This window comes from Molossus molossus, unplaced genomic scaffold, assembly GCF_014108415.1.
Source record: "Molossus molossus isolate mMolMol1 unplaced genomic scaffold, mMolMol1.p scaffold_m16_p_13, whole genome shotgun sequence".
Lineage (NCBI taxonomy): Eukaryota > Metazoa > Chordata > Mammalia > Chiroptera > Molossidae > Molossus > Molossus molossus.
Genome location: NW_023425348.1, coordinates 50,969,144 through 51,172,991, shown reverse-complemented (window position 1 = coordinate 51,172,991; position 203,848 = coordinate 50,969,144). Strand labels below are relative to the sequence as shown.

The 203,848-nt window shown below is 44.0% G+C and overlaps 1 protein-coding gene and 1 non-coding gene across 3 annotated transcripts; both read right to left on the bottom strand.

Annotated features, from left to right (window-relative positions):
• Positions 1-10,335: 10,335 nt before the first annotated feature.
• SYT9 (synaptotagmin 9) lies at positions 10,336-200,119 on the bottom strand. 2 transcript variants are annotated; one of them, XM_036259287.1, is made up of 7 exons: positions 199,807-200,119; positions 137,655-138,003; positions 126,111-126,657; positions 58,664-58,784; positions 57,064-57,235; positions 54,883-55,012; positions 10,336-10,411 (listed from the first exon to the last, which is right to left on the bottom strand). In XM_036259287.1, exons 1-7 carry the CDS (start codon positions 199,949-199,951, stop codon positions 10,403-10,405), a joined length of 1,473 nt encoding a protein of 490 aa, XP_036115180.1. In that variant the 5' UTR covers positions 199,952-200,119; the 3' UTR covers positions 10,336-10,402. The 2 variants fall into 2 exon arrangements, with proteins under 2 accessions (XP_036115180.1, XP_036115179.1); XM_036259286.1 differs by lacking the exon at positions 10,336-10,411 and having other exon boundaries at positions 54,841-55,012.
• LOC118629132 lies at positions 156,683-156,745 on the bottom strand. The gene has a single exon (XR_004959378.1). It is a non-coding gene; the product is annotated as a U7 small nuclear RNA (small nuclear RNA).
• Positions 200,120-203,848: the final 3,729 nt, after the last annotated feature.

Genomic DNA, 203,848 nt, shown 5'->3' with positions numbered 1-203,848 from the left:
GTAACCATGTCTCTGCCCAGAGCTTCTGAGCCGGTGTGCACTCAGCTGGGGGGGGGGGTCTTTGGAATGGAGGGTGGACAGGCTGTGGTGAGGGGCCTGATGAACGAGAGGCACTGATGGGGGTGGGACGTGGCCAGTGACTTCTGGGGGTGTGAAAGGTGTGACTGCAGCTAGAGACGACCTGCTGGCCAGGAAGTGATGTCACACTGCCTGGTGGTCACCTGCGCAGGGCTCCTTCCTCAGGAGGCCCCTGGGCCAGGGCTGGCCAGTGTGAGTGGCTCCCCCCACACAGGACCACCCTCGGTCTGCTGCTCAGGTTCCCAAGTAAGTGAGGCCTCTGGGGACCTCTGACCATTCAGCTCCCTGGGAGCAGAGCTAGGACTTAAAGCTGAGGGGTCCCCTGTCCCCAGAGAATACCTGCTTAGTCAGTCTCTGTGCACGGTTCCAGTCCAAACACTCAGTTTTGTGCAAAATATTTGTTTGAGCCTTTAGCCACTAGAGGGCAGAGACTTTTCAGGTGTTACCTGACCATGGCCAAGGTCCTAGTCCTTTTCCTTATAAGATTTGAATGGGAATCTACTCCATCTACAAAAGGTGCCCACAAACCTTTCTTCTCTCTCTCCTTCCCTAATTAATCGGATTGATACTCTCAATCAGACTGACTAAGTAGAAGGGACTAAGTGCTTTTATTTCCAAACACATCCTTGCAGTCAATAGAGCGTCAGGCCCTGTAAATCCTCATTTCAAACCAGTGCACCTGGGCACGGTGTGTGGGCTGTGCTGGCCTGGTGAGCTACGCAGTTTGGAGAAGGAAAGTGTCTGCTCTTGGTACCCACGTACCTCTGTCTTGATGTTGTTAGAGCACAGGACTGAGCAGCATGAGCTGTGGACAAATCCATGGGCTTTCTGGGATAAAGTTTTCCACCTGAGCCAACCACACAGACTGTCTTTCCCTCTTGTTGTCATCTAACACTTACTTCTTCTCCAAGAAACCCTTCTTAGAGAGCCCTCTCTGTACTTCTGTGTCCCCCACCCCCACCCCCAGCCTCCCCACGGGACCACAAGGAGCTCTTGGGGGCGTATTGAGAGAACCTGGCATTTCATTCAGATGGAAATTCCTCCAGAGTGCCAGGCTGTGATGCACACTGGACATCAGATAGTTAAAGGGCTTTCAGGAAAGTCTCAAAATCAATCCCCTTTAAGATCATATATGATCATATGGAATATAAAACTGACAGCACCGCATGAACAAACAAGACAAACAAACTCCTCAACACGGACACAGCATGGTGGTTGCCAGAGGGAAGGGGGTGGGGCTCAAACATATGGTGACCGAAGATTTGACTTTGAGTAGTAAACACACACTGCAATATACAGAAGATGTGTCATAGAATTGTACATGTGAGACCTGTATAACTTTATTAACCAGTGTCACCTTAATACATTTAACTTAAAAAGATAACATATAATCAATAGTTACAAAGGAAAAGTCATTGAAATTCAAGGGGAGGGATGGGGAGAGAGCCAATGTCCTCTGGAAATCATAAAACACCTCCAGAGTTAGTCTGCACTGGGTTTCTCAGCAATGGGAGCCTAGGACCACACAGGCCCATCCCAGCGACAGGGCCTTCCCACAACAGGCAGGAGCAGACACCAAAGGTGGAAGAGCACAGAGCACACCGGGCCAGCCCTCCTCACGTGAGAAGATGCTGGGGGCCACGGCGGGGGGGGGGGGGGGCTCTCACCTGCAGAGGCCGAGCTCTGGGCCCAGCCGTCATGGCTCTCTCCATTATGTGTGCTATCTCTCCATCTCTGCTCAGTGTTTCTCAGGCTAGCAATCCAGCTGCAAACACGACACGTGCATGGCAACCTTTCATCAGAAACAGCAACCCTGACAAGCCCTGCACATGATCTGACACGATCCTTTCTTGAGCTCACATATCATGGCCTAGGGAGGTGAGGACACTCCTAGCGAGACCTTTCCTGGCTGCAGACCGGGTTATGAAGGTGAGTGTCATGTAGAATCCTGCATAAAATGAAAGGCCAGAGCTGCCATGACTGAGGTCACAGGTATCTCATGAGACAGGAAGAAGCTTCTGGGAGAAGTAGGCCCTTTATGCCAGGTGGGCAGGTGCGCTCATGAAGCCTTGCCCTGTGTCTGGCATTTCCATGTAGCAATTTCCGTAAGACCCATAGAGTTCCTCGCTGCAAAGAGAGGTCAAGTCTCCCAGCTCTGAATGAGGCCATGCTCTCCTTAATCATTTTCCTTTGCCTCAAAGGGCCATGAAGTCCTGCACCAGCCCCTTCTGAGCTGTCTCTGCACAGTGGTTGTATTTATGCCTGTGTGTGTGCATGCGTACCATGGCCCAGGGATGCCAAGAACATTAAGTGAAGATTAGTGAGAAGGTGGGGCAAGGCAGGAGGTTCCAGGCAAGAGTGTCCTGTTCCATACTTCTATAGTGTGCATGAGCCCTATGGAGATTGCCAAGGTCCTCTTCAGCCCAGAAGAGTGGGAGCCAAGTACAGGCACAGGTTCACTGCTGTTCTAAGGGATGTTTGTGATCTGGTTGCACCAGGGACTGACAAGGGCCTGGGCAGCGACCCGTAAGGGCTGGGAGAATAGTAGGAAGATGAGGCCTGAAGGTCACAGGGCTAGTGGGTGGCAGAGCAGATCCTCAGCCTGTTTCCACCAGCACTCCACTTGGAGCTAACTGGTTTGAATTCCTCCTGCATCGTCTAGGGCCAGCTGGTCTCTCCCACAGCTTCCATCTACCAGAATGAGGCACGTGTTTTATGACAAGAACCCAAAGCAGTAAAGATAATGCACTAGAATAGTTTCAAGTAGTGGGTAAAAGTTTAGTTAATCTTCCTTCCCAGTCCTTAACCTTTGGATAATTACAGCTTCAAGCCTGAAACCGGCCTTTCCCAAACTAGTGATTTTACCTTGTCCCCTGGAGTCAACGAAGGTCACGAGTTTGCCTCTCATTTAGATAAACACCTTCCTCCACTAGGACCTCCCCTCCCCAGAGAAGTATCAGAAGACCTGTAGGCTGTGCTGGGGTTTCCTGTGTCTGCTCAAGTCTCTTTCCAGCCAGAAAGGGCCCCCTGAGGGGCTGTGGGTCCCCAGAGGCTTCCTGCACAGGAACAGCCCTTTAAGGAGGCACCTGCAGTGGCTAGTGTTTATTTTTACATGAGCTGTCAAAACTGACATAACGGGCCAGCCAGTCAGATGTCAATGTTTAGTTTACCGCATATAATAAGCATTTGAATGCATTACTGAACGTTTCTGCTTTCAAACCCCTTGGGGTTTCTCTGAGTCATTGTTTACATTTTTTGAAATTCCATCTTTATATCCCCTAAAAGTTCAAGGTCAATAACCTTTCAAAGGTAGGAAACATGAAGAAGACTGCATTTGGGCTGGCCCTGGATGCGGGTCCCCTCCCTGCACGCATGCACAGAGGTTGTCCTCGCTCTTATTCCTCTTGGTGACACAGACTCATTCTCCTTTGCTTTGATTTCTTTTTTGGGGGGTGGAGGTGGGAAGGGAAAGGATCAAATGGCAGTTGCTCCCCAAATGGCACTGTCTTGACGCAGAAGCCCCAGAGGTTTGCGGAAGGGCCAGCAGTGTTAACAGCTGTGGTCAGGGCCTGAGCCATTGATCCTTCCGCAGGTCAGGCAGCTTCCTGTGGATTTCAAGTGTGGAAAACCCTGGGAGGCAAAGTTTAAATGTCCTCTTGTTAATTTTACTCAAACAAACACAATTCTTTCCAAACCTATCAGTGCTGTTCAAGATAGTGTGACACTTGACTTTGCAGAGAGAACAAAGTAAAACCAATACATATTTTAGAAAAATATTTACTCCGGTTGAAGTACTTTCAACCGCAGGTGTCCTGATTTGGAAAACGGCACACAGCTGCTCCACTTCCATTGTGTACGGTGGCTCGCACACCCGTTTCCCTCCGGGGGCTTGGCCCAGGGCTGCCTGCGTCTTTTTCTCAATAAAGCCTTCATGTAGTCACTCTTTCCATTCAGAAAACACAATTTAACAATACTGACCATAATACTGGGCCAAAGTGCAGATAGATCTGTTGCTTGTCTAAGAAAGGTCGCGAGACCTGCTGGGCCCAGAGGCCAGGAGTCCTCAGCAGAGCTCCAGTCCGAGTGCGGACACACGGGCAGTGCGGACACACGGGCAGTGCGGACACACGGGCAGTGCGGACACACGGGCAGTGCGGACACACGGGCAGTGCGGACACACGGGCAGGGAGGCCGTGATTCCTTTTCTTTAAGACCCGTCAGTTCATGGCAATGCCTTGTTATTGGGTTCTTATCTAGCTTGCGCTTTTTACGCACTTTTGAAAACCGTTTTAGACTTAAAATTTCAATTTAGTTCCAAAATTCCTTGAGGGAAAATATATATATTAAATCATTACTTTTTTGAGATGAGGGTAAAACTTGTTTCTGGAAGGTTTATTTATCAGTTTATACCACCCATAAGCTTCTTTCTGAAGCTCTGAATACAAGTATCATCAGGAATTTGAAGAAATGGTTTTATTATTATCTAAAAGCTTTGAGTTTGGTGAGTTAGAGAAACTGTCTTTCTTTGATAAATTCCAATCTGGATATTGTCACCATGCAAAAAGAATTTTATCTAAATTGTGAAAGTCATTGTCTTGGGGGCAATGTTCACTTGATAGGAAAAACCATGCATATTACTGTCAAGAGTTAGTCTGGAAATAGCTTTAATGCGAAGAATAATAACACTATAATAACTATAACAAATTTAGTATTGAGCCAAGAAGATATTAACTTTTTAAAAAACGAACTTTACTCTTTGGAATCACAAGTTGAATTTTCAAACAATAAAGAAAATAGATAAAAATGAGGCCATGCACCATAAACTATAAAAAGCGGTGCTGTTTATTACTTTTATAAACTTTTATATTGATACATGCTATACTTTTTAAACTGTCTGGCAATGTTCATCCCGCCCTCATGGAGAAATCTAACTTAGATGGAGTTTAGGAGGCCGAACGATGCTTTCAGGGAACAGACTCTGAGGCCCAGGCCCCTTTGGCCTGCTCTTCTCTTACCGACCAGGAAGAGGCACATGAGAATCAGCAGCTGGCCTGTGGATGAATCGGGGGACCCTGATGCCATTAAGGTGTAACCAAGGTGACTGGGCTTCAGGGCTAGCTCCTGATCCTCTGAGGCTGGGGGCCATCTTTCGTGTTGGTTCTTGTCCTTTCCAGGCCCAGAGCTTCTGGACACAGTGAAGAGACTCCAGGGAGGGTAAGGACAGAGGTGGTTATACTCTTGCATATAGCTCATATGCCCAGGGAGCCTCGGCAGCAAGTGACAAGTCAGCCCTTTGAGTGGAAGAAGGAAGAGGGGGTTCTGCTACAGTCCTTGGGGAGGCTGGGTCTTGTTTCTTAGGCGACTGAGCCAAGGGAGCTCTCCACGGACATCAGGGACACTAGAGGCGGGTCCACGGCACTGCTCAGGGCCGCTGTTTGCCTGATCCCCAGGCTCAGAGGTGAGGCCCAGTCCTCAACCTCTGCGCTCCTGGAACACCAGCCAAACCGCCCTTCTTGTTTTCCTTGGAGTTACCTCACGACTCTCCCCTGGCATGTTTCCCCAACGGGTGGGGCAATGTTTCCCTCCGATCTTTTCTTTTTCTTAGCTTTACTCTTTCACTTCTCCCAGGAAGGGCAGCCTGCCCCACACAAAGTTGGATTCAGGAGAACAGCACACGCCATAACAAAGGGCCCCATTCATCCGGGCCTCCTCGGAAAGGGCATCTCAGACACCACAATTCTGAGCACTGCCAGCGACTTCTCTCTGACTTCGAAGACAAAATCCCCAACAGCGCCTCTCTGGCTGGCGTCCCTGGCTCTGTGGCCAGGGAAGCAATGGCAGGCGGTTGTTGAAGGATATTGAGGGGTATCATCTCTCTTTGTCCCAGAGAGAAGCTTGGGGGGGCAAGAGTCAGAGGCCCCACCAGTGAGAAAACCTGTCTCAGAGAAGTCTCATTGGCCACTCATCGCCTCTGCTTGTGCCCATGTCAGCATCCCGCTCAGGGGTCGTGGGTGTGAGCCACTCTGGCAGGGTCTAGAATGGGACAGTAAGGCACCAGGTGAGGCCATCCTCTCCGGCTGGAGTGTGGGTGGCAATTCCAGGGCACCCCCAGCAGCCCTCAGTGAAATGGGTGGCCATGAGCAGCTACATGGCTGGAAGAATCCCCAGGACCCATTTACAGGGCGCAGACATTGTTTTTGGCCATACACACATCCATGTTTTATGTTCTTTTCTCGGTTCATTAAATCACTTTCTATAACTTTGTTTTGAAAGTCCCAGCAAGCTGGCTGAGTCAGATGGAGGCCAGGGTAGGGGAAGGTCAGTGCACCGGCCCCTGACTGTTCCATGCAGACAGGCTGCTGCAAGGGAGGGAGGGGCAACGGCCAAGGCACCACTGCGACACTGGTGACGGGGACCTCACAGAGGGGACACCTGGAAGAAGTGTTCATCCACACCTTCTCTCTGAGCTAGCTGCAATAATTCTTTCTGAAGTCCTCAGAAAAGTAACAATCTCTACTTAGTATACTTAGCATTTTCATCTTTGCGTTTCCAAGAACGGGAATGTCTTGTTTGAACCTTTGCTGCGGCTCAGAGATGAGCAGGAAAAAAGCACCCAACTCAAGCATTTGAGCAACCAGTAGAATGACAATAATCACGGTTTTCCTCCAGGGTTCCTTGTGACATCGTAAGCTCTATAACCAGTTGCCTTTCTCTAGCTTATGCTCTATTTAAGTGTCCATGGATATTATTCCTTCCCCTCCTTTGCCCCTTATTCCTACCGCCTCCTTCCACCATCATTCATGTTAGAGAGACACATCAATTGGCTGTGTGTGTGAAAGACCATGACGGGGGCCAGGGATTGAACCTGTAACCGAGACACATACCCTTGACCAGAATCAAACCCACCACTCTTTGGTGCATGGGCTGATGCTCTAACCGCTGAGCCAAACCGGCCAGGGCTGCATGTGCTTTTAAAGTGACAGCTATCCAGGAGGCCCTCTGATTCAGTGTCACCTCCCCCCTCCCCCCCAGCTTCCATCCCCACTTTCTCCAAAGTGGCTCTGATGAGCCATACCTTCCCGTATTCTGTTCTTGTATAATCCCTTCCCCTCGAATCTAGGTTGGCCCTGTGATTTGCTCTTGATCAAGATTGTGTGGTGGGAATGGCTGTGTTACTTCAGAGGTTATTAGAAGAACCTACAGCATCTACTGGGACCTCTTACAACGTCGGCGCGGGGGGGAGCCGTCGCTCTGTCAGAAGCCTGACTGCTCTGAGACCTCGTGTTGTGAGGAAGCAGATGCTCACCACGTGGAGACAGTATCGAGAAAGATGCCCAACCAGCCTCCACCTGTTCCAGTCACCCCAGAGGAGAAACCAGACCTGTAGGCAAGAAAACCATCATGGATATCCCAGTCAGGCGTCCCGAGGTACCAGCCTCGGCTGCCCTTTGAGAGCAGCCACGAGACTCAGGGGGGCAGCTTTTACCCACAAAATCATGAGAGATGATACCTTTCTACTGAAACCACCAAGATTTGCAGTGCTTTGTGATGCAGCGATAGATAGACAGAGTGGCCATGAAGACAGCAAAACATTTTCCATATCTATCTTAGGCCAGTCTTCTTGGTTTACGTATGAGTATGATTTTCTTCCCTTCGTATGAAAAATAGTTCTAATGATGACCATGAGGACTACTCCATTTCCTTTACAGCCATGGTCACTGGAACACTTCAAAAACCTCCACGTCCTAGAAACCACTGCTTTCCGCCCCCTCCCGTTCCTCCTCTGGCCGTGCACCGGTGAATTCCCTGCACACCACATCGCCTGCGGATGTGCCCCGTCGTTCATTGGCCGGGACGATGCTCTTGCGGCAACACGCATCCAGGGCAGATCTCCTGGAAGACAACGGCCGCAAGAGGAAGGGGCTGCAGGTCGGTGCCAGGTGGCTGGGGAGGACACTGGTCTCTCCCATCTCTTAGAACCAGCTTTACTCCAGGCCTCCTCCTAAGCTCTAACCAGGGTGTTGTTTCCCTTCCCACTGCCATTTTCATATTCTTCAAAATACTTTAATTTCCTTCTCTAGCCTGGAAAAGATGTTGGAGAATACCCTTCCCCCAAGTTCAATGAGACAAGGTTGGAATTTTTTAAAAGGAACATTTACTAGGAAACTAAAGGGAAACCAAACAGAATGCAAGAGAACAAAAGCAGAGTTGCAGATGGGCGAAGGGAGTTCAGATTTATAACCAGCCTCTGGCCACAGCTGGACTGGCTAGGCAAAGCTTTCCAGACAGAGCCCCTGCCTGCCATGTGGCAGGCCCCTTTGCCTGCTGGCCCCTACAACGCCACCTTCTGTTTTATACCAACAGACCAGTAGCATACTCAGTACCCCAGGGCTGCAAGCTCTCTGGGCAGGAAGATTTTGAGGGGGGGACAATAGGCACAGCTGCCCCAGGATCTCCTGCCCAGGCTCCCAGTGCCAAGGGTGTGTCAAAATGTCTTGGATGGCTGCCTGATCCTTATTCGGGCTAGTCTGGTTGATCTGGGACCATTCTTCTGGGCATATCTGCCTGGCTCTGGAGATAATATTTCTGCTGACTATTCTGCCAGTACTTGCCTTTCATGCTTTGCTCCTAAACACTGATATGGTGACGGATGTTTGAATGGGGATGAGTAGGTAGAGAGAGTTGGGCAAAGAAAGTTGTATTCTTCTCATGTCATCAGACATAGGTGGAAACTTGGGTCCCCTTTTGATCCTGGAGGTTGAAGCCAGTGGGAGATGGAGATGAACTAAGCAGGCAGGGGGGACAGTGAGAAGCTGGAGAGTAGCAACCACCAAAGGCCTCCGTCCTTTTTAGATCTGACAACAGGGTAGCTCTTACACCAGACAGTTGTGGCAACACAAACTCTCCGAAGACATACAACAGCCCCGTTTCTACCCAATTAGACCTACGCCGAAATGTTCATTCAAACAGAGATGGTGAGCTTCCTAAGAAGGTAAACTACAATCCAACTCCGATTCTGCTGCAAAGGGATTGCATGAAAAGGGAAATGTTATCTCGGAGAAGTGGTGAACGTGTGTGGATGAAGTACCTTGCAACCACTATGGGAGAGAGAGCACCTCCCCTCCCCGGTACGCTGAGGCCTTTGGTTTCACTTATATGACGGCAGAAGTGGTGAGCACGAGGAGCACAGCTGGCAGTGGGTTGGCTGATATGGTCACAAAGGAAGCTGAGTAATGAATGAGATACCCGGGGAGAGCCCTTGACCTCCACTCTTGTAGGTATTTCCATTCCCCAAGTGCCATGAAAGTGATCTGTGTGTCTGGAAGTGAACAGGAAACCTGTCTGCGGCTACCCTAGGCTGTACCTCTGGGCTGTTGCATGTGGAAATTCCCCCAAAGGCACTCAGGCCAAGAAGAACCAAAAGATGGGTCTTCACTCAGGGGACTGCGGTATTCTCTCTCCGTGACCTCAGCTCACACAGTGGCACATCTGTTTCTGAGGCTGTTGCCTCAGTGGACGAATGTGCCTGGGAAAGGGTGCTCCAGAAGCTTACGCCACTGAGATGCATGCCTCTTCAACAGAGACGATAGCTAACTTTCACCCTAATGCCAACATCAGTTGAAAGGAAGTGGCTGCTGGCTATCTAGAAGACAGTGCTGTGGATTCTGACTCCTCCGAATCTGGGTCAGCACAACAGAGGGTCACGATCAGCTGGCGCTCACTGCCCGTGTATGGGAGGGGCAGTGGATTTGCTGTGAACTAGCCTTCCTTGCACTACATTTTCTCCAGGGGAACAGCGAGCTTATCATTACACTCCTGGGGCTCTTCTTTGCCAAGCTGGAGCACTTCTTCAGTGAAATTATTTTCTGAAGACAGTTATTAGCTCAAAGGTGAATTAAATCTGCCTATTTAGCACCTGGATATATTTAAAAATATTCTGTCCTTCCAGGGCATTCAAGCAAACAACATCAAGTCGGTATGATGTTGCCAGGGCAGAGGCTGTGACCCCATCTCTCAGAGTCCTGGTACTCAAGGGACGCTCAGTCCTCTCACTGTGTCCGTTGGTTTCTTCCATTGTCCCCTCTCGGTTCTTGGCCAGGGGAGACGTGCTTCCCTGACAGCACACCTTAGGCCACCTGACGATGGCTGGACCATTCATGTTCACCAAACCCAGTCTGGAAAGAAGGCCAGTTATTGCTGTGGTTACAGCTGAGCATTTGGTCACTGGAGTCGTCCGGGTGTTGTTGGATAGGGAACGTTATGCAAAATCTTTGTAAGATGGTTGTCCTACTGTGTCCTTGGCAAAGCAGTCCTCTTACCACAGTCATCGTTTCTGTAGGAAGAAGAAACAAAAAGAACACTTTGATTTTCATCCATCTAGTTTTAATGCGTACCAAACAAGTGCCAGGCACAGACTGGATGTGGGGGATACGGTTTCACACACCACGCTCTCGAGGGGCTCACAGAGGGACACACGAACAACCAAGCAGCTGAAAAACAGACGTGTACATTACAGTACGTAAGAGCACAGAGGAGGGAGGGACGAGCTTCCAGAGGATTGAAGAGGCTGGCAGAGAAGAGGCTGAAAGATAAGTCTTTTTAAAAGTTTTTTAAATTTAAGTATAGTTGGTATACAATATTACCCTAGTTACAGGTGTACAGTATAGTGATTTAGACATGTATATACCTCACAGTGATCACCACACTAAGTCTAGTCACCATCTGTCACCATGAAAACTCATCACAATATTATCGACGATATTCCCCTTCTCCTTCTCCACCCTCCCCACCTCTCCCCTCTGGCAGCCATCGGTTTGACAATTTCTATGAGTCTGCAAAGAAAGCAAACCAAAATCACAATGAGATACCACCTCACAACAGTCAGAATAGCTATTAACAAAAAGTCAACAAACACCCAGTGCTGGCAAGGACGCGGAGGAAAGGCAGCCTGGCTGGTGGACTGCAAACTGGTGCGGCCACTGTGGAAACCAGTGTGGAGCCTCCTCGATGAGACGAAAACCGAACTACCATATGACCCAGCAATTCCACTTCCGGGTATTTATCCAAACACTCATTTAAAAAGACATATGCACCTCTATATTTATTGTGGTATTTTTTTACAAAAGCCAAACTATGGAAGCAACTTAGGTGTCCACTAATGGATGGATAAAGAAGACATGGCACATATATACAATGAAATGTTACTCAGTAATAAAAGTGAATAAACGCTTGCCATTTGCGATAACATGGATGGACCTGGAGGGTATTTTGCTACGTGAAATAAGTCAGGCAGAAAAACAAATACCATATGGTTTCATTCATATGTAGAATCTAAAGAACAGCAACAAATGGACTAACAGAAAGAAAGATGAATCTTGAGCTGCACCGTTTAGGCTGAAGGGGCGTCCGCCAGGGGAGAAAAGGGAAGACTACTTTGGTGGAGGGAAGAGCCGGTGCAAAGCCACCAAGACTGGAAAGGGCGTGTGGCGTGTTGGAAGAATTGTCGGAATTTGGCACGAGGGGTGGAGCCATGGGAAGGCAGGCGGGGGAGAGGGCGCCCCTTCCTTGTCTCCAGCCTGTGAAGCACAGGCTTTCAGTGGGGCCCAGACTTAGGGCAGCAAGACCTTTTGTTTCACCCTCAGCCTGGCATTCAGCTAAACCGATCAACTCAGGACACTCCAGTGCAGACGAAGGGCGTTATTGCTACAGTCACAGAGAGAAAGAAAACCGGAGTCACGTCCACGGATGTGACTGAAGTACTCCAAGGATGTGGAGTAAGTTTTCCGGGCCCGGACAGTGCCACCGAGGCCCCAGGATGTTTGGTCTGCCAGCCACAAGGTGATGGGATAAAGGAGTTTCAACGTGTCTGTGGAATGCATGGGTCATTTCTACCAGGGGTCTTGCAGGAGAAACTTCTTGAAAACAAAGTTCTCCTAGGAAAAATCAGGTATACAAGTCAGGTGTGAGCAAAGCCGTTTAGCTGTCCCAGGGCACTGTCGAGTACGGCATGGGTGATCTGTGCTGTGGTTCAAGCCCTGTGGTTTATTTTGTGGGAAGATGACTACAAAAACTCAACCAATCAAACAAAACCAAGTAAACGAATTACAACACCTTTCCAAACTCTTGTAACCTAATAAGCTGTTCCTCAGTCAAGACTGCTGTTAAGTGAGGTGTAAGAAAATACTTTCCTATAGTTCAGAAGAGCACTGACCCAGTAGGAACTTGGTGGGGTTGGGTGCTGGAGACAATGGCATCGGTGCTGTAGACAGCAATGGTGTTCAAGCCCTGGTGGCCACAAGGCTGGCCTCGCTGGTGCCGGGGCTGGCGCCAGGCCCATTTCAGTGGGTAGAAGCAGCAATGACCTTGGATCAGATCCACTGGCCTCCCAGGCCGCACCAGGGGTTTAGAAGGTATCAGGAAGTTCTCTGGCATCAGCAGGAATAGTGGTTATAATCGTATCTGAACAGAGGGGATTTTAAGTGAATTCAATTGTCCTGAGACATATGAATCTGGTTTGAATGAAATTGAATTGAAACCGAAGATGAGCACTGTCCCAATGAAAACTGTAATGTGAAGTGACATTTCGATCACAGAAATGACAGCTGATGTGAGGCAGGCCATTGAAACGGACCCCAAATTAAGAACATGAAAGGACTGAGTGGATCATTAGATAATATCTTCCTGTGAATTTGAAAATGGGTTTTGATTACAGGAAGTATCTAAGGACTTTGAACTAAGAAGCTTGTCAAAAACTGAAGTGACTCATTACATGATTCAATCTTATATGTACTTAATATGGTTAAACTTGAATTTAAAAATTTTATTTAAAAACACATAAAAATCTCAGGCTTTTGTTGACTATTTATTACATACCACAGCTTTGCAAGTAGATGACAAAACATCATGCCACGCTCACTTCGAATCTGCTTCTTCCCTTCGCCCTTTCTTCCAAGAAGACAGTCTTTATTCTTCACGCCCCCTCATCCCTTAAAGAATTAGTGTGTAAGAGAAATAAGTCAGGATGACTGTAACCATACTGTAACCATACCGGAGACTGGAGCAATGGCATGGAAATGAAAGAGTCCACTTGGGTGATAACTGCTATTTATTGAGCACTAAAGCACCCTGCTCTATCCCAAGAGCTTTGCACACCTTATCTCATCCAACCGTGGCCTTCTGTGATAGATATTACCATTACGTTTTTACAGAGGTCACTGAGTCTGAGAAAGACAAAGTAACAAAGGCAGTAAATGGCAGAGCCAGAATCTGCCATCGTGTGTTTATGGACCCAAATGTATGATCTTTAAGTACCATGCCCAGGATGGCAAATTACTGCATCGTGAATGTCATTGCCATGAAGATGGCTTTCCAAAAGAACAAGAAGCAAGGGCCCTAAGGGAGGCGCCACTCAAAAGGGAGCGAGAAGGGTACTGTCATCGTTTTTCAGATGAAGGGGCAAGTTAGGGGATTACTGCAAGGAAAAACGTACTCTACTCGACGCAGTTAAGCAGAGGACATTTGAAGCTTGTTATTCCAAATGCCTGGAATAATAAGCATTTACTGAGCACCAGGTAAATGTGTTGGCCACTGGAAACACAAAGGTGACCAAAGCACACCCTACTCTGGAAGAGCTCACAGTTGTCAGCGATGACGAGAAAGGATGGCGAGAAAGAAAAGAGAGTAAATAAAGTCTCATCAGGAAGCTTTATTGGAATTGTGTGTGTGTGTGTGTGTGCGCGTGTGCAAACAGAATTCAATTCACCCAAATTAGGGAAGAAAAAGAGAAAAGGTTATGATAAAGGAATTAGAAGAATTTTATTTGCTAGATTTATAAGTTTTTTTCCTTTTAATTTGAAATGTATAAGAGAATTTAAGTGTGAAATCGGTGTTTTAGAAGTTTAAGAAAATTTAATCTGTCAAATTAAGGAGCTAATTGAGAATGAAGCAAAGATCAAGAAAAAATTTGTGTTTTAATTTCAGAACAAAATTATTAGATTTAGAATCATTATCATCGTTAACATTATATAGCATTTAGTATGTACTGTTATATATTAGTTCCTTTAGGCATCACCATAATTCTCTGAGGTGTGTACTATTATTATCCACAACTTACAGATGAAAAAATTAAGGTGCAGAGATGTTAAAGGGCTGCTCTACTAAGTACTATGGACTGAATTGTTTACGCTCCCCCCCACCCCCAATTCATATGTTGAACCTTTAACCCCTAATGTGATGGCATTTGAAGATGGGCCTTTGAGGCTAATTAGGGTTAGATGAAGTCATGAAGCTGGGGCCTTTATGATGGGATTAGTGCCCTTATAAGGAGACACCAGCCCAGCTGCTGTGGCTCAGTGGTTGAGCATCGACCCATGCACCAAGAGGTTGCTAGTTCAATTTCCGGTCAGGGTACATGCCCAGGTTGTGGGCCTGACCCCCAGTGGGGGGCATGCAGGAGGTGGCCAGTCGATGTTCTCTCTCATTGATGTTTCTATTTTTCCCTCTCCCTTCCTCTCTCAAAAATCAATACAGAAAAAGACATTTTTTTTAAAAAAAGAAGAGACACCAGAGAGCTAGTGTTATCTACACCCCCCCCCACACACACACACACGCCCTGCCATGTGAGGACACACTGAAAGGAGCCACCTGCAAGTCAAGGAGTGTCCTCATCAGGACCCAACCATGTCAGCACCCTGACCTCAGACTTCCAGCTTCTGCAACTATGAAAGAATAAATTGCTGTTGTGTAAGACCTTTGGGTCGATGGTATTTATTATGGCAGCCCAAGCTGATGAAGACACTAAGTGTATTGGTTTCCTAGGGCTCTCATAAAAAATACCATAGACTTGGGTGGCTTAAAACAACAGACATTTATTTTCTCAGTTCTTGGGGCTCGAAATCTGAAATCAAGGTGTCAGTGGGGCCATGCTCCTTCTGAAGGCTCTAGGTAAGAACCCTTCCTTGCCTCTTAGCTTCTGGTGGTGGTCAACAGTTCTCAGTTGTCCTTGGATTATGGTTGCATCACTCCAGTTCCTGCCTCCATCATCACACTGCATTCTCCCTGTGTCTCTGTCTTCACGTGGTCTTTTTCTAGTCTTCACTAGTCATTGGATTTATGGCCCATCCTAATCTAGTATGACCTTATTTAAACTTAACTAAATATATCTGGAAAGACTCTATATCCAAATAATGTCACATTCTGAGGTTCTGGGTAGGTAGGAATTTAAGAGGGTCATTATTGAACCCAGTACCCCATGTCACCAACATCCAGCTCATTGATAAACTCAATGCCAGTTCTCATTCCTCACCTTATTGACCTGTTGGCAACATCTAACAGATCTGATCATTTCCTTCTCCTGGACACAATTTCTCCTTTTGGACACTTTCTTGATTCTCTTTCTACTTTGATGACTTTCTCCTCAGTCTCTGTTGATATCTCTTCTTTTCCCTACCTTTAAGTGTTGAAATTTCCCAGTTTTTAGTCCTTGGACCTCTTTTCTTCTCTGCATCTCAAACATCTTTACAACTACAACTTGACCTTTCTCTGGTACTCTACAGATTTCCACATCTAACTGCCACTTGCTGTCTCCTTATCAATACCCAATCAGTGCTTCAAACTTGGTGGGTCCCACTCCTGATTGCCCTGCATGGGTGCCCCACCTGCAGTTTTCCTCGGCTCACTTTGTGGCCACTGCATCCTTGAGGTGCTTGGCCCCAAACACTGAGCTCATCCTTCACTTCTCTCTGTCATGGCAATCCTACTAGGTCTCCTTCCAAAACATACCCGGAGTGCAACCATTTCTCACCACTGCCCCTGCGTCACTGAGACCCCTAATGGGTCTCCCCACTTTCAGCCTTGCCCCTAAGCAGTCTATTCTCAACACAGAACCAGAGGGATCAGTGACAAGCACAGATCATGTCACATCTCTCTTCAAAATTCTGCAACGACTTCCTGTTCATCTCAGAGTATGAACTTAAGTCCTTATGGAGATCTACTAGGTTCCACATAAACTGAGTCTGCCCACCTGTTAGCTGCCTGATCTAATCTCCTATTCCTCTTCCTCCCTCTGCATCTCCACACAGCTCTCCTCACTGTTCTTTGTATAAGCTCCTTAAGGCTTTTGTATGGGCCGGTCCCTCAGCCTGCATATATACATGGCCTGCTCCCTCATCTCCTTCAAGTGTTTATATAATTGTTTCAATCATCCATGAGGCCTACCTTACCTTTATTAAAATCACCGCACCCCTCCTTAAAAAACCAACCAACCAACCAACAAAAAAACTACTACCACACTTCTGACCCCTTACTTTATTGCACTTTTCATAGTGCTTATTAGTTTCAACATTACATAATATGCTCATTTATAATGTTTATTTTCTGTTTTTCCCCACTGGCAAATAAGCTCCACTAGGGTGGAACTTTTTGGCTATTTTAGGTATTCAATCAATAGTTGTTGATGAATAAATAAGTGATTGCATCCCCCATTTCCCTCTGCAAAGTGATTGTTTTAAAGGAAACTTGATTGATCATTACTTGAACAGAAGATAATAAATGATGCAGGTAATGCAAAGAGGCATCTTGAAAGGTTGCCGAGATAAGCAGCCAGGATGGTGATCCCGAGACTGATGGAGTTCTGAGCCTTCTGGAGGACATGGTCACGGGCCTCCCAACCCGGGTTTAAACTAAGATGTTTCTCTGCAGAGACCTTTTTTAAATAAAGTGTTTTTTATTCATTGATTTTAGAGAGAAAGGAAAGGAGAGAGAAAGAGAGATAGAAAAACCGATGAGAGCCCTGGCCGGTTTGGCTCAGCGGTTGGAGCGTTGGCCTGCGGTACAGAGAGACCCGGGTTCGGTTCCCGCAAAGGGCATGTACCTCGGTTGCAGTTTGTCCCCGGCCCTGGTTGGTCGTGCGGGTGGCAGCCACTCGATGTGTCCCTTCACGTCGATGTTTCTCTCTCTCTCTCTTCCTCTCTCCCTCCCGCTCTATCTGAACAAAAAATGGAAAAATGTCCTCGGGTGAGGATTAAAAAAAAAAAAAGAAAAAGAAAAACCGATGAGAGAGAACACTGACTGGCTGTCTTCTACATGCGACCCTCCCCCCCACCACTGGGGATCGGGCCCACAACCTGGGCATGTGCCCTGGCTGGGAATCCAACCTATGACCTCTTGGTGCATGGGTCAACGATCAACCAGTGAGCCACACCGGCCAGGCTCTTTGCAGAGACCTTTATGAAAACTGCCCAGGCTTTTCTGTTGCCACAAATCTCATCTGAGAAAATGACTGGGAACTTAACTGCATTGTCTCAACTCTCATGAGTGTTGCCTTGCATGTGGGGAACTGGGTGCTGGAAGGAAGGTAGGATTCATTTAATCCTCAAGAAAAATGAAGTTTCTTTGGCTCTCAGAACTAGCATTGGGTTACTTTTATACATTAATAGAAATACCATGCCTGTAGATTTGAAAATAGGACATTCAGAGTCCATCTAACAAACCCGCAAGCATTTTCCAAGTTGTAAGATAGAAGAAATTGGAAGTCTATCTGACAAGAAGGTATTCAGAGCTGACTTTGGGCCAGGCATTTTGCCAGGTGCTGGTTATACAATGATGAATAACAGCCTCACGAAGCCGCTGGCTGTGCTGTGGATGACACGCACCCAGATGATTTCAAGTGGCGCCAGACGTTATGTTCGAAGTAGGCACAGGGAACTAGAGGAAGAGAACGGACAGGAGACATTTAACTCATAGTAGGAGGGTCTTCAGAGTGCGTCCTGCAGAAAAGGACAGCCAGTCCAGATGCTTCGAAGAGGACGGGGACCTAGCCAAGCAAAGAGGGTCGCGAGGCGGCACAGGAAGTGGAAGCAGAAGCAAGGGCACGGGGGTTAGCAGGAAGCACAGTGTGGATCGCCAGCAACGGGACGTGGTCTCAACATGAAGTGCAGGGGCGGAGGTGGTGGTGGAGGTGGCAAGGGCAGTTACTGAAGGATTTTCAGTAGGGGAGGGCACTATCAGACTAGTGTTTTGGGATTGGACCCAGGAAGCAGTGTAGATTGGACTGGAGAACACACAGGTGAGCAGGAAACCAGAGCGGAGTGACCACGAGGGAGCAGCTGAAGTACCCCTCTCGCCTCCATGGGCCTCGCTACCCTGACCCTACCGAAGTGGGGTCAGTGGAGGTGGGGAGGAAGTAGTTGGCTTCGGCTTCTGAGAACTCTGGTTGTCTGGTCACCAAACAGGCCCCGAGTGTTTAAATTTAGTATTTCTGGAAAAGGGACAAATGGAGCTCTGAAAAATAACACAGTCTTATAAATACCGAAGAGATCATAAATGAAGTCATCTATCTACCTCTCCACCAGTTGGCTCTATTCATCAGTGGACAATAAAATGGATGCTGGATTTGTTCACTTGTGAACTTGACTTCAAGATCTCCCCAATACCACTTATGAGTAATTGGCATTTTCTGGATAAAAAGAGAGACCCCAGTGTCCTCTAGTTCTTGTTGGCCTGACATGAGGGAGACACTGGAGGATCGTCCACCTGGTTGGCCGCATGTGTGGGCACCTGGCAGGTCTCCTCCAGGTCCTGCCACCCACTGTGAGGAGCGGTGTGCAGACCACACCTGTCTCCGTCCTCCCTTGGCCCTCTCACACTGACCAGTCCCCTCTTCCACGGCGAACATGAATGTACCATCACATAATGGGAACTTCTCCATGGACCACAGAGGGAAGGCTCAATCACCACCCGTAGCAAAGGTCAGCAATGAGCCCAAATCAGCTGCAAACATCAATACAGTGAATGTGAAAAACCCTACGTTTTATGATGGGGAAAAAACACAATCTCGCCCTGGCCAGTTTGGCTCAGTGGTTGGAGCGTCGGCCTGCGGTTCAGAGAAACCTGAATTCGGTTCCCGCTAAGGGCACGTACCTCGGTTGCAGTTTGTCCCCGGCCCTGGTTGGGTCGTGCGGGTGGCAACCACTTGATGCGTCCCTTTCACATCGATGTTTCTCTCTCTCTCTCTCCCTCCCACTCTATCTGAACAAAAAAATGAAAAAATGTCCTCAAGTGAGGATAAAAAAACAAACAAAAAAACCCACAATCTCAGACCTGAAGGGGTTTCCCAGTCAAGAGAGAAGACGGGCGGATGACTAACCATAAAGCCATGACTACAGGCAGAACGTGGTCAACGTGCAGTACAGTCCAAGTATCAGGGGAGCACTTCGCGTTAAGGGGGTGTAGTCGCTGCAGACTTCACAGAGGAGGCGGCGCTTGCATTGAACCCCGAGGGTTGCAGGGGATTCACATGGCGAGAGTGTAGAGGAAAGGTATTCTAGGCTGAGAAGCACCAGGAGAAAAGGCACAACATAGAAAACTTTAGGGAATATGAATAGGCACGATGAGCCGGTGGAAGCTTCTGAAGGAGGGAGAACTGGCAGGATCTGGGGTCTCCTCTCTGGGGACTGGCTCGGAATGGGTCGGGAGCAGCGGAGGGGCTGCTGGAGTCACCTCTGCAGACCCCCTCAGAGGGAGAGACGCCAGGCACTGCTCTTCGGTAGAACGTGTAGCCGGTTGTGATACCACCAGGGATAAGATACGGACTGCATGGCGGCCCTAAGCAGGGGTCTTCACCCCACCTCCTGGGCCCTTCCTGCTCCCCTTCCCTTCTCCAGGTACGACTATGGATGCGCTTTTCCTTTCCTTGGGAAGAGTTCTCAGAATTAGCTTAAACACTGGGGTGTAGTTGTATGGAAGAGAGTGGAGTGAAAAAGAAAATAAATGTTGTCTGGCTTCCCCAAAGTTTCCAGCGACCAGCCTCAGTCCTTCCTGGAACCTAGATATATTTCCAGACATATATTACAAAAACCTCAAGCTAGTTCCACTTGGTATCTACTACCTATAATTACAATAAACTGCAAGAGGAGGCACTGGGCCTGGGTGCCACCCACAGCTCCCAAAGCCACCCGACAGCTCCCAAAGCCACCCCATACCTCCCAAAGCCACCCCACACCTCCCAAAGCCACCCGACACCTCCCAAAGCCACCCCACACTGCCCAATACCATTCCCAAGGCCCAAAGCTCCCCAGGCTCCCACAGCACCTCCCAGGTCAGGGCGCACATGCAGCAGAAGCCTCAGCGCTGTGCCAGGTGGGGCTGAGGGTTATTCTTGCAGCCCCTGGAGCTGGGCGTACCTTGCAGAGCCACCCTTGTCACCTGCAGGTCACAGTGTTACCTGTGTACACCAGGTTGGCTCTGTCCTAACTGGTCTCAAGTTTCTGGTCCTAGCCCCCGGCTACAGCTTCTGCACAGCCGACTTTGATGGAGGTCCTGCCACCCTGTTTGCCTCTGCCAGTCTTGAAACTTGTCCCTGGTAGAGGCCCTGTGACCTGCACCATTATCCGAGGCGTCCCAGCCCGAGCCACCCACTCTCTCTTCTCTCTGCACCGTCCTGCGTTGGTCAGGGGCCGGCAGGTGCACCCTGAGCTGTGAGTGCTGAGATGCTGAGTGAGGCCGTCAATGCTGTTTCACAGTCTCTCCGTTGCCTGCTGTCCCTCCTCCCTCCGGAGGCTCAGACAATGTCACCGGGACTCATTCTCACTTTCCCCACCTCTCAACTCTGCTTTCCTTGGGTTTGCCTCATTCTGGGGCTGGCTCTGCCACAGTGATGGGTGAGGGCAAGACAGCAGCAGGGACTCTGCACTCACATCCTCACAGACCCAAGTCCAGGGGAAGGAGCTGACTCTCGCTGACAGCTGTTCCTGGGCCGAAACTGGGTCACGGCCCCACCCCAAACCAATGCCTGAATGTGCCGGCTGGACAGAGCCCGGGGGCACCTAGAGCCACTCCTGGAGCTGAGGGTGCCATTCGGTCCACCCAAACCACATGGGCAGGGAGGGTGCAGGGGTGGGGCCTCAAGGAAAACGGGGTTCTTTAATCAGAAGACGAGGAAGAGTGCTGCACAAGTAAAACCATATGTTTTCACTTCAAAGCTTCACGTTAAGATAAGTAGGGAAAGCCCTGGCTGGGTAGCTCAGCTGGTTAGAGCATTGTCCTGACGCCAAGGTTGCAGGTTTGAGCCCCGGTCAGGGCACATACAAGGAGCAACCAGGGCGTGCGTGGATGAGTGGACCAGCAACTCCATCTCTCTCTCTCTCTCTCTCTCAAATGAATTTAAAAGATAGATAACTAGGGAAAATCATGGTCTAATTTGAAGGAATCAAATCTTTATAGTTATAAAGTATAGTCTTATCAGAATACATTTAAAAACACATTAGTGGGAAAAGCCCAAAGAACATAACATGACTACTAAAATAAAAAAAATATTCCATTAGCTTGAAGGTTTTTTTTTTTTTTTTTTTTTTTTTTAAAAGGGCTTTCAGTTCATGGATTTCACTGCACATGTCACTGATCTGGAAAACCATGGTTATATTGAGGCAGATGATTAGGTGGCGGAAGAAACAGCACAAGCCAAACAACGGAAAGTGAATTAGCCAAAAACTTACATGACAAATCATTTGGAAATGTGTGGTCTGAAGGGACAGAGAATTGATGCCAGCAGGATGAAAACAAGACAGCTTTCCAGAAAACTCTAGGCATTGTTTTATTTCACATCTGTAATGGAGCTGAATTGTAACAGCACAGAAGGGGAGCGTCAGTTAGAACCAGCGATGTGACCCGTGAGCTGGCGGCTGCCCAGCGAGGACGCGGCCGTGCGTGGCTGGGACGGCGGCGATTCCTTCCCGCCGCCTGCCTGGCAGAGAAGCAGTTTGAGTGACTGGCTGGCGGGCCCGGGTTTCCTTCCAGAAGAGGGTTGGGGAAGAAAGAGGAAGGGTTCGACCGGAGCAGGCAGAGGTCGCCCGCGTCTACCTGATGATGAGGTGACGAAGAAAGAGAGCCTTTCCTAGGGGGTGAAGAGAGGCCCACTGCGATCCAGACCAGACGGCCCTGGCATGTGCCTGAGCAGCACTGAGAGAGAGGAACAGGGCTTTGAAAAGCACAGTGTGGCCCTGGCCAGTTTGGCTCAGTGGTTAGAGCGTTGGCCTGCGGTCTGGAGAGACCCGGGTTCGGTTCCCGCTAAGGGAACATACTTCGGTTGCAGTTTGTCCCCGGCCCTGGTTGGTCGTGCGGGTGGCAGCCACTCGATGTGTCCCTTCACGTCGATGTTTCTCACTCTTTCTCCCTTCCTCTCTCTCCCTCCCATTCTATCTGTACAAAAAATAGAAAAATATCCTCGGGTGAGGATAAAAAAAAAAAAAAAGAAAAGCACAGTGTGGAACCAGAAAGATCTCAGTCTAAATCTCTATCAGTCAGCTCTTGTTACAATGGCACACATTCCCCGCCGGATCTTAGTCATTTACAACAATAAACATGTCTTCCTTGCTCATGGGTTTGTGGGTTGGCGGCAGCTCCGCTGGGTTCAGCTGGCCCTGGTTCCAGACAGGTCGAGGTGTGCTTCTACATCTTCTCGTTCTAGGACCTCGGTAATTCCCATGACAGAGGTCAAAAGCTCGAGGAGGTGAGTAGAAGTATGTGATGCTTTTGAAGCATCACTTGGAACTGTCACCTTCCCATATTCTGTTGGTCCAAGCATGTCACAGGGCAAAGTCCTAGGTCACTGGCATGTAAAATCCTTGAAGAGTGTGGAGGGGACATGGGCATGGGAAACACAACAGTCTCCATCAGTATGCTAGCTCGACCACTCACTTGCCCCCTGGTGTTAGCTAAGTTAGTTAAGTCTCAGTCTTTTTCATTTGGGGAGATACTGCTGTTTACCTCACAGGGTGAGGGTTCATTGAAGGATGCAAGCCCAGGGCTTGGCGAGCACCCGAAAGAGCAGGTGTTTGGTGCAGGAAAGCAACACGACCTTACTACTGATGTGAGGGAAGGCATGCCTGCTTGTCAGGAGGACAGTGAGCGGCACTGGGAGAAGGCCGACCCTGGGACCGACAGGTTAGATGGGCGCAGTCCAGGGCAGCAGGCGGCAAGGTGAATGCAGCAGGCAGGTAGGTAAGGGTGTCAGGTGGTGAGAAAGCCAGGGGTCACATTAGACCCGAGGCTCAGGAACCTGGGTAATGAATGAATGAATGAATGAATGAATGAATGGATGCATGGGTGAGAGACAGCTCAGCCCCCTCCCAAGTGACTCTGGGGGAGCAGTTGGTCTGGGTGGCAGAGCTTTACCTTCCCATCCCCAGGGCGACGTGGTTACCTTACTTCCTCCAGGGAAGGCAGACTTTGCCCCTTGAGGTCCAACCTGCCTTCTGCCCTGCTGTCTGGTCACCTGTCCTCTCCCTACTGCCACCCACACCCAGGCCTGCACTTGCCCTGAAAGAACCCACACTGTGAACCGCCTCCAGCCTCCGCTGGTGCCCTCCACCTGCCACCCTCTGCAGTCCTGACTGCCGAAACCTTCCTTCCCCCTCCTCGCCTCCAGTGAGGGAGATGCAGGTCTCTGCAGAAGCTGCAAAGATGGGCCTCTAACTCAGTGTGCCCACTTCCACTGCAGAATTATTGGAGGGGCCGATAAAAGGGAGTTATTTTGAGAAAATTCTTTGTGTGCACAGCAGAGGAGACATTTGCCACTTTAAAAAAAATTCTCACCCAGGATTTCTTAAAATGGCGGCAGAGTGAATGGGATCTACACAGACCATCTCCCAGGACCAAACTGGAATTACAACTAAAATAAAGACAAATCGTCGGGAAAAAGCAACAGAAAAGCAGCTTGGGAGGACCATATAACCAGGGACACTGAGTCAATCCTGGTAGGACTGTGGAGGTGCGAGAGAGGGGCTGGGAGCCCATGGACAGCAGCGGTCTGAGCTGGGAGCAGCGCCCTCGGGGTTAAACTCCAAAGAGGCTCCACAGCACAGAGCCGGGACAGAGGCTAAAATAGCCACTGACCTTGGGCTCCAGCAGAGGGAGGGCGGACTGGATTGGACCTGTGTAAGGACACTTGGTATTTGGAGGGTGCTCAGAGCTTTTGCTGAGTTGTAGCCATGCAAGACAGTGGCCATCTTGCTCCTTCCCAGGGCTCTGGGGAGAGACAGCAGCCCCTCCCTTGGGGATTCAATCCCACCAGGTGGGACATTGAAATGCAAATTGAGGCTCATTAACAACCAGCATCTGCCCCACCCTTAGAAAATCCCCTTATGCTGAATACCTGAGGGAGTTTTTCATTCAACTAAGAACCCAAGGCTCTTCAAATAACTGCCACTAATAACCTCCAGGCAAAAAGCTAGAGAATAACTGAACCATTCCTGGGCTTGCAACTCTACCCAACAAAGTAACACTTGACAGTGGTGTTTAATGTGGGTCCTCCCACACTCATCCAAACCCAGTAGAGGGAGCCACAAACAGCAGAACACCAACACCCACAGAGAAAATATGGCAGGCTCCAAAGCCCACTGAGATAGCAAAAATGATGAAACAAAGAAACAAATTCCAAATGAAAGAACAAGAGACCTCTACCAAAGATGAGATAAATGAGGTGCAGTTAAGAAGTTAACAGAACAAGAATTCAGAGCTAGAATCCATGATCTTGAGAAAGCTCAAAAACATGAGTAAAGACATCAGCACCATGAGTAAAGACATAGAAACGTTGAAAAATCAACAAATTGGAAATTAAAAGCCACCAAGAAGTAATGAAGAATGACAAAGCAGAAATTAAGAACACATTGGAAGGTCTAAACAGCAGAGTAGAGGAAGCTGAGGACAGGATCAGTGAATTAGAAGACAGGGTGAAAAACAAATCAACTAATCAGAAAACCAAAAGGAAAAAATGATTAAAAAACAGGAAGAGGGCTTAAGAAAACTGTGGGACAACTGGAAACGTAATAAAACTTGCATCATAGGAGTCCCTGAAGAAGAAGAAAATGAGCAAGGGTTAAGAACATATTTGAAGAAATAGTGACAGAAAACTTCCCTAATTTGGTGAAGGAAGAAGGCATTCAAGTTCAAGAAGCACAGAAAGCCCCAACTAAGAAGAACCCAAACAGGCCCACACCAAGACACATAGTAATTAAAATGCCAAAAATTAAAGACAAAGAGAGAATCCTAAAAGCAGCAAGAGGTAAGCAACAGATTACCTACAAAGGAAAACCGATAAGGCTCTCAGCTGACTTCTCAACAGAAACACTACAGGCCAGAAGGGAATGGCACGAAGTAATCAAGGTCATAAAAAACAAGGATCTGAATCCAAGACTACTCTACCCAGCAAGGCTATCATTCAAAATAGAAGGTCAAATAAAGAGCTTCCCAGACAAAAAAAAAAAAAAAAGGCAAAGGGAATACATTAGCACCAAATCAGCACTGCAAGAAATATTAAAAGGACTGCTGTAATTAGTAGAAGAAATAGGAAGAAAAATATAACCACACTAAACAAAAATGGCAATAAATAAGAACATATCAATAATCACCTTAAATGTAAATGGATTGAATGCTCCCATAAAAAGACACAGAGTAGCTGAGTGGATAAGAAAGCATGACTCATCTATATGTTGTTTACAAGAGACCCACCTCATAACAAAAGACTTACATAGGTTGAAAGTGAAGGGATGGAAAAAAATCTTCCAAGCAAATGGAAAGGAAAAAAAAGCTGGGGTAGCAATACTGATATCTTATGAACTAGATTTCAAAATGAAGGCCATAACTAGAGACAAAGAAGGCCACTACATAATATTGAAAGGATCTATCCAATAGGAAGATATAACCTTGATAAACATATATGCACCCAATGTAGGAACACCAAAATATATTAAAAATCTTCTGGAAGACTTCAAAGGAGAAATCAATAGCAATACAATCATAGCAGGGGAATTCACACCTTCTAACATCACTGGATAGATCCTCTAGACAAAAAATTAGCAAGGAAACGAGACTCTAAGCACTAGACCAAATGGATTTAATAGATACCTACAGAGAATTACACCCCAAAACTACAGAATTCACATTCTTCTCAAGTGCACATGGGACATTCTCAAAGATAGACCACATGTTAGGACACAAACTAAGTCTCTACAAGTTCAAGAAGATTGAAGTCATATCAAGCATCTTCTCAGATCACAATGGCATGCAACTACAAATCAATTGCAACAACAACATGCAAAGACATTTGAACACATGGAGGCTAAATAGCATGTTATTAAATAATGAACGGGTTACTGAGGAGATCAGGGAAGAAATTAAAAACTTCCTGGAAACCAATGAAAATGAAGACACAACAATACAACATCTATGGGATGCAGTGAAAGCAGTCCTGAGAGGGAAGTTCATAGCACTACAGGCCTACTTCAAGAAAGAAGAAAAATTTCTAGTAGACTATCTAACCTCACAACTTAAAGAACTAGAAAGCAAACAAAAAGAAAACCCCAAGCAAGTACAAGGAAGGAAATAGTAAAAGATCAGAGCAGAAATAAATGACATAGAGACCAAAAAAAACAATTCAAAGGATCAAGGAAACAAAGCTGGTTCTTTGAAAAGATAAACAAGATTGATGGACCCTTAGCTAGACTCACCAAAAAAACAAAGAGAGAGAGAACCCAAATACACAAAATCAGAAATGCAAGAGGAGAAGTAACAACTTACACCACAGAAATACAAACGATTGTTAACAACTACTATGAATAATTATATGGCAACAAATTCAGCAATCTAAATGAAATGGACACATTTCTAGAAACACACAGTCTCCCAAAACCAGATCGAGAAGAGATAGAAAACTTGAACAGACCAATAATAACTAAGGAAACTGAAGAGGTAATTAAGACTCTCCCAGCAAACGAAACCAGGCCCGGATGGCTTCACAGGGGAGTTTTACCAAACATTCAAAAAAGAACTAATATCCATTCTCCTCAAACTATTTCAAAAAATTCAAGAAGAAGGAAGACTTCCAAACTTGTTTTATGAGGCCAGCATAATTCTAATGCCAAAACCAGAAAAAAACACTACAAAGAATGAAAACAACAGGCCAATATCCCTGATGAACATAGATGCCAAAATCCTTAACAAAATAGTAGCAAATTGGATCCAGCAATACATCAAAAAATCATTCACCATGCCTTTGCTGGTTTGGTTCAGCAGTTAGAGCATTGGCCTGTGGTCCAGAGAGACCCGGGTTCGGTTCCCGCTAAGGTCATGTATCTCAGTTGCAGTTTGTCCCTGGCCCTCTTGGGTCATGCAGGTGGCAACCACTCGATGTGTCCCTTTCACGTCGATTTTTCTCTCTCTCTCTCTCCTCCTCTGTCTCCCTCCTGCTCTATCTGAACAACAACAACAAAAAATAAAAAAATGTGCTCGGGCAAGGATAAAAAAAAAACAACAAAAAACCATTCACCATGACCAAGTGGCATTCATCCCAGGGATGCAAGGCTGGTACAACATTCACAAATCAATAAATGTGATATGATATACCACATAAATAAAATGTATAACAATCACATGATCATATCAATAGATGCTGAAAAAGCATTCAACAAAATCCAGCATACATTTCTGATAAAAACGCTCAGCATTGTGGGAATAGAGGGATCACATCTTGACATAGTAAAGGCCATACACGAAAGACCTACAGCCAACATCATACTCAATGGGCAGAAATTAAAAGCATTTCCCTTACGAACAGGAACAAGACAGGGATGCCCATTTTGCCACTCTTATTTAACATAGTATTTGAAGTCTTAGCCACAGCAATCAGACATGAAGAAAAAATAAAAGGGATCCAAATTGGAAAGGAGGAAGTAAAACTGTCATGATTTGCAGATGACATGATATTATACATAGATAACCCTAAAGACTTCATCAAAAATCTACTAGACTTAATACATGAATTTGGCAAAGTAGCAGGATACAAAATTAACATCAAGAAATCGATGACATTCTTATACACCAACGATGAACTCACAGAAAGAGAAACTGAAAAAATAATTCCATTTACCAACGCAGCAAAAAAAATTAAGATACCTAGAAATAAACTTAACAAAAGAAGCAAAGGTCCTATTTACAGAAAACTACAGGACATTGAAAAAGAAATAGAGGAAGATATAAAAAAGTGGAAGTACATACCTTGTTCATGGATCGGAAGAATTAACATCATTAAAATGTCCATACTACCCAAAGCAATCTATAGATTCAACGCAATCTGCCTCAAAATACCAACAACATATTTCACAGAACTAGAACAAATACTTCAGAAGTTTGTATGGAAATAAAAAAGACCTCACATATCCACAGCAATCTTGAGAAAGAAGGACAAAGTGGGTAGGATCACAATACCAGATATCAGGTTATACTACAAAGCTACTGTAATTAAAACAGACTGGTACTGGCACAAGAACAGGCATATATACCAGTGGAACAGAACAGAGAATCCAGAATGGACTCAAGATATTATGCTCAATTAATATTTGACAAAAGAGGCAAGAGCATACAATGGAGTAAAGACAGCCTCTTTAATAAATGGTGTTGAGAAAATTGGACAGCTACATGCAGAAAAATGAAACTAGACCATCAAATTACACCATACACAAGAATAAATTCAAAATGGATAAAAGACTTAAATGTGACTCATGAATCCACAAAAATCCTTGAAGAAAATGTAGGCAACAAAGTTTCAGACATCATGGGCAGCAGAATTTTCACTGATACATCACCTAAGGCAACAGAAACAAAGGAGAAAATGAACACATGGGACTACATCAAACTCAAAAGCTTCTGCACAGCAACAGAAACAACCATCAAAATGGAAAGGCAACCCACTGTATGGGAGAGCATAACTGCCAATGATACATCAGATAAGGGGTTAATTTCCAAAATATATAGAGAGTACTCATACAACTCTACAAAAGGAAGACAAAGAACCCAATTAAAAAATAGTTAGAGGAGTTAAACAGACACCTCTCCAAACAGGACATACAAATGGCCAAAAGACATATGAAGAAATGCTCAACATCACTAATCATCAGAGAGATGCAAATTAAAACAACAATGAGGTATCACCTCACACCTGTCAGAATGGCCGCCATCAACAAATCATCAAACAAGTGTTGGTGAGGGTGCGGAGAAAAGGGGACTCTAGTGCACTGCTGGTGGGAATGCAGACTGGTGCAGCCACTATGGAAAACAATATGGTGTTACCTCAAAAAATTAAAAATTGAATTGTCATTTAACTCAGTGATCCCACTTCTGGGGATATACCCTAAGAAGCCTGAAACATCAATCAGAAAGAATATATGTACCCCCATGTTCATAGCAATACTATTTACAATTGCTAAAATCTGGAAACAGCCCAAGTGTCCATCAGTAGATGAATGGATAAAAAAGCAGTGGTACATATACACAATGGAGTACTATGCAGCTGTAAGAAGGAAAGATCTCTTATCCTTTGAGACGACATGGAGGGACCTGGAAAGTATTATCCTAAGTGAAATAGGCCAAACAGAGAAAGACAAATACCACATGATGTCACTAATTTGTGGAATATAATGAACATAACAGTCTGAGGAATAGGGTAGACCCAGAGACATGGAAGTAGGGTACAGACTATAACCCTCAGAAGAGGGGGTGGTGGGGGAAGGGAAGAGAGAAACCACAGAACTTATATGCATGCATGCATAACCAATGGACACAGACAACAAAGCCGGGGATGGGGTGGGGGGATGGGGAGGAGGGCGTCAATGGGGAAAAAAAGGAGAAACATATGTAACAACAACAAAAAAAAAATCACCAAGGATATGCTTAGAGGGAGGAAGGGAAGGAGGGAAGGAGGGAGGGAGGGAGGAAGGAGGGAGGGAGAAACATTGATTGATTGCCTTCCTTACAAGCCTGACTAGGATTGAACCTAGCGCCCTGACCTAGAACTGAACCAGTAACCTTTTGGTGCCTGGGACTACGCCCAACCAACTGAGCCCCATTGGCCAGGGTGAGATTTTGGCACTTTAGCAAACCATTTCAGTAGGTCTGGGAAACAACCATGCACCACACAATGGTGACACATAGTGGGGACAGTGGCCCCTTTCAGCAGCACAGATGGAAGAGGAAACACTGCAGCATGAAATTGTAGTAAGTAAAGCGCAGTCAGCTTGTCGCAGCCTCAGGGCGCACACGTGGGATGCCTTCTTCCTGGGAGCTGGAGGACGGGGTGGCAGGGACTGGAGCCCCGAGACCTGACGTGGTGCTTGTGTGCCCTCTGCTCGTTCCAAACATCAGTGGCAAGGACATCTCTCCTAGCCTCCAACCAGGTCCCCACACGTGAGTCTGCACCCTCACACTGCAGAAGGCTGTTTCCTGAATAGATTCCATGGAGGCTCTGCAGCCTCCTCTACCCTCTGTCCTCGCTCCCTGTGCCTCTCCACCTCTCAGTCTGTTTCACAAACCTCACCAAATCACCTCAGCATGCGAAATGCCCCGAAGTCCTGAAGAACAGCTGTATTTTTATTTCTGTGGACATCCAGGTTTTTCGTAAAAGGCCCCCCAAAGAGAGAGAGCCCCTGTGCTGCCAGGCAAAGCATGGGATGCTGCCAGCGAGGGCTTTCCCATTCAGCTTTTCAGTGGGCAGAAGTGTAAACATGAAAATCTGCTGAAATCATGCATTGATGGTTGGTGAGGGACCCCCATTCTGTGAGTCAGGAAAGTGGCTTATGCACCTCTCACTGAGCATGTGGGAAGCCAGACGCTCTCCCCTCTGTCTCTCTCTCATTCAGCCAATACTGAGCACCTACTCATTGCTGGGGCCCACACAGGGTCCAGGGAATCAGAGATGAATGAGATACAATCCCTGTTCTCAGGAAACTCATAGTCTATTCAAGAAAGCAAACACAAAACAACAAAACAGCATTATGGGAGCTACCCCAAAGATGTAGATACAGACAGGAGCCTATGCCTGGGTTGCATCTGAAAGAAATATAGTAGTCTCCCCTTTATCTGTGGTTTTTCTTTCTGTGGCTTCAGTTACCTGCAGTCAGTTGGAATCCGAAAATATTAAAGGGCAAATTCCAGAAACAAACGATTGCTAAGCTTTGAACTGTGCACTGTTCTGAGTGGTGTGATGGAGCCTCGCCCCACCCACTCTGTCCAGCTGGGGATGTTCAGCGTCTCCATGCTATAGGCAATCCCCTCCCTTAGTCACTTAGTAGCCAGCTTGGTTGCCAGATTGGCAGCCCTGGTATCTCAGTGCTCGTATTCAAGTGGCCACTGCCCAATTACTTACTATTGACCTCCACAAGGCAAGGACCATCCCTGGCTCTGCCTCCATGGGGTAGTACCCACATGGGCCTCAGCTCTGGAAACTGGGCAATTCGGGTACGCCAAACAGGAGCCCTAGAGTGCTTCCTGTAAGTGCAAAGGTGTGTACAGGACAGAAAGATATTTTACTAAGAGACCACATTCACACAACTTTTATTACAGCACAGTTACAGTTATTCTATTTTATTATTAGTTGTAGTTCATCTCTTACTGCGCCTCATTCATAAGTTAAACTTTGTCGTAGTTACATGTGTGTGGGAAAAACCAATGCGTACACAGGGCTTCACAGCAGCACATTTTGGACACTGGCTCTCCTTGCTGCTTCTCTCCTCCTGTACATACCTGAATGTTAAATAACATCCACTATTCCATTTGCCTGGCATCCATTCAGTGCCAGACACTGAGCTAGACACACCGCGCCCTGTTCTCACTGGGGTCTCCCCACAGCTCTGTTTGGTGGGGTCTACCCCTGTGCCATGATCAACCTGAGGCTTGGAGAGGCTCAGACACATGCTCAAGCCCAGCTCAGCAGTGGGGAAGCCACATGTGAGCCCAGCTGTCTGACTCCAGAGCCTGTGCCTTTAAATACCACGGTGAAAAGGCCACGTCTTTGGCTACGAGTTAGTGGAAGGTGGCCCAGGGCCCCCGTAAAATCTCAGCAGGGAGGACCCTCCTGGGAACCTTCTGATCCCAACCACTGACCTCTAGGTCCCAACAGTAATCCTGCTCTGGAAAACCATAAACTCCGTGGGAGATCAAAGGCAAAGCCGGCGCTACCCGCCCATCCCTCAGGCCTGGCCCATCCTGCGGCGTGGCCTCCAGGGAGGCCCCTCCACAAGGCACGACCCCCCCCCCCCCCCGGCTCTGCCTCCACAGGCAGTACACCCACAGGCCTCAGCTCTGGAGACTGGGCAATTTCTTACTCAGAACCATCTGAAAACAAACTCCAGTGCCTTCAAAATTATACATTCACAGAACATTTCTAGACTCTGGAATAGGATCAGACGGTAATGATTTAATTGATGGTTAAGTGTGCAGATAAAATGAATATGCTGAATCCTCTCCGTAATTATCTCTCCAAGGAGCCCCGGCAGCTGTAATTACTGTCTGAGGCCAACATTACAAACTGGCTATAGTTTTAAGCAACATGTGCTGCCGCCCCTGCTGGGTCTCTGAGTTAGTTGGTCTCTCCCGGCACAGGGGCCACCAAGACCCATGCAAGAGAGCACAGTTCTTGCAGAGTTTGCCTCTCAAACCTCAGGAACACGTTCTCGTGGTTGCTCTGCACCCTTGGCCTGCACCCTCACTGTGCACTCTCTCTCTCCCAGAGTCCACACCCTGTTGGTGGCCAACAGACCAAATTAAGCTATACATCCCCCTCTGGCTACAAGGGGCTGTAATGGCTATCGTCACTAATCAGATGAGTCCAATCATGACTGAATTATTCGCAGAAGCTAAGCTCCTGCCCGGCTAATTATGCAAAATTCAAGTATTCATTCGAGAACCTCCACAGAATTGTGCAATGCCCCCTACGCGCCAGGTGCGGCCCAAGGGTTAGGTACACAGGTGAACAGAGCAGAATTGGCTGCTGCAATATGGGACTGTAGCCCTCGAATTATCCCTGACTGGGACCCGCCAAAGGTCCTGGACAACACCGGCTCTCACGTCTGGATCTTGTCTGGAGGTGAGTTCGTTGGAGAGAAGAGAGTGTTAGGAGGGGTGGGCATGTGGCAGGGGAGGGGAGGGCTCACGAGCTGCTGCTGTCAGCAAAGCTTGTTGGAGTCACCGGGTAGGTCCTCAGGCCGTGTCTGCTTTGAAGCCTCTGTCACACATTCAGTACTTCCTGAGATGCCTACTGTGTGCATAGGCTGTGCTCCTCTGTGGTTCGGTCCTTCCACCTCCAACTCATGGATCCTGAGCCCTAGCCTTGCTATGCAGGGCTCTTACTAGATGTAAACAAGTCAGAACACAGCCCCAGGTAACCCTTTCTATAACTGGTATCAAGTAATCTGTCTGATTATTTACTTATGTCTATCCCCTTAGCTGGACTGTGAATTCCATGGGGGGTGCAGCTAGAATGGCCCCACTGTCTCCAGTGCCTAGTACTGCTGGGCACCAGCTCAGAAACATTTGATTTATAAATAAAAAGCCATAAATACTGGGGAGAAGGCGGAGGTCACTGGCACACTCCACCCCTAATGGGGAAAGGATGCTCAATTCCAAGGACGTTGTCAGGTGAAGGTGCTAGGAGGTAAAGTCTGTACAATGATGAGCAAATCTAGGTTTCCACAGGGATGCACTAGAATTAGTTCACTCCCATTCATTCACATTCTTTCATTCTCTTCTTTCTTTTCTTCTCCCCCACCCCTCCACATTTCCCCGCTGGACTGTGCTCCTGGAAGACAAGCACCATGTATTTTTGTCGCTGAATCCTCAGTACTGAGAGCCCCTAAATAAATGTTTATTGAAGGAACACGGCAGTGAAAGCCATCAGAGCCCTGAAAGGTTACATGCAGTGACACTGATGGCCAGCAGAGGGCAGAAAAGAGTGGCAGAGCTGATGGCAGAGGACCCAGGAAAGGGCCATTTGCTCTGTGGAGATCATTTGGCATTGAGACAAGGGTCCTATTAACCATGTGAATATTTAGGGACACTGAGAGCACTAGGACTGCAGAAAATTGCTGACAGAAGTCCAAAGAAGCCCAGCGTCATTAAGGAGGGAGATCAGTTTGAGTGGGGAGCATGAGGCTGGTGGGCAGTGCTGGGGTGGAGGTGTGTGGAGAGAGGAGCTGATGTCCAGGATCCCAAGGGAAGCAGTCTCGAGTCACAGTGCTGGCAGCACAGGTCGTGTGTTGAGCACCTCTGGGAGCTCTAAACTTACCCTTGGGGCTTTGACTGTCATTCTTAAAGGGACAAGTGTCCTGGGAGTCGGGCCTGACACCATCCTCCAAACTGATCTGGGCTCAGGAATAGTGGGAGAGAGGGCAGGGAGCCCACTAGAGCTCGGAGGGGTGCTCTCACTCTCCAGGTCCCCCAGAGGTGTGGGGACTGGCAGAGTGCTGGGTCATTAGAGGGAGAACTCCTTTTCTCAGCTGAGTTCCCCTCTGGCTCAAAGCGCTAAGGGCAGGCACAGAGGTTAGACAGGAAGACAGGCGGGGAGAGCCGACCGGCTGCCTGCCAGGATCACTTCTCACCTGGAGAGGTTCTCAGTGGTCTGGCAAACTGTGGGATCCAGACCTCATTTACTGCCCTGGGGTGCCTATGTTGGCTTAAGTCTTTTGCAATTGGCTAGAAAATGGTTTGTTTCTAGGAGGGCAGATAATGGAGCTCAGAGCTGTTGTGGGCAGACGTCAGGGGAACAGAGGGAGTCACAGCTGGAAGGTCAGACGGACATCACTAGGGAATGAGAAGATGGTATGTCTTATCTGTCTGAAGGAGGGATTCTGCCTGAGGTTGGAAACAATGTCCTCCAAATCAGGGCCTTTATGGCTGCAACGTAGCAGCTAACCCAGGAAGAGGACACATGTCCTTTGGGATGCTATGAGTGTCAGGAGCTTTGGGAGGTCCTCTGCCCAGGAGAGTATAAAGAGGCACATACCCTTAGGTTCTGTGACCAGAGCTTTGATGGAGGCACATTTGCTGTCTGATGCCTCAAAACGACTCAACTGTGAAACACCAGGGGCCCTGGGTCAAGTGCATGGTCCGCTGAAGAAGCCCAGCTTCCCAGCAGAGTCAGAGAACCAGATTTCCAGGCCCAGGTGTGCAGTAGGTCCTTCCAGGGAAGTGGAAAGACAGGCAACGCTCTATATTTCCAGAGACTGAACATGCTGCGGAGAGGCAAAGGATGAGCAAGGGCCCAGGGGGTGCTGAGACCAGGTAGTAAGACAAAGGCAGGCATGCACCCTCCTTACTGTTTGAGCGTTTGTACACATCCTTCTAAAACCTCAGTAGGCAGGTGTTTCCACGAGTGTCCCCCTTACTATCACTGCGGTTGCATTGCCTCAATAGCATTTTGAACAGCTTTTCAAATATTTTGAGTCTCTTCATCTATGCTACCATCAATTGAAAATGTCTTCCTTTTTAAAAAAAAAATAATTTTTTTGAATTGATTTTTAGAGAGAGAGGAAGGGAGAGGGAGAGAGATAGAAACATCGATGAGAGAGAACATCGATTGGCTGCTTCCTGCATGCCCCCCACTGGGGATTTGGCCCACAACCTGGGCATGTGCCTTGACTGGGAATCAAATTGGTGACCTCTTGGCGCATAGGTAGATGCTCAACCACTGAGCCACACCAGCTGGGTGTCTTCTTTCATTTTTGAAATTCCAAATTTTTGAAATTCTTTATTCTAAAGCTGATGGTGGACTCTGACCATATCCAAACATTGCCCCTTTTGCTACCATAATCTCTATGATGATTTTCCTAAGGGCTTAATGACTAATTTGCCAAAGAGTTCTTGTTTTTCTTCACGTTTTCTTTGTCCTTCTTCTTATATTAATTTATAGTTGACCTTTGAACAGTGTAGGTATTAGCAGCAATGACCCCCCCACCACATAGTTGAAAATCTATGTATAACTTTTATCTCCCCAGAAACATAATTACCAATACCTACTGTGGACCAGAAGCCTTATCGATAACAGTTGATGAACACATATTCTATATGTTGCATGTATTACATACAGTATTCTTGCAATAAAGTAGGCTAGAGGTAAGAAAATGTTATTGAAGTCATAAGGAAAATACATTGACAGTACTTATTGAAAAAAAACCCACATATAAATGGACCTGCACAGTTCAATCCCATTATTCAAGGATCAGCTGTGTATGCTTCCTTACCTGTCCTCGCTGTCTACCTCAATCAGGAGATGGCTAGCAAAGTACACTATAATTACCTGCCTGCCTCATACCCCCAAACTCCTAAGTGAACCCCAAGTTTGTCAGGTTTCCACCTCTCCCCATGTACCTAGGCATCTTAGGGGCTGGGGATCCATCTCGAGAGTTGGACCTGTTTGACCCACTTATCACGTTCTTTTTGTCAGTGATGGATTAAAAAATGGGCCTACTTCTCTTGGGGGCTTGAGGAGGTTTTTCCTTGCTTCTAATAGAGAGCTGCAAAAAGTGCACTGTGCTCTGGCTATGTGCACGTCTGGACGCAACACCTGGAACTGTGTCCACCTTGCTGCCGACCCGCAGGTGGATCTAAAGGAAGGCTGGCTCAGCAGCTGGACAGAGCCGGCGTTCTCGACCCATCATTCACCTCTGAGGCTACAACCTCGGAACCCACCCCGCCTCCAACTCCTTGGCCAGAGGCACATGTTCTCACTGTTCAATCCAGTCTGTGTCACGATTCTGTTTACATCACAAGAATTCCAACTGGAGAACTGGTTGGGTCTCTGTTTTGAAAGACGTCCAGGAAATGTGCCTAGGTGAGTGTCTTCCTACAACGAGACTTCCTCCACACTCGTGCTATGCTTTGCCCTAGGAGAGCACCGTCCCTCCACCCGTGTCCCTCCCTTAGTGGGGTCGCTCTAAGCCCACTGTGATATCAGCACACGTTCCTTGAGATCTAACATGCTCCTCTTATTTTTTTCTTATGCTATCGTATGTATATGTAAATGTTTATCTGTATCTCTCTCTTTTTTTAACTTGGAATTTATAAGGAGCAAATTTTCCATGTCATCACACATCTTTTGAAAACATTTTTTAGCCCTGGCCGGTTTGGCTCAGCGGTTAGAGCGTCGGCCTACGGTCCGGAGAGACCCGGGTTCGGTTCCCGCTAAGGGCATGTACCTCGGTTGCAGTTTGTCCCCGGCTCTGGTCAGTCGTGCGGGTGGCAGCCACTCGATGTGTCCCTTTCACATCGATGTTTCTCTCTCTCTCTGTTCCTCTCTCCCCCTCCTACTCTACCTGAACAAAAAATGGAAAAATGTCCTCGGGTGAGGATAAAAAAAAAAAAGAAAACATTTTTTAACTCGCTGTGTTACATCGTTACTAGTTAACATAACTCACTTAACCATTGGGCACACATTCTTTTCCCACATTTTTGCTCTTTATAAATAATGTAGCAATGAACATATCCATGCATATAAATGAACTTCTGAGCATATAAATACTCATATGCACTTCTGACATTTCCCCAAGAAGGAAATGACTGTGTCAAAGGGCATAAACTCTACTTAGGCTCTATATATGCTGCCAAACTGACTTCCATGTCGATTGTATAACTCCCTCCAGCACTTTTTTGTAATTTACAATAGTTTAGGTTTTCTTCTCTTTTCTTAATAATTTTTTCAATTACAGTTGACATACAACTGTGTTATATACATAGTATATATTAGTTTCAGGTGTACAATATAGCAATTGGACATTTATACACCTTATAAAGTGATCATCCGATATCACTAGTGCCCATCTGACACCAGGACAGGTTCCTCCTTTCTCTCAGCCCGCCCTCGGCTCCAACACTGACTCCCCTCAGCCCCCTTCTCCTTGTTTCCTGGGAAAAACCCTCCCCAGAAGGGTTAGACTCAGCTTCTAAGTGGAGGTCTCGCACCATCGTGAAAGCAGACCCAGCGACTTTTCCTTCTTGTCTGAATTGTGTACGTATCTCTATGCGTCTGCCGGCTTGTATACTTCCAGTTTGTATACTGTTTTCTGTTTCTCGCCTGGAATTTGGTCCTTTCCACTTAGCTGGGTTTTTCGGGGCATTGTTCAGGCTGCTTCATCCCTCTGAACGTCTGCGGTTTGTCTGATTGAGGCCCAAATGGGCACAGTGAGTGTTTGCATTCTGAATGGTGAGAGGTGGCCTCTTGCAGCCGCGCTGGGCCCTTCAGGACTTTCAGATAAACGCTCAAGAACCGTCCACAGCTGGACTTGCTGGAACTGAATGGCGGTGGGGCTGTGAATGAGAGCTGAGAGGGCAGGACATAGCAGGGAGACGCTTCTGCAGTGGGTTGATGATGAAGTCAGAGAGGAGATCTAAGCAGAGGTGTGGCATGTCGATTCAGGTGTCGGGGCTGGGAGTGGATGGTAGCGAGCCCTGTGTGGTTGGTGGGAGAGAGGCCCTGACCTGAGGGTTACAATTTCAAAGTGCAGAGCAGCGTGGTGGGAAGAGGCAGGTGGTTCCAAACAATGTGATCCAAGTTGATGGAAGAACTGGAGCAGGGTCGACTGCTGGCGCACAGCCCGCAGGATCCGGCCCGCAGGATCCGGCAAGGAAAGAGGCCCTCCAAGTCAGAGCCAGCTGCAAGAGGGCGGAGCTGCTCACAGGCCCTGGGAGCCTGCAGTGAATATGCAGACAAAACCCGGGGATCTGGAGGTGGGAAGAGAGGAGCCTACTATGAGCAGCACAAGCCGCGCCCTAACCCCTGCGGTCCTGTGGGGTAACATCCCTTCCTGGGCACAGAGGCGAGATGGAGCCATGCTGGCTGGAAACAGGAGCAGAGGAACATCGTGTGTGCTGGCTCAGAAGAGCTGGGCCTAGGCCCAGGGCCAGGCATGTGCAGGTTAAAGCCCACACGCCAGTTATCCCCTCTCTCCTGCATCCTCAACCTTTCCTTCCCTAGTAGCCTTTACCTCAGCCTATGAAAACACTCAAATTTCTTGCTTTTGAAAAAGAAAACCCCGTAGTCACAACCCTTCATCCTTTTCCAGCAACAGGCCTCTCTCGTGCCTTCCCCTTCCAGTGCAGAGACTTGAAGGAATTGTCTATAATCATTAACGCAGATGCCACCAGGTTCCGCTGCTCTTGGGAGACTGCTCTCCTGGGGGAGGGGCACACGGGCAGGAAAGCCCAGGGGAGTCGACTCAGCCAACCCAGACACAGAAACCTGGGGTGCTCTCGTCCTCAAGATACCGAGAAGTAGCAAAGGGATGGCGCGTAGTGCTGAGGAAATATTTTATTTTTATTTATTTTTTTATTGTTGAAAGTGTATAGATGCCCCCCTTTTTCCCCATTGACCCCCTCCATCCCTCTTCCACCCCCCTTCCTGCTTTCCCCAACCTAATGTCTGTGTCCATTGGTTGTGCATATAAGTTCTTTGGTTTATCTCTTCCCACCCCTCCCATACCCCAGCCCTCTGAAATTTGATAACCTGTTCCCTACTTCCATGACTCTGGATCTATTTTGGTTGACAGCTGATTTTGTTCATGATGTTCTACAAATAAGTGAGAGCATGTGGTACTTGTCTTTTTCTGACTGGCTTATTTCACTCGGAATAATACTCTCAAGGTTCCTCCATGTCGTCTCTTTCTTTCTTACAGCTGCATAGTGTTCCATGATGTACCACGACTTTTTTATCCACTCATCTACTGAAGGGCACTTGGTTTGTTTCCAGATCTTAGCTATTGTAAATAGCATTGCTATGAACATAGGGGTGCATATATTCTTTCTGATTGGTGTTTCAGGCTTCTTAGGATATACTCCTAGAAGTGGGATCACGGGGTCAAATGGCAATTCCATTTTTAATTTTTTGAGCAAGCACCAAGGATTTTAAAATGTTATTCATCATAGTATTATTTACAATAACCAAGATATGGAAGCAACCCAAGTGTCCATCAATAGACAAGTGGATAAAGAAATTATGGTACATATATACAATGGGATATTCCTTATCCATAAAAAAGAATGAAATCTTAAACCATTGTGACAGCATGAATGGACCTAGAGGGTATTATGCTCAGTGAAATCAGTCAGACAGAGAAAGACAAATACCATATGATTTCACTTACCGTGGAATCTAAAAAACAAAATAAATGACCAAACAAAACGAAAACAGACTCACAGATGCAGAGAAGAAACTGATGATTGCCAGGTGGGAGGGGGTTGGAGGGATGGGTGAAAAAAGTGAAGGGATTAAGAAGTACAAATTGGCAGTTACAAAATAGTCACGGAGATGTAAAGTACAGCAAGGGAATATAATCATTAATATTGTAATAACTATGTGTGCTGCCAGGTGGGTACTGGATTATCGGGGGGAATCACTTCGTAAGGTATGTAAGTGTCTAACCACTATGCAGTACACCTGAAAACGATACTGAGTGTCAACTGTAATTGAAAAAAAATATCAAGTTTAATGTGAAGCTGCTCTGAACAGATTTTGCTAAGCCTTCCTTTTGTCCTGCCTGCTCGGGGACCCAGCGTTGACTGTCTTAGTGTTGCTCCGTCTCTCTAGTCCCTGCCCCCTCCTCCCCACTTGTTGGGACCCCACCCATCTGCCTGAGTTCCCTTGATGACTACTGTCCCAGATTGTTTCCAGACCTCACGCTCGGCCTCAGCAGGGAGAGGGGTGCAGTGCAAAGAATCCGCCTGTCTGAGTCGAGGTCCCTTCTCTTCCCAGCAGGGTCACAGCTGAGTCTGGGCCATTTGGGGAAACCTGCAGCCTCCCCTAATTCATGGAGAGCTTTTGTCTGTATCTGACATCTCTCCCCCAAGGGATCTGGGCTTAAAATTCAGGTTAATTAGCCGTTGTCAGCAGATTTTGGGCACAGGCATTTTCATTTAAAACCGGATGAGCCGATCTGTCTTTTGCACGTGGCCTTGGGCCCAGCACAGACTCTGACCGGCTGTCAGCCAAGAGCAGGTAAGAGGTGGGAGCTCTGTGTGCGCATATGTGAGGGGTGGATGGTTAAGATCTAAGTAGGCTGTGAATGCACTCTCTCTCCCAGAAGAGTATCTTTCAGAAGGTGGAAGGTGAATGGTACACTTTGTCAAATTCTCCTGCTCTTGGCACTGACACTCCTTAATCTCTCCTCTCTCCGTGCCAGCTCACCCTTCCCTCACCCTGTCACTTCTCTACCATTCCGTAGCTCAGTGTCGGGACCTCCATCAACACAGAGGCCTGGTTCTCAGCCCGGCCTCCCTCTCCCCGGACCTCAGACACCTCTGCAAGGGCGCTCATTCCGTCTGGCCTGACCTCTGCCTCCAGCCTCGCCCCGCTCGCCCACGCTCCTCCAGATGGTCGGCGTGCTCCTCTTCAAACATGCATTCGAACCTGCGGAGGCTCTTCTTAAAGTCACCCAGAGCTCCCTTACTGCCCGGCAGGAAGCTCTAAGTCCTCGTCACGGTGGAAGGAGCCTTTCCCTCCCTTTCTGGCCTCATTTCCATCCTGCGCGTGCCCTGCTTTTCAGTCATCCTGAATTCCTAGGTGTCCCGGGACCAGCCCTCCTCTTCCCTACCTTCCTGTTTGGACGCGCTAACCTTCTCCTGGAAATGCCTTGTCCTCTTGGCACAGCGGGAGGATTCCCACTCGTTTTCAAGAGTCTGGCCAAGGGGTTCAATATGTCCTTTGGGTCATCACCCTTCCCCAGCAGGTGGCTGAGAACACTCTCATCTGTGCTCCTGAACAAATTCTGAAAACACAGATTATACAATTTACTGTCAGACTGGCCCCACCCCCCACCCCAACCCCTAGTCCTTAAAGGCAGGTCCTCAGTACTTAAGACAGTACCGGCCCCGGGCAGAAGAGGAGTCCAGTCACCTCAGGGAACTCTTATCACAGTGACACACTTGTCCAACTAGAATGCCTCTTCCTTCCTTCTGTGGCTTTACCCAACACTCTTCCTCAGTTATAAACACACAGTTGGTGTCTCTGTGCTGTTTAAGTGTTTTAAGGCTCAGCCCAGCTCCAAACCAGATGGTTAAATATTTGTGATAAAAATAATCTATTTGTGCTCATGCAAACGCAGCAACGCAAACTCAGGTGTGCAGCATCTTATGCAAAGACGCTAAAACCAAAGGGTGGTGTTGTCTCCTGGTAAACAGATGTGATGAAAAGCCGAGAATGCTGGTCTTTTGGAGAAAGAGTATTCAGATGGCCCTAAAAACGCGTGCAGTTGGCTAGGATTCCACACTTCCCTCTTCATCCTCCCACACTGCCTTGGAATTACAGCGGCCCCTCTAAACACGCACAACCTGGCTTCAGTAGTCTGGATCATGACCCACTATTGGGTTTGGAAATCAATTTAAGGTGTGACTAGTATTCTTTTTGCAATCAAATAAAAAACTTTTGCCCTGGCCGGTTTGCCTCAGCGATTAGAGCGATGGCCTGTGGTCCAGAGAGACCTGGGTTGGGTTCCCGCTAAGGGCATGTACCTCGGTTGCAGTTTGTCCCTGGCTCTGGTTGAGCTGTGCGGGTGGCAACCACTCAATGTGTCCTTTTCATGTCGATGTTTCTCTCTCTCTCCCACTATATCTGAACAAAAAATGGAAAAATGTCCTCGGGTGAGGATAAAAAAAAAATGCAAAAGATGTATCCCATGTATATTATTCCATGAAACTTTGTTTCCATTTTATATCCGTGCATATCGTGAGGTATAACGTGGTTCTTATGTAAATCATAGCCAAGAGGGTTCGAGGCACACTGTGTAACCCAGAACTTAGTAAAGTACTGTGCTACTTTGTCTTACATTCCTAAGATCTAAGTCTCTGTGAATCACTGAACATTCCAAAAGCCAGAGAAACGGCCAACTTGGAATATCCCCAGCAAAGTTGTCTTTACTTGAGCACTATAATAGCCTCATCAAGTCGGAGACGGAAGCGCTGGGTGCAGTTCTGTTCTCCCACCTGTTCCTCACTCCGTGAGCCTCTTCTATGGCCAGGTACTAGGCCAGATGCTTTCATATATGTTGGATCACTTAATCACCACAACAGGTCTTTAAAACTGGGTACGGGGAGCCCCATGTCATGGCGGAGGAAGCCGAGCCTCGGGGAGATGAGGTGATCTGCGGTAAGTGGCCGAGCGGGCTTGGGTTGCCCTCCCTACCAGACGCTAGCGCAGCGTAACAGGGCGAGTCCCGCAGGAGGCTTAGCGGGGTCATGCCTTCCCTGTGGATGAATTGCTTCAGCCTCGTCAGTGCTTGTCTGCTTTGGCTACAGCAGCTCTTGCATTTATTTGTTTTACACATTCAGTTTCCAAATTAGATGTGACTTCAGCAAAGAGCTCAGCACCGCTGTGTTAAACAATTAATGGAATCCTCTAGGTGTAGGCTTACACTGGCTAAGTACTAACTTACATTGGTACATGTCTAGATGTGTATGAAGAGCAGATTACAAACCATCTAGAATCGTGTCGGACCTCCATGGATCCTCCAGTCTGGGAGGCAGACTCAGCAAGTTCTCATAATATGATCCCTGTTCAAATCCTTGTCAATGCCACTGAAGACTTCCTGGAGCTATGAAGGTCACCTTGTCTCCTGCCCGCAAAACGGATTCCACATCTCCTTTAAATATCTTTTACCTCCCCACCCTAGTCCCTCCCTGCCCCCACTCCCCAAACCACCACGTCCCTTTCCCAGTGATGGGCTGCCCTCCATCACTTCTCTTTCTCTCAAACCTACTTTCTTTTTGCTTCTTCAACCACAACCCCTTATACAACTTCCCACCCCACCCCACTCAACAGCTACTCAGCAGGCATGTCCCATGAGAACACAGAGCACCAGACACAGAGGCCACCCAATGTCCTCTCATCCTGGGGTGGAGGTACCTGTGGAAGGGGCCTGGCCTTGAACTTCCAAGCCCTGCTCTCTGGATGGGAATGGGTGAAGCCCTGAGTCAGGTCCAGATCTGTTTTTCCTGTCACAGCCCTGGTTCCCCTTCATTCCCGGGCTCACGGAGTCCCCGTCTGGTCTTTGCGGTGGATGCACGAAGCGGAGAGTGATAGCTGTCAGTCTGCAATTGCTCCAGGACTCCTGTAAAGCTCAGAGCCCCCACCTTGTCTCTAACACCAGGCTCAGAGCTACATTTCCAGTGCCCTCACTGTTATCAAGTCTGTTCCCAGTTCCAGGACTGAGGACCCCCCTGCCCAGCAGAGCAGTCCCCTGGGCGCCCATGAGCTCTGCAAAGGCAGGGAGGGAGCTCCTGCAGTGCTGGGGGCTTCGGAGAACCATGGGCTTGGAGCAGGAAGAGAAACATCTGGGCTGAGTAGTCCTCAAAGACTCCCCTGTAATTCTCAAGTCCTTTTCTTTCCCATTATTCCCTTTTTTGCTTTCAAGCATCTCCGCTGGCAGCAGCAGCTGTAGCTAAAAGCTATTTCCCTGGAACAAAGCGCAGCTTTCTCAAGGCCTTTGCTCTTAACCCTTTCGGGCCCACAGCTGTGTGCGAGCAGGACCGGCAGAGCAGAGGGGCACCGTGTGGGATAGCTTAGATTCTGCTGGATCCTGGGAGTGCAGGGTTTCTCTGCATGGCAGAGCAAGGATCCCTAGGTCCTGGTTCCTACTATAAGGTTTAAGCTCAAATTCACATGCTACTTTGGCTCCACACTTGCAGAGCAATATAAGTGTCACACTATTTCTAAGTGGCAGGATAATGTCCACTAATCCTGGGAGTAGATATTCTGCAACTTTAAGGAACATAACATTTTAAATGTGGTTAAAGATCAGATTCTCTCAGCCCCTGCTTGGATCTGCCTCAGCCCCAGAAGCCTGCACGAAGAGCTCGGCCATCACTCAACACTGGAAGCCCGCTCTGACCCCTTGTTAGAGGCTAGATCCGGGCCACAGTCCAGCCACAGGAGGGCCCCACCCTCTATCTCTGTATGGCAGCTTCTAGAATGGAAATGGGAGCTCCAGATGCTCTACCTCCAGATGTTGGCTATGGATTCTGTGAACCCCCTTGCATCCAGTTTATCCATGCCCACGTTCCCCTGTGAGCAGGAGTGGACTGTTCTCATCCAGCTTTGACCTTGATGTGACCCTGACTCCAGCCAACAAGGAGAATACAGACAGGGCCCAGCGAAAGGCACTCTGTCTGGAAGCACATGCGCCCTGCAGAGACGGGATCAACATTAAGAGGGGAAAAGAATCCAGAATGTTGACATTGTTGACATTTAGTCCATCTCAATCCCTCCGCAGAGCATTTGCTTCTTGGATTGGTTTTACGATGTTCCTCTAGTAAAGTTTTTCAGTCTGGATACAACATATGTACAATAGTTAAGATACTCAGTATCATTGAGATCCCTCAGCTACACATAAAAAAACTGCACCTTTGTTTCCGGTTCGTAACTGCTTCTTTTCCTGACAATCTGAGCACAGTCCTGATAGTACCTCCCATATCTAGGAGCTCAGAATGCATCACGTAAGTCCTCAATGACTGTAAAGCTTCCTGGCTTTGTAGAAAACCCCTTTTCCTTATTTTTTATTGAATTTATTGGGGTGATAAAATTATACAGGTTTCAGGGGTACAACTCTGTGTGTTCACAACATCTTCTGTGTGTTCATATTGTGTGTTCACCACCCTAGTTCTTTCCTTATTTTTAAGCATTTCAATGATCAATGTTATCACAGTTCACATTCTGAACTTTATTTAAAATGGGGGAAAATATGTAACTCTGTTCTGCCACTATTAATCACAGATTTTAACATACAATAGAGCTTTAACTTATACATTAAACTAATATATATAGGATTAAAAGATAATGTTCCAGCCCAGCTAATGTGGCTCAGTGGTTGAGCATCGACCCATGCACCAAGAGGTCGACGGTTCGATTCCTGGTCAGGGCACGTGCCCAGGTTGTGGGCCCGATCCCCAGTAGGGGGCATGCAGGAGGCAGCCAATCAATGTTCTCTCTCATCAATGTTTCTATCTCTCTCTTCCTCTCCCATCCTCTCTCTCAAATCAATAAAGGAAAAAAAATTTTTTTTAAAGATAATGTTCGAGTTGCTAAAATACTGTTATTGAACAAGTATAGATTTCCCTTTTCATTCTAAACAAATGAACTGCAGTTCATAGCAGGACACAAAGACTGGAAAAGACAGGCATGTGGCCCATCGCCCCTGAGGAACTGCCCTTATCAACCCAGGGAGCCAGCATGCGATGGAGAGCTGCCCAGGGCTCCCCCAGGTCCCTGCAGGATTTGAATTTCCCTTTGGTAGATAAGATACAAAGCAAAAGGAAAGCAATTTTTCTAATTTTTTACATTACTTGTGTGTCATTGAGAGTTTTTCTTTTGGCCATAACTATTTTAACACATAAGCTAGTTAATCAAATGTCATAATGTGCTTCATTAGGAAAACTTTATACAGTGTCTATCATGTGCCACATACTCTGTTAGGTATTGGACATACCAGGGCGAGCAAGACAGGAGGGTCGATCTCACGGCAGCTTTGGGAATGGTTCTCTGTGTCCCAGAGAAGGTATTTTCTGTTTCAAGCAACAGAAATCCCACCTCATGCTGCTGACATAACAGAGATATTTGTGTGCTTACATGTCCATAAAGGCCTGCGCGAACACTACATTCATGAGAGGCTTGCTCAACCACATGCTTGAGGGCCAGGATTCTTTTCATCTCTCTGCGCTGCCGCTCGTGGGGTTGACCTCATCCTAAGCCTGGCTGCTCTAGAGGTCCAAAGGGCCATGGCTGCTCCTTGTTTACATCCAGCAGGAAAGAAAGAGCATCTCTGTCCAAGCATTCACACAAAAGTTCTATATACCAATGAAATCAGCGTACACAGTGCTAATCCCCTGGCTGGCTTGGCTGGTGGAGCCCGGGATGAGGTCATAGTTCCATTACTGGACCAAGGACGAAGCCAGGATTCCTAGAATGCCTGATCAGAAGTCAGGGCCATCAGAAAGGCGGTGTGAACACTGGGGAGGCAATGAACAAATGTCCACGCTGTCTGGGTGGGTACCTGCAAAACCAGGCAGACCCTTGTCACCTCTCCTTATGCTTTTTGTTCTCGGGGCATTCGAACTAAAGCCAGCTCCCCCAACAGCACTGTCTACAGAATACCCTCTTCATTAACCTGACTTTACTATTCTATTGTCTTCAACAGCAACTGTACTATTCCCGGAGAAGACACTTGCCAAGCTAGACACAAGTTTGCAGTAAAATTATCTCTCATTATGGGGACTTCCCAAAAGACCATCAGTTCTTCCTTAGAAAGCATCAACAGACAGTTTACACCCCAAGACTCTCTGAACCCCGGTCTCAAAATCCTCGCTTTGCTATGTCAGTCTAAGCTCCCATGTCATGATAATTACCCGATCCTAACGAAGCTCTCCAGCCCGTCTCATCCCTCTGCCTCACCAAAGACCAAGCTTACATCAAACTTCAAAATCTTCACAAGTCAGACTTTGCCCTTCCCCTCCCACTAGTGGGCAAGCAATAAGCTCAGTTTTTGTCTTACCAACAGGTTGTTCTAGTGGTGTGTGGGAGACAGCACTCAAGAGGCACATATGCTTCAAGACCATGTCTAGGCACAGTGGTCTTCTTGATGCCCTCTGCCAGGCTGCTCCACCATGGACCCCAGAAGTACTCTCCTCCCCACAGAGGCCACGAGGGGTGTGGTTCTTTCAGAGGCGGGCATAAACCAGTCCAGTTCATTTACTCTAGGGGGAAGAACTGGCCCATCGGCCCATTACACCAGCAGTCACGTCTGAATGCCTGCGCAGGAGATGGAGGATGCTGAGCACTCAAGCCCACGGCTAACCACCTGTTTCCTTCATTCCTAGTCCGGTGTGCCACAGGAACGGTCCAGGGCAGTGACCGCCAGGGCACGGCTGCTTGTGAACAGAGGAGAGCCGAGAGGCAGTCTCTCTGTTCGAGCAGCAATGTTATTTTCCAACATGTTATTATCTTTTATTCCTCCAGGGTTTTCCCTCATGTTGCATATGGTTACTATTTCCAGAGACCTTTGGAAGAGTCACTGGTTTTGTTTCCCAGCTGAAGAGGAGAAAATGCTTAACATCCTTTTTTGTATGGGTCATTCAATACATGGAAGAAGACGTGTTGGGAAATTCGAATGCTCTTGGCTTTGTTCGCTGACCATTCCCTCCACCAGCGGGAAACACAACACCCCATTAACACTAACCGGGCCGACTTGTCCAAGCTGTGTTCTGGCCACTTACATCAACTCGCACAGATTCTCATGGGGTTGTTCATGTTCTCCAGATTCCCAAACATGCAGCACATTTTTACGCTCTTTGCAATCAGTTTTGCTTCAGTGGCCCTGCAGGTATTGATGGCCACTGGCACGCTAAATCCCATCAATAAAAATAGCTTATTCGGTGGAAGGTGGGGGTGTGGGGGTGGGGATATCAATTATATGTCCTTTATTTTGGTGAAAAAATACTTTCCCCTTATTTTTCTCTTTTTTATCTTCGCGTAGGTGGAGCGAGTCATTACCGTGTGTTAAACTGCTGCTAAAATGTTCCCCTGGTGGACCCACATCCTGGTCACCTCCTGATCCGTTCTCCTTCAGGCACAAGGTCTCCACTCACCACGGGGAGGTCTCTGGTGTTTCTGTTCCTCTGTCTCTTACGAAAAAAGATACTGAAGTACTTTAGAACCTGCTCATCCACATGAGCTCAAGAGAAACCTTCATGACTTGAAAGGTGCCTCAGTTACAGTTCTGAATATCTCTCAACTGCACTCAGAGTGCAAAGCCAATATCAGACGGCAGGACATGGGAACCAAGGGAACAAATGGCTTCTTCTCACATCATCCTCCTAAATGCAGACAAGGTAACTCAAGCTTGGAGCTTGCTAATGGCCATGTCTATTTGAAGAGCTCACTGCAAATTCAGTCTCAGTGACTTTGCCTTTCCCTGAACTGACTTCCACTGTGAGCTGAATGGGGGAGTGTGGCACCTTACAACCAAAGGGACCCAACTGCTCCCACCATGTCTCTTTTATTTATTCATCAAATACGAATCCAATATCTGTGTAATAGGATAGTATTTCCATTCCCTGTTGTTCCAAGAAATCAATCAATCAAATGATTTCCATGAAATCAATCAATGCCATACATCCCAGCACATCAGAGGCAAATAGCAGAAGGTCAATGACCAGCTAGTCATGAAGCCAGGCCTCATCAGCAAAGAGACACATCTAAATTCCAAATGTTCCCTTTTAGATGTCGAGAGGAAACCTTGGATATCTGAGCATAAGGCAGAGGTAGAGAGGACTCGTGCTATGGACAGAAAGAAAGTTTCCACCAGCCAGGAGGAAGTCAAGAGTCTTTGGAGGAAGAAGTAGGGAGAGAGAAGGAAAACACACTCTGATGTGAGGTCCTAGCTTCATCCCTCAGGCTTGAGACCCCGAGTTTCAGGTGCTTTGGGAGGAAGCTGAAGGCAGAGGTGGCCCCTGGGCCAGCACATGGCTAGAGGAACAATGTAGAAATGGCCCTGCATGGGCATGACAAAGGCACCTGTGATGGCAGCAGGTCCACCACAGCTGTGATGTGTCCTTGAATGCCTGGAGGGATGGAAAGGAGGTGACAGTGTTTCAGGGGGGTTCCAGCAAATGGAGAAGTGACCCTGCACTCAGGGCTGTAAAGAAGACCTGGGCCAGACAATCAAAGGGATGGACTGTCAGACCCTAGATCTGCAGGGTCACAAACTGCTCAAGTGGGGTCTGGCCAGCCTCGAAGTGGGCCGAGCTCCCGGGAGCAGTTTTCTTGTCTGGCTGATGCTGAGGACAGGTGCATGTTACACCTGCAGAGACCCTCAGCAGCACAGGTGGTGACGGAGGCATCTGGTGGCTAGAGACAAGCAGGACAACCTGCCCAGGCCCATGACAGCACCCAGACCACTGCTTGCCACAAGTTTTGTGCTTCCCTGCACCTAGACGCCAGCTCAGGGAGGAGGGAGGGGGGAGGGCTAGGGGGGAGGGGAGGTCTCTAGGAAGAAGGGAAATAGTTCTAGTTGAGAAACCAGATGTTACGTTTGATTGAATATTTATCCCAAAGAGACTGATATAACCTAGAAATTACTGAAAAATAGTAATTAGCAAGATCAAATTGATTTTTTCCCTTCCTGTTTCTTACCAGGATGGTATCTATTTTAGATCAAGGAATTTACATTTTCTTGCCCTATTTTAATGAACTTTTAAACGTTTCTTGTTCTCTCTGTTTCCATCCAGAACAAATGTTTTGTTCTCTGAGACACTGAGACATTCTGCTGGGCTATGTGTGGGGAGCCTTTCACAGTGTGGGGGAGATGGTGTCCATGCACGTTAGGCTCATGCTCAGTTCTTGAGACACTTAGGAGGGCAAAGCATGTGACCAGCAGCCTAGGTTCACTGGCTACTCACAGGGCCTGGAGTTCATGGTGTTTCCCAAGACTTGCAAGCTGGGTGCCAAGGTCACCTCAGGGACCTCCTGCTTGCTGAGGGGCAGCACCTGCTCAGGCTCTCCCTGTCCTGTGCCTCAACTGTGCTATTTCACAATAACTTTTCTACTCAGTTTCCTTCTCTATTGGTCTACTTGACACCAGGACCCAAGCCCAGCACCACACCTGAACCCCTCTGATGGGAACCTGATCTGCTGGCCTTTCCTAGTCACACCCCTCTTTCTGGGGAATCACTGCTGTTTCCTAAACCTGTGGTGAATAAAAATTTCCCCAGAGTGCTAAAGCCTCTGGCTCCCTCACTTCAGATCTTCTGGGTCACAGTCGTGTTCACTCCTGTCAATGACTGTCTGCCAGGCCCACCTCAGGAAGTCTAGTTCCCGTATTCCCGCTGGACAGAGCATCAGCTCACATCTCCATGGCCTCCAGTGAACTGGACCGGGGTGGACACCTAACCCAACCTGGGCAATCAGATGCCTCCTCCTGGGAGTGTGGGGATCTCAGACTCCAGGTACGCTCTGCTGGGCGCCTGGTGTAAAGGGCCCAGTGTAACTCCCTGTTGAGTCTGCGTAACTGATGTTTGCTTTGCGTTCACACCCTTAACGAGGCAGAAGTAGATGAGGGCTCTGCCTTCCTGGGCTCACTGGGCCACACCTGCCCCCGAGCTATGCCGCGAATTGTAGAACCGAGTTCCAGGGGGCATCGGCTCCCTGAGGGGGTCCCCGCAGACCGCCAGGCTAGGGGGTGGATGAACTCCGTGAGCCTTCTGGACATAGTATGCGGAAAAGGCTGAGCTTGGAGGTTTAGAGTCTGTACCTCTGTCTTCTGTCCCTTTCGGAAAAGTGAAATTTGATTTACCCCAACAGTATCTTCCCATCAAACCAGGTTTATGACGTGTTAATGGGGAAGGTGTATATAGCACTACACATGGGAGCGATGAAAACCTGGAACTGTTTCTGTGATTCTCTACAGGGATCATGAGGTAGGTCAGCTACACAGCCATGTGGGCAAGGTGCTGGGATGTGGCCAGGCTGACTCCATTTTCTCTTGGATATATGGTGGAAGTGGGGAGGAGACTGTGGGGGGAGCCCCGAGAGTTCTGTCATCTGAAGCACCACAGAGGGGTTGCTCAGGCCCCAGGTCCCAGGCAGCCTGCTCTGGGGGGTCTGCACAGCTTCTCAAGCCTTTGACATCTGGGCAGTGAAGGGAGCAGCACTAGCTGACCTGTGTGTGTGGTGAAACCATCCAGAATCCCTGGGAGAGAAACAGATTTCTGAACTCATTGGCTTTGAAGACTCCATCTGGCAAGGTCAGAGCAGGCTGGATGCAGTTCCAAGTGGCTGCCAGATCTCTGCAGGTTTGGGGTTCAGTCCCAACCTGGTCCCTCAGCCCCAGCAGTGAAGAGCTTCTGCCAGAGCAGCCTCTCTCTCTTATTCAAACACACATGCTTATACAGACAGACAGACAGACAGACAGACACACACACACACACACACACACACACACACGATCTGGGACTGAATTACTGTTTTTGGTTTAAAGCAGAAATTTAAAGGAAGAGGGTATAACTGCATCTTTCAGGCAGAGGAAGGAAGGAGGAGAACATAGACATGAGCACCTAGGTCCAGCAAAGGTGCAAAGACCCCTCCCCTTAGTCTGAGGCAATGGCTCATGGGGTGCAGGGGTATGGGTTCCCAACCTTCCTGTGATCTTCTGTGACATAGACAAGATTTCTTTGTGTGATAGCCACACGAGGACACAGCAGTCACTCAGAGTGTGGGATACACATGAAATGACTGTAACTGAGGACTTCACTGTGCATTTATTATGTGCAACCACTACGCTTCACACCTGTCAGATGGTTTACTCCCCACCACCCTGTGAGACAGGTGCTGTGACGGCCACTTCGCAGACGAGGAAACTCAGACTCAGAAAGGGAAAAGCCGCTCGTGAGCGGCCACACCGGGACCTGACTGCAGGTCCCTCCAGCTGCACAGTGAGTGCCTCCCGCTGCCCTGCCCGCAGCCCCTCCATCCTCAGGGCGGTCAGCGAAGTGCAGTGGCCTCCCTGGTCCAGCTTTTCATCTCCTCTGGTATCAGTGCCCCAGTTCTGCTTGTTGCACATTTATTTTTAAAAAGAAAAGTACTGCTTCCCCTTCTGAGGATGGATCTGGAGTTCTGGGCACGTACTTCAAAGAGACAGGAAGCCGCAGGGCAAGGCCAGCCCCCCTCGGTTTGCCCTTCATGAAAGGGGCACCTCTGTTTCACTTCCTCAGTTCTGCTGTAACAGCTGAGAAGTAACCATTGTATTAGCCGAAGTTATTCTAGCTGCTGGAACAATCGACTTCCAAGACTTAGTGGTTTAACCTGAGAAACATTTATTTCTCACTTACAGAACTGTCCAACACAGATTTGCAAACAGCCAAGTGCTTAGGGTTCAGGAGTATCTCCCAGGTGACCCAAGTCATACAGCATCTTTTCCTTGGCAGAGAAGGAAGCCTCCAAGGTCTGCTGCCCACACGCCCCTGGTACACGCGCCACCCAGGGTCACTCCCTGGCAAGGTCATGAGAAAGACCTGCTTGTACACTGGACCAGCGCCCATGTCACAGCCCCACGCCACACCTCCAACCCTTATCCCTTCCCCTGGCCTGTGACTTGGGAAGTGACCCACTGACACACCAGATGACAAATAAAAATTGAAGTCAGCAATGACTTATCAGGGTGCAAAACGTCTGTCACAACTGCTGTAACCACCACCGCTAGCGACAGGCGCAGACAAGGTAATGAGCCCAGACGGGCTCCTCTGAGACCTGCCCAGGAGCGAAAGCAGTGAGGTGAAGTCTGGTGGCACAGTCCTCCAGCTACATCTCCAGCTTCACAGGGCCTGTGGGTCTCCCTTAGGGATTAATTTTGAGCCCAGGAAAGAAAGAGTCTTGGCTTCGATGGCCCAGGGGCAGAGGGGTCCTCAGCAACCTGCAAATTGGGGGCCCCAGGCTCCTCCTGAATACCCCGAAGCTTAGAATCAATCCATGAACCCTGTCCAGCTCTTCTCCCTCTGGCACCATCTCCAACAAAGGAAGCCCATCCCTTTGTCCCCAGGCCAGCTGGGGGCCTCTCTGCCGCTCTATGCTGCCTGCGTGTTGACTGCCACCAGACTAACCCGCTGTCGATGGCAGTAGAGCGCACATGGGGAGGCTCGGCGGTGGCTTCTCGGGATGGCTTTGCAGGGGACAGAGCTGTCTGCACTGAGAGAGCAAGAGGAAAGTTCCCAGGGGCTCAGTTCTCGTCACCTACCAGGAGGAGGAAGACATGCTTCACAGACAGTCGCATCTAAGCACCACACACTTTCTTGCTTCCTGCTCTGTAGTACTGGATGTGGGCGACGATGATTATGAACATGCACTTGAATGACCAGTTTACACACCAGATTCTGTCTCTCTTATGGTGTATAACCTCTTCAGGGGAAGGAATGAATGGTTTCTTATTCACATCTATTTTCTGCACCTAATATGGTATTTGACCCTCAGAAAGGTTACCTAGTGGGTACAAGTTGTTTTTGAGAGAATGAGTTAGTGAATAAGTCAGAGAGTGAGTCTATGAGCCCAGACAAATAGATGAGAAGTAAAAGATGGGGGAGCGAGAGCATGAGTGAAGGTATGAGAGGCAGAATGATGGCCCACTGCCTCGCAGTATCCTCTTCTTCCTTACAAACAAAACCCTAGTTTTTAGTTGGGCACATTTCCACCCAACAGAAAGAATACATTTCCCACATATGTCCATGTGACTAGGTTCTGTGACCAAGGAAATTGTCAGTACCAGTGTTGCATGAGACATCAAGGGAGATCCTTGGAAAAGGAATGTGTGTGCTTCTGGTCACCTTTCTATGACCTATATGTGATGGCTAGAGTTCAGCAGCTATATTGTACAATGAGGTGACCTCAAAGAAAGAAAAAAAAAGTCCTACTAGATCAGTGAAGTAGAAAGATAAAAGGAGTTTAGGTCACTATAACAATCTAGACTACCTCCCTCTGGACCTTGACTATGTCAGTCAGAAATACATTTTCATTTCTCTTGTTGTTTATTACATTTTTATCGTATGTAGTTGAATCTGATACTAATCAACTTGTGCAGAATCACAAGTTCATGCTAGAGTCAGTCCTCGTATCCTGGCCTCCTCTCTCCTAGTCTCAAGTTCTTTCTGACGCCAGGCGCAAGTCACGATATCGCAGCCTGAAAACGCCACACTCGCCCAGGTCCTGCAGATGTCCTTCTAATGTCAACCTAAAGCCATGGCGGAGAATCACAGAATCTCGACCTTTTCAAAGAACAATCAAACAAACAAAGCAAAGACCTTTGCTCAAAACCCACCAGGCGGGTGGATACCACACACTCAAGCCCAGACTGAATGCTATTCCTTCAAGCCCAGGAAATGTACACTCACAGTTTTGGTGGCTCCTCCATTTCACCAGTCAAGCATTTATTCTTCCATAAAGTGGAGCAGGTGGGGGTCGGGTCTTACCTCCACCAGGGAATGCCAGTGCGCAATGGGCTTCCGAGGGTATGACAACATCTCGCTCCAGTGGTCTCTGCCCAGCCTCTCCGCTTGGTTGCCTACTTGACACACGCCGATGACCTCATTGTGACCTATACTGTGAAAATGCCCCACAATAGTTTTTTCTTAAAATGTTAGTCTGTGAGAACAATAGCTACTAATTAAGCCAATAAAGGAATTAGGGGAGGGCTGGTTCTTTCTGTTCCCTAATTTTAAACTAGAGGCCAAGGTGAACAGAGAATAGGAGCTGGGATCCAGTGTTGTACTCCGTGGCACAGAGACCAAGAGCAGAGTCTGGCCCTCACACCTAGGCTTTGTAACACGCAACTGTTACGTGCAACGGCCTAGCTTGCTCCTAAGAACCTATGTTGGAAGAGCTCCCTGATGCATGCTAAGGATGCCACGTCTGTCTGGTTTTGGAATTAGGTGGACCTCCAGGCCTCCAAATCCATGTAATGAAAAGCGGGCCACCTGAATGGAGTTTCTTGCCATCAGAGCTGCGTGAATTTCCGCAGGAGAGAAGCAAGTACCGGTAAGGGGGCAGCTGTGTGTCTGGCAGCCACAGTCCGAGCTCACAAAGAAGGCTGAGGAGGCTCCTAGGGCTTCTGGCTGCCCCTCTCTATAGAGAACATGCTGGTCATGCTTCTTGATCCGATTTGATTTCCCTACTGTAAAAATAGTCTTAGTTCCTTTAACTTTAGGCCTAACATTTCTGAAACATTCCCTGGGCAGGTCCCTGCCTTGGCCTGTTTTTTTTTTTTTTTTTTCTTTAGCAGATGTTGGTGAGAAATCCCTGGCACAACTAGAATGACATGGCCCATCCTTTAACTCTTTGGTATCCAAACACACCAGGCTTTCTCTCCTTTTTTTCTTCCTTCAAAGATGACTGTCTTCTCTCCTATCTGTGTGGGGAGGAAGGGGGAGACCACGGGGGAAGGGGTATCCGAGTCTCTGCTCTTTAAAATCAGTTGCCTGCAGAAGCTCTGTGATTCTGCCATGGATTTTTCCAGGCCAGATTCATGAGCTTACTGAGAATTACACTGAAGCAGAGCTCACATAATCAGATTTGTTGATGCGGAGAACTTGGCAATAGCTGGAAAAATGCTGGCCTAGCTTTCCACGGTTGGTGGGCAATGTCCCCTCCTGTGGCCCGGCGCTACTGGTGTTGTGTTTCGTCCAGAGGAGACAGGAGGAAGGCCTACTGCCCAGTGGGCTCTCACACCCATGTGCCCCTGGGCTGGGAGGTGGTTATGCTTCCCCCAGGCAGCTGCTGGGCAGTGTTCAGGGCACTGGAGCTGCTTTGCTGGCATTTCAGGGGTATGTGGGAAAATTTTTAGCTACAAATAATATTTGGAAGATTATATTAGAAGTCAGAATGATTTTTTCCATAATTGTGCCCAGACCACGTGGGAGGTTTCCAATTAAAAAGAGACTTTTCATTTCAGTCTAATGACTGGTTTAACATATATAATTCCCTGTTGGTACTTTCTTTGCATATTAAAGTGACTGTTTTTCAAATCTGTCCTTTAAATACACAACTGGCTACAATGTATGCTATAAATATCTCTTCTGTGCTGTATTAATTAGAAAGTCGAGCATCTTATACATTTTAATGTACCCTGTCACCCATACTGATTCCAGCATTTTCAAGAGAAGATTTCTGTGTTTGCTTTCAGACTTAAGTGGATGGAAATGATCTTTATTAAACACACTGGAAGAAGGGAAAGAGTAACGAAGTTACGTATTTGGAAATGTAGATGGTCTGGCTAAAGTGATCACTCTGCTATTTTGAGTGGAATCTCTCCACACAGGCCAGGCAGGGCCGCCGAGAGGTTTAGACCTGTGGGGCCACAGTTCTCAGGGGTGTGTGGGGTGGGGAGGGGAAGGGGTGGAGGTAACAGAGGATGGAGAAGGAGAAAGAGCCTCAAAGGGGGGAGGAAAGGATGGGGGAGCTAAGAGGCACTTTCATAACCTGACCTGCAGCATGTTGGGGCTCCTGGTCAATCAGCTTTCCAAGCGCTGCTCATTTGAGTCATCCCCTGCTGCTGGGACACCAGCTGAGAATCTTGGCTGCACCCCACCCCACCCCCGCCCTCCTTGCCCTGGACAGAGCGGACCTGCGCTGAGAGAGAGCTCCAGGTATCTCACCGGTCGTAGTCCATGACCGCTATGGACAGGTGGATTTGGTCAATGCTCTCTGGAGGGACATCAAAGACTATGGCTTCATTGTAAACAGGATTCAGGGTGTTCCTCTTGGTGGATGTTTTCCTCTTCTTCAGCCGTCTGCCATCACACATCATGGAGACTTTGACGTAGGGATCTGCAGAGACCACGGGAAGCAGGGGCACTGTGAGGACAGACCAGACTCAGGCCCCCGTTCCACTGCGGAGTTCCACGGGCTGTGTCGGCTGGAGTTGGAGGGGTTTAATCAGTGCAACGCCTGGGCAGCGACCAGAGGTAGCATAATTAAGTCGTTCATTCACGAAAAAGCACAGGACCCTGTCTCCTCAAAAGGCGTGGAATTCAAAAACAGTGTGGAAAACACACCTGTTATTAGATTAGAAATGGTTCCAGCTAGAATCAAACTGGCCTGGCGGTGACAGGAAGAGAAACGCAAAGGTGTGGAGATGGGCCGCAGGCCCTGACTCCGGGCCACTCCGGACCACGCTGTCCTAAGTACCAGGTCTCTGGGAAAGGGGAAGCTGAATTCCTGAGGACAGGCAGAAGGTCAGGAGTTGATTTCCTAGGTGTAGGGGCCTTGAGCCCCAGAGCTGCCTGCAGTCAGTTGCCAATGGGGAAGCAGTTCCGTAGTCAGGGAGAGGAAGGACACAGGCTTGCTTGTGGTGCGAAGCTGGGATGGGGTGACAGGTGACAGGTGACAGGGCCGGTCTCTGCTTCACTTGGGACTTCCTGAGTTCCATCTCACTATCCTACTGCTCAGTGGGGAGGTCTTCTCTCTTCGCCTGCATCACAATGCATTGTCTGACTCCCTCACACTGCCCGGGGGACTTAGAGAGCCAGAAGGGGCCACGTTGTTTGTCAGCTTGGAAAAACCCTGGAGTGCAGGAAGCGGGACACATTGCATCTGAGGTCCTTTGGTTTCAGTGACCAACAGTCGGTGGACTGTGTATTTTATGACCATGTTTTGGGAGCTCCTGCAGAGGCTGCCTGTGAATTTGTATGTTAGGAACTGCATACTGGTGCTTTTTTTAGTGTTTAGAATTTAAGGTACATGTTTGATTCACTGGGAAAACCAAACTGCATAGTTCACTAATGAGCTTTTTATAAGGATATAGGATTCTTCAATCTTCACTAAGCCTGAGATGGTAATTGTTTATATCTGAGGAAAAACTCAATTGGATAAGCTATATTATCATGTGTAAATCATAGGCCCAGTTCATAATTATGGTGGAGAAGACTTCACAGAGAATAATAATGAAGATAGCTAACAACAGGTAGCATTTAGTATGCACCAGGCATATTCTTATGGCTTTATATGAATTAACTCATTTAATCTTATAATAACCCAATGAGCCAGTTACTGTTATTATCTTCCTTTTACAGATTGGGTATCTGAGGCACAGAGTGGTCAGGTGACTGCCCAAGGTCACACAACTATTAGGTCTAAGACAGGGATTAAACCTAGGTAGTTTGGCTCCAGAGTCCATGTGTTTATTACTCTACCAGAAACTTCATTGGATTCTATGATAGAATCAAATGAGAAAGTCTGAATTAAACAAAGTCCTACCTGATGCTCCTGTTATGTCCATTGCCTTTAAGTTCCTTGCTTTGATAATGGTGATGGTCAGCCTGCCAGCCGTCGGGAGATAGCAGAGGGAAAACATCAGCTCTCCCAGATCCACGTTGTCCTGTTGAGGAAGCACAAGCTGAAGTTAGGAAGCGTTTTCAGCCCGGTGCAGAAGGGTCAGCGGCGGGGCAGCACTGGAAGGGTCAGCCCTGCTCCCGCTGCCCATCTTGTGAATCCCTGGGCCTCTCACCTTTGCATCAGTCCTGTGGAGAAAAAGAAACACCTGCTCTTCGGGAGCCCCTCACCCTAAGGAAGCCCAGCCCACTATAGATCGCAAAGCTGTGGAGGCCGTCCAGGGCCTCCGCCACCCTCTAACCAGACACCTGCAGCCTCACAGCCTCACACAAGTGGCCCGGAAAGCAGCCCCCAGAGCAGAAGGCACCACAGCCTTAACTATTCTCCACGGAGTCCCCCACGTGGGTCCATTCATATCCCCATGACAATCCACACAGAGCCCCAGGACGAAGCTACACAAAGAGGTGCCCTGCGGTTCTGAGCAGCCCGACCACAGCCCTGCACACAACCCCACACAGCCGCAAGCGGGCTCTCGAACAGCTCCCCGTACAGCCCCTCAGAGGCTCCCACCCCCGTTTCCTACACGGCCTCCCCCCCAGTTCTTATCACAGGCCCCACACAGGCCCACAGAGTCCTCCGAATAGTCACTGTCCGCACGGACTCTTGTCCACACACTCCCCTACACAGCCCCCACCCCCAAAGGCCACAACACACACGTAAACTCCTGCAAACACCCCACACCCCCAAACACTCACACCCCCACTTCTCCACCCACTGAAGTACTGCACACAACCTGGTCACACCAACCTGTGCAGACCAGCCCACGGCTCCACTGGACCCTGGAAGCATCTAGCCCCACATGGCTCTGGACAAGGACCCTTCAGAAGCCTGAGAGTGGCACCCAGGAACCCCACATCACGGCCCTGGACACACCCAGCCTCAGGGCCCTGTGCAGTCTCCATGCAGGGGGGGATGGCCGGGACCCAGAACCCATGGCCCCTACCGCCACCCAGGACTCCCACCGGCCGCGGTGCTTGTCTTCTCTTCGTGTGTCTCTAAGGAGCCCCCAATCCCTTCGGTTGGGGAAGACATCTCCTTGGGCAGTACACAGCCATTCAAATAACTCAGAAGACATGCTTCTCTTTCTCCTTTTCAGCCCAGGGAGATTGTAACCAGAAAAGAAAATAATGAAGCCAGTTCATTTAGTTTCAATTTCTGTAATACCTGAGGTTATTGAGCTGGGCGTGTGTGTCTAATTAATACAGTTTCATTCCGACAATGCTCTGGGGAGCCCGGTTTTTGCCCTCAGCTTCCACAGCCTCCCTCCCCTTCTCCATTCTCCAAGGATGCTTCTATTTTTAGAAGCACAGATTCAGCTCTGGAAGGTCACCTCGCCCAGCCTCCCTGCCTTGACCGCTTCTGCTGGAGGATGAGGGGAAGGGACTCTGCTTGGTCGCCACAGCATATGGAGTGCTCTGTGTCCTCGTGCATCACTTGCCTCTTACAAACATGACCTCACCTCGCACGCCAGGCTCTCCCGGCTCCTGGAACCCTGACCTCAAGAGCCCCAGGTGGCTGGGCCTCTCCCTCTGGGGTGGAGGTGGGGGAGACGAGAATTCTGCAGGATGGGGGTGTCACACTGCTTGGTTGCACGTTGCGGGAGGAGAGTCTGTCTCACTGGAGAGGGAGGACCTGACCCCATGTCCTGCTGTGGCAGGAGAAAGAGAAGCAACGGCTGCCCCCACAAAATCCTTTTCTTCCCTACTTCCTGGCCTACTCCTTTGCCCTCTGCCTGCCCTAAGCAGGAGGGCCAGACACCTGTTCTCCCCTCAGAGGGCTCCACGGCACCCGCTCACTCTTTCTCTCCTCTCACCCTGCCCCGAAAATCTTGGTTGGACCAAGTGCAATGGGAGCGACCAACATCACGCCTATGAAGCTTCATCACCATCACACTTTTCAGCATCCAGTTCCCGAGGGCCCACGCTGCACACGCTCTGTGGGGTTCGAGATGTGACCCCGCCAGGCCAATGCACACACTGAATGTGAGGTGGCAGGTGACTTTTGTGCCAAGCACATTTTTTTCCCCAACCTAAACCCCATTCACAAATATTTATAGTCTATGACTTTCGGTTCATGAGTTGAAAGAAAAAAATCAGAGCTTCAGGCTTGGTGATATTCAGAATATGAACCAGGGCTGGTGTCCACATTTGTCCTAAAAAAAAAAAAAAAAAAAATCCCCAAACCCCAGCAAATTAAAGAAAGTTATTAAAGAGAAAATGCTTACTTTGATATCTAAGTGCTTTAAAAATAAATAAATAAATGTCTATGTTATGAGAGCAAAAACAATAAACTTCAAATACAGAAATTTTTTTTTTTTTATCCTCACCAGAGGACATTTTTTCTATTTTTTTTTATTTTTTTGTTCAGATAGAGTGTGGGAGGGAGAGAGAGAGAGAGAGAAACATCGACGTGAAAGGAACACGTCGAGTGGTTGCCACCCACACGACCCAACGAGGGCCTGGGACAAACTGCAACCGAGGTACATGCCCTTAGCGGGAACCGAACCCGGGTCTCTCAGGACCGCAGGCCGACGCTCTAACCGCTGAGCCAAACCGGCCAGGGCTCAAATACAGAAATTTTTAAACAAAATAGTCAAATATCCCCTTTCTTGTGTACACACGACCTATGTCCTTTCCCCAGAGTAACAATGGATAATCAATCATCCATATTTTTCTTCCAGCCAGCCAGCCAGCCAGCCAGCCACTCACTTATTCTTTTCACATTTGCTGTGCTTGTGGCTGTTGAGCATTGCTTTTTGCCAGGTCCTGGGAGCTGTGTTTGCAGGAGAGGAAAATAGACAAGGCCCCCTGAGGAGAGATGGGTTTGCGGGGATATGAACCAGGAGTCGATGGCACCTGATGCTAACTCTGCTTTCTCCTTATCAGCTGATGTTAATTGTCACCCTAATACATCAAAAAAAAAGGAGGGGGGACAAAAAACCAAAAAACCCTATAGATCCTGACCTTTGTAAACATTCCCTTAAACCAGTAATTCTCAACCAGGAGCAATTTTGCTTCCCCAGGGGCTACATGTTACTACCTGGAAAAATTTTTGATTGTCAAAACTGGGGAGGTGGGTGTCGTACTGACATCTAGTGGGTAGAGTCCAGGGATGCTGTTACACATACTATAATGTATAGGGCAGCCCTTCACTACAAAGAATTATCTGGTCCAAAATGTCAACAGTCCCAAGGTTGAGAAACTCGGCATTATACAGAAGTACTTATATTGTTAGTAAAGAAAAAATTCAGAATGCCAATAAAAGTCAAACATAAAAGGGTGGTGGAGTATTTGCCTTCTTTTCAGCTTGACAGGAACCAAATAGCTGAAGTGTCACTGGTGGCTGAGTGCCCTGGGGGTGGGTACAAGGGGAAGGAAAATGTCATACAGAGAAATGCTTCATTTGCTCTTGCTTTGTGTGGCCAAGTTCAGTATTGTTGGCAAGATATACTGGGAATTAATAGCAAGTGTATGAAATCTCTACCTGCCAATCTGTAAACTCTTTCTGTGTAAGCCTGCCTGTAATGGTCTATGACAGCTCTAATTGTTGTCTAACCAGCATACTTCTTTCCTCTTGCTGGATTCCTCTGGTGATCTCTTTCTCAATTCCATGAAGTTCTAGGAGGGCTGATGCAGGAATTCAGGCTTGCCAAAATATTTCTGTCACAGTCTACTGTCGTCCGTTCGGGGATGAGTTATGTAACCCAAGCAGGGCCACTCAGAGTCCTCTCTGAGATTGGAAAAATCAATATTGAGAAATTCTCATTCTATTGGGGTTATTCACTGGGGAGATAGGCAACTAGGACAGTTGTAAAGGTTTTGTACTATATATAGTACAAGTAGCTATATATAGTACAAGTAGCATAATATAACTTTAAGTTAGATTGTGCATGTTAAAGATGTACACTATAAACCCAAAAGAAAGTATTAAAATAATACAAGAATTTATAGCTATAAGCCAAAACAGGAGATAAAAGGAATGCTTTAAAATAATACAATAATCCAAAAGAGGACAAAAAAATAAGAAAAGAAGATCAGAAGAGACAATTCTGAAAGAAATAAAAAACAAATAGTAAGATGTTAAATTTTAAAATAACGATTTAAATTATATTAAACGTAAATGATGTAAGCATCCAAATAAAAGGTAAATATTGTCTGATTCAATAAAATAACAACATCCAACTTTATGCTCTCTGCCAAGAAATTTACTTTAAATATAAAAGTAAAAGAATAAAGCCCTGGTCGGTTTGGCTCAGTGGTTAGAACGTTGGCCCTGGACTAACCACCATGAGTCACGGGTTCAATTTTGATTAAGGGCACGTACCTCAGTTGCGGTTTGTTTCCCACCCTGATTGGGGTCATGCAGGAGGCAACCAGTCAATGTGTCCCTCTCACATCGATGTCTCTCTCTTTCTCTCTCTCCCTCCCTTCCACTCTACCTGAAGATAAATGCAGAAATATCCTCGGGTGAGAATTTACAAAAAAAAAAAAAAAGAGTAAAAGAATAAAATAAATGTCATACTAACATTAATAAAAAGAAATCTGAAGTGTCTAAATTAATACCAGATAAAGCATATGTTAGAGCAATGAATATTACCAGGGACAGAAAGGGTCATTTCATTATGATAAAGGGGTCAATTAATTGAAAGCACATAACAATTCTAAATATTTATGCACCTGATAGCATACCTTGAAAATACATAATGAAAAAACTGATAGAGCTTTGAGAATAAACAAGTTATAGTCATAAATTTGTATACTTGAACAATACTACCTGGGCCTAACTAGTAGCATTTTAAAAACATTCTATTGCCTGGCCGGTGTAGCTCAGGGGATTGAGCTTTGTCCCATGGACTGAGATGTCCCAGTTTGATTCCTGGTCAGAGCACATGCCCAGGTTGTGGACTTGATCCCCAATGTGGGGTGTGAAGGAGGCAACCAATCAATGCTTCTCTCTCACATTGATATTTTTATCTCTCTCTCCCTCTCTCTTTAAAAAATCAATAAAAACATATTTTAAAAAAACACATTCTACTGAGCAGTTGTAGAATACATATTCTTATCTAGTGCACCCAGAACAATGAACAAGATAGACCATATGCTGGGCCATAAAACAATTCTCAATTAAACTTGATAAGATTCAAAGTATATTTTCTGGCTGCAATGGAAATGAATTATAAATCAATAACAAAAAGTTATCTAGAAATCTCTAAATACTTGAGAACTAAATAACACATTTATTTGTTTGTTAGTTTATTTTTTTAATCCTCACCTGAGAACATTTTTCCATTTTTTGTTCAGATAGAGTGGGAGGGAGAGAGAGAGAGAGAGAAACATCAATGTGAAAGTGACACATCAAGTGGCTGCCACCCACACAACCCAACCAGGGCCGGGGACAAACTGCAACCGAGGTACATGCCCTTAGCGGGAACCAAACCCGGGTCTCTCTGGACCGCAGGTCGACACTCTAACCCCTTAGCCAAACTGGCCAGGGCTAAATAACACACTTTTAAATACCCATGGATCAAAGAAGAAATCAAAAGAGGCCTGGTTGGGTGGCTCAAATGGTTGCAGCATCATCTCATACACCCAAAGGTTGCAGGTTCTATTCCTGGTTAGCACATGTACCTAGGTTGCGGGTTTGATCCCCAGTTGGGGCATGTATGGGAGGCAACCAATTGATGTTACTCTCTCACACTGATGTTTCTCTCTCTCTCCCTTCTTCTCTCTAAAATCAATAAACATATCTTTGGGTGAGGATTAAAAATAAGAAGAAATCAAAAGAGAAATTAGAAAGTATTTTGAATGGTATTGAAATGAAAAAACAACATATCAAAATGTGTGTAATGCAGCTAAAGCAGCACTTAGAGGGAAATTTATGGCACTGATATGCTTGTATTACATACATACACACAAACTCTCAAGTCATTGATCTTAGCTTCTACTCTAAGAAACCAGAAAATAAAATAAATTAAAAGCAAAGTAATCAGAAAAATGGAAATAATAAAGATTAGATAAAATAATATAAAGATGTATATTTTAAAGGCTGGAGTAATCACTGAAAGAACTAATAGGTATGTGTTCTTCAATAAATTATTATTGAAGATAAAATGGAATCATAAAAATACTCAATACAAAAAAAGGCAAGAAAAAAAATACAGATAGAACAAATAGAAAAGGTAAGTTTACACACTACCATATTGATAATTACATTAAATGTATACCTCTAACAACTTCAATTGAAAGGTCAGAAATTGTTAGATAGAATAACAAAGCAATACTCACCTATATATTCTGTCTACAGCAATCCCACTTCAAATATCATGACAAAAATAGGTTAAATGGGATGAAAAAATTAGGCAATGTAAACAGTAACCAAAAGAAAGTTGTAGTGGCTATCTTAATATCAAAGAAGATTTTAGACCAAATAATATTATTAGGAGGAAGGGGACATTTCATCAATAAATGGTTAAATCATCAAGAGAATATAATCCTAAATGACTATGAACCTCATAACAGACCTTCAATATAAATTAAACAAATATGATAGAATTAAGAAAAGAAATAGGCAAACCACAAATAGAATTAGCGAGTCCAACATTTTATCAGTAATTGATTGAAAAAGCAAGTAGAAAACAGGTGAGGATATAAAAGACTTGAACAATACTACCAACCAGCTTGACCAAATTGATATTTACCCATTAGTACTCCATCCAACAACAGCAAAATGTACATTTTTTTCAAGTATATACAAAACATTCACCAAAATAAACCTGGGTCAATAAAAACACTCATTAAATTCAAGAAGATTGTAATCTTACGAAGTATGTTCTTTAATAAGAATAAAATTAAACTAGAATTCAATCATATATATCTGGAACATCCTCAAATATTTGGAAATTAAACAGTACTTTTGTTTATCACACACAAGTCAAAGAAAAACTCAAAAGGTATAATAAAAATTATTTTGACTGAGTGAAAATGAAGACACAGTATATCAAAATTTGTAGGATACAGCCAAAGCTAGTGCTTATAGGGAAATTCATAGCATTAAAATGCTAATATTTAAAAAGAAGAATCATCTAAAAACAATTACCTGAGCTTCAACTTAGGATCACAGAAAAACAAGAGAAAATCAAGCACGAAGTAGATAAAAAGAAGCAAATAATAAATACAGGAGTAGAAAACAATGAAATAGAAAAAAAAAAAAAGAAAACACTAGAGAAAAATCAATGAAACCAATATCCTAGCAAGACTCATCAGAAAAGAAAATGAGAAAAAAAAAGAAATAAAAGTGGGCACATCTGTAAAGATACTATAGACATTAAAATAATAATAAGGGAATATTATGAGCAATTTTATCCCAATAAATTTAACTTAGATGAAATGAACAAATAACTTGAAAGATAAAAATTACCATACTAAACTATAGAAAAAACAATTATCTGAAATAGTCTCACATCCATTAAATACACTGAAGTCCTAGTTAAACCTCACAAAGATAACTCCAGCTCACTTAAGAAAGAACCAATTCTACATAAGCTTTTCCAGAAAATAGAAAAGGTGGAAAAATTTCCCAACTTATTATATGAGGAAAGCAATAACCTGATACTAAAACTAGCCAAAGATATTAAAAGAAAACTATAGACCAGTGTCCTCATGGCTGCTACCACGATTATCCTTGATAACATTTTAGCAAATCAAACCCAGGACAGAAATGCTCAGCACACGAGGAATGGAAGGGGATTTCCTGGCCAATGATCTTTATCCCAGGCTAGACTGACAGGCAAGCACCTTCCAGGTCAGTCCGACTTCACTGAGCATGTGCCCGTCTCCCCCTTTTTTCGAGCCCTTCCCCCAGTGATCTTCAGGGAAGGGACTGGTGTTTCCCTGGGGAACAAGAACTGTAGCTTCCTGGGGAAGCTGCCCAGAGGACCATGCTTATAATGTTTGGTGTCCCCTTTGCTCTCTTTTCTTTATTAACTACCTGATTATGATGATAACAAAGGGTCAAAGCCGAAGTCTTCTACTACTTATGCTGTTTGTCATTCCTTTACTATCATTTTAAGAGAAGCCTCAGGAGGGAGTGGAGGCAGCCTCATGTATTTCATCTGATGTATTTAACTGGAAGTTGTGACGAATTATTCTCTAATACTACATGTATGATATTAATATTACCAAAATTATTGAACTTTGGTTTTATAAAAGGTCACACAAATTAGGTAAAGAGAATGATTATCAAAAAGAGTTTTGATACCCTACTCTCCTCAATATTTTTTGAGTGCCACTAAATCGGGGATCTCCAGGGCCACCCTCAGGTTTTATGGTTGATTAGAAGAACCACAAGACCTAAAAAACTGTTATACTCATAGTTACACTTGATTACAGCAAAAGATGAAAATCAGTGAAGAAAAAGTACAGAGGGCGAGGTCCAGGGGGAACTAGGCATGAGCGTCCTCACCAATGGAGTCACCCAGACAGCACTACTTCTCCCAGCAGTGGTCTGAGACAATACATATGAAGCTGCCGGCCAGGGAAGCTCAGCGGCACCTTGATGTCCAAGGTTCTTATTGCAGGTGGCAAGTAGTGCCCACATAACTGACCTACTGGTCAGTCTTCATTTTCTTCATCAGAGGTCAAACAGTGTGGCCCAGGGCCCCAGGAGAACAAAACAGGAGTTCACCATAAATCCTGTTGTTAGCAGAAAATACCTGGTGTGGCAAAGGTCTGTGACACAAAGAACTCTTATCAAGCAGGGTATGTTAGGGTTTACAGGTTATCTGTCAGGATCCAGTCAAGGGCCAGTTCTTTCTTGGGACTGTGCAGTGTTTGAGCACCCCACGCTTGCTGACTTAACCCTTTACTGCATGCATATAATGTCCTCATTTCCTCTTGCCTTTTCACAAATATTTTCCTGTACCGAAAAGGGGAGAGGCGGTTGTGGTCCATATGCATGGGTACCCAACTATCACTCATTCTCGCCCAGAGAGCAACAGTTGATGTCATGGAAGACATCCTGGAAAGAGGCCAGCTAGCAGCAGGGCCTGGCAGAGATGTTAGATAGGAGGAGGGATGAGCATCATGCAATTACGCTAGAAATCTAGAACAAAAAGATAACTAGGTTTCTATATATTTGGAAACTAAGAAATATACTTTCAAATAAACCATAAATCTAAGTAAAAATCACAATGAAAATTATGTTGGATTATAATAAAAATAATGCATTTCAAAACGTAGAACGCTGTATATTGCGATTTATAATAAGAAATGCACAGTTGATCTTTGTCCCTGTTCCTGACACAGGGTTCCTGAAACCCTTGAACATTTTTAAGTGATAAGAGTACTAGGAACATATTTTGTTCTATTGAGGTGACTCCTAGTGGGCTCTAGAGGGTTCCTGGATGGGGACGGGTCACCAGAAAGACCAAACCATGATTAGAAGCTTTTTTCAGGCCCCCTCACCCCATTCTCCAGAGAGTGGGAGGGGCTGGAAACAGAGTTCATAACAGATGAGGTCTGTATGAAGAAGCCTCCATAAAATCCTCATATATTGGGTTTGGAGAGCTTCCAGGCTGGTGAACACATCCACATTATCAGGAGGGTGATACACCCCAATTCCAGGGGACAAAAGCTCCCATGTTTGGGACCCTCTCAGACCTGCCCTATGTCTCTCTTCGTCTGGTTGTTCATATGTATCCTTTAATAAACTGGTAAACATAAGTAAGTGTTTCTCTGAGTTCTGTGAGTTGTTCTAACAAATAATCAAATCCGAGACGAGGAGCTCATGAGAACCTCCGATTTGTAGCTAAGTCGGACAGACGTTGTGGGTTTCCTGGGGACCTACAACTTGTAACTGGCATCTGAAGTGGGGACACTCTTGTAAGACTGGGCCCTTAAGCTGTGGGATCTGACACCATCTCCAGGAGAGTGTGAGGACTGACACTGTAGGGCACCTGTCTGGTGTCACAGGCCTGCCTGGCGGGGAATAACTTCCACATGTCTGGTGTCACAGTATTGTGAGCATAGCAGGAGTGTGACAGTGAAGGAGAAATACAAAGAGTAAGATGAAAAGATTAATTAAAATCTGATTAAGGGGAAATTTTTAGCTTTGAATGCATAATGTAAGAAAATAAGGCTGATTATCAGTGATCAAAGCATCTATCTCAGCAGCTTGAAAAAAGAATAACAACTTAAACCCAAAGTAGAAGGAAGGAAATAATAAATATAAGAGCAGAAATTAATGAACTAGAGAAAAAATATACTTAGAGAGAATCAACAGTCAAAAGTTAGCTTTTGAAATGCTAATAAAATTGCTAACTTTTTAAAACACAGATAAAAAAAGAAGAGGTGGGGGGAGGAGGTACAAATAACTATGTCATGGTTGAAAATGCAAAGCCACTATGGATCTTCACTATAAAAAGCATTAAAAATAATTATCAAAGGAGTTTATACACAACTTTATGCCCACGTATTTTAAAAATTAGACAAAATAAATTTTTTTTATAACACAAAACTTATAAAATTGATATAAGAAGAATTAAAGGATGAATTTCTATGGCTCATTAAAAAATTGAATCTGTAATTATACACCTCACTATAAAGAAAATTTCAGGCCCAGTGGGTTCACCGGTGAATTCTATTAAATATTTAGGGAAGAAATAAAGCCAATATTATGCAAACACTTTCAGAAAAGAAAAAAATAGAAAATATTCCTCAATTCATTTTTTTGAAGCCATCCCATGATATTTTGGTACTAAAATCTGAGATGGACATTACAAGAAAGGCAAAATTACAGGCCAATTATATTTGAATGGAGATTTAAAAATTAAATAAAATGTTAGAAAACTGAATACAGAAAAACATGAAAATGATAATATATTACTAACAGATGTGTTTTCTCTCAAGTTTACAAGGTTGACTTAACATATGAAAATTTAAAAACATAATTGTTTATAACAAAATAAAGACAAAAATCATATAATTAAATGAATGTAGAAAAATATGATAAAATCAAGCACTTACTTATGTTTCAAAAAATCAGATATGGTAAATATGTTCCCCAAACATTGGGTTCCCTCTTCATTTTGATGTTGCACAGAAACTTTTTAATTTGATGTATCTCCATTTGTTTATTTTTTCCATTGTTTCTCCTGCCTTAAGGGATGTATCAGTAAAAATCTGCTACATGTGATGTCTGAGATTTTACTGCATACATTTTCTTCTAGGATTTTTATGGTTTCATGACTCACGTTTATGTCTTTTATTCATTTTGAATTTATTCTTATGTAAGGTGTAAGTTGGTAGTCTAGTTTCTTTCTTTCTTTTTTGCATGTCTCTGCCCAACACCATTTATTAAAGAGGCTGTCTGTACTTAATTGTATGCTCTTGCCTCCTTTGTCAAATTTGAGCATACTGGCTTGGGCGGATTTCTGAGTTCTCTGTTCTGTTCCACTGATCTATATGCCTGTTCTTGTGCCAGTACCAGGCTGTTTTGATTACAGTGGCTTTGTGTATAATTTGATATCTGGTATTGTGATCCCTCCTATTTTGTTCTTCTTTCTTAAGATTGCTGCAGCTATTTGGGGTCTTTTTGGTTTCATATAGATTTTTGGAGTCTTTGTTCTAGTTCTGTAAAACATGCCATTGGTATTTTAAGGGGTTAATCTCCAAAATATATAAAGTACTCATACAACTCAACAAAAGGAAGACAAAAAATCCACTAAAAGATGGGCTGTATATTTTAAGGGGTTAATCTCCAAAATATGTTAAGTACTCATACAACTCAACAAAAGGAAGACAAAAAATCCAATAAAAGATGAGCTGTATAGACACTTCTCCAAACAAGACATATGTCTTTTTTTTTTCCTCACCCAAGGACATTTTTCCATTTTTTGTTCAGATGGAGCGGGAGGGAGAGAGAGGAACAGAGAGAGAGAGAAACATCGATGTGAAGGGACACATCGAGTGGCTGCCACCCACACGACCAACCAGGGCCAGGGACAAACTGCAACCGAGGTACGTGCCCTTAGCGGGAACCGAAATGGGGTCTCTCGGGACCGCAGGCCGACGCTCTAAAAGCTGAGCCAAACCGGCCAGGGCAAGACATATGTCTTTTTATATGTCTCTAAGAGACATATGAAAAAATGCTCTAAGTCAATAATCATCAGAGATGCAAAGAAAAACAACAATGAGTTACCACCTTATACCTGCCATAATGGCAACCATCAGTAAAACAATAAACAAGTGCTGTTGAAGGTGTGATGAAAAGGGAACCCTAGCACACTGCTGGTGGGAATGCAGACTGGTGTAGCCACTATGGAAAATGGTATAGAGTTTCCTCAAAAAATTAAAAATTGAACTGTCATTTGACCCAGTGATCCCCCTCCTATGAACATATCCTAAGAATCCTGAAACACCAATCAGAAAGAGTACATGCACTCCTGTGGTCATAGCAGCGCCATTCACAATAGTTAAGATAGGGAAACAACCCAAATGTTCATCAGTAGACGAGTGGATAAAAAAGCTATGGTAAATATACACAATGGAATACTATGCAGCTATAAAAATGAAGCATCTATTACCCTTTGAGATTACATGGAGGGACCCGGAGAGTATTATGCTAAGTGAAATAAGCCAGTCAAAAAGAGACAAGTATCACATGACCTCACTTATATGTAGAATCTAATAAACAAAATAAACTGGGAAGAGATTGACCAAAAAACTTATATGCATATATGCATAGCCCATGGACTCAGACAATAGGGTGGTAAAGGCCTGGGGTCAGGAGGGATCTGGGAGCGGGGGGCAATGGAAGAAAATGGGGCATCTGTAATATTCACAACAATAAAGATATAAAAAAATATGGAAGGGGTATTTGCTTATCTGAAGGAGGGCACCTAAAAGAAGGTATACTAAAGCGATGGTATACTTAATGGTGAAAGGTGGAAAGCTTCTCAATTAATGTTAGAAATAAGATACATTACTACTTCTATCCTATATTGTACATGAGGTCCTACCTAGTGAAATAAGGCATAAAAAGAAATAAAAAGTGTAGATCGACGGGGAAAAGCAACAGAAAAGCAGATTGCGAGGACCATATAACCAGGGAGACTGACTTGATCCTGGTAGGATTGCGAAGGCGCGAGACGGGCTGGGAGCCCACGATCCACAGCTCTGCAGCGGCCTTAGCTGGGAGCAGTGCCCTCGGGATACACTCCCAAGGGGCTCCACAGCACAGAGCTGGGACAGAGGCTAAAAGAGCCAGAGCCACTCACCTTGGGCTCAGGCAGAGGGAGAGCAGACTGGACTGAACCTGCGTGGAGACACTGGGGTTTGGAGGGAGCAGAGAGCTTTTGCTGAGTTGTTGCCACGCAGAAGGGTGGCCATATTGCTCCTTCCCAGGGTCCTGGGGAGAGGCAGCAACCCTAACCTTGAAAATCCAACCCCACCCTGTGGGCCAATGAAATTCTAATTGAGGTTCATTAACAACCAGCATCTGCCCCACCCTCGGGAAATCCACTTAGGTTGAGCACCTGAGGGAGTTTTTCAATCAACTGACAACCCAAAACTCTTCAAGTAACCTCGACTGCTAGACTCCAGGCAAAAAGCTAGAGGGTAACAGTACCTTTCCTGGGCTAGCAACTTTAACCAGGAAAGTAAAACTTGTCAGTGGTGTTTAATGTGGGTCCTCCCTCGTTCATCTAAACCCAGGAGAGGGAGCCACAAACAGCAGAACAACACTCACAGGGAGAACTTGACAGGCTCCAAAACCCACTGTGATAGCCAAAATGGTGAAACACAGAAACAGAAGCCAAATGAAAGAACAAGAGACCTCCACCGAAGATGAGATCAATGTGAAGCAGTTAGGCAAGTTAACAGAGTTAGAATTCAGAGCCATGATTTTGAAGAAGCTCAACAGCATGGGTAAGGACATAGAGATGCTGAAAATAAACCAATTGGAAATTAAAAACCAACAAGAAGAGATAAAAAATGACATATCAGAAATGAAAAATACATTGGAAGGTCTAAAAAGCAGAGTAGAGGAAGCTGAGGACCAGATCAGTGAATTAAAAGACAGGATAGAAAAAATCAACCAATCAGAAAACCAAAAGGAAAAAATGATTAAAAAACAGGAAAAAAGCTTAAGAGAACTGTGGGACAACTGGAAACGTAATAATATTCGCATCATAGGAGTCCCCGAAGAAGAAGAAAATGAGCAAGGGTTAGAGAATATATTCAAAGAAATAGAGAGAGAAAACTTCCCTAATTTGGTGAAGGAAGAAGGCATTCAAGTTCAAGAAGCACAGAGAGCCCCAACTAAAAAGAACCCAAACAGGCCCACACCAAGACACATAGTAATTAAAATGCCACAAATTAAAGACAAAGAGAGAATCCTAAAAGCAGCAAGAGATAAGCAACAGGTTACCTACAAAGGAAAACCAATAAGGCTCTCAGCTGACTTCTCACAAGAAAGACTACAGGCCAAGGGAATGGCATGAAGTAGTCAAGGTCATGAAAAACAAGGATCTGAATCCAAGACTACTCTACCCAGCAAGGCTATCATTCAAAATAGAAGGTCAAATAAAGAGCTCCCCAGACAAAAAAAGGCGAAGGGAATACATTAGCACCAAACCAGCACTGCAAGAAATGTTAAAAGGACTGCTGTAATTAGTAGAAGAAATAGGAAGAAAAATATAACCACACTAAACAAAAATGGCAATAAACAAGTACATATCAATAATAACCTTAAATGTAAATGGGCTGAATGCTCCCATAAAAAGACACAGAGCAGCTGAGTGGATAAAAAACATGACTCATATATATGTTGTTTACAAGAGGCCCACCTCACAACAAAAGACTCACATAGGTGGAAAGTGAAGGGATGGAAAAAAAATTTCCAAGCAAATCGAAAGCAAAATAGAGCTGGGGTAGCAATACTCATATCTGATAAAATTGATTTCAAAATGAAGGTCATAACTAGAGACAAAGAAGGCCACTACATAATATTGAAAGGATCTATCCAATAGGAAGATATAGCCTTGATAAACATATATGCACTCAATATAGGAGCACCAAAATATATTAAAAATCTTCTGGAGGACTTCCAAGGAGAAATCAACAGCAATACAATCATAGCAGGGGATTTCAACACCCCGTTAACACCACTGGATAGATCCTCTAGACAAAAAATTAGCAAGGAAACAGAGACTCTAAACGAAGCACTAGACCAAATCGATTTAATAGATATCTACAGAGAATTACACACCAAAACTACAGAATTCACATTCTTCTCAAGTGCACATGGGACATTCTCAAAGACAGACCACATGATAGGACACAAACTAAATCTCTAAAAGTTCATGAAAATTGAAATCATATCAAGCATCTTCTCAGATCACAATGGCATACAACTACAAATCAATTGCAACAAAAACATGCAAAAACATTTGAACACATGGAGGCTAAATAGCATGTTATTCAACAATGAATGGGTCACCGAGGAAATCAAGGAAGAAATTAAAAACTTCCTGGAAACCAATGAAAATGAACACACAACAACACAAAATATATGGGTGCAGCGAAAGCAGTTCTGAGAGGGAAGTTCATAGCACTACAGGCCTACCTCAAAAAACAAGAAAAATTTCTAATTGACCCTCTAACCTCACAACTTAAAGAATTGGAAAGCAAACAAAAGGAAAACCCCACAGCAAGTAGAAGGAAGAAAATAGTAAAGATCAGAGCAGAAATTAATGACATAGAGACCAAAAAAACAATTCAAGGGATTAATGAAACAAAGACCTGGTTTTTCAAAAAGATAAACAAGATTGATGGACCCTTAGCTAGACTCACCAAGAAACAAAGAAAGAGAACCCAAATACACAAAACCAGAAATGAAAGAGCAGAAGTAACAACCGACACCACAGAAATACAAAAGATTGTTAACAGCTACTATGAACAACTATATGGGAACAAATTCGACAATCTAAGGGAAATGGACAAATTTCTAGAAACACACAGTCTCCCAAAACTGGACCGGGAAGAGATAAAAAACTTGAAGAGACCAATAACAACTAAGGAAATTGAAGAGGTAATCAAGACTCTCCCATCAAACAAAAGCCCAGGCCCAGATGGCTTCACAGGGGAGTTTTACCAAACATTCAAAAAAAGAACTAACACCCATTCTCCTCAAACTATTTCAAAAAATTCAAGAAGGAAGACTTCCAAACTCGTTCTATGAGGCCAGCATAATTCTAATTCTAAAACCAGAAAAAGACACTACAAAAAAAAAAGAAAACTACAGGCCAATGTCCCTGATGAATATTAGATGCCAAAATCCTGAACAAAATACTAGCAAATCGGATCCAGCAATACATCAAAAAAATTATTCATCATGACTAAGTGGGATTCATTCCAGGGATGCAAGGCTGGTACAATATTCACAAATCAATAAATGTGATACACCACATAAACAAAATGAGGAATAAACACCATATGATCATATCGATAGTCGTTGAAAAAGCATTTGACAAAATCCAGCATCCATTTCTGATAAAAACACTCAGCAATGTGGGAATGGAGGGATCATATATCAACATAATAAAGGCCATATATGAAAGACCTACAGCCAACATCATACTCAATGGGCAAAAACTAAAAACATTTCCATTAAGAACAGGAACAAGACAGGGATGTCCACTTTCGCCACTCTTATTTAACATAGTACTGGAAGTCTTAGCCACGGCAATCAGACATAAGGAAAAAATAAAAGGGATCCAAATTGGAAAGGAGGAAGTGAAACTGTCATTATTTGCAGATGACATGATATTATACATAGATAACCCCCAAGACTCCATCAAAAATCTACTATACTTAATAAATGCATTTGGCAAAGTAGCAGGATACAAAATTAACATCAAGAAATCAATGGCATTTGTATACACCAATGATGAACTCACAGAAAGAGAAACTGAAAAAACAATCCCATTTACCATCGCGGCAAAAAAATTAAGATACCTAAGAATAAACTTAACCAAAGAAGTAAAGGACCTATTTGCAGAAAACTACAGGACATTGAAAGAAGAAATAGAGGAATATATAAAAAAGTGGAAGCACATACCTTGCTCATGGATTGGAAGAATTAACATCATTAAAATGTCCATACTACCCAAAGCAATCTATAGATTCAATGCAATCCCTATCAAAATACCAACGACATATTTCACAGAACTAGAACAAATACTTCAAAAGTTCATATGGAACCAAAAAAGACCTCGAATAGCCACAGCAATTTTGAAAAAGAAGGACAAAGTAGGTGGGATCACAATACCAGATATCAGGTTATACTATAAAGCAATCGTAATCAAAACAGCTGGTACTGGCACAAGAACAGGCATATAGACCAGTGGAACAGAACTGAGAACCCAGAAATGGACCCAAGGCAATATGCTCAATTAATATTTGACAAAGGTGGCAAGAGCATACAGTGGAGTAAAGACAGCCTCTTTAATAAATGGTGTTGGGAAAATTGGACAGCTACATGCAAAAAAATGAAACTAGACCATCAAATTACACCATACACAAAAATAAACTCAAAATAGATAAAAGACTTAAATGTGACCTGTGAATCCATAAAAATTCTAGAAGAAAATGTAGGTATTAAAATTTCAGACATCATACGCAGCAGAATTTTCACTGATACGTCACCTAAGGCAACAGAAACAAAGGAAAAAATGAACACATGGGACTACATCAAACTAAAAAGCTTCTGCACAGCAAAAGAAACTAAAAGACAATCATCAAAATGGAAAGGTAACCCACTGTATGGGAGAACATCATTGCCAATGATATATCAGATAAGGGGTTAATTTCCAGTATATATAGAATGCTCATACAACTCAACAAAAGGAAGGCAAAGAACCCAATTAAAAAATGGGCAGAGCAGCTGAATAGACACCTCTCCAAACAGGACATACAAATGGCCAAGAGACATATGAAGAAATGCTCAATATCACTAATCATCAGAGATGCAAATTAAAACAACATTGAGGTATCACCTCACCCCTGTCAGAATGGCCGCCATCAACAAATCATCAAACAACAAGTGTTGGCGAGGGTGTGGAGAAAAGGGGACTCTAGTGCACTGCTGGTGGGAATGCAGGCTGGTGCAGCCACTATGAAAAACAATATGGTGTTACCTCAAAAAATTAAAACTTGAACTTCCATTTGACCCAGCGATCCCGCTTCTAGGAATATACCCTAAGAAGCGTGAAACACCAATCAGGAAGAATATATATACACCCCCATGTTCATAGCAGCACTATTTACAATGGCTAAGATCTGGAAACAGTCCAAGTGTCCATCATTAGAAGAATGGATAAAAAAGCAGTGGTACATATACACAATGGAGTACTACGCAGGTGTAAGAAAGAAAGATCTGTTATTCTTTGAGACAACATGGAGGGACCTGGAAAGTATTATCCTAAGTGACATAAGGCAAGAAGAAAAAGACAAATACCACATGATCTCACTTATATACAGAATATAATACGATAGATCCAGAAACATGGAAGTAGGGCACAGACTGACATCCCTCAGAAGAGGGGTTGGGGGGGTGGGAAGAGATAAACCACAGAACTTATATGCATATATGCATAACCAATGGACAGGACAACTAAGCCGGGGATGGAGCGGGGTGGAGGGAGTGGGGAGGAGGGTGTCAATGGGGTAAAAAAGGAGAAACATCTGTAATAAAAAATTAATAAAAAAAAAAAAAGAAAGAACAAGTGTAAAGTGTTGAATAAAAAATTCATTCTGTCATTGTTAGATTGTAGGATGTGTAAAGAAATCTAAGAAACTCACCCACCCAGTGTGGCTCAGTGGTTGAGTGTCAACCCATGCACCAAGAGGTTGTCAGTTTGATTCCTGGGCAGGGCACACGCCCAGGTTGTGGGCCAAATTCCCAGTGGGTCAACACTCAACCACTGAGCCACACGGGGCAGGCCATACTGGTTCTCTTCATTTGCCTCTTGACCCCACTCCCTGCTCTATGCTCTAAACCTGTCCTCTAGAGAAAGAATGAAACCTGATGTGTTTGTTAAGAGGCTTACCCACTTGACAGTATGGGATGAATCAGTGATAGCTGCATGGACACACACACCCACACATGGCAAATAAAACAAAGATAATTCATAAAATTATGTACATATAAATACACATATAACACACATATATAATGAAATGAAGAGGGGAAGTAAAAAGTAGAGAAGGGAGCTTAGTCGTGTTGAGGGGTTAAATGAAGAGTTAAAGGGAGGGCTTCATCCGAGAGTGCCTTTTGTGGAAGGGCTGGAGAAGCTAGCAAAGCGGAGCACTGGGCGAGTCCACAGACCCAGGAGCAAGAGCAGCTGCCTGAGGCGGGAGTGAGCTGCTAAGTCTGAGGAAGGGAAGGGAGAGAGTGAAAAAGGAAGAGGATAAAAATCATGAGGTGAGAGACTGGATTATGTAGGTTATTGAAAGGATTTCGGCTTATGCTCTGAGCAGGAATGGAAGTCATTGAAAAGATGGAAGAAAGTAGCACGATGTGATTTTATTTTTATTTTTCCATTTATTTTCAGACAGAGTGGGAGGGGGAGAGAGAGAGAAAGGGAAACATCGATGTGAAAGAGACACATCGACTGGTTGCCTCCCACAGGACCCCAACCAGAGCTGGGGAACAAACCACAGCCAAGGTACGAACCCACGACTCTGGTCCATCAGCCGATGCTCCAACCGCTGAGCCAAACCAGCCAGGGCCAATGTGACTTTATTGCAATAGGTTCACTCAGGCTGCTCTGTTGAGAATAGTCGGAGGAGACAGGGCAGAAGCAGAGCTGTCAGTTAGGAGATTGTTGCAATGAACCCAGTGAGAGGCAGTGCGACTTGGTCCAGAGAAAGCAGGAGAGAGAGTGAGGTCATCAAATTTTGAAGACAGAACAGGATTTTCTACTAGATTCAATGATAGAAGGAGAGGCGTCAAGGAAGAATTCAGTATTTTGGGCCTGAGTTCATGGAAAGGGAGAATTGCCATTACCCTCGTTCCTAAATGGAAAGGGAGAGGGCACAGGCTCTGGGGGAGATCGGGAACTCGTTTGGTTTTGTGTGTGTTAAATGGGAGAACCAAGCGGGGAAGTCAGGTTAGATCTCAGAAAGGAGCCAGACTAGAGATACCAACTCCTGGGAGGAAAGAGGTAAGGTAATCAGAGCATACTACATGGTTCCGCTAAAAACTAAGTTCACACAATAATGATGTCGATATGAATCACTATCTCCACAAATTTATGATACAATTCTTTTGAGAAGACGGGAGAGGGAAGTATAGTAAATTTATAAGCCAAATCCTTATCTTCCATAATAACATCCAATAGAAATCTAAAACCAAAAATAAATTAAATAAAGTATTTTTAAAAATATGGAGGTTTACTTGGATATATTCCCAGAAGTGGAATCACTGGGTCATAAAGCAATTTCTTTTTTTAGTTTCTGAGGCACCTCCATACTGTTTCCCACAGTTGCGGCATGCCCCGTCTGCATTCTCACCGGTACTGCAAGAGTTTAAAAGAAACAGTGAACGTAGTTGAAAGTATTTGCTTCTGATGGGTGGGAACTGAGGTTGGGGGTATAAAGGAAGATGATTTAATTGGTATTTTAAGGCTCTGAAGCCTAGACATGCAATGCAACTGATCGAAGCTGAGTTAAAGTTTTAGTTCCTCACTGACTATTATGCAACCTTAGATAAGCTATGTAATTTCTCAGTTTCTCTGTTCTGTTTCCTCATTTGGAAACTGGAAATAATATCTAAGGCATAGGGTTATTGAAAAGATTAAATGAAAAAACATATGTATGCGGTAACTACCCAATATGTGGTATCTGTTATCACTAATGCATCTGATCACATGTTTCTCAGTCTCAAGGGTCTGTGTGCTCTTCAAGGCCATACCCACTTACCCACCTCTCCCAGTGGCTGACACTCAGGAATAGCTCAGATTATATATATACATATATATATGGAGAGAGAGAGAGAGAGAGCGCCTCACCTGAGAATAGTTAGGATATTTTTTCCATTGATTTTTAGAGAGAGTGGAAGAGATGGAGGGAAGGGGAGAGAGAGAGGTAAAGAGGGAGAGAGGAACAGAGGGAGAGAGAGACATCCATTGGTTGCCTCCTGCACACGCCCCAACTGGGGCGGGGATTGAACCTGTAACCCAGGTATGTGCCCTTGACTGGGAATCAAACCCATGACCCTTCTGTGAGCAGACCAATGCTCTAACCACTGAGAACCCCAGCCAGGGTGATATTTTTTGAATCCACAAATTGATGCAAACATGAAAAAGGGTGCAAAGATCCTTGGATATTTGCTGTAATCTCAGTAGCCCAGCTTCCTGGGGCCTTTGGTCAAATTTCCAGTGAGCTACCACACAATGGGACATCTGGTCACTACCACCCCCGATCTTCCCCAGCACTGCTGACTCACTGAGAAATCCTGTTATTACAAAGGCTCTTTCAAAAATAATGCCCTGTGAGATAGAGCAGCAAGAAATACTAGTTGCAACCTTTCTCTCAAGTGTCATTGATCCTCACCTATAATAATCACAGTGACGGTCCAAACTTGGCCTGTTTGTAACACGGAAGCTGGTGATAATCTGATCATTCTATTTTCTCTGTAATTCCAACTGCATTCTTGATATTTGCCCCAGACATGACAAAATTGGCAAAAACACCCCTGTTTCAGCGACAGAGCCTACCAGTAATTAGCATGCACTGTTAAAGTAACTGTTGATTGCACTTCATTTATAGATATTAACATGATTAACTGCACTGGAAGTGTGCCTGGAGGATGACGCTCTTGGAGCTGGTGCTGGGGCACGAGTTAACCCAGCAACCCTCACACGTGCTGGGAGAGGGCTGCGATCAACCCACTCCTCTTCCTTTTCTGAGCTGCTCCCTCAAATGAGCCTAGATCTAATTCCATAGCACTGGCGGTACACTGGAAAGTATTTACTTTGACTAATGCTATGTTCAGCTGGGAATGGGCAGGGGAATAACATCACATATGTGTAAAGCACTTTATGGTTGACCAAAAACATTCACATCATCGCCATTTTATCTGACCTTATCCAGTTCCCTGGCTTAAAATGACACATAGGTATGGATGACTCCAACATTTGTATCTCCAACCCTGTCTCTTCCGTGCATTATAGACTCATATATCCAAACTGTCTAACAGGCATCTGAATCTTAGTATTTCTACCCAAGTCTTATTCATCTTAGATTGATAAAAACATCCTACCAAAGGCTGAAGCTCAAATGCTGGTAGTCACTGTATCTCTATTCTCCTTGTCTCTCAGCCTCTCACATCTGTATGTCATGTTATTTCTCTCTCCAGAAATATTTAAAGTCTGTCCAAATTTCTTCTTCTCTATAATGCTACCCTACCACCACCACCTCACGCACATGAACTACTGCAAACCAGTTACAGCAAAAGGAGAAATGAGTCCGTGAGGCAGATGGCTGCTATGATATGCTCATTACACATGGTTCTATGTGGCTCATAGTTGCTCCAGAGAGAAGAAGCCTCTGCTGGTTGCTTGCAGCTCCTTGTGCCTACACCGCCACGTGATTCTGAGTGTGAGGTTCCAGTCTGGTCTGGTGCACTGTAAGAACTCAGAGAGAGCTTCAGAAAAGGACTGCTTCCACCCGGGGACAGACCGGGCAGGCCCCTAACGCCCCCCGTGATTGGGACTTTCCCTCAGACTTCCAGAGCATGACCCAGTGCTGAGAGCTCCTATCACGTCTCCACCACAGGAAGCCAGCTGTGTCCCACAGCTGCGGTGGCAGACAGGACAGACAATAATGACAACACAAAGAAGAATTTAATGATAGGAAGAAGGATAAATCTCACTGAGGGCTTGCTGGGTGCTCAGCTATCCTCAGCTGGGGGTAAAGAGAAGGCTTGGAGACGGGCTTGTGCCCCACAGGAACTGAGCATGCGGGACGACAGGCAGAGCGTCACCACAGGTCGTGGTTGGGGCCCCACCTGGCAGCAAGGGAAACCATGGACCCAGAGTGAGAGATGAGCCCTCTTCCTGAGAAATGAGGCTTAGTGCTCAGCTCAGACATGGTATCAGGATGATTATTTTAAAGTATGGTTTTGGAGGCCCTAAAAAAAAAAAATCATTGACTCTTCATGGCTTCATTAAAAACAGATGATACTAGACTAACAGAACTTCCTTTTTTGATTTGGGTTCTTTGACTCACACATCATGGCACTTTCGTAGGCACAATAAATGTGGACCTTGGCATAGCATCTGACCCCCTTGTAGAGGATCTGGGTACACCGAGGCTGAATGACAATAAAATAAGGTGAATTCATATCCAGTTGGACAACCATCACTAAAGGGTGGCTGGGTATTATCCAGTTCTGTAACTTTATCAATAATTTAGAAGAAGACATAGAATGTGGGCATGGCACAATAGGTATAATAAGTACAATGGAGACCAGAATCAAGATCCATGAAAATCTTGACAGGAAGGTGAACAGGACAGAAAAATCTTGACAGGGAGGGTAAAGTTTAACAATATAAATTTACAAGATAAATTATTTGAGGGCCTAAAAAGCCAATGATGCAACCTCTTAAGTAGATGCAACCTAATGCATGTGAAAATAAAAGCTTTATGGCTCAATCTTATTTGGAATCAAAATGTGATAGAGCTACCAGAAACTACTTTTATTTTAAGCTGCATCAGTAGAGGTATAGTCTGGAGAGGGAGGGTGAACAGCAGCCACCACACACCCAGTGGAGGAATCCTGCCCTGGGCATCCTCATTTTAAGAGACGAGATGTTGAGACGAACCACCACCATGGGAGAGGGGCGGGATGAACAAGGAGCAGTGAAAAGCGATAAATCTTTACGGAAAAGATTCAAGGAAGCTGAGATTCTTGCCAGCACCTGTGAGAAGTGGTGTCACACGGAGGAGGGACTCAACTTGTTCTTAATGGTGCCAAGGTTTAGAACTAGAACCAACAGGCGGAAGCCACGGGAAGATTTAGAATACTCTTCTCTATCACAATCCCAAACCACAGTCCGTTTGTCTCCAAAGGTGTAAGTTCCCCATCTGTTTGGCAGGTTTCTCTGCTTTAGAGAAGAATCAAGTATCAAGAAAGTGGCTGAACAAATGCAAAGCCTGCCCCAGCCCCGATATCCTGCCATTTCCTGCCCTCAGACATTAACTTGTGGGCCGGAGAGGACACAGTTTGGGGGCAAGGCAGTTGTGTCATCAGAAGTGTGACTAAGGAAATGTGATTTCATAGGCTGTGTGATTGTATTTCAGGGGAGAATCTGGAGACTGGGAGGTCAGAAATGACAAGGGCTACTGACATAATGCTTCACTCAGCATCCTTGGACTGTGTATACTTTAAAAGGGGGCACGGGAAAAAGGAGGTGAATTCCCAGTCCTGGTGTGTTTCACATAGAAATTCTGACTATTGAAGTCTTCCTGAACCTTCTCATTCTGTTTTAACATGCTTCCCTAACATAGAAGTCGAGATTCACACAGGACTTTCTAATGCTATTTTCCCTATGTCTAGAGAAAGAGAGTCCTTGGTGAAGACAAAGACAGCAGACTTCCTAAGTTAAAGGGCTACAGAACAGGCTTTAATATTTAATTTGAATGCAAATAATCTATTCTGAAAAGACTTTTTATAGATCCATCAATTCTCAATAGAAAAAAACAACAGAAGTAATTGGAAATGAAAATGTGTTCTTATATAAAGGACAAATACTGTTTGGGAATATCAGAGCACCCTGAGAACCCTGGGCATTGTCTGCTGCCTGTGTCACGTGTTTCGCTGACTCCAAGAAAAGAAAACATTAAGCCGAGTTGGAAACAGTTATGAATGCACCCTGTATCCTAAGCATCACTGTCATCCTGAAAATTTCCATCAAAACCAAGAATTCACATAGTTTATGGGAGATGGGAGGAGAAATTCTCTAGCAAAGATGTCTTCTAAAGAGAAGCATGGCAGTAAGTGAACGAAACCAACATGCTTTGTGGTATGAACACAGAGGGAGACACATCACTGTTACTGGACCACGGACGGAGATCTGCTCCAAAGATAAACCACAGCACACAGTGTGTTTTTAACCTTTTACTGGGGACAAGCACTAGGCACCCCACCTCTCTTCTGTCCCCATCAACTGTTCCTCCATCCCTATTACTACTCAACTCTTAGAGCTTAGTAGTATTTGAGTCACCACGTTGTTTCATTTGACCTCCAAAATGCATCTCGATTACACTCTTCCTCTCCGTGTCCTTCCCGTCAGTCTCTGAAAGACTACTTGGGGGCAATTCCACCTCTTCCAATCCATCCTCCATATAAACACAGATCTGATCATCTCACTCCTTGCTTAAATCCTTCAACAGATCCTGGACGTTCTCAGGTTAAAATGTGAACCTCTTAGCATATCCTATAAGATGACTTCTCCAAATGTTATTCTCCTACTCTGTGTCCTTCTAAAAAAAATTTTTTTTCTTTATTGATTTTAGAGACAGAGGAAGGGAGAGGGAGAGAGAGATAGAAATATCGATGAGAGAGAACATCATTTGGCTGCCTCCTGCATGCCCCCCACTGGGGATTTGGCCAACAACCTGGGCATGTGCCTTGACCAGGAATCAAACCAGTGATGTCTTGGTGCATGGGTCGATGCTCAACCACCAAGCCACACCGGCCGGGCCCTAATGTGTCCTTTTATTTCTCTAATGCATCAAATTCCCCAGTTGGAACTACTTTTAACTCCCTACGCATGCCTTACCTTTCTATTCCTTTATGTGATGTTTCTTCTTGAAAGACTCTGCTCACATCTTAGCTGGAAAAAATGTTCTTTTCTGTCTTTGAAGACCCAGCTTTCACGTTACTGTCTCTGTGCAAACTTCAGGTCTCCCCAAGCTTGTGCTGTCTGCACTGGCAACCCTGTGTCCATATTTCTATTACCACATGAAATTAGAGATGTTTGTGTTGGATTGTGAGATGCTGAAGGCAGGAGCTGTATCTTCTTCCTTTTGAAACTTTGATACGGGGTCCCGGCCATTTTACAGAGGAGAATGCTGGGTCAGAGAGGTTGAACAATCAGCCCAAGGTCACACAGCTGGTTGGTGCTGGAGTCACGCCCCAACCAGGCAGCCTGACTGCAAGCCTGCAGCACTCTGGAGTGGGAAGCGCAAGCACAGCCCGAGAAGATCTAGGGGATGGTTGAGGAGAAGGTGGTTCAGTTTCCCCTTTTTGTACGTGGTGGGCACTGGAGGAAGCTTGGAGGAGCTGAACTGGGAACTACGCTCCAGATCCTTCCCTTTACCACACAATGTTCCCACCACCAGGGCCGACCTCCTCATACCTCCTCTCCGCTTCAGCGGTTGTTGCCTTTGCAGCTAGTGGGGAAACGAGAAAAAGAGATAAAAGCTGACTTGAGCGCATCCTGTGTAAGAACTAGGGCAAATGGAGCTTTAGAAGAAGCAGCTCTGCCTTTCTTTCCTTCACAGCAAACGTTTCCTTCTGTGTCCAGGGAAATCTCCTAATGCTCCTTAGGGAAATAAGAGATTATGTTACAATAAAGGGTAGTGTAGGTGCAACCAGGGGCACCTCAGATGCATGTCCAGTTAAGACAACAATAAGAGTCTACCTCTACCTTTTCCTTTCTCTCTCTCTCTCTCTCTCTCTCTCAGAAATTAAAGGAGCATTGAGCCCCGTATCTGAAGCATGTGTGTTAACTCATTAGCACTCTCACACCCCTTAGAGCAGCACCTGGGACAGAATAGGTCCACAATCATTAAGTCAATGTATCTGTGAATGAACAGCAGCAGACTCTGCAGAAAGGGAAAGACCCATATGTCAGGCATTTCTAGGAAGAGTAAATCAACTGCTACAGAGTCTCCTTGTTGGTAATGCCTGAGGCCATTCTGTGTGTTGGGATGATTTGGGTGACAGTCCTGGGCACTGAGGTTGCCCTGACCATCTGAGGAATTCTGTGACTCCCTAGAGTCACAACTCAGTCTTTGTGGTGCTGGGATTCTCTCTCCTCTCTACAAAGTCATAGCTCTCATTTACCAAGGACAACAGCAAAGGCAGCTATGTAGGGGCCAGGGGAGAACCTGGGCATGTCTCAGAAAAAAGTCTTTCACTTTATTTATTTTTTATTAATTTTTTATCCTCACCCGAGGACATTTTTTTTTGTTTTTTGTTCAGATAGAGTGGGAGGGAGAGAGAGGAAGAGAGAGAGAGAGAAACATCGACATGAAGGGGACACATCGAGTGGCTGCCACCCACACGACCCAACCAGGGCCGGGGACAAACTGCAACCAAGGTACATGCCCTTGGCGGGAACGGAACCCGCGTCTCTCTGGACTGCAGGCTGACGCTCTAACCACTGAGCAAAACCGGCCAGGGCAAAAAGTCTTCACTTTAAATGTCTTCATTCACGTATTCAACAAGTATTTGCTGAATACCTACCATGTACCAGGCACTATACCAAGTGGTGACAATGCAAAGGGGGAAATGGAGTAGTCATTGTAGTTGATATTCTAGAACTCAGACAACAAACAATCAACTACATGTATGTTAAATGGTGAAAAGTGTTACCAAAAGTTTACAGGGAGAGAGGAGGTGGTGGAGGAAATGCCATTTTAAATAGGATGGTCAGGGAAGACCTCAAAGATGATGACATTTGAAAGAAGACTAACGGGAGTGAGGAAGTAAGGCACAGGGATATTTCGGAGGAGAGGGTCAGGCAGGGAACACCGCGCTGAGGCAGGAACGTGCCTGAACTTCAAAAGAGAGACCCCAGTGTAGTGAAGGGGAGAAATGCTCTGCAGAGTAGTGGAGGACGATATCATAAAAATGGGGGAAGTGTCCAAATCCTGGAGGACTCTGGCTCTTACTCTGATAAAATAGGAACCATCAGAGGATTTGGGGCAAAGAAGTGACAAGAACCAACCAAAAAGATAAAGGGATCCCTCTAGGTTCAGACTGAAGGGTGGGGTGGGGTAGGGGGCAGCAGAACAGCATCAGGATAACCAATCAGGGGCCTCTGCAATAAACCTGCAACCTATGTTATTCAAGCTTTGGCTACTTCTAGCTAATTTCTGAAGATTGTCTTGGCTTTTACAAGGTCTCCTTAATCATTGAAAAGTATTTTAATCAGTCAGTGAATTAGCCATAGCTCCCACTGTAGACATGTTTCTGCTACTCCTCTAGTCAGATCCTGTGGTGGATGGCAGGGTGCCCTTTGTGTTTAGGAAGATTTACAACAGTGACCTAACTGAAGATTCTCCCCCAGAAACTCTAGACAATCAGAGCAAAACCTTCCAGGGCAATCCAGAAAACTAAAAAGAATGTTGAGAATGGTCATCAGGAAGCCCCCCCGCCCCCCACGCCAAGGGCCCCGATCGCACCCACTGCAATTTCCCTCTCCAGGGTCTGTAAGAGAGAAGTACATACCCCCAGCCTCCAGGTGCTTCCAGGCATCTGGGAGGACACAGCCCAAGTATGAGGTTGAAATCAGTGAAACTGCCACTTTTGTGGGTCAAAATGGGGGACTATCAGCAATTTCATAGAGTTTAACCTACTTCGTGGCTCAGGGTCAGTGTGAGCTGATCTTGCTGCTGCCCTAGATATCCCCATTAAATGCCTTCTGGCTTAGTACATGAGAACTCATTCCAAAATAAACTGCAAACCTCAACAACTCAGGGCAGCCAAGGATGCTGACAGCACCTATACCTGTAGCAGTGGGACCCAGAGGAGGGGAGCGGGGGGCTGGGGAACCTCTGGAGATCAGCACTGGAGAGTACCATCCTAGGAAGAGGAGGTATGAGATGAAGAAAATCACTCACAGGTAAAACCAGTAGGGAAATGGGAATGAAAAGGTGACACAGGCAACTAATTTAGTTAAAAATATATTCCAAAGGGAAAAATAATAACAGCTCTCATATTGAGGTTAGTGCAACCCTGAAACCAATCCAGGTAAAGATACACAAGGAAGCAAGAACCTCCACAAAAACAGTAACAAGCAAGCAAACAAAACTATAGGCCAATTCTTTAGATTATAGTTGAAAAAGCCTATTATAATATATTAACAAATAAAATCTATCAGTATTAGTAATATATCTTGACTAAGTAAGATTTACTCCAAGAGACACGGAGTGTCTTGTGATTTGATTAGCAAATCACAATAGTGGATTAAAGAAGAAAAGCCAGGCAAACATCTCAGTGGAAAATATATTAGATAAAATTCTACATCCAACCCTGGCAGGTTTGGTTCAGTGGTTGGTTAGAGCGTCGGACCATGGACTGAAGGGTGGGATGGCTCTATTCCCAATCAAGGGCACATACCTGGGTTGCAGATTCAACTCCCTAGCTCCAGTCCGGGTCTTGTGGGAGGCAACCAATCAATGTGTCTCTCTTACATTGATGTTTCTTTCTCTTTCTCTCCCTCCGTTCCTCCCTCCCTCCCTCCACCCCTCCCTCCCTCTCTCCCTCCCTTCCACTCTATCTAAGAATCAATGGAAAGATATCCCCATACATGCATTCCCAATATCCTTCAGTAAGGATTAACAAAAAAAATTTTACATCCATTTCTAATAAAACAATAAGGTAACACTAAGATCATTATTAAGTTCAAGATCAGGACAAGAATCCCTGCTATTACTCCTGTTATTCAATAGTTTGTGAAGTTCTAGCCAATGCTATAGAATAAGAAAAATGTATAACAGGTAAAATTATTACCAAAAGGAGCAAAAATATGATTCTGCACAGATATGATTGTTTATAACCATGTGAATAACTACTGGAACTAATGAAACAAGTAGCGAATTATAAGTATGTGAAAATAAAGAACTCCTACAAATCAAAAGATAACCACCCCCAAAATAGGAAAAAGCTGAAACATAAATTTCATAAAAGAAGGTTTATGACATGCAAAAAAAAGTGCTTGCCATCAGTAGTCATAAAGGGAAACCTTGGTAGACCGCCATCACTGGAATGGCTGAAGTAAGAAGATGGCAACACCTAACCTTGACAGGGATACGGAGAGAATGTGACATAGTACAAGCACTTTGAAAGCTATTTGTGCCCAGCCAGTGTGTCTCAGTGGATTGAGCGTTGTCCCATGGACTGAGAGGTCCCAGTTCAATTCCCGGTCAGGGCACATGCCAGGGTTGCAGGTTGTGGCATGATCCCCAGTAGCAGTCGGTCAATGTTTTGTTCTCACATTGATGTTTCTCTCTCTCTCTCCCTTCCTCTCTCTAGAAAATAAATAAAAAACGTACTTTTTTTTTTTTAAAGAAAAGCTACTTGTATTTCATAGGGTCATCTGTCTACCCTATGACCAAGAGATTTTACTCCTAGGTATCTAGGCAAGAGAAATTAAAAAAAAAAAAAAAAACATGTCCACTCAGAGACTTATATGAGAATGTTCATAACAGCTGTATTTATATCAGCCAAAAACAAAAACAAACAAAGAAAAAAGAAACCAACACCAGAGACAACCCATATGTCCAAAAGCAGGGAGAATGGATAAACAAATTCTGGTGTACTCATACAGTGTAATATTACTCAGCAAAAAGGGAACAAACTACTATTATACTCTACATCATTGGTGAATATCAAAAAATTATGTTGAGCAAAAGTCTCCCTGCCACCCCCCAAAAGCAGGAAGTATAAGATCAGGAAGTCACGGTAGGAGGTCAGAATTGGCTGCCTTTGGGGTCAAAGTGGAGGGATTGGCTGGGACAGGGTGTGACGGAACTCGCTGGGATGACGGGAATGATCTGGACCTTGCTTTAGATGATGGTGATGTGGGTGAACCCAAATGTCACAACTCATCATGTTGGGCACGTAAGATCTATGCATTTCATCAACTGTAAATTACTTCAATTTAAACACAGTCTTTTTTATATATACAACACTGAATAAAAAAGATTTTAAAAATGAAAAATAGCCATTTTAAATGGCAGCCAAAATATAAAGTATACAAGAATAATCTTTTTCTTTTTTTTTTAAATCCTCACCCAAGGATACTCTTCCATTTATCTTCAGATAAAATGGGAGGGAGGAGGAAGAGAAGAAGAGAGAGAGAAAGAGAAATATTGATGTGAGAGAGACACATTGACTGGTTGCCTCCTGCATGACCCCTACCAGGGCCAGGGATTGAACCACAACTGAAGTACACGCCCTTGACCAGAATCGAACCTGCGACTCTTTGGCCTGCAGGCCAATGCTCTAACTGCTGAGCCAAACCTGGCAGGGCCACAAAAAAATTCTTAAAAGGAAATCTCATAAATCCATGTAAAGAAATTATACAAAATTTCAAATGTTATAAATGACTTTTTAAAGTCATTGTTATAAATGACTTTATAAAAAAGTCAAATGCTATAAATGACTTTTTAAAAAGACTTGGGTAAATGGAGATATTTTATGTTCCTAGGTGGGAATATTTAATATTGTAAAGAGATTCATTCACACCAAAGTTGTATTAAATATAAGTAAATCCCAGAGTAATGTCAAAATTTATTTTTTATTTAGTATTTTTTAAAAATATGTTTTTATCGATTTTAGAAAGAGAGGAAAAGATAGGGAGAGAGAGATAGAAACATCAATGTGAGAGAGAAACATTGATCAGTTGCCTCTAGCACGTACTCGGACCAGGGATCCAACCTGCAACCTGGGTATGTGCCCTGACCGGGAATCTACCAGCGATTTTTCAGTGCAAGAGATGATGCTCAACCAACTGAGCCACACCAGTCAGGGCTCACAATTCATTTTTAAACATCTTTCCTAAATGATTTAAAGGTTTTACTTGTAAGATTAAATGGATGAAACAACCAATCTTTTTATCATTTATAGAAATAAGATGGGTAATTTGTCTCACTAGGTAGTAAAATGTATTATTAAAAGGCTGTAATTATAATATTAGCATATTGTTACCAGAAAAGTGAAAAAAAAAAATAGAAGAAAAAAACATTAAGTACAAAAATATACCAAAGCATACAGACAGTCCCCTACTTCGGTACATAATTATCTCATAAAAATATATGGAATACAAATGTATAAAACTGAAAAACACACTTAGATATTATAAAGGAGTTTCTATTCTCTAAAAACTAAAAATTCTATTAGAATCCTAATTACTCAAGTTTTAACAGTACGTTCCCAACATTTTCTTTCATTCACAATAGATCCTAGAATGAACAGGCTAAGTGTAAGAGCACATCTGTTGGAGGAAAACAGAGAATTGCCTTCGAATTCTAATTATTTCCATACTTATCCCAATTTTAGACTTTTTGATGCTTATGCTTTATGTTTTATATCAGTACTTCTCAAGTTCCCTTCTTCGGTGTGTGTGTGTCTGAGTGGGGTGTAGGTTGGTTTTTTAATTGTCTTGCTGAGACATAACTTGCATCCCATAATGTTCACCTGTTTTAAGTGTAAAATTCAATGAATTTTAGTACATTTACAGAATTTTACAACCATTATCACAATCTAATTTCAGAACATTCCCATCACCCTAAAAAGAACCCCCCTGTCCACTTAGTCACTCCCCATTCCCACCCAGTCCAAGACAACCACTCATCTGCTTTGAATCGCTATAGATTTGCCTTTTCTGGATTCTACCTTAGTGGACTCATACAACGTGTGTTCTGTTGTGTCCAGCTTCAAAATAAAGGCAACATGATATATAATTTTTAATCAATTATATAAACACTGCTAATCAAATGAAGATGAATATTCTTCTGAAACTGATCCATTTTAGCAATGCCACCTGAAACAGGTTTCACAATCTTTATCAGCTGATGCATCAAATGTCAAAATTGGGTTATAAAAGGTGGTTTAGTGATGATGGATGAGGCCCAAATGTGCAAACTGCACAAAAGTTAAAAATGAGTATTTATTCTATGAAAATATTGGTAATGTAGAAATGCTGGTCTATTCAGATGGGGTTGGTGTAACTGATTAGTTGGAGAAATTAGTTAAGGTCACTAGCATATATGTATACCAAATTCATTCCATTATGTTCAGACTCTGAAATCGGACTATCTGGACTTGATTTCAGGCTCTGCAACTCTCTATGTGACCTTGAGCAAGTCACTTCACCTTTTTGTGTCTTCGTTTCTTCATTTGTAAAATGAGTTATAATAGTATCATATGCCCTGTAGGGTTTTTGTGATGAATAAAGGAGACAACATATACAAAAACTTGTTAGAACAGGACCTGACAAATGGTTAAGTACTCAGTAAATGTTAGTTCTTGATGTTGGTTTTATGTTGATACAGGTGATTTTTGTAAGCTCAGGAGTGAGGGTGGAGGGGGAGCGACTTTCTAAGCACAACTCCAAAGGCAGAATCTCCAATGGTAGAACATTATGTCTGGGAATACATACACTTTTGCCAATGTCAAAAAGCAGACAAAGGCTGACACTTTTAACTTCAAAAAGTTCTTAAAATTTCTAAGAAAAAAACGTAAACCCCAATAGCAAAAACAAACTAAAGGAAGAAACAAACAAGTCTCCAAAGAAAAACAAATGGTCAATAAGCACCCAAAGAGATGTTTATCTTCATTAATATTATAAAAAACACGAATGACATCAAAATCACCATGCCAAATCTTGTTTGCCTATTAGATTAGAAAACAATAAAATTGTGATAACAGGAAAAACCTGGGAGATCCACCCCAACTAAAACAACAACTACAACAATTAGAAAAATAAAAAATTAGAACAGACGAGAAGTTGCCTGAAAATGGCAGAAAAGAGAAAGCAATGAGAACCAGAAGCTAATAAAAACTGTTGGTGAGAACACTCTGTGAAAAAAGTTTAATTAGCCATTTATTCATTTGTTTAAAAAAACACAAACCCTGTCACCCATGAGATGTCAGGGATGGCACGAGGTGCTCGAGTTGGGGTGAACACAGGTGAATGAAAAGAGTCCCCTGACCTTGTGGAGTTTCAATAGTTTGCTCAGAAGTGCAAACGAAATACAACCTACAGTTAGACAATGCAAACATTACAGAACATGATAGACTATACATTCCTAAAAATATATTTAGCCTTGCATAACCAGAAAATGTGAAAATGTGATTTTTTTTATTTTCAGCTGGGAAAAAATATGAAACATGCTTTCCTCCAGAAATTGGGAAGAGACTAAAAGATGTACTTTTTAGACTGGGGTGTCTGTTTTCCTGACAAGTCCTGTTCCCGTTCCCACTTCTATCTCATGGGTTTCTAAGTTATTTCTTCAGTGCTTTTTGTCTTCCCAGTCATGAAGAAAAAAAGGCTTTACTCATAGCTGTCCACTTCATCAGCCTTCCTGTTACTGGAGGGTTTCACTGACCAAGGGAGTAAGGGTAGGATGAGGGTAGAGAGAGTCTGGGAAGAGGGAGCCCGAATGCCTGAGGAACATGCTCATTATCTAAGACCCCAAGACACAAAACAAGAGACCCTCAGCAAAACTGAAAACCTGTTCTGGGAGGCAAGTCATCACTGTCTGGATAGGAGGTTCAGTTTAGGACAGATTCTTTTTCTTCCCTTTCTCCCTCCAGCATCTGCACTCTTATCCATCTGTTACAGCTGCAGAGTTTCCCAGCCATGAAGGAATCTGACCCCGTATTCTATTTTAGACCTAGTGATGCCTTACATTTAACAGAAATAAATGTCACCGCTGGAGAAGACTAACTCTGCTCACACAAGTTAGAGTTTCCAACTGGGTCACCAAGGATCTTACATACGCATATGAACTGTAGAAAGTCCAGTGAAGGGATGGCAGAGAAGTTCCAACAAGTCAGGAAAAATCTGGAGATCATTTTTGCCTTTTTCAAATTGAAGTGTCAAACTAATCAGGGGTTCGATCCCAGCTTAGCTGTATGAGTTGGGTAATAATTTAACATTTGTTTACATATCTGTAGAATGAGGGTAATAGCATTTACTGGGTTTTTGAGATTACTAAGAATAATAGTAATAATACATTGTTGCTATTATTTTGAACAAACAGTTATTTGTTGGGTCAATTAAGAATAAGAAAAATAAAAATTTTTATTTTACATTCACTTAATTCTTTTTTGATGCTCTCTTTTATGTAGATCCAAGTTTCTGACATATTATTTTCATTTTCTCGAAAGAATTTATTTCAATATTTTTTGCAAGGCAGGTCTTCTGGCAAAAAAAAAAAATCATTTATTTTTGTGGGAAGAAGTCTATTTCTCCTTCACTTTTTAATTTTTTATTTCATTTTTATTGATTTGAGTGAGAAAAGAGAAGGAAGGAGGGAGAGGGGGAGGGGGAGAGAGAGCCAGAGCGAGCCAGAGCGCTTCTTTATGACAAGCTCAGAGAAGTTGGTGTATAATTACAACTGGTTCATTTGTATTACCTTACTTGGGGAAACAAGGTTTATCAAAATCAATAATTTAAAACATTGATTTGTTGTTCCACTTATTTATGTATTCATTAGTTGACTCTTGTACGTGTCCTGACCGACCAGAGACCAAACCCATAACCTTGATGTATTGGTGCGATGCTCTTTCCAACTGAGCTCCCCACCAGGGCTCTTTTTCACTTTTGTAGGATAATTTCACAGGGTATGAAATTCTAGGTTGGTGGTTTTTTTTCTCTCAACCTCTTTAAATACTCTACTTCACTCTCTTCTTATTTGCATGGTTTCTGAAAAGAAGTCAGGTGTAATTCTTATGTTTAGGTTAGGTATTTTTATCCTCTGGCTTCTTTCAGGATTTTTTCTTTGTCTTTGATTTTCTGTAATTTGAAAATTATATGCCCAAGTGTAGTTGTTTTGGCATTTATCCTGATTGGTGTTCTCTAAACTTGCTGGATCTGTGGTTTGGTATATGAAACTAATTCTGGGGAAATTCTCAGTTATTATTTTTTCAAATATTTCTTCTGTTCTTTTCTTCTCCTTCTGGTATTCCTAATTATACACGTTATATCTTTTGTAGTTGTCCCACAGTCGTTAGAAATTGTCCCCCCCCCAGTCTTTGTTTTCTTTGCTTTTCATTTCTAGAGTTTTCTATTGAGATCAAACTCAGAGATTTTGTTTCCTCAGCTGTGTCCAGTCTATTAATAAGCTGCAAAAAGGTATTTTTTATTTCTGCTAGTGTTTATCTTTGGCATTTCTCTTTGGTTCTTCCTTAGGATTTCTATATTGTGTTATGTCTTGGTTCCTGCCAAGGTGCCTATTAGGAAAAGTAGTAGGAGGAGGTTTGGAGTCTCTCTAGTTATCCATTTATCCAAAAATCATTCTATCAGTGTTTACGTCTCATTGTCTCACTATCTTTATGACAAGCTCAGAGAAGTTGGTATCTAATTACAACTGGTTCATTTTTATTATTTTGCCTGGGGAAACAAGGTTTAGCAACACCGAAAATTTAAAACATTTTTATTATGGTCCTGAAGACCAGTGTACACTTAATTTTATTTTTGTCTCATACTGTTATCTGTATCTTGTATTTCCAAACAATCAGGCATTGGCTCCTTCTTCTTAATCTCACAACGTAAGACAATACCAACATAGCCTTTGAGAATTTACCCGGACACCTTACTATCTCTTTTCCACATAACCATCTGAGGGTTATTTTAAAAATGCAAATAATTTCACATCACTCTCCTCCTACAACTCCTTCAGTAGGTTTCCACTGTTGTTTAGAGAGAAAACAATCCCAAATCGTTAATCTGGCTTGTTTTTCATGATGAACTGCTCTTTCCACAACTTCTCTTCAGTGTTCTTCTTCAGGTTACCTTCTATTAACACTTCAGCCTCAGCAGAGACGCGGCTCTGGGGAACCATTCCCTGACTGCGCAGGCCAAGTTTGGCCCATTTGTCACAGGTTCTTGAAGTACCTGGTATTTTTTCTTGTACAGTTTCTCACAGTTTTAATTAAATAAAAATCCGTGTAATTATTTATTGAATATCTGCCACCCCTCCCAGTTGAAACACCATAAAGGCAGAAACTCCAGGACACAGCAGCAGACTGCCTGGCACACAGCAACCAACCAACATGGAGTTGTGAAATGAATAAATTAACATGTTTTAATATCACAACTAGAAATCCCCAGATAATAGAACCTACATGTGGACCTTCAATGATTGGTGATCACAGTCATTTTTCATTGCATCTGCTAGAAAATGCAACAGTTGTTTGTAAAGAACTCATTTCATAAGGTTCAGAAAGTAGTTTTTCTTACTATCTCAAATGCTTTCAAGTCAGAGGTTAAGTGAGTAAATGACAAAGGGAAAGGGGCATTAGTGTAGGACAGACGGGTGATGTCCAGCGGGACAGTCTCTACCTCTGCTTCCCTCCCTGGGGGCTTGCATTACACAGAGTCGAGGTCCTGTTAGGAGGGAGAGGACAGAAAGCAGAAGAGACAAAGCCCCCAAACTAAGCCAGAGTTGCTTAGGCGACGGCCTTGATGCTGACTGTTTGCAGAAACAACACTACAATGTAGTGGTCATTTCTGCCACGGGAGGATCTAGATGCTGAATGTTCGCACTAGAAAAAAGGTTGTTAACATTATCAGTTTCACAAACGAGGAAGACTCAAGTTTGAAGATGCTAACATTAGACTCACCAAACATTTCAGGCTTTCTTTCTGTGCTACAACTACAATTGGGATCCAGACAATCATCCTCTTGGAACTGCTGCTCCTTCCATCCTCTAACAAACTCATCATCATTTGTTGACTAACCACAGTAACCAATCTCAGCTCCTGGACAGGCTGGAATACATCGTCAATGATCTCAGCCTTGACCCGGGACAATTACTGAGCATACCAGAAACTATCATCACACTAAAATGATTTAGTTTCTTAAATAAAATCCAAGGAAAAGGCAATCAGATTCAAATACGGAACATTTTATGAGCTCCTATTTGTACAGCGCCCTGGGCCAGGCTCACTGTGGCGGACACAAGTCAGTAAGTAAAAGAACAAGCCCCCAGGGAGCCCTGGGGAGAGGAGACACAGCATGACAAACACAACCAGGGCCATTGTAAACCAGTTATGAGAATCCTGGCATTCCAATTCCAGCTCTAGGTGACACTGGACAAGTTCCAGCAAACCCTGATAAGGGTCCTTTCCTCTGTGTATCATTTGACCGGATGATCTCTAAGGTCAATCCCATCAGTTTCACTGCCCTCTCCCTATTCTTTAAGTCAGTAATAGTATCGAAGAAACATCCCAAGGCAGAGGCTGAGTATCTGTCCAATTGTCTCATCAAGGGATCAGACGATAACTGCAGTAGATGTACAAAGAAGAAGGTGGGGTGAACTGCATCAGTTAGATGCTTCTATTCCCTCTGGGTAAGGAGGGTAGGGAAGAATTTAAGGGAAAGGTAAGGTAGGAGTCGAGGTCAGAAAGATCAACAGAAGAAAGAGGAGAGGACAAGTAAAAGGTAACACTTTCCTAGTATTTTCTGTTGTGGCAAACACAGAAGTTACATCTGTAGTGTACACCAGGGTAAACCAGCTAGGCTGGAGGGGAGGGAATCCCACCTGGTGTCCCAGAAAGCTGAGGGGAAGGCGTATCTCAGCACACCTGTAAATCATCTGTGGCACGCCTGTGTCCTGTAGCGTGCCAGCCGGGAAGCTCAGATTCAGGAGTCTGATGGCAGGAAGGAGGAACGTGCCTTTTCCAGGTTTCAAGTAGGGTCAGGTATGGAAGGAAGCATGTGAGAGGAATAGCAGGCAGAAAACCTATGGAAATGTATTTTTTATCTTGGTAGGGACCTTGAAAAAAATTAGTGTTTATTGAACTGCCTACTCTATTATAGGTACTAGTCCAAACACTAACTCATTTGTCTTCACAGCAACTGCATAGGTAGATACAGGTATCAGTCTCTTTTCCACGTGAGAAAACTGAAGCCCAGAGAGCAATGGAGGAGCGGGCTGGGAGAGTTCCCAAACACCAGTACTGTCCCTGTGGGGCGCGAGGTGACAGTGACAAGTGAGATGATGGCTATACTTCCACTGCCCCTGCACACCAAAGGGGGTCCACCCCCTCTGAGAACAGGGTGCTGGGAAAAAGGAGAACAGGTGAAAACACCCATCGGCTGAGAGCACGGCACGGGGAAGCAGGGCCTCGAATTACTCAGCTTATTCAAAAGCTTTGCAGAACTGAGGAAGGGGTCCTGTGTCTGCTTAGAGGAAGTCCAAGCCTCAGGACATGGAATCCAATAGGAAAGCCCTGGTGTAGGATCCTTCAGCATGTGTTCCCCAACTCAGGTTTGTGGGGTGAGTGGGAGTAGGTGACCAGGCCGGGGAAGAAGACACATTTGGTTCTGCCCAAGTCTGGACTATCAGATTCACCAAGGCCTGGGGACATGCATGTTTGCAGACTGGTGGCCTGCTCAAATATGGTCTCCAGGTATGTTTTGTGTTTATCGTAAGAGCAATAGGATGGGGGGAGGGGTCAAAGGAGTACTTTAAGCAAGAGAGTGACATGCTTTTTATGTGGACACTGTGACTACGGTGAGTGGCCTGCCACTGAGTGCTGCTGGGTGCTGCAGCCAAGTGCTGGGGGTGCAGCCTGGCACCAAAGCAGTTGCCCGTGGGAGCAGGGCTCGGGGAAGCTGCAGGAACTGGGTGCTGAAGAAGCCTGGTCTACCCTGCAGGAACTGGGTGCTCAAGAAGCCTGGTCTACCCTGCAGGAACTGGGTGCTCAAGAAGCCTGGACTACCCTGCAGGAACTGGGTGCTCAAGAAGCCTGGTCTACCCTGCAGGAACTGGGTGCTCAAGAAGCCTGGTCTACCCTGCAGGAACTGGGTGCTCAAGAAGCCTGGTCTACCCTGCAGGAACTGGGTGCTCAAGAAGCCTGGTCCACCCTGCAGGAACTGGGTGCTCAAGAAGCCTGGTCCACCCTGCAGGAACTGGGTGCCCAAGAAGCCTGGTCTACCCTGCAGGAACTGGGTGCCCAAGAAGCCTGGTCCACCCTGCAGGAACTGGGTGCTCAAGAAGCCTGGTCTACCCTGCAGGAACTGGGTGCTCAAGAAGCCTGGTCTACCCTGCAGGAACTGGGTGCTCAAGAAGCCTGGTCTACCCTGCAGGAACTGGGTACTGAGGAAGCCTGGTCTACCCTGCAGGAACTGGGTGCTCAAGAAGCTGTGCTCACTGCAGAAGCTTGAGGACAGGACACCAGAACTAGGAAGAAAAACCTCTTCCTCTTTCATTGCCTCTCCAGTGCCCTCTACTGACAGAGTTTAGCATTGTGCCAGGTGGAAAGTAAAAATATTTTAAGGTCCCAACTCCAGTTTTCCAGAGTGGGCAACAGAGTACAAATTTGCAGTTGAGAGGAAATATCTATATTTATAATTGGAACATATAGTACAAAAACGTTTTGGGCATGTACCCCCAACATATATATATTTATTTACTTATAACTTGTATTCATGTAGAAAATTCTAACAAATGGTATATAATAAACATATACAAAAAAGAAATAAAAATGACATAATATAAACAGAACTTCTAATATTTTATTCTTATACCTCAATGTATACTCCCCAGCCCTGCTTTGGAGATCACTCCACCCAGTCAGGACCCACAACCAAACTACTGACTCGCTAGGCCTCTCTCTCTCTCTTTTAAAACTTATCTTTATTGTTGAATGTATTACAGATGTTCCTCCTTTTCCCCCTATTGACCCCCTCCTCTCTGCTCCCGCCTCTCTCCTGCCTTTCCCCACACTGTTGTCTGTGTCCATTGGTTAAGCATATATGCATATAAGTTCTTTGGTTCATTTCTTCCTACCCCCCAACCTCCTTCCCTTTGAGGTCTGTCAGTCTAACAACCAATTTGTACTTCTTAATCTCTTCACCTTTTTCACCTGTTCCCCCTACCCTCCTCCCATCTGGCAACCAACAAAATGTTCTCTATATCTATGAGAATGTTTCTGTTCTGCTTGTTCATTTTGTTTGCAGATTCAATTGTCAATAGATATGTATTTATTGCCATTTTGATTGTTCATATTTTTTATCTTTTTCTTCAAGAACACCCTTCAACATTTCATATAATACTGGTTTGGTGGTGATGAACTCTTTTAGCCTTTTCCTGTCTGGGAAACTCTTTATATGGCCATCGATTCTAAATGACAGCTTTGCAGGATAGAGTAATCTTGGTTGTAGGTTCTTGCTTTTCATCACTCTGACTATTTCTTGCCACTCCCTTTTGGCCTGCAAAGTTTCTTTTGAGAAATCAGCTGACAGTCTTATGGAAACTCTCTTGTAGGTAACTAACTGCTGTTCTCTTGCTGCTTTTAAGATTCTCTGTCTTGAACCTTTTGCATTTTGATGATATGTCTTGGTGTGGGCCTCTTGGGGTTCATCTTATTTGGGACTCTCTGTGCTTCCTGGACTTGTATGTCTGTTTCCTTCACCAAGTTAGGGAAGTTTTCTGTCATTTTTGTCTCAAATAGGTTTTCAATTTCTTGTTCTCTTTCTTCTCTTTCTGGCACCCCCAATGTTGGTACGCTTGAAGTTCTCCCAGAGGCTCCTTACACTATCCTCATTTTTTTGTATTCTTTTTTTCTTTTTGCTGTTCTAATTGGGTGTTTTTTGCTTCCTGATATTCCAAATCGATGGTTTGCTTCTTGGCTTTACCTACTCTCCTATTGAATCTGTGCAAATTATTCTTTATTTCATTTAGTGCCTCCTTTATTTCTGACTGTGCATCCTTCATGTCTGACTGGTCCTTTTTTATGCTCTTGAGGCCCTCACTAAGTTCACTGAAGTTCTAAGTTCATTGAGCATCCTTATAAGCAATGTTTTAAACTCTGCATCTGTTAGGTTGCTTATCTCCATTTCGCTTAGTTCTTTTCCTGGAATTTTGTTCTGTTCTTTCATTTGGGACCTGTTTTTTTGTCTCCTTATTTTGGCTGCCTCCCTGTGTTTGTTTCTATGTATTAGGTAGAGTTGCTATGTCTCCTGCACTTCCAGAAGGTGGCCTACTGTTGTAGGTGTTCTGTAGGGTTCAGTGGCATAGCCTCCCTGATCTCCCAGCTGGGCCCTGGAGGTGCACCCCTAGTGTGGACTTTTCTCCCTTCTGTTGTAATTGAGTCTTGATTGCTGTTGGCACATCAATTGAGAGGATTTTACTCAGGCTGATCAGCTGCAAGGACTGGCTATGCCCATTATCCACCGACCTCTGACTACCTTGGAAGATCAGCTGTGCGGGGGACCACCACACAGAACAAGGCTTACTTCAGCAGGGCTCTAGTACCCACTGAGTCCACTCCTTGAGTGTGTCACTTGTGGAGGTGGTTGGGTGGTGGTGCTTCGCAGTGTACTGAAGCTGTCCACTGGGTGTGCTGGCTCTGGGTCCAGGTCAGCTACTGCTTGTGTTCTACCCGGGGCCACCAGGCATAAGCTACAAAGCAGTCTGCAGATGACTGCTTCTTGTGCTGGGCTTGAAGAAAACCAAGTTATGAACCAAGGCTAGCTACTTCTAGTGCCAGGCCTGAGGCCACTTAATGAGAGGTATGGGGCTAGCTGAGACCAGATGCTGCTTATTTGAAAGAATTTAGGAAAACCTGATGCAGGATCTAAGACAGGCCAATCCTATGGTAAAGCAACCGGCAATAGTTTGGGTGGGCCTGAAAGTTGGGTGGGGCAGAGCTTCAGGGAGTCACCAGGGTGGGGCAAACAGTGTGAGCCAAGTTGCTGGAGTCCCAGATATGGCAACTGTCTCCTGCCCAAGGGAAGGGTTCACCAAAGGCACAAAGGCCTCTGACAGCATGTCTGTCCAGGAGAAGCTGCCTTTCCAGCCCTCGCTCCAATGACAAACAACTCAGTTCTTCCCCATATGTCTCTGGTGCCTTTCAAGCTGCCTCCCAACACTGGAGCCTGGAGGCTGCGAGTCCCAGTAAGTCTGTGCGCGGGCCCTTTAAGAGGAGCTGCCTGGGCCTCCCACAGCCTCAGCCTCCTCATCCTCAGTTCCCGCTGGTTTTACAGCCAGAGTTATGGGGACTGCTCTTCCTGGCACTGGAACTCTGAGCTGGGAGCCTGGTGTGGGATGGGGACCCCTCATTCCTCAGGGAGGAGTTTCCCAGTAGAGGTGTCCCTCTTGATCTTTATCTGCCACACGTGGGTGTGGGACCAACCCGTGGTGCCTCCACCCCTCCTACCAGTCTCAGTGTGGCTTCTTTGATTTTGCAGCTGTGGACTTCCATTCAGCTTGATTTCGGGTGTTTTTGAATGATGGTTGTTCTATAGTTTAGTTGTAACACTGATGTGGTTGTGGGGGGATGTGATACCGCGTTTACCTACGCCGCCATCTTTGCTAGGCCTCTCTTATCCTCCCCGCTCAGCAATCTCTGTGCACGTCGTGTGTTTGAACCGCTCTGTACTGCTATGTAGTGTTCCATGGGTGCATTTCATCTCCCTGACAGCTGCAGGGAACTCATCCACATGACTCTGTACTATCCCCACAACACCAGACAAAAATGACAGTCATCACAGACTTGCTAATGGTTGATCCACTGACTATTCTTTTTAGAACACCACCTTAAGATATAGTTGACATACAAAAGCTGTACATATTGAAATGTATACACCTTGATAAGTCTGAAAATAAGTATACGCCTGTGAAGCCACCACCACAATCTATGCCACAAATACATCCATCACCATCGACTATTCTTAAATAGTATCAATATTTACCAGGCACTTTCTTTTTCTTTATTACCACGTTTCCATACATTAAGCTACAGATGTTGGGGTCTTCTGTTTGACTCAGCTTATCCAGGGATACCAGGCCAGTGAGCATCAAATAAAATGCATTTGTTGATGTCAGTTTGAATGGCTGTTGTACAACTTTCTGATGAGTCTGCATAAACCCACTCTCAAACGCAGCACAGATGTTCAGGTTGGCGATGCAAACCCAGCTGCCTTGCTGGAGGGACATTTATCTCTCCATCTCTGATGTGCTTGGTCAACAGTTGTATAGGAACTCCTGAGATTCTAAGATTATTTGTGCCTATGCTTCTTTAGGAAGAAAACGCCCACTTCCTTTAAAATTTATGTCAGACATCTAGAGACGGCGCTACTCTATAAAATTTCACAGCACTTCACAAACACACACATTTCCCAAACCTCTCCAGGAGGGCCTGTTGAGCCCCTTGGGATTTGGCCAAATAGCCACACCACTGCTCACCATCTGGGCCCTCCTGAGAAGGTGGCAAACCTAGCCCTGCAAAGACAAGCAAGGTCTGGTGGTCCTTCTGCTCCCCTCGCCCCATCCTGCCCCCATCACAGCTGTGGGGTTTATTCCCTGGGGAACGCGTTCACAAACCAGTCACCACCAGCTCACCCAAACAGCAGGCTCTGCACAGAGTAGTTGGTTGCTCATTATTATTTTGTCTTCCTTTCTCCTCCCTCTCAGGCCTGTCACACTCCTGTGATGTCTGTAACACAGAATCTTCGCAGCCCTGGGTTTTCAAATACCAGCCTATCTTTCAAGTAAGCCCACCGTTTGTCTGAGGATACTTAGCATAAAAGAGCAGCCAAATGTTGACAAAACAGAGCTTAGCCTCATTTCAAGTTTCCACTTCCATCTTCAGAATCGATGAGGATTCTGGAAAGTGCAGCATTAATCCCATTACATCATCTTATTGAAGACGCTGGTGTGGTGTTTACCAAAGGAAATGCTTTCTTTCCCCATAAAAATCAATGATGACAGGCGAAGGCTCTGGGCAGGGAAGGAGAAGTCTGCAGCCCCCGTCTGATACACAGCTCCCGTGTGGGGAGCCTGTAGCTCAGGAGCTGCTCCTAAAGTAGGCCAGTGACCCCACTGCATCGTGCATTAGGTCACTGCCATCGCGGGCTGCCCAAAGCCTCAAGGCCCTCTGGCGCTGGCCATGGGAGCTCGACCTTGGCTAGCCACGTCCCTGGCCAATTAGTACAGACCCTTAAAAGTATAACCACTGCCCCAAACAGCACACAGTTCATGCTTTCCTTGTACTAAAGATCTTAGGAACGATTGAGCTTTTAGTTTCTTTCTTCATCATATTCAACCATAAAGAAATAGGCAATACATAACCACTTGATGTTTTTTCAAGGTACAAAAATAGTCATTAAAAATTATTTTTAAAACCCTAGCTACTCATATAAGAAGCAGGGCTTTCTAAAGGCGGCGACTTTGATCTGAATGCTTTGAAGACAAGAGCATCATATCATAAAGAAATCACTGCTTTTATTACCAAGCTGATGCTTGCTCCATCCCTGACCCCACTCCAGACATGACCATCACTCACAAACAGGAAGAGGGTTAGTGATGGTGTCAGGGTAAAAACTTCACTAAAAACAGTTGTTTCACAGATTACTCAGCAGTGCTTGTAAAAGCTGGATGTTTCTGTTTGTTCTGGGGCAGTGTGATTTGCACGCAGCATGTATTTCTCTCTCCTGCCCTGTCCTCATATCTTCTGGGACAATCATGCTCTCGGGGGGAGAGCTGGCGGTGGCAGCAATAGGGATGCCGGTCCTGGAAGGAGTGGGCACCGACAGGAGAAGCACCAGACTGCAGGAAGACAGAGCGAGGCCTTAGCAATGACCTTCGCAGTGACCTTGAGACCGAGGAGACAAAGGGAAGTCGGCACAGGCCACGGCACTGCATTTTGGAGGTACGCACCCATGACACAGAAGTGAGCTGATGGGGACGAAGGCTTGCGGCCCGCAGGACAGACCAATGCACATGGGCCACCCAGGCAGAGCCGACTCAGCCACCCTTCGAACTGGCATTCTTTAAATACCTGATCAGTGATTATTAGGAGAGAAGCTGAGTGTGCGGAAGGGTCCAGAAAGCAGGTGGATGGAGGCAGTACCGGGCTCCCCTGTCATCTGGCCAGTCAAGCCTGAAGCTAGCAGTTAACTGGGCCCAGACCTGCAGGAGAGAGTTCGGTGAGCATTCCTTGCAGCCTGAGCTCTGGGAATGTCCTCGCTCTCCCTCAGTGGCTTATTAAAGTATTACCTCCAACTGTATGTAATATTCTCCTGGAAAGAAATATTGATGAATAATTTCCTCTACCTCAGTGTTTTGGTATCCCTTATTGATTAATTCTCTAGACGTCTGTCTGGCCAGCCTGTCCCTTATTCTGGCTCTGATGTAGCATCTACTCATCAGAGACAACACAGGGGGGAAAAGGTGTTGTGGGTGGTCCACTGGCATGAGTGACTCACAGGGCGGAAGGGGTCCATGACGAAAACCCCGGGAACACTGGCGACCCTGGCACACAAGCTGGACACACATCGTGGTACAAGCTCATTTCCGTTTCAGAGTTGACGAAGGCATCGTTCAAAACATACTGCGTACGAGGGCTGATACTCTGAAGTGCGGTGAACGGTTCTGGGACGCAGGCGGTAAACAGGCTGACATTCAAACTTTGTTTTGCCCGTTATTATGTGTGTGACCTCAGGCAGGTAATAAAGCCACTATACTTCAACTTCGTCTTATGTAAAATGGGTTCAATACCTATTTCACTCCTGTTAAAATGAACTGGGAAACACGTACCTGAGCCCGGGGTCTGGCACAGAGGAAGTGTGTTACCTGAGCCCCCTTCTTCCTGCAGAGGAAACTGGCTGGGACTCCAGCCCCGAGCGGGTGCTCAGAGTATGACAGGTTCACACAGTGCAGTGGGTCCTCGAGGGCACTGATGTTTCACAGACGAGCAAAACCTCTTTAAATAAGACTTTTGTTCTGTATTTCCAATGGGTATACTCAGTGCCCAGGAGAGAGCCGTGATAGGGACGGTGTGGGAAATAGCAGAAGACAGGCAAACACAGTGGGTGGATTTTGTTGGTGAGAGGCCCAGGGCTCCAGGAGCTGAGGCCAGACCAGCCCTCACTGTCCCGGGCCTGACCTGCCAGTCGGAGGAGCCGCCTTCAGCGACATTGTTCGGGCACCCAGGGGAGGCAGCCCTGTGCACCCTGGTCTGGGCTCCCCTTTGCTGGTTCCAAGTCTCTTTCACATCATGACAGAGGACTTTTGTGTGTGTCTTTTTTGAATTATGGTAACATATACATTACATAAAAGTTTCCACTTTAGCCATTTGTTACAAGTACATGTGTAAGCATCACCACTCTCCATCTCCGCACTGTGGATCACCCCAGACACTCCATCCATTACCTGTAACTCCTCACTGCCCTTCGCCGAGCCTGTGAGGACAGTCAGGGGTGACATGGCAGAGGCACACTGGACAGTTCTTTTTCGAAACCCACTTCTGAATTCCGTCTCTCCTCAAAAGCCTGGGAACTCAAAACCACGTCAGGGTGTGCGGTCCCTCTGCCTGAGAGCCCAGCCTCCCCCCACCCCCGCTGGCTGTGGCCCTGTAAGCTCCTCAGATCATGCAGTTCAGCTTCCCTTTCTTCCTCCAGGATCAAACTGAGCTGGGCTACTTTCCTTCACTGCGGCAAGAGAGAAAAACCCAGACCAGAGCCCGGGCCAGGCCCGAGGCCCATGCTTGCATGTGAAATCTCAGAGACGCTAAAAGAATAGCCCGTTTTTGTTTTTTTTTAAAAAAGGACCAGTTCAGTTCCTAAAAACCACCTATCCACAATCTGAAAATATAGACGGAGTCTCTTGAAAACAAAAACAAAAACAAGGGCTGATGGCTCTGATACCTGGAGGAGATTAAGTGCTAAAAATAGCTCCCGGTACTGAGGATGCTGCGGGAGAGCCAGCCCGTGAAGCACAGGGCAGTTCAAGCTGGGCTAGAGCAGCCAGGGAGGAGTCGGAGCCACTGGCACCCTCCTCCCTTAGATGTGAAAGGAACCTTCTTTAACAGCAGCACAATTACGGACCTTACAGTCCAGCCCTGTGTGTTAAGAAAGCACTCAAGTCCCAGTGAAGTATCCCGAACTGACCTGAAATGAAGAAAATGAACTATGAATTAGATTCTCTAATATCTCCCTGTTTTGGGTGAAGCCATGCTGACGGCCAGGTGACATTTGCAGGGCCATCTGGTGACATTTCTTTTTGGGAACAGATTAACAGAGACTGGGGAGGGGGAGGGGGAGGTGCAGTGGCCATCACAAGATTTTCAGGTGGCTTCGTGGAGCCCATGCACATCTTTGAAGGGGGGAATCCCCTAATTTTATTCTAGAAAAATGTGACCAAACTCTGGCTACTAAACACTGCATAACCTGAGGTGCTGAAAATACTCCTTTTCATTCTGAAAGCATCTATGAAGGTGAAACCCAGAGATTAAAGAAAGTCCCTTATTAGGAACGGTTCTCTCTTCCAGAGTGAGAGGGGAGTAAACGCAGCTGGAGACAAGTTGCTTATCCTTGGAGTTGCTCTGATGCCACCGACTCACCAGCTTGTCGTCACCCCTTCCGTGTCTGCGGCAGCCCAGTGCCCGGCGTGGAGCCTGGCCGGCAGTGTCTGCTGGAGGAACACGTTCCTCGCTGGGTCCGTCGTGCTCGGCTCTCACTGCGCTGTGGCTCGCTTTCTCAGTATGGCAAGGTGCTGAACGTTCCTGGCTTCCCACCCCCTCAACGAACTGCTGTCCGCAGCCTGTGGCGGAAGAGCAGTGAGACCCCTCCCTCCAGGCCTAAGGGGAAGCAGTTCACATCTGCACACTCCCTTACTCCGCGGGGCCAGCGGCACCCTTTGATGCAGAGATGCTGGCCCCAGGACCCCCGAAGCTGCCCTGAGACGTCCCAGTGCCTGGTCCTGCAGCATCACCCTACTTGGATTGGAAGATTTTCATAAGAACTGTTAGAAAGCAGTATTGTTAACGGACCGGTGCTAGCTTCTCCTGCGGACACACTGACTGTGCTGCAAAGACAGAAGGAGCCAACAAGCTCCCTCTGAAGGCTGCACACTGGATTCTGTTTGCCCAGGTTGCCGGGCTGCCCGGGAAGCCTCCACCTGGGGAAAGGTGGGGGAAGGGAACAAAGCCCCACCCAGCTCTTCAGGGACAGGAGCCGCACTGTCTGCAGAGCCGTTCCTCTGAGACACATGACTGTGATGCTGCTTCTCTCCTTAAATTAACTCAAGGAAGCTGACCAAACCGTGTCACAACCATATGAAAACTGCACACAAAGAGCCACGGACGGAGATTGCACAGGAAAGACACGGCCAGCCTTTCACCGTGGGTGTCTCTGGGCAGCGGGACTCTGGGTGACTTTGTATTCAGGATTATCTACTCTGTTTCTATGCATGTGTTCGGTATTGCACAGGTTACCTAATAAAGAACAAAGCCAACAAACGGTTCTTGAAAAGTGAGATATGTTCTAACGTTTAACATAGACCAAAGATAAAGTGAGACTGAGTTTACCCCAAAGGACCCCAAGCTCCCCGAGGGCAGAAGCTATTTCATACTCTCAGTGCCAGCTCCCTCTCACACTTCACAGAGGAGACAGCACCACCCCTGGGGCCACACTTACCTCCCTGCCTATGCGGGGCCTCTCCTTCCCACCTGGCACTCCACAGGAAGTGTCCTATCCAAAGGTGACCCACCAGCTCTGATCTGGATCCGATCCATGCTCACCTCCCAGTGGACTCCCAGCCACAGGGCGCCCACTACTGCACGCTCTCTCTTTAAGCTCCCCCAGTTACTGGCTCATACCTGTCAGTACATGGCATGTCTGCCCCTCCCCCACCTCAACAAAACCCTCCCTCTCCAATTCCTCTCCTCTTCTTCGCAGCCAAGGGTGTCACAGAGCTAGTCACACATTCTGCCTCTCATTTGCTTTTCAGTCTTCCCCACTCTGGCTTCTGTCCATGCTAACTTCCCTTATTGGAGCCACCAACGGTTTCTTCCCAGTCCTTTCTTAATTGACATCAGTTTAGCTTCTGACCCACCTGACCACTCATGGTTCCTGGAAACATGTGACCAGTTTTCCTTTTACCTCTTTGGCTGCCCCATATCAGGCTACTTTAAGGTCTCAGGAATTGGTCCCACACTCTTGTCCTCCTTGATTCTAGATTCTGTTATTCAGTAACTTCATCAACCTCTATGATTTAAATACCATAAACAGTATATGATGGCAATTCCTGAATTTCTATTTCCAACTGAGACCCTACTTCTGAGCTTCAGCCTCGTATGTCCAATTGCTCTTTTACTTTTTCACACTTGAGTATTTCACAGGAAATACAAATCATATATGTTAAAAATGGAACACATGATTTTACATACACCAAAAACAAAACAAAAACCCCAAACCAAACCCTTATTCGTCGCCTAATCCTTCCTATCTCAGTAAATACCAACGCCTTCCTTGAAGTTGCTCATGCTGGAAACCAGAACATCATTGCTGACCACTCCCATTCTTCAAGTCTCCCAGTAAATGAATCACTTCTGACAATAGTATAGAGACAGGAAATGAATTTACCCCCACATCCCAAACAACTAAAAATCTGGACAAAGTAGATGAAACAATCATTCCAAGACACTGGGCATAAGTGAGCCTTGAGAGACAGGAAACAACCAAGGCGAGTCCTACAATTGCCCCTGCTCACTACCTAGAAACAGTTTTTAAGACACAGAACAAGGTGGGAACCCATGCAGAGCCCAGTGGGCTCAGAGTAGAGCTGATGAACTTGGGAGTTTGCAAAGGCCAACCCAGCCAGAGTTTGCTGGGCAGATTACCAGGGAGGAAAGAGAATTGAGAGAGCTCTAGGGAGCTGCAGTACAAAACTTTGCTGAAATAAATTAGAGATATATTAAATAAAAAGATATACACTGTTTGTGACTGGGAAGACTCAATGTTTTTAAGATGTCTAATCTTTCCAAATTGATTTTTATAGTCAATGCAAGCCTAATTGAAATTCCAGCAGGGTGTGTGTGTGTGTGTGTAAATAGATAAGCTAATTATGAAATTCAGATAAATTTGAAGAACTTAGAATAACCCAAACTACTCTGAAAAAGTAGGACAAAGTTGAGCATGTACATTACCTGATTTGCAGGACTTACTGTAAATCTATAGTAATACAGACACTGTGGTATTGGAGTAAAGACAGACAAACAGCAATGGATAAGAATAATCCAGAAACAGACCCAAAGATATGACCAGTTGATTTTCTTCAAAAGTACAAAAGCCAGTTAGATAAAGAATAGTCTTTTTAACAGTGGTGCTGGAACAACTGAATACCATTAAAAAATGAATAAAAGGACTCTAACCCATACTTCATAGTATATATAAAAACCACTTGAAATGTAATCAAATGAAATTTGGATCATAGTCACAAATGTAAGAACTAAAATTATAAAACTTCACCCGGCTGTGTGTCTAAGTGGATTGAGCATTGTCCCATGGATAAGGAATCTCTGTTCGATTCCCAGTCAGGGCACATGCCTGGGTTGTGGGCTCGATCCCCAGCAATGGGCATGCAGGAGGCAGCCAATAGATGTTTCTCTCTCCATTCCTCGCTCTCTAAAAAAAATCAATAAAAACATATTTTAAAAAATAAAAGTATAAAACTTCTAAAAGAAAACAGGAGAAAATCATACTGTGTAAATTTGAATGAGTCAAAAATACACCCTTAAATGTATACCCTATAATAAAGATTAAATGATAAAATGGACTTGAACAATATTAAGAACTTCTCCCTTTCAAAAGATAATGTTAAGAGAATGAAAATATACACCATAGCTTGGGAGAAAATAGTTGCCCTTCAAATATTTGATAAAGGACTGGCATCTAAAATATATAAAGAACTCTCACAACTCAATAATAGAAAAGCAAATAACTCAATTAAAAAATGGACAAAATATTTGAATGGATACTTCAACAAAGAACATAAACAGATGGTTGTTGATAAGCACATGAAAAGATGCTCAACATCATAAGTCAGTAGGAAAATGCAAATTAAACCTCCATGAGATTCCATTTTATACCTCTTAGAATGTCTAAAGTTAACGGCTGACCCTGCCAAGCACCCAAGCGCTGGTGAGAATGTAGAGCGAGAACTTCCACACACAGCTGGTGCGGATGTACAATGGTATAACCATCCTGGAAAACCGTTAGAGAGTTCTTTAGAAAGGTGAACATACACCTACCATTCAATCTAGCCATTCTACTCCTGGGTAATTATGCAAGAAAAACGAAAGCATATGCCCATACAAAGCACATGAATGCTGATAGCAGCTTCATTTGTAACAGTTCTAAAGTGAAAATAATACAAATAATCTAATAACTTTATTAACCAATGTCACCCCAATACATTTAATTAAAAATAAAAATAAAGACAATTACCATAAAATAAAATTAAAAATAATAATCCAAATATGCAAGGGATACACAAATAGTGGTATATCCATGCAGTGGAATAGTACTCAGCAATATAAATATTGAACTATTAATACACAAAACAATATGGATGAATCTCAAAATAATTATTCTGATGGACAGAAGCCAAACAGAAAATATATTCTATGGTTCTTATGTATATAAAAACCTAGAAAAGTCCAACTAACACGTAGTGACAGAACCCAGATCAACAGTTGTTAAGGATTAGAGGTTGGGAGGTAGGGAGGGGAGATAGGGAAGGATTACAAAGAGGGCACATGGCAACTTTTTGGGGTGACAAATTTGTTCATTATTTTGATTGTGGTGGTGGTTTCACAAATGTATACATATGTCAAATACTGCCAAATTGTATACCTTAAACATATGCAGTTTATTATATACCAATTATTCCTCAATAAAACTACTGTCCTTTTTTTTTTTTTTTCTGGAATTTGCTACTGTTGTCCTTTCCTGTTACACTATCCTGGTGGGAAAAATCCTGGCCTCCTACTTAGTCTGACCCTTTCCTCGCTGTTCCCTCTTGTCCACTCTCTCTCTGCTCTGCAGCCAAAGTGATCTTTTAAGAAAATAAGTCTATTTGTGTCATTTCACTGCTCACAATTCTTCAAATTTACTCATAAAATAAAAACCCAAACCCTTATTCTTGCCTACAAGGCCCTGCCTATCCTAGCTCCTGTCTGAATCCTAATCTCTTTTCCATCTTGTTTCCCTCTACTTTTAACCCTTCTGCTTTCTGCTCCTGGAACTTGCCAAAACTGCTTCTGTCTCAGGGCCTTTGCACATGCCAATTCCTTTCGCCTGAGATTTTGCCCTACACAATGAACTCCTAACCTTCCATTAGCCTTAGCTTCAATGTTACCTCCTTCTCCAAGCATCCTTCTTTGATACACCAGGCTTGGTTCAATCTTGAACATTGCACTTGCCTATGTCTACTTCACAACATCAACCACATATATAAATAACTACTTGTGCAATTTTTTGTTTTCTATCTGTCCCTTCTTTGTGAAGGACCATCTCCCAAGACCATAAGCTCCAAGAGAGTAGCGATTATTGTATACTCGATGCCTTGTACATTGCCTAGCACATAGTGAGTATTCAAAAACATTTGTTGAATAAATGATAGAGATAGAACTGGGACTCACTTTCTGACCCAGAACTCACTCCCTGACTTCCAAATTAGATTTTTCTCAATTCACTCTTGCAAAAGCCATCCTTCTGGGTCTGACAGCCAAATGTACTTTTCCTATAGTTACTTAGGTCTCAAATTGGTACAAATTAAGAAATGTACTAGAGTCAGGCTGGTGTGGCTCAGTGGTTGAGCGTCAACCCATGCACCAAGAGGTCGCCAGTTCAATTCACAGTCAGGGCACATGCCCAGGTTGTGGACCAAATCCCCAGTGGGGGGCATGTAGGAGGCGGCCAATCAATGTTCTCTCATCAATAATTCCATCTCGGTCTCCCTCTCCCTTCCTCTCTCTCTAAACAATAAAGAAAAAAAATTTTTTTAAATGTACTAGAGCCATATCTTAAGTATTAAGTACATTAAAACCAAAGTATTAGACTTAGACAAGAAAGGTTAGCGATGTTAAACATCGCTGAATTGGGTTTTTAAAAAACTAGTCATGCTCATTTTAGTGATATAATTATTCTGGAAGCTACACCCCGAGAGAGTTACAAAGTTAATTAACAAGACAGTTAACAAAGAAGGAAACTGGCTGTAGATGAAGCTAGAGAGGCAGGACCCGGTAGACCAGAAGTCGCAGCTGGTTGCTGGGAGGTGACCCCTGACCAGCACTGGCACGTTGTTACCACGGCAGTGGCCTGGATTCTCAGTGCAGCCGAGTGTGTGGAGCTGGGAAGGTCAGGACTGCAAACAAGGCCGTGTTCCAGGACAGCTTCCTAAGAAACAGCCTACCTTCCCCTCCCTCTCACTCCCCCACTCTGTTTATAGACTCCCCCTAATTAGAGCATTTTACATGGAAGCATAATCCAATCTGAAAGAAAATTTCCCTTGAGAGCCATCTGTCAGAATTAGACTATGCTTAGCTGCTGGACAGTAAGGCTGCAATGTAAATACCACAGACTGCTTCGATGCTCTGAAGGCTCAAAACTCATTTTCCAAGCGAGCAAATGCCGGTCCAGGGGACAAGGCTTTCTGTCAGGAAAATGGCTCGCTGTTTTGGACAGTAATGCTTCCACAGGTAGAAGATCATTAAAAACAGTCCCAGGGGGACAGTCGACCTGACCAGCCTCACCTTTCTTGAGAGAAGAAAATGTCGTCCTTGACAACTCTATTACGTCTCCCTCATTTGTTCTAGGTGTGCAGGAGATCTTTCTCATTGCACTAGAATCTCAGGGGTGGGGAACCTTTTTTCTTCCAAGGGCCATTGGATATTTATAACATCATTCATACAAAATTGTCAACTTAAAAATCAGCCTGCTATATTTGGTCAGGTTCATTTGGTAAGGCGTGTGATGTTAATGGGTATTGATTTCAAGGGCCTTATATGGCCTGCGGGACAGATGTTCCCCACCCTTGAAGATTGTCCCCATGTATTCAACTTTGGACATATTTGACTTCATAAGCGGGGACCAAGTGGACCCCATTTTAGCTCCGTGTAATGCCAGCCCCCTTCTCAGAAACATCCAGCCGGACATGCACACACCTACCTTTGGTACCCACGCCGAGGTGCAGCCAACTCTTGCTTAGGAAAGGAGTGTGCAGGGTGGGGGTAGGACAATTGGGAAGAAGAGGGTCTCTCCTCTCTTTCTTCATCATTTCCCTACATTTCAGGTCACCTGATCCAGGGTCTCATTTGTGTCACCATAACCTCTTTCCCATTGTTCTGCTCTGTCACACTGCGCTAGACCCCACTGTGCCAGGCAGTGCACCCATCCCTCAGCTGCTGGGAGTGCTGGCCGCTCACAGCGCATCTCTGCACCTCATCTGGGAGAATTTCCCTCAGCTGATGGGAGCCACCTTAAAAATAACTGGCAAGTTACACTCTCTCTCCAGGAGTGGCCCGCAGCCAGGGACAAAGGCAAGTGAAGAGATAGGCTGTGCCTCAGAGTGGGACAGCTCTGTGGTGCCCTTCAGGCTCCGCAGAGGCCTGTGGGGTCAGGGTCAGGGCTTTAGCCAAAGCCCCATTTTTGTCTATTCTGACTTGACTGAAAGCAGTTTCTCAATAAATCACCTGCACAAGAATCCCTCTTAGCCTCTACTTCTAGAGAATCCTACTGAAGATACACACACTATATTGCTGCTATTTTCTTTCGTTCATTCATTCATTCACTCACTCACTCAAAAAGCATTTATCATCTACTGCTTAGGTTAAGTACTGAAGACACAGTCACAGACTCTGTCTTCAAGGAGCATCTAGTCCAGTGGGGTAAGCAGGATAGATATTCACAATCGAATGTGATACCTGCTGTGAAGAAGTACACAGAGGATACTTTAAGAGGTCGCAGGGACACCCATCTGTTCCTGGTGGGCATAGGAAGGGTTTGCTTAAGGTGATGGTTAGGCGTAGGACTTTGAGAAGAAGAATATTTAATTGAACAGAGAAGAGAAGTGGAAATAAAGGTCACTGCAGACAGAGAAGACTGTGTGGACAGAGCAAATACACGAAAGAACCATTACAGGGAATTAGGTGGAGTAACAGAGGAAATTCATTGTCCAAAACTTATGGCAGACATTGCCATTGGCTCCCGGTCTTCGCACGGGCTGAGCCCTCGATCCTTCTTAACAGAGCGTACCAGCCAGCTAGCATCAGTTGATCAGAACTGGTCTTCAAGATCAAAACTCTTTGCCATACCTTTTGCCCATCTGTTTTGTTTATCTTTGACTACAAATCTTCAAATCTCCAAACTTTCCCGCACCTGCTCCCAGACTTTTCCATTAATTTCCACAGCAAAGGGAATGTTGTTGATGTAAAGCCAGCACTCGACCTGCATTTCAGCTCCTGTCTCCCACCATTTCAGCTTGCTCTATTGATAATCCTACCCTTGATATCTGTATCTTCAAACTCCTTCAGTATGGACTCGATTCATTAGATATTTTTATCATTCAACTCAGTTTTTATTTCCTCCATGAACGTGATTTAATTTTTTTATAAATTAGTTTTTAACTTATATACAGTAAAATTCACGGTTCTGTTAGATTGTTTTATGAGTTTTGACAAAGGCAGAGTCACGTACCCACCACAACTGCAATAGAGAACAATTCCATCACTCCTCCAAAATTCCCTCTTGTTGATCCTTTGTAGTCAACTCATCTCCCCATCCCCAACTCCTGGAGACCATTGATTTATTCTCTTCATCTATAATTTTGCCTTTTTCACAATACCATATAAATGGAATGATATAGTATGTAGCCTTTTGAGTCCGGCTTCCTTCACCTAGCATAATGTACTTGAGATTCATTCATATTATTGAGTGTATATCGTGCACACATTGTTTCCTTCATTGCTAAATAGCACTCCATTGTATGAATGGAACAGTTTATCCATTCACCCACTGAAGGACACTGAGGTTGCTCCAGTTTTGGGTAGTTATGAATAAAATTGTTATAAATATACACATACATGCTCATAGAGATTTTTAAAATTTTCTCTTGTAAATTTACTGGCTTTCAAATTTCATCTAAAAAAATCTAAATGTGGGTAATTATACAGAGAAAAATATCAGTATCCCTATCTTGTTTGAGCTGTAGTACTGCCTCCATGTATATTTGGACACAGGAACCCCAACAGTCAGCCTGCTTTCTCAGCTTTCTGCCCTGTCCTCCTTTTTGTGAGCCCCAAGAAAGAACAAGAAAATAGAATCAGAGGTGGAGCTCACACTTGAATTTAGTTGCAAAAGCCTTTAACAAGATATTAACAAACGAAATAGCTGAATACACATGTTCGTGCACACACACGCTCATGTATGTCTATGTATGTGGAAAACAATACATCATGGACAAGTTGGATTTATCCCAGGAATACAAGTTTTCACCAAAATCATAAATAAAGTAATATAATTTATGACATTAAAAGTTAAAAAAGCAAAATATATGATTATCTTACTAAATTCAGAAAAACCATCTATCTGATAAAACCCAAAATCCATTCAGGTTTTCAAACAGTCTATAGCCAATATCTTATTTAGTGGTGAACATTTAAAGCATTTCTTTTAAGATGAGGAACAAGCCAAGGGTTATTCCACTGACCTTTGTATTGGAAGTCCTGGTACATGCAATAAAGCAAGCAAAAGAAATGGTTTCAGGAAGAGAAGTAAAAAAGAAAAAAATAAATAAAACTGTCCTTATTCACACATAGTATAATTGTCAATGTACAAAACTCAAAGGAATCAGTGGTCAATTTATTAGACTTAGAGTGCACAGGATTGCTGAGTGTCAGGGAGTATACAGACTAGATGGGCTCTTGTACTGCTGCTAGGATTGTAATCTGGTCAAACCATTTAGAGATAGCATTTCTTTGATCTAGCAACTCCATTCCTAGGTATACATACCCTAGAGAAATTCTTGCCAAGAGACATGTATCAAAAAGTATACATATTGTGCCCTGGCCGATGTGGCTCAATGGTTAGTGTCAGTCCGCACACTGAAGGGTCTCAGGTTCAATCCCTGGCCCTGTTGGGGCACGTGCAGGAGGCAACCAGTTGATGTATCTCTCTCACACTGATGTTTCTCTCTCTCTCCCTCCCTCCACTCTATCTGAAAATCAACGGAAAAATATCTTTGGGTGAGGATTAAGTAAATTTCAAAAAATAGGCGAAACTGAACAAACTTATCTTATGTGGCAAAATTATTTTAAAAACAAGGGAATTAGAGATATGAAATTTGGTATATTGATTATCTCTGAGGGGGTTGTAGGGATGAAGGGACATACAGGGAGCTTCAGAAAGATATGTTCTCTCCAGCTACATTCTGACTGGTGTACATTTCGTTCTTTTGAAACCACACATATACACTATATACCCTCTTGAATGTGTTATATGTTTAATTAAAAAAGGCAAAGGCTGTGTCCGGGCTCCTACACCGGGATAAAAACTACCCAAGTCTCTTTATCAGAGGCCTGTAGCATTAATTCCTTCTTTCAGATGTTCTGGTCCACAGTTCTACTTCTCGCTGCCTCTGAATACTCTAGACATGAGGCAGACACCATGTCTGAGGGACCATGAGGGGCAGGGTGGGATCTGGTGGACTCGTGGAGACAGCTCACAGCCCAGTGATGGCCCACTCCACGCACTCCCACATCATAGAAGGAATCTGGCTCCGCCTTGTCAGCTGGATGCCAGGGCTTTCCTTGGGGCTTTTCACACTGTTGGTCCCTTGGGATCAGTTATCCAACCAGGCTGTGTGTTTCGGCACCACTACGGCCATGCACTGGAGCTGCTCGGACCCTGGCACCGGCTGGTGAGAGCCAATGTGAGCACCTCTTGCCAACTCTGTCTTCTGTGACGTCATGTTGGTAGCTTCTGGCAGTATTTACACCATGGGAATGAACAAATGCTGGAAGTCAGGCCCCTCTCTCTCTCCCACCCCAGCCAGTTGTTCCGCCTCTACCAGGACACCACTGGAGGTGACACAGCTACATATATTCAACAGTGAGGAGCACACATCCTGGGCTTCACTGAAAACACACGTCATCCCCTGAGCGGTTCCAAATGTCTCCCGCTATCGGGTGTAGAAATGGCCCCAGGGTCCCGGACAATTTCTAAATCAGCTACTACAAAATACTGGACTTGGCAATGATTCAAAGAGTCAAATTTTGATGGGAATGTAAGGTTTTTAAATTCCTAACATTAAAATAAAGTCTAAGCTGTTGTAAACCATATGTACCTTTCCCTTTTCTGAACTTGGATCCATACCGTCGTCATGGGAACCTCCTGACTTCTCGCACTATGACATGAGGGGGCTGGCATCTCCTCCCAACTAGAGTCAGGCTGAGATGATCATAGGTCCAAGAGAAAGTTCCTGAACTGGTTTCTAAGTGGGCAGCGGGTCACCGAGACAGATTCCAGAAGTGCTCAAGGCCTACTGGCCAGAGAGCCAGCGAGGAGTAGGGTATACCCAAAATGCCAGGAGCCCATTAAAAGAATGAAATCTTACCATTGCGACAGCATGGATGGACCTAGAGAATATTATGCTCAGTGAAATAAGTCAGACACAGAAAGACAAATACCATATGATTTCACTTATATGTGGAATCTAAAGAACAAAATAAACAAACAACTAAAATGGAAGCAGACTCATAGACACAGAGAATGAACTGGTGGTTGCCGGAGAGGAGGGGCGTTAGGGGACTGGGTGATAAAGGTAAAGGAATTAAGAAGCACAACTGGTAGTTACAAAATAGTCATGGGTATGTAAAGTACAGCATAGGAAATATAGTCAATAATACTGTAATAACTATGTATGATGCCAGGTGGGTACTAGAAATATCGAGGGGAACACTATGTAAAGTATATGATTGTCTGATCACTAAGCTATACACCTGAAATCAATACAAAATGAAATTGAAAGAAAATAATAAAATTGAAAAATAAAAAAAACTGTTGGGTCAAAATAGATTAGCATAATTTTAAGAGGTTATTCTACATTATCATAAGGTAAACTCTTACTTTTTACAATATCATAAAGACTGAATTTCTAACTTTTTTTTTATCCTCACCCAAGGACATTTTTCCATTTTTTGTTCAGATAGAGTGGGAGGGAGAGAGAGGAAGAGAGAGAGAGAAACATCGATGTGAAAGGGACACATTGAGTGGTTGTCTCATGCACGGCCCAACCAGGACCGGGAACAAACTGCAACCGAGGTACATGCCCTTAGTGGGAACTGAACCCGGGTCTCTCTGGACCACAGGCTGACACTCTAACTGCTGAGCCAAACCAGCCAGAAGAGAGAGGAAGGAAGGGAGAGAGAGAGAAACAAACATTGTTGGCTGCCTCCTGCATGGCCCCCACTAGCGAAGGAACCTACAACCCAGGCATGTGCCCTGATGGGGAATTGAGCCACTCTGCCAGGCTCATAAAGATTGACTGTAAAAAATAAATAAAATGTTCAGGGGTTAAGTAAAAAATAAAAATAAAAATTCCAGGAGTATAGGCATGACAGCCAACATTCACCTGACCACTCACTCATGCTCTCTTCTCTGACCTGCCCCGACTCTGTCTTCTCTCCTGTTGGCTGACACTTGTCCCACAAAGATGCACTAGACCATTAGTGATTGATCTGGCTTCAGCAGTTGAGACATTTAATTAAACTATCGTTTTTTTCGTTCGATAATTGCTATTTTTTTTCTTCACAGGAAGGTGTGAGAATTAATTTTTATATGACTGCTGACATTTATAAAACTCATTATCTCCTTGGAGAAATAAAGAACAGAGTTTTTAAAAAGTAGTTTATAGGGTCCAGCTGGTGTGGCTCAGTGGCTGAGTGTTGACCGATGCGCCAAGAGGTCGCCAGTTCGATTGCTGGTCAGGGCACATGCCCAGGTTGTGGGCCCGATCCCCAGTGGGGGGCATGCAGGAGGTGGCCAATTGATGTTCTCTCTCATCTATGTTTCTATCTCTCTTTCCCTCTCACTTCTTCTCTGTAAAATCAATAAAGAGGGAAAAAAAGAAGTAGTTTATAGGTTCAGTTCTGCATAACACCTCCCATCCCAAACAAACCAGGCCCCAGAGCCTCACCAAACCAGCCCCTCTTAAGGGGCTTCATTCTGGGCACTTAGTGCTTACTCATTATCTCACTGCCGACACCATTCTGGAGGCTGGGCACACAGTGCCATCCGAGCCAGGCACAGTCTCTGCCCTCACAGAACTGTCTAGTGGAGAAGAAAGAAAACTGAACAAATAACATAAAAGAAAGTATGATGAGTAATGATACAAGTATAAAGCGTCATGGAAGCAAATACCAGAAAAATGTGTCCTAGTACAGGGCTCAGGTCAGAGTTCTGTGTGGAAGTGGCATTTGGAGCTTAGTGCTAGTGAGCCAGGGAGAGAGGGGAAGAGAAGTAGTAAACCAGCATATGCAATGATTTCTTCTTTAATCCTCACCCAAGGACATGTTTTCATTGATTTTTAGAGAGAGAGAGAAACATCAACTGGTTATCTCTCATCCACACCCCAACCGGGGATCAAACTCACAACCTACGCATGTGCCCTGATTGGGAATCAAACCTGAAACTTCTGGTGTACAAGACGATGCTCCCACCAACTGAGCCACCAAAGCCAAGGCCATATATAATAATTTTGAGGCATCTTTTCACAAGCTGAGTTGGCTGTTGAAAAACTTAGTCCTAATTCCTATTTGGCTATTATCCAGCTGTGTGACCTTGGCTGAATCTCCTAATGGCCCTCCACTCAGTTGTAGGTGTTAGATCACAGGACCTCTAAGGCTCTCTGTGGCTCTTCAGTCAGAAGGCAAACATATGATACATATCAGTTAGTACAAGTACACAATGTCTCCAGTAATAGGTGAGATGTTCTCAGAAACTCTTTCAGGTGAAAACACTGGATTATAAAATCCTTTTCGATGCAGAGCAGAGCTGATGGATGGAAATGGAATTATTCGGTGGCTAGGAACAGTGAGAAAGCATGAATTCACAGCGGCAAGTGAGCTCTAGAGCCAGAGCTTAAATGGAGGTAAATGTGAATCTCTTATGGTTTCGTGCCTGGGTTTTGGAAGACTGTGGGAGAATCCTGCATAAGGTTGGAGTCCTAAAGATTAAGGGTCACATTTTCAAAGGATAAACACTAAACAGGAAAGCAAGGTCTTGAGAGCAGTAAGAAAGAAAAGGAAAATTACATATAAAGGAATAAACGTTAGACAAAGTATTGACTTCTCAAAAGCAATCCAAGGTCATAAGACTATGGAAAGATAGCGTTACAATACCCAAATCAGAGTAACTGAGAGTTCTATGCTGCCGAATTTTTATACTCAGAATAACAATCTTCTAAGAACAATAGCAAAACAAAGACATTTAGGAGCTGTGGCTGATTGTTGAAGATTATTGCTAGCCTGTGGAGAACCCAAAGAAGGCATCTAGAGAAATAAATATTCCAATTTCACTCCTCTCCCTTCCTCATTGTCTGAACCTAATCAGAAGCCACTGACTAAGGGAGATCGTTTCAGTTTGAAGAAAACATAAACAAAACTCCCAAAGCCTCCAGGGGCACTGAGCAGAAGCAAATGGAATGTATCCAAAATAATACACCCAACCAATTTTATAAATCAAGAGTCACGTTGACCCCCACCCAGAGACAGACCATACGAGAAAGTAGATTACATGTATGACTCATAAACACAAATGCCAAAAATGCTAAAAAAAAAAAAAAAAAAAAATAGCACAATGAGCTCAGCAATGTATAAAACAGGTAATATATCAAAGTCAATCAGGATCCTACTAGGAATATAAGATTGGCTCAAAATGAGAAAATTAATTAATGTAATTGACCAAAGTAGCATATCAAAGCGGAAAAACCTCACAGGATCATGGCATTTGATAAAACAACTGTTTGTGATAAAGTTTTAGTCAACTAGGAATAGAGAGATACATTTTAATATTATAAAGACATCAAAAAACTATCTAGAGCAAAATTGCATTAATGTAAATGTTAAAAAACATTCCATTTAAAATAAGAAAAAATCAAGGGTGACTACTACCATACTTATTATTTAGCATTGTATTAGAACTTCTAATTTGTGCATTAAAATTTCTTAAAGAATAAAAGGTATATAAATTAGAAAGAAACAGACAAACCATCATAATTCACATGACTAAATATCCATAAAGAAAATTTAGAAGAATCCATAATCTATTTATGAGAATTAAGAGTTTTGCAAGGTTGACAAATAGAAGACAAATTCACAAAATTCAAACTGTATTACTGTAGAGCAGGATTAGTCAGAAAAGGCAATTTTAGAAAAGATACTATTTAAAAATAACAAAAAAGGTATCTAGCAACAAATCTAATGAGACATCCTAGATCCTCATGTAGAAATTATAAGCCTTGGATGAAAACCTTTAAAGAACTAAATAAATGGAGAAATGCATGATAGTCACAGATAGAAGACTCAATATTGCAAATGACATAAAACTTCCCTAAATTAATCTCGGACAAGTCCAAACAAATAAAAGAAAAAATTTCATTTAATTTGACAATTTGACTCTAAAATTTATGAGCAATGTCAAGTATCAGTCAAGATTGAACTGAAGGAAAAGAGGTTTGATGACTGATTTGCTCCTCCAGATGTTAAGGCTTATCATAGAATAATAGTAGCTTGCAAGCTGCGCTATTGGTAGAGAGAGTCAAACAGAACAATGGATAGAAAAGAATCCAGAACAGACTCTTCATATATCAAAATCTATTAGGACAGAGCATGCACTACAGATTATTGGGAAAGTATGCCAGAATATCGGTTATCCATATGGAAAAAGAAATATGGATGCACTATGGACTGAATATTCATGTCACCACCAAATACACATGTTGAAGCCCTCACCCCAATGTGATGGTATTTGCAGGTGGGTCCTTTAGGAGATAATTAGGTTTAGAAGAGGTCATGTTGATGGGTCCCCAAGATGGAACTAGTGTCCTTGTAAGAGGAAGAGAGACCAAAGCTCTCTCTCTTCACCATGTGAGGACACAGTGAGAAGCAGCAGTCTATAAGCCAGGAAGAGGGCCCCTCACCAGAAACCAAATGAACTGGCACCTTGACCTTGGACTTCCCAGCTTCCAGAACTGAGAAATAACTTCCTGTTGTTTTAGAAGTTTATACTATTGTCAGCCAGAGCTGACTAATACAGAATGCCTGTATTAACTATACAAACAATTTCATTCTGGGTGGGTTAAAATCATAATTAGGGAAGTCAAAACTTTAAAGTTGCTAATAGAAAATAGAAGAAATAGCTTTGTGATGTAGAGTAAGGAAGGATTCCTTAAATAAGACATAAACATGCTAATTTTCAATGGAAAATATTGACATGTTTTAGTACATTAAACATAAGAACCTTTATTGATTAAAAGATACCATGAAGTGGGTGCGAAGACAGCCATAAACAGAGAGATAATGCTTGTAATATACCTCATCAGCAAGAACTTACATACAAACTATATAAAGAGCATATATGAATCAATAGGAAAAAGAAAGAAAAAAAAGTGTTGAACAATCATTTTACAAGACAGAAAATGTTAATGGCCAATAAACATATTGTAAGATGGTCAACCTTGGCAACCATGAAAATACAAATTATATACCATTTTTTGTGCATGTACATACCCACATATTCAATAGTGTGGCAACTGCAAGAGTTGGTGAGAACATGAAGCATTAGGAAGTATCATTTCTCACCAGTGGGAGGATCCATTTGTACAGCCACTATGGAAAAGAACTGGACATTGCCTAGAAAAGTTGAGCACGTGTATACCTTACCTCTACCAGAGACACACCCTACAGGAATTACTGTGTATGTGAACCAGGAAACGTGCACAAAAATGTTATCTGCTGTATTATTCAGAATCATAGGAAAACTAATGCCAACCCAAATGTCATCAATACAAGAAAGCTACTCTGTCATATGTAACAAAATGGAATATTACACAATAATGAAAATACATTAACCACAGCTCTATTCATCTCCATTCTTAAATGTCAAAATCAATGTGAACTAGGGAAAAAAAGTCAAAGAAGAGCTATGAAAATCAGAAAGAGACAAAACCAAAGAATTCATTGTCTTGCAAATATGTCACAATAATTAAATTCAGGGTAGTTCCTCTGGGCAGGAGTGGACTGAGAGAGAATGTGATGAGAGAGAACCCAAGAGTCACCAAATTACTGATGATGTTCTATTCTTCATCTGAGGGGCAGGCTCATGCCTGTTTATTTAATTCCCTCATTACTCGCTATATTTACATTATATACACTGTGTTCCATGCATGCTATTACAAAATGAAACCCTGGCAAATCTCAGTCTCCATACAAAGTCACATTGAGAAAGCACAGTCAACACAGTCCCAAATAATAATTTTTGAATGAAATTTTTAAAATTTATGATGGATAAAAAAATAATCTGTATTTCCATTCTCAGGATATCCTCTCTCCTGCTGACCATCCAAAGGCTCAGATCAATGCTTAGAATATTTACTTTTTTGCCTGAGGAAACAACTGAGAATTCTGAGGCCTTTAGCCTTATTGGTTTTCCTCCTTGATAAATAATTTAACATTCTTCACAAATTCTGGGGAAATCAAGACTTCTCCAGCAACGGACAGGAAACTCTTAGTCCCGGGGGGGGGGGGGGGGCAAAAGGTCCTGCAGGCTGCCATTCTTTCTTCTCCCGTGGGAAGCTGACCTGGAAGTGTTCCCACCAGGGATCAGCCTTGCCCAGACTCTTAGCCACTCTCCGCTCCGTGTTGCTCTCTCCACAAAGTCTCTGGAAGGCAACTGACAGCCGGATCCCTGTTGAGCTTTTTAATGACAATTCCAGCTATGTTATGGAATTCATTTGTCAAAAAATATAAATTGATGTCACGCTAGATGGTATGATCAACCTTCCTGTGCCAGGGCTCATCACTGTCTCAGCATATACCCAACAGGACTTGGCAAATACTCCAGTGAGAGGGTGCATTCTTGAGCCATGCTGAGCAGTAGAACAGCCTGCCCCTCTTGTTTCTATAGAGCTTCTCGTGCTGCCTACTGATTTGGGAATAAGTATAACCCTTGCTTCCCCCCACATCAATTTTTTGGCTTATAGATATCACACTTTTCAAGACTGAAGAGATCTGTTCCTTTCCCAATCTCGCAAATCACTTCAGTTTCATCACCTGATGCTCTCAGCGCCTTCTTTCCTCATCATTGTGATCACAGCCAGTGAAACCCCAAAACCCCACGCTGCACTTCCCTCTTCTGAGCAGCAGAACAAAACTGGCACTGGTGACTGGTGGCATGTGAAGAGAAGGTGCCCAACATGGTGACAAAGCACTCGGGTGGTTGTTTGGTCAAGGGGCAGAGAATGTGTGTGTTCTCTTCCTGAGCAGAGCCAGAGTCTTTCACTTGATGGCTCCAAAATGAGCTGAATCATGGTCTGAGCAAGAATTTGATGCTTGGCAGAGCAAGAAAGGGAGAAGAAAAGGCCTCCGACGGGCCCATATTCCAGAAGACAAGCGAATGGGTACCTGAGGGCATTTGGACAGGTGAAAGAAACAAGTGGCATTCAAATATCTGAGTTTTCTAAGCAAGTCCAAATTTCCTTTCTGACCTAGGAGTGTCAGTACACCTCTGTAGGACAATGTAAAGGGTATAAGTGGAGTAAAAACATAGCCACTGCAACCTCGTGTAGCAGACGTATGCACGGATACATGGCCTCACTACCTGACACTTCTGCCCGCTCATGAACTCTAAATTGGATTGGACCTTCTATAGATTAGTGCTGCCAGTATCTGTAGATCTTTTCAGACTGCTCTTCTTGTAGCTTTGATTCACTATTTGAAAATGTGGTGCCAACTCTATTCAACCATTCTCACTTCCGGGGTTAAAGGGGAAGATCTGATCATGAGCAATGCTACCGAGCTGAGCTGACCTGAGAACATGGGTAAGGACTTAATGCTTGTATCTGCAGATCATGGTCAATAGGATGCCAGGATCCATTTAGCACACGCGCTCTAAGACGGCTCTAAAGAAAATGTGGTAAGGAGGGCAGATAATATCTACTGTCTATTGGAGAATAGCTAAGAATTAGAAAATAGAAAACAACAAAGGTTATTCTTGAATATTGTTTTCATCAATAATTCTTGCAAATTTCAGAGAGAATATTAAAAAGACCTGTTTCTAGAAAGGTACAAGGAAGGTCTGAAGCCATAGCTTTACGTATATTGACATGGATTTTATATTTTGACACCCCCCCCAAATAAAATAAGGTTAAGTAATTTGTTTGCATGTTGACCAAGAAAGCACCTCCACCCCACCCCAAAAAAGAAGAAATGCTGAACTTACATTGGTGACATATTCGATGTCCTTCCAAAGGATGCATTCCCTGGGGAAATCAGCCAAGTCTAAGAAGTGATCCACCACCACCTGGCCAATTAAGTCATGGCGAGAGAACCTGTCAAAGTCGTACACAGAGAAGTGCAGCTTCCGCGCTTCAAGGTCATTGTAGGGAACTGGAAACAGAAACACTTCATCAAACACAGGGTTCAGGGTCTTCCTGTGGACTTTTGTCTGGTGTTTTGTTTTCCGATCGGGAAGCAAATAGATCTTGACATAAGGATCTGAAGTTCCAGAAAAGTCCTTGGCGGGCAAATTGACAGCTTTGTGAATCTTCACGATGAGCTGCTCTAAGTCACAGTCATATTTCAAAATAAAGTTCAGCTTTCCACAGGCTTTGCTGTTACTCCTTCTCCCATCATCATTATCCAGTGACCTCTGCTTGTATAACTCTGGTTTAATGCGACCGATTCCGGCCAGCTGTTCCTGTTTTTGCAGCTGCTGGATATTGAAGTCCGGGTTTGACAGGTTGAGTTGTCTTCGGATTGAATTATGCCTTCAGTGAAGAGCAAGAGAGAACAAAGTTATAACCTCATTAGCTACGGGTCTTCCAGAAACGTGTGCCTGGGATGTAGGTAGACTGTTATGCACTGTTAAAAGCTTAAATCTGTGGGTTTTGTTTTGTTTTGTTCGGCCTAAATTCAATATGTTCATCACTGTGAGTAAGCTGCTCCCCAAGGCTTGAGGCCCCAAACTGAGGCCTGGTTATCAGGAGATAAACTGACTACATGTGACCTTGGAGCTTTAAAGGTCTAACACGCTTTCTAAACTCATACGCCACTAAAAAGCTTATTCAGCGGGCTGAGCGTAAAGATGTGTTCAGACTGGGTTAAAAATGAAATTATTCACTTGTATATATAATATCGCCCTGAAATGGAAACAGCGCTGTATCTCCTGAAGAAGAATGAACCTTTCTCTAAGTTTCACAGACTTTCCTGTCACTGGCTTATAGCTTTATACGGGTGTATATTCTTACTGGTTCAAATCAAATCACTTAGTCACAAGAACATAGTTTTTGATTTCGTGAGGATGTGAGTGACAGGCCGTGTCTGCTCGCAGCGGGCTGCGTTGGCTGACAGGCGACAGCACCGCCTGGGTTTCTGTGACGCCGCGCAGGTGATGACTGATCCGTGGGAAGGGCGTATTTCTGTAATAGACACTGTGGGTATGAAAGGGAAGGTAAGCCGCTATAAACGCACCTGCCGGTTCAGTCAGAGAAGGTTGGATACCGAGATTTGCAAACCAAGTATTTGCTAACAGAATTTACTCTTCGCCCTATGAGCTTATTGGTTTGGGTTAGAAGTTTCCCCTTTCGGGGAAATGTGCATTACCGGTGGGTCTTCACAAACAGAAAGAAGCAGTCGTTACATACAAGGCTGTTGGTGAGTCTGTTTTTGTTTGTTGTTAGCTCACGGTTCAGAGTCATGATGCTTGCATTTTCTGCAGTCTCTCAAGGACCTTAGGTAAAATAGCCTCTACTAGGTCAAGGGCAACAGCCTGGCTGTCTCTGAGGGCCTGGTAAATCGTTGGAGAGGCAGAGTAAACATCTGAGTTTATCTTCCTTTCCTTTCTTAAGCCTACTTTATAAAATAAAGATGTAAAAATGGGGTTAATAGCTCCCGAAACACATTGACAATAGCTCCCTTGTCATACAGATGTTATGCTGATCATTCCTCTTCACCCTAAAACACACTGCTGGTCACTAATCGCCCACACAGCACAGCGAGAGCACAGTCTCAGAGCTGGCACTGCACCTGTCACCGCCAACACAGCCCACCGGGCACCAACACCATCAGTGAGTAAACACTGCGTGGCCTGCAAGTTTCCACTGTGGATCTCAATTTCTTAGAGAGAAACCCACAATCCTAAGTTTTCTCTGTATCTTCTGATTTTTCGGGGGTAGGAAGAGAGTCAGGGGATGCTCGGAAGCACCTAAAACTGCCTCTCTGTGCAAGAACAACCAAGTCATCCCCTTGTTGAGATGCCGAACCTCTGTAGTGCTAGGACAAAGCTCCGGTCTTGCTCTGTTGGGATCTCTGGGCAGATAGGACTGGCAGGGAGAGCGAGTATCCAGCCCTGTGCAGAGGCCATAAGGAGCTGGTACCAGCTCTGGCTTTCTCTGCTTTTACTTTGCTTTTACTCTCCAGGCTGGTTCAAACAAGAGCCATATTGCGGTCTGGAGTCAGTTCCTACCTAAGATGGACCTATCTGGGAGCTGTTCATTAATTGACACTGTTTAAATACTAAAAGTGCTCCATCAAGACCCACCGGAAGCCCTTCTCCGCACCAGCGTCTGTGATGAGACCCCTGTCCTCGTCCACACCAGCCCAGACCCTGCCACTGCTGTCGCCTCTCTCCCGAGCTGGTTGCTGAGCAGCCTCTCTGTGCATCACAGCTTACCTTCAATTTTCTGGAGAGTACTGGCTTTAGATCCATCTCAGGAACATTTTGTCTTAATCCTTATCTGTAGGACTAAGCCTGCCATGTAAATTTAATTTTTCACTTAAAAATACATGACTTTGGCTGTTTAGCAATGAAACATATTCCGTTGTCCTTGTACATTTTCTTAAGACATGAAATCTGAAGAGCAATAAGCCCTCCGTGTTCTGCTGCTCCCAACCACAGTGGATTGCCAGGGCTGGAGGGAATGTACTGGGAAAATCACAGAGAGACTTTCATTCAGAGACCCAAACGTCCCCCCAGAGCAACGGCACAGGATGCCTCCACTCGAAATCCAACACAATGAACACGCTTTTCTGTTTGTTTGTTAATCCTCACTGAAGCATATTTTTTCCATTGATTTTTAGAGTGTGTGGAAGGGAGGGAGAGAGGGAGGAACAGAGAGAGAGAGAAACATTGATGTGAGAGAGACATATTGATTGGTTGCCTCCCTTATGCACCCCCACCGGGGATGGAGATCTAACCTGCAACACAGGCACATACCTTTGACCAGGAATCAAACCCACAATCCTTGGGTATGTGGGCTGACACTCCAACCACTGAGCCACACCAGCCAGGGCTGTAGGTTCTTTTTAAAAATCAAGCACATGTCCTGGCCAGTTTGGCTCAGCAGTGAGAGCATCAGCCTGCAGTCCAGAGAGACCCTGGTTCGGTTCCCACTAAGGGCGCGTACCTCGATTGCAGTTTGTCCCCGGCCCTGGTTGGGTCGTGCGGGTGGCAGCCACTCGATGTGTCCCTTTCACGTCGATGTTTCTCTCTTTCTCTTTTCCTCTCTCTCCCTCCCACTCTATCTGAACAAAAAATGGATAAATGTCCTCGGGTGAGGATAAAAAAAAAAAAAAAAAATCAAGCACCACCCCTGGCTAGTGTGGCTCAGCAGTTGGAGTGTCAGCCCATAGACCAAAGGGTCTTGGGTTTGATTCCTGGTCAGGGGCACGTACTTGGGTTGCAGGTTTGATCCCCGGCCCCAGTGAGGGTCATGTGGGAGGCAACCAACTGCTGTCTCTCTCTCTCTCTCCTCCTTCTACTCTATCTAAAAAGCAATGGAAAGATTTCCTCAGGTGAGGATTAAAAATAAAAAAATAAATAAATCAAACACAGGTATGCATACTATTGTCCAAAAGTTTTACAGGACAAATTGCATTTCCAGCACTCCCCCATTCCCCATTCAGAACCACGTTACTGCTGGGAAGACCGTTGAATCCAGCTGTAAGGCAGTGGCTTAAAGCAGGAGCAGAGACTGTAACAGGCCAGGCCAGTTCTTATTCCCTGGGGCTCTCTTTCAGTTGCTTTCAATTTCCTTTCAGGAGACAGTCAGCGGTTCCTGGTTGGAGGCATGGGCCAGAGAAGCTCAGGGCAGCCAGAGAACCAAGGTAACTCACCACCTCCCTGCATAATCTCTGGGCTGAGAAATGAGAAAGTAGAGCAGGGAGCCTGCCCCAGGGACATGAAGGAGAAGAGAGGTAGAGGCGATGGAGAACCAATACTCCATGGCTCTCTTGGGGCTCTTCAAATGGTGGTGGGAGGATACGCAAGTCAAAAGGAAGACAGAGGAAAGACACAGAGCAGAATGTTGTGACCTGGCTCCCGGCACCCAGATGAGGAACTCTGGAATGGTCAGTAGTATTCGAGTGCAGTAAGTTAGAGCCCCCACCTCTCCCCAGCCCTCCCCATCCAGGGTCTAGAATTTTAATGCTGCTGAGTGACACTGAGTGTGATAAGGAGGGATCTGTGTCCGAAGCCGACAGCCCAATGAGTAGGTCTGGGGAGTCTGTACTCTGATGTTCTCAGGGTTTAGTATGTACAATGAATAGAGGGATAGGAGGTGAGCTCTAAGGATGGGGTGTGATGAGGAACCAGGAGAGTCTGTGTCCTCTGTAACTAAGTTATACCTTAATGCTGTCTTGGAGAAGCTGCCCCCCCCCCCCCCCCCCCCCCCCCCCCCAGTTAGAACACTCAGCTTCCTCCATCTCCATTAGAGGCCATTTTCCTGTCTGAAAGAGGCCAGGATGAGAACTAATGATGGGACTTGGCTGTCCCAGACCTGAGCTGGAAGACTCGTGGTTGAGCCTGAAGACAGCCTAATTTCAAAATGACCAACAAAATCATAGAGCAGACTTCCCATAGCAAACTCAAAAGCACACTTCCGCACCTCAGAGATTCTGGGCCTGGTGCTGAACTGCAGCCAAGGGTCAGGAGAGGCAGGTGCCCAGATGCAAAAGGCTTTTCCTCAGATTCGAATTAACCAGGTCCAGCCTCTCATTTTGAGTCCCCCAAGTCTCAGTCCCTGAGCCATCACCCCAAAACCAACTCCCTCTACTGGATCTTAAGAAAGAGAACCTTACTGCAATTCAACAAATCTGAATGTGCTACGCAAAGGGTCAGGTAGGGTGGAAGGGAGAGGGAGGCAAAGCCAAGTCCTTGCATTCAAGGAAATGACTCCCAGGCGGGTGATGAGAGAGTCGTACACTAACTATAATCAGGGCAGAGGGGAATTACAAAAAAAACAAAAAACAAAACTGACTGGAGGTTAGAGAGACACAGAAGCAGAGACTGGGGGAAAAAGTGCCTCTGGCTTGGGAAACTGCCATGGAAGAGAGATGATACTTGAGCTGAGCCTGCTGATTTAACTTGGCCTTGTACTTAGCCTCCCAGCTGATGTTCTAAACCTCAATAGGGGAATTACTAAGTTTCCATCTTGGCCCCCAGCTCTCCAGCAGGACAAGGTCTCCAGCTCTTTTGCCCCAACAGCTTTCTCTTAACATCTGGTGCTCAGAACTTCCAGCATCTTTCCTGTCACTGGGCTTCCCTGTGCAGCCATGGACAAGGGTACGCTCTTGTATCCTCCCTCATCTCGGGGACCCCCTCTCAGAGGTGAAACTCAGCTGGTCTTTTCCATGGTTCTGGGGCATTCATGTTGACAAGGCTTCAGGTCCAAGGAGAGGAAAGAGAGAGAAGCAAATTGTGAGTTCAGAACCACCATGGGGTTCTTTACTAGGATCAAGTCAGGATAGGGAGGCTTGGAAACAGTACAGAGGACTGTTTCCCTTCTTGAAACTCCTGTGGTGATGGAGAGGAGAGAGTTGGGTTGTCCTGATCCGCAGGCAGACAGGGACAGATGCAGTTAACTGACTACAAGGGCAGGACGGGGGCATCTGAGGGTTTCTTGTAATGGATTCAGAGGCTTCTAGAGGGAGTGAGGTAATGAAGATGTGGGCATCGGGCCTTGGCCAGTGGAGGTGTGTGGTCAAGTGCAGTTAGATACACTGAAGCGTAACCTGCTTCCTCCCACCCCCTCCCAAGTTAAACAGGTTTAAAACCTGAGTGTCACCTTCAGATACTGTATCCCGTTACTAAGATGAGCCTATGTTCCCACCGCTATGATTTGCCCTTTTCTCAGGAGCTCACATCTCATGCCTCTTTCGGTTCCCACCACTTCCAACCGAGTTCAGAACCTCATTACTACAGACTGAACGGGCCCCTGTCTTCAGCCCAACCCACACATCTTACACACTCCTGCCAGAGTCAACAGTTTGAGCACTTTAACGTATGTAATTGATGCTCTTCTTGTATATGTCCCCCTCTCGTCTGTGGGCCTTGGAGGCCAGAGCTGTATCTTTTTCCTCTTTATTACTAGCACATAGTGTAGAACTTTGCATGCAGCAGATGCTTGATGTATGTGTCGAGTAAATACAGGCATGCGTGGACGTAATAGTTTCCTATAATTAAATCCCAGGAGAGAAAAGACACATTTGCATCTAGTTCAGAGAGGTCTAGGTAACTTCCATTTTTGAAGCTGTCAATATATAAAAATCTGAAGTAGTGACTAAAGAGCAATTCAAAAATTTATTTTAAAATTTCCATCTAATCCATGCTCTCTCAACACAAAACAGTTTAGCTTAATAGCATTTGCTATTTACTCAGAGAGGAGTTACAACATTTCATCCCAGCATACCACGTATGTGGCATGTAACGGGATGATTTACATTTAAGGTACGATGCCTGTCTTCTTTCAGCCTGGTCAGTGTACTTTGGTGACTCTACCAACAGCACAGTTCAGAAGTGAGGTCAGAGTCTGTCAGGCTCTTAATGAACGTGAGACCTCGAGCAGATCGCCTTCCACCAGCCTCTGACCACTCTGGGCCCTACTCAATTTACTCGTTGGCCCTTTGCCACTTCTGTCGGTAGAACACAGAAAAGTGGCCTGATATTGATGAATGTGTTGTCAGTCATTCAGGAAAAAAGTCTGCTATGAGCCAGAGGCCACACCAGGGGTTACATATTAGGGAGAAACAAAGTGGTGGTTGGTCTTTGAGCTCATAAAACTCATCATCTAGAGGGAGTATAGGCACTGACCAAACAACCATTTAGTTAAAAATAGAGTTCACTCCGGTGAAGAAGAGGAAACAAGGCAGTGTGTGAGAGAATTAGGAGTGGGAGGGAGTAAAGGAAAGAACACATGCTTCAGACAGGGAGATCAGGGAGGCCCTTCTGAGGAGGTGACATTTTATTTATTTATTTATTTTTAATCCTCACCCGAGGACATTTTTCCATATTTTGTTCAGATAGAGTTGTAGGGAGAGAGAGAGAGAGAGAAACATCGACGTGAAAGGGACACATCGAGTGGTTGCCACCCACAAGACCCAAGCAGGGCCGGGGACAAATTGCAACCGAGGTACGTGCCCTTAGCGGGAACCGAACCCGGGTCTCTCTGGACCACAGGCTGATGCTCTAATCGCTGAGCCAAACCGGCCAGGACAGGAGGTGACATTTTAGATGCGAATGAGGGCTGCAAAGGAGCCAGGCATGGGAAAGGAAAAGGAAAAGCATTCCAGGCTGAGGGAACAGCCTGTGTAAGGGCCCCCAGGCAGGAAAGGGCTGGAGACACTGACGGAGCTAAGGGAGGCCAGGACAGCTGCAGCGAGATGAACTTTTCACATAAGGCCTCCTACCGGGTCCATGTTAACAGTGTCCTCTGAGCTGTGCCACATGGTGGCCATGGCCAAGAGATGAGGCTGACGGCTGATAGAAGCAGACTGTGGCCATATTACACCACGTCTTAACTGATCTGATAAGGAGATTGTGGTGTGGCAAGTGAAATTTTTATAAAACTCCAGTAAGTGGCGCACTAGAGTAAAACGTTGTGATTACTCTAAGAGTAGCACAATTCTATTAAGCTGGATTGTCTTGTACAGGGCGCATTCTTAGATAGAAACATTGAAAACTTTTCGAAGTGCTTGTTTATTCTTCTTTCAGATCTTCATAAACTGACAGCTTCAAACATGGAAGCTGCCTTAGACCTCTCTCAACCTCCATGAGACCCTGAAACTAGATGTAAATGTGTATTTTCTACGCTGGGATTTAATTATAAGAAACTATTACATCCATGGCATTCCTGTATTTACTCTAGAAACATGCTTTATAGATTACACAGGAAATTTGAGAAGGCTTGGAAAACAGATTAGACTTTCGCCATGGGACATAAATCAGAGATGGGATTAGAGACTCTGCTAAGGTTCCTTCTATTTTGAGGATCCAGGGAGTTGCATATATTTGGAATAGAGACCTTTAAAATGTTCTGGGAATTAAAAAAAATTCTGAAAAAAACTCCCATAGTCCCAGGGTTAGATCATTACACAAAAGAGATTTCATCCAAATTAAAAAGAATTAACAAGAATTTCGGAGCGTTCTAATAATAATTGAGCTCACTAGAAAGAGAATGCTAATGTGTTTGATCTTGGAAGAACAACAGAAAGTCATCCTGACCAGAAACATTCTCAGAAGATGAAACCAAGCTCGTTGTTAGAACATTCCAAAGGCATTGCTGGGCGCTGCACCTGTCCAGGCTGAAGAGGCAGGTGAGGGTGGGCTTTCTGACGGAAATGCTACGGCGGAAGCTATGCCCATTGCAATGACAGTGGGGATGCCCTTACCTGGGAGTCTAAGCCTTATGTGCTCTGGGCCAAGGACATGTCCCGGGAGTTTGGGACCAGAGATAACAGCTGCAGGAGGGAAACGGTAAGGAAGAATGTGACAACAGTGAGAAGGTCAAGAACATAACGAGATAGAAGGGAGAAGGAACAGTAACTAGCAGAGCAGACAGCTTAGTGCCATCTCAGCAGAGTACCTTCTCCCTCCCCAGATAAGGTATAAAAAATGTTACTTATAAAAGGATGTTAAAATTGTTTTGGAGCATGAAGGGAATTTCACTAACTTTTCTCATTTTTGTCTGTGAAAATGCTTTGTGTGTGTGTATGTGTTCATAATATAACACAACTCTTAGAGAATTATAGGACCCTACACTATTCTTACGGTAATACCATCAGCAAAGATGTGTATTTCCGGATAAAAGTAGGTCAGCAGTAATTTAGATGAGAATGTTTTAAATGTACAGTTATGCAAATGATAAGTAGCAGGTCAAATGCAGATCAAAAGAGTTTCCTTATGGTAGTTCATATAGAACTAAAGTTGTTCTGGCCCTCAGATAAGAGAATTTAATTGCATGACTCCAAAATGGAAATAAAGCTAAATGTAAACTATATTTTATTTTATTGATTGATTTGAGAGAGAAACATCGATGAGAGAGAACATCAATCGGCCGCCTCCTGCATACCCCCTACTGGGAATTGGGCCCACAATCTGGGCATATGCCCTGACCGAGAATCAAACCGGTGACCTCTTGGTGCATGGGTTGACACTCAACCACACCGACTGGGTGTAAAATATATTTTATAGGAATAATTCCTTCTCTCTTCTCTTTTTATTTATTTTTTTTCTTCTATCTAAATTACACAAATCAGTGGTGACGATATCTATAGTTTTTATTTTTATTTTTTATTGATACATTTTTTTGTTAATCCTCATCTACTGATATTTTTCCATTGGGTTTTAGACAGACTAGAAGGGAGGGAGGGAGGGAGGGAGGGAGGGAGAAAAATCAATGGGAGAGAGACACATCAATCAGCTGCCTCCTGCACGACTCCGACCAGGGTTGGGGACCGAACCTGCAACCCTCAGTCTGTGGGCCGACGCTCTAAACACCAAGCTACACTGGCCAGGTCATTTTATTTTTTAATAAAATACATTTTTTTATTTTTTATTATTTTTTTTTTTATCCTCACCCGAGGATATTTTTCCATTTTTTGTACAGATAGAGTGGGAGGGAGAGAGAGGAAGAGAGAGAGAGAAACATCGATGTGAAGGGACACATCGAGTGGCTGCCACCCGCACGACCAACCAGGGCCGGGATCAAACTGCAACCGAAGTACGTGCCCTTAGCGGGAACCGAACCCGGGTCTCTCCGGACCGCAGGCCGACGCTCTAACCGCTGAGCCAAACTGGCCAGGGCTAAAATACATTTTTTGATATGCAGAGTACTTACACATTTTTCTAGAATAAATACTGTGATAATTCTAGTGACATGGCCGCTATCAATGCATTAGAATTATGCAGAGTCCTCAGCTTTATAACCTAAAAGCCCAGCACTCTCACCCTGTACTGATGGAACCCGAATCAGAACAACCGGCATGCAGAGGAAAACCAAACCGGAGAGAGTTTCAACAGACTCCCTCTGACAGGCCCTGCGACCGGAGGACCGAGGTTTGTTATATGTCTACGCTGCTGCATCAGAAGAGCTCCGGTTACATTTCAGTGTTACATCTGAAGAGAAATCCTAGTGACAAAGTCTGGGGATTTCTTTTCAGTCAAAAGGCAAACAACTTTCCCTTTCCTCGCAGAGGAATTGTTTAGGGTTAGCTCTTCGATTCAGAATTGGAAATGATGCTAAAGCAGGTTTCTGAAGAAATTAAATTACAAACTGTCATATTCCATCCCACTTGATGTGAATGAGCAGAGCCTCTAGGATAAACTCGATCAACATTAAAAAGGGTAAAATCGTATTGCTGTTTCTAGAGAACAAATAAAAAGAGATTTTTTTTTAAAAACACCCCCAGACTGCTCACACTTTCCAAATAATAGCACAAGCTTTTCCTCTGGCTATCGCTGACGCAAACCTTTTCATTTTAAACAAAGCTGCTTCCTGACTCTCTGTTCCTAAAGTCCCTTATTAGGAGTGAACTTTTATATCCAATGATTCAGAATTGGCTGTTTGACCTCAAAGCCACCTTTATGCAACATCTGAGTGATGAGAGAGGCCTGTCTCCATGATAATGATGCTGATTGTAGCGACCCCGTGAGCAGACCGGCAGCTCGCGTTTGGAGTATTTACCAGGTGTAGGTGTGTGCAAAGCGCATGATGTCCATGCTAGTGCTTCATTCTTAAAACCATCTACACGTCTGCTGTCACTCTTCCTCTTACAGAAGAGGCGATGGAACTAGACGAAGATGGAGGTGTCCCATGTCACACAGGTCAGTGAAGTCAGTTCACTGGACCCCAGAACCCTTGCTTTATGACTGCATTACACTATTTCTCCACTGCTGAAGCACACAGAGCCTCCAGACACAGAAAGAGAGGCATTCTGCGGGCCCTGCAAAGGCCGGCGGTAGACAGAGACCTCTGGCCACTCTGGAGTGTGCAGAGAGCCCGTGGTTTGCTCTGGGTCAGAGGCACCAGAGCAAACTCCACAGCACTGGTTTAACACTCGGGCTCTGGCATTGATCAAACCAGGGTTCAAACCCTGACCTGGGTGCTTCCCAATATATGACTGTTACTTAATCTCCTTGAATTAAGTTTCTTCTGTAAAATGAAAATGATAATAGGATCATCTCACCCAAGGTTGTGAGCTATAATAAAATAACGCAGATAATGTTCTTAGAGAGTACCTGACACAGTAAGTCTTAGTAGTGCCAACTACCGTTATTACGGACTAAGCAGAGACCACGCAGAGCTCAGAAACCGCACTGGAGTATAGGAAGCACCAAGGTGTCCTGTATTCATGTCTGTGACACTGAATGGACACGTGAAAGGTCACAGGCTCCTTGGCTACTCAACACCACTGCTGCCGAGAGGCGGGGGAGGGGGGGACAGGCAGGGGTCCTTGCCTTGCGCTCAGAAAGGAAGGAGGCATTACTGACCGAGTCGACGTGGTTGGCTCTGTGACTTGGCGCTTCACGCGGACGCCGCGGGCACAGTTCGGGGCCCCCGCCTGGGTGGAGAGGGGAATGTCGGGGGAGGTGTGGCTGATCTTCATGGAGGAGTCAGGGCAGGGGCTGGGAGGGTCTAGGCAGCCCTCACTGTTCTCCTGCTCATTGGTCTCTGTGTCCGTGTAGTTAAGAGGCTCCTGGTTGTTGTCTTTGCTACCAGAGAACAGGCCTCGTTCTCGCCACGGAACCCAGCAGAGTTTCCAAGACACGAAGAGAGACACACCAAAGAGAGCGAGGCCACAGGCAGTGACCACAAGGGTCAGCAGGCTCACTGAGATATCTGCAAAGAAGCAAAGATGGAAGGTCAGTATGACTGCCACCCCCACCCCCCAATGCACAGGGCGGGTAGAACAACCCTGTCATCCGTTCATCTCTCAGCAGCCGGCTGAGGAAGGCCATGGGTCCTCCGATTCTGAGGTACAGACAGTGGGGACCTGGACACGAGCAGAGGAAGTAACACACAGGCTGTGTTGAGAAACAAGAGACAGGGTATCCAGGGGACTCGGGAGCCTGCAGGTCAACCACAGCGGTGCTGTTTACACTCTCCCACGGCAACACTGATCGTTGACACTGAGCGAGAAGGGCAGTTTCAACTGTCCTTCAAAATTCCTCTGTCACCTCAGAGGGGAGGTGGTGGGGGACTGGAGAAAGGAAGGTGAAGAGAGTAGCCAAAGAACATGTATGCATGGCCCGTGGACACAGACAACCGAGTGGTGAAGGCCAGGGGAGGTTGGGGGGCTGGGTGGAGGGGACCCAGGGGAGAAAGATGGGGAACAAAGGGAAGGAAGACGGGGGACATCTGTAATAGTGTCAACAACAACAAAATCCTCTGTCATCTCAGAGAGCTGTATAATATCACTTGGGAATTGTTTAAGCGACAACTTTATAAAACAAACAAAGAAAAACCTAGAGTGCTTTTTCTCTATTTTTTTAATATTAACTTTGAAGGGTCTAAGCAAAAGGAAGCTCGAGTCATCTGAAGCCTCAGGAATTCCACATCCCGGGGCCCAGGGTGCCTGGGACCCAGTTCCGACTTCCCCAGTTGGCAGACCTGAGACAAGTATTCAGGGGCAAGTGTTTGTTGGGATGGAGACAACACAGGTAGGGGACCAGGGGAGGGACCAGGGAGGGAAGCCAGCAAATGGGCTTTCTCAAGCCAGTTACCACCGCGCGGGACTGGAGGCTGTGCCTGCTGGGGAGGCTCCATGCCTGGAGTCTCCCTCCCCGGGGGCAGGGACATGGGCTCTTTGTAACATCAACTCCCTTCAGCCCCTGATTTGAGAGAAGCTCTCAGGGGGTGTTTCCAACCTGCAGCATGGGTGGCTGCAGTGGCCAGAAAAAGCCCACATGCACCTGGCGTGCGCCCAGGAGTAAGGGTGCAGCACGTGGCTGGTGGCCCCAGGGCCTCAGCTAGGGTCCATGGCAGTGCGTGTCCAGTGGCTTGTAACTCCCAGAACAAAGCCCAACCCCCTCCATGCTTCTGCCCCATTTACTAGTAAAGCCAAGGAAGCTGAGGCATCAACCTAAGCCCATTCCTGGTGCTGTGGTGGCTGTGAACCCCTTCCTTTAAAGGACACCCCTAATGCCCTTACTGTGCTACAAGGACTCTCCCCAGGTTATATCTCTACTGCCCATCAGCAATGTTCGCACCTGCTTTAGCCAAAGTTTTCTGAATATCCTTACATGCCAGGTACTGTGCTAGGCTTTGGAGATACAATGGTAAAGAAGAAAGTTAAGAATTAGTTATTTAATACTCACAATGTTAACTATCTATAGCACGCCAACAAGCCATGATACGTGACCATTTGTATTTTGCTTAGGCATGCCCCTGAACCCTTCCTGCAAAGCACTTACCTCCTGAGTCAAGCGGACCGCCTAGCATCCATGTGCTTCTCAACACGACTCTGAAGGTCCCTGATCATTCTTCTGAAATGACGGAACAGTTTCTTCATGAGAAATTGCTCCTGACAGGCAGCCAGCTGCTAGGGCTGGTGACGGATCTAACGTATCTCCTCTCTGACTCCCAATCAATCTTTGCCCTTGTGGCGAAACAATCTTATATCTCTGTTTGAAAACACTGGGGTTCCAACTTCAACAGGGGTAACCGAGCTCAAATCTTGGCCACTTTTCTGTCTTCCATCCCACGGAAATGGGAGAAGCAAACTACATAACAATGGAAAACAAGGATGGGTGCCATCGATCTCTCAGCGAACCAGTAACATGGAGGGATTTCTGGAATTGTTTTCAAGGGAAAGCCAATCAGTGCTGCACACTGCACACAAGCAAATGAAACCACTGGACACCAAGGGAGAAATAAACATAAAACACCCCGGCTGCAGAGCAACAAGGGCAGGGATGAGGACTAGGGAGCAGTCAGTGGGGCAAAGGAAAGGGCAGCGGACATCACCGGTCAGAGAGCCCCGCCAGGAGGTAGGGGAGCAGGGGTGGCCGCAGGCTCCACCAGGTCCTGCCAGCTCACCCAGAAGAGTGAAATGTGTTGGTGAAACTTCTATGATAGATGGTAGTGGTGGGACACAGGGAAGGAGACCCTGTCCCAGTTAATCAGGCTGTCACAGGACACCAACCCCCACTCCCTCCAATGAAATCTAAAAACAGGCTTCACACCACAGTGAAATCCCTTAACATTCTGTAATCCAGATGGAGGCAAAACTCCTCCCTCTTTCCTGTTAGTAACCCCAGCTCTGTCCTGACACAGGCACCAACCGGAGACCACCAGCAACAGCCAGAGGAGGGGTATGAGGAAGGCAGTAGGGTCAGCTGCATTATTATTTACCCGATATCCACTCTCCCCACCACAGCGCCCCCTCGGAGGGAGGCGCATAAACCCCTACATCCCATGTCGGTCTTGGCCATGTGACTTGCTCTGGTCAATGAAATATGAGTAGATATGGCCCACACCACCTCAGACCACAGGATTCTGGGCTGCCACCTTGTGCCGAGGGAAGAGGGATCTCACGTAAGGGCTGACCGTCCAGCCTGCGCGCCACCACGGCATGGCTGTGGCACAGGCGCAAACTCCAGAATGAGGAGCAAACTGAAACCTGACCCACAGACGTGGCCAGAGTCTGCAGCTGATCCATAGACTCACTAAGTAGCTGATGTTTTAACTCACTAAGATTTTGAAGGTGTTTGTTACCATGGCAAAACGTTGACTAATATACATGACCCTGTAACTTATTGCCCAAGGTTGGGATACTTTTAAGAGGGAAAAGAGATCTGGCCGGTTTGGCTCAGCGGTTGGAGCGTCGGCCTACGGTACAGAGAGACCCGGGTTCGGTTTGCGCTAAGGGCACCTACCTTGGTTGCAGTTTGTCCCCGGCCCTGGTTGGTCCTGTGGGTGGCAGCTACTTGATGTGTCCCTTTCATGTCAATGTTTCTCTCTCTCTCCCTCCCGCTCCCTCCCGCTCTGTCTGAACAAAAAATGGAAAAATGTCCTTGGGTGACGATAAAAAAAAAGAGGGAAAAGAGGTGAGAGAAATAATCACATGGGACAAGAGACTTCACCCAGGACTGTCCAGGGTAAAGCAGGTCATCCACTTGAGAACTTACTAGCTTGGTACAGCATGGTGCCTCGGGCTTTACTTGGCATAGAAAACATGCTAAATAAATTAAAGACTGGGCTCACCTTTGCTAGAAATCACAGGGCCCTGACCCAGTGCAAGAATAATTCCAGTTTGTTAATTTATTAGTTGACTCCCAGCTCATGCACCCAAAAAACAGCTTGCTCACAAGTCCAGTCATGGGGGACCCATGAGTGCAGAGAGCTCATCTGTCAATGTAGCATTGAATCCCAAGCGTCGGAAAGAGGGCCTGGCATGTAGGAGGCATTCAGTAAAGGTATGATGAAGTCCACCTGAGGAACCCTGTAGCCACTCCCTGTGTTTAGCGTGAACTGCATGCAGTATGGCCTGTAAACTCTAGGAGGCGCTAGTCACATTCACAGTCACAGATTTCTGTGCATAGAGTTGTTAGAGAAAATTTTTGGCAAGTGGCAAGAGTGACTGTTTCTTATTCGCCATGTGGGTTAGCAATGGGCCGGGGAACACCTGCCAAGGGAAACTGTGGTGACCTGTGCTGCCGCACCAGCCACTGAGCACAATCATCCGGACTTCTGTTTGCAACAGCTCACGGAGCTCTCACACAATATATTCATACTTTTCTCTCTTTTTCCAGAAAGAAGTGTTGAGAGCCCGGCCGGTGTGGCTCAGTGGTTGAGCATTGACCCATGCACCAAAAGGTCTCCAGTTCGATTCCCGGTCAGGGCATATGCCCAGGTGGTGGGTCGAATCCCCAGGAGGGGCATACAGGAAGCAGCCAATAGATGTTCTTTCTCATTGATGCTTTTATCTTGCTCTCCCTCCCCTTTCCTCTCTCTCTAAAATCAATAAAGAAAGAAAAAAAAAAAAAAAGAAGAAGTAGTATTGAGAAAACTGCTATGGAGTCACTAAGGCCATAGATACTACCAACCTCCTACCCCACGACCTCAGGAAAGGGAGAGGGAAGATTCACTTAGAATCACAAAATAGCTTTATTTAGAAGAACAGAAGTTGTTTCTTCAGTTAGGTGGTAGGTACATGGCCATTCTTTTTATTATTGATCTTTAAACTATGTGTATTCACTATGTATACTCTTAGGCATTCGTGGTATATTTGATAATAAAAATTGAAAAAAAATAGAGACATCAAAAATTATTATTCTAAAGATAGTTTTTCTAAAGAATAAGAAGGATAATTTTTCTAACTGGCTTTTGTCCAATGCTGAAGAGGATAACCAGATGGACAATCAAGGCTAAAAGGAGACCAATGGTAACCCAGTTCTGATCCGGACCAGGGGGGCTGTTGCTGCTGGGGAGTGACCGTGCATGAAACTACCCAGAGATGCCGGAGTACATCCTCCCAGGGAAGATGCGGCATGGAAGGCCCTGCAATCGGCCTGTCAGAATCCTCTATCGCTGGCTATCAGCCCTAACCACAGGACATAATGTGTTTCAGTAACATCTCTGGACACCAGATACAACACGGAGTGACATCTCTAACACAGCAGACATCCCAGCTGGACACCTTTAATTCTAAGGGATCCCTGCAGGCCTGAAGACTTACTTTGGAATGGCAAATATTATTGTCCAGTGAGTGAAAGCTTATGGACAGGGGAACCATACTTGCCCTGCTAAATTGTGAAGGGCCAGAAGGAACACATAAACTGACAACCAAAGAAAAGTCCAGGGATAAATGGGACAAATCAACAACTTAAAAGAGAGCCAAGCTGAGCCATCAGAATAAATGGTTCTTGACATAAATCAAATTAATGCAAAAGGCAAATTAATCCATATACTCAGCGAGATGTTTAGAACAGTGGCTACTGTTCGAGTACAAAGTATGGCTGCAGCAGATACCCCAAGGTTCCACCTGATCAGGAACGGAGGCTGGCGCCCTAGAACCCCACAGCCAGGAGGGAAGGAAAGGCATTTCAGCAGCCAGTGACTCCAAAGATACACTATTCATGTGGTTTCTCCGGCATAAAACCTAAGGAAATTCTCCAAACAAATAAAAATTTCTGTCAGAATAGAGAACCCAAGAAGGAAAAAGCTACTATGCAAATACAGTGATACCTCGGTTCTCGAACATAATTCGTTCCAGGAGGACGGTCGAGAACCGAATTGTTCGAGAACCGAAGCAATGAAACCAATAGGAAAGCGTGACTCCACAAAGCGTGACTCTCTCTCTGCACTCACACTGATGACGCAAGCAAGGCGCGCTGGGCCGAATGAACGCCATTCGGCTCATCTCGGAAGTTCGAGTTCCAAATATTTGTTCGGATTCCGAGACAAAAGTTTCTCGAATCTCCATTTGGTCAAAAACCGAGGCGTTCGAGAACCGAGGTATCACTGTATATACCTACATACATACTATGATCACAAGAATTAGTGATAAGCAAAGAAAACAGTAAAAATTATATTAAATCTAAATAATGGCTAGTTATGAGATTATGAAGTTTAATGTAACTGTTAAGAAAAAGAACACTTATAAGAGCAAAGGCATGATTACCATACACACATTTACATTCCAACAATTTCAACAAAACATGGGAGACGGACAAAAGAAGGATGTGAAAACAAATGAAATGTCCTATATTGTTAGCAGGAGGAGATTACAGACATCTCGGCTTGATGTTAATAAGTAAATATCAGTGCAAATATGTATATCTTTATACATAGCAAATCTTTATTGATATTAAAGAGAGAGAAGAAGGGAGAGGGAGAAAGAGATAGAAACATCAATGAGAGAGAACATCGATTGGCTGCCTCCTGTGTGCCCCACACTGGGGATCAGGCCCACAACCTAGGCATGTGCCCTGACTGGGAATCGAACTTGTAACCTCTTAGTGCATGGGTTGACGCTCAACCAATGAGCCATACCAGACGGGCTGTATATCAAATTTTTAAGGAGAATGTGATTCATAATGGCACATCTGCATATATATTTATATCCTGTTCTTCCTACGACTCATCCCCCACATTAAGTGATTCAAAATAAATAAAAAGTATAAACCCACAATCACAAAGAAAACAGCATGGGTCCATCAGCAAACAGGATTTTAATTTGTGTTTTTGGGAAGACATAGTAGAGGATGCCACAGCCCCCACCTCACTCCCCCTGCCCACCCCATCCCCAGCCCCGTAAAAAGAAAGAAAGAAGGAAAGAAAATGCAGATGAGGTACATCTAAGGGGCAGGCAACATGACCTACTGAATTTGGACAGACTCAAGACAGTCATTTCCAGCATGGTCGTGGATAAAACTGACATGTCAGGCTGAAAATATGAGCATGGATTAAAAATCGTCACCAAAATATTGTCCAATCTGTCCAAGAATAGAACTCTCTATATTCTTGCAAAAAATGGAACCCTTATAATCCTCTCAAAGTAAATCTTGTGTGTTAAGATCTCACTCAAAAATACATAGCCTCATTGTTAGCTTTTCTATGACTTCATTATTAAACATATCTAAGCTGAAAAGAATCACTAGCCATGTAAGGAAATCTTACAGCAATCTAGATCAACGTATAGAAGCAAAAAGATGTTCCTAGAGAAAACAGGATAAATCAGAGAGTAGATAAAAACTTAAAATACATTTCATTCACAGGAAGATTCCAGAAGATGCCACCCATAAAACAAGAGTAGACTACTACTAAATGAAATGGAGAATAAGACAATGTTCTTAGAAGTAAAATAACATGATGGCTAAAACAAATAAAGAATTCAAAAGAGGTAAAGACAAGGAACATTTACCTGAGTGTGGACTAAAGATTCAGGAAATTTAAGCAAAATATATGAAATATAGAGTGTGCATCCAGAAGGTCTAATATCTAAGTTTTCCAGGAGGTTAAAAATAGAGAAAATAAAAGTTAAAAACATCTTTTTTTTTCTAATTATCGTCAGAGTGGGAGGGAGGGAGGGGAAGAGAGAGAAGACAGAGAGAGAGAGACAGAGAGACAGAGATAGAGACATTGACATGAGAAAGACAAATTGATTGGTTGCCTCCCGTATGACCCCGACCAGGGCTGGGGATGAACCGCAACTGAGGTACATGCCCTTGACTAAAATCAAATCCATGCTTGGGTCTGCAGGCTGATGCTCTAACCACTGAGCCAAACCAGCCAGGGCAGGAAAGCATTTTTTTAATGCCCTAGAACTGAAGGACAAATTGATAGAGTTCTACTGAAAACTTATAATAAAACAACCCTACCTTAGATACCTTAGATACTTATAATAAAACAACCCTACCTTAGATTGTGAAATGTCAAAGCAAAAAAGTTAGAGAAAATCATAAAATCTCAGCAAAAATAATATGAATGCAAATAAATTAGAACCATATTGGCATTGGACTTCTCATAAACAAACAAACAAAACACTAGATGATGAAATAATGTCTGCAAATTACTGAAGAAAAATGAGGTTCACCTTATAATTCAATATTCAAACATACTATTAGTGAAGTGTGAGGGCTGAAAAAACCATTTTCAGACCTACAAGAAGTCAGAAAGATTCCTTTCCACTCACCTATCATAGGAAGTTACTTGAGGGTGAATGTATGAGATTAATATGAGACAGAAGAAAATATAGTGCCCAAGAAAAACTGTGTTCCACTCAGAAAACCAGTGAAGTCCCAGAGCTCAGCAGCAGACCTAGAGCAGGAAGGCTGAGTGGGATCTAGGAAGGACTTCTGCTCAAACAAAGGATTTGAAAATAAATGACATGATGAACAGTTTAGTTGTTGATGATATTATTGTCTTCAAATAGCATTTAAATTTTAGAGGGAGAAAGAGCCCTGGCCTGGTGGCTCAGTTGGTTGGAGCATCATCTTGTATACCAGGAGGTTGAGGGTTCAATTCCCAGTAGAGCACATACCTAGGTTGTGGGTTTGATCCCCAGTCGAGATGTGTACGAAGGCAACTGATCAATGTATCTTTCTCACATCCGTGTTTCTCTCTCTCTCCCTCCCTCCCTCTCTCTCAAACCAGTAAAAACATATCCTCAGGTGAAGTTAAAAAATGAAAGGGGGAGAAAGACAAATTAGGAATTCCAGCAGAAAAATTTTTTGAGAAAAAGAAAAATTATCATAGCATACCTCTTGGTTCTGTATTAAAGAATATTTTAAATCCATTATCACACAAACACCATTTATTGATTCTCAACTTTTAGAATCAAGACACAGACAAAGAATAGAAGACTACAAGTATGGCTGTAGAACAGAATATAAATGTCTTCAACTGTGACCATTTAAAATGAACAGAAAGGATGTCACAAATTAAGAGGCAGAAAGAGGAAATATGAAACCAAACAAAAGGTTACAGGTTGACTTCCAAATTGAGGGAACAAGAGATACTGTCTATCATTGATAGGCAATATGTATATATTGATGTTTTTATTCTTAAATTATTTATTTTTACATTAAAAACCATGTAGACATATAGCAAAGCATTTTTGTTGGGATGAAATTTGAAGAGACTTTCATTTCTATATTAAGTTTTTACAAAGAACAAGTATTATTGAGAAAAAAATGAAACATTTTATAAACTAGTGCAGTATGTGAAGCATATGTGGTTTAGTACATTCTGGTGAACTTAAGTCTATAATCCCACAACAATTGCAAAAGCAGTCTTTATTTAATCCTACTCCTTGGTTGATAAGGAACAAATGGATGAAAATTATGACAATGACAATAACCTCCATCTCTCAGGATGGTTTTCCTTCCAAGGCAAACTGATAAAAGATATCCATCCTTATCTATTCATCTTTGTTCAACTTTCAGATTCATAATCAAACTATATGGAGGCTACAACATTTTACTTTGTACGTACCAATATGAAAACACACAACTCATTCACTATTACACTCATGTTGTACAAGGAAGGGCCGTTTTAACACCAAAATCAAATATCATTTCCTTAAAATACTACCTTGAGCTTTATGAATAAAACTGTTATATTAGATTTTGTCAGTGTGCTTCAGACTTGTAAGAATCATGCAATAAATAAATATGGCACCAGAGAGCGGGAGCCACTGTCCTAGAGCCTTGCAGGTCAGTCCTGCCTCAACTCTACTTCTTACAGCAACAAATATAGCGCAGAGCAAAACAGGGAACTAGAGGACATTTTGATACCCACCCCAGACTGCCTATCCTGCGCTCTCCTTTCAACTGCCCTCCCAAATTCTTGTTGTCTCAGAGAACTAAGAGATTATGCTGGAACCTAAAGAGTTTGTATATGTCTTGATGGTGAGGACACAGATCAGGATGAATGAAATGTGGTGTTTCCAGGGGCAGGCAGGCAAAGGAAACTTGGAATCCCAATTGAGGAGGGAAACAAAAGATCAGAGCTGGAAAAGTGGTGCTGAGCATTGAGACTGCGAGGAAACTTCATGGCAGAAGCTGCAATGATAGGAACTGATTTAAAGGTCTGGTGCAGCCCTGGCCAATCTGGCTCAGCAGTTAGAGCATCAGCCCGTGGACCAATGAGTCAAGAGTTCAATTCTCAAGGTTGTGATTCATCCCTGGCCCTGGTCATGGTCGTGTGGGAGGCAACCAGTAGATGTGTCCCGCTCATGTCAATGTTTCTCTCTTTCTCCCTTCCTCTCCCTAACTCCTATTCTATTTGAAGATCAATAGAAAAATGAAAAAAATGTCTGCTGCAGCCCTGGCTGGATTTTCTCAGTGGTTAGAGCACCAGTCCATGCACCAAAGGGTTGTGGGTTCTATTCCTGGTCAAGGGCACATACTTGGGGTTCAGGTTCAATCCTTGGCCCTAGTTGGGGTCAAGGAAAAGGCAAGCAATTTATGTGTCTCTCTCACATTGATCTCTTCTCTCTCTCTCTCTCTCTCTCTCTCCCTCCCTTCCTCCCTCCCTCCCTCCCTCCCTCTCCCCACCTCCCTCTCTTCCACTCTATCTAAAACATCAATGGAAAAGGATCCTCAGGTGAGGATTAACCAAAACACAGTCTGGGTGCAAAATGAAGTGAGGCAAGAGGCTCAAGATCACTGATATTTACATATGACTTACTTTTTTTTTGCAAAAAGATTTGAGGCAGCTAACAATGTATACAGGACAGTGGGACAACATAAACTTTGTGAGAAAATCAGGATCAAAGAAAAATAAAAGTGAAATGAAGATGAAGCCAGGCATAAGGTAAACAGCCAAATGCACTCATGAGGTTTGGGAAAGTTGCCAGAGATCGTGACTGAATTGGCTCCAAGCATCCCACTTATCATGCAAAAGAAAGAAACAGGCCCAATTACACGACTCAGCATCTAAAGCACTACACAATTAATAAACACTTATCAGACATTGAAAATTTCAACTAGAAATGTAATAATATTAAAGATTATTATTAATTACTTTTAGATATAAAAACTGTATTGTGGTTATGTTGTGTGGATATATATGGAAATATTCAAATGATAAGATGTCTAGTTTTTGCTTCAAAATATAGATGAGAGAGATTCCAAAATAGTGGCAGAGTGAATGAAAGCTACACAGACCATCTCCCAGGACCAAACTGAAATACAACTAAAATAAAGACAAATTGTTGGGAAAAAGCAACAGAAAAGCAGCTGGAGAGGACCCATATAACCAGGGACAGAAAAAAGGACACTGAATCGAGTCTGGTAGGAACTGCAGAGAGGGCAGGCTAGGAGCCCATGGACAGCAGCTGTTTTAGCTGTGAGCAGCTCCCTCGGGGTTAAAATCCCAAGCCGGCTCCATAGCACAGAGGGCCATTTAGAGCACTAAATTAGCTACACCACTCACCTTCGGCTCTGGCAGAAGGAGCATGGACTGGAGTGGAACTGTGTGGAGACTCAGGAGCTTAGAGAGCTGAGAGGGTGATGGGAGTTTCTTGCTGAATCACTCCCTCACAGGACAATAGTCATGTTACTCAAAGAGCCCATTTCCAGATCCCTGGGGAGAAGCAACAGCCTCTCCCTCAAAAATTTAACACTACCTGGCCAGGCCAGAGAAATGAAAATTGAGGCTCATTAACAGCCAGCAAGCATCTGCTCCACCTGCTGGAAATCCTCTTACTCTGAACACCTGAGGGAGGTTTTCATTCAGTTGAGTGCTATATCCCAAAGTTCATCAAGTAACTAAGACTAATAGCCTCCAGACAAAAAGCTAGAGGATAACTAAACCTTTCCTGGGCTTGCAAATATACTCAGGAAAGGATGACTTGACAGTGATGTTTAATGTGGGCCCTCCCATACTCATCCAAACCCAGTAGAGGGAGCCACAATCAGCAATACACCAACACCCACAGGGAAAATCTGACAGGCTCCAGAACCTACTGAGATAGCCAAAATGGTGAAACAAAGAAACAGATCCGAAATGAAAGAACAAGAGAACTCTATGAAGATGAGATCAATGCAATGCAGTTAAGCAAGTTATCAGAGGTAGAGTTCAGAGAGATAATAATAAAGAAGCTCAACAGCATGAGTAAAGAGCTCAACACCATGAGTAATGATATAGGAACATTGAAAGCCAACCAAGTGGAAATAAAGAATGACAAAACAGAAACAAAGAACACATTGGAAGGAATAACCAGCAGAGTAGAGGAAGCTGAGGACTGGATCAGTAAATCAGAAGACATGGTAGAAAAAAATCACCCAATCAGAAAATCAAAAAGAAAAAAAACACTTAAAAAACAGAAAGATAGCTTAAGAGAACTGTGGGACAATTAGAAATGTAACAACATCTGCATCATAGAAGTTCCAGAAGAAGAAGAAAATGAGCAAGGGTTAGAGAATATATTTGAAGAAATAGTGACAGAAAACTTCCCTAACTTGATAAAGGAAAAAGGCATTGAAGTTCAAGAAGCACAGAGGACCCCAAGTCAGAAGAACCCCAACAGGCACACACCAAGGCACATCATAATTAAAATGCCAAAAATTAAAGACAAAAAGAGAATCCTAAAGGCAGCAAGAGATAAGCAACAGGTTACCTACAAAGGAACCCTCATAAGGCTATCAGCTGACTTCTCAACAGAAACACTACAGGCCAGAAGGAAATGGCAAGCAATACTCAATGAAAAGGATCTGAATCCAAGACTATTCTATCCAGCAAGTCTATCAGTCAAAATAGAAGGTGAAATAAAGAGCTTCCCAGACAAAAAAAGGCTAAGGGAATATATATTAGCACCAAACCAGCACTGCAAGGAATGTTGAAAGGACTGTTGTAATTAGTAGAAGAAAAAGGAAGAAAAATATAACCACAATAAACAAAAATGGCAATAAGTAAATACATATCAGTAAAACATTAAATGTAAATGGACTTAACGCTCAGATCAAAAGACACAGAGTAGCTGATTGGATAAGAAAGCATGACTCATATATATGTTGTTTACAAGAGACCCATCTCACAACAAAAGACTCACATTGGTTTAAAGTGAAAGGATGGAAAAAAATCTTCCAAGCAAACAGAAAAAAAAAAAAAAAAGCTGGGGTAGCAATACTTATATCTGATAAAATAAATTTCAAAATGAAGGCCTTGCCCTGGTCGGCTTGGCTCAGCGGTTAGAGCATCGGCCAGCAGTCCAGAGAGACCCAGGTTCCGTTCCCGTGAAGGGCACGTACCTCATTTGCAGTTTGTCCTGGGCCCTGACCCAACCAGGGCCATGTGGGAGGCAGCCACTTGATGTGTCCTTTTCACGTCAATGTTTCTTTCTCTCTCTATTTTCATCTCTCTCTCCCTCCCACTCTATCTGAATAAAATGGAAAAATGTCCTTGGGTGAAGATTAAGAAAAAAATAATAATAATAATAATGAAGGCCATAACTAGAGACAAAGAAGGCCACTACATAATATTGAAAGAATTTATCCAACAGGAAGATATAACCTTGGTAAACATATATGCACCCAATATAGAAGCACCAAAATATATTTAAAAATATCTAGAGGACTTCAAAGGAAAAATTGACAGCAATACAATCATAGCAGGAGACTTCAACACCCTGTTGACATCACTTGATAGATCCTCTAGACAAAAAAATTAGCAAGAAAACAGAGACTCTAAATGATGCGTTAAATAAATGAATTTAATAGATACCTACAGAGAATTATACCCCAAAACTGCAGAATTCACATTCTTCTCAAGTGCACATGGGGCATTCTCAAAGATAGATCACATGTTAAGACACAAACAATGTCTCTACAAGTTCAAGAAGATTGAAATCATATCAAGCATCTTCTCAGATCATAATGGCATGAAACCAGAAATCGATTACAACAAAAACACGCAAAGACATTTGAACACATGGAGGCTAAATAGCATGTTATTAAATGGGCAAAAACTTAAAGCGTTTCCCTTAAGAACAGGAACAAGACAGAGATACCCACTTTCACCATTCTTATTTAACATAGTACTGGAAGTCTTAGCCACCGCAATTAGACATGAAGAAAAAATAAAATGGATCCACATTGGAAAGAAGGAAGTGAAACTCATTATTTGCAGATGACATGATATTGTACATAGAAAACCCTGAAGACTCCATCGAAAATCTACAAGATTTAGCCTGGCCGGTGTGGCTCAGTGGTTGAGCGTTGACCCAAGCACCAAGATGTCACAGGTTCGATTTCCGGTCAGGGCACATGCCCAGGTTATGGGCCAAATTCCCAGTGGGGGATATGCAGAAGGCAGCCAGCCAGTGTTCTCTCTCTCATCGATGTTTCTATCTCTCTCTTGCCTCTCCCTCCCTTTCTCTCTAAAATCAATAAAGAAAAAAAAATTTTTTTTAATCTACTAGATTTAATAAATGAATTTGGCAAAATAGCAGGATACAAAATTAACATCAAGAAATCGACAGCATTTAAAAAAATTTTTTTTTCCTTTATTGATTTTATATATGGAGAGAAACATCTATGAGACAGCACATTGATTGGCTGCCTCCCACATGCCCCCACTAGGGATAGGGTCCACAGCCTGGGCATGTGTTCTGACCGGGAATTGAACCAGCCACCTCTTGGTGCATGGGTCGATGCTCAACCACTAAGCCACACCAGCCAGACTTGACAGCATTATTATACACCAATAATAAACTCACAGGAAGAGAAACTAAAAAAACAATCCCATTTACCATTGTAGCAAAAAAAAATTAAGATACCTAGAAATAAACTTAACCAAAGATGTAAAGGATCTATTTGCAGAAAACTGTAAGACATTGAAAAAAAAATAGAGGAAGATATAAAAAAGTGGAAGCATATACTTTGTTCATAGATTGGAAGAATTAACATAATTAAAATGTCCATATTACCCAAAACAATCTATAGATTCAATGCAATCCCTATTAAAATACCAACGACATATTTTACAGAACCCGAATACTTCAAAAGTTTATATGGAACCAAAAAGAACCCCGAATAGCCATAGCAATCTTGAAAAAGAAGGACAAAGTAGAAGGGATCACAATACCGGATATCAGGTTATACTACAAAGCCATTGTAATCAAAACAGCCTGGTACTGGCACAAGAACCGGCACATAGATCAATGGAGCAGAACAGAAAACCCGGAAACTGACCCAAGACATTATGCTCAATTAATATTTGATAAAGGTGGCAAGAGCATACAAAGTAGTAAAGACAGCCTCTTTAATAAACGGTGTTGGGAAAACTGGATAGCTACATGCAAAAAAATGAAACTAGACCACTAACTTACACCATACAGAAGAATAAACTCAAAATAGATAAAAGACTTAAATGGGACTCGTGAATCCCTAAAAATCCTAGAAGAAAATGTAGGCAACAAAATTTCAGACATCATATGCAGCAGAATTTTCATTGATACAATGCCTAAGGCAGGAGAAACAAAGGAAAACATTAATACATGGGACTACATCAAACGAAAAAGCTTCTGCACAGCAAAAGAAACAACCATCAAAATAGAAAGGGAACCCTCTACATGTGTAATTGCCAATGACACATTAGATAAGGAGTTAATATCCAAAATACATAGAGTGCTCATACAACTCAACAAAAGGCAGACAGATAATCCAATTGAAAATGGGCAGAGGCCCTGGCTGGTTGGGCTCAGCGATAAGAGCGTTGGCCTGCGGACCAGAGAGTCTTGGGTTTGGTTCCCGCTAAGGGCATGTACCTCGGTTGCAGTTTGTCCCCAGCCCTGGTTGGGGTTGCGTGGGTGGCAACCACTCCATGTGTCTCTCTCACATCGATGTTTCTCTCTCTCCTTCTCGCTCTATCTGAAGATAAACGCAAAAAAAAAAAAAAAAAAATGTCCTCAGGTGGGGATTAAAAAAATAAATGGGCAGAGGACCTAAAGAGACACCTCTCTAAACAGGATACACAAATGGCCAAGAGACATATGAAAAAGTGCTCAACGTTACTAATCATCAGAGAGATGCAAATTAAAACGACTTTGAGGTATCTTCTCACACCTGCCAGAATGGCTGCCATCAATAAATTATCAAACAACAAGTGCTGGCAAGGGTGTGGAGAAAAGGGGACTCTAGTACACTGCTGGTGGGAATGTAAACTGGTGCAGCCACCAGGGAAAAACAATGTGTTTCTTCGAAAAATTAAAAATTGAACTTCCATTTGACCCAGTGATCTCACTTCTAGGAATATATCCTAAGAAGCCTGAAACACTCCTCAGAAAGAATGTATGTACCCCTATGTTCATGGCAGAACTATTTATAATTGCTAAGATCTGGGAACAGCCCAAGTGTCCATTAATAGATGAGTGGATAAAAAACTGTGGTACATATCACAGTGGAACAATATGCAGCTATAAGAAAGAGAGATCTCTTATCCTTTAACATGACATGGAGGGATCTGGAGAATATTAGGCTAAGTGAAATAAGCCAATCAGAGAAAGACAAATATCACATGATCTCACTTACTTGTGGAATATAATGAACAAAATAAGCTGATGAACACAATAGACACAGAAAGGAATACGGCTGAGACTGACAAACCTCAGAGGAGGGAGGCGGGGGAAATGAATGAAATAAACCAAAGAACTTATATGCATGTATGTGTAACCAATGGACATAGGCAACAAAGTTAGGTGGGTGAGGGGGTGGGATGGGGAGGAGAGTGTCTGGGGGGGGAAAGGAGAAATATCAGTAACAAAAATAAATTAATAAAAATAAAAAAATATATATAGATAAAACAAGGTTGACCAAGGGTTAATAATTTTTTTTAATGAGTATTTAGAGTTTATTACATTATTTCTATAGATTTGACAATTTCCCAATGAAAAATAACAAAACATGTTTTGGTCCCTGACTTCAGCCTTAGACAGTCTTATTTTCACAAGTCTTGGGTGAGGACCCTTAACCTCCTAACAAACTTGTCAGATTTCTGATTAATCTGGTGCAGATGGTCCCAAAATAACACTGTGTAAACCTAATTCAGTAAATATAGTTATACTGTGGTTCACAACACAAGACACTTTCCTAATTCTAAAACACTTGTGTCTTGGGGGCCCAATAAAGATAACACAGGGAAATTCAGTTAAGACCATCCGCAGTGGAGAACTTGAGGATATCACGTGGTGCTTTGAAAGTGGTAATGTGAACAGATAGAGGAAACAGGCAAGACCAGACAGCTCTGAGGATGAGATGTTCTGTGTCTCAGGGAACCAGGGAACCAAACCGATGTGGCAACATAGTATCAGGAGAAACCTTAGGGAGCAATTCCCTCGTCAACCATCTCTTCCATATGACCACAAAGCCTCCATTTGATTACTTTATTTTCTGTATTTTTAAAACTTAATACAGTCAACATGTATTACTTTTCAATTTAAAAAATATAATGATAATAATAATAATATAATAGTTGCATTTAAAAAAATCACAGCATTCTGGAGTTATCCAGTGAAGGGAAATTAGCTCCGTACACACCTCAGCATCCCAGAGGGTGTCTTCTGAATGGTGATCCTGAGGTATCTTAGATAAGAAGCAGGTAATAGGTTTTGAGGCTAAAATTAGATGCTCTGGTGTTTAAAAGATTGAACTTAAATTGTCTGGGAAATGTAGTCTGGCAGAGACTTTGCTCTTTAAATTACACTGTAGGCACCACAGCCCAGCAGTTAGGAACACAGGTTCTAGAATCACACAGGCAAGGTCTGCAGCCAACATCTGTTGTGCAACTAAGATCTCCACATTTTATTTTCTCAGAGTAGCATTGGCATAATAACAGTATGGACCTCTTGGGGTTGTAGCGAGTACTTAGAAAGGTACTGGCGCTCAATAAATGTACGTATTTTTGATTTTTCCATGAGGTGTCTAGTCATTCAGCCACTCCATATCCAGACTTACTTTTATTGCTGCAAAGTGGTCCCCTCGGTTAATAAGTACTGAGGCCTCATGAAGCTTTATGAAGTGAGCTGGCAATGAGTGAATTATCAGGCGCCTCTTCGGTGCTCATTGAGCTGAATTCCAAGGACAGAAGGAACTCCTATTGAGCACCTGATATTTGCTAAAGACGAAACCAGGGGTACAAAGTAAATAAAATTAGACCTTGCCCTGAAAAACAGCCCCGTAAGGCTATTCAAAATTCACAGAGTACTACTGAAACCTGGAGGTAGGTTCGGAGAAGGCTTCCTATAAAAGAGTGAGCCAAGTCCTACTTATTAACACTTCTCCGTTTCTCTTTCTTTTAAAAGGGCTGGAGGACATCTGTGGGTCTCGAACCACCCCCGCAAGCAAGAGTTCAACTAGAAGAAGGAACCGCTGAGTTAAAGCCAAGCCATAACCACTTCTCTTATACAAAGACCAAGCCCCGGTCATTTGGCCAGGTGGTGGAAGGACTGCCCCAGGAAAAGAGGAAGGCTCGGGCTTCTGTGATGATCACCCACAACATAAGACACAACTTGCTCAACTGCACCTGGACGCCCCAGAAAACAGCTCATGTATTCCAAGGGCTCTAGGACCAGCTTTGCCACCATTTATATTTTGTGACCTTGGGTAAGTCTCTACTACTCCATGGCCCTCCTCTTCTATCACAGGGCCTGGACATGGTGCTTACAGTCTGTGGTTCTTATAAAACTGTCAAATCACCATGAGTTCACAGCAATGTCTATATCTAAGGTTAAAGCCTTTATAATATTTTCTGTTAACAACTCCAAGTCCAACTATCCACCTGGAGACTACATTTTAGGACATCCCTGCTTTTTACTCATGTAGCACACAGGAGGCTCTCTTAGTACTGGCTCGTGGTGCCAATTGTAAGGATCAGGGGAGCATTAACTTGGGCCGGCAGAGGCCATGCCATTATTAAGGTACTGAGCCAGGTAAACAGAGCATTCTATTGCCTTAACTCTAAGAAGCCCTTAGACTAGTAAAATGAGGTAGAACACAGAAATTGGCATCTGGCTATGGTTGACATACAGGCATCTTTATTTTTTATTTATTTATTTGTTTGTTTGTTTATTTTTTAGGGCCTTCCAGTAAAAACCGGAAGACCTACTAGACAAATTCAAAAGGAGCTATAAGTACTCACATACAGGCATCTTTAATAGGACCGTGTCTCCGGCGCTCGGGTCCCTTCCCTAGAAGGCTTCCCAGATGGCTCTACCCGTGTGAACTAAGCAACAGGCCTAAACTGAGCGATGAGAACACACGTTCTGTTTGAGGAGTACAGCCTCGTCAGTGCGCCCAGCTCCTCTTCACACCGGCATCACCTCTCTGCCTCGACCAGATAGGCAGGGTCTGCTGAGGCGACACAGTGGCTGGTGCTACAAACAGTAAGAGCTGGGTTTCAGCTCTTGTGTCCATAATCCCCGATTCCCAATCCTCGTGCACCTGCGCTCCTGCTGGCTGCAAAATGGGAAGGCACAGGAATTATCCTCATGTTTGCTGTTGGGTTTTCACTCTCTCTGTACTCATTCTCTACCAAAAATATTTAATTGGAAAAAATCCACTTAAAACATATTTTACCGGCCTGGCCGGTGTGGCTCCATCGTTGAGCGTCAACCCATGCACCAAGAGGTCGCCAGTTTGATTCCCGGTCAGGGCACGTGCCCAGGCTGTGGGCCTGATCCCCAGTGGGGACATGCAGGAGGCGACCTGAACATGCATGGTCTGTCTCATAAGTGTTTCTATCTTTCTCTCCCTCTCTCTCTAACAATCAATTAAAAATTTTTTTTTTTTAATTTTACCACCCGCTTCACCTTCCCTGTAAGTGCTTGTGAAATCTACAATGTCTTCTGTTCCGGGATTCTGGCCTTTGCAAAGTGAATGGAAACATTCAGAAGTGCCAGGATTCTCGTACAATAATAGAAAATTGATGTGCAGGGTTTCAGGCAATGGGGACTTTCCGCCTGAAAAGAACACCATGAAACAAAACTCAAGAACGTGCAGGGCTAGTCACAGGCCACAGAGTTCAGCTACGCTCCTTGGTGCGTGCTGGGAAATTGGAGCTGGAGCGGGAGAGGAGTTGGCAACTGGAGACCTGGTGTCCAGATACATCTAATATGTCCTATGAGATTTTGGACTGCTTACAGCTCTCCTGGGCCATCTCTCACCTCTGAAAATAAGGGGAGAAATTCCTCCTTGCCTGGCTGTTTTCAAAATTGGGTGCACCTGCATATGTATACAAGCTCGCCACAGAACTTCACTGCGAGGCTCGAAGTTCTTTGGAAGCCCGCGATGCTGCATTGACCCAGTAACACAGACCTCCCACAGGACCCCTTTCCAAACTGTCAGTCCAAGTCATTTCCTAGGCCAATCTGGCCTTGCTTTGATCCAATTAGTGTTTACATCTCTCATCTACCCCGTGGACCAAGATCAGAAGGTTGCTGACCACCACCTTAGTGAACGAGCATTTAGAAAACTCTCCTAAAGAAATACGTGATGGCCCTGGCCGGTTTGGCGCAGCGGTTGGAGCGTCAGCCTGCGGTCCTGAGAGACCCGGGTTCGGTTCCCGCTAAGGGCACGTACCTCGGTTGCAGTTTGTCCCCGGCCCCGGTTGGTCGTGCGGGTGGCAGCCACTTGACGTGTCCCTTCACGTCGATGTTTCTCTCTCTTTCTTCCTCTCTCTCCCTCCCGCTCTATCTGAACAAAAAATGGAAAATTGTCCTCGGGTGAGGAAAAAAAAAAAGAAATACGTGATGTGTGGGTGTGGCTGCTTTTCCCATTCCTGGCTCTCGTGAAGAGCGGTTGTTCCCCAAACGCTTCTGGTCACTTTTCCTCTTATCTCTCCCTCCAGAGGGTAAGTGGGTTGCTTGATTAGGAAGCTTGATTAAGGTAGCCCTGCCTCTGCCTTCCACTTGACATCTGTCCACCTGCACGGGACCTGGGGTAGTCCTGGGAGGTCTGTTATTGCTCTGGACCCCAGAAGCAGGCTGACTTTCTCTCTTGGTTCCTCCTCAGGCACAGCTGCACACCAGCACGAGGGCCTTGACCCTTAAACACGGGGCCTGGCGGAGAGCAGTCTTGCGCCTATGCAGGTATGGGCGGAGGACGCCCAGGCTTCTATTAGCACAAGGAAGTTACATGATGGGATTTTGTTTTTTCATCGCACAGCAACTGGGTGAGAGACAGGATATGTGAGGAAACAACCCAGAGTCTGAGTACACTTGTTTTTAAACACATGTGCCATACACCCTAGATGTCCCGGTAATTCTTGCAAGAAGCACGTGAAGTCCTGGTGCACCCCAGTGAGCTGTTGGGGGCAATGGGCCAATGAACGCTGAGGTTCTATGCATTTCAGATATTAGAATTCTATGATTCTAAAACAATATTTTCTCTTTCAAATTAGAAAATTTTAAAATCCTGTACTTGGCCCTGGCCGGTTTGGTTCAGCGGTTAGAGCATCAGCCTGCGGTCCAGAGAAACCTGGGTTTGGTTAATGGCACGTACCTCAGTTGCAGTTTGTCCCCAGCCCTGGTTGGGTTGTGCGGGTGGCAACCACTCTGTGTGTCCCTTTCATGTCGATGTTTCTCTCTCTCTCTCTCCCTCCCATTCTATCTGAACAAAAAATAGAAAAAATGTCCTCAGGTGAGAATAAAAAACAAACAAAAATAATAAAATCCTATACAGTACTTGAAAAACTCAGCATGTGTATGGGATACCCTTTATAAGAGAGCCAAAGACCTTCCCACATCTCACCAACCTTGCAACTATGTCCTAACGTTTGGACACTAGATGCATACTAAGTCTCCTAGTAAGGAACTGTGTGGTGTGCATTTCCGTTTGAGACTGTATATCCTGCCTCCTTCCTTACTCACTCCTCTGGGCCTCGGAGGCTGACCACCCGGACTACATAAAGGGGCTCTCCTGCCTTTGATGTCCATTCAGTTCAGCCAATAGGAGGCCTTAGTGAGATATTAGAGGGTATGAAAAAAATGAAGTTACGGTATTTATTCCTCCAGCTTTCCTCCCTCTAGGTCACCATGCTACATATGCCCCTCTGTGGATAACCGCAGCTCCTTTCCCGGTTCTCTCAGGCCTAGGGGTGGCCATGGCTCCCGACTGTTACTTAGCCTTGGAGTACCGGACTGTCCTTTCCTGGTTGCCCTGAATCCTGACTATGCCTTTATAAAAATGTCCTGTATTAAGCTCTCCTCAAATTACCTCGTTTGACTAAGCTGCCTGTTTCCACCGAGACCCAGATGGATTTGCTGTAGAGTGAGCAGTTTAGTATTCTGGGCCCTACCTCTAGTCACCTGCATGACCTCAGGGAACCAAAATGCAGATCTGGGCCTCAGCTTCCTCATCTATAAAGTGAAATGGGATGAGAGGAAAGGGCCCTTCCAGACCACAGATTCTTGAACTGAAAGAGAATTGATATCCAAAATATCTTCTACAACTTGGTACGATGTCTGGGACACAGGAGGCACTCAGTGTTTGCTGGATGATAAAATTCTAAGCTAGGTATCATTTCCCCTCTTATATCCACTAAAACAATGTGCTTCAGGGAAAGGAACTGCCAAAGAAACCAGTTTTTAAGTTTACAAAGAGAGAGCCCGAGGAACCTTTTCCTCATGATTAGAAACAGAAACAATACTTCATGCGTCTCTGGCCAGAGGCAGTGCAGTGCAGGGACCAGGCTGTGGAGATAGTCGACATTTACCGACTTAACTTCACATCACACAGCTGAGCTGCCTTGATGAGGATGTCACGTAATTGGGGGAAGAGTGACCTATTCAGAGCACACCATACAAAGTAAGTTTTTAGAAGACACCTTACAGCCAGGTGATGTCTCCACACAGTCCTGTTTTATGGCCAAGGCTAACCCTAGAAGCATCTCTCCTGAGAAAGTTCCAAGCCTCAAGGTTGCTTAAAGTCAGAAGAGGGTCAACTCCGGCTCAAACTCTTCCCTACTTTTTTTCTCTTCTGTCTGGTACAAACCCTGGTCCATAACTAAAATCACAGATGCTTGCCCTGGCTGGTATTGCTTAGTGGTTAGAGCATCAGCCCACTCACTGAAGGGTTGCAGGTTTGATTCCTGATCAAGGGCAAATACCTGGGTTGCAGGTTCGATTCCTGGCCCCGGTTGGGGCACACATGGGAGGCAACTGATTAATGTGTTTCTCTCACATCGATGCTTTTCTCTCTCTCCCTCCCTCCCTCCCTTCCACTGTCTATAAGAATCAATAGAAAGAGATCCTCGGGTGAGGATTAACAAAATATATATATATATATATACACATACATAAAAGCAGATTATCTTCTAACATATAACCTCTTACTAGCTTGGACTTCTATACCTGAAACCTTAATGTAACCCCAAATCACAGAGCTTCCTGTGCTAAAAGCCCATCAGGTTTAGATCATTAGCGACTGATTAAAAGCATGGGTTCTTGTATTGTTGTATTTATCTGTCAGTTTTCTACAAATCATGTTTGTAAGTCAATTTCCTTTCAGTAAATACTTAATGCTGCTGAAATGAGGATGGTGTCTTTTAATTCCCTAATTTTCTTCATGCATAGAAATTGGCACTTATTCATCATCAGCATAATACTGGTATATGACCAAGGAATGCAGCAATTGTTCCATAAAGCATTCATTATAAAGAAAAACACTTTAGATTTTAATACAAATTACTCAGCTCTAACTGGGAGATATAAGGAATACTAATTCTTCTTAAAAGTGCTCTCCTTAGCCCAGCCAGTGTGGCTCAGTGGTTAGCATCGACCCATGCACCAAGAGGTCACCAGTTCGATTCCCAGACAGGGCACATGCCCAGGTTGTGAGCCAAATCCCCAGTGGGGGACATGCGGGAGGTGGCCAACCTGTGTTCTCTCTCATTGATGGTTCTGTCTCTCTCTCCCTCTCCCTTCCTCTCTCACTAAAATGAATAAAGAAAAAAAATGTTGCCTCCTTATGCCTGCCCCCTCCTGAGTCACAGAAATTCTTCATGACGGGCAGTGGACAGAGCTACAAGTGTGAGCAGGCACTGATGTCTCTCCCCAAGGCATTTCTGCAATCCTCACTTCTCTTTAAACTGAGTAGATGGGTTTTTTTTTCACTTTTTAAAAAATTATGGCAAAAAATCAACATAACATAAAATTTCCCATTTTAACCATTTTTAAGTGTACTGTTCAGTGACATTAAGTTCATTAGCATTGCATGCAACCTTCCTCACTATCCATCTCCAGGAAGTCTCACCCTCCCGCACTGAAAGGCAATACCCACTAAACAACTCCCTACCTTCCTCCCTGCCCCGCCACCCCATCCCTGGAAACCACCACTTTACTTTTTGCCTTTATGATAAACCAAGTAGTTGGCTTCATTTTAATGAAAGTTGGTCACTAAATAGGCTCTTCGCCTCCCAAAAGTGCACAGGAGGAACTGAAGATGATTCCAGCCAAAGAGCACGGCAGGCCGCGACATGAATGCCGAGTAAAGAGGAGCGTCTGGCATTCCCTATGGGGTGCTTTGGAGACTGAGGCAAAAAAAGGGGGGGCTACAATAGGTGTGTTACTAAAATTCTGCAGACCTCCTGGCCCTGGATGGAAATGCACTCTCCTGAAGATGCACAGAGCTTCTCTCGCTTTTCTGGGCACTCATCAGCACCCTGTATCCATAGGGGAGCAGGCAGCATGGCTATGAGACACTCTCTAGACAAGCTGGGCTTCAGTCCAGAGTGTTTCCCTAAAGACCAAGAATGTGAGCACTGGAGACAGGAGTCATGAAGACTTCAAACAGCAAAAGTACTAAGGCAGGGTTCTCACACTTAAAGAGGTAGAAGAAACAGAGGCTGGATCACTGTGGTAGACCAGGCAGGGACCTACCAACAGAGCAGAGATGAGCAGGCAGCCACGGCAAGGAGGCCGGGAGCAGCATCGGAGGAGACGAAGAGCAAGAAAAGCAAGTGTGGATTACAGGGATGTCAAAAGCAGTAGGTAGGCTCAGCTGAAAGATGGCAAAGCTAAGGAAAGTAGCTCGTTTTATGTAGGACAGTTTTATCCACTGTATCGCCCATGAGGGACTCGCAGGAAAACACAAGAAGTGAATGACAGGGGACCTTCCTATCCCATGGCAGGTAGAGGCTAATGATCCAGCAGGAAGTGCAGAGGCTATAGCAGCCTCACCTAGTCCATGAGCGGGTACCACCCAGGGCGATATTTAGGTTATACAATAATAAAAGAAACAGGAATAAAAGGTTTCTATTGGAAACTATCATAAAAACTGCTGGTACAAGAGAATTACGAAGCAAGGGGAAGACTGATGAGTCAGATTTTTAACAAATACATTTAACTCCAGTATCAGTAATAGGCATTACATAGTCCCTCTCAAACTGTTATGCCAAAGTACTTCTAATGGAATCCCCACCCTGGGATTCCTCCTAGGGTTTCCTAGGACCCTGATAGTCACATATTTCTCCCCACTGTTTTGACTCTGGGAGTCTATGTCAGCAGACCCTTGGATAATCCTGCAAAATTAAGTCTAGGGAACATCTCTGCCATGTGCCATAATGCCTTGATGCTTCTTTCTGCTGTGACCACGTGGACTGCTATATGTCACCTGGGAAACGTGGTACACCAAAGCTTAAAAAATTCCCCTTCCATAGATAACATGAAATATACAAGGACAAAGGGATGAAAGCATTCCATGTTTGATTGTCTTTATAACTTGAATACCGCCTTGGAAATTTCTGGATGGTTCGCTGGTTTATAATTTGTTAGAAGGGAGCCCCTATCTCACTGTCCCAAAATGAGAAAGACAACATTACAATTAGATGTCATTACTATTTATCAAGTTAGGTTTCAAATAGGGATGTAGATTATCCCAAGGGGAAGAAGCAAGGACCAGGTTAGGAGTAAGGAGCTTAATCTCCTTCTAAGATAGAGAATAACTGAATTTCTGCTCAGATCTTTGAAGAATTAAGGATAGAGACCACAACCACCAGTGAACTGAGAAGTCAATGTGGGTAATTATATCCCATTACTACTTAGTGTTGTCTTGAAAGAAGTAAGTGGACTTTGCTAAAAATCCCTTCTGACCAGTGTTGGTCACTGAGTTCTGAACCTTACCCTCATAAATTATAAAGAGAACCACTAATTTAACATGGGCATTGAAAGAAGAGAGAAGCCCACCTGATCTTCAGCCTCAAAACTCCCCTAAAATAGGGTCTAGGGACAGCTTGTGCTATAGACTGCTTGTGTGTCCTGCCCTCCAAATTCATGTTATATCCTACCACCCAATGTGATCGTATTAGGAAGTAGGGCCTTTGGAAGGTGATTGCGCCATGAGGGTAGAGCCCTCACAAATGAGGTTAATTCCTGTTAGAGGCCCAAGAGAATTCCCTCATCCTTTCCACCAAGTGAGGACACAGAGAGAAGGCACCTTCTCTGAGGAAGAGGGCCATCACAATTTACCAAACCTGCTGGTACCTGAATCGTGAAATTCACAGCCTCCAGAACTGTGAGAAGGAAATTCCCATTGTTTATAAGCCATCGAGTCCATGTAGTTTGCTACAGCATCCCAAACTGACTGAGACAGCTCGGCCCCCTGGGAGGGTGGAATTGAAAGCCAGTGGCCTGAGCAAAGGCATGGTGAGTTAGCGTGTCTGTTTCTCAATGCTCACACTGCATAGTCAGATGAGGGGAAGGATATGGAATGATGGTGAAAGGGTCACGTAAAGAGAAAAAAGTATGAGAAATGACAGAAGGGAACAAAAAATTCACTAAGTATTCTCAGGTGAACTTTTGCCTTCTGAGATACTAAGAATATATAGGAAAGAGACTAAAAGCAGTAGAGAAGCTAGGACACTGAGGATCAACCTAGAAGCCTGCCCCCTCCCCCAAGAAATTCTCATAGAAATCTTATGACAGACATAAGGTTTTTAATTGAATATCCTAGGAAGTGCTGAGCAAGATGAATAAAAAAGGGCATATACCTAAACACAGTGCAGTGAAATTTCAAAACCCAAGGCTAGAGAGAACACCATAAAAGATCTAGAAGCAAGCTGCCTGTGGACTTCTTTTAAGCAATTCCATAATGAAAGAAGACCATGGAACAATACCTTTACAATTCTAAGAGAAGATTATTTTCATTATAGAATGTATGCTCAAACCATCCACAAAAATGAGGGCAAAAGAAAAGCATTTTTAGAAAAAAGACTCAATATTTTTATCCTATGTTCATTTCTTGTTTTAAAATGTTTTTTATTAATTTATTTTATTTTATTTTTGAGAGAGAGGAAAGGAAAGGGAGAGATATAGGGAAACATAGATGTGAGAGAGAAACATTTATTGGCTGCCTCCTGCACACACCGGGATTGGGGATCGATCTGGACATGTGCCTTGATCTGGTATCAAATCGGTGACCTTTCGGTGCACAGGATGACATTCAACCAACTGAGCCACACTGGACAGGGCCCTGTGTCTTTTTCTGAAAGTTTTACTTGAAGATATACTCCAGCTAAATGAAAAAGAAAATGAATTCAAGAAAGAGAAAATTAATTTATTTATTAGGAAAACAAACCTTTTTTTTTTTTTTTTTTTTTGCATTTATCTTCAAATAGAGAGGGAGGAAGAGAGAGAGAAAAATTGATGTGAGAGAGACACATCGAGTGGCTGCCACCCACTCGTCCCCAGCCAGGGCCGGGGACAAACTGCAACCAAGGTACATGCCCTTAGCGGGAGCCGAACCTGGGCCTCTCTGGTCCACAGGCCAATGCTCTAACCGCTGAGCCAAACTGGCCAGGGCCTAACCTCCAAGTGCAAGTGATATGGGGTCCCCAGACATCACTCTGTGTATGAATATCTCTCGATGTGATCAGGAGGAGCTCCGGGGAAGAATTCTGTCAAGAAGAAAGTGGGTACCCACTACCGAATGAATCAGCAAGAGACAGGGTATACTTAATAATACAGTGAAGAAATAGACTTCTTTTTGTTTACAAAATATCCTAAGTATTTTATGATAGAAAATATAAAGTAGTCTAAGAAACACAAAATTCCATAAAAGAAAGTAACGGTCAAGTATAAAGCCATTTAAAATATGATAAGATTTTAATGACTGATGGCATATAACTGAAGACTTTGGATGCAAGGAACTGAATCCTGCTAGTGGCCCAAGATTAACAACATAAAACAGTGTTTCCTTGTCCCGGGGTCCAATCCTACTTCCTGTCTCAGTAGTTACTAAAATTACAGTGTCGTAATACCAATGATAATAGCTCCACCTTTCAGTGCCTAACAAGTGCCAATGCCATGATAAAGCATTATCTTTATGCTAATTCATTGATCATTATGAAAACCCTATGATTATCACAGTTTAACAGATGAGGACACCTAAGGACTTGCTGGTCTATTCTTAATCACTGCACTTTAACATTCAAAGCTGCTAACTTTTGCCCTGGCCTGTTTGGCTCAGCAGTTGGAGCATCGGCCTGCGGACCAGAGAGTCCCGGTTTCGGTTCCGCTAGGGGCATGTAAAAAAAATAAGAATAAAAGCTGCTAACTTTCTTAGCTAATGTGGTTGACACTAGTTAATTGAAACAGTTAAAGGGGGAAAAAATCACCTCCCCCTTAAATCTTAAATACTTTAACATGAATACTTTATTTTGACTTAAAGTATTGATTCACCAATCCTTTGACACAGGATCAAGTTTTTTTCTTTGAATATGGGTCCTTTGGTTATAGTTTTGTGTTGTCTTTCTTACATCAGAAATACCTATGATGCAGGGTGCGTTCAACTCGAGTGTGTCTAAAGAAGAAAACAAGTTTCAGACATCTGTGAAGCGGTCGAAGAGAAGAATCCTCCCAGATCCTTACCACGTTTCAGCCTCTCAGAGCTGCACTTTGTAACTCAGCACCATTTGAAACCTAACTTACCTCTACTGAGTCTTAGCATTCAATCCAGTTTTCATAGAAACAATCCCCTTTCAGTATTCATATTTCCTCAGTACATGTAATATTTAATTACATTACGCAATTGAATAAGAAATACACTCTGAGTAAATAAGTTTTGAAACAAAAATAACTGCTTCTTAGTAAGCATTCAGCTTAATTGATGGGAGGAGAAATAAACAGAAATAGTAGTGAATAGCCTGCCATCATGAGAACTAGCCTGTTGTGGTGCTTACTGAAATGCTTTCTGGAAGAAAATGTGAGCCCCGATCATCCCAGCCAGTGAGAGAACTGGGAGTTGGCTAGAAACGTTTCAAATGTGCCACAAAACACAGTGTGTTGGTGTGTAATGTTTAGAATTAACATATAGGCAAAACATGAATAACTTTATAATTATAATACAGAATGTAAAAATCCTACCATCACAGGATAAAAATAGCTTAATGGTCCACCAATAGCCTCACTTTATAAAGTGGAGGATCCAGAGATAATGTCTAAAGTCAATATAATAGGAAATAGAATCTTAAAAAAAATTTTTTTTAGGGTCTGAAACTGTAACCAATGGACCCACAGGTAACAATTAAAGCTTTTCTTTCTCTTCTTTTCCAGTATTGTGTTGCTTTTTTAACACTGTATATATTACTTGGATAATTATAATTCAAATTTATAAATAAAAGGTGAAGAAGTATAATATAAAAATTTTAAAAACATGTTTTCAATTAGGAAGCTGAAATATTCCCAATTCTGACTACAGAGGACCTTGAAGGGCCCACAAGGGGCTCTGTCCAATGGAAACAGATGCCAAAGAGCACAGGAAAGCACCTGGGAAGGTTTCTGCTCCCAGAAACTTCCTACAGTGCTGCCTATAGGCTACTCTGGGCTGAAAGACCCAGATGGCGGCCCCAAATGCCCCTGGGTCTGCGCCTGCGCATCGTGTCCTGGGAGGTGTGCAGGGGGTGAACTGTCATTAGGCACTGCTTGTCATCAGGCACGTGAAGCCCAGGGTGCCCAGCCTGCCATCTGTCTACCTGCCTGCTTCTGTGAACTCACACCTACACACCTACCTGGCCAGAAGCCCTAGGCCATGGTTCCATTTTATGCCCTGAACAAGATCCACGGAATCAGTGGAGTATACACCGAGCGTACACTTCTATGTACATGGACTTGGCTTGAAGACCAAAACAAAGACAGCATCAATGCTGTGAAACAGATTCAGGGTCTCCCTCCAGCCAAAAGAATGGTTTCACTTTGGTTTTTGAAATAAGAAAAAATGTTGCTTTTTCCCCCCCATTTTATAAATGTCCTATTTTACTAAGAGAGATGCTCCTTACCCAATTAAGAATCAATAGACATCCTAAGAATTTTAACTCCAAGAAGTGTTTGAGAGCCTGAAGACTATCTCTTATGACAAATAGTAGCCAAGTTGCTGGGTTACAAAGCCAATATCCACAGCAGGAAAACATAATTAGCAACTTAAAGCAATTTTGTGTTTATATTCATTTGGCAAGCAAAGTTCTGTTTAAGTAGGTATCTGTGCCATAATTATAAGGTCAGTACAGAAAATATTGATAGAGCCCAGGTCTCTACAGTGGGAAATTCAAACACACATCAGGAAATGCTCTTGGGGAGAAGAATGAAATTATCTAACACATTGCTTGTAACATAACAGTCAGAAAACAGAAAAAAGATTATGATTGTACATTGGAGGCAGAATCCTAACTCCCTGACTATCCAAAACTCTGTCCGCAGCAACACCCAGACACTGTCAGTTTCAATATGAATTTACCTAAAGGTGTGGATCAAATCCTAATATCTTTGCATATGGCAGACAGCTTCAATCTTCCAGCTCCAAAATCATACAAACTGCAAATTAATTCTGTATCTGGTTTTAAGCAAAGGAGTCCAAAAATCTACTCTAGTGGCCACAGCCAGGCTTTTATCAGATTTTAATTATAATCTGACTGCCCTTTCATAGTACAGGTGTAGAAGAAAACAGAAAAGTAAGAAACAATACAATTGCATTCAGAAGGGTTTCTTGACTGGAGAGTGTTCAAAGTACAAAGACAGTTTTGCTGAAATCAGTAGGATGTAACACAAGAGAGGTAGCTTTACATGTCAGAATATCTGCTGATACAAAACCCAGAGCTGGCAAAAGGCATGAGTCATAAATAGTTTCCCAGACGTGATGGGAAACCTGTTCTAGTGGATCTGACCTCATCTGCTCAGGAATCCCTCTTCACTCTGATACCCAGGGGCAGGACACATTTGTCAGGCATGTTACTGCTATGTTCTCACTTAGAAGAGCGGCATTTTATGCAAATATGGAAATGTACCTGAATATCATATCGGTGCTCCTGCATAAAAGCAGGGTCATAACCCAATCACCTATCTGCAAGTTCAGAAAACTCACCCGTATTCAGTAGTGAGCTGCAGACAGCTCACAGCAGCTCATAGGAGGTAACTGAAATTTCCAGGAATTTTGAGAGCTAGTTACTAAACACAGCCATTATTTCAAAATTAAATTATATAAACTTACAATTATATAAAGTATATTAAAAACAAAGGTAATAGAATTCAAAAATCATCATTTCCTACTCATTTTACTATGACCTGTGTTCTCAAGTCTACTGAATGTATCGTGTCTATATGGTGGAAATACTGTAGTTGTGCTACTACTGCACATCTCTTCCCAACTCTGCATTCAGTGATATCACGTGGGTAGGTTGAAGTGGGCCATGGTGGGAGAATTTACACCACGAAAAATTCCCACACCACAAATCAGGGCTTGACTTACTAGTCTGCTGATGGACTAATCTTAAGAAAGTGATGCAGACCTCATGGGTGTGGCTCCGCTGTTTGGGCATCGCTGTCCCATGCACTGAGAGGTAGCTGGTCTGGTTCCAGAATAGGGCCCATGCCCGGGTTTCGGGCTGGATCCCCAGTAGGGGGCATGCAGGAGGCAATCGACAGATGTTTCTCTCTCATTGATGTTTCTATGTCTCTCTCCCTCTCCCTTCCTCTCTCTCTAAAATCAATAAAAACATTAAAAAGTGATGAAGGAAATATCAATAACGCCGATTCAAGGTGTGTCATGTCTGCAGTGATTACACTGTGAATAGCACAAAAGACTGAAGATAAATTCTTCCAGTAAAAAAACTATTATCTGATTCAACAAAGAAGCTGCTCACATTATTATTGACAAATGACTGAAGAGAAGTTACGACATGGGTCCTTGCTGGTTCAGTTTCATCTCACTTGTTAACATAAGTGAAACTATCAATCACCATGCACGTTGGACCTATACTCATTTGTCTATTGCCACCGAAGGTTGCTATGGATACAGAAGCTTGACAAAAATCAAGGAATACATTCCGTGGGAATCAATTGTAATGCAATCAATAGAGTGTATTTTATTATGAACTGTGTACTGCACATCCTTTACATCAGTAAGCTTTATAATAAACTTCTATATGTATATTTATGCACGCATTTTTAATCCTGCAGAGCTTGTTGCTACTCAGGCAGCAGCACACTGCTGCCCACACTGACTTTCTCCAGCAAGTATAAAGACCTAAGTTTCTATGCCCCACTGCTCTACACTGCTCTGTATCTTTACCTGATACAGAACTCCCACCTTATTGCTCAAAAGATATGCCTCATCAGCCCTCCTTTTCCAACAGAAGTGGCTGGCACCAGATGGCCACCGCATTGGGCTTAACCCCGGGCAATTAGATACTGAGGAAGATCAGATATGTCTGGGTCACAATCATATAAAAAGTGTATCTTCTTAAAAAACAATGAAAGGATTCCTACCCTTCTATAAGTGGGTAATTTTCTTCACAGTAGATGATTTCGTCTTTAAAGCAATAGCTCTGAAATGTATATGTGCTTGACAATTGCCTGGGAGCTATTAAAAGTACAGATTCCTGGGCTATGCGTCCAGAGATCCTGATTCTGGGTGGGGTCCAAGAATCTATATTGTAAATAAACACCCCCAAGTAGCTCTGAAGGCAGGTGGCTCATGGTTCACAGTTTGAGAAATGCAGTATTATGAGACAGTGTGAACATTAATATAGTAGGTTATCTCAACCCCTTTCTTAAGCAGATTCTAACTGGCTCCATCCAGCTGGCCATAAGGAGGTATCTTTCTGCCTGTCTGGCTTTTCTCTTCAGCTGATATGAGCCTCATCCCACCCACCCAACTCATTTTCTTTGTTCCCAGTGAAAAAAAGCACTTGTGTTTTTATCATAATCAGCCTCATGAAAAATCTCGCTGAAATCATGAGTGACTCTACCAATAGAAAAAGCATGAGAAGTTTACTGTGACTTGATTTTAATAAGCCAACTCAGGGGTATCTTTTCTTTTCTAGGTGCTCACAAACCATCTGCTAAATTGGCTTAGGACTTTGCCAGCAATAGTCACCAACCTTATGAGCCTTGAATTTCTAGATTCCATGTATCCTCCACTGTGCGGTCTGGGCCATCTGCCCAACTCTGTCTGCTGGCATTGCTCCTGCCTCTATTGGACGTCTCTTGACATCTGTTATTACTACCCACCCCCCCTTCGGCCTAAGCAGGGAGATATCTTCCTTCTTGGTTTGAATATAAATTAAAATAATACATCTCTAATTATTCATGGGTGTTTCCAAAACACCACTTCATTGTTGTCATTAGCATTCCTAGATATATCTTCAAGACATATGACCCCTTTAAGTTCCTAAATATATATGTGCCTGGTTCCTTCATTTGTGTGCCCATAACTCTTTTTTTTTAAAATATTTTTTTTCTTTATTGATTTGAGGGAGAGAGGAAGTGAGAGGGAGAGAGAGATAGAAACACTGATGAGAAAGAACATCGATTGGCTGCCTCCTGCATTCCCCACACTGAGGATAGGGCTCACAACCTGGGCATGTGCTCTGACCAGGAATCGAACTGGTGGCCTCTTGGTGCATGGGTCGACACTCAGCCACTGAGCCACACCAGCCGGGCAATAACCCTTTAAATTTGTGCTCATCAGCTAGCTTCTGAGGTGGTGAGGTCTTCCCCCTCCCTCACTTTTAAGAGTTAGAATGTGAGAATCTAAAGGATCCTTTGTGTTTTTCATTCTTCTTGAATTATTTGGAATCTGACTACATGAAATTATTGCCTAGCTTTATTCACTTAAAATTCTCCCTATATAACAGAACACAAGTCTAGCTATCTTTAGTCAAATACAATATCAAGTGAAATAAGATAAACAGCCAGCCTCTATCAACCAGAATCTGGTTGCTGCCCTCGCTGCAGTAGGAGTGGGGTACAGCTGCGGTGCTGCCCCTTAGGTCCAACTGTAGCCAAGACAATGTCGCAGGACCCCAGAGCTCAGAAAACAGTTTTAGAACCACTGTGCGGATTCAAACACCTCAGTCTGAGATGGGCTTTTCTCTGCCACGTAAGCAATGTGCGGCATGCCTAGCGCCCTGCTTTTGATAAGTTTACAGCATCCCTGGCACGGTGCCTTTCTCGGGGAATCTTTACATGCCACCGAGACAGAGCTGTTAATTGAAAATACTCTGGGCATGAATTCCAACAAGTTGATGGTAAAATTCTGCAACAGAAACATTTGTTTTCACATTGAAAACTCAAATCCCGTATGTACTCTAGGGGAAGGAGTAGCAGCTTTCCACTAAGCATACTCTAAATCCTTGAGAAATTATCCACCAAGCCATACTGGCCACATGCCTGACACAAGACATATTATAATAACAATGCAATTACTACTGCAAACAAACAAACAAAAAATGTCCTTTAGTTCTTGTTGGAGAAAACCTTCAGATTCCTAAGACACGGAAACCAATGGGTGTAATCTGCCAATGGTCCTTTTTTGTTTACTGTTTTTCTTTTCAGTTACTGTTAGGCTGATTTTTGGTTTTTTATTTATTTATTTATTTATTTATATTTTAATCCTCAACCGAGGACATTTTTCCATTTTTTGTTCAGATAGAGCGGGAGGGAGAGAGAGGAAGAGAGAGAGAGAGAGAAACATCGATGTGAAGGGACTCATCGAGTGGCTGCCACCTGCACGACCAACCAGGGCCGGGGACAAACTGCAACTGAGGTACGTGCCCTTAGCGGGAACCGAACCCGGGTCTCTCAGGACCGCAGCCGGACGCTCCAACCGCTGAGCCAAACCGGCCAGGGCTGATTTTTGGTTTTAATATGACAACAAGGAAGGCAAGAAATGGGCATTTTCTGACAAGTAAAAGGGGGGAAGTTCTGTAACAGAGCACACAGGGAGCTCCTGTTTTGCAGATACACTAATATCTTTCAGGTTTGAGAAATGCAGTTCTGGTCCATATCTTGACAATGACCAGAATTCAGCCAGAAACATCCTTCTAGACAAGTTAATTCATTCATTCTTCCACCTACTCAAACATTTATTAAGTACTTATGCTTCAGTCACTGGATTAGAGGAAGGGAATAGAATGATGAATAAAGCACAGTCCTTTCCATCAAATGAATGGGTTCTTTCATTAGAGTTCCCCATCTAATGTAGAAGGCAGACACATGGACAGATGGACCAATAATGTTTTAAATGGGGGAAAAGAGCACAGAGGATCCAAGTGAAAGAGACTCAAAGGCAAGTGCATGACACAGAGACACAGACAACAGTGTGGTGATGGCCAGAGAGAAGAGGGGGGCAGGGGCTAGGTGGAGGTGGGCAAATGGGGCAAAATGGGGACATCTATAATAGTGTCAACAATCAAAATAAAATGCTGTGTTGTTGTTGTTGTTGTTGTTTTTAAAGAATGGTTAGGAAGTATCCACAGGAAGAGAAGGTGTGAGGAGAGTCATTCTAGGCTGAGGGGACAGTTTCAGTATGGAGACCAATTGCCCAGTTCTCACAATTATTAGTGTAAGGCAAGGGAAGGCACCTTGTGTGACAAGATTAGTCTCTCAATCAGCACCTTCTCAGAAAGGCCCCATATGAACCTATCTCTTACCTGGCTTTACTTTTCTTCAGAGCTCATATATCTGAATTTATATGATAGAAGATATTTTTACTTCTTTAGTGTTTGCCTCACCCCATTAGAACAGAAGCTATAATTATCTGTCTAGTTCACTACTGTGTTTGTTGCACTAGACCAATTTCTGGAATATAGTAGGTGCCCAAATATTTAGTGAATGAATACATCATCTCCCCAACCCCAGACTGATTACTGTATTTCTTTTATCTTGATGGGTGGCATCACCTCATCTCCAGTCACTCAGAAACTTGAATGTCATTCCAGAAACTTCTGTCGTCATTCTCACATCCCTACCTTCCTTCCCCCCAATAATCACCAATTCCAGCCAGTTTTATCTCATATTTTTTCTCAGATCTGTCTCCAGCTCCATTCCTATGATCACCACCTTATTTCAGGCCCTCATCTCTCTCTTGAATTAGTGGAGTTCCTAATGTGCGTCCTGTCCCGTTCTTAACCACCCAAACCGAGCCTCCACGGAAGCCAGGTGGTCTTGCCATAAAACAGATCTGACTCTGCTGCTTTCCTTTGTAAAGCTCTTAGCAGTTCCAGTCAACTGCAGGATCAAGTCCAAGCTTGATGAAGAGTGTGGTGAGCCTGTGGGACCTGTGGGAAGAATATTTCAGGCAGAAGAACATCAAGCGTAAAGGCCAAAATGATGACTCCAGTTTTGGAGATGGTGAATTTGACTTTTGTCTATCCAGAGGGAGAGATCCAGGAGGCTGTTACACATACAGGTCTAAAGCTCAGCCCAGACTGGGCAGAAATAAGGATTTGGAACGAGCATGTTGGAGGCTGCTGAATCTTGGGAATGGAGGGGAGGACTTGGGGGAAAGCACCGATCAATGTTTCTCTCTCACATCAATGTCTGTCTGTCTGCCTGTCTCTCTCTCTCTCTCTCTCTCTCTCTTCCCCCTCCCTTCTTCTCTCTCTAAAATAAATAAAAACATATTTTTTTAAAAAAAAATGGTACTTCTGCTTCTTGGAAGGAAGCCAACTTCCAAGTTCCTGTAAACAATTCCTATGATACTAGAGGCTGAATACTCTATTTTATTCTAATTGCCTTTACAGGAAATGCACAGGATTCTCTCCTCCACTTCAACTATGTTCTTCTTGCACTTTAATCCCCCTTGGATACATTTAATTGAGCCATCATTACCCAGCCATGACACCAAAATATAACAGGCAGAAGGACCAGTATCATGAAAAAAAAGATAAAAACAACAAAGAAACAAACCACACACACACACACACACACACACACACAACCCAGCTGGGAATTACAAATGCAATCACTATCATAATTTCAAAATAAAATTTGAAATTGCCTTTCATTTCAGACACTTATTACTATACACCTCAAACACACATTTCTAAAATCCAACTCAGTTCCTCTCACTCCCTCATTCTGCTCCTTCTTCGATATTCTGTATGATCTAGCTGCCTAAATCAGAACCCTTAGACTTCCCTTCTACTGCACTGTAGGATTCTATCATACAATAGATCACTATTACCTTTAGGATAGAAGTCAAATCCTTAACATGGCCCACAAGAACCCTGCATACCTTTCTGACTTTCTCTCTCATCACCTATACATCCCCCACTCTAACTCCCTAATTCAATTCCACTTACCTGAAACTCATTCAGGCTCCCTAAGGTCACACACCACTTCAAGTATTCAAGCCTTTGCACATGTTTTCTTTCTGAAAACTTTTAATCTGAATGATTTGCTTAAACTTTCACTTCTATAACATGTCAGCACTTATTTACTTCTTCTCTGGGGAAGCCCGTCCTATGAGCTTCCATAACATACCACTTTACCTTACAGCACTAAATTATAATTGCCTTTTACTTATCTACATCCTCCACTAGAGGGTAATCTTGAGAACAGGGACCATTCTTTTCGCATCACAACTCCAGCACCAAGGACAGCACCCAGCACATGGCAGTTTACTTTTAACCACGGGGAATGAATAGCTAGATTACATTGTATTCTCACTTACGAAAAGCAGCAGAAAAGAGCTAATAAAATTTGGAGGATAAAATGAAACAAAAGAGGATAAGATGAAATAAGAGAATAGAAAACAATAATGTAGTAGGGCATCAAAGGGTGAGTGAAAAACGATATATTAATGGAAGAAGTAAAAGAAAGCAAACATGAAGCACGAGGTAAGAGTCACTTGCACAGATTTTTGTGAAACTCAGAAAAGTATTTCCCTGAGGGGAGTAATAAGAAAACTAACATTTATTGAGCTCTAAGTGCCAGGCCTTGTCCCAAATCCATAATCTCATTTACACCTTACAGTTCCCCTATAAACATTATTATTCTTATTTTGCAGATAAAACTATTGAGACACCAAGAAGAAAGAAAACTATCCCCAGAGTATATAATTATGATGTGGTGAAGCGGTCTTTGAACTCAGTTTACGTGGGCTGCTCAGGATATGTGCTTTTTCCTGGAAGTGTACATTTAGGAAATATTTAACTGTAGAACAAGGGAGAATTGATGGTAAAATATTCCAAGCAGCTAATCTTATAATTGACACTGTGATTTACTTTGTTATAGCTCAGCTTCTGGTTTTGCACTTTAAATCTCAGAGATCTTATAGCTCCTCTGAGAGCAAGAAGAATATCCTAAAGTCAGCAGCAGCCAAAATCCTACACAGAACTGCAATCAGCACCTCAGCGGCCCCCTCTCGGGAAGTGTGTGGCTGCAGGAACCCAGGGCACCTCTGTACAATGGGGTGGTTCTAGCCCATCCTTTGCTACGGGCTCCAAGTGGGGGATGGGAGTACTGCTGTCTCACCAGCAGTCCCAGCCCATGCTACACAGTCCAGAATGGCTCTGCCGTATTCTAGCAATAGCCCCCAAAGTATATTTTCAGAAATGCATGGTTTGTCATAGGTATGGGCCTCTGCTAAGGTACCTATTGGGGCCAAAGGAAAATGCTTCCTAAATTGACATAAAGAATGTGCTTGAAGCTAAAATATATACTGGGTTATTTTACACTGGAACAAAAAAAATTGTTCTCTGTCTTCTTCCAAACTTCTATAACAATAAAATAGCTTTGTCATGACAGCATTCACAGATGCAAGGGAAGAAAGGCTACTCCTGTAGCTGAACAAAAGCTCATGTAGTGGCTATTATGCCTCAGGTTTATTCTTTTATAGGTCCTCCCTCTTCAGGTAAAATCAGGGTCCTTAAAGGTAGAGCCCTTGCAGCCTTCTCTCATTAGCATTTTATGAATTTACTAGGCTTTGTAATTTTTAATCTACAAATGTTTTCCACATATGATGATACACACACATATATTTCTTGTGCATCTAAACATCAAAGCCAATACCTTCTCACAGAAACAGATTTTCACAAAAAAATTAATCTTAACTGATCCAATTCATCATCTAACAGTGGTTACCAAGGATACCAAATAACTGAAATCACTTGACTCCAATTTGCTTGTTAATCAAAAGATACTAAGAGAAAGCTGTGAAGAATTACTGTTGTCTAAGTAATCAGGTGAGAAACAATGCCCCCTCCCACTATCCCCAAGTCCTGACTTCAGTTAAAAACATCCCAGGCTATAATAACCACTAAAAACAAGCAAAGCTTTTTCTAGGATTTGATATTCAGTGATTAGTATTTAGAAAAATGACCGCTAATGGTTTCACTTTCATTCACTTACTGATAAAGCACTGAACTGAGAATGGCTACTGATTCGATCTTCTTCTAAAAGCAGATGATTCTCACCATGGCAGTTAATTGAGCATTTAGGTAATCTAGCTGAATCTCTCCTAAATCGAATGGCCCATCACCATGCATGTATTAATACAGGGCAGCATTAAACAGATGAGCCTAGAATATGTACACCCAAAACAAAAATTGCTCCCTCTGGCTAAAAGGTCAAGATAATTTTCCTTTGAAAGGTACACATAAGATTAAGCATTGTCCATAATGTACTACTGTACATTTAAAGAAGGACCAAAGCATTGATAGTTTCTCTTCAAAAGGTACAATCAAGTTTCTTACTGATTAGTGTATTTCTTTACACTTTAAGAATATTAATTATATGTCATTCATAGCAACAATTCTGTCCAACTTCGTGGTTTGCCTTCATTTTGCTTATAATACCTTTTGCAAAAGAAAGAGAATAGTTCTGCTGTTTGTTTGTCAAAATCCATCAAACTTGTCTATTATGGTTGTTGGCTTTGGGCTCATGCTAAAGAATGTTTCACTTACCTAAAATATAACAGAAACTGGTAGTTGCCATCCAATATCTACTTTTCCAAATTAAAAAAAAAACAAAAAACTTGAAATTTAAATTGTATTTTGAATGACATGATAATAAGCCAAAGGACTACAGTTCCAAACTTTCCTTCTACCTAGGTATGGCCATGTGCCTAGATTCTGATCAGTGAGATGAGAGCACAAGTGTTGAGAAGGACTTCCAGAAAGGTTACTTAAGGACAGACTCAGGTTGGAGGTGGGGCCTTTTGTCTTTCCCAGAAACACAAATGTGAGTGCTGGCATTCCAGCAGCCATGTAGGCCCAGGAGGGGACTTTGAGTTAGAAGCCATGCACTCAAGAAGGCAGAATAGAAAGTGAAAGGAACCTGGGTCTTATGACTACCTGGTGCCTCCCAGATCTGGGCAGCCTACCTCTAGATCTAAACACACGAGATAGTTTTTAAAATGTACCTTCTGTTTAGCCACTAATTGTTTTTCTGTCATACACGGAGAATCCTGATTATAAATTATTTTATCCTTGCTTCAGAATTTTAATGGTTTTATTGTTTGTAAAATTCAAAACACATAAAAATTTGGGGGAGTGGAGCAGAAATACAATAATTAGCCAAACAGTTAGCCAATTATCCCAATGCCATTTACTGAATCATCTACTTTCTCCCCCAATGATTTGAAATGCCACCTTTACCAAATACTAAACTGCCAGGTTACTTTGTTTTCATTCCATTGGGGGGGAGGGTGCCTATTTTCCAAGAAGTGAGAAGTACAGTTATCTGCAGAAAGTTGAAAGAAGAAGTAGAGCTAATGATGACCGGAAGAAAGGCAAGGAAGAGGTCAAATGACAGAAGAACGATCAGGCAGCACTGAGGGCCCAGCTGGGATGAGAGTCTCCGTATTATAGCAGGAGGGTTAGCAGGCTGGACTCTGCATCCTCAAGGCCCGCATTCCAATTCTGGCTCCATGACTTACTAGCTGTGAGTCAGACAAATCACTTCAACTGTGTATGCTTTGAATTCCTCCTCTAAAACTGAGATAACACCAGAACCTACCTCAAGGTTTCCATATTAAATGCATTATTATATCAAAAGCGTCGAACAGTATCTGGCATTAAGTTCTATTACGTATCATCATCAGCGTTATTAATAGTTATAATGTCATCGCTACTGTCATCATCAATAGTATCACCATCATCATCACACCAGCATTCTTATTATTAAGGTAGCAGTTTTTCTGTTTCCTAAGTTATTATCAAGAATGATGTTAAATTTTATTAGATGATTTTGGGGCATCACCTGAGATGATTACCTTTGTTCCCCTCAAAACTTATTGAGAGTGAGACACCATTTTACACCCACTAGAAAGGCTAACATAAAAAAGATAGATCATGACCAGTGTTGGCGAGGACACAGGAATGGGAGTCCTCACACACTACTGACGGGAATGTAAAATAGTGCAGCCGTTTTGGAAAACAGTTTGGCAGCTCCTCAAAATGTTCAGCACGGTTACCATGTGACCCAGCAATTCCACTTATAGGTATATACCCAAGAGAAGTTTCAATAGATACCCATGCAAAAACTTGCACCTGAATGTTCTTAGCAACAGTTATTTATAGTAGCCCCAAATTGTAAACAACCCAAATGTCCACTAACCGGTGAATGGAGGACTCCGATATGGCATACGTCCATATAATGAAACACTCATCAGAAGTAAAAGGGAAAGAACTAAGGGCACATGCTACAACAGGGCTGGACCTCGACAACAGGATGCTCAGTGAGAGAAGACAGCCACAACAGAGCTCCCATACTGTGCGATTCCATTTGTATGAAATGTCCAGAAAAGGCAAATCTATGGAGACAGAACATGGATTGGTGGCCTGGAACTGGGATTAACAGCAAATGAACATGAGGGATCTTACTGGGGTGAAGAAAATGTCCTAAAGCTGATTTATCATGATGCTTGCACAACTTCACAGATTTACTAAATAATCACTAAATTGTATAATAATCACTAAATTGTATAAAGTGGGTAAATGATATGACATAAAATATGCCTCAAAAAGTGTTTTTCTTTTTTTTAAATAAGGGAATGCCTGGAGATTGAGAAAAATGTACAAAGTTTATGTTACTTATTTTGTATACACATAGTCAGAAATTTAAACAAATCCCTGGTTGGTGTTGCTCAGTGGTTAGAGCATTGGCTCTTGGACAAAAGGGTCGCAGGTTCAATTCCTGGTCAAGGGCACTAATCTGGGTTGCAGGTTTGATCCCTGGCCCTGGTTGGGTCACGTGCGGGAGGCAACGAATAAATGTGTCCCTCTCACATCAATGTTTCTCTCTCTCTCCCCTCCTCCCTACCTCCCTTCCACTTTCTCTAAAAATCAATGAAAAAAATATCATCAGGTAAGAATTAACACCCCCCACATTAAAACAAATATATATAACAAAACAAACCTTATCATTGTAATAATAGGTTTCCTAGTGCTTTATCATTCTTATATTCTTGAAATAAACCCTACGAGGTTATAGCACATCATTATTTTAATACAAAGCTGAATTCGTTTTACTATTATTTGACATAAAACTTGGGTATTTATGTACCTGAGATTTTTATATGCATAAAAATCTTTTAAGAATATTTTTCCTATTGTTTTTTATCTCTGTGATTTTAATTTTATTTTATTTTATTTTTTTAATTAATTAATTTATTTTCTATTAATTAATTTTTGTTACAGATGTTTCTCCTTTTCCCCCCACTGATTCCCCCCTCCTCCTCCCTCCCTGCCCTGTCCCCAGTTTGTTGACCACTGTTCATGCACACATGCATATAAGTTCTGTGGTTCATCTCTCCCCCAACAACCCCTCTTCTGGGGATTGTCAGTCTGTACCCCACTTCCACGTCTCTGGGACTACCCCATTCCTCAGACTGTTATGTTCATTATATTCCACAAATAAGTGAGATCATATGATACTTGTCTTTCTCTGTTTGGCTTGTTTCACTTAGGATGATACTTTCCAGGTCCCTCCATGTAGTCTCAAAGCATAAGAGATCTTTCTTTCTTACAGCTGCATAGTACTCCATTGTGTATATGTACCACTGCTTTTTTGTCCATTCGTCTACTGATGGACATTTAGGCTGTTTCCAGATCTTAGCTATTGTAAATAGTGCTACTACAAACATGGGGGTACATATATTCTTTCTGATTGGTGTTTCAGGCTTCTTAGGATATATTCCTAGAAGTGGGATCACTGGGTCAAATGGAAGTTCAATTTTTAATTTTTTGAGGTAACACCATATTGTTTTCCATAGTGGCTGCACCAGTCTGCATCCCCACCAGCACTGTACTAGAGTCCCCTTTTCTCCACACCCTCGCCAACAAATGTTGTTTGATGATTTGTTGATGGCGGCCATTTTAACAGGTGTGAGGTGATACCTCATTGTTGTATTTTTCCTATTGTTTTTGTTAGACTTAGTATCAGTATGACACTAACCTCATAAAGCAAATTGAAAAGTTTTCTATATTTTTTCTGTGTTGTGAAATAGTTTTAAAAGTACATGAATTGTTAAGCCTCTCCAGAGAACAACTTGATAATTTTGTATCAAAATATTTAATGTGTATAAGCCTACATCTAGCAACTCTAATTATAGTTTTTTAAAAAAAGTAACAGTGATTCTTTCTGAATAGTTTGCTTGTGACCTTTACTTATTTCTTGTGCTAATTTAAAATGTTTTTCTTTTTTTGCAATGAGAATTTAAAACAAATATGCAATAACTATTGTTCCAACAAAAGAAAGGATGATGCTTTACTTGATATTTTAATAGACTGATTTATACAAATATCTGGGCCTATAGCTTTCTATGAGTAATAGTTCTTATAATGTTTTCTAAATGTTTTTATACCTGCTCTGAGATGTTTATACCTTCCATTCAATTTGTATTTTCACATCATTGGCATATATTAAATTTTCTTATAAGCTTTTTAATCTCTTTTATATCAGTTATTTAATCCCTTTTCTCATTCCTTTTCTTTATATTCGTGTTTTCTGACCTTTTTTTCTTGGTCACAATAGCAAAATACTTACTTAAAATTCAAAGAAACATACCTTGGTTTTGTTTACCAATACGACTTTTTCTTTGTTTTTTGTTTTTTTCACTTTCTAATTCATTAATTTCTTTTGGTTTCATTAACGCTTTCTTTGCATCTTCATTTTTTGGTTTACTTTATTTTTCCATTTCTAGGTTCTACAATTTAATGCTTGGTTTATTTATTTCCTATCATTCTATTTATTTACTATAACAAGTTCAAGTTATGAATTTTCATCTAAATACAGCTTTGGCTGGACTCCACAGTTTTGAAATGTGTACTCTTATTTCCATTGTATTTTCAATGGTTATAATTTTGGTCTCTATTTCTGATCTTTTTTTTTAACTGACAATATCTCTGAAAAAGTTCAGTTTTTAGGTGTTTAGGGTGTTGGTGGTGGTGTTTCATGTTGCTGATAGCTGATAGCTATATTGCATTATGGTTAGTAAGTGTAGCCCAAACATTTCTGAGCCTTTGGAATTAATGTTCCCTTTCCATGTCCTGATCAGTTAGTTCCCTTTTTAGACAGTAACCACTTTTTTGGAAATATTCTACAAACATTATTTTTCTCTTGGTGAATAGAAAATTCCTTAAGTATTTCATACAAATTAAACTTTCAATGACACTTTTCTATCATCTATGTATGTATTTGACTATATGAAGTGTCATGTTATTCGTAAAGTTTGGTAGTCTCCCCCTACAATTCTGACTTTCCTAAGTTCTGAAGTTTTAACAAACTCGGTTCTGTATATTTCAATATTGCTTCATTCCTTAAAAGTTTATGGCGAAGTCTTCATTGTTTATTGTACTATCCATCAATTCGAAATGTTTTCCTTACCAGCATCCTCCCTTCAGATGAAGATCAAGAAACTAGTAGGAGGTGGCCACATTCCAACAACCACACTGTCTCATTTCACCAGGATGATTAAGGCGAGGTTACAGTGGCCTCGAAAAACCACCTGCCAGATTTCAGGGACTGTTTGGCTTTTTCTTTTCTTTAAAAAAAGTTTTTTCTTTGTCTTCAAAGGGACAGACATTCTTTGGTTTGTAGCTTCCTATTTTTGAATCCAGACCAAAAACAGAAAATGCAACTGAAATTTCTTTGTTGGAATTTTTTTTTTAATTCAATAACTGGCTTCTATATTTTCTTTCTGTGTTTCTCTGAGTCATTTGTATTAAAAGCCAAATAGATGCTGTTTTGCAAGAAACAATAAAATAAGCTGTACTTAATGATTTCTATGTTCCATTCAGTATATTTATTATAGGAATGTTAGTTTAATTAGCACAAGGCTTTGCAAAAAGAGCAGATAAAAATATACAATGCACAGATATTTGCCCTTGTTATTTTAATATATTTAGTGAAACTCCTTCTTGAGCATTTAAAGATGAGGTAGTGTAAAGCCAACTCTAGTCCTCCTGACATTTCCCCATGTTCAGAGCTGCACTATTAGCCACTATTTACCACCTGCTGCTCCCAGGAGCTTCCCCATCAAATCCGATGACTGGGCACTGTGACCACAGCCCTGAACCATGGCCTCTTACTATAAAGGCACACGCTATAGAGCTCTTGCTTTGTGAATCTGTCCAACTTAACTTCCTAATTCCCCCGTACTAAGGCACTGGTAGGACAGTTGTGATGGAGTCACTGAAGCGTAAGACAGTATGAAAATTAAAAGATCATAAAACCAATGTAATGAAAAGGAGCTGCTATTTTAATCTTTGTTAGCCTGCAGAGTGGATCCTCTCAAATTGAACCTCTAGGGATTAGATTCCCTCCTGGAAAAGCCTACGGTAATCCACACGTAAATGTGCTCTAAAGCAGTGTGGAGTTAGGATCAATGGTGATTCTACCCACAGCAGCTGGAAGGAAAAATGAAACACTTGGGGATTTTCTAGTTCTCTTTGAGGACTCTCTCTGAAATGCATTCCATAACATGATGAATTTTAACTCCCCGAAAATGAAAGTCATTCACACAAAGCACTTTAAAAGCCCTGGAAGAAGGATGACCTATAAATTCAGGATATTACAGTATACATTAAATCTAAAGTAGTGGCAGCAGTGGAACAGATTAAAGAAAAGCAAACAACAGCTTTCTCATTCCCTCTGAAATAATTCGGGAAGCCGCAGAGCTAGCTCAGCTATGCCATCCACTGACACCCATAGTATTTGAAACATTCAGAATGGAAAATATGTTTGACCTAAGATTTTCTGTAAAGTGTTCAAAGTGGTTCTAATGTGGCCCCTCTTTCTTTGTTTCCCAGGTTTCTCTGACAGGAAGTGGACACGTTGGCAAGAAAGAGTGATAGCCTATGGAAATCAAGCAACCTCATTCTCAAAGTCCACAGCCTACATAGAGTTTTCACGCAGTTTATTTACAGCATGGCTATCTTAAATTAAAAATAAATAATAATCACATTACTACAAGCCTAGCAAGAAAAAAAACAAAACAAAACATGATTTTAGTGCCAGGATGCTATCATTACATCCTACAGTTAAATTTTATAGGAAATATATTATTAGTTGCACCGACAGTAGCCATACCTACTAATACTTTGAGAAACCTCCCACTGTGGTTAAGAAAATAAGGATCAATGACAGAGAGTAAATGCACTTTTGTGCTTGGATTTCCTTGCCTCATATTTTATAACAGTTTTATATGAATGGTTAGAGCATTTTTACAATGGGGCTGTAAAAAGTAATTTCAACCCATAAAAGCCATAAACGCATGTCATCTGCAGCCCTGGCTGCACACCAGACTCTTGTGTTGAGATATTTTAGGTGTCAGCCCAGGAGATTGTGATTTAGTCAGTCGGGGGAGAGGGCACTTGTATCTTCAAAAGTTCCCCAATTGATTCTGATGCCTACCTGGAACTGAGCATCACTTTCAAAACCCTCCCATTTAGAAGTGGCCTTAGAATGCAACCATTTTTCACTCTCTGATTTCCAGTAACTTCTTTCCAATGGTTCCACCACCAGTTAACTTCCCTGGACATCGGCATCAGATCTCGTACACACTTTCAAACTTAAAGCATTCATAGTTCATCTTATTATTTTCCCATAAAACATGCTTGACTTTCTGTTAGTAAACCTGATATATCACATGACCATCCTCCCAGGTACTTATACCAAAAATTTGGGAATTGAGATCCCTCCACTTCATTTCAGTGTACTGACTATTTTACCTGTTGAATTTTTTTTAATATCTATCCCCTCTTCTTCAACTCCATTTCCTTAAAGCATTCCTTCAACATTTCGGCCTAGATAAATACGAACAGCCTACTAGGTCTGGCGTTTTCTCTATAACCCCCCAGCTTTGCATCTCACGTTGCCTGAGTGCACCACTTACGCCACAGCTGCCCAGCCTCGTCACGGACGCCTGCTATTCTTCAGGTCACTCCCCCCATTTCTGGCTTGTTGTCACTCTCTCCAACACCACTTTTGTCCTAAGTTTTGGTTAATTCAATGCCTTCAAAACTCTGGTATTTCCACTTTTTTCCTTGTCTTTTTCAATCACTTGTCCTACACTCTACCTGAGGGCCTCACTCCCACGATCATACCCTAGACCCGGTCAGCCAACAACTGCGGCCCCTCTATAATCTCTGGCCCTCTCCTCTTCACTGTATTCTCAGTAAGCATCCCACCCAAGAGGACCTACAACCCACTAACCCTATCACCTCTCGACTATCCCTAACCGCCCACATGTCCACTTGACTCTCCTTCCTCAGATGAAACTTCAGAATCAATCACTCCAATCATCCCATTCTATACATTCTCAATTCTTTGCCACTCTTTCATAGTCATACATAAGCACAACCCTGCTCAAACAGACATTCCTGTCTCCTCATGCCTACACAGAGCTGCATGAAAGAAAAGCTCATACCTATGGTGGTGGATATCACTTTAAATTCATTATCACCAACTTCAAGTGGGTCCTTAATGTTGCCTGGCGAACATGCTCCACCTCCCTAATCCATTCACTCGGTCTCCTGGACTATCATTTATACCTTTCCTGTGTTCACGCCTCCATCACCTCCTAACCCATCCTCACTCTCAGCTGATAACCTTGCTGCTTCCTTTTTCACCCATAATGGGAAAGCAATCAGGAGACAAACTTCTTTAAGATCCCCAAACCATATCTCCCCCCAGGGCCCGTATACTCTGTGCTGACTCCATGACAATGAACACACCTGAAAAACCCACCTACTCAAGCTCATCACTCAGGCAGTCCAGTCCTCTATATCACTTTTAACTTCTCTCAAACATACAAACATGCAGTTATTTTGTCCTCTAAAAATCATCTTTTGAATTCTTCTTTTCTTTCACAACAAAACCAAAAATAAATAGTATTGTACATTTGTTTTCTTCTATTTCTTTTGTTCTCTCTTGAACAGACTCTAGCCAGACTTTCACAACTCCACTCACTCACCACTCCTCCAAAATCACTCAGTTCAAAGGTCACCAAGGAACCCTGTGTTGCTAAATGCAATGGTCAGTTGTTGGTCCTCATCTTACTTGACCTATCAGCTGCATTTCACACAAGGGAGCCTCTCTCCTCCCAGGAGTACCTTCTTCACATCCAAGACACCACAATCCTGATCTTCCTCCCATTGTACTTATTGATCCTTTCAGTCTCCTTTGTTGCTTCCTTCTCATCTCCCTAACCTCTAACGAGTTGTTTGACTTCTTTTCTTTTTAATCATCATTTGCCTGTTGGTGATCTAATCTCCTTTCTCAGCTTTAAATACCATCTTTATGCTGATGGTTCCTAAACGTACATGTGTAGACTAGACTTCTTCCTTGAATTCCTAGGAAGGAGATCCCAATACTTATTCAAGGACAAGGCTCCAGCAATGCTCTCTTCCTTATCCTACATCATGCACTTTTGTTCCCTACTAGGTCATTCCCATGACATCAGTGCTGTTATCTCTTACAATTTAAAACAAGAACAAAACCCTTTGATCTCACTTCCCTCACCAGCAACTACTAACCCACTTCTCGACTTTTGTTTGCAGAAAAACTTGAAAGAGTAGTCTATACTCATTGCCCTTAATTCCTCTCCAGTCAGTTTCTCTCAAGGCCACTCCAATCAGGCTCTTGTTCCCACCTCTTTACTGAAACTGACTGTCTACATCACTTCCAGTGACCCCTACATTACCAACAACAGTGCTCAGTGCTCAGTGCTCATTCTATTAGACCTCATGGTAGACTTCGGCACAGATATTTATTCCTTCCGCTTTGACAGACCTTCCTCTTCTTGGCTTTCAGGTCAACGCTCTTGCTTGGATTTTCTGGTCCCTCTTTATTACTCTTCTCTTGCTGGTTCCTCAACTTCCCTCCATCTCTTGGTGTTAGAGAGTTCCAGCACTCAGTCCTGGCCTTCTTCTCTCCCCTAGTCACACCACCTTCCCGAATCACTTCAGCCAGACTCATTTTAAGCATCTCCATGCCTACAACTCTCACATTGGTATCTCCTCTCCAGTCATCTTTCCCAAACTCCAGACTCATCTCCAACCTCCCAGTCTGTTCCCCTCTTGGCTCACTAACAAGCATCGCCAACTTAACACATCCAAAACAGCTCCCGATCATTCCACTCAAACTTTTCTTACAACTCACATTTTATTGCTCAGGCCAAATTCTTGGAGTCATTTTTGATCCCTCTCTGTCCTTCACACCCTACATCCATCCATCAGTAAACCTGCCAGCTCTACCTTCAAGCTACCTGGTAACTGACTGCTTCTCACTTCCTCCGCTGCTATCGCTCTGGGCCAAGCCACATCTCTCACACCAGCCACACTGCCGCTTGTCCCGATTCCACCCGTACTCTCCTACCGTCTGTTTTCTATATGGTGGTCAGAGCGATCCTTTCTCTTCCTAATTCAGATACTATTATTTCTCTGCCTAAAACTTTCTAGCAGCTTCCCAACTTCCTCGGAGTAAGATGGCTTACAGGGTCCTGTGATCAGCCTGCATCATCTCTTTGACCTCACCTACTACTTCTATCTTCCTTGTCAATCCACGGTAGTACCACTGCCCCTAGCTAGGACCTGAACATGGCAGGCATGTTCCTGCCTCAGGACCTCACACCTGCTATACCCCTGCCCGGAATGCTCTTCCCCTTCATCTGTGCATGCCTGTTCCCACATCCCCCTCTGACCTTTACTCATACATACATTTTCAGTGATGTCATTTTATTTCCCATGCCTTATTCTCTTCCCATGCTTTATTTTTCTTTTTATTACTGTGTAACATACTGTGTAGTTAATTGATGTATGTATTATCATTTTCTTATCAACATACATGTTTCATGGAGGCATGCTTTTTATTTTGTTTGGCTCCCTAAGTCTGTGATATGCACAATACTAGAACAGAGCCTTGCAGAGAAGATGCTAAATAAACATTCGTTGAGTAAATGAATAGCATCACCAGTCATAATCTCTCCAATCAACCTTCGTACTGTCTCCAGAATGATTTAATTAAGAGAGAAATCCGCTTGCCTCAATTTTCAGCTTAAAACCCTTCAAGGGCCAGAAAGCCATAGTTGATACAAACTGAAATGTCTTTGGTGGCAGGCATATCCCATAAATGCGGTAAGTGAAGTTTATGTGTGCGGGATGTGTGTGCGTCAGGAGTGGATATGAAAAGTGGAGAGTATATGACCCACCCAAGAAAATTCAATTTAATTATTTTTACCAAATTGTACTGGCTACTTGGCAGCCCCTGTGTGTAGAATAAAGAACCATCTCCACCGCACAGCTCGGTAGGCACTAGGCAGACCTGCCACGCTTACTCTCTGCTGAGCCTGAGACAGGTTAGTAAGCCAGAGGAAGAGGAAAACTGAGACAGACAGTTCAATAGCCAAGCAGCTGAGAGCCATCTAGTAAATAGAAAAATCCTATCTTCCCTAACCAAGGACACTGAAGAGTAAATGGTTTACACCTCTCCCCAACCAGAGGGTAAATAGCTTAAATCACCACTCAGGGAAACAAATAACAGAAATCCAATTAGTGCCATTTGTGCCAGCCACACCCAGGGACAGATGAAGTCAGGGGAGTAAGTCTCATTTATGGGCATCAACATAAAGCTGCTGAATATTCTATTGGGATCCTTCCCTAAGACCTCCCCTAAAACTCCTGCCTTTAAAAACAGATAATAACCCTCAAGACAAAGACCCAGTACTAGCTCTCTCTGGAGCACACCCACACCTTTCTCCCCTCTCAGGCAGCATCTCCTAAACACTAAGGGTCCCCATGAAACTCTCAACCAGGGGAATAACAGGCAGCAGCAGCTCATCCCAGGCTTACCCTCTGAACCTGTCTCCAAGGCCCCCTTTTCTCTGACTTCCCAGTGAGCTAACAGCAGCCCCTCCTTGGCTCACTTCTTCCCTACAATATTTCTAGGGAGTCAAAGCAGAGCACACCTAGGCCCTCTCCTGTTGCTTCTTCTACCCTTAGCCCTTCCTTTGTTTCCCTGTCCCCAGCTTTAATAAAGGTACTCTCAAAATCACCTGGACTTGTTCTGTGAAATCTTTCCTGCATGAAGTCAAGAACCCCTACACATTATCAGCCGGCCCCAGGCAGACCTGCTCCAGGCCGGGTCCCTTTCTGGTGACACTCCCTATAACATCAGAAGAAAACAGGCTACATATCCACAAACTGAGTAGTTGCAATGCAACTAAACATGTTGCTTTTTCATTATTAAATAACCAGACAAGGAAGGAAGATGTCACTGTTGGCATAGTCTGAAATGATATATGGAGCCCAGATGTTTGAGCCAGATGACTAAACTTACTAAAGGCAGTTTTTACAACTAGATGAGGTAATTATATTTGTGTTTCAGGGTGACATGATTAGGGATCTAAAATAGGCAATCTCTGCGCTGGCTAGTGTGGCTCAGTTGGTTAAGCATTGTCCCATGCACTGAAAATGTCGCCAATTTGATTCCCGATCAGTGCACATACCCAGGTTGTGGGTTCAATTCCCAGTCAGGGTGCATACGGGAGGCAACAGATCAATGTTTCTCTCTCACATCAATGTCTAGCTCTCCCTCTCCCTTCCTATCTCTCTAAAATCAATAAAATTATATTTTAATTAATTAATTTAATTGAATAAGTAATTCTTCATTCGGTGATTCCAATCTGTCAGGACTTTACCTTGGACAGGAAAAACATTTTCACCACCAACTTAAGCTCACTTCCCACGCAGAACCAGAAAGACTTGAGCGCTCTCACAGAACTTACCCCGTCCTGGAATCTCCTGCAGTACTTGGCTGAGAATGGATCCATGAGAATCATCATAGGAAAGTGTACTTCTTTCAAGATTCCTGCATCAGACTGCTCTAGCCCAAGTCCTCCGTGGGACTTTTCAATGGCATACCAGAACTTCCATGATCCGACCCGTGTTTACCAGAAACAGACTCATCCCTCAACAGTCCCAACACACACACTTCTTACTTTTACCAGAGATCGACTCTGTCCTGTCTTAGGACCTTTGTAAATTCCGAGACTGTCCTTCCCACGCAGGCATATTCCAGGCAAGGTGCCCACCCAAGGGTCAGCTTCTCGAGGAACCCTCTGCAGACCGCTCAAGCCAGAGAATTACTTCTCTCCTCTTTGGGCTCTACACCCAGCACATATCTCCCTTCTTGTCCTTATTTTATTCGTTGTAATCATTGTTTTATGTCACTTCCACAGAGGCAATAACCATGTCTAATGTATCTCTGAATTACTGATGCCTAACCTAGTACCTGGCACTTAAGAGGCACTCAACAAGATCTTTTTAATTTAACTTAATTATAATTAGAAGAGAATGATCATATCAGTGGGGGTAAAGTAAAGACTACATAAGCGCTGGAAGGGAAGGGAGGTTGGAAAGAGGGAAAGAAAACATAAATAAAAAGATATCCAAGTTATGTAACAACAAAGTGTTTTCATGTTTCATATACATAAAGGCAGCACTTTGCATTGGAAAGAATGTTACAATGAGTCAGTTTTTATCTCTTTGCCATTATGGGCAGAAAATGAAAAATTCTAACTTCCCAACATTGTTCAGTTAAAGCTTAACCCTACCCCCACAAAAAAGAATGTTACAATGAATCCCTATTTCCTGATGCACCCCTACAACTTTAAAGGCAGTCTAGTTAGTATAATGGATTGATTAGAGTCAGACAACCTGAGTTCATTCACTATACAGTGCTCTTCCTATGAGCTAATTTAACAAAATATTTATATTTTAATTAATGCAAGAAAAATATTAAGATTCTCAAAAAAAAATAAAATAAACTGGCAGATGGCACAGAATAAACACGGAAAAATTATGTAAGAGGAAATATAAGTAGATTTAAAATATTCAATTCTACCAACAAGAAGTACAAATTGAAACAACAATGAGGTAGGTACTTTAACAAGCACAACAATTAAATAGGCATATGTATGCCCTGTTAAACATACACATGCCCTATTAAATAGCAACCTTGAGTTCACGTTACACCACCTAATGCTAGTGGATTTACTGTTGGCATGTAGCAGGGCTTAAAGGCATTGATCTACGGAAAGCAATTCAAGCCCATAGTTGATAATTTATCATTAAGAAAATTTCCCAAAAGGGAGTAGGGTACTATAAATCTAAAATGTTATTTATAGTAATGAAAAATTAGAATCTAGAATTCCCCAAAAAATAGTTAAGTGTAAAAGGTATGTCTATTCTTTGGAATATATATTGTCATCACAATAATTGCACAATTGTTCATTATGGAACAATTCCTAACAGTAATAGAAATAATGGCTAATACTTATTGAGCATTTTCTATGTGCCCAATATTATGGTATTTCACATGCACTATGAGATAGGTACTAATAGAGGGTTGCCAGACTTAGCAAATAAAAATATAAGATGCTCAGTTCAATTTGGATATGAGATAAACAACCATAATTATTTAATATAAATATGTCCATGCAATATTATCTGTTGCTTATCTGAAATTCAAATTGAACTGGACTCCCTGTATTTTATCTGGATACTAATAATCCATTTTACTGATGAGAAAACGAAGACACAGAGACTAACTTACCCAGGGATGTACAATAAGTAGTAAAAAAAAAAAAAAAGCTGTTTACAAAAAGTAGAATAGAAAACTTTCTCTATGAATGATTACAAATGGGTGAAACAGGCATGCTCGTGGACACGCTGACAGGAAACATGACAGGTGATGCAACTACCACCAAAACCCATTTTTGAGCATGTACCCTAGGCACCATGCTGCAACAACCTCCCACTTCCGGTTTACAGATGAATCAAGTGAAGAGGTAAATATTTTGCTCAAGGTCACGAAGCTAGTAAGTGCAGGATTTACTAGATTCTGACTCCAAAGCTCTTGCCTATTCCATGTTGTCATCTTGATTTCCTGGGTGAGTTCATTTATTTCTCTTTCAGATGCAGTTCTATCAGTATTGATATAAAAGTTTTCATGTGATAAAGTACATGCACAGGATGACTATTTCAAGAAGATCTGCAAAATCTGCTTGTTGGAAATTGCTCTTGTCTAAAGCCATTCCTACAGCCAACCGATGAAACACTTAAAAGAAAAAGCCACGGTGCACTTTTATGGTTGAACCTATGATTTCATTTGGTAGAAATACATACTCCACCTTATCTTCTTTTTTTTTCTTTATTGATTTTAGAGAGAGGTAGTAGGAAGGAGGGAGAGAGATAGAAACATCAATGACAGAAAGAGAACATCAATTGGCCACCTCCTGCATGCCCCCTACTGAGGATTTGGCCCACAACCTGGGTATGTGCCCTGACTGCGAATGGAACCAGTGACCTCTTCGTGCATAGGTTGATGCTCAACTACGGAGCCTCACCAGCCGGGCTATAATGCATTTTATTGTAAATTCCGTATAGTCAATTAATTCTCATTGAATAATTTCAGTTTTGTTTTTTTCTTCCCTGAACTCTTATATTCATAGTCCCACTATGGTTGCAGTTGACCAGAGACTGTAATTACCCCACACCCCAGCCTTTGCATATAGGTCTGGAACCTGGGCCCTATTGCCTCACCTCCCATACTCTACCACAGGGCTGCTGGGCACAGGCCACACTTTGTCAACTCTCTCCTGGACCACACACCATTCAGCAACTGCTTTTGAATTTTGTTTCCTTTCATCCCCCCACATTCTAGGGCAGTGTCCAGAGTGCTATCTGCTCCAATTAATTTGGGAGTCAGTTCATCTCACCTCCAAATGGCATGCTCCCCACCTGTCACCGAGGTAAATTATGTTCCTGGAGGATTGTCAGCCTTCACATTTGTGTTGGCTCATCTATGACTTAATTTTTCAAAATAAGCTTAGCCCTAGCAGGGTGGCTCGGTTGGTTGGAACATCATCCTGTACACCAGGAAGGCTGCAGGGTCGATTCCTGGTCAGGTTGCAGGTTCCTTCCCTGGTTAGGGCACATATGGGAGGTAAACAATCAATGTTTCTTTCTCACATGGATGTGTCTCTCTCCATCTCTCTCTCTCCCCCCTCCTCTCTCTAAAATCAATAAACATATCCTTGGGTGAGGATTTAAAAAAAAAGTTTAAACCACTGAGCAACACTGGCTGGGCTCCAACTTATTTCTTAGAAAATGAGACTGCTCTCCCGCTTCTACCTCTCACTAAGCTCCTCCCCTTCCTCTAACATGCCAGCATGTGAACTTGTTAGTTCCTTCAAGTAAATCAGTTGAGAAGGAACTATGCATTTTTTAAAGCCAAACATATGGGAAAGCACATGCGCACACACAAACACAAAATCGCCAACATGCTGTTAGGGTGAAAGCAATGTCTATCTTCTTTACAGAACAGAGAATTTCAAGGGGATGGATATTCCTGAGGTGTCAGCTTAATTTTTCCCTGAGAGTTTAGCCCACATCAAAAAGTTTGTTCTTTTGCCCTGGCCAGTTTGGCTCAGCGGTAGAGCGTTGGCCCGCGGACCAATGAGTCACGGGTTTGATTCCAGTCAAGGGCACAAACCTTGGTTGCGGTTTGTCTCTGGCCCTTGTCGGGGTCATGCCAGAGGCAACCAGTCCATGTGCCTCTCTCATACTGATATTGTTCTCTCTCTTTTTCTCTCTCTCCTTCCCCCTCCCACTCTATCTGAACATAAATGAAAAAGTGTCCTGGGCTTTTGGTCGTGTATTCCAGAAGAGGCAGCTGGTCAAAGGGCTGCCTGTGATGCCTTTACCACAGTTAGCTTTTGTTTTTCCCTCTTGATAATTACCTAGTGACTAAACCACTCACTGGTCCATGTGGAATCCCACAGAGATGAAAACACACTTGTTTAAATAAAATATTTATGAAGAAGTCCCCAAAATGTCACTGAAGTAAATGCAAATTAGATCTTCACATATTATGCATCCAATATGCCACTCATTCCTTAGGAAACTATTTCCTGATTGCAATTAACATTAATTTAAAAAATTAATCTCATTGTGCATAATCACTTCAATGTCTATTCATAAAAATCCAGTGTTTTCAAATTGATTCTCTTTTGACTATCTTTGAAAATGTGGATTAAGGCCAATATTTAATATCTTGATTTTGGAAATTTTTCCTTAGAAACTATATTTAATTATTATTTTACATGTACATCTTCAATGAGTTACTTCTCTTTAATTCAATGTGACATTAATAAAATTTCCATACTATGGCCTTTTAATGAAATAGTAGTTGGACACGATTTTCTCAATTTGTTCTCCTATTTTCCCCCAATTGAGTGGACATCATAGATTCTCATATTTTTAAAGAGCCCACAAAATAAAAGTTTGGGATAATAATATCAAAAGAAAATTAAGAATCAGCTGGTTTGGGTAATAACAGTACAAGCATAGCAGTCAAAACCCCTGACATTGGATATCATCTTTCCTAATTTTGCAGAAAAGAAATGTGAGCTGAGCAGAATCAGGTGGGTTCATCCTTCACTTGATGGTCTTAACAGGTGTCCTCCACCTGGCTGTCATTTGAATCAGCTGAGGAACTCAAAAAATAACTGATACTTGTCCCTAGCCCCAGAGATTCCGATTTAATGTTTTAATTTTTGTTTGCTTTATTTTTGTTCATTTGGTAAAGCTCCCTAGATTGTTTCTAATGTTGAAATCCACTGGTCTAGAAAAAGCTTTTCCTGAATAGGGTTAGCGTCCACTTAGGAAGAAGAGTCTTCAGTGATGTGTCCTGAGGCCCTGCTTCACACCCTGACCAGGTGAACCAGAAAATGAAGAAAAGTCTCTAAACATACAAAGCTAGAATGTCAATGGAAAACCAGTATCCTGAATAATTCATAAAACTCAAATATTTCGTATAATTCAAATTCATATAATTCAAAAATGCATAACCAAAAACTGAGCTGAATCCTTAAAACTGCATAGAATTTAACCTACACTTATCGAAATAAAATCCAATATAGAAGTACAGAACAGAGAAAGTAGTTCTAAAGATGGCTCTGATGAAAAATACCTAGGAAATGTTCATTGGCTATAATTCCTATATCCTTGATGTATGTGATGTGTTTACCTACTTTGACTACTCAACCCTTTTCTTAAATGAACCATGGCCTTGGGCTAGTTTAGCTCTCTGAGCTTGAGTTTATTCATATACACCAATCTTTTTGCAGTGCCCCTCAAATTTTAGTGTCCCTATGAACCACCTGAGGCCCCTGTTAATACACAGAATCATATGCAGTAGGTTGGGGGTTTGGGGGAGGCAACCTGAGAGTCTGCATTTCTAATAAGCTCCCAGATGCTGCTGATGATGCTGGTCCACAGACAAATACTTTGAGCAGCAAGGTCTTAGAAGATGTTATGAGAATTAAATTAAGTGACCTACATAAAATGCTTGGCACAGACATGGTTGACAGCCTACAGAAGAAAAGACTTAGGAGTAAAATAATAGAACATGGTGAAAACCTAGAAGTCCCATAATCCAATCTTTTTTTTTCTTTTCCAGATGTGGAAACAAGTTGAGAAAAGTTAAAATAGCTACTTTCTAATAGCCAAAGGTATGTAATGAGAAGAGACATTCTTCCCCCTCCACCCTCCCCAAGAAGAGACATTCTTTTTGACGGCAAAATGTATAAGCAAGATCAATGGGTGGAAGTTAAAGACAGCTTTTCATTCCATATAAGGGAAAACCTTTTAACAATACATGCTGTCCTAAATCAACTGGCCTTCTTTAGGAGAGAGAATGAAGTCTCCAGTTACAAAATATGAACACAGGCCAGTTGATGATGTTAAAGAAGACATGCTTCAGGTCACTGTTAAACTATCTAACAAACACCACACAATAAATACAATAAAAAAATAAGTAAAACAGAAATCTCCTTTCCCTCCCCACTCCAACTCTACCCACCCTGAAATCGTCTTCTGTGAAGTAAATTGAGATGCTTAAGTCAAAAAGCTGGAGTCATCCTTAACTTCTATTCTCTCACTCCCCACATCCATTCCATCAACATATCCCAAAGCTGTACCTTCAAACCGTGTCTGTACTCCCAATTACTCTCACCGCCTCCATTAAAACTACCCTGGTCTAAGCCACTGTCTCCTCTATCTGGATTACTCAATAGCCTCCTAACAAGTTTCTCTGTCTTTGGCCATGATCTTCTGAAGTATTTTCTTAACACAGCAGCCAGTGTATTGCCACTTCTCTGCTCAATCCCTTCTGATGGTTTCACATCCTATTCAGAGTAAAAACCAAAGACCATATATAATAGTTTACAAGTCCCTACATGATCTTCCCCCTCAAGCCCTTGATCAGACTTCTTGTTATTCTCCATCTTTTTCACTCTGCTTCAGATGCCCTTGAACTCACTATTCCTTGAATCACATTAAGGACACTTCTACCTCAGGACCTTTGCACTTGCTCTTCCCTTGGCCATGAAGGCTATTCTCTGAGATTTGCAAGTTTATGTTCCACACTGTCAATACAGGGTGGGGCAAAAGTAGGTTTACAGTTATTTGTATGAAGACTAATACAACAACTAATAAATAATGATACAAGAATAAACTGTTTTTGCATACTCACAACTGTAAACCTACTTTTGCCACACCCTATATATGAAATAACCAAAAGACACCTAACAGAAGCATTCTGATTCCTTTCTACAGAATAAAGTGCCCACACTTAGCTTAAAGATCAGCACTTTCCTTTTCATGGTTGGTACAGATGAAGGACTGGGTGAGGCATTCTAGTTCCAACTGTGACTTAGCTTCTTTGTTTTAAAATCATACTTAATCAAATCCTCTCTTAACACCAAATTAAGGAAGAGCGCTGAAAGAATCGCCCTTCTGATATCCACCAGTCAGTAACCCAGGCTTATCCCACCTCCACTAAAATGAACAAACATCCTAGAATAAAGCCACTCTGCTGTCCTCAGGGAATGACATGTTTTCTCCTTTTAAAACCAAAGCACCTCAGTTGAGATTGAGAAAACCTAGCCACCGCTAGGTAGCCTAGGATGGACAACGGATAGAGAAAGCTGGAGTGTGGCATCCAGGTGGGTTCCTTTATCCAAAAGGAAGTCACAAATGTAGAGACAACTCCCTCTAGGGACTGCTGTCCAGGCTGCTGTGCATGGTGGTTCCGGTCCACACTGCACCACAGCGGAGGCACCATCCACGGTGTTGGTTGTGCAGCTGCTCCAGCCACTCAGCTTTTAGGGCTCAGAAATTCAAGACACTCTTGGCGTGTACCATCAAACAGCTTCGGAGGGATGGAGACAAATGCCTCTGATTTAAGAATTAATGTAGGCAAGAAGAAAGAGGGAAGTGAAGAAAAATTCTGGCCTGAGCTCAAGTGCCCTGGAAGAGGGTGCACTTCAAATGTCAGTTTCAGCCTCAGCTCCTCTCACCTTCCACTCACAGTCCCCTCAACTCCTTCCTCAAAAGCAGGATACATCCTGACACAGACCCACAATCCTGAGGGGCTGCCTCAAAAAGCTGTGGGCCGTAGTTGAAGAAAGCAGAGCAGTGCTTTCAGGAACTCAAAGAGCAGCAAGGCAGACGCTTATCTATGGCTATTTCTCAGGCAAGGAATCGGCTCTGTCTTTTGTAAGGAGCCTTTTCTGTGGTTCTTTCTCCAGGGCTGCCCAGTGCAGGAGCTGAGGGAGACCTAAGAACACGGAATCCAGATTGTGGGTGGAAAAGAACAGAGGCATGAAATCAGCCAAAAAGATGTTAGACATGCAACTCAGCAAGAGACCTCATCCATCTTCTCCCGTACAAAAGCCAAAGAGGACTGCTCATGGGGTAACAATGGGAACCCGTGGCATAGTCACAGGCCAGGAAGTGGGGCATATCTGCGGCACTAACACTTGCTTCAGATGAAGCATGCTAAATAATCTTCTTGTTCCTGCTGCTAAAGGACAGGACTTGCCCCACTCAGGACATCCTCCTGGGCCCCTCGTTCATGAAATGAGGCACACTCATTCATGTCTGTGATCTGTGCAGCACCCCACATTCAGCAACAAGCCACACAAAGTCCGGACATTAAAACTCTGGGGAAATCATTTGGGATCAACAGTATTTCTCCACTTGATTCTCCACTTTGAGTAACACATTACTGATCATCCAGTAAACTTAATTAATGTAACCACAGGCAATGAGGAACAATAATCTTTCTTTTGCAATAGGGAAAAAAAGGCTTTGAGTAGGGAAAATATGTTGTAAACTTTTAACAGATGAGTTCTCCTCACCCTACAGACTCATTTTGAATATACTATTAAGAAAATGCTATTTAAGTCAGGCTCAGTGTGTCTCTCTTCATGAATCAAATAATTCTCTAATTTATCCTTTGGGTAAGTGGATTTTTATATAACAGATTGGTTTAAAATGAGGTAAATTCATGCTGGATAATTTGCACAGCAATAGCTCAATTCCAGTATTTATACACAGGAATATTAGGAGAAAGGCCATTTTTTTCACTCCATCTTTAACAATCCAACCACAACACACTCTTATTTTATTAGTACTTAGGCTGAGAGAGTATTCGAAAAAAATAATTTCTCCAGGTGCGTAGAATCTCAAGTAAATATTTAGAAGCAACGTGTCTTCCAGTAACCGGCAGTGGATGAAAAGTCAGCCTTGGGAGACCCAGGGCCCTTGGGGAAAGCAAATGGCTCCACCAAAACTCGCTCCTCCAACCTTAATTGGTCAAATGCCAAAATAAATGAACTTTCCAAAGTTAGGAGCATCTCAACTTTTACCAGGGATAACTGCAGGTGCACAAGCCTTAACCAGAGAACCCACTGACCCAGGTGTGCCCAGCGGCGGCAGCGGGTCTTGCCAGGCGCCAGGCCCAGGCCGTCTCCAAGCCAAGGGATCCGCAGGGAACGGGTTCAGGCCCGACTGCCCGGGACCCGGGGCTCCCAGCCCTGGGCCCAACGCCGGATCCCGCCCCGCCCTTCTCACCCAGACCAAGGAAGGGAAATGGGCGCTTCTCCTCGAGGATGAGGAGCGCCCAGTGGGATTTAGTTGCAGCACGGGGCCGTTCCCAACTCCCAACTTCCCAGAGTTTTCCTCCGGCCTCGTCCCCCTTCCCAGGGCTCCTACGGCCGTCGCGGCCTCCCCTTGCCCAGAGCGCAGAGCCCGGGAAGTGGGGCGCAGAGCTCTGAGCTCTGGAGCCGCCCCCAGGAGCCCGAGCGTCGGTAGCGCAGGTGGCGGGCGTGGTCCCTCCAACCTTACTCCAGCCCACTCGGACTCGGCCTCCGCTCAGCAGCCTCCACCACGGTCCCCGCCCGGTTCTGGCATCAGGCCCGGGTGCGCTGGTTCCTGATCCCCTCCCCTAGCTCAGTGGCAACCCCTCCCCACCTCTTTCCTCTAGTCCGCGTAGCTCTTCTGCCTCAGGCCCTAGTGCGGCCCCAACTCCCAGCCCAGGGCCCTCCGGTCGCGGCGGGCAGTGACGGCGGCACTCACCTGGGTCGCGGAGCCGGGGTCTGGCGCGGTCCCGCAGGTGGTAGCTGAAATCCTGGCAGCTCTCGTGCTCCAGGGCCCCACGGGCACAGAGCTCGGTCAGTAGCTGCAGCGCCCGGTGACAGAGCGCGTCCCTGGCCCCGGGCATCGCCCCCCCGCATCCTCGGACCGCGCCGGGCAGGCGGGCGCGGGAGACAACCCTCCGCCTGCCAGCTCAGAGCCGCCGCCTCCGGGCCGTCCGCGCTCGCCGCCAGGGGCCCGCCGAGAAACGGCCCGAACCCCAGCCCCAGCCGGCCCGGCCTCCCACCGGTTGCATGCAGCTCCTTGCCAGCCGGTCGGTCGGGCTTTTTCTCTCTCCCTTCCGGCCCCTCCGTCCCTCCCCCGGCACCAGGAGAGGCGGCGCAGCACAGCCCAGCGCGCCCCGCTCCTAGCGCTCCGCCCGCCACTCGCGGCCGCCCGGGGCGGGGCCGGGTCAGGGGTGCGCGCCGCAGGGTAGTATCTCGGGGGTCCCAGCTGGGGCGCCAGCAGGGAACCCGGGGCGCTGGCCGGCTCCTGGAAGAGCGCGGAACTCGGCTCCGGACCTCGCTCTCAGAGCGGTCGCGCCCAGGATTGGAGAGTGTGAGCGGGTGCGCGCGCTCCGGGCGCTCTCGCTACCGCACCCCTCCGACCTGATGCAAACCAACCCCTTCCACCTCCCCTCACCGCAGATGGCCGAAGCACATTTTGGGGTGCGTTGCGGAAAAGGTGCAATCTGGACCACACCCGCCAGATCTGGAGCACAGTGCCGGCTTCAAACTTGAAAAGCGCCGCCTGTCCGTAAACCACGGGCCTAAAGGTGCTAGATGGCCAACTGTGAGGTATGGGGCCAAGATTCGCCATTAAAGGAAAGATTTCCCAAGCGCGGGACCTTGCCCAGCACCCCGGTGATTGGGAGAAGGTGGAGGCTCTCAGATCAGAACTAAGGTCAAGTAAGTGGCACCTGAGAAAGACATTAGGACTTACTTGGAGCTTTGTAGATCCTGGATGGTTTTCTAAGCAACTAGTAAGAAATCCGAGGATTGCCAACCTGTTTGCAGCACACACCAAGGAAGAGTATCACAGAATTTGGGATGTTTGGAAGGGAACACAGGGCACCTCTCATACACCCACCTCTTCAGCCTTTCAGGCAATAAGCCCAGAAATAACTACTGAGTACTGAGCTCTTTTGTTTGTGTGTGCCAGGCACCGTACCACAAGCCTTTTAGATATATAATCTCACTTAATTCCCTTGATACCAACGAGGGCTGTATAACTGTTATTCCCGTTTTACCAATGAAAAACCCGAAACTCACAAAAATGTCACCTGCCCAACTTCATACATAGGGAGGCAAGGTAACCTTGATTTCCTTTTTTCTTTTTCTTTTTACTTAGTAGTGTCCTGGCCCCACTCTAAAACAATTAGAGAAGAATCTCTACAACTGGCATTCTTAGCCATAAGGTTTTATTGTTGCTAGGGACATCCTATAGCAAATCATGTTGTGCAGATAGGTAATTCAGGATGCCATTGAGCGTTCCCCCAACAGACAAGCTTTGAAATCCTGCTGTCGATGGTGGGAACCTGAAGGACCTTCCACTGTAGCACTTCTCAATCCTTCCATCTCATGGCACACAAATGAATTACTAAAATTCTGCAACACACCAAAAAATATATTTTTGCCAATCCGGTTTTTTTAAGAAAAAGGTATAATTTTGATTCATTCATACTGCTTGGCTATTATTGTCTTTGTTGTTGTCATTTGTTAAATTTCACAATTGAAGGGAAAAAAGGTCAGTGCCCCTGACTAAATAGGTATTGAATGTTCTAAAAATTCTTACGGCACACCGGTTAAAAATTGTTGTTCTATTGGAATAGCAGAGAAAATGCAGAGTTGTAAAGGTAAAGATAACTCCAGAAAATTGTAAAAAGGCAAGTAGACTCTTTACTCTTAGAAATTAGGGGGGAGAAGAAACTGCTGAGAGGGAGCCTATGGAGGAGGTAGAGCAGAAGCTGGTCCTTGAAAGGAGAGAAAGACATATGAGGTGGAGGGTGACTCACAGAGAGTGTGGTGCTAGGGTTGACATAACAAAGGAGGGAAGGAACATGTAGAAGTCAAACACTGATGTGACTGTCAAAGAGGAACTGAAAACAACAGAAATTAGTTTGAGCAACAACATGGATGAACCTAAAGGGTATTATGCTAAGTGAAGTAAGTCAGAAAAAGATAAATACCATATAATTTCATTTATATGTGGAATCTAAAAATAAAAGAAAAACAATTGAACAAACAAAACAAAACAAATAGACTCATAGATACAGAGAACAAACTGATGGTTGCCAAAAGGGTGGGTCATGGTGGTGGTAGGGGATTGGTGAACAAGGTGAAGGAGAATAAGAGGTACAAACTTCCAGTTATAAAATAAATAAATCATGGGATATAATGCACATATAGGGAATATCATCAATAACATTGTAATAAATTTGAATGATGACAGATGGTTACTTGACTTATTGTGGTGATCACATTGTAAGGCATATAAAGCTATAGTCATGTTGTATACCTGAAACTAATATATATTGTATGTCAACTATACTTAAATTTTAAAAATGAAGAAAAAATTACTTTGCTAAGTCAGGCAAGATATAAATGAGGGCCTAGATCAGGTTAAAGGCATTGACTGATTTCCAGAAACATCCAAATTTGAAAAAAATTTCAAATGTTAATTGACAAGATTGTGACCAATGGAATGAGAAAGAAGAAAAAACAAGAAAATTTCAAAAACTGACCTGGGTCATATGTGGTTGGTCCTGGATGACACCTTGAATTTAGGAGGGAGGGGGTGTATCAACAAAAGCTCACTGCTACCAATCTAATGCCAACAGGAGTCCCCAACCTGGGTATGGTACAAGGAGAAACTTTATTCAGGTGGACAGTTTGCAAACCAGGAAAACGCAGCCCTGAGGAAACAGAAAGTGCACTCCCCAAAGACAAAGGGAGACCTGCTTCCCTAGAGAAAGTTCTCACCCTGATCCTTGATTCCTCCATTTTTATGCAAATGAGAAATCCAAATTTGCACAGTTTGATTGGCCCAAATAGCCCTGTCTCGATTGGTCAGCATCTTGTGTTTTGATAAGTTGTTATGGATCCTCTCTGATTGGTCAGTATAGATGCAAATAAGGCTATAGCTGCACAGTTTCAACTGGATGGGGCAGGTCTCAGCCCATTGGTTGAAAGATGATTCCAGTAACTCCTTTATAAAATTCACTTAAGATGGCAGGAGCACAGTGTAGGAGGCTTGGAAGTTCAGTTCATGGCTTTTCCCTGAATTACAGTGTGTGTGACAGACCTCTGTCAGCAAAGGCTGCTAGACTCTGGCTATGACTTTGGGCCCAATGGACCATAAGGGGTCCTTCTTGGTAGATACATTCCTTCTCAGGGTTCATAGGGGAAACTGGCTATCATCCACAGAAAGGTAGGGATTGAGTTGCCACATTGGGTAAGTTCCTCCAAGAAAGAAGAGTTGGGAAAATGGGAGAGAACTTTATCAAGTAAAATGTGGCTTAACAAGAAGACTGAACAGCAGCAATCAGAGGAGGCGAAATCAGACAGAGGAGAATTATGGGGGCCAGAGGAGGAGGAGCAGTGGATGGAGGGGTGATCAATAGCATCAACTGTCAATAGAACTCACAGAGAATAAATGTGTCCTTTGGATGTAGCAGATAATAAGACACACAAAATTTAGAGAGAATGGTTACTATGCAACCTACCTTGAGGAAGTTACTTAACATTTTTATACCTAAGGTTTCTCACTAGATACTACCAATAATATGTGTGTTACTGGGTTATTACAAGATTCCATAAAGCATTTAGCAAAGTGCTGCCATATGTCTGTGTAGTTGCTGTTGTGTGTCTGCCGCAATGTGCTAGGCGCTAAACATTCACAACATCCCTAAGCAGTAGATATTATTATTTCCTATTTTACAGGTGAATAAAGTGAAGTCAGCAGTGTAAATGATTTTCCCAAAGAC

Coding starts and splice junctions, on each gene's coding strand:
- SYT9 (XM_036259286.1), bottom strand. CDS start 199,951: ATGCCCGGGGCCAGGGACGCGCTCTGTCACCGGGCGCTGCAGCTACTG. Junction 138,004..199,806: donor ACCCCGGCTCCGCGACCCAG/GTGAGTGCCGCC, acceptor GCTTCTTTGCAG/ATATCTCAGTGAGCCTGCTG. Junction 58,785..126,110: donor ACATCGAATATGTCACCAAT/GTAAGTTCAGCA, acceptor CTTCCTCAACAG/GACAACGTGGATCTGGGAGA.